The sequence below is a fragment of the Pseudorca crassidens genome, chromosome 10 (genome assembly GCF_039906515.1).
Source record: "Pseudorca crassidens isolate mPseCra1 chromosome 10, mPseCra1.hap1, whole genome shotgun sequence".
NCBI classification, from domain to species: Eukaryota; Metazoa; Chordata; class Mammalia; order Artiodactyla; family Delphinidae; genus Pseudorca; species Pseudorca crassidens.
This window is the reverse complement of record NC_090305.1, coordinates 106,796,436-107,014,830: the sequence shown is the minus strand read 5'-3', so window position 1 is coordinate 107,014,830 and position 218,395 is coordinate 106,796,436. Positions and strand designations below refer to the sequence as shown.

Below are 218,395 nucleotides of genomic sequence, written 5' to 3'. Positions count from 1 at the left end.
CGCTCTCGTGTTCGGGTTTGTCTCATGGGGAAGTTACACCAGGCAGGCGACGTGGGGTCTGTGTCTTGATGATGGGGGGCCCGTGACACTGGCCCGGCACAGTGTGGTGCCCTCGTATCCCTCCTCCCTGCCCCCTGGGTGACAGGGGTGGCGGGAGCCCGGCCAGCGGCAGCTACACCCTCCTCAGCCCCCACTGGGGTGCGGGCCGCCCCACTCCTTCCCAGGCTCTCAGCGAGCCCCATCCCACGAGCGCCCCTGTGGGAAGGTGCTGCTTCTTCGCCCCGCACTCCGGGTGGGGTGGCTGAGGCCCAGGGGCCGCTAGAATCCCGGGGGCCCCGGGGAGGCAGCACACCTGGCTGTGGACCCAGCTCAGCTGCGGGCCGGCCCTGCGGCCTCACGCAAGGGGTGGGAGGCACGCAGCCACCAGGTGGGTGCCCGGCGTGGGGCCTGCACTCGGCATGAGAGCAGGACGGCTGACGCCTCCGGAGGGTTACTCCTCGGATCACCGCACGTCACCCGGGGCACCCTGTGCCCTCACCGGCCTGCGGGGCCCACTGTCCCGTTTCATAGGTGTGGAAACTGCCCAAGGCCACACAGCTAGTCCTGGTGGAGCTGGGATCTGGGCCCCTGGAGCCGAGGGGTCTGGCTCCAGCCGCCCCTCGGCCTCCCAGATCTCCGGCCGGGCAGCGAGCGTACTCTTGTGTCCAGGTGGCGGGGAGGCTGCCTCGTAGGGTGAGCAGCAGACACGCACGCAGGCTCGCAGCCGTCCATCCAACGCTCTCTCCGACACCAGGGACCGGGCAGTGTCCTGGCCCGGCACCGCTACGGGCACTGGGGACAGGCCCCTGCCTGGGCCTGCAGGTCACGCAGCTGTGACCGCCAGCAGCCGGTACCGGCACCTCCCGCTCAGAGGGGGATTGGAAGGGCTGGAGAATCGCCAGCCCCCTCCCCATCTGCTGGGGAGCAGCTCTCCGCCAGCAACAGCGGTGGGCAAATACCCCAGCGCCCTCGCCGCGGCAGGGCATGGGTGGAGGCAGCAGCTCTGGGGAGCCCCTGGCAGGAGTGGGCTGAGCTGCCCGGCGGGTATCCCCATCCCATGCTCCCAACGGACAGGCTGTACCGAGATCTCCACTCAGGATTTGCTCCTGGGCGAGGCCTCGAGAAGCCACAAATCTAACACTTTTTGTGAAATCTCACTTTTAAATGTTGGCAACCAATTAAAAACATTTTCCGCTGTCCTGAACCGAAGCAGGGACTGCATCCGTGTCCTGGTTGTGACCTCGGGCTACAGACAGCAGGACGCTACCACGGGGGAACAGGGCACCCGGGTCTCTATTACTGTTTCTTACAACTGCACGTGACTCTACAAGGATCCCCAAATAAACAGTTTAAGTTTTAAACACCCTAAAAGCTATTTAAAACCACTGGGATCTCACAGATGTTAAATATGGCAGACAGGTAAGTGGAACCTGGCTATACCACTCACGAGCTGTAGGTCCTTGGGTCAGTTCCTTAGCCTCTCTGTGCCTCAGTTTCCTGGTCTGTAAAATGAAACCAGTAACAGTAGCTACCTCATGGGATCTGAGTATTAAACGAGGTAACACACGTGAAGGTCTTAGAACAGCACCTGCGCAGAAGCAGCACCGGATGAGATGTTATTTTTCTCATTGTTGCCACTATCAAAAAAGCAAGGAACAGAGCAATGTAATAGCACAGAAAGCAAAGAAAACGTATACACGTGGGCGTGAACTGTCTCTGAAGGATCCACAAGGAACTGGGAGAGAACAGGAGGAAAGGAGACCCTTCCCTGTAAGACTGCTGCTTTCCACATCGTCAGGGCACTAAATTGTACACTTTTCAATGAGTAATTTTATGGTACCTGAATTTCACCTCAATTCAAGAGAACTGTGGAGTTTTTGAATTTGGCTCCATGGACAAACCAAATAAATAAAATGTAAAACTAACAAGGAGTAAAGAAAGGCAGGCATGGGCTTCCCTGGTGGCGCAGTGGTTGAGAGTCCGCCTGCCGATGCAGGGGACGCGGGTTCGTACCCCGGTCCGGGAAGATCCCACATGCCGCGGAGCGGCTGGGCCCATGAGCCATGGCCGCTGAGCCTGCGCGTCCAGAGCCTGTGCTCCGCAACGGGAGAGGCCACAACAGTGAGAGGCCTGCGTACCGCAAAAAAAAAAAAAAAAGAAAGGCAGGCAGGCCCTCAGCATGTGCCTCCCTGGGCCTCGGGCCTCGGGCTCCTGGTGCTGGCCGTGGCCTGTCCTCTTCAGCGTCGAGTGCCTGCCTCAGTCTCCCCTCCCGTCACTCCCAGCCACTACTCCTGTCCTGGCCAGCCTCTCTTCCTAGCACCTGGCGACCAGCACCGAAAGCCCAGCCCTGCCCGCCTGGTACCACCACCCAGGCCACACTGGGCCCCAATCTCTGCCGTGTCACCAGCAGGCCCGTCAGGCCTTCTCAAGCCAGGCAGGACCTCTGTCCCTTGGACCATCAACCTAGTGCCTGCTTCCCCTACAGCCACTCTGCCGCCCTGGGTGGCTTCTCTGAGGCACCCTGACCTCTGACCCCTCTACTTTCAAAGTATAGCCGGGGCCCTGAGACCACCGCACCCTGGTCCACACCCCTCACCTCTCCCAGAGTCGGCCCAGCCTCCCGCCTTCCCGCCTCCTCCCGCCAACCTGTAGGCCATCGGCAGCGGGGCAGTTAGAACAGCCCACACCGTGGCCCACGACGGGCTGGGGACGTGGACGCCCTATCTGCCTCTCCGACTTCTCCCATCCACCTTGTCCACCTCAGAGCCCCCCTGCTGCTTCCCGTTCAAGGAGCATGTGCATCTCTACGCCCTTGGTGCTTTTAAACATGCCGGTAAATCCTTGCTCGGGTGCTTCTCTGAGTGAGGCTGGGGCGGCCCTAGCGGTTCCCGGGGAAGCAACAGGAGGCAGCCTGAGGCTCTGTGGGAGCAACCCCCGGAGCCAGACCCCACCTGGGGCGTGAGGAGTGCGAGTGCTGCGGCGTCTGCCCAGCTGGGACGGAGCCGTCGGGTCGGCCAGCCTGGGCCGGCCTCCGGACGACCAGTCCCAGCTGCCGTCTGACGCAGTAGCGTGAGATCCCCAGTGAAAAGCGCCCACCGGAGCCCCTCCCCCAATTCCTCACCCACTAAACTGTGAGCGAAATTGAAATGTTTAACGCCTGAATTTGAGGGCAACAGCTATAGCAGGCGCCTCAGGGCCTCCGCAAGGGCTGTTCCTTCTGCGGCTCGCCGCCTACGCACCTCTGCTGCTGTTACCTCCGAGGCTGGCCCTGCACACCTCCCTCTGCCCCACCCTTATTTTCTTCATAGCACGTTTACCACCTGCCGTGATCGCACATGTTCACCCCTTTTCCTATGCCCTCCCCCATCCATACTGTAGCCCACGAGGGCAGAGGGCGCCCTGTCCTGTTCTCCCCTAGGGCCTCAGCACCCAGTGGGTACCCAGTGCCTGTTGAACGAGGGATCGAATGCATGCGAACTCCCGTGAGAGGGCAGAGGCCGCAGCTGGCGTCTTCTCAGGGGAGCTGCCAAGGCCCTGGGCCTCTGGCGAGACGTGCTCACCCTCCCACCCCAGGACCCAACACTGGGCCCCCAGGGGCCTCCAGGGACTTTCCTGCATGGGAATGGGCTGAGATGTTGTCCTTAACTTTGGCCACCAGGTGGCAGCACAGGGACCGAGACTCCTTCCTAAGGACGCCAGGGGCTGGGACCCTACAGAGAACGCTGGTCCCAATGCAGGTGTAGGGGAGATTGGGGGCCGGCTGGGGGTGTAGATAACCGGGAATCCAGGCCCTGGGCCCAGAGCAGCAGCAGCCCTGCCCGCAGGCCATTCTGGGCGTGAACTGGATGCTCGCCAAGGCTCTCTGTCCCGTTTGTCTGGAAAGTCATAATAGGGAGCTTCTGGTTTGTCTGTGAACTGTTTCCTGCCCCTCTGCCACTTGAGACCTATCATAGCATTTGAAGCCATATCTCTAAGACAGCAGAGCTATTATTTATTTAATATTCTCCTTTAAATAGACCTTTAAAACTTACACATACCGGGAACGAATTTTTATATCAGCACCTTAACAGAAACGAGGGTCACCTGCCAGAAACAGACAGTAACTGTAAAAATAAAATCATCACCATCGTCAAGTACTTAGATGGCACTCACTGAGTGCCAGAGCCGTGCCAAACACCTCCTGTGTCTCATTCAGTTCCCACAACATGATGAGGTGTGTCCTAGTACTATGCCACTGCAAAGGGACCTGGGGCACAGAGAGGTTAGGCCACTTTCTTGATCTCACACAGCACGTAAGTGGCACCACCAGGGTTGGAATCAGCAGATTCTTCAAAAGCAGTTCAGAAACGCAGCCTTTCCCACACACTCACACTGCTCAGTGTTGGCTCAAGCGCACACACCAGCACACACAGACCACCGTGTAAACACAAGGCTACGGGGTGGGCTTGGGAGGAGAAAGAGACACCCTTGGGCCTGATTCCGGGAAGAGGGGTTCCGGGGGAGTCACGTATAGGCGGCTAGTGCCCCAAGCCAGCCCCTGGACCCCTGGTAACGCAGCAAAAAGGCAACGGGACACCGTGCTCCCCCGGCCCGCTCATCCGCCAATGTGACAAGGCTTCTCGGCCTCCGGTAGAGGATGGCGCCCCCGGACGAGCGCAAGAGGACAGAGCCGCGCCGGCGACAGGGCTCCCTCCACCCAGTCTCCACCCTTCGCGCCCTGGACCACTGCTCGGCTGCCCCGCTGAACTGGGTAGCGGCCGGGCAGACTGGCCCGCCGATCCGCCTCGCCCACCTGCCTGGTCCCCAGCAGTCGCCGCCTCGCCCCCCAACCCCGCCCCTGGCGAGCAGAGCCCTCGCCCCCGCGCCGAGGGCAGTGGTGCGCGCCGCCGGGAGGGTCCCGAACTGGTCCCTGGTCCGGATCCAGGAGCGAGGACCAGTCCCTGGGCGGCCCTGGGGTGGGTTGGGGGTTGGGTTTCGGGTCCGGTTCCCGGTGAGCGTCCGGTCCGAGGACTCGTCCGTCGGCGGGTCAGCGGGAGGGCCTGGGGCGAGTTGCTCTGGGGCGGGCCTCGGGTCCTGGTCCGAGGACTCGTCTGTGGGCGGGTCCAGGGGCGGGGCGGGGAGGGAGGCCGGCTTCGGGTGCGGGCCGGGCCGGACCCCGCGGACAGCAGCGCGCGCCGGGCAAGCATGGGGAGGCGCTGGTGGCGGCGGCGCGCGCTGGTGGCCGCGTGTCTGGGCGCCGCGCTCCTGCTCCTGCGCCCGGGTGAGTGCCCGCCGGCCCCAGGGCCGCCCCACCAGCGGCCGGACCCCCGACCGGGCGGGGGCACCTGCGGTTTCCTCCCGGGCTGGGAGGCGGGCGGGCTCAGAAAGGCTCTAAACGCCCCGCCCTTGTCCCGGCTCCCCGCAAGGGTCTTGTCCCCTCGGGAGTGGGTCTCCCAAGGCCCGGAGAGGTGAGAGGTGACAGTCCGGGCCTACCAGCCGGGGCCCAGGGACCAGGTGAGTGGTGGGCGGCGGAGGGCATTAGGCCCACCCGGGAAGTTTGCCTCCTTTGCCTCGCGCTCACCCCGCTTAGCGCCCGGAAACCCCTCCGGGTCTGCGGCCGCGCAAGGGCGGCGGGCTTGACGCTCCGGGTCCGGAGGTGGCCCCTCCGCGCACCGCGCTGCGCCCTGGCGCCCCTGCTCCGCCTTAAGTTCGCACCGGGAAGGACTAGGGTCCTGAGTACCCACATCATGGTCCGGTGGGGGAAACAGGCAGCCAGTCGTGACCGCCGTGCGGATTTCCAGCTCCGAGCCAGGCATGTGCTGAGTCTTCACTCACGGGAGAGGCCGAGGGGCCCGTGGGCGGCCTGCGGCTGGAGGTGCCCAGCCAGAGGCCCGTTCTGACCTCTGCTCTGTTTGCCTTTTCCTGGTGTGAGTGTGAGTGAATGCGAGAGTGTGTGTTGGGGGAATCTGTATCTCCTCCCCCACCCACCCTGGGCTCTGCAAGAATCCTTGGAATCACTCCTTTGGAGCCTTGCAGAGGGCGTCCGGGGAGGAAGTAACCGTGTCCCCCGGTGGGAGGGGACCATGGGAGTGGGGGTCAGGGTGGCTCAAGAGATGAGGCTGAGGAGACTTTGGGGGCAGCATGGACCCACCTGGCTGGGTCTGGGTGACCTATCCCCGCCCCCTGCCCAGGGCCTCAGTACGCCCATCTATAAAATGGGCTGCTCGAGTTCCTCCTTACAGGGTCTCTGGGGAAGTGCAGTTAAACGGGAGCAAAGTGGCTCCCAGCCTCTTCATCAAGCCAGAGGTCACATGGGTGGCCTGGTGCCCCCTGCATCCTGGGGTGAGGGGCTTCCTTCTCCTGCTCACCTCAAACCTCTGTGACTGCCTCCGGGCTGGGGTCGGGGTGAGCTGGGCTTGGGAGGCCTCCTCGGGGCTCACCAGGGTTCTGCCCAGTCACCCTGCTCTTCACACCGTCCCCTCCATGTCTGGACACAGCTGCCCAGACCTGGCCACCTCCCCAGGCCCACGGGAGGGAGCCGCAGTCAGTCTTTCCGTCCCCCGACCAGTTCTGAGAGCTGGGGGCCCATGGGGGTGGTGCTCCTGCCTCCTGGGGAGGGGGTTCCCATGCCCTAGCTGAGCCGAGCATCCCCCCACATCGCGTGGGCTGTAGTCCTAGTGTCTGCGGGCATGACACTGGCCACCCACTCTTTCTTGGACAAATGTTTACCAGGACCTAGGGCCGGGCAGGGCACAGTGGCTCCTGGCCCCCAGGGCTCAGGCTCGGGTGTGGGGGGAGAGAGGGGCTGCACTTTGTTCCTTCTGACCTCCTCCCTCTCCTGCAGGGTAGGAGGGTGCCTCCCGTGCCCCCTTCCTAGCGTTTGCTCAGGCCGTTCCCCACCTGAGCCGAACCTGCCTCACGAATACCCTTGGCCGTGACCCTCTCCCCCAGCAGGGCGGCCTCACTGCATCCGGCCTGGCAGACCCTTCTGCAACCCTCCTTCCAGCGCCCCCAGGTGGGGAGGGGCCTTTCCTCTGCTTCCCAGAGCCCCTCTCTGTTCCTTCTGCACTCTCAGACTTTTCCCCATGGCCTGCTGCCAGCCATCAGAGCTGTGAGGGTGACCTGGACACGCAAGGGCTAATCAAGCCAGCCTACCCTGCTGGCTCTTCTGCCCCCAAGCCCTGAGCTGAAGCCCCTGACCCCAGGAGCCAGTGAGGCTGTGCTAATGGTGGGCCTGCGGCATCTCCGAGTGTGTCCCGGCAGCGTAGCCCGAGTTGGAAGCGGGTGGAGCACGTGGCTTGTGGCAGGGGGATGGGGCTCCAGGGCCCAGGAGGGACTGCAGCCCCCTCCTCCAGGCAGGTGAGTCTCCAAAGCGGCAGAAGTTGCCACAAGGTGGGCCGGAGACCCCCGAAGCGGGCTCTGCTGCCCCCTTTCCAGTGCATAGGTCTGCCCTGGAGCAGCCCAACTGGTGCCCGTCAGGCCAATGCTGACCTAGTGGCCAGGGTCCTGGGGATGAGGAAGATGCCAGAGGAGGTGGGGCAGCTGCCTGGGGCACTGCTGCCCTCAGCGCCCTACCCTCGCCCCGGCCCCACTGACAGGCCCACTGTCCCCCCTGCCCGCCCACCCTTGGCTTCCCCTGAGGCTTACCTGGTGGGGTGACGGCTTCTGTGTGATGCCCTGGACCACGTATTCGCTTGTGCCAGCGACAACCTGCCCTCCCAGCGTCTGTTTTAACATCAAAAACCCAGATCTGCAGTCTGTCCCCTCTGGCCCCAGAGGCACACCCAGGGGGGGCCGTGACGCTGCTGCTTTAGCTCCCCAGCCCTGCTGGTCCACAGGGGCCTTGCTGGGAGGGGCTGCAGCCCGCCCTGCCCCACCCCGTCCTGACCTCCATCCCCTTCGGGTTCACAGGGTTGAGCATCTTTCCTGAGGTTGGCGATCAGGGGTGTTTCTCTCAGAGCCAGGCTGGGGCTCTCCCAATTCCAGGGGACCCTGGGTGTGTGTGTGGGGGGGGCTTGTTTCCAGGGGGCCCGCCCCCCCCCTTCTGGGCTGGACTGCTGCCCTCCTTGTCCTCTGGGGCATATCCCGTCCCTTAGGGCCCCGCTTCCTGGCTGAGGTCCGAGTGTGATGTGGGGTAACAGGGACCTTCTCCCCCAACAGCCTTCCTGGAGGGGCTCCAGGGGGAAGGACCCAGGAGGGTCGGGTGGGGACGGCGGCTCTGTCCCCGCTGTCCGTCTGCTGCCTTCTCGGGCACAGCAGCACCTGGGGACCCAGGCCGAGGGGACAACGGTCCACGATGGTCTCGGAGCCCCTGCAGTCGTGCAGTGTAGGGCCCCGTAGGCAGCCACCGTTTCTAATGAGACACCAGGATTTGGTCCCATGCAGAATAAATGCAGAAATGCCCAGTGACTCCTGGTGAGCCAACGTGCCAGGGCTGGGGGGGGGGGGGGTCAGTGAGGACAGGGTCTCTGAGGCCTCAGCAGCAGCTCCTCAGTGCAGGCGTCCGAGCTTGCCCCCGGCTGCCCTGTATCCGCCGCCACCCCCGGAGCCCCGCAGGCCCCAGCCCGCCAGGTCTCTCAACGCCTGCTCCGTGGCGCCCCAGCGCCCGACTGGAGCCCCGACTCCTTTCTGTCCTGGCCCTAGAATCACAGAAGGTGACGGGTCAGAGACGGGGCGCCCCCAGAGGGCAGTGTCTCAGACTCACTGGGCCAGATGCTCTGCCGTCAGCGGCTCGAACCACGTCTGCATCTCTAGGTCTGCCTTTTCTCTGTAGTGGCCTCACTCCCCGCTCCCCAGCCAGCGCGCAGCGCCTTCACCCGTGGTTTCAGCCAGGGTCCCAAGGAGGCATCTCATTGGCCTAGATTGGATCACATGGTGCCCACCTCTGAGCCAATCGCTGTGGCAGAAAGGGATGGAATGCTCTGATTGGCCAGACCTGGTCACATGCCCAACCCAGCAGCTACGGGAGTGGGGAGCCTATCAGAACCACATGGAGGGAACAAGCAGGTTTGTGTCTGGAGGGGAATCAGGTGGGCGACCAAAAGGAGGGGGTGTGGCTGCTGGGAGCCCAATCAGTAGATGCTCACCACACTGCTGCCCACTCTCCCGAATTGCCGAAGGGTTCAGAGCTCTAAGGCACCTTCCGGGCCTCCAGAGAGTAAAAGTCAGCCGGCAAAGCAGAAGGCTCCAGAGTAGGGACTGGTCGTCCCCTTTTGCAGAGGAAGACGCTGAGCTCAGTAGAAACGAAGTGACTTGCTCAAGGCCACCCAACTAGGAAGTATGGGTGCCAGGATTTAAATCCATGTCTAAATCCCAACCCTTATGCTTTCCACTGTACAGGGCAGAGGTATTTGGGTTGGGCTTTGAAGGCTGCATAGGAGTTTACCAGGTGGGAAACAACGAAAGAGAATTGCAGGCAGAGGGAGTGGCACAGACAAGCATGGAGGAGTGAAATGGCCTGGTGTGCTAAGGGATGTGCTGCTCCCTCAAGGGTTCAGGAGAGGGAGCAGTGAAGTGGAGGCCAGGAAGGTACTGGAGGTTGGTGAGTGGCCTTGAATGACAGGCTAGGAATTGGGGTGATTGCCCCATGGCCAGGAAGGCGGCCATCACTCTTTAAATAAATACTCCCAGACACTAGCTGAGGTACAGGGATTATAAGAAAACAAGACAGTGCCCTCCTTGCAGAGCTGACCTTCCAGAGGGGCAGCCAGACATCAGCCCACACAAATCAGATGATCTCAGCAGTAATGAGTGCTGTGAATAAATTAACGGGAGGCTGTTCATTGGAGAGGCCCTCTTTCTGGTGGGACATTTGAGCTGAGACCTGAATGAGAAGGATTGACCCTAAAGTGTAGAGGTTTCTCCTGAGGTGGGGACGCACCTAATGTGTCCACTGACCAGCAGGAGGGCAGTGTGGCTGGAGCTGAGTGAGCAGGGAAGGGTGGGGCCGCGCCTGGAGAGGCCCTGGAAGGAACTGGGACTTGCCATCAGCCAGCGAGAAGCCACGTGGGCTTTACCATCACACGGTGGTGGGGATAAACCCTGTGATTGTCCCGGGCAGAGGGGACGCAGCTGTACTGGGAGTGATCTGACCAAGCAGGGTTCCGTTCTGGGCGCTGTGGAGCTCAGTGTCGAGTCTGAATCTTAAATACAAGTGAAGAGGCGGCTACTTAAAAAAAAAAAAAAAGCGGCAGGATTGCTTTTTTCTTGTGAAGGGCTTGATCTCTGGAGGGAATATCCCTGCCCCGGGCCTGCAGGTCACGAGGGGACCGAATGGGCCAGACAGCGCTACTCCCGCCCATCTGTTCTTGCGACACTGGCCCAGCTAGAACTTATTAACCAGAAGCCGCGTCGTAACCTCTACTCCCCGGGCAGGGGGTCACCAAGCAGAGCTTCCCCCACGGGTGCAGCCTCAGTGGCCTGGGTACGGCTGCGCCGGGCCTGTCCTTAGGGTGGGCGGGCCAAGGACGTTTTGTTGGTTTCTCTGTTTTCAGCTTCCCTGTGCGGCGTGCCACCCCCTGGCCTGTGGTGCTGTGAGGATGGGCGGGGTAGTGTGCGGGGCAGGGTGGGCCTCAAGGGCATGGCAGTAAAGGACGGTACTCACGCCGTGGCCTGGGGTCAGGCCTGCTTAAGGCCCTTACTTGCTGTGAGGCCTCAGCAGTTTTCTTTAAGTCTTTAAGCCTCAGTTTCCCCATCTGTCAAGTGGGGATAACAATAGTCCCTACACCCAGGAGTACGCGTGTCAGGGAGCAAAGCAAGGGCACGGTGCCAGGCTCTCGCCCACCCAGCACCTCCTGCCCGGCTCCCCGGCCTCCCTGCAGGCTCCTGTGCTGCCCAGGACACTCCAGCCCACGTGCAGCGGGCACTGGACTGTCAGGCTGGGCCTCACGCTGGCCCACTGGGCCGGGACCCAGGCCTGCTCGTGAGTCTGGGGCTGCACGGCTCCCGGGCCTGGACCCCGTGGGCGTGGGCCCTGGGCGCCCCCAGATTGCGGGCAGCTCACCCCCTCTGCTTCCCGCCCCTTCACACCCAGCTAGTTTGCTTTGAGCTCTTTCCGACATCCTGCTGTTGTGTTTCACCTCCTCCCAACCTCCGTCCCTGTCCTCCTGTGTAGCCGCCTTTGTCTCCGTCCCTCCCTCAGTCCCTCCCACCCTCCTTCCGCCATCCTCTCCCCCTTCTCTCTCTAGAACCTATTTTTGTTTCCTTTTCCAAAGGAGAACCCGCCTGCGGTTTTGCCAGTGGCTGCTCTGGGCTGGCCCAGGCCCCTCCCCGGCCGTGAGGCTGGGCCTGCCCATCTAAGCCTCTGGCCCGTCTGCTCCACAGCGCCCTTAGCAGGGAGGCCTGAGACCTGGAGGCTGGTGGAGGGGCTGAGGGCAGAGGACACAGGCAGGAGGGCTTGGCGATGGGAGTGGGGGTAGCAGGATGCCTCCGTGTGACCCTCTGGGAATGGCCCCTACCCTCGGAGCCCAGGCCTCCAGCTTCACGGAATGCCAGCGCATTCCCCTTCGACCCCCCTCCATGGCCAGCCTGCCCACCCCGCCAGAGCGGCTCTCCTGCTCTGTGCAGTGGCAGGGGTGGAGCTGGGCGGGGCGCGGCGGAGCTGGGCGGGGCGCGGCGCGGCGGCCCAGCCCTGTAATCACTGGCCTCGGCTATTCTGGGCCTCTCGCCTTCCACCCACTGGCTCCCGGGGTCTGGGATGGGGCCTACTTTCCTGCAGGCTGTGGTCCGGCCAGGAAACGAGAGGCCCCACACAACGCTTGGTGTTTCGGAAGGCTGCGTGCTTCCGAGTCATGGGGCTCTGGGGTGCAGGTGGCCTAGGTCTGCTCCTCTGCATGCCCCCCGGTGGGCTCCAGCCTTTTCTCCATCCCCAGCCGTGACCCTGAGGGAAGCTCCTCCCCTCTCAGAGGCTCCACTATCCCCTCGGCAAAGTGGTGAGGCGGAGTCGCGCCTCCCAGGGCTGTGCGTGGTGCTGGGCTGCCGTGGTGTCCGCAGCTCCGGAGGCCTCCCTGCCAGCCGGCAGCCAGGAAACGGAGGTTCAAGTCTTGGGACCACCGACGACCCCCAAGACCCGGGCAGGCCCTGAGGGCCTCACCCCTCCACGTGCCCTGGTCACAGCAGAGCGTGCTCCTTGTTCTGGGGACACTGGGGTGGGGAGCGGCCCTGAGGCTGCCAGAGGCCTGGCAGGTGGCCTGGACAGCGGGCTTCAGGTACTCACAGAGGGCTCTGGAGGCCGGGGCACGGCCTGTCCGCCTGTCATTTACTGGTTCATCCAACCACCTCCACCAGACACTGCTCCGGCTCAGCGGTTCTCAACGTGCACTGCGCGCCAGCAGCAGCAGCACGCCTGCGCTGTCAGAAACACAGACTCACGGGCCCCGCTGCACACCTGCGAGGGCCAGAAGCTCTGAGTACGGGGCCAGGCCACCTGTGTTTCAACAGGCCCCGTGCACGCTTAAGCTGGAGAACCACTGCTTGTGGTCAGTCGGCCAACAGATCAGTGCATCAGATTTTCCAGGTCTGCTTGTTTGCCAAAGACTTATCTTAAGGAAAAGCCTTGAATCCTGGCAGCATTTTAAGACCCTTCATTTGGTTGAAAGCCAAGGATCTTGGAACCCTTCGTTTTTTTTATGAATATATTATTTTCTCACATGATCCTGAATTCTTAAAGACATGCCTCTTATGAATATCCCATATTATTACGAATTCAATAATTTCTCAGTATCCATTGAATGTAGTTAAATTTGTAAACCAGACTTACCCATGTTCTTGCATATATTACTTTTTACGGTCAATACTATTTATTTTTATTGAGATAATACTCTCATTCTAGAAAATTCACTTTTTTAAAGTGTACAGTGGTTTTTAGCATATTCAAAAGCTGTGCACTGTCACAGCTGTACAAACCCAGAACGTTAGCCACTAGCCCTGCCCACCATGTTCCCAGTGCCTGCCCCTCCCCCCATCCCACCCAGAGCCCCTGGAAACCACTCATCTACTTCCTGCCTCTATGCGTTTGCCTGTCCTGGGCGTTTTGTACAGACAGTCAAACAATGTGGCTAGCGCCTTCCGTGAGGCTTGTTTCGCTCGGTGCATCCGCACGGTAGCAGGTGTCAGCGCTTCACTCCTTTTTATGGCCATTAAGTGTGTTAGCTGTGGGGTTTTCCCAGACGGCCTTTATCAGCTTGACGAGGTTCCCTCCGATTCCTAGTTTGTTTAGTGTTTTCATCATGAAACGGTACTGACTTTTGTGCAGTGTTTTTTCTGCATCTCTTGATGACCATGTAGGGTTTTTTCTTTATTCTATTAACATGGTGTATTACCTTGATTGATATTTTTATGTTGAACCAACCTCGCATTTCTGGAGTAAATCTCAATCGGTCATGACGTATAACCCTTTTCACAAGTTCATGGATCTAGTTCGCTAGTACTTCCTTGAAGACTTTGCATCTATATTCATGAGAGACATTGGTTAATAGTTTTCTTTTTTTTGTGATATCTTTGGTTTTGGTATCAGGGTAATACTGGGTTCATATAACGAATTGAGATGTGCTCTCTCCTCTTCTGTTTTGTTTGCTTGTTTGTTTGTTGAAGAGTTTGGTAGAGATTAGTGTTACTTTTTCTTTAAATATTTGGTAAAATTCACCAGTGAAGCAATCTGATCCTGGGCTTTTCTGGAAAATTTTCAAAATTACTAATTCAATCTCTTTACTTGTTATATGTCTGTTGAGATTTTCTTTTTCTTCTTGAGTCAGTTTCAGAAAGTTGTGTCTTTCTAGATTGTCAGTTTCATAGGTCAAATCTGCCGTTGTACAGGTGCTTATACTGTATTCTTCAACCCTTTCTTATTTCTGTAAGGTCCACTACTAATGTCTCCTCTTTCATTCCCATTGTTAGTAATCTGCGTCTTCATTTTTTCTTGGTCAGTCTAGCCAGAGACTTGCCAATTTGGGTGATTTTTTAAAGACTGCATTATAATTTATTAGTTTATTAATAACTATAATCATATTTAAGAAAAACATGTGTTTGGTAGTTTTGGGAAGATTGAGGAATGCCGCGATGAGACAGAGAGCATCCCTGCCCTCGGAGGCTGCCAGTCTGGGCGAGAGCAAAACTTGCGTTTACCATGAGGCGACACACACGCCAGCAGGGCACGTACAGGCCACTGTAGGTGTCCCCTGCGGGTCACCTGAGCTGGTCACCTGCTCACCACCAGAGCCGGCAGCTTGGCTGTACCATGTCCGCTGCTGCCCAGCCCTTTCTGTCTGCCTGTGCCCGGGGCCAGGGGAGGCTGGACCCAGCCAGCCTGCTGAGCCCTAACCCTCAGGGCTCCATGCACGTGGCTGGCAGAGGTGGGGCGTGAGATGAAGGCAGATGGAGGTGGCAGAGGCTGGGGGTTCAGGGCATTCCCGGAGGGCAGGACGTGGGGGCAGGAGTGACACCAAGCACCCTGCCCTGGTGGACGACGGGCCCTGTCAGTGCCCCCAGAGGCAGGCGGGACACAGGCGGGAAACTGAGTCCCATAGGTGGATCCAACGTGCCGAGGTGAGTTGGCCAAGCCCCCAGGAACACGGCCAGTCTGTCTGGTGCAGCAGTGAACGCCCCTCTCCTTACACCCCCAGCGTTTGAAAACAGAGCCGTGGGCTCCAGCTGGCTTGGCGGCAAGAGGAGGAGTCCCCTGCAGATGCTCTACGACCTGGACCAGGTAGGCGGACAGACGCCCCGTCCCTCCCTCCGCCTCCAGCCACGGGAAACCCCGAGCTCCCACGTGGACCTGCTGCCGTGGGGCTGCAGCCACAGCTAGCCTCTGTCTGGGAGGGAATGCTGGGCTGTGGCAGGGCAAATCGTGGGGCAGGCTGAGACCTGGGGTCTCCAGCTGTGGACTGAGGCCACGCTCTCTGCAGCACTGTTCCACGTGGTGGACAGAACGACCAGTGGGCTCTGTGCCACCCACGGCAACAGGCGGCAGCCAAGGGACCCCCGATCTCAGTCCTGCTGTGACGGAGGGAGACAGGCAGGCACCCCCTCACCAACGGGGGGACCTGCAGGGACCACACACTGTGCCCACTGGGAGCACACGTCTGGCTCACACACACCCCAGCAGGCACACTCAGCACTACCGAGCACCTGCGGGTCACCTGGGTCCCTGCCCTCGAGGCGCTGACGGTCCCGCGGGGGCAGGATGGCATCTGATGGCTTCCCGCACCAGCCTGCACTGACTTGTGTCCAGGCTGCCCTGAGCTCTGGCGGTAGGGCGCAGTGTAGATGGAGACCGACCCTCTCTGAGAAAGGGACACAGGGCCTGCAGAAGGACAGGGGCACCAAGTACGTGGCGGTGGCCAAGGGCCATAGCGGGGCAAGGGCAATAGGGAGCCGGGGAGAAGGACCACACTGGGCTGGGGAGGCAGCTGCTCACCGAAGCCCTGAGGGCTGAGTCCACGGCACCCACGCCCTTGGGGGGCAGGTGGGAGGCCTTGGTTCAGCGAGGGTGACAGGCTTGCCCTGGGCCACATGGCGAGCGGAGGGCAGGCCAGCCTCTCAGCAGGCTTCTGAGGAACAAGAAGCCTTGGTGGGGCTGGCTTGGCCCCCTCGCAGCCTGAGGGCCCAGTGGCCGTTACGTGTCAAGGCATCCTGCAGCTGGACAGACAACAGCAGAGAAACGGTCTGACCAACAAGTGCTGACCGTGCACCGGGCACTCGAGTTCTGGGAGCCCACGCAGGCCTCACGGCAATCCTGTGCGACGGGGCGTCATTATCCCCGTTTACCTATGGCACTGCCCCTTGGCACAGGAAGGCCAAGGACCCTGAGAAGGGCACAGAGCTCGTAAGGACTAGACCCTGGGAGAGGGTCAGCTAGGCCGGCAGGGATGAGGGCTGTGGCTGTAGGACCCCGTCCCGAACCGGTGGGCACAGCCCCGGCTTCTGAATCCTGAGGGACCCGAGGTGGAGTCCCAGCGTCTCTCCTTGACAGCTGCAGGCAACCCACTTCCTCTGAGGCTGTTTTCTCTTCTGTAAAATGGAGAAAGCAGTGCCTGTCTTGGTATTCATGGGGCTGCAAGCGACAGAAAAGCTAGCTGAGGCCAATCTAAGCCATCGGGACACGCACTGCTTACGTCTCAAGATGCTCAGAGACCAGCAGCCCTGGGTACGGCACAGGTCTCATCGCCATCCTCCGGACGTTACTACTGTGTAAGCTTCTGGTCTTACACCCCACCCCGGTTTTAGGGAACGGTGAGCAGATACTCAGTTTGCCCCGGCGCTTGGCGCTCTGACGTCAGACTTCTTTACCAGGCTGCCTCTGACGTCGCACGTCCGTTTTCCGGCTCTCGGGGTCCAGAGTGCCGTGCACGCGATCAGTCACATCCTGCACGTGCCTCAGGCCGGGTAGATTTATTTCCCCCCATCCAGGCCCCCTGACTCCCACGCGGCCCTGACCCACCCCCGTCCTGTCCCCCGCAGGGCCCGCGCTCCGCGCTGGCCGAGGTGCACCGGCAGCGGCGCGACCTGCTGCGCCGCGCCTGCAGCCACCACACGCGCCGGCAGCGCCTGCTGCGGCCGGAGGACCTGCGGCACGTGCTGGTGGACGACGCCCACGGCCTGCTCTACTGCTACGTGCCCAAGGTGGCCTGCACCAACTGGAAGCGCGTGCTGCTGGCGCTGAGCGGCCGCGGCCCAGGAGACCCGCGCGCCATCCCCGCGCACGAGGCGCACGCGCCCGGCCGCCTGCCCTCGCTGGCCGACTTCAGTCCGGCCGAGGTCAACCGGCGCCTGCGCGCCTACCTGGCCTTCCTGTTTGTGCGCGAGCCCTTCGAGCGCCTGGCCTCGGCCTACCGCAACAAGCTGCAGCGGCCCTGGGGCGCCACCTTCCAGCGCCGCTTCGGCACCGGCATCGTGCGCCGTCTGCGGCCGCGCCCGGGCCCCGACGCGCTGGTCCGCGGCCACGACGTGCGCTTCGCCGAGTTCCTGGCCTACCTGCTGGACCCGCGCACGCGCCGCGACGGGCCCTTCAACGAGCACTGGGAGCGCGCCCACGCGCTCTGCCACCCGTGCCGCCTGCGCTACGACGTCGTGGGCAAGTTCGAGACGCTGGCGGAGGACGCGGCCTTCGTGCTGAGCCTGGTGGGCGCGCCCGGCCTGCGCTTCCCCGAGCCGCCGTCCAGGGCCCAGGCCGCCGCGCGCGACCGTGCCGCGCGCCTCTTCCGCGACATCAGCCCTTTCTACCAGCAGCGCCTCTACGGCCTCTACAGGATGGACTTCCTGCTCTTCAACTACTCCGCTCCCTCCTACCTGCGGCTGCGCTAGCCCTGCGGGCGGGGGGATGGGGCGCGGAGACTGCGCAGGCTGCGGGGCCCTGACTCCGCCCGGGGAGTCGCCGCCCCCGCGCTCTCTCACCCTCGGCCCGCCCACCCCGCCCAACCGCATCCCCGGTGCAGCCCCCGTGCAGCCCACCTCCCCGCGGGGGGTGGCTGGACCCCTGGGTGCCTGCCGCCTGCTTCCTCGAAGCGCCCCAGCCGGCGGGTGCTTCCCCAGGACCCCTGAGTGGCTGAGGATGGGATAATAGGTTTTTAGGTTGCGAGCGCCTGTTTTTTTCTTTTTTCTTTTTTTTTTTTTTGCGGTACGCCGGCCTCTCCTTGTTGTGGCCTCTCCCGTTGCGGAGCACAGGCTCCGGACGCGCAGGCTCAGCGGCCATGGCTCACTGGCCCAGCCGCTCCGCGGCATGTGGGATCTTCCCGGACCGGGGCACGAACCCGCGTCCCCTGCATCGGCAGGCGGACTCCCAACCACTGCGCCACCAGAGAAGCCCATGAGCGCCTGTTTTTTGTCCACTCTGTCCCGGAACCTATCCGTGGCGCAAGATTAGAACGCTGGCTGGGCGCAGCCTGTGGCCCATCCCGGGGCCCTCCCCACCTCACCTGCCCTGGTGAGGACAGCCCTGGACAAGGAGAGAAGGCCGCCCCCCCTCCCGGGCCGGACCCAGGGCAGGACCAGCCTTGTCGCCAGCTCCGCCCAGGTGGCGATCGTGAGCTGCCGGCCACCTGGGCGTCCCGAGCCGGGAGCTCCGAGGGCCCTGTTCCGGCCCCACCCTTGGTCTCTGTCCTGCTCGGTCTTCCTGAGCCCACAGAGCCCAGGCTGCAACGTCGTGGCAGACTTTATACGGCCTTGGTGAGCTGGGGAGCTCACGTTTTTGAAGTAAATGTGTTTTGTTACTTTCTGACACTTCAGAGTTTCTGTGTCTCATTTTGCCATTTGTTCTGGGGGCATGAGGTTGTCTGATCTTGAGCCTGGGTCACCTTCACAGCAGCCCACAGGTGCCAGAGGTTATGTGGGGAGCGGGATAGAGAGGGGGTACACCATGGGGAGCCTGCTGCATTCTGGCTCAAGGGGCGACAAGGACACTTGGGGGAAACCTATCCTTTTACTCTGCCTGGGTCAAGGCTTAAAGCTGAACCAGCTCAAGCCCTGCGCTTCGGGCTGTCTCCTGCCCTGGGTTTTGTGGGGTGTGTGTGTGTGTGTGTGTGCGTGTGTGTGTGTGTGTGTGTGTGTGCTGGGCTGCTTGGCAATGAGGATCCCCCCCTCATAAGCTATACACACATTGTGTTACATCATGCCGTCGATGCCCCATGACACACAGCTTTGTTCCAAGCTCGCTCAGCGCCCACGCAGCCTGTGATGCGACCTGTTTGCTGAGTTACCTCCATCCAGAAGCCACACCCCAGGGGCATCACAATTACAAGTCACCCCCCTGATCTGCTGTGACACTGCGTGCTGTCACTCCCTCAGGTGGGGCAGCAGTGCACGCGCCCTGTGTCTCCACGTCACACCCTCCACAGCCCACCACGCGGCCCTCCCCTGTGCCCTGCCCTCGCCTGCCTTGGGGTGTCTGCCTGCTCCGAGCTCTCTGGCTGGTGCCAGAGCACCTGTCCTCCCAGAGCACAGGCTGTCAGCCAGCCTCCCAGAGCTGGGTCCTGGCTGGGTCACTGGACGACCTGAGAGAGGCAGGGTCCCATGGGCAGAGCCGGACAAGTCGAGAGGGCGCCCAGGGGGCTCTCAATCAGGCAGCCCCGTCAGGGATTCTACTAAAACCAGACATAAGATCCTAAAGGGACTGAGATCACCAGCTGAAGGTCCCAAGCGCCTACCTTGCTCACCACTGCCTCGTTTTCCCAGTTCCTCAGTCTCCAGAACTGGGTGGTGCCGGTCAGCACCTTCCCAGGGATGGAAGGGATGTAGGCGGACTGGTTTACAGAGACTTGTTTAAAAGAAGTTGCAGTGTTCTTTTGCTTTTTAGAGCTTTCATTGTCAGGAAAATGTTTCCCAGATTTTTGTAGTAGTGGTGTCGGTTTCTGTTTTTTGTTTCGTTTTCGGTTTTATCTTGTGGCTTTTGTCATTCAAGCAGCTTCCTGGGAGGCCTATTTCCAGGGTTGAAAAGTTTGCTAGAATAACCCCCTGGCTCTTTGGGCTGGGGGGATGGTGCACATTCCGTCTCCAGGCAGAGCCCCCCTTCCCACCCCACCCCCCACCCCCCACCCGCCGGACCACGCCTTGAAGCTTCTCCAGCCGCAGCGGAGGCAGAGGGAGCGCCCTTCGAAAAGCCGTCAGCCCCGTCTGGTGGAACAAGGGGGCCCGCCCTGCAGCTTTTGCCCCTCAGGTGGGAAACTGCCGAGGCCTCCCGGGACTCAGCCCCAGGTGCCTGCGGTGAGGCTCTCCCTGCTGTTCGGTGGCGCTTCCTGGAACCTCCCCCCACCTGAACTAGTTGCATCCGCATCCCTGTCTCCAGACCCGCTCTGGGGAGGATCCACTGCAGACTTGCTTTTATTTCACCGGCCCCTCAGCGATAGGCATTTAGGCACACCTGCGTCCTTGCACACACCTGGTCCTACGCACGCGTGTGACTGCAGGAGAAACTCCTAGAAGGCGGGCCGGCACCCGCGACCTCCTCCTTAGGAGTCCTCAGCCCTGTGCTGTGCGTTTGGCTCTGTTGGTACTCAGGGCACCAGGACAATCGAGGTCTGGGCGGCTGCCGCTGCACCCTGGCAGCACGCCCCATGCGCCACACGGGCCACCGTGGTCATTTCTCTGGTCCGTGGGGTGACTCTGCACCGAGAACCCCGCTCAGCCTCTCCTGCCGTCAGACGTGCAGCGTGTCGCGCGTTGTCTGTGAGGTGCTTCCCAAAGCTCCTTTTCCTCTCTGAGGCCCTCGTGTACGAGGGCTCGGCACACAGCGAGACCAGCAGAGAGTTCCTTACTCCCTAAACGTTCTCTCTTTAGCGAGAACTCGCAGGGGAGGAGCCGCTGAGGAGCAGCACATTTTAGGACTGGATTCAGGGGACGGGCTGAGCTTTTTCTACGACAGAACCCCGGCTTTGCCCCACGCGCCCTCCGGCTCCGTTTCCTAAACGCTCTGGGGCCACAGCCAGTGCAGCCTGGAGGTGGGGCTGAAGGAGCCTCTGTCTGTCAGCTGCTCATGGCCACGTGCAGAGGGACCCTCGGGAAACAGTGCTGTGCCTGCAGGTGAGGGTGGGTGCTCAGGGGCACTCTGGCCAGCAAGTCTTCTCCGGAGACAACGTGCCAGGGGACATGACCGGACAGGAAGGCTCAGAGCAGCCTCACCCACCACAGCAAAGAGTGGAAACAACCAAATGTCTATTGGAAAGAGATGGACACTTGTCCACATTGCTAAGGCGGCCACCCTGGTCCTCCCCAGGGTCCCCACCCCCTTCTCTCTCCCAGGGGGAGGGCTACAGTGAGGGTCCCAGTCTGAGTGCTTTCCCAAGGCTCCAAGATGACGTCCTAGCCCCTGTCTCAGTAGAACAGAGGGGAACACTTACATCCTCAGCAGCCACCCTCCCACATACGCTGCCCCTACGAATGCCAGGGGGTTCCGCAGGCTGGACTGCAGCGGGCCGGGAGCCCCTCTTCCATTCCTCAAGTCTTCCCTTTAGAGTTGTGAAACACCCACAACGAGGCTGTTAGGTTCACGCAGTAAACATTAGAAAACGGTATGCCCGTCTCCAAGTCCCCAGTTTTTCTACCCAAAAGTTGTTACCTGCTCCACACTCGCACCCGCGTACACATGCCCACACACACGTGCACGCTCATACACGCACACACCGCTCTCTAATATACACAGATGGCAGCATTTTAGACACTCTCTGCTGTGCTCTAAAAAATATCTGAACGTCCTTTGTAGATTGTTCCAGATCGGCATGTAAAGGGCTGCTTCTTGCTAATGCCTGTCTAACGCTTCGCGGTGCAGCTGTGGCAGGATTTAAAGCCGCCATTAACAGATATTTAGGTGGTCTCCAATCACTTGCTATTTCCCGCGGCGCTGGAATGAATATCATTGTCCAAACATCTTTACTTACATGTGTGAGCATAGCTTTGGGGTAGCTTCTTGGAAATGATATTCACTCGCTGCAGAATTGACCGTCACCCCCTTTTATGGATGAGAACACACAGCCGGACATGCAGACGACCTTCCAAGGGGGTGGGAACCTGCAGCGTGTATTCGCGGGGCGACCTTTCCGGGGCTCCTCAGGGCTGCCCGCCTCCCCACAGGTCACCTTAGCCCGCTGCCCTGAGCGCCCGGGGAGCGGGTGGCCGAGAGAGAGGCGGCGCAGAGCTGGGCTCCAGGAGGGGCCCTCGGGGGGGCGGGCGGCATCGGCCGGTGGGGGGAAGCGCGGACCCGGGGAAGCGGCGGCTCAGCAGCACCAGCTCCCAGACGTTGCTTGGTGGTGACGGTGGCGGCCGGAGGCTGGACAGTGGAGGGAAATCCGGGGCCCCCAGCCTAGAGAAGCCACACAGAGCGCCGCGCTGACCCTCGGGAGCCTCCCCAACCCCCCTCAGAGAAGTCAGCCGGGGCGCAACCAAGATTCTGCTCCCAGCGCGGACACGCCGCCTCCCAACAGCCACCCGCCTAGGCATCCAGACGCCTCCCGCGCTCTGCCCCATGCCTGCCCATCTTAGGAGGGACCGACAGCGTGTGCCACCACATCACAGCGTGTGCGGACTCCTACCCCCGGGGACCACCTTCCCCAGCCACCTTCCGAGACCACCCTCCCCTCCCCCTCCCCCTCCCCTCCCCTCCCCTCCCCCTCTAGGCCTCCTTCCCCACCTCCCCCATTGGACCACCCTCCTCGCTCCCCCATTGGATCACGCTCCCCACCTGCCCCATTGGACCTAACTCCCCACCTCCTGCATTGGCCCACCCTCCCCAGCTCCCCATTGGACCACGTTCCCCACCTCCCCCATTGGACCCCCCCATTGGACCACACCCCCCACCTCTCCCATTGGACCAAGCTCCCCACCTCCTCCAGTGGAGCACCCTCCCCAGCTCCCCATTGGACCAAGCTCCCTGCTCCCTGTGGACCAGGCTCCCCACTCCGCCATTGGACCACCCTCCCCAGCTCCACGTGAGGCCACCCTCCCACTCCTGTTTCCCAGACTTCAGTGGCTCCCATTACCCCTCAAATAAGCGCTGGCCTTTAGCACCTGGTGGTCTACCCACTGCAAGGGGCTCAGGGTGTGAGGGAGGGCAGTCCGGGGGGCAGGCCTCAGACTCCCTCCGTCCAGCACAAAGGAGCCGGCCACGCACAACCTGACTGCCAGCACAGGACCGTGACTTGCCTGACCCTTCACAGGAGAAGCTGAGACCCAGCGACACCTGTGCCCCCAGCCCCCAGCCTGTCAGTGAGGGAGGGGTGCTGAGACGCAGGACCGCAGCCTGGGCCAGCGTGGGTGGGGGATGGGCACCATCTGCGCTTCCGTAGGGGTGCGTGTGCGGGTGTGCACGTGTGCGCTGCCTCTCGGGGTGTCCGTTCAGGGGAGGGTGTGCATCTTTGTGACTCGCCAGGGTTATACACGGAGTGTGGAGCCAGGGGCCTCCCGGTTCGGAACAGACACCGGCCTCAGCACTGAGGACCTGCGTGCCCACTCACGTCTCTCTGCTGGAGGAGTCGCAGTCCGTGGGCCTGGGGCTGGGGTCCTGGGGGGCAGCGGGGAGGCCCTTCTATGTCTAACACCTGAGTGCCAGTCCCGGTTCAGGGCGAGTGGGTGTGTCTGTGCGTCTTTAGGTTTGCACGTGCAGGGTCCTTATCAGGGTGTCTGGGTGTTTCGCTACGTGTCGTCCCCCCACCCCCGGTGTGTGTGTGTGTGTGTATGTGCGTGCGCGCGCGCGCTGCCCAGTTCGGGTCCCCTGCCGGCCCCTCCAACCCACTCTACGCTCGGCCCTGATTCCCCACCCGTGGACGAGGCCCCAGGTGAGGCCAGGCCCGCCTGAGCTGCCCTGCCGGCTGCGGGAGGGACCGCGGGCTCTAGTGTCTCCCCGGGGCCCCAGTTTCCTCAGCCTGGACGTGGTGTGTTCGTGTGTGGACCAGGTGGAAGGCCGGGTGGCGCGGTCCGCAGGCAGCGCCGGTGACATCCGGCCTGAGACTCACCCTCTGACCGGGACGGACCTCGTGGGCACCAACGTCTTCTGCAGGGGCAGCTGCTTCCGCAGCGAGCTGCTCGTCTTCGTGACCTTCCAGGGCTGCAGGGGCTCCGCGTTCGTCTCCGTCAGCCAGGAAAACCTACAGGAGCACTTGGCCTCTTGGGGGGCTGCAGCCCAGCCACGTGAAATAGCTCTCGCTCGCCTGGAACTTTCCATGTTCCAGGCACCACTCTGAGTGCTTGATAACCATGCCGGGAGGTAGGTATTGCTCTGCCCTTTATGGATGGGGAAACTGAGGCACAGAGAGGTTAAGTGACTTGCCCAAGGTCACACAGCTAGGAAGCAGTGGAGCTGAGATCTGGGCCAGCAGCTGGCCCAGAGCTATGTCTCGGCCCTGCAGCAGCGGCCTGGCCCCGGGAGCCCCAGGCCCCAGGTGTAAGCCTCCCCTTGCCTCACCTAAGGGCCACTCTGCCACGTGCATCTGCCACACTGGGCCTCACAGGACAGAGTCTGGGGCCTGGCGACAGAACAAGGGTGGAGGTGAGGTGTCCAGCCCAGCCTGCTGCGGGCGCTCGTGAGGAGGCCGTGTGCCCCGAAGGTTCTGCTCTGGACAGCTGGCGGTCCTCCCACTCCCTCCCAGGCCCCGCCTGCCTGCTCAGCACACTGCGGTCTCTGCTGGCTCCTGAGTGCCCTGGGGCTTTGCAAACTCCTCCCCTGCCCCCCCCCGCCCCCGCAGCCGGATCCCATCACACCCTCACAGGAGCAGGTGCTGTGAACGGGTGTCAGGGCCACTGGACCAAAGGAAGCGGTTGGCCATGGCTCTGGGGGGGCCCGGGGGCCCTGGGCCCCTCTCTGGAGGCCCTTGGCTCAGGGTGGGATGGGGGCGAAGGTGGACCCCCACCGTCACGGAGCGCAGAGCTGGTCAGGGAGCTCCCTGTGGACAGAGGACCGCCCCTCTCCGGCTCTGTGCCCCAGAGTGCGTTCCTAGGGTACCTGCGGGGAGGCAGGGCTTGGCCTGGGGTTAGGGTCTGGGGTCAGGGTCTGGGCTCAGGGCCCGGGGTCAGGGCCTGGGCTTAGGGCCCGGGGTTAGGGTCTGGGGTCAGGGGTCAGGGTCCACGCTCAGGGCCTGGGCTCAGGGTCTGGTACCTGTACGGAAACTTCCTGGCAAACTTCTCCTCGGTCCTGTTCTTACTCTTCTTACCCTGGTGGGACCCCTTGGGGGCCTTCACGTCCATCGCAGAAGGGGGCTAAGCTGGGGTTCGCCCTTCAGCCACAGCTGCAAGACAGGCGGGAGGAGCCAGTCGGGACCTGGACGGCATGGCTTCCCGTTGACTGACCGCCCACCCTTGTCTGCCGAGGAGACGGGGCGAGGGGAGGGCTGTGAGCTGCCGGTGAGCCGGGGCCCCGCTCAGCACCCTGCTCCAGGATGCTTGCTCTGCTGTGTGTATAGTGTGTCTGTGTCTGTGTGTTAGGGTGTACGGATGTTTGTATGTGGATGAGTGTGTGTGTGAGCGTGCAGCTCGATGCGGTTCTATGCCGTGTGCGGCTCCGTATCGCCCCACGGTCGAGGGGACGCTCGGCTGACCGGCCCCAGGAGGCTCCCAGCCGCTCCCCTGCCGGCAGCCACAGCCTCCCTCCACCGCACCCCAGCTGCGGCCACCACGGATCTGCTCCCCTCTGTGTGAGGACGTGGCTGCACGGGGTTGTACGGGTGGGATCGTGCGGCCGGCGCCCTTCGGAGACTGGTGTCCTCCTGCCGTCGCAGGGCTGGGTGTGCGGGGGCTCCCGCCCAGGGCTGAGCTGGACCGACTGTCACCCACGGGTCCCCGGGGCAGTTCCCAGGCTGGAGGTGTTACGAATAAAGAGTTTCTGCACGAAGACAAGCCTTTGTTCCTCTGTTGTAGGCGCCTAGGAGTGCAGTCACCAGGCTGCCGGAGGCCCATTGTTAGTTTTAAAGGGAACTGCCACATGGTTTTCGACTCGCTGGGTCACTTTCCCTGCCCAGCAGTTACGAGTGGTTCTCTTTTAAGGCACCCAAGAGTAAGGGTAACCCAAGTCAGGGCTGAGAAGGGCTGGGGTTAAGCCCTGACCACTGGGGCTTCACGTGCCCCTTGACCAGCTCCTCCGCACGTGCGTGACCTTCATGGGCCGATGCCGGCCACCTGCCGGCACCCCGTGCTCCACAGGCGCGGCGGCTCCCAGCGTGGGAGGTCCCGAAGCGCCGGCCCAGGCCCTGGTTCCAGGTGGGGATCGGGTGGATGCTGTCAGCCACCCACGGACGTACCTGACGGGCGGGTCTGACTGCGCCGGGCCAGACAGGTTCCCGGGAGCCAGTGCCCTGGAAGCAGCCCCGCTGGCGACGCAGGGACGGGGTGGGGAAGGAAAGCCGGGCTGCCCGGCCCCTTGACCAGGACAGCTCCGGGGCGCGCTCCCCACAGCACGGCCCGCGGAGGACCTGGCAGGACTGGGCGGAGTTGCCCACCGTGGGGACGCCACGTGGAGTGCCTCTTTCCCCGCTTTTCACCTCCCACCCCTGCCGAGCCGCGGGAGCCGCTCCCAAGTAAGGCATCTCACAGCAGCACGCACCTGTCCCCCGTCGTGGGACTGGCTGAGCCGCCAGGAAACAGGCGGAGACGGCGAAGGCTGGTCAGGTCCCCCCAGCACCGCGTCTGACCACAGACAAGCGTGGACACACACACGCACGCGCGCGCGCGCCGTCCGGCCCCAGCATCACTCCCCCTGCCACACCCCTCTGCAGCAGGGCAGCCACTGGCTGCTGGCTCCTCCTTCCCTGTCAGACCTGAAGCCCAGCCCCCATCCCAGGCTGGGGCTGCCCACCCGACCCTTCTGTAGTCCCAGCAGCTGGGTTTCCATGACAACACTTTGCATGATAATGGATCTCCTGAAATCTGGAGCAAAGCCGCCAGGAAACAAGGCGCCCCTTCCCAAGCCTGGGGTCTGGGTTCCCAGGAGGTCGCTGTCCCAGTGGGGGTTGGGTTTTCTCTCCTGGGGGAGAGGTGGAGAGGTGGGCGAAGCTGCTCCCCCGGAGGGCTTCGAGGGCTGCCTGGGGCAGGTGCGCCGGCGTTGTGACAGAGCGTGCTGGCCGTGAGGCTGGATGGCCCCACTGGGCACAGAGCACCTGGACAAGGCCACGCGGGAAGCCCTGGCCTGTGAGCCCCGAGCACAGCGTCCTGGAGGCCGGGCCCCACCAAGGAGTCCTCCTGACCCTGACTTGCCGCCGGCAAAGGGCCGTGTGGACGGGGCAGCTCTACACCAGCCCAGGCTAGGGGGCCTTTGCGGCCTCCGACGTGGGACCAGGGTTGTTACGAGGACACCAGGGACCTGTCCGTGGCCCTGGCCCCCAGCCCTTTGCTATCAGGTAAAGCTTTCAGCCGCCCTCCCCCGAGGAGCCAGGAGAGGGCCCTGGTCCAGGACGGGGCTGGGTCCGCACAGGAGGTGAAGTACCTGTTAAGCTCCGTGCAGGACCTTGTTTAATGTTTCCATCTGATGGAGGACATATTACCATCATCCCATTTTTCAGGTAAGGAAACCGAGGCTCTAAAAGGTGAACTGCTGGGCTTCCCTGGTGGCGCAGCGGTTGGGAGTCCGCGTGCCGATGCAGGGGACGTGGGTTCGTGCCCCGGTCTGGGAGGATCCCACGTGCCGCGGAGCGGCCGGGCTCGTGAGCCATGGCCGCTGAGCCTGCGCGTCCGGAGCCTGTGCTCCGCAACGGGAGAGGCCACAACAGTGAGAGGCCCGCGTACCCCCCCCCACACACACACACAAAAGGTTAACTGCTCTGCCTGCATCCCCCCTCCCCCAGCACGTGGGGAAGAGGTGGGGTCCGGGCTGCGTCTGGGCTACGTGGTGCAGTCCTGGAGGGGCTGGGCGACGGCACCCCACGCCCACTGGGCCCCACCTGCAGACCCTCCAAGCCCTGGGCCTGGCCCTGCAAACTGTGCCAAGCCTGCTTCCCGTGGGGCAGGAGGGCCCTGCCGGGTATGGGGCAGGCCTCCGTCCCACTGCTGCTCCCCCAGCCGACTTGGGGCTGCCCTTCCCAGCCACACAGGCTGCCTCCCCGCTCCCAGCAGGGACCCAGTCAGGGTACGGATCGCAGGGCCTGGCACTGACCCTGCCCAGGAAGATGCCAATGTGAGGGGCACTGCCCACGCCCCCAAGCCAGCCCCCTAGCAGGGAGCCTGCAGCCAGAAAGGAGTGGGTGAGCGAACCCCCCAAGGGGCCAGCTACTCACCGGGCCGCCTGAACGACGCTGGCTATGGTCCTGGCTGCCATGCACAAGGCGAGCACCGGCCCAGGGCCCCAGGGGCCAGGCCCACAGGCTCACTGCAGCATCAGAAGCCCCTGAGGTCACAATCAGTGACACTGCAGCCACTAGGCCACGTGGCTTGGAATCCAGCCTGAAGCCCTGCTGGCCAGGGCGTGGCCGTGAGGGCGGCTGCGTGAGGGCTGGGCTGGCGGGCGTTCCAGCTTCGAGGACCCCGGACGGGAGCACCCACGCCTACACGTTTGGTGGCAGAGCCCCCAGCCCTCCTTCAGACTAAGCGCAAGAGAAGGCCTAGAAATAGCAAACAACTCGCCCTGGCGGCAGAAGAGCTCCTTTTCTGGCTGACCTTGACTGAGCCCTAGCCGCAGCCCCGGAACCGTCGGGCTGGGCCAACGCAGGGGAGGACGGTTGGTTAGGGCGCACCTCCGGGGCCTGCTGCCCCATGGAGGCCCCGCCAGGCTCAGAACGGTCAGGGTCGCCACCGGACTAGCAACGGCGAGCATGGCCAGGGCGCCTGTGTCCCAAGTGGGGACTAGAGGAGAGGAGAGGCAAATGGTGTAAAAAGCAAGGCCTCCTCCTGCCCTGATGTCCTAGGCCTTTATCTGCGAGTGAACACGTGGGGAGCGTGTCAGCTGGGGTCCCCAGAGCAGCCCCGAGATGGGGGTTCTAGTCGAGGGACCTGCCGAGGGAGGGACGCAGGACAGTGCAGGTCTGACCTGCCGACTGGTCCCAGGGGAGCCCTGCAGGGACCTCCCCGGAGCTGTTTGTGCCCTGAGGTGGGGGCAGCCTTTCGGGCCGGGCGGTCACGCCTGGCCTGGGGCCTGTGGTGTCCCGTCCCCGGGCGAGCAGTGCTGGGGACGCCAGCCTGGTCCAGAGGTCTGCGCGGGCCCAACCTCGCGGTCACAGAAGAGAGGGAGAGTGAGACGGAGGAGGAGGTTTGCAGAGATGGCTGTGCTGTCAGGAGACTCCCAGGAGCCTGGGAGGGAGGTGGATGGGTCCACACGGGCCTCCAGGGCTGTGCAGGAGCCGGACTTCCCAGCAGGCTGTCCTTAAGCCTGATTTAGGTTCCCTTGACTCTTCTCTGGGCCACGGCGTCTTGGACTACGGCTTAGAAGGAGCAGCCGCGGAGCGTCGGCACGGGCTGGGGACCAGGGCCCTGTCGGCCCCTCTGAGCTCACACAGGGGTTGGGTCTGTGAAGGGCTGGGCTGGCCGTGGGCGTGCCAGGTGAGAGCCCGGCCCCTGCCCGACTCGCCGTGCCACCCTGGGCACACACGACCCGATCGCTCCACCTGCCTCCCCAGTGGAAAGGAGAGTCTGTAAGTGGACCCCGTGTGCGTTACTCTGGGTGCCCAACCCCTGCCCCAGCACCGCCCACAGATGATGCTCCCCGATTGGTTCCTGGCTTAGAGCGTCTTTTAAAACGTAGGCCCAGATGTTCTAACCACAGAAGCCGGCGGCCAGCGTACGGCCCAGAAGGGCACTGCCGCCTGGAACCCTCAACTTGGTGCTGGGGGGGTCTGTTCCCAAGAAAACAAGGTTCCCAAAGGGCCCCGGGTGGGCCTTCCCCCTCAAGGGCCTTTTAGATGCTGACAGGGGTGCAAACTCAAAAGGAATCTCGTAACATGACCTTTTCACTTACTGAACCCGACTGTAAGGAAACAGACTGAGAACAGAACCACTTAAATAGTTTAAAACTAGGGCTTCCCTGGTGGCGCAGTGGTTGAGAGTCCGCCTGCCGATGCAGGGGACACGGGTTCGTGCCCCGGTCTGGGAAGATCCCACATGCCGCGGAGCGGCTGGGCCCGTGAGCCATGGCCGCTGAGCCTGCGCGTCCGGAGCCTGTGCTCCATGACGGGAGAGGACACAGTGGTGAGAGGCCCGCGTACCACAAAAAAAAAAAAAAAGTTTTAAATTACGTTTCACGTAATACAGTATTGAGAACTTTTTAATATTATTCTTAAGATCAACATGAGAAGTCCAAGCATCTCTCTCTGACGTCAGATATTCTGCTCAGTCCAGTGACACGAAGAGGAGAGCGGCCAGGTGGTCACTGTGGGGAACCAGAAGAGGGCGAGGCGGTCTGCCGGCGGCTGCACATGTGCCCACGGGAGAAGGTGGCGCACTAGTGCTCTGCGGCAGCTACGGGGGCGTCCCAGACGCCCATGCACTGAAGATGCCCACTTTATAGTCAGTTTCATAAAAGAAAGTATTTCTGTGGACTCAGCAAAGCAAGGGGATAAAAACAGGAGCAACCGGGAACATGGACTGAGATGAGTTGTGTGATTAGAAGCTCTGTCGGGGGAGCTGATGGGGAAGACGTCAGTCTTGGCTCACCTGGCGGCTCCGAGCTAAGACGTCAAGGACGCAGCGCGGCTGCCCCTCCCCGTCAGCCAGGCGGGTGGACGGCACTGCTGCTGTCCCGCCTCCTTGCCCCGACGCTGTCCCCGGGCTTACCCGAGAGCATGTCGTCTTCACAGAAACGGCAGCGGGACAAGGAACGCGACAGCAGCGGCTTAGCCTCAGCAGCCCTTCTGCGTGATGTCCAGCCCCGAGGACTTCGTGATCTCCAAGGTGGTGAACACCTGCCCACGGGAAGGAAACGACACAAATTCACACTTAGCTGTCGGTACTGGAGCTCTGCTCTGAGAAACCACGTCCTGAACGTGACACCAACATCATCCTTTAAGGCATACAGAGCAGGTATGAATATAAGATTTGCCTACTGACAACATGCTTCATCACAGCTTTCCAAACCACACCGAGTCCACATCTACAAGCTCCCGTGTCCGTACCTGTGCACATGTGGGGTGGATCCCAATGGTGTCGTCCAGCAGCTGCTTCGTGAGCCCACATTTCATGGCGGCTGCAAATCCTTGGGTGATCTCACCGGCCTTCGGTCCAAGGACGTGAAATCCTATCACCCGATCCTTCCAAAGGGAAGTCAGTAGGTTAAGGACCTGAAGAGGGATCTTGTCATCCCAAGTTCACCGTTGAAACTGACAGCAACTCCCAGAGAAAAGCACCTCTAATGCTGAGCTGAGCAGAGAACAGCACCGTGAAACCGTGCCCTGCAAGAACCTGCTGGGTGATCCAGTAAATGCACGTCCCGTGTGAACACGCGCTCAGATTCGCCGGAACGGGCAGTTTACCTGCTGCGCGAAGGAGTCTGTCAGTACGAGGGACGTTTCCGCGTTACACTGAGAGCGCGCTAAATGACAGCACGACAAATCCCGACTAACAGCCGGTGCTGGATGAGGCTAAGTTCGGAGGCAGCAGGCGCTCCTCCCAGCCCAGGACGCAGGCTGCCCGGCTCCGAGTCAGCTCGGCAGACACCTCACCCCAGGGACCGCGAGCCGTAAGGACGCGCGGCTCTCGTCCCTGCGCGCATGCAGCCCCGGCGGACGCGGGTTCGTCCCCGCACACTCCCAGCACTCGTGCTTCCTCTGTCCGTGTTTTCTCATCACTTTTCTTCATCCAGAGCTTCAGGGTTAAAGTGCACAAGGTGAAGAGAGAGGGCATGACAGGCGGCAGGAGTCTGTGCCCCCCACTCTCCAGGCTCCCGTGGCAGGTGGGCAAACGGATACCCCGTGAGCTGCGCATCCAGGGGGCCGTGGACGGGAACCTCTGAGGGGTGCACGTGCAGCAAAGTGGGAGAAGGCGCGGCCCAGAGAGGGGGAAGCCACTTATTAATGAAAGTGAGGAGCTTCTGAGAGATGGAAGCCTGTCCGTGATTTTCAGCATCGCTCCAGGAAGACAGTGAGTGGTGGGGTGACACTCCAGAAATGGAAATTTGGACAAAAGTACAAGAAAGGGGCAGTAGGTCACTGCTCACTGGCAACGCACCTGGTCACCCAAGAGCTCTGATGGAGATGGACAATGGGATTAATGTTGTTTTCATGCCTGACAACACAACATCCTTTCTGCAGCCCATAGATCAAGAAGTAATTTGGATTTTCAAGTCTTAAGAAATACACTTTGTTAGGTTGTAGCTGCCATAGACAGTGCTTCCTCTGATGGATTTGGGCAAAGTAAATTGAAAACCTTCTGGAAAGGATTCACCATTCTAGATGCCATTAAGAACATTTGCGGGACTTCCCTGGCGGTCCGGTGGTTAGGACTGCGTGCTTCCAGTGCAGGGGGCGCGGGTTCGATCCCTGGTCGGGGAACTAAGATCCCACGTGCCTCACGCGCATGGCGTGGCCAATAAAAATTAAGAGAAAAAAAAAGAGAACACTTGTGATTCATGGGAAGAGGTCAGAATATCCAAATTAAGAGGAATTTGGAAGAAGCTGATTCCAGCCCTCCTGGATGACTTTGAGGGGTTCGAGACTTCATGGAGGAAGGACTGCAGACGTGGTGGGAACAGCAGGGGAACCAGAACTAGAAGTGGAGCCTGAAGATGGGACTGAATTGCTGCCATCTTGCGATGAAACTTGGGAACGGATGAGGGGCCGCTTCTTATGGATGAGCAAAGAGAGTGGTTTCTTAACACGGAATCTACTCCTGGTGAAGAGGCTGTGAAGATACTTGAAATGACAGCAAAGGCCTTAGGATGTGACACAAACTTCGTTGATAAAGGAGCTGCGGGGTTGAGAGGATTGACTCCAGTTTTGAAGGAAGTTCTGTGGGTAAAATACTGCCAAGCAGCACTGCTGCTCCAGGGAAATCATTCATGAAAGGAAGAGGCCATCAGTGCAGCGAACTTCATGCTGGCTTTGTTCTCAGAAATGGCCGCAGCCATCCCAGCCTCAGCAGCCTCCATCCTGATCAGTCAGCGGCCGGCAGCACCGGAGGCGAGACCCTGCGCCAGCAGAAGGGCTACAACTGGCTGACGCTCAGGTGATGGTCAGGGTTTTTTAGCATATTTTTAAATTAAGGTCGTACATTGTCTTTTTAGACATAACGCGACTGCACACATAATAGACTACCGTATAGTGTAAACATAACCTTCATGAGCACTGGGAAACCAAAGAATCTTGCGGCTCATGTTATGCAAAACTCGATTTATTGCAGTGGTCTGGAACCTAACCACAATACCTTCGAGGTATGCCTGTACTTCCAAATGTACACAAACATACTCCTTACATTTCATCACTGATGACCCGAATTGTCACAGATCGTGTAGTTCTAAACTGCCAAGTTAGACAGCTCTGGAGTGACACATTCCGATGACTTTGAAAAGGTAGGTCACTGCCCAAGTGTCACTCTTCAAACACGGTGCCTGGGTAACAGTTTCAAGGATTTCCACCTGGCCCTTAGAGCTATCGTTAAAGAGATTATACAAACCCAAATACTAGAATAAAAGATTTGTTTTACAATTAGAACTTTCCTGCTTCCAACCGTATGACGTACATTGTCGAATTTGCTGCAGATAATCTTCGCGTAACAGGTGTTGCTGTCTCTGCAGGCCACTGTCCACTCGAGAGGCCAGAACAAAGTGTGGTAGACCTGCAAGAGAGAGGCCAAGGTCGGTGTCCATGGAGACTGCCGCTTGACAGGCTCCTCCTTATACAAAGACGACAATTCCTGTACCAGCTCTCAGAAGTTTAAACTTGCATGATCCCAGCTTATGAATCTGACGGGAGCATCTGGGCGAGCTCCTAACTGCCATCTGCAGAGTGTGTGACCTTTGCTTTGCTCTGCCGTCAGTCCCGAAACATCTCCCATTAACTAACTTCGCTTCTCAAGCGCCTAGAGGGCTACTCTCCAAGCAGCCAACGCTCCAGGCCCTGTGGGGCTGAGACAGTAAAGAAAGCCTTGGGTCCTGCCCTCCATAGGTTCACACGCCTCCTGTGAGGTTCACATTCAAACCAAATCTAGGAGAAGCAGAAGCCACAGGACAGTCCAGCCACCCACGGTATGAGGAACACTGCCCCCGCCACCTGAAGGCCCCCCTCCGCCAGAGCCCAGGGTACCTCGAAGGCTCCCAACCTGCTCAGGCCTCAGGGACGGACCACACAGCGTCCGTCCCCTCATCCCCTCGGGGCAGCTACACGTCCCGGGGCCCTCCGCCTAATCAGTCCACACAGAAGGCGGTGGATGTGTGTGCGCTGCCAGGATGGAATGTGTTCTCAACTATCCCCTGCAGGGGAGGGACAGAAGGACTGGCTCTCTGTTCTTTAACAGGATGATGTATTTTACAGTTGGAATACTGTCTTTACTGTTTTTATAACAATGATACAAGGTTATTAAAAGAATAACAGGGCAGAGAATTACAAAGAAAGTGGGAAAAAAAATCCCACTGTCCAGAAATAACCATTTTAAAAGTTAAGGAAGCATCAGTGGTTAATGCATACGTAGTTGAAATGACATTTTATTTAAAACACATCATAGTTCACAGCTACTTGTAACAAAAAACATTAGGTTTAATGTGTATTTAACAGAAGAGAAATAAACTCTTCCTCATAGTTTAATACAAACTTGTCAATCTCTGTGGCTATTAGGAACAGAAGATAAATGCTTTTTCATCTCAAGACAGTATTCCTAAAATACACCCCAAAGGCTAAGAAAAGAAATGGTGCAAACTCCCAGGTTTTAAACAGGATTGCTGAAACTGCAGGCTCCTGGCTTTGATGCGCCCTGAGCCCCTGCACCCACACCTCTTCCCACACCCTCCCGCTCCTTTCCTCGTGTGTGTGAGGTGTGTTTTTCCTCCTAGTACTTGCAAGATTTTACTATATTTAAGTTTCTGATCCTTCTGGTTCAAAGTGGGTGTGAAGTGTGGATGCAACTTCATATTTTCCCTGAAGGCTGTCCCCTTAGACTCCAGCACCCTTAAATGAATGCCCTTTCCCACAGATTTAAAATACCACCTTTACCACACGTTAACTCTTCTAAGCACTTGAATCAATCTGGGCTCCAAATTCTGTCCCACTAATCTTTCTGCCCACCTGCGTGCCACTCCAGCGCAAGTCTAATTAGTGTAGTTAGAGGATACATTTCAGTCTCTGACAGGACTGGTCTCCCCCCAGTACTCTCCTCATTCAGAATCACCCCTGGGAATTCCCTGGCGGTGCAGTGCTTAGGACTAGGTGCTTTCACTGCTGAGGACGCAGATTCGATCGTGGTCAGGGAACTGAGATCCCCCACGCCGCGTGGCAAGAGGCCAAAACAAAGAATCTCCCATGATTGTCTTTTTAAAAAGTTTTAATCTCTTAATCAAATTATGCTCACTATCTGCGGATTTTCAAAGCCCTGTGATGAACCCAGCCGCCTGGGCCGCCCCAGTGCCCCCTTTAATCAGCACAACCACCTGCACGTCCTGCGCGCGCGGTCGGTCAGTCGCCCCCGTGCTTCTGCACAACACGCTCACGCTGCTCTCACGCGACTCTCCGTGCTCGGCTGCACTTACTGACTCGCCCTGTTGAGGAGGATTTAACCCGTTCTTCCCTGGCCCCTGCACTCTCATCCCCACTCTCCCAATTATACTCAAATTTGCAGCTGGATCACTGGTGGTGTTTCCTCTACTAGGAAGGAGCTGTTCCCAGAGACATGGACATCCACATGCAAAAGAAGGAAGTCGGACCCTACCTCACACGTGTGCAGAAAATAACTCCGAATGGACCACAGACCCACACGTAAGAGCTGAAAACTGTAAAACTCTTAGAAGAAAAAACATAGGCATCAACCTTCACGACTTTGGATTAGGCACTGATTTATCAAAAGTGACATCAAAAGTCCATGTGGCTGGCAACAGAAAACAAAAAAGACATACTGGACTTCATCAGAATGAAAGATTTTCGTGCTTCAAAGGGCATCATCAAGAAGGTGAAAGGACCCCACAGAAATGGTGAACATTTTTACAGATCATCCCCGTGGTATCTCACTAAGGTCTGGAGGTACGTTTCCCTGACGATTAATGATACTGAGAACTTTTTCATGTGCTTATTGGCCATTTGTGTATGTTCTTTGGAGAAACATCTATTCAGATTCTTTGCCCTTTAAAGAACTGGGTCATTTGGGGTTTTTTTTATTGTTGAGTTGTAAGAGTCCTTCAGATACTCTGCATACAAGTGCATTATCAGAGAGATGAGAGTGCCCCGGACTTCACGGCGTGAATTCTGTGAACCAATTAATCTTTCTTCTTACGCTGTCTTATTGTTTCTACCCTCATCTGCTTTTCACCTAATTTCCTCATTTAAAAGAAACTATATGTGTGTTTATGAGAGGCTTCCTCATTCCTCTTTATAGTTGGAATATTAAAAAAATACTAATAGATCAAATTTTCAGTCCTGTAAAATGCAATAAATAGATGTACAGACTAGGTGAGTTGATCTGCAGTGAGCCTTAGGAAAGAGACCTTAAAGTAACCCCACAAACCTGGGAACCCTTCCTACAGAGACATCCCTTTATCTGGGGTACAGCCTCCTGCATCCTTCCTCTCACGTGCCCGCCGAGCTTAATTGCTCATTGATTTCAGAAAGTTTTAGAACTAAGTGTTAAATCCATAATTGTTACCATCACTTTTCCAAGACCCAGGTAAAAGTTCACCACTGCAAATGGGTGGTTCATTATTACCAGAAGTGAATTATAAACACTGATCAAATAAAGTCCTCTAAGACGGGAATTTCCCATCGAAAACACCACCTAGAATAGCAGCGTCTGTCATCATCCTGGTCCCCCAGCCCGGAAACGTAAAAGCGAGTCTCAGGAAGTCACTCGGCCATTAGGCACGGGAGCCTCAGCGCTGTGCTTCAGAGGATTCCCGCAGCCAGGGGAGGGCCTGCGACTTCAACTCACTGGCTTCAAACATCGAGTGGTCCTAAACCTCTGACCCTTTTCACCTTCCCGCCCCTCCTGCTTACGAGGCAGTTAGGACCAGACGGGCAGGGGTGGAGGGGAGGCGAGAGCACCTTCGGGGCGTCTGAGGAGCCCCCAGCAGGCCGACAGCCCCGGACCTGCCCCTCCTCTGAGCCCGCGGGTGGCGGAGGGTCCCGGACCAGGTCCTGCCTGTGTCTGGCTCCCGTCACGCCAAGCGGGAGGGGGTGGACGGCACACCCAGCCCGGACCAGCGGACGTCCCTCATAATTTGTAACTGAGACGAACAACAGTGAGTCAGTCAGCTCCTCCAAAGGCCAGAACTACGGGTGAACTCGGAGCAGGGAAGGGCCGCATTCTGCCGCTACGTGCACTTCTGCTCCTCCAGGGACAGCACTGCCCGCACACACGCACAAACCCCCACCAGGGAGAGGAGCTGACGCGTCTCCCAGCTCCTGGCTCCCACCCCTGCCCAAGGCCTCGGACGCTCCCGCGCCCCCGAAGGTCGCACGGCGACCCTCCCGTCAGCTTCCTCAGGCAGACGCCTGTTCCAGCTCGGAGCCCTGATGCACGCAGCGTGTCCTTCTTTCCCCAGCTGTGTAATTATTACAGTTCGCTACAGACGGGGTTTACGTTATTTAATTTCCAATTTTCCTGAAGTAGGAATACAATTTCCTACAATACAACCATTACGGTAACTCGCAAAACTACAAAATAAAAAGTGGCTGAAGACAAACCGTGGATTAAAAGAGAAGGTCTGAACATGCCACAGTCACACCACCTTACTTCCAGATTCTCCTTCCGGTACACTTCCACGGCTTTCTCCTCCGCGTACCCGCAGCAGCCGTACTCCAGGGGCGTGAACATCACGGTGGGGGCATTGATATAGTCACACTGCAAGACAAACCAGCCACGGTCTTTTATTTTGTGGTGCTTCTTACAGGGAAAATCCATACGACGACATTTGTAAGAGGAAGATCAACAAGCACGGTCCCGTGCAGGTGACCCTCACTGCCACCGTTTCAGGGAACTGAGTCACTGAGCAGACGGGCGCGCCCCAACTCCGGGGCAGGGACCACGTGCTGCCACTGCACCGGGACCTGGGCCACCGCAGCCGTGCACATGACCGCGCCCCTGCAGGGATGAGCGGAGAAGCCGCTCAGCCGCGCAGGGCAGGGTGAGTGGCCCAGCCCGCCCCGGGGAGACGGCCACGCGCGTGGAGGGCCGCCACACCGCGGGGCCCGGAGACGGGACCCTTCAGGGCCCTTATCAGCCTGGGACAGAGCAAAGGAGGACATCACGGGAAGGCTGCAGACCCTGAGCCCCACACGCCGTCCCCAGCAGCCCTGCATCCCGGGGCGCGAGTGTGAGCACAGGCGCACGCCTGTCTGGAGACTGACCGCACAGAGAGAAAGCGTGTGCGGGGCCGAGAAAGGGGGCGGGCAGAGCCAGAGAGGAAGGTCACTGTGCTTCCCGCCCACAGCTCCGCAAGGGCAGCGGTGCCCAGCGCACGACTTCCCCCACCCCACCAACAGCTCACAGGTGACTAGCTCAGGGGAGACTCCAACCCAAAGGGAGCGACCGGCTGCCCACACTGCAAGAGGAAAAGGGGCAAGGGGCAAGACCCAGCGCTGCACGTCCATGCAATTCTTCCCTCTGTAGGATATGAACTAGAGGCGAAGGGAGAGGCCCCCAGTGGTGAAGCCCCTGGGTGGTGGCTGGACAGGAAGAAATGCTCAGCCAGAGGGGTAGCCAACCAGGAACCCCACCCTTTCGGGGCCCAGAGCAGCCTCGAGCCCAGCCCCACCACAGCCTGGTTCTCCCTCCAGATTACTGTGGGATCCTCATGAGAAACCCCGTCGATGTGACGGCCTGAGCGAGGCGCTGCTTTGCGGCCCAAAAGAAAAGCCAATCACACACCACCGGGCGTCCCTGCACCCGGTGGACAACATGGACACCGCGCGCCAGCCTGACCCTCACCTTCGGCCCCGACACGTCGTGTTCCATGAGCTGCAAATCACGGACCAGCCAAGCATTTGTTCTTTTCCCAGCACGGCTACAGAAACCCACAGAAGCGCAGACGGCTGCACGCAGCAGCTCCTGACCTCTCCTAGGTCCTCAGCTGCTCATCAGTCTGGCCGTCAACCCTGCATCCCGTGGCCTACAGGGGGCGCCTCATTCTCAGCAGGTGCTTTTCTCCTGCTTCACATCAACTGAGGAAAATCAACAGGAAACTCCCAGCTTCCCCTTTCACCTAAAGCACGTCCCACACCTTGAACTCCGACCTCCACCTGAGCGGGCCCGTGCCTCACCCCACCTGCAGCCTTCCTTCCGCCCTGGTCCTCTGACCTCTCTCTGCACACGCGCTGCCCTGTCTTCTCACGGTGCTGCCCAGTCTTCTCACGTCTCTGCCCATCGCCCCTGGGATCCGCTTCTCAGGACCTCAGGCAACTGCTGTGCTTCCTAGAGCCCGGTGCTCATGCCCTGGGGAGGGCACAGCTCCCCATCTGTTCACACCCCTGCCCCTGCCGAGGCCAGCAGGGCCACGGTCCCAGTCACCTGCACCCACCCACGCCTCCGTGTGCCCACGAGGTCTCCACACACGACCTCGCTGGGCACCTGGTGGTGAAACACAGCACACGGAGTTCCTTATGAAGAAGCCGGGCCCCAAACATCCCACCTGAACCAGCTCGGGCAAAGCATCAGAGAAACCCAGGACGTGAGACACTCTGCAAGAAGAGTAGCCTGGATCCGTCAAAAAACCCATCATGACAGCTTCCCTGGTGGCGCAGTGGTTAAGAGTCTGCCTGCCGACGCGGGGGACACGGGTTCGTGCCCCGGTCCGGGAGGATCCCACATGCCGCGGAGCGGCTGGGCCCGTGAGCCATGGCCGCTGAGCCTGCACGGCCAGAGCCTGTGCTCCGCAACGGGAGAGGCCACAACAGTGAGAGGCCCACGTACCGCCAAAAAAAAAAAAAAAAAAAAAAAAACCATCATGAGAAATAAAGCAAAGAAACAGGTAAATAGAGGCAGGGGCTCTAGCGAATTAAAAGAAATCTAAGAGCTTGAAAAGCCAGATGTGCCAGGCGATGCGCACGTGTGCCCGTGGGTGACGCACTCCATCAGCGCGGAGATGCAGCTGTGGTTATGGAGGCGAGCACCCTTGCTCTTAGGGGACGCTTGCTGAAAGCGTTTTCTGGGGGCAAAGCGCCTGCCACTCACTTCCAGAAGCTCAGCAGAACAGTCTTTGTGCTGAACATCCACGTACTCGGAAATGCAGGCAGGGGGCATTAACACCTGCGCGGTCGGGTGGGAGGTCCACAGGGTGACTGGCACCAGACCTTCTGCAGTCTGATGCCTTTCTGAATGAAACGCTGGGGGACATAAAAGCTCCTCACTGCAGCCTCCCAGATTCTTGATGATCTGACACCAGATTGGCTCCCAGACTCCTCCCTCCCAGCTGCGGGACCCCCGCTCTGCCAGCACATGCCAGGCCTCTCTCTGCACTGAGGCTGGGGCAGCACAGCAGGCCCCCTGAGCCCGCCCCCATGCGGCCCGGCCACCTCCCCCGCTGCCCCTCATCTGCCAGCAGCGCACGGGTCCCTGCTCTCCTGACGCGTAGGGCTGGGGGCTCCCGAGACCGCCGTCGGCCCCGGCAGACAGAGCCCGCAGAGCAAGAGGCTCGTCTGTGACCAGAGACTGCAGGAGGTGGGGAGACTGCAGGGGGCGCCAGATGCACCGTCAGCCATGCGTCGGCTGAAACAGAGCCTGGAGGAGCAGGGTGGCTAGACCAGGTCCACAGGCTGGGCAGGTGCAGAGGCCGGCCCCGTCCGCCCCGGGCCGCAGGGCCCTGCCACCCGGTGACAGAGCAGCATCCACCCGGGACCTGTTTCCAGACCCCTCCAGTCAGGAGACAGGACGTCCCTACCTGGGCGCCCCCCGTACGTCACCCAGTACAATGGCTTGCACGTTAAGATACGCATAAGATACTTATTTTAAACCACCAGTAAACGGTACGGAACTGCAAACGGTTTAGGGGGAAGCTTCCCCGGCAAAACAGGCACACGGTGCCAGCTGTACTGATTGCCCTCAAATCATGATTTTGCTTTAGACATTATCTCAGAAACAGCAGTAAGAAACTTACCTTTTCTAAACGGCCCCCAAAAAGCCTTCGAGCCAGCAGCCTGCCCGCCTGCACGGCGACGGGCGTGAGCTCAGGCTTACCCTCCACGACGTCCCCGACGGCGTAGACATAGGGCACGCTGCTCTGCTCCACGTCGTTCACTGGGATTTTGCCAGTCCTGTTATGTTTGGAAAGAAAAAAGATATTACGACGACGCTGCACTGCTGGACACGAACGCCTGTCCAGGGAAAGGCTGATTCAGAGAGAAAGACCCCGCTAACCGCTCAGGCAACTGTGTCATCAAGCGTCTGCAGGCTCAGACAACTGGGGCACCTCCGGTTCCTGAAGAAACACCCTTCTGTCTGAAAACCCAGGCCCACTTTCTGGGTGCCAAAGTATCTCTAGATTCCCCCAGAGCCAAACCCATAGCTTTGAAGTTTTTCTCTGTGCCTGATCAAGGACATACAAATTCATTCTAAATCACAGAAAGTAGGTGAATACATTCCCACAATCGTTTTTAAATAACTGTTTAACGCATGAGATATTTAAGGAAAACATGAAGAGTTATCAATTAATTAATGAAAAAATTGATAATACAGAGCTGGCACAGTACTTATAAAGTAAATTTAAAGCATCGAAACTTTGCATGTTAGTAATTAGATAAGAGTCTCCATGAGCTGATGCGTAGAAACACCGTGCCCCGTGCAGCGCCGGGTCGGGCCCCGTGCAGCGCCGGGTCATGCCCCGTGCAGCGCCGGGTCGTGCCCCGTGCAGCGCCGGGTCATGCCCCGTGCAGCGCTGGGTGGTGACACCCGGGACTCACTTCTCATTGACTTTGACACCAATCTTCTCCAGCCCGATTTTCTTCGTACAGGAGTCACGACCAATTGCTACCAAAACCTACATTTAGAGAGAGAGCAAAAACAAACGATCAATAACGGGAATGACAGAGGGAACCTCACTATGGACCCTTCAGACATTAAAAGGACAGTAACAGAATATTATGAACACCCTATGCCAATAAATTTGACAGTTTAGATGAAATAGATTCCTTGAAGGACATAATTTACCAAACTTGCACCCATACAAGTCTGAGTAACCCTACGTCATGGGCTGCACTGTGCCCCTTCCCCAAATTCATGTTGCAGCCCTAACCCCCAGAACCTCAGAATGTGACTGTATTTGGAGATGGGGCCTTTGCAGAGGTGATTAAGGTAAAACAAGGCCATTAGGGTGGCCTAAACCCAGTCTGACGTGCATCCTTATATAAGAAGAGGTTTTTGGGGACACACACAACAAAAACTGAGGGGTGATCACGTGAGGACACACGGAGAAGCCGGCCGTCTACACGCCCAGGAGACAGGCCTCAGAGGAGACCAGTCTACTCACACTTCGATCTCAGGGGTCTGGTCTCCAGAGGCGAGACAAACCCCACCTAGTGGCACTTTGTTATGGCAGCCCTAGCAGACTAAGGAACGCTATACTCACTACAGAAACTGAATCCATGATGTATAAACTTCCCATAAATTAACTCCAGACCCACGTGACTTCATTGGTAGAGTCTATGGAACACTTAAGAAATAACACTAAGGACTTCCCTGGTGGCACAGTGGTTGAGAAGCCGCCTGCCAATGCAGGGGACACGGGTTTGAGCCCTGCTTCAGGAAGATCCCACGTGCCGCAGGGCAACTGAGTCCGTGCACAACTACTGAACCTGAGCTCTAGAGTCCACGAGCCACAACTACTGAGCCCACGTGACACAACTACTGAAGCCCGCACGCCTAGAGCCCGTGCTCTGCAACAAGAGAAGTCACTGCAATGAGAAGCCCGCACACCGCAACGAAGAGTAGCCCCCACTCGCTGCAACTAGAGAAAGTCCACGTGCAGCAACGAAGACCCAATGCAGCCAAAAATAAATAAAATAAATCAATAATTTTTTTTAAAAAAAGAAATAACATTAATGATACACAAACTCTCCGGGACACAGAAGAGGGACCACGTCCCAAGTCCTTTGTAGAAGGCCGGCACAATCATCTGACACAGAATCAAACAAGGGCAGGAAAATAAAAGAAAATTAGAAGCCGACACTCCTCAGGAACATAGATGCAAAGTCCTTAACAGATGCCAGCAAGTAAAATAGAGCAACATAAAAACAGTGGGCTTTGTCCCAAAACTACAAATCTGGTTTAACATACAAAAATCAATCAGTGTAATTCACCACATTAACAGAATAAAGGAGAAAACAACGTAGTCATCCCAATAGATGTGGGGACAGCATTTGACAAAACTGAACACCCGTCGAGGATTTTAATAAAATCCTCAGCACACTCAGAATAAAAGAACACTTCCCCAGCCTGATAAAAGGCATCTGCAAAAACCCGAGAGCTCACATCCCAGCTGTGATGAAAGACGGCCTCACTGCTGAGATGCGGGACGCTCACAATTTCCATTCAACACTGTCGTGGATGTCTTAATCAGTGTAACAAGGCAAGAAAAAGAAATAAAAGCACACAGATTGCAAAGAAGAAACAAAACTGGTGTTTTATGCAGAACAAATCCTAAGGAGGTCAATATACAAAAATCATTTGTATTTCTATGTACTACCTACTAACCACTGAAAATTTAAAGTTTAAAATACCATTTACAGTAGCTTAAAAATATGAAATACTTAGAGATAAATTTGACAAAATACATGAAAGACCTCTAGAGCAAAATGACAAAAAGCTGCTGAGAGAAACTAAAGAACTCGCAAATAAATGGAAAGATGTATGAGGTTCGTGTACTGGAAAAATCAATGTTGTTAAGATGTCAGTTCTCCCAAATTCATCTACATAAGCAATACAATCTCAATCAAAATCCCAGCAGGACTTTTTTTTTTTTTTTTAACAAATTGGAAACATGGATGGACCTAGAGATTTTCATACTAAGTGAAGTAAGTCAAAGACAAGTATCATATGATATCATTTATATGTGGAATCTAAAAAAATGATACAAATGAACTTATTCACAAAACAGAAGCGGACTCACAGACATAGAAAACAAACTTATGGTTACCAAAGGGGAAAAGGTGGGGAGGGATAAATTAGGAGTTTGGGGTTAACAGGAACACACTACTATGTATAAAGTAGATAATCAACAAGGACCTACTGTATAGCACAGGGAACTGTATTCAGTATATTGTATTACCTATAATTGGAAAAACATCTGAAAAAGAACATACACACACACACACACACACACACATATATATCTGAATCACTTTGCTGTACACCTGAAACTAACACAACATTGTAAATCAGTTATACTTCAATAAAAAAATTTCATATGGAAAGGCCCTATGCAAAGTTAGAGAGCCTACCTCCCTGGTCTAATACTTACTATAAAGCTTCAATGACCAAAACCGGTCAGAGAGGACAGAAACAGACCACAGTTAAACATCACATGATCACAAAGGCACCAAAGCAATTCAGTGGACAAAGAGAAGTCTTTTCACAGATGGCTCTGGGTATCAACATGGAAGAAAAAGAACCTCAATTCCTACCTCACACTGTAAACAAAAATTGGTTCAAGAGGAATTACAGGCTTAAACATAAAAGATAAAGCTATAAAGCTTCAGGAAGAAAACGTAGAATACCTTCACAACCTCTGGGTAGAGCACGCAGAGAACTTGAATCATAAAACAAAAATCTGATGAACTGAACTTCAGCAAAAATTTAAAACTATTGCTCATCAAAAGATGCCATAAAAAACTAAATGGACAACTAGATGGGAAGAAATATTCACACACACACATCTGAAAAAGGAATGTACCCACAACACACACAGAACTCCTGCAATTCCAAATGAAATTCAATAACCCAACCAAAAATGCGCCAAAGACTCAAACAGACACTTGACAAGGGAAAATATTTAAATGGCCAGAAAACACATGAGAAGTTGCCAAACATCACTGCAGTCACTAGGAAGACGCAAGTTAAACCTATAACAAGATTCCACTACACACGCACTGGAGTGGCTTAAACAAAAAAGTCGACAACCCCAAATGTTGGTGAGGCTACAGGACAACCACAACTCATGCATCCTTGGTGGGAATATAGATTGAGACAATCATTTGGAAGCTGTCTGGCAGTTTCCCCAAAAGTCAAACACAGGAAGTCCCCAGTGACCAAGCAATTTCACTGCTAGGTATTTACCCACAAGAAAGGAAAGCGTGTGTCCACAAAAGGCCTCACGCAAGAACCTTCACAGAGTTTTCGTCACAAGAACCCAGCTGCAAACAGCCTGGCATCCCTCCACAGGAAAGTGACCTGTGGTACATTCAGACAGTTCATACGGTGAAAAGAGCCAGCCACTGATACACGCCACACGGATGGCCCCCGAGTCAGACCCCGAGGAGCACGTACCACAGGGCTCCACGTCGTGACATCAAAATAGGAACAGCTGGTCTCTGGTGACAGAACCAGATCAGGGTTGCTTGGGGTAAGGTACTGGGAAGGGGCGCAAGACAGCTCTCCGACTCCACAGAAATGCTCTGTGATTCTCAAAGGGGTGTGCATTACAGAAACGTGTACACTTGTCAAAGCCAGTTGAACTGTGTATATCACTACATGTAAATGATACATCATTACAAAAATAAACAATTCACAATTTTAGATATTTTGCACAACTTTATACCAATACATTTGATAACTTAGATGAAACAGACTAATTCTGAGAAAATATAACAAATCAAAAGTTGATATAGAAAAAAGTAGAAAGCTTTAAAAGGTCCATTGACTGTTAAAGAAAATTGAATATATCTTCACTGAACATTCTAGGCCCTGGTGGTTGCATCAGTGAATTCTATCAAACATACAAAGAACTAATTCTAATATTACTAAATGCTTCCAGAGAACAGAAAAAGAAGGAACATATTCCAAACTTCTTTCATGAGCTAGAATAACTTTGATACCAAAATCTGAAAAGTTCAGTACATGAAAGGAAAATTATAAACCAATACAATTCTTGAATATAGATGCAAAAATTCTAAATAACCAAATCCAACAATATATAAAAAGGACCATTACCAAGTTGGGTTTATCAGGAATACAAAGTTGACTGAACATTAGAAAACCAATGTAATTCAACACACTAACAGATTAAAGAAAAAAAAATCATTAACAGCTACAAAAGAAACAACCTTACCGCTAAATATCCACTCCTGACTTTTAAAACAAACAAACAAACAAAACCCAAATAACAAATGAAACCACTGAGCAAACGAGAAATAGAAAATGATTTCTTTAGCGTGATTAAGAATATCTACCCAAACCCTATGGAACACCTTACTCTATAACCATGAAACAGTGAAAGCCTTCCTTCCGACCCTGAGAACAGACAGGAGCACCTGGCTCTGCATTTCTTGTTAACACTGCACTGGAGGCCATGGCTGGTGCCCTTGTGCAAGAAAAAGGAGGAAAGGGAAACAGTCGAAAGGAGGAAGCAAAACCCTTGATATGAACATGTACAAAGAAGACCCCACATAATCTAAGGATACATGACCAAATATGACTTTAGCAAGCTTACTGAATACTAACTCAAATCACACAAATCAGCAGCATTTCTATATATCAGCAACAAACAGTGAAAGACAATGACATTTTTTTCATAAAACATCATTTGTAACTATACAGAAATATGTAAGTACCTAGCAATAAATCTAACAGAAGACCTTCTTGATGTCTACAGAGAAATGTACTAATTTGCTGGGAACTATGACAGATGGCTTAAGTCAAAGGACAGATATACCACGTTCATGGACTGGGAGAACGGACACTGCAAAGAAGTCCAGTGTTTCCCACTGGTTACGCATCCACCGCAATCCTAATCGAAATCTGAACAGAGGCTGATTTTTACTTTTGTTTTTGTTTTACATATTTTTGGCTTTGGTGAGCCTCTCCACGTTATCTACTTTTAATTGAAAAGAATCATGTTATAAGAGTGTGTAAAACATAAGTGTACAGTTTATGTTAAAGGTATAAACTACAGTTTACAAAAGAAATGGTCTCTAAACATCATCAGTTTAAATTAGAATCGTTGCCACCCGAGGTCCAGGGACTAGTCACACTGTCTGGAGATTTTACACTGTTTGTTTTTGAAAATACCTTTATTGTTGTTTGGATTATAAAGTATATTCAATGTTTATTGCAAAAATGTTCAAATGCAGAAATGTGTAAGACATCTAATTCCCCAGAAGTAAGCACTAAAAGCAGGTACACCTGCTTCCAGACTTTGTTCTCTGCATAGTCACACACACACGTATATTACCATCGTATGCTTCCTGTACCACTGAAAACTATCAAATGTCAGCAGCACAACCACCTTCCATACGTATCAGACTCTCACGAAGAATCAAGAAAAGAGTTGACGCTGGTATGATTTTCCCCTGAGTTTCATCTGCACTAACTTATGAGCGTGTTCATCCACCCACTGCTCACATGACAGAAGCTCACCGTGTTGTAAAGGCCCTCAATCATCTCTGGCCCTTCCGTAGATTTAGCCGCGACCTTCAGCTTCCCGGGTGACCCCTTCTCCAACTGCTGAACCTGGTGAGGAGGAACAGTGCGAGGATTATCTCTACAGGTGACAGAAAAGAGGTGGACCACAGGGTGCGTGTGTGTTTAGGTGTTTGGACAGAGAAAAGAGGGCCGTCCCCAGGGACAACGTGGAGGGAGAGATAAGTTGCTAGGTTAGTTGGAGACAACAGAAGGGGAGACACGGAGGGATGCTTTCCAGGCACTGGCTTAACAAATGGCGTGTTCCAGGGGACCACTTCCCGAGCACTGAGACAGGCCGGAAACACAGCAGGGAGTACATTCGGTGGGGAAATCAAGAGTTTTATTTCGTCTTGTTAAATTTAAAATGCTTGAGAGGAATTCAAGTGGAGATGCCCAGCAGGCGGCTGCATAAATGGGTGCGGAGCTGGGGAGGATGCCTGAACAGAGGCCTCAGCACTGAGATGGGACGTGCGGCCGGGGGAGGGACAGTGAGGGGGAAGGGGAGGAGGGGGAGGGGGCGGCCGGGCGCCGAGACCGGGGTGGGAGCACCATCTTCAGGGTCCCTGGCGAGCAGAGCTAACGAGGGCAACAGGAAAGCGCGGGAGCGGGGAGGGCGAGGCGACAGCGAAGGCTGGCAGGTGCTGGGAACTCACCTCCACGGGCACGAACTTGCGCAGGAATCGGACGCCGAGCTGCTGCATGGAGGCAGCCACCTTCTCGGCCATCTCCTGGTCAAAGCCCCGCAGGAGCTGCGAGCGCACCATGACCGTGACCTCCAGGCCCAGGCCGGCCAGGAAGCCTGCGCACTCCAGTGCCACGGAGGATGCGCCCACCACCAGGGTCGCGCCCGGGCAGTAGGGCAGAGAGAAGAGGTCATCGCTGCGAAGAGAGAAGGGGTTTCCGGGCGGGATGGTACCATGCGGGGCCGGAACGAACAGGCGCTGAAGGGGACAGACAGCCTGTGGAATGCGCGTCCACTGTGGAGGGGGATGTCCAGCCCAGTGTCTCAAAATCAAACTAGTGGGTCACAGGCCAAGATTTTGTAAATAATAAAATGGAATAGAGGATATTAGACCACATTCTATGTAATACGAAGAAACATGGCTTTGTCTGGAGTGTGTGTTGTGTGTTCACCGGAGCAACCACACAGTGAAAAACGTATTTGTTAAAGTGCACCTGCTCAAAAAAGTTTGAAATTCATTGTCCAGCTTTATATGTCAAGGTCGTATGTCCTGCTACAACCGTCCAATGAGAATTCCTATTACATGCCAGTATTAGGACAGCTGTGCTTCTCCTGGTCACCTGCTTCGTTACTGCCATACAGACACGAAACCCTAAAGCAGTGAAGTATCACTGCTTCCCTGTGAGCTCTAGAAATTGTAGAGCCAGATCCCAGACCCGTTCCCAGAGCACCTACCAGGAGACCTGCAACACACCTGTGTGCACCTGTGACCTTATTATTTACCGAGCCTACGCTCTCTGCTCCATTATGTTAACTGCCTAGCTTTGCACTGTATGTACTTTGATGTGTCATTAGTTCAAATCTTTTGTGAAAAAAGACAGGGAGTAAATACACTGGAGACACAGAAACATACTCTTTACAGCTTACGGTCGGATGGCCTAGTTAATCTTACCTAGTGATACAGTATTCTTTATCTCCTTGGATTCCCAAATAGCGCGGCCTTTCCCCTGTCGCTATGACAAATTTTGCTGCAGTATAATACGTTTCCTGTCCTTTTCCATCGGTTGCCTTGAAAAGAGCAAAGCAAACTTCACTTTTCATCAAATACCAGAGAATATCAGACACCCGGGACGCAGTAGTTACTACGGAGCTTCCTGTCAGCGGGAACACACTTGCAAAGATGGTAACGCACTGTGATAACCTCCTGCACAGAAAACAGGCGTGTTCACAGCCTGGGCACTACGGCCGCGGTGCGGGGCAGTGGGGGACTGGAAGGCCAGGCAGGGCAGCCGCGCGGGTGACTGGAGAGAGGACAGAGCGTGGCCAAGTGCGCAGGCCGCAGAGCAGCTGGCATCTGGGGAGCAGCCAGTGCCGGGAAGGAACAAGGAAAGAGGGCGCCCACTCTGAAGACCTTGTGCGCCGTCCGGAAATCCAGGCTCTGCGGAATCCACAAAGCTGTTCATTGTTTGTTTATTTTCAATTACACAAGCAAATCGTAAATCCATTTTCATTAGAAAATGAAAAAACAGTGGGATGGAGGGAGGGCAGCCTGGAGGAGGGTCCTGAACAGAACAGCCAGGCTGCGGCGGGGAGAAGGCAGGCAGGTGACGGCCTGAGAAACAAGCCCCCCGACTGGAGCTCCCGCCCCAGCCTCCTGTGGCCACGTGAGGTTCTCAGCTCCCAACACACCACTGACACCTTTCTAGAGACAACAGGTGACCACAAAGGGACCTCAAGTCCTGTCCAGGCCATCGAGTACTGTGCCACCAAAGCAGAGGGCAGAGGGGGAGCAGGTGTTGAGGATGGTACCGGACCGGCTCTCATACTTCAGTTAAATGTCTGTGATCATCAAAACAGTCTCATTCCCCTTAAGTACTGATCTTACAACACACAAGTATTACAAATACAAATGTATAAAATACACTAATTCTGATACTGCTTTTACTAGTGCTTTTATGAATAATATGTACCGGAGTTCTAGTTAAGGTTTCATTTTAAAAAAGAATTGCACTCCTAAAATTCTGATCTTTTTAGAATTTTGAACTCTGAACTGTTTAAACATTTTCTCTTTCAAGATGGCAATGAAACCAAAAGGCAAATAAGTTAAAACTGAGAATTCTTTAAAAGGCAATGTCTCCACTTTAGTCAGACGTGGAATCAACGAACACTGGGGAAAGCACACGCGTGCACAGCTGTGCACACGCACACCAGCTGCAGCCCTCAACGTGCAACACGGAGTCTGGGTTCATGGCAGGCATGGCAGAAGCAAGGAAAGCAACGAACGGGACAAAACGCCCCAACAGACCTTGATTTTATGGTGTTCAACAAATTCCCCGTAGGAGTTGACGTAGGCCACCGCCTTCTCCCTCAGAGCCCGTCGGTAGCTCCAGTTCAGAGAGCCGACGTGCTTCTGAATGGCTTCGGTCATGGTCTCCCAGTTGTGCTTCACTGAGGAGAAATCACCAGGGGGTGTGAAGGGGCTGCACTGTCACGGCTAAGTCACACGTACACATGAGCCACCCTATCTATCGCTTCAAGAGTCAAGAAGTGAACAGAAGATAACCAGCAACTGAAACCTTTTTGACGCCAGTCACGGCTTATACTTCTTCCTCCTCTAAAATACAAAAAGATGCGAAAAGCAGAGCTGTGAAGACAAGGAAAGCCCACGGAGGAGGGCAGGGAGCAGCCATCTCGCACCCAGGCCCCAGGGTCTCGAGGCACCGGGAGCGCCCCCAGGACAGGTGCGGGACACCTCCCCGGCCACTGCCCCCGGGTCCCCGGCGGGGCTGTGCCAGTGAATGCCCCGCGTCTAGATGACCGAGTTCACCCACTTCCCGTCGAAGCCAGGGTGGGGCTGACGGAATCAAGACTCCTCCTCACCCTGGACCTTCTAGGTGGGGTTTCTTTCCTGGATCCATCCCATCTGCCGATGCCGGTCCCCAAGGAGACAGCAGCCCAGGGCTCCCGTCAAGCTGCGGGAGGTCCCCAAAGGCAAACCCACCCATCGGGGGTTCACCCTCTGGTCACATCTGGACCTGGACCCCTCCAGCGCTCTCGAGGGCCCCGCCCACTGGAGAGCACAGGGAAGGGGCAGAGGTCACAGTGTGCGGAGGCTCGGGCGGCGGCAGGGATTATGGCCCAGACGTCATGTCACCCTTCCTAGGACCTCAGTGGACAAGTCTCCTAAGGTCTTGCAGTCCCGATGGCCCTTCTGGTTACTACGTTCCCAGACCGCACGCCCGTGGTCCCGGGGGTTCCGGCCAGCAATGGTGGCCACGCCCACACAGCTCGCGTGCTGTGCGGCGAGCTGCTTCCCGCCCCGCGCCCTACCTCAAGGGCCGCCTCCGCCACCTCCATGGCTCAAGGCTCCTGAGTGCCCCTCAGGTTGATGCTGGAAACCTCAGCGCCAATTACGGGCACTAAGTCGCTCCCCTCCCCCCTCCCCTCTCCCTCCCCCAGCAGGCTGTGCTGCTCCAGGGCAGGAGTGACAGTTTCCTCATCTCTGCATCCTCAGAGCCTCACCAATAGGTGTTTTGCAGATGTTTTTTTTTTTGGCCACACCGCACGGCATGCGGGATCTAGTTCCCCAACCAGGGATCGAACCCGCATCCCCTGCAGTGGACGTGCAGCGTCCTAACCACTGGACCACCAGGGAAGTCCCACCAATAGATTTTTATTGGTGAATTTGTTTTCCATTTTTCATTAATCAAAGACATACATAAACACTAATAAAAAAGCAAATGTCCTCACAGTAATGGATAAAATCCACACAATGCCCCTTGCTATTCTGTTTTCTTTATACTTGAAAGAAATCTGAAAATAGTGATTATTCCCTCTCACACTCTGCTAAGGGTTTGGAATGGCCGAGGCTGCAACAGCTCCCTCCCTAAGCACTAAGGCCCACGAAAGCAGGTTTCAACTGACCACCTTTGAGTCCTCTGGGCCTGGCTGGCACACGGTGGGCTCGTCACAAGTGTTTATTAAACTAATTTAACACTGAACTACAGGGGCTTCCCTGGCGGTCCAGTGGTTAGGACTCCACGCTTTCACTGCCGAGGGCCCACGTTCGATCCCTGGTCGGGGACCTAAGATCCCATAAGCTGCACAGCGCAGCCAGCAACGTAAACAGCACGGACTCCTAAGGAACTCGCTCTTCCTTCTTTTCTCCCAACCGCTCTCTTTACACTCCATCACCCACCTTGCTGAGCGCACTCCCACCATAAGACTGAACTACAGCAACGTAAACAGCACGGACTCCTAAGGAGCTCGTTCCTTCTCCTTTCCTCCCAACCGCTCTCTTTACGCGCCATCACCCACCTTGCTGAGCGCACTCCCAGCCAAACCTCCTCGAGTCAGTCAGCGCCTGGCCCAAAAGGGCGGCTTCATGCATCAACTTCTTCGGGATGCAGCCGACGTTCACACAAGTACCACCGAGACCTGAGAGAGAAAGTCACAGCTGTAACGTTGTGTGTGTGTGCGTGCGTGCAGAGTGGGTGTTATTAAAACGTGGAAATGACAAACTCGACGGTCATGGGGTCACCATCACGCCCCACAACAACACGAAAGGATTCACCAAACTTGTTGACCGAGGGTCCATGAAGGAGGCCCAGGGATGTGCAAAACATGGACGTGCACGTGAACCTGGGGACAGAGTCCAAAACTTCCACTTGAGTCTGACCCACAAAGTGGTCAGAACCGCGTCGGGTTAATTAGGCCCACGCTGCACTGAGGCCAACACTGCAGCCTCCAGCCTTTGCTTCTGCGAACCTGAGTCCTCCTCGGAGCCAGCACAGGTCCACTGCCAGCTGCCAGGTAACATCTACTCTGGATCCTTCAACAACACGGGGCTAGAAACAGAAGAGCCCTCTGAGAGCACATCTCTCCTGGTGTCCAGGTTAAGCGGACTCTTTCTGGACAGGAGAGGGGACGGGGGCAGAGGAAGGAAGAAGAAAGACAAGCGTCCCAAGCATACGAGCAAAGTTGAGGTGAACTACCTTTAATATATGAAATTCTAGGCTAAATTTTTTTGAGTAAACTTGAACTTTAAAAACCAACTTTCCCGGGGCTTCCCTGGTGGTGCAGTGGTTAAGAATCCGCCTGCCAATGCAGGAGACACAGCTTCGAGCCCTGGTCCGGGAAGATCCCACATGCCGCGGAGCAACTAAGCCCGTGCATCACAACTACTGAGCCTGCGCTCCAGAGCCCACGAGCCACAACTACTGAGCCCACGCGCCACACCTACTGAAGCCCGGGCGCCTAGAGCCCATGCTCCGCAACAAGAGAAGCCACCGCAACGAGAAGCCCGCGCACCACAACGAAGAGCAGCCCCCGCTCGCTGCAACTAGAGAAAGCCCGCGCGCGGCAATCAAGACCCAACACAGCCAAAAATAAAATCGATAAAATCAATAAAATCAATGAATTTATTTACAAAAACAAAAACAAAAACCAACTTTCCCACTTTGTCAGGGTTCTGGCAGGAAACAGGTGACACTCCAGCTGGGGAACTGAGGAGAGGGCAGAAATCATTACAGGGTGTGGCAGGAAGAGCAGTGGGTGCAAGGGGGGCCGCCACCAGCCCTGTGAAGGGGTAAGCGACGGGGCCAGTGCCGCCACCCAAAGCTGGACCACGGGGGAGAACCAGCCTTCAGTGCCCAGCGGGCCTGGAGACCCCGCCGTATGCTTCCTCCTCTGCTCTTCCCGTTACCCCGATGGCCACGCCCCAGCAGAAGCCAGAGGGCACGCAGCCAATCCACCAGTTTGTGGGGAGCGCAGGGTACAGACAACGGGGATGGACCAAAGCACAGACAGAAAACACCCAGCACAAAAGCTATGCCTTCTGTGCTACAGTGAAAAGAGCGTGGACAGGCAAGCACTCTTGTCTACAGCAAAGTCCCAGGCTGGGAGCTTGCTGTGCATTGCATTAAACGGACCTGGGATGACCACACACACTAAGTCAACTAACCATCCTGCAGCCACTGGGGTCCATGATAAAATCAATGCAGAAACACAGAAAAGCATCATGGCCAACGCAGGCGAGCACCACGGGGTGCACACACCACTGCGTGACCACAACTGTGTGAAAACACCCACGCGTGTGTACAAACATTATTCTGGCAGAAGCTTTGGAATACTGGGGTCATGGAATTTTCCCCTTTTGCACAGTCTTCCTTCATTATTTTCCTATTATTCTTCCAGCGTCTCCTCTTGTTAACAATGTGATTGGAGATTTAGTTTCCTCACCCCTGAAACAGGTGGGTTATGCTCGAGACTGTTGTGAGGACTGAGGGAGACTGAGCCTACAGAGAACCACCACCGCACGATGGTGGGAAGAGCAGCTCACCCCACGATGTGCCCTGGGGCGACGGGACCACGAGGTCCAGCACCATGACTCTCCTCCCCAAAGCGGCAGCTTCCTACAAAAAAAGCCACAGATAGAGACCTTGTCATTTTCCTGACACTCCCCCGATTTCTCGCTCCCCTAAACGATGACGGTGTTTGTGATGAAACCCAGTTTTTCCCCTTCATTAAACCAGCTATTACAACAACAGAGTACACTGGAACATCATAAATGGCTTTTTTTTAAGTAGCAGAAGAAATGCTCATGGCAATCAGCAGGAAAATCATCTTCAGGTGTCATCTTCTTCATACCTGAGCACACGAAAGGCCGCCAGGGCCACCACCAATGACAATGAGGTCGTAATCATATGCTGGATCTTCCTGAAGGAGCTTCTGTAATAAACCACTCTGATGTGCCTGAGGGTTAACCAAAGGAGAGAACACAGTGTGACTTGTTTTCACACTATTTCTTTGTACCCTATGCTTAATCGGCATAAATTTCTTTTATAAAAATCTTGGAAACAGTTGACCTACAATCTTTGTAAGTTGGAACTGTCAGTTTACCTGGATGGCATTCAGCTGGGTCCAACTAGTTAGAACGGATGCCAAAGCACATATGTTTTGTTGGTTATCACCCGATAGTGAGGCATGTGTCCAATGATGGGGAGGTCATGGCCTTACATCCATGTCAGACAAGGTCATTTTGTAAGCAGCTCTTCTGCCCTTTTCCATTTGCTCGCCTCTGCTTTCCTCAGACCTTAGTTGTAAAACTGAGATCATAGGTAACATTTAAACTAGCCCCTGATTTCTGCTCTGCTGAATGCACGCAGTACCTCGCCTGACCTGTCGACTCCTTTCCTGGATTAAAAGGAGTAAGAATGAACGATTAAGTAGGTAAAGAATGACTGACTCTCTATGCCCATCGTCCCCCTTAGCAAATCTGCAGGTGGACCACGTGGGCAAGACGGCACCCAAGGGAAGCTTAGGAGAAGCCGGCAGGTCTGCACACGATGGAGAGATGACGAAGAATCCGACCTCCTGTCTCAATGATTAACTGAGATTATTTCCCCTTTTTCCCTTTAAAAACGTTCATGGCCAAGCAGAATCTTCCAAGTTGGTTTTGGGACGTGGGTCTGCCTTCTCCCCAGATGGCTGGCTTTTCTGATTAAAGCAACTTTCCTTTCTACTAACACTTGCTTGTCGGTGTTGGCTTTCGAGTGGCGAGCAGGTAGAGCTGAGTTACAGAATAACTAAGTGCAGTTAAATAGCCAAGCACCATTGTTCAAGGCCCTCTATGCTTTGTCCACCTGTGCTAGTCTTCACCTTGAGAACAATTCTCATGCATCGGCAGCAGGACGTGCACTTTGAAGCTTTTCCTGGTTTCTCGTAAACTGACCTAAATCTCGCAACTTCCTATACAACACAAACAACTTGCTTTTCCTGGTCGGGAGGCTGACCCTGCAGCACATTCTCTTGTCCACTTGGCCCTCCTGGTGGTCAGAAGAAGCTTAGATGAGGTCAGAGGCTCCACATGTGACTAAACAACAGTTCTGTCTGCGCGAAGTTGGCTGCTCAGTCCCAACACACTGGCTTTCGAGTGGGCTCATCCTGGGAGCGCAGTGGAAGTGCGGCACGACCACAGACCCAGCAGATGCCTCGTGCACGGTCCCAAAGCCGGGTGGCCTCCTGCTTCCTAGGGGCCCGTAGGGAAATCCACCTCCTCAACAGCGGCTGTCCAAGGGAGAGTCTTGCAGTCTCGAAGTAGAACTGACATCTCTACAGCCCCAGACCATGCTCTGACAGCATCTTCCCAGCTAGGACTGGCAAGATCAGCAACTCCAAAGGTGTTTAGAGGCTGTAAACTATGGTACTTACCACCACGTGAGTTGGGTTATAGCTTCTAGGACACATAGAGCAGGCTGTTACTAGATAACAATGCCAACCCCAGGTTAACATACAACATAGACAATCTTTTCTCCCGACAAAAATATAATTCTTAATTGAAATCTAAATATAAGTATTTCATCAATCACTGATTATTACCATTTGCATACATACATAAAGGCTACAAGAGCAGAATTTTAATAAAGGCAAACGACTAGTTAAAATACAGACCTCATTTAATAAATAACAATTTTGATCTGTCTCTACTTAACCGAATGATTCCTGTTCATTTCTGCATTCTAGGAATCAAACAAGCAAAGCTTTGCGAAGCTCGCAGGGTCAGCAGCCTTGGTAGGCGTTCTATGCACCCTGGACCAGAAGGTTAGTGTTGAGCTCATTTCACTAAACCTTGAGGAGGGAAGAGGCCTTGTTTCTGTCCCATCAGGAGGAAGAGAGCAGCGCCGCTGACCTGTCTGTCCTGCAACCTCACTCAAAACCTCCTCCATCTCAGCTTCTGAAGTTTGAATTCGTAGAAAAGCTAATTTCCATTAAAGCAGTCAAGATTATCTGATAACCGTCCTACAGGCTTTTGATTTTACAAGCTCCAAAAGACACAAATGAATCGACTTCTAAAAACCATCTCCTCCTCCTTTTAAATATTTTTTTTAAGACAAAATTTGAACAAACAGCATTCCAGAACACACGATACTATCATTACCTGGAAAGTTCGGTCACATCCGCCCATGTGCACTTTATTCACAAAGATATTGGGCACGGTCCTCTGATTAGTGATCTCCGACAGCACCTCTTGAACACTGGCCCCATCATCTAAGGAATAAAAGATTAAATATGTAAAGCACTGCAAAGGTTCTAAGCCTCTGTGAGCTGAGCTGCAGTGTTAGGACACTCAGACACCCACGTCTGCACACCCACAGAGGTCAGCACGCCATACAACTTTATAAATGATGAGTCGACAGGGGAAAACACTCAGGTGTCCAGAAGGAGCCTTAAAGAATCAAGACCAGTCTACTGACTCCTTCTAAAATAAACACTTCTAGATTAGAATTTGATTTATGATCCAGTGAGTGGGCAGAGACAGATAAGAATCCTCTCTAAAGAGCAAACGTAAAGCACATTCCGCCTTAACAGTGGTAACTCAGAAAACACCTCCTGCAACTACATTTGAAAACGCTTTACGATCATATTCCCTGAAGGCAGAACTGGGCCATAAGTACTCCAGGCGCCCCACTCGGGATACGCGTTAGAAAAGTTTCAGAGACTCTAGAACACTTCCCTTATTAAAATGACCTGGCTAAAAGGAGGGTGAAGTCATGAAGGCTCAGATCAGGTTTCTGTTCACCATGACGTCTCCCACTCCTGCAAAACACATGCACGCGTAAAGTGCACAGATGACAGGAATTCAAAAGCATAAAGCTGACGCGTTGCCCCTCAGGGGTGATACACTCAGGAAACGGGCAGATTCACCTCATTTATCACAGCTTAATGTACTGTGCTAGAAAGTTGGCAGACACATCTGAGATGCCTGAAGGACTTCCAGCTTACCGGCTTATACATCTTCCTTCTAGTCCCTCCCCCCCTCAAATGCAAAAAACATAAACAAAAAAAATCTACACAAATTATTTTCATATACAGGTTCATTCTCTGCGGGGTTGAACGTAGATGAAATCAGCTCATCTAACCGAAAGAGACAGGAGTAAATGAAACTGAATGAGGCAAACGGAAAGAAGTCAATCTCGTTGACCTTTATTACAAACAACAATGTGTACTAATCATTCTACTTACCAACTTGATCAAGTTCCAAGATATTGCAGTCAACTCCCAGGGAAGAAAAGAGTTCTTTAACCTGCAACAAAAATGCACCTAAGGTTTACTCTCACGAAGATTAGACAGAGCTATGAAATATGGGCACAGTGACAAGGGGTGTTCACAGCAGATGTTCTTCAGCGACATAAGCTCTGGTCTATGTTCTCCCCTCTCCTCTATGCATCTTCCCAGGAAAACCTCACCCCACCTCTTTCCTTCCTTTACAATCTGCATTCTCGATTTCCAAATCAGTAACTTTTGCCCAAATCCCCTTTCTGAACTCAGGACAAGCAATATTTCTCCACCTGGCTGACCACAGGCACCTCACGTGCAGCATGCCCCAAATAAAATTCATCTGTTCCCACATCACTGTTCCTCTTTGCGTTATCTGTCGACAGTCATTAAGCCATTCAACAAACACTCAACCATCACACACCTACTATAGAGGTCACCCATTGTTCTACATACTCAAGATACAACAATGAGAAAGACACCATTCCTGCCCTCCAGCAGGGGAAACAGACAAGGAAATGGACAATTCCACCCTGTCGCCATTCGCCAGTTGCTTGAACACAAAACCCTAGGTCCTTGCTACCCAAACGGGGCACCAGCAGCGCGGGCATCGCTAGGAGTCAGACATGCGGACGCAGGCCCTGGCTGCTGATCTGCGTTTTGAGAACTCTGCAGAGCGCGGACTGTGAGTCACTGCAGTGCTTCCCTGTCCTGCAGTGCCTCCCTCCCCTCACTAACTCCTCATCCACCAGTTAATTACTAAGTCTCGACAGTCCTCTACGTGGAGCTAGGTCACCTTTCCACTTCCCCACAGTGGCTGTCCTCTGCCAGTGATACCTACCACGGGGGCTTCTCAGCTCTCTCCTAGGGGTTCTCTAAGCTGCAGCTGATGAGGTCAGCTTTCAGCAGGGCTCCAACCCTTCAACGCCCTCAGCCCTCAAGGTAAAGCCCAGGGGCTCCAATTCCAGGATGGAGGCGTGAGGAACCTGGCAGACCTGCTCCCTGGCAGACGTCCACAACGGGTGGAACTTGTTTAAAAAGAGCCATCTCGAAATTGAGGGCACACAGCAAATAAGGAAACATTTATTGAAGAAAATCTACTAGATGTCAGTAAGAGCGGGAGAGTCTGAGGCACCTGAGCCGTGACCTGCGCCTTCCCTCCTCTGCCCCCGTCAGCATGATGGAAGCTCCACTTCAGGTGAACGTGGCCAAGGGAATGGGGCTGCCTGTTCCCTGAGATCCCAGCCACCAGAAGGGTCAGGCCACCACCATTTCCCAATCTCCCCACAGCTTTGAGTGGCAGAGGCTATATTCCCAGGGAGCGTGGCCAGCAACACGGGAAAAGCTCCCTTCCTCAACCACCCCTACTAATAAATCCAAGTTTCTATCCCAGGCAAAAACGCCGGGGCCCTGATCCGCCTGGCCCCAGCCCACTGGTGGGGCAAGGCTCCAGGCTGGGAGAGGCCACCGCCTCACCAGAGCTGCTCATAAAGCAGGTTGTCCCTCCAAGACAAGGGGACGCTGTCCCCACCCCAGCTCTGGAGCAAGGGCTCAGAGACTCTGCTCAGGGCAAGAGGTAAACCACAAGATCAGAGAGCTCCGAAACTCCACCCAAAGGAACGGACTTCATTTGAAACACACTGTGGGGAAGTTCACGTCTAAAGGTGCAACTGAAACAATGGAGATTTCAGTGGTGAGCAGTTAAGGGTAGGCTGGTAGCTCCATCCTCTGTAGCCAGCTGGTTAACCAGAGAGCCAGGGAAGGACATATCGAACAACAACCCTTCTAGGGTCGGAACACACTGCAAACTTGTCTCAAAAACTACAGCTGCAAAGGGGCCCAGATTTAATTAGATCAGCAAAGGGAACAATTTACACACCAGGGCATTGTCAAAAAACAGCAGAGCAACTAACCTGCAATTAGTGGAGCCTAACACCTGGCATGACACTGACAGGGTCAGAAAATATAACACAGACGCGCAGCGAGAGCCCTGCTAAACCCCTGTTATCCCAGGGTGGCTGCGTAGACCCAGGGCTGCACCTCTGAGGAGCATGGGAGGCTCCATCTTCAGGTGGAAACAAACTGCCCCCAATAATCCAGCCACCGCACTACAAAGAAATAAACAAGCAAAAACAGCCACAGAGAAGGAGGGGTCCAGTATCTGGAGCTGCTATCATGCATTACCTAAAATGTCCTGGTTTCAACAAAAAACATTACCAGACATACAAAGAAACAGGAAAGTGGATCCACACACAGGAAGAAAAGCAGCGAGAGAACCTGCCTGAGAGGTCCCAGATGGCATGATGAACCAGCAGAGCAGCCACTGTACCTACATTCAGGGAACCAGAGAAAAGCGTGCTGCAGGAGATATGAAGGAAGGCATGATGCTAATGTCTCATCCAGCAGAAAATATCAATAAGGAGACAGAAATCATATAAAGGAACCAACTGGAAGTTATGGGAGAGTACCATAACTAAAACCAAATTCCACTATAGTATATCAACACCAGACTTGAACTGGCAGAATCAGCAAAGCTGAGGACAGATCAGTGGAGATCATGCAGCCTCAGCCACAAAGAGAAGAGATACAGAAAAAGGACAGAAGCTTAGAGAAATACGGGACCGCATTAAGCACAGTGTATGCGTGGTGTGAGAACCAGTAAGAGACAGAAAGAAAAGGGCAGAAGAAACATTTGAAGAGAGACACAGAAACATCCCAAATTTGACGGAAAATTGCAATCTAAATCCAAGGAGCTAAGCGATGTCACAGTAAGATAGCTCAACGGAGCTCTGGGGGCTGGCCAGAGACCACAGCAACCGGGGTGCTCAGTGAAGAGCGAGCATTCCGTGGTGCTTTCCATCTCCCCAGTGCTGCTCCGCACAGTAAGAGGGGAGCAGCAGCCGGGCCCCCGTCGCTCTCACAACGTGGAGAGAGCAGGGAGGCCCTCGCCCCCACGTGAGGGCTGCCTGCAGGACTGGTCTCGGTGAAGCCTCACTGAGACTGAGTGAAAAGCACACATACAGACCCAGGGAAGGTGTCCAGAAAAGGCCTCTGAAGTGCTTAGGCCTCCACGCTGCACTGGTGAGGGCAGGTCTGCCCTAACTCGGAGCCAGTCTGTGAAGACTGGGAGAGGTGGCCGTATTTATAATGCCAAAGTTTCAAGAAAAGATCACATGCATACAAAGAAACGGAAAAGATGAATCTCCAAAAATGTCCCTGAACACATACAGACTTCATTCTTACTAGGCAAAGACTTGAAAACAACCGTCTTAAATATGCTCAAAGAGGAAAACACAAAGAGCTAACGGAAATCAGGAAAATGATATATGAATAAAATGAAAATATCAGCAAAGAGATAAAAATAACCAAACAGAAACTCTGAAGGTGACAAAGGCAATCAATGAATTATAAAATTCACTAGATGAATTCAAGAGCAGGCTCAACCAGAGAGAAGAAAGAATCACCAAACTTCAGGACAGGCCTTTGGAAAAGATTAGGTCTGAGGAGGAGAAGGAAAGAAGAAAAATGAACACGGAGGAAGTGACTTGAGGGACACCATTACACAATATACACGTTATGGAAGCCACAGAAGAAGAAATGGGGCAGAGAGCTTATTTGAAGAAATAATGCCCCAAAACTCTCCAAATCTGAGGAAAGACATGAATATACACATACAAGAAGCTCAAAAAAACCCAAGAAGGGGACTTCCCTGGCCGCATCGTGGTTAAGAATCCACCTGCCAATGCAAGGGACACAGGTTTGATCCCTGGTCCAGGAAGATCCCACATGCCGTGGAGCAACTAAGCCCGTGTGCCACAACTACTGAGCCTGCAAACCACAACTACTGAGCCCACGTCCCACAACTACTGAAGCCCGAGTGCCTAGAGCCCGTGCTCCACAACAAGAGAAGCCACCACAGTGAGAAGCCTGTGCACCACAACAAGAGTAGCCCCTGCTCACTGCAACTAGAGAAAGTCCACGCACAGCAATGAAGGCCCAACGCAGCCAAAAATAAATAAATAAATAAAATAAATTTTAAGAAGCCCCAAGAAGGATAAACACAAAAAGACTCACACCAAGACGCATTACAATCAAAACGTCAAAAACCAAAGACAAAGAGAGAATCTTGAAAGTAGCAAGAGAACAGCAGCTCGTCACCTACAAGTGATCCTCATTAAGGTTGTAAGTGGATTTCTCAGTAGAAACCTCATAGGCCAGAGAGAGCTGGACAATATATTTAAAGTTCTGAAAGAAAAAAACCAAAAACAAAAAAAACAACTATCAACCAAGAATTCTATATCTGGCCAAAAAACAAACAAAAAAAGTCCTTCAAAAATGAGGGAGAAGCTAAGATTTTCTCAGATAAACAAAAGTTGAGGGAGTACATTAATACTAGACCTGTCTGGCAAGAAATGCTATAGGCAGCCCTTCAAGTTGAAATGAAAGCATGCTAGACAGGAATGCAAAGCCATATGAAAATACAAAGTTCTCACATAAAGGTAAACATATACAGACCAGTATTACTGTAATTTTAGCTTATAATTACATTTTTTACTCTTCTATTGGATTTAAAAGACGTAAGTCAGAAAACAACTGTAAGTCTATGGATACACAATACATAAAGATGTAATCTGTGACGTAACATGAAGGGATGAAGGGGGAGGGGTCAGAACTATAAAGGAGTAAAGTTTTTGTATGTGATGGAAGTTAAACTGCTATCAGTTTAAAATAGATTATATATTTAGGATGGTATACGTAATTCCAATGGTAACCACAAAAATATCTACAAAATATACACAAGGGAAACAAGAAGAGAGTCAAAAAGTATCATTACAAAAAATCAACTGAACATAAACGAAGACAGTAAGAGAGGAAATGAGGGTCCCAAACTACAAGCTATGCAGAAAACAAATACCAAAATGGCAAAAGCAAGTCCTTCCCTAACAATAATTACTTTAAATGTAAATGGATTAAACTCCCCAAACAACAGACATAGACTGACAGAAGGGACAAAAAGACAGGATCCAACATTATGCTGTCTAGAAGAGACTCACTTTAGAGCTAAGGACACACATAGGCTGAAACTGAAAGGATGGAAAACACTTGCCAAGCAGATAGTAACCAAAAGAGAGCTGGAATGTTTATACTAATATAAAACAAAATAGACCTTATGCCAAAACTGGTATAAGAGACTAAAAAGGACATTATATAGTTTATTATTATTATTATTATATATATATTTTTGGGCTGCATTGGGTCTTTGTTGCTGCACACGTGCTTTCTCTAGCTGCGGTGAGTAGGGGCTACTCTTCATTGTGGTGCGTGGGCTTCTCATTGTGGTGGCTTCTCTTGTTGCAGAGCATGGGCTCTAGGCACATGGACCTCAGTAGTTGCAGCACACAGGCTCAGTAGTTGTAGCACATGGGCCCTAGAGCATGAAGGCTCAGTAGTTGAGGCATGCGAACTCTAGCTTGCACAGGCTTCAGTAGTCGTGGCACGTGGGCTCAGTAGTTGTGGCTCATGGGCTCTAGAGCACAGGCTTGAGAGTTGTGGCAGAGGGGTTTAGTTGCGCCACAGCATGTGGGATCTACCCAGCCCACGGATCAAACCCATGTCCCCTGCATTGGCAGGCAGATTCTTAACCACTGCACCACCAGGGAAGTCCAAAAAGCACATTATATGTTAAAAGGACATTGTATGTCAATTTACCAAGAAGACATAACAATCATAAAAATATATCCACCAAACCTCAGAGCTTCTAAATATATGAAGCAAACACTAACCAAACTGAAGAAAGAAACTGATAGAACTAAATTATAGTAGAAGACTTTAATGTTCCACTTCCAAAAATGGATAGAACAACCAGATAGAAGACCAGTTAGGAAACAGAGGGCTGAAAGAACACAATAGACCAATTGGACCTAACAGACACATTACATAACACTCCACCCAAAAAGCGTAGAATACACATTCTTCTCAAGTACACATGGAACATTCTCCATGATACATCAGAGCCAAGGTCACAAAAGAAGTCTTCACAAAAAGATTAAAATATATAAAGTATCTTTTCTTATCACAGTAGAATGAAACTAGAAATCAGAACACAAGGAAAACTAGAAAATTCGCAAATATGTGGAAATTAAACATCACACTCTTAAACAATAAGTCAAAGAAGAAGTCACAAGGGAAATCATAGAATATCTTGACAAGTGAAAATGAGAACACAACATACCAAACCTTATGGGATGCAGTGAAAGTAGTGATAAGAGAAAAACTTACAGCTATAGGTGTTTACATTAAAAGAGAAGAAAGACCTTAAATCAACAACCTAACTTTACACCTTAACCAGAAAAAGAACAAACTAAACTCAAAGCTAGCAAAAGAGAGGAAATAAGAGCAGAGATAAACAAAACATAGAAAAACAATATAGAAAATTAACAAAACCAAGAGTTGGTTCTTTGAAAAGATCTACAAAATCGACATACCTTTAGCTAGATTGACTAAGAAAAAAATAGAGAAGACTTAAACAACTAAGATCAGAAATGAAAGAGGCAACATTACTACTGTTTCTACAGAAATATTACAAGACAGTACTCTGAACACTCTAACACTAAGAAATTGGATAACCTAGATAAAACTGATAAATTCCTAGAAACATGGAACCTACTAAGACTGGATCATGAATAAGTAGAAAAGGTGAATACACCTGTAACTAGTAAGGAGACTCAATCAGTAATCAAAAGCCTCCCAATGAAGAAAAGCCCAGGACCAGATGGCTTCACTGGTGAATTCTACTGAACATATAAAGAAGAGTGAACACCAATCCTCCTCAAACTCTCCCAAAAATTTGAAGAGGGAACACTTCCAAATTCATTCTATGAGACTACCATTGCCCTGATACCAAAGCCAAAAACATCACAAGAAAACAATGGACCAATATCCCTCATAAATATTGACTGAAAAATCCTCGACAAAATAAATACTAGCAATAGGAATTCAACAGAGTATTAAAACTATTATACACTATGATCAAGTGGGATTTATTCCTAGAATGCAAGGATGGTTCAACATACAAACATAGATTAATGTAGTACACACCACGTTAACAGAATGAAGAGAAAAAAACCCACATGATCATTTCAATGGATGCAGAAAAAGCGTTTAAGAAAATTCAACACCCTTTCATGATAAAAACACTCAAAAGACTAAGAATAGAAAGAAATTACCTCAGCATAATAAAGGCCATATAAAAAAGACTACAGCTAACGTCAGACTTGATGGAAAAAGACTGAAAGCATTTCCACTAAGATCAGAAACAAGACAAGGATGCCCACTTCCGCCATTTCTACTCAATATAGTACTGGAAGTCCTAGCTAGAAAAATAAGGCAAAAAATAAAAGTAATAAAGGGCAACCAAACTGGAAAAAAAAAATAAAATTATCTCTGTTCACTGACAAAATGATCTTATATGTATAAATTCCTAAAGATTGTACAAAATACTGTTATAACTAATAAAAAATTTAGGAAAGTTTAGGATACAAAATCAACACACAAAAATCAGCTATTTTTCTATATACTAATAATGAATAATCCAAAAAAAGAAATTTAAAAAATAATTCCACTTAAAATATTATGAAGAAGAACATTTAGGAATAAACTTAATTAGGAGGCAAAGACTTGTGCACTAAAAACTACAACACACTGCTGAAACAATTAAAGAAGATACCAATAACTGGAAAGAAATCCTATGTTCACAGATTAGAAGACTTAATGTTGTTAAGGTTTCAATACTACCCACCCAAAGTGATCTAATCTCTATCAAAATCCCAACAGTGATTTTTGCAGAAATAGAAAAATCCATCCTAAAATTCATATAGAATCTCAAAAGAGCCCTGAAGCCCTGCAAAGCTACAGTAACCCTGTAGTACAGTAAGCCTGTACAGTAAGCCTGTAGCCCTGCAAAGCTACAGTAACCAAAACAGTGCAGTACTGGCATAAAGACAGGCATGAAGAGCAGCAGAAGAAAATACACAGCCAAGAAATAAAGCCTCACATATAAGGTCAAATAACTTTTGGCAATGGTGTCAAGACCATTCAATGGGGAAATACAATCTTTTCAATAAACGGAGCTGAGAAAACTGGATATCCATATGCAAAAGAATGAAGTTGGACCCTTACCTAACACCATATATAAAAGTCGACTAAAAATGGATTAAAGACTTAAATGTAAGAGCTAAAACTATAAAACTCCTAGAAGAAAACATAGGACAAAAGCTCTATGGCATTGGATTTGGTGGTATTTTGCATATGACACCAAAGGAATAGGCAGCAAAAGAAAACAGAGAAATTGGACCTCATGAAAGTTAAAAATTTTGTGCATTAAAGGACACTATCAACTGAGTAAAGAGGCAACTCCAGAATTGGAGACATATTTCAAATCACATATCTGATAAGGGATTAACATATAAAATATATAGAGAACTAGGGGCTTCCCTGGTGGCGCAGTGGTTGAGAGTCCACCTGCTGATGCAGGGGACATGGGTTCGTTCCCCGGTCTGGGAGGATCCCGCATGCCACGGAGCGGCTGGGCCTGTGAGCCATGGCTGCTGAGCCTGCGAGTCCAGAGCCTGTGCCCCGCAATGGGAGAGGCCACAGCAGTGAGAGGCCCACGAACCGCAAAAAAAAAAAAAAAAAATATATATATATATATGGAGAGAGAGAGAGAGAGAGAGAGAGAAAGAGAGAGAACTAAAACTAAACAAACAAGAAAAACCCCAATTTAAAAATTGATCAAGTACTTGAATAGACAGTTCTCCAAAAGAGATACTGTCCGTTAATAAATGGTCAATAATCATGTGAAAAGATATTCAACATCATTAATCATTAGAGAAATGCAAATCAAACCACAATGAGATATCACTTCACACCCATTAGGATAACTATTATCAAAACAAAAACAGTATAAAAAACAGAAAATAACAAGTGTTGGCCAGGATGTGGAGAAACCGGAACCTTTGTGCACTGCTGGTGGGAATTTAAAATAGTATGGCCCCTATGGAAAACAGTATGGTGATTCCTCAAAAAATTAAAAATATACAGAAATACCATATGAGCCAGCAATTCCCCCTCTGGGTATAAGCCCAAAAGAATTGAAAAGAGACCCAAACAGATATTTGTACACCCATGTTCACAGCAGCAATATTCACAGTAGCCAAAAGGTGGAAGTGACCCAATTGTTCATTGATGGATGAATGGATAAAGAAACTATGGTCTATACAGACAGTGGAATAGTATTCAGCCTCAAAAAGGAAGGGAACTGTGACCCATACTACAATAGCCAGTCAGAAAACGACAAATACTGTACGATTCCGTTTATATGAGGTCCCTAGAGGCGTCAGATTCCTAAGACAGGAAGCAGATGGTGGGGCCAGGGGCTGGGGAGGGATGGGGAGTTAGTTTAATGGGACAGAGTGTCAGCTGGGGAAGATGAGAAAAGTCCTGTGGTTGGCTGGGGGTGATGGCTGCACAGCGATGTGCATGTGCCTGATGCCACCGAACTTAAAATGGTTACAACGGTAAACCTTACGTTACCTGTATGTTACTACAGAACAAAAAAGGTAACCAATGGAAGTATACATTTTAATCCACAGATGTAGGAATTAAGGGTTGGGGAAAACGTGGCTTACAGTTAATGTGGGGAAGGGGCTAAAAAATGAGGGCGTGTTTTTCACTATTTCCTTTGGGCCATGGTCTCGCCTGTGGCTCACAGGAAGTTCCCGCCTGGTCAGGTGCCTGCACGTTCAGCCCACCCTCACACTGTTGCCAGATTCCAGGTCACAGGTCAGACCCTTTCACTCCTCACAAGTCTGACATCGTGAAGTCCACACTTACTACCACGCATTTTTAGATATCAATACTGCTGAGAAACTGAAGTTCGGCCATTTGCCACTTTACTCTCCTGACTCCCTTTCATACACCCTGTGTTCAGCCCCACTATTTTCATGGCCTCATCTCCTACCTTTGCTTATAGGAACTCCTCAGCTAGATGCTATTCCTTGCCTACATCCACCTGATCCCTCAAGGACCAGCTTAAACATCACGTCCTTAATTTTTCTGATCCCCACAGAAGCAGCTGTTTTTGCCTCTCATTCCCACAGCACCTGTCTCGCACACGTGTTTCTTTGGGTACCTGAGAAGTGGCTGATTACAGCTCCATTAGACCACGAGTTCTTGGGAGGCAAGGCCACAGTTTATTCATTTCTGCAGCGCAAAACACTAAGCACCCAGTTACACTTGCTGAATGACATTAGCGGCCCAATAAAGAAACAAACCTCTCTACCTGACTCTGCACAGGTAGGGATGTGGAATACGGTGTCCAGTCTGGGTGACACATTTAAGCGGTTCATGGTCAAACTACTGCACAATCCATTTAGTGAAGGGTCACATGTAAAGACAAATGACATAAACGCATGAAAAGCTTGGCCAGGAAAGAAAAACACTCAGGGAAAATACTGAAACATCTACCATCCAAGTAGAAGCCAGACTCTTAACTCTGTGCGCTGGAGCGACAATCACCTCCAAAAGCGAGCAAACGTTTCAGGGAGACATTCTGTGCACTGGAGCGACAATCACCTCCAAAAGTGAGCAAATGTTTCAGGGAGACAGATTTGGGCTCAATTGTTTAAAAACTCCAGTAAACAGAGCTGTCCAATTATGTAACAGGACTCAAAGTAGTGGCCACGTTGTTGGAAGGGGTGACGCACACAGAACAGAAAATCATCTGTCCCAAGATTTTCTGTGCCAGCAAAGGTTTGACCAGAACAATCTAAGGCTGTTTATTCACTCAACTCACTTACCTGCCTCCTACTACTCTAGGCCCCAGTGACACAGCAGTGGCCAGGCACAGTTCTGACTGCTTGGCCCTTTTATAAGCTCCAAAGGACTCTTAAATACGTAGAGAAAGAAGACAGAGGCTAGAAAGAGACCAACACATATGTGAGAACCTGATAGGTGATGAGTGAGCATTCAAACCACCGTGGAAAGAATGGACTCTCCAAAACATGAAGCAGGGACAACTGACAAGTTATAAAGGAAAAAAAGAACTGGATCCCCACACGTCCTCAGCTTCACGTCCAGGTGGAATTAAAGAAGCGGGGTGTGAAAAGCACACTCTAAAACTTTCAGGAGCTAATACAGGAGAGTATCTTTATGACCTCAGAGTAGAAACAGGTTTCTTAAATAAGACACAAAAAGCACAAACCAGAAAAGAAAAAGAGTGATAGTCAACCATGTTAAACTTCCAAACTTCAGTTAACCAAAAGACCCCGGAAAGAGAGCAAAAAGAAAAGCCAAATCTGGGTGATTTTCCAATACATATCACCAGACGACTAGTATCCAAAATACATAAAGAACGCCTACAAATCAGTAACAATAAATAAATAAAACAACCTAACAGAGAAATAAGCAAAATACCTGAACGTTTGGCAGAAGAGGAAACTCAAATGACCCGTGAACACATGAAAAGATGTTCAGCGTTAGCAGGGAAATGCAAAGCTAAAGCCACAATGAAATACCATCTCATAAACGCCAGAATCCAATAATAAAATACATCAACTGCTGGCAAGGATGCAGAGTAATGGGAACTGTTAATACCCTGCCAGTGGCAGGGCAAGTGGTAAGACCACGTGGGAAAACATTCTGGTATCACCTCGTTAGGGAAGAAATCATGCTTCCTCTGTGGGCCAGCCGTTCAGCTTCAAAATGCCTACTCTAAAATAGCGAGTCTTGTGTACGTGCACCGGGCCATACGGCAAGAATAGGCATAACCACGTTGTATTGAAGAGCAAAATACTAGAAACAGCAGAACTGATACACTGTGGTTATGAGTCATCCTAGGGAAGAGTCCAGTAATGAAAATTAACAAACCCCAGTTACGGGTACTAACATGCATCAATCTCTAAAACGTAACTGTTGAAGGAAAAAAGTGCAGAATACAAATGCATGATTCTACTTAACATAAAGTACCAAAACAAGCCCAAAGGCACAAGGTACGGTTTAATGATACATATGTTTGGCGGCAAAACTGTAAGGAAAAGCAAGGAATTCTGGCTAGTGGTCACCCTGGTGGGGGGGGCGGGGGGTGGTATATGAACCAGGGGGCTCAGGAGGCTCCTGCCAGAGTGTGGTCTTCCTAGAGACACTGGAAGGTGCACGTGCGGGATACACGTTTGCCTGAACAACGTATAAGTCAATGGAAATCTGAAAATAAGACTGAAAATCATAATTTCACGCACCTATCCCAACAGTTTATGCTTGTGCATCTTCCGCGTATTATTTTGACTCTCAGTAACGTGAAGTACAGCTCAAATATGCAAGGTGCCGTCATACAGATGGGTCTGGCTTCCAGAGGCTCACTGCTCAAACTCACAACACAGGTGCAGTGAGGCGCCGCGTGCAGTCCGGCCCACACTGCCGCTGAGGCGCCAAGAGCACCAGGGGCACGCGGTCGGGACGGGACCAGTGCCGGCCTCTCCCCGCTGCTCTCCTCCCAGGACAGGACCCGTGAGACCTTTTCCCTCCGGATCCCCCGCCCACGTCCACCAGGCTCGCGGCCAGGGCAGGACAGCGGCTCTCGCCCGCAGGCCCGTCCGGAGGCTGAAGGCAGGACCGCGTGTCCCAGCCGAGGACGGCGGGGCCGGTGTAGCCTTCCGGACCGGGTCCGCGGGCGAGGGCGGAACGGACGGGCCCGAGGCCCGGGGAGCGGGCGGACACGGACCAGCGGACCCGGGCAGGGGTGGGGGGCCGCGGAGGCGACGGACCAGTGGGCCCGGAAGCCCCCGCCCGCCTACCCGCGCACTGTGCGGACAGTAGCTCTTGCTGAAGATGACCACTCGGTGGCCCTCGATGAGGCCCAGCAGGCGGCGCCGAAGCTCCTCGCGGGCCGCGGAAGACAGGCGGCTGGTCCCGGGGGTGGACAGGCGGGCCCGGCGCCCGGGCGGCGACCGCGGCACGGATACGCCGCGGACATTGCCCAGTCGGCGGTTGGGGGCGGCGCCGCTCGCCGGTCCCGGGGACGTCTGCGCCCGCGAGGGCGGCGGCGGCTGCGGCGGCGGCTGTGCCAGGGCCGCGGTGTCACTCCCGGCTGGGCCGGGCCTGCCCGAAGAGGAGACACCTGCTCTGGGAGAGCGGACGGAGGTTAAGCAAGGACCCCGAGTGCCGCCCACACCCTGCAACGGCCGCTCGCCCCGCCCCGGCTCCGCCTCGCCCCGCCCCGGATCAGCCCCGCCCCGGATCAGCCCCGCCCCCGGCGCATGCGAACTAGGTCTCTGCCCGGGCTCTGTGGGAACTCGCCTGCCCTTCGCAAAGGGGCGGGTGCCAAGCTGTATGGTCTAGTTATCCCAACGTTGGTATGCGCACCGCGGGAGCGCCCAGTCTCCGTGTGATCTCCCAGGGGCGACCCCTGTGGAGGACTTACTTCCACTCTTACTTCCACTCCACAAACCCCTTTAGGCCACCTTAAAAATAGATATATGGTCTTCAGTGAGGATGGATGTCTCAGTCTTTGGAAAGAGTGAATAGATAAAACCATCTTTAGGAAAAACGGCTATTTTTTTAAAGCTTATATCCAGCAAAGTAAATAAAAATACTACTGTGATTCTTATCGCTACGAAGTTTTTAAAGGAATTTCCTAGGTCGCTACCCCTCAGTGCCTACTGCATAGAATTCTGGAGGCACTCCTAATAAAGGGACCCTGAAGTCATCTGTGCCAGAACAGGAATCCTGTATCCATCATTTGGGTGGCTGGGTGGGGGATCTCAGGGCTAACTTGCTCACCATGACTTACAGCACCCTGCGGCCGTAGGATGAATGTGTTAAACCCCAATAAAGAGAGACATTCAACCACAAGACCAGCAGGCGTGGCCTGGTCCCTCTCAGGGGTCATCTCCTGACACCTTGTGGTTCACGGTGCTTCAGCCACACTGGCTTTCTCCCTGTGCCTCAGTTATGTCAAACACAGTCCCGCATTAGGGTCTTTGCATTTTCTGTTTACTCAGCCTAGATGTCCTCCCTCATCCAGGCAAATCTAGCTTTTTCTAGGGGACAGTATGAGAGGGAGATGCCTGAGGTCATTTCTCAGGCAGGCCGAGGTCAGTCCAGGTCTCCTGCTGACCATTCACTCACAGCCCCTTGCACGTTCCTTTCTAAGTATCACCCACCTTACTGTGGAATTGGCTTTATGGCTACAAATATGATAGTAAGAAGGAGAAAGGGCTGCCCACAGCTTCAACTTAGGTTTATTGTCCTCAACACCCTTGTGCCACATTTGTTATGTACTTGGCCCTGAGGATGCCTCTAACCTTAGTTTTCAAAGTTTAAGAGTTTCACAGTCAGGCCTCCTTAAGATTAACCATCCCGTCCCCTTCCCGTCCTCGGCCTCCAGTCCTCTCCTTGGCCAGAGGCTGGGTCATTGAGAGAAAGGATAACACATTTCTTTCTGCTTCCCTGCTTCCTGGGTTTTCCTTTGTATCCTGTTCATGGCCTTACATCTAGTTGATCCATCAAAGCTTCACTGGTGGGCCTTTCAGAACTATGACACTGTTTTTAGGAAACTGTATTTTAATTAAGCTCTGAAAAAGCACAGGCTCTGAAGCCAGACAGCCTTGCTCAGAATCCCAGCCCCACTGCTTCCTAGTCAGCGGTCCGAGACAACAGTCATAGGATGAGACTAATACCAGTTCCTACCTCAAAGGGTTGATGTGAATTTACAAGAGTCAAGACACATAAAGTGCTTAAGACAGCATCTGGCACCTGGTGAGCACACAATCAGTACATGTGTGAAGTTTCATTATTTACTCCTCCCAACAGCCCCAGAAAGGAGAGATCATTGTCTCCACCTCACAGGTGAGACAGCTAAGGATGGAGATGAGAATACGATCTTCCCAAGGCCACACGGATGTCAGAGGAGGGGCAGACCCGGGTCTCGGGCCCCTCCCTCTGGGGTACTGCCTTCTCCAGAGTCAGCACTGCAATTCCCTTCAATTCCCTTTATTATGTAAGCCAGCTCGAGTTGTGGTTTTTGTTACTTGCAATGAAAAGCATCTTAACATATAAAAATATTTCACGATTATGATGTTAGGTGCAGAAAAATTCATGACTCATAATTTCTTAATGGAGTATATTTTTTATCATGAAATATCCTTCTTTGTCCTTGTTAACTCTTCAGTCGTTAAATTCTATTTTTCCAAATATTACTGTGGCCAAATCTACTTTCTTTTGTTGGTATTTATAAACATATCATTTTCTATCCTTTAATTTTCAACATATATTTGCCTTTTTCTTCCATAGTTGTCTCCTGCGGCAGGAAGCAGCCTAATTAATCACCTCTTATCCCTTGTAAGTCCTTAATTCACTGAAGTCAGATTCAAGAAATCAGATGAGAGAGCCAGGAAGACACTGACACAGAAACTAGATTAGTGGTTGCCTCGGGTTGGGCAGCAGGGGAGAAAATAGGGAGGCATGCGGAGTGATGGCTAAGGGTTATAGGATATTTTTTGAGAAAAAAATGTTCTAAAATTGTGGCGATGGATGCATAACTCTGGGAATATACTAAAAGCCTTTGAATTTACTTTAAATGGGTGCCTTTCATGGCATGTGAATTAAGTTGTTAAATAAAGAAAATACGAATAAATAAAACAAGAACCAATTAGAAAACTAGAACTCTTAGAAATTTGATGTATTGTTGCCAAAACTTATTTATATATAAAAATATTGTACATAATATAAATTATTATGTATATTATATATAAGTATGATATGAATTATACATAATATAATATTACACAATTATTATCTGCACTTATATATTTCTATGTCTACACACGTGTCTATGTATAAGAAAATTTCCCACAATATGGCACAATAAAGAGGCAGAAAATATGAAAGAAGAAACCAAAAAAATCAAGCCATGAGGTTACAATGTCTGTCCAATAGAAGCTCCAAAAATATAGACAGAGAAAAAGGGACAGAAATAGGAAAATAATAGTAATAATAGGAGACAACTTCCCAGCACGTGAGCCTTCAGGCCAGAAGGGCCCTCTGAGTGCCCAGCATAACGGATCAAAAAGACCCACATGACGGCAGCACAAAATTTCAGAATATCAAGGATAATGGAAATATCCTACGAGCTTCCAAAAACGGTGGGTGCAGGGGGGATGCATTTGGCATCAGACGCCTCACCAGTAACTCTGGGTGCTGGGGGGAAAAGGAACACCACCTCTAAATTTGTGAGGAACGTTAATTTTGCACCTAGACATCTAGAACAAGCCAATGTTTACAGGCAAAGTAAAGGTGTTTTCAGACATAGAAGGACTCAGGAGGTTGACCCTGCACAGAGCATTTCTCAAGAAGTTATTTGAGGCTCCCCTTCACCCAAATGAGGAGCTAATCCTTGAAGAAATGCTCCAGGAGGAAAAGGTGAGTCCACCCTAGGAGGTTACTGAATGGAAGCCGTTGCAGGAAGCCAATCCGCCATCTCACAGAGCAGTTGTTTCAAAGAGAAGGAGGAAAATCTTCAGGAAAAAACCGGGGACTGAGCAGCAGCCCCCTGCTGCCCCTCAGTGCAGAGGGCTCACCAGCCCGGCCTCTGCGGACACCCAAACTTTACCCAGTCTGTAAAGTTTCCTTAGTGGGAGGATGCTTTCCTATCACCGAGCCCCAGAAGGCAGAGAGTGGGGGAATAACCCAGAGACGTGGCTACCCAGCTGGGTGACATTGTGTGGGTCCAGGACGGGCAGAAAAATAAAGGCAGTGGGTGTGTCAGTCAGCTGTTGCTGCGTAAGGAACCATCCTTCATCAACAACCCTCAGTGTTGCTCGTGATCTGATGTGGCAGGGTTCTGCCCTTCTGAGCTGGGCTCTGCAGGGCTTGCTGCCGTGTCAGCCCTGAGTCAATGTGCCGCCTCACTCCTCTCCATGCAGCTTCCTAGCACATCCGGAGATTCAGCTGAGACAGCTGGGTGACTCATCCTGCAGCAGGCAGGCCCAGAGATCTCTGAGAGACAGGAAGCATGCAAGGCCTCCAGAGGCCTTGGCTGGGAACCAGAACACCTTCTCTTTTGTGACTTCCTGTCGACCAAAGGGCCAGAGGGAGGTACCCTGCCCTTCTAGTGACAGGACGGGCTGCAGTCCCATCACTGAGGACATGCACCCAGGGAGGGGACAAAACCGGGGCTTCTTTTGCCAACAGTCTCCCACGGGGAAAGAAAACAAGGATTTCAGAAGGTAGCAGAAGGGGACCTCTCTTTCTCGGTAGGCTCTCTTTTCCTTTCCCCAGTGCACGGGGCGCGAATGGACCATTTCCTCCGGCGGTACTCCGGGTGTTCTGAGTCGTTCAGACGTTGCTGTGCTTCTTTCCGTGTTTTCCACACGTGGAGGAGCCTTTGGTCAGCCCAGCACGGATCCCCTGAGCCAAGGGACCCACCAGAGTGGGATTCAGGTCCCGCTGGAGCAGAGATTCACTCTCCCCTCCCAGGCATGGAGGCAGCAGAGGGTCAGGCTGGGTCTCTCAAGTGAAGGGAGAGCTGCACACCCCCGCCCGTTTCCTGGCCTTGATCTTTCCAGAAAGCAGCCAGGAAAGGTAGGGGGGAGGTCTGAGTCACGGAAATGCCTGTTCAGGCGGAACCTTCTGAGTTTCTTTAAATTACATAAACGGAAGTCGGGCCGGCAGGTCCGACTGCTTTTTTTTTTTTTAGAAAAGGTGTCAACAGTTTCTTTGCCTTGGAAATGCCTACGCTCCAGAGTCCTTAGTAAACAGTCAGGAGGGGAGGGTGGCATATTCGCACCGCGGCCCCCAGCCCTCCAGGGAAGGGGCGGAGGACGCTCTACTGTTACTGAAAGCAGAGCCTCTCGCCGACAGCGCGTGGCCTCCCTCAGGTCCCAGCGGGAAAGGCGGCCCCGGCCCCGAAGGTAAATCCGCGGGGAGGGCGGATCCCGCTGCGGGAGGCCTGCCCACCACGCCAGCCCCGGGTCCCCGCGGGGAGACGTCGGCCTCAGGCCCGGAAGGTACCGTTCCCGCACGGCCCGGGGGATTCTTGGACAACTGGGCCGGGAAGGGTGCGGCCTCAGATGCAGAGCCGCTGTCAGCCAGAGCGAGCGGCGGACTGGAGCGCAGCGCGGGACCAGGGCTCGCCGGCCGCTGGGCGGACTGGCTGCGCTCTCCGCGGTCGGTTCCCGGAGGTGATTCCTCTGCCGCAGGCGCGCTCATCTGTCAGCGCCCGTGCAGCAGGGCCCGGGGCCTGGCACCGCTGGAGGATTCCTGCCGGGATTCCGCGCGTTCCGAGGCGCGTCCGCCTGCCGAGCAGCGCCGCAAGAACGGCCCCGCGTGGGGGCCCGCCCGGCGTCACTTCTGCGGCCGACCGTCAGGTGGCAGTGGCCGCTCGGGAAGCAGGCGGCGCGAGGCGCTTCCTCTCCGCGCACCTGCGCGCAGGTGCGTCCCCGCCGCCCGCGCCGGAGCACCTGGGCGCCTCGGGACCGCGGGGGCCGCCCCCCGCAGGATGTCTCCCCGTTCAGCAACCCTCGCTCCGGGTCTGGATTTCTCCTCTTAAACAGGTCAAGCCCGTCTCGAGTTCACGGAGGAAACAGGTATGAGCGCATGGTGTTCCATAGAGCAGAAATGCCTAGTGTGGACTCCCTGATGAACCGGAAGAGCAGAGGCGTGCTCTGCTCTCAAGGAATGTCCTGGTCGGCTACCGAGAGCCCCGCCCTGCGCAAGAAGGCATGTGCACAGGCAGCGACGTAAGGAAGGACGGACAGAAAGTGTGCTGCCGCTTGGCCTGTATTGACTCATTGAAACCGCACGATAGCCTTCTGATTCTGAGCTACTTGTATTGTCCCCATTACACAGACAAGGAAACTGAGGCCCAGAGAAGTCGTGAGTTGCTGGAGCCCACATCTTACTAAGTGGCCAAGGGAGATGCAGAACGGAAGGTGGGAGGGGTGGGGCTGGGGAGGGGCGGAGACAGTGAGCGAGGGGCGAAAAGGCAGAAGGATGCCCGCCAGGGGCAGCGTGGGATCCCCTCCACAGCCCCCAGCTGTAGGCCGCCCGCATGGCATCGCACCTCTCCCCAGAGGCCTGGGCAGGGAGATGCCACGCCCTCTGGGAGCCGGGCCCAGGGCCCCTTGCAGACAGTTTTGGACCACACTCTGCCATCAGCCCAGACTGTGACATGTTCTCAGAGCCCTTGCACAAACCATAATTTGTAACGCTACACTTGTGTGGTTTTCTGATTGTCTGGCACACCCCCTCCCCCAGAGCGGAAGGGCGGGGAGCAGGCCATGTGGTCACCACTGTGTCATCAGTGCTGGGTGTGTGCTGGCATGTGGCTGACACTCACAGAAAGTAGGAGTGAAAGCAGAGAACAGAAGGTCCACCCTGGCGAGGGTGCAGGATGGGGGCTCCGGGGGTGCGGTTTGCACTATCACCTCTTGTCTCGGCCCCTCCTGTCTCAGGCTCTGGCTCTCTCCTTGAACACGTCTGTGTCCTTTAGCACACGGGAGCTGGAGGGATGCTCGCTGGTTGTAGACAGCGCTCAGAGAACAAGAGTGAACGAGCTGATGATGGCTCTGAGGCCACATCCTTAGCTGCTTTCCAGCTGTGAAATAATCGAAGTGCAGCCACCCCGTTTCCCTGGAAGGGCTGTCTCAGGAACGTGAGTGGGAGGTGACAAAGCTGGCTGTGTCCTGGGGTGTCACTCATCACTCTTTCCCTTTTCCTCCCAGGGACTGGTAATGGCCTCATAAAACTGGAGCCTGCACGTTGGCCTCTGATCTGGTTCCTATTCATTTGCAGGAATGATTTCACCTAAAAGAATTCACTTTATTCCTCACCTGTAGAGGTGTCGTCTGCTGGTTAAAGATGCAGAATAATAGTTTCTGGCGATATGGCTGCTTTCTGCAAGTTCCAGTATCTAATTTGGAAGAACAGTAATTGTCGATTTTTAGAATCCTGCTGGTTTTATTTCTTTATTTTCTTATCTTGCAGCATTATTTGTGCTTCCTGCCTTTAAACTGTGATGAGCGAGAATCCTCTGAGAGGAGGGGTCTGTGTGCTCCTCCCTGCTTTTGCCGTTCTCCTTTTTTAACAGCTGCAAGAACTAGCGTCGACATAAATTCAGCCAACAGGAATGCGTACACACTACTGCTCTGTGAATCTGACAAATGGTAGTAGTGGGCAGCAAACCTGTAGAATAGAAAACCTACGAAACAGGCCTCAAAGCACCATTCTTTCGTCAAGTTGTGATGAAGGACATCTACAGACTCGGGGAAGAAAACTCAACCAACCAGGGAGTGTGGGTGAATTTCACAGGTCTGGCAAACAAGCTGTTTATAACACACATGAGACTGAAACTCTAAGTTGCAAAGCTATCAAGGCTGGGCTTGGAGGAAGATCTTGAGTTTCTCCGTTTACAAAGCCTGTGAATTTGGTACTGTACTGTATTTATCCCAGTCTCAGAGAAACAGGAGACACGGAGCCTGAATCTTAGGAAATCCAGAAAGGGGAGGACTTGGGAATCCGACTAGTGGCATTTGGGGCTTGTCCTGCAGGAGTGGGGCGGGGTTACAAGTTTCTGTCCGTCCGACTGAGAAGCTCTGGGCCAACCCCACCCAGCCCACATGCAGGTCCCCGGGTGGCTGAGAAAGGTCAGCCTTGAACACTCTGCAGCACGCACAGGCGCCACCTGGGGCCAATGTCCTTACTGGCCTCCCACGTTCACCTGTGCCCATGCTGGGCTTTCCTGTTTTTCCCAATCCTTCTGCAGATGGGTCAACTGATGTTATTTTCTTGGCTCCACCCTTGGACTTCGGAGGGATTTCCACACGTCCTAGCTTTCTCCTCCTCTTTCTTCCCCTAGGGGGGACACCTCAACCTAACTTTGACTCCCAAGGACCCACCAGCCAGTTCCCTTATGGGCCCCAAGCCAACCTGTAAACCAGGGGTGAAATGAGCTACCATTCTGGAGCAGTGAGAAGGAGTGCCTGGGAGGGGAGAGAAAGGAGGGTGGAAGGCAAGCGTCTGTAGGTTCGAAGGGGCCACTATTCTCACCAGACACGGCTGACGGGAGCCCCTCTGATCGGGCTCCATTTCAGCACCAGTGCCGCTAACTGCTCGGATCTGTTTGCAAATTTGCGTGATGATTCGAGACTGGATATGAGTAATGGGAAAGGCTTTCCATCGTGTTCTCTAAATAGTAACACTACAAAAGAGTGAGGGATCAAATTTATAGAGACAGCAGGACAGGAATTTTGAATAAGTATAATTGATGGCTTCAGAGAGATGCACGAGGATATTGCCTTTGTAAAAAAAAAGATATTAAAAACTTGATTGCTAAATTAGGAAAAACAAAAGCTCAGTGGATGGGCTGAAAAATGGAATATTCACATTCTAGGAAACCTAAGTGAGGGATTATCATAAAAGTACAAAGAAATAGAAAGCATGAAACAAAAGTCAAGCGACACGAAGGACAGAGTAAGAAATTGTAAAAGCCATCAAGTAGCAGTTCTGGAAAGAAAGAATAGACAGATTGGAAGGGAAGAGGTTTTCCGAGAAGTGATAGAGGAAATTCCCCCCCAAACTGAAGAAATGCAGGGATGCTGAGACTGATGGGCCCCTCAAGAGATCAGCATGACGGTAGAGCAGTATCTTCAAAGTTCTGGGTGAAAATCACTTGGAAACTATAACTTTATATGAAGCCTAACTATTCAGTATTACAAGGCTATCATGCATTGTGAAGGCAAAATAAAGGTATTTCCAGGCATGAAAGAAGTCAACCATTTAAGGCCCTTAGACACTCTCTAAAAACAAACAAATGCTGGGTGGTGAGCTCTAGCAAGAATAAAAACGATAGGGTACAATGGTGATCAAATAAAACAATAAAAGCTATTTTTTTAAGAGTAAATGAGTGTTGCCTGTTTAAAATAAGACACTTTAAATAACAACGTGATACACCACCTGGAAAAGTGACAGCGTCCTCAAATGCTAAACAGTCGTGCCCTGTCCTGGGTGTGTATCCAAAAGGAATGCATAGATACCCGTTCCAAAAGGCAGATGCTAGAATGTTCACGGCGGCGTTGTTCGCAACACCCACACATTGGGACCAACACAGATTTCACCATCGTAGAAGAAACCGCCTGTGACACACCTGTAGAAGGGACGAGGAAAGCACCACTGCCACGTGCTCTTGTGTGGAGGAGTCTCAGAGGCGTGAGGCGGAGCAGAAGAAGCCATACACAAAGGAACAGACACTGTGATTCAAACATACAGGTTGAGAGACTTCACACACCGACCGGCGGTGACGGAAGTGGTGCTTTGGTTTACCTGTGGCGGCAATGATGGGAGGCTCAACAAAGGCTTATCGAGAACTGGCGATGTTCTGTGCCCCTCTGGGTCCTGTCTGCAGGGATGTGTTCACCTTGAAAAATTCATCAAGTTGTATACTTAAGATGTGGGCATGTAAAGTATGTCTTTATACTTTAATTAAAAAAGTGATCACGGAATAAAAATTCTAGGAAACTGGTAAATGGAGCAGAGGGAAGTAGCACGTGTTGTCTGACTTGGGGTGATTTAACTACAGAGAGTGTTTTATAAATATAATCTTAATTAAGTATTTTTAAAGGGTGAAAAAAATTTTAAGAAAATTTAGTTGGTATAACAAAATGTAAGAAAGGGGAGAAAGAAACAAAAAGTATAACACACAAAAATAAAAAAAAGATGGAACAAACAATTCTAATAATATCAGTCATCACAATAGATGTGGGTTAAATTCATTAATTAAAAGAAAAAAAACTCTGGTTGGCTAAAAGTACAAATTATGTGAAACATATCTAAAAGAAATAATCCAGGAAAAATGAAAGGAAAGAAAATGCTAATAAGACAAAAAAAGATGGTCATATTAAATTCAGATGAAATAGAATTCAAGGTCAAAACATTTAATAATAAAAGAAAGGGGGGTTTCCCTGGTGGTGCAGTGGTTGGGAGTCTGCCTGCCGATGCAGGGGACATGGGTTCGTGCCCCGGTCCGGGAAGATCCCACATGCCGCGGAGCGGCTGGGCCCGTGAGCCATGGCCGCTGAGCCTGCGCGTCCGGAGCCTGTGCTCCGCAACAGGAGAGGCCACAACAGTGAGAGGCCCGTGTACCGCAAAAAAAAAAAAAAAAAAAAAAAAGAAAAAAAGAAAGGGGTATGTCATGCTAAAGAAAGGGAACAATCCACAGGGTAACTAATGATCATTTTACTGCACTTAAAGCACAACTTGAAAATACATAGAGCAGAAACCTGTCAGAATTACAAATAGAAAGAAACTAGATCCTCAATGTCTTAGTGGGCAATTTTGACAAAACTCATAGAAATGAATAAGTAAAAAGAGGATTTGAATAAAATAAGTAATGAGCTTAATCTAATTACCATTCTGCTCAACTGGCAGAGATTATATATTCTTTTAACCACAAATGGAATATTCTGGAAAACTGACCTATGCAAGGCCGTTAAGGAAATCTTAATAAACTTCAAAGAGCTGCTATTACTTAGGCTGACTGAAATAGGATAAAGCTAGAAGTTAACAAAAACATTTTAATAGCTCTTGAATTAAAGGGAAAATTAAAATATATAATGTATGAACTATTTAATGTCTGAACAATCACAGATGCACCATATTACAGAATCTGTTTTTCTGCCACAGCAATACTCAAAGGAAAAAGTATGACTTATATGCATTTATTAGAAAACAAAAAAAGATTGAAAATAAATGAACTAAACTTTCAAATAAAGAAACTATTTAAAAACCATTTAAACAATCCAAAAAAGTAGAATGATGGGATTAAAGCTAAAGTAGAAATTAATAAAATACAAACAAAAGCAATGCAGCTGGTCAATGAAATAGATGTTTCAACAGATGAAGAGACAAAGGAGAAGAGCTCAGGAAAATAAAGCTATATGCCGGTCTTCTTCATAAACACGGGCGCAAAACACTCAGATAAAATGCCGTATAGAACGGAAACCTGAGGGCCATACAGACGATGGGGTGCTGCCCATAAGGTCACTCTGCCTAAGAATCATTCTACCCTTACTGCAGCCTCAGCGTATATTCCCGGCTCTGCTTTCCTCTCTCCCTCCTCTCTCTCCCCGCCCCCATCTCTCTCTATAATTGTGTATACATCTATCTATTTTTCATCTATATGTCTTCCGAATATGTTTGTTTGTGAGTCTCTTGGCCTTTGTTCTCGAATTTGTCTTTTTTCTTTAGTTTCACATTTTTAGTTTCTTTGTGTCTAGATGTTTGTGTGAAAGTGTCGTTTTTCCACTTTCGTTTTTAACCTTTTTTTGTTTCTCTCCCTTCATTAAAAAATCTCAAAAATATGTAAATGTTATGTTTTTATTAATTGAATGTGTTCCGTGTTTTTCATTTTAAATTATGATGAACAGAACATTTTTATAGTATTATATTTTAAATTAAATTGATTTTTATTTTTTAAAACTTAGCAAATTCAGTTTGGCAGTATATTAAGAGACATCCCAAGAACGCAGGTATGTGTTCAACTTTAGAATAAAAATCTACCGGTTTAAATCACTGCTTTTCTAGAGTACAAGAAGGATCACATAACTATTTTCATAGAGAACAAAAACACTTTTGAAAATATTCAACATATATACTTTCAAGATAAAAAACAAAGCAGCTAGAAAATTAGGTTCTTTTAATATGATAAAGGGCATTGAAACTCTACAGTAATCGTCACCACTTGATAATGAAATAAAGAGTCAGTGTTAGCATCATTGTGCTATTCAACCTTTTTGTTGGAGATTCTAGCCAGTACTATAATACGAGGGAAAATGTCATTAATACTGGAAAAAAGGAACAAAATTGAGATTATCTGCAGACCGTAGGATGACCTACCTGGAAAATTCTCAAGAGAATCTATTGGCAAAACCAATAAGAGAGTTTAACAGTGCAGCCACATATAAGATCAGCATAGAAAAAATCAATAGCTTAATTACATACTAGCAAAAACCGATTATAAAATGAAATGAAAAATGAACTCATTCTTGGGCTTCCCTGGTGGCGCAGTGGTTGAGAGTCCGCCTGCCGATGCAGGGGACACGGGTTTGTGCCCCGGTCCGGGAAGATCCCACATGCCGCGGAGCGGCTGAGCCCGTGAGCCATGGCCGCTGAGCCTGCGCGTCCGGAGCCTGTGCTCCGCAACGGGAGAGGCCACAGCAGTGAGAGGCCCGCATACCACAAAAATAAAAGAAGAGCTAGCTATATCAGCTCTCCCATAAATTAATCTATAAATCCAATGGAACCCCAGTTGAAATCTCAGATAGACTGTTAATGGTATATGACAAGATGATTTCTTTCCCCGAGAAGGGAAATCTCCAGAGGTGGTCAAGAAAAGTTAAGAGAGAAAAACAATGAGGGGACTTTCCTTGTCAGATATCCAAATATCTGATAAAGTTACAGTAGTTAAATCAGTGGTGAGTTGCCATAAAACAGCTAAAGAATGGAGAAACTAATCTAGCAGTGTACTATGTACATATGGAAAATAGTGCATCATGAAGTTGGCTTTTTAAATTCAGTGGCAAAACAAAATATTCAATAAATGATAAAGGCTATATATAAAATCTACATAATTGGTTATTTATATGAAAACATTCTATCCAGCATAATCCCATAGCATAATAAAAAATAAACTGCAAGTGGTTTTAAAAGGTAAACGTTAAAAAACTGTTTACAAGTTCAGTAGGAGATAATTCCTTACTAATACATAAAATCTACAACCCAAAAAAGAGCATGAATTAGATATTTGAATGAAAAAAGTTTAAACTTGTTTGTCAAAAAATGACCTACAGTTAAAAGACAAGTGGTAGATGGGAGAAAGCAGAGCATTCGAAAAGAGGAGTGACATCTAGAGCATATAAAAGCTCCTGCAAACCAATAACGGAAGGACCCAAACCAAAACAGAACAAAAAAGCAAGGTGGGCCAAGTATATGAGAAGGTGATTCACAGATAAAAGAATATCAAGGAGCAGCACAAATGTAAAGATGCTTAGCTTTAGATATAGTAACAGAGAATTGCAACTAAAATTAAAACAAAATGTTCTTCTCTATCACACTGGTGAAAACCTGGGAGGCTATTTCGAAGCTCCATTTGCAATGCAAACACAAGGCTTCTACTTAGACGGTATTTTGTTTAGCATGGCTGAGAGGGGTGACGGAGATGATGGGAGGGAGGTAACGGTCCCCCGCAACGCTCTGGTGTGGCCGCTGCTCCGTGTGGGACCTTGAATGCAGAAAAGGCACAGCCTGCTCAGAGCCCACGGGGCACTCCCCGGTCGGTCCCTCCCTTCCCCTGCTAATAAACGCAAAAGGCTGGAAAACCATCTTGCCAAGTAGGCAACCAGCTTTACCACTGAGCTCTCTGAGGAATCCTGTCGCTTTGTAGCTCTTATTACAGCCCAGTGTTATTTCCTTAAAGTCTGTGCGAACATTTTAATGATTCATAAAACTCTGTGAGAGTCCCATGGTGGGGAGTGGGTGCAGCTGCAGGGGGTGGAAGGGATCGAGAGTGGGGCAGGAAGGGATCGAGAGTGGGGCAGGGAGCCAGTACCAGGACAGTCTGCCCTCCCCCACCCCAACCCCCTTTCCCGGGCCTTCACCCCAGCTCCCAAGCCCCGCACCCAAGGGCCAGGCAGGCCACGCTTCAAGGGAGGCGCCACAGCCAGGTGGGACGCTAGAAAGGGCTCTGGCTTCTGAGACGTTTGGACCAGGGTTCAGATCTCATGTCTGCCTCCTTCCTGCTGTGTGACCTCAGGCAAGCCATGCTCCCTGTCTGAGCCCCGGCTGGCAGGCTTCTTTGGTTGATGCGTGGCACAACAATAACTACTGATAACTGAGCGTTTCCTCTTTGCCAGGTATTGTTCTGGGTCCATGACATGTATTAACTCATGCAATCCCACATCAGCGCTACAGGTAGGTACTGTGCTTAGGCCTGTTTTACAGATGTGGAAACCGAGGCAGAGGGAGGTGAAGGAACTTTTTGGAGACCACACGGGCAGCCGAGCTGGGACTGATATGAAAATCTTCACTCTTAACTACTCAGTTTCTTGCCTCTCTGAACCTGGAGCAACTCGCTCACCAGCAGGGGAGCCCATTCAGCCAGTCAGTGACTCAGTCACCAATGCCTTGAGCGCCGCTCCGTCCCAGGCCCTGTGCCAGGTGCCCGGAATTCAGGGATGAATGGAGCAGACACAGTCCCTCTGCTCCGAAGCTTCTGTTTGGGGAGCTGTGCGTGTTGTGGGTGGTACTGGCTGGAGACCAACGGTAAACAAACAAGCAGCAAAGATCCCGAGAGTCTTTTCAGGAGGGAAGAAAATAAGACACAGCAGTGTGAGGTGGGGGGTGGGCCTGGCTGGGGAGGCGGCATCACGGGCGGGCGGGGCCGCAGGGGCAGGTCCAGGTCTGCTGGCCCCCGAGGCCCCCGTGGCGGTGCTCAGGCTGCTCCGGGGCCCCGAGCTGGGGCAGGGCCAGGAGCAGGGCCAGAGCCTGTGCTGGAGACGGAAAGCCCAGCTCAGGTTACAGCCGTGGGCGGGCACGTGCGCACGCATGTGTGTACCTGCGCGTGCGTACCTGCGTGTGCATGCGTGTGCGGGGGTGGGGCGCGTAAAGACAGACTGATTCGCCAGGAGGCCGCAATTGGCTGACCGGACTCCGCTCCGGCTACGCCGGCACAGTCCGTGGCCCACGCGGCTTTGCTGAGCCAACGTCTCTCTCTTCCCACTGGGCTCGCAGCGCCCACGGTCCCCGGCCGCCTACGCGCAGCAAGCTGCCCTCGGGAGAACCGCGACAGGGGGTGACCGTCCTGGGGAGGCGCTGGGGCGCAGGCTCCCGGCGGCCGGTGCGCCCTGTCCCTCCCGGGCACGCTCGCGGCGAGCGCTATGCACGCAGCTGCCCGGTCCCGAGAGCGGCTGGAAGGGGTGCTTGAGCGGGGGCACCGTATGGGGGCTGCTTACCGGTGCCGGCGGCTGGTTCCCTCAGGCCTGGGGAGTGATCGGCGCAGGTTTAACCTGCCGTGGCCACCCTGCCCCCTCTGCCTGGGCAGGCCCTGGCTGGGGTGACCAGCGTGACTCCAGGAGAGACTGGCTTCTGGGAGAGATTCCTTTGTGCTGAAAGGGAGAGCGCCCTTCCGCAGCTGCTCCCTCCAGCTGGGCGGACAGAGGTGGGCAGGTGTGATGCTCCGAGCCCAGGCTGGCATCTCCACACCAACACCGTGAGGGGAGATGCGGCCGACCTGCTGGGCAGGCAGATGGGAAGAACCTCCATCCTCCACGGACCCGGACTGTCTGCACTGAGTCCCCCACGTGGAGAAGCACAGGCTCCAAGCAGGCAGGCAGACCTCAGAGGGGAGAGGGGAGAGCTGCCACGGTGTCACATGCCGAATCCCCGCAGGAACTTCTACCCGAGTGTCACGCTAATGCCTGTCCCTCCCTGTGGAAGCACAAGGCTGGAGACAGGAGGTTCCCGGACCACCAGTGTCTGCCAGGGCGGGGCAGTGGGGAGGGTGCTGCAGTCTCCCTCAAACTCAGATGGTGGTGAAGGGCAGGCTGTGCTTCAGGGGTGGGCCCTGTCATCAGCCATCCATCTCCACAGCTACTGCAAAGAGGTCCTCCACTGAGGGGTTGCAGAGAGCTTCCCAAAGCACAGCCCCCAAGTCAAGAGTCTTCCACTGCCATGCCTCAGGGTAGGACATACCCAGCATTCAAGGCCTCTGTCCTCAAGATCCAACCAGCCTTTCCGGAGTTTTCCCCGCCACAGCCCATTCTCCTCCTACTCAGGGCCCTGCCACTTCCTTCCCTAGGGCCACCGTTGGCCAACTATCCTCTAAAGGGTCCTTACTGATGGTCCGAGGATGGATTTGGGGGAGGTTCGTTGAGCCTGCTTGGGGCCAGACACAAACTCTTTGCACGAAACTACCTAATCCAATTTAAAGGCACTGCTGACTGAGGCAAACTTTAGTGAAAATGAATTACATGGAAAGAAAGAGAGGGTCCTGCCATCTATTACTGAACAACATCTATCCATCTGCCACTTGGAATCATAACCGCCTTTCCCAAGTTTCCTCTTCAACCAGGTTTCTGCCTTCCTTGCTTCACTCCAAACCCCACTCTCCTTCAACGGAGCTGGCTCTGCCCCTATCCTCCACCTCTCAGGAGCCATCCGGCTCACAGTACGCTCAGCAAAAGCCTCAACGCGAGCCCAAACGTCCGGAACGCTACAGATGGCCCGGCATCCAGCCACTCTCGTTTCCCAGGCTTGTAGGCGGTGGTTACGAGGGCCTGAATCACCCCCATCCTACAGATGAACAGCCTGAGGTTCAGAGGTGGAGAGTCACAGAAAACTCGGAGATTCTCCCCAGCACTGGGGCCCCACTCCCTCAGTGACTCCTCTGGGTGGCTCCCAGGCCGTGGGCCCACCCGAGCCTCCTGCCTGAGAGTATCCGTCACTCCAGCCCCCTTCTCATCAGCGCTCCACTCCTCCCCAGTGGTCTCCAAACTTTAGCCCAGAGGAAGCATGTGTCAGCACACAGCAAAAAGGAAAGTCAGGCAAGCCACGAGCAGCAACAACTTGCTTTCAAAGGTACAAACATGCCCGCGTCGCTGGGTCACAATCGTAGCACCCAGGAAACACCTTCGTGAGACAGAAGATCCATGGAACATGGTTACTGTGTGGCAGAAGACGTGTGCATGCTGTCATCGCGACACCTGTGCACAGAAGGACTGTGATTTTGTCTCAATGTGATCTTTCAGCGTCTGGAATTTCTCGGTTATTATCAGTACATCTTTCTTGCGTGGGCCTTCTCAGGAAACAGTAAGGGGTCAGTGAGCTGTTCATTCACCACTTGTGCCTGATGGTCTAGTGTTTAGATGGTTCCTTTCTCCTTCTCCTCACAGAAGACAGCACTTCCCCACTCCTGCAGGTGGGAGGGGCAGTGGGCCTGAATGGCCAGTGGATGTCAATGGGGGTGACAGTTGCCGAGGCAGGGAAAGCTGGGGCTCCGTTCTCTAGGCTCTGAGGCTCACTCGTCCTGGTGAGTCAGCTGAGGAAGCCACATGTTCCAGACGTGCAGGCAGAGAGCCTTCTCTGGTGGCCGGGCATGCCATGTCCCGCACAACCACGTTTTGCCTGAGTGAGAAATAAAACATTGGGTTAAACCTCCACCTCAAATATTTTCAACTTCTAGTTAGGTATAATATACATATTGTAAAATGCTTAGATGTTAAGTGCATGGCTTAGTGAGTACTGAAACCATGTAGCCACTATTCCAAGTTTTATTTTCCTGTCCCCTTCCAGCCCCCTTCCTAGACAACAGTGGTTTTTAGTTTCCGGGATACAAGCTTTGTACTTCTTTGGCTAAATCTATGCCTAAGTGTTCTATTGTTTTTGGTGCTATTGTAAGTGGAATTGTTTTCTTAATTTCATTTTTGGATTGCTCATTGTGAGTATATAGAAATAGAACTGATTTTTGTGTCTTGTTCTTACACCCTGCAACCTTGCTGAATTTGCTTACTAGCTCTGTTGAGTGTGTGTGTGTGTGCGCGCGCGTGTGAATTCCTTAGGATTTTTATATACAAGATCATGTCTTCCACAAATAGAGATCACTTTACTTCTTCCTTTCCAATCTTTTATTTCATTTTCTTGTGCAGTGTTGAATAGAAGTCGTGAAAGCAGACATCCTTGTCTCTTTCTTGATCTTATAGGAAAAGCTTCCTTTTGGCTTTTAACATGGACAAAGAAAATTCCTTTTCTGACTTTTCTACTCTATCAGCCCATTTCTTCTTTTCTGCTTCTGGAGGATCCAATTTAAGAGACGCCAGCTCACACAACTCCCCCTCCCCCACGCCCTATACTGGTTGCCAAGTTACTTAAAAAAAAAAAAACCTCTCAATAATAATAGCTATTGCTGAATGAGTTCACTAAGTCCAAGCTCTGGGCAAGCACTCCATGTAATGGAAGCACCACTCTTATATCAGGAAACTGAGAGGCACAGGTCTAGCAGGAGGCAGAGCTCAGCCTTGCATCCCATCTCACTGCTCTCTTTAGCACTGACTGCACTGTTCTCCGGGTACCACACTGCTCAGGAGCCATCTGACCAGATCTAGGTCACACGGTCAGCTCCAGCTACAAAGGAGAAGGGAGTCCAGAGAGGGAAGTATTTTTTATTTCCCCAAGTGCAGAATTTTATTTCCTGATTATTATTCTGAAAAATTTCAAACCCATAGAAACAGTGGAAGATAAAATGGATTCCAATATACATATTTCACCTAGATTCACCTATTGTTAACATTTTCCCCTGAACCATCTGAGTGCAGGTGGTAGACACTATGACACTCCCCCAATACGTCCAAATGCATCTCCCTAAAACAAGAAAATTAACTTTAATTCAATAATGTCACCTAGGACACTATTCCATATATGAAACTTTCCCAATTGTTCCAAGTACCTTTTTATAGCTTTGTTGCTGTTACTGTCATTTTAATCCAGGATATAATCAAGACTCACGGCTGTGTCTCATTGTTATGCTTCCTTCATGTTTTGAAACTTGTTTTTTCACGACGTTAGCCTCCTGGAAGAGTCCAGGACAGCTGTCTTGTAGGAGCTCACATTCTGGATTCGTCTGATTGTTTCCTCACGATTGGATTCAGGTCACGCATTTTTGGCCACGACACTCCAAAGGGGACACCGTGTGTCCCTTACATCTCCTGGGGAGGGGCATCACGTCATGCTGTCCCACTCTCTGTGATGCTAAGTCCAGCCACTTAGTTAAGGAAGTGACCTCCAGGCCTCAACAATGTGATGGTTTTCTCTTTATGAGTGTTCAGAAATCTGTGGGAGACTTGGGAGTTGTCACTCAGCAGCTTAGGATCCACTGATTTCTGTGATTCAGTTAATTCACTGAGGGTCACAAAGTGGCGATTTTTGAATCTCACACTGATTTGCTGTCATTCTTTTGTAAAGAAGACCCCCCCCCCTTTTTACATCCCCTCTCTTTTAACGCATGGACTATTGCATTTTTTAAAAAGTTAAATATGTTATAGGTTCAAACTGTCAAACTGCTATAATGCTCAAGTTGTCCCAAGTTTGGCCAGTGGGAACTTAGGCAGCAATTCTTCTAACCAGATGCATTGTTACACCTAAGGAAGCTGGGTTCTGTCATAAGGAACGAGAGAATGGGTACTGGGCAGCAAATAGTGGGCCTGTCTTAACACCTTACCTCCCCAGAGTCTCCATTTCCTGGGCCTTAGCCTGGGGTAATACTCTCTCAGGATGGTTTCCAGGACTAAATGAGTTGGTCATGGATTAACTGCATGCAAAGCATGTATGCCTGCATCATAGAGCCCGGTGCCACAAAGGTGCTCAAAAACCATGAACTTCTCTTCCCTTTCTCTCCTCTGCCACTGCTTTTATTAAAATCCTCACCCTTGGGCTTCCCTGGTGGCGCAGTGGTTGGGAGTCCGCCTGCTGATGCAGGGGACGCGGGTTTGTGCCCCGGTCCAGGAGGATCCCGCATGCCGCAGAGCGGCTGGGCCCGTGAGCCATGGCCGCTGGGCCTGAGTGTCCGGAGCCTGTGCTCCGCAGCAAGAGAGGCCGCGGCAGTGGGAGGCCTGCGTTCCGCAAACAAACAAACAAACAAAAATCCGCACCCTTGTTTGGATTTATAACGTCATTATCTTCACCTTTTTGCACTTTGGTTTTCTTTTCAGGGAAGTAGGGATACACGACTTGCTGGGTTGTCATAAGGCTTAGCTATGCTGGTGTCAGTGTAACCCCACTCTCAGTCTTGTGGGATTCCAATTCTCTCCCAGGAGTTTGCACATGGTGGGAGCAGGGGAGACCACACACAGTCTCATAGTCACCTGTGGCCCTGACTCTTGTTTTGATGAATTAGTCCAGTGGTTAATTATTTCAACTCAGAAGTGAAATCCATCCCTTTCCTCAATTTTTATAACCCCTTCCACAGTCACAGGGTATTCGGGAGACCTTGAAAAACGTGAGGAACATGAAGTAGATGCTAAAATTGCCCCGTCCGGCTCGTGAGGCCATCCCCTGGCTGCTGTGGGTGTGGACTGCTGAGAGCTCACAGATGCCCGCTTCACTGGGCTGCCAATGACTGAATGCTGTGGGGAGCAGAAGGCCAGTCCCCTTGCCTTCGAGCCGGGCCAACTCTAGACATAATTTGTGCTCCAGAGCCCAGCTCTGACGGCATCTCAGCTTTCTCCTGAGGCACTCCCCCAGTAAACCATTTGCACCAGAATCCCCTAGTCAGGCTCTACTTATAGGGAAGAGATGGAGGAAGATTTCCAAATCAAAGTATTTTGAAGGAATCTGGCAGATGTTCTTGTTATCCTAGAGGATAAAAATCCTCTAGCGCCCCCCCTGCCATCCTCCCCCCCACCCCCGGTGTCCACCGTCTTCTTCACCCAAGCTGGTCTCATCTCAGAGCATCTCACTTTCTCTTCCACCCTCTGGTCTTCCCCGCTTCCCTTCCAGGTTCGAAAAGGCTCCAAATGACCCTTACTATTTCATGGAGCAGTCGGGGGTTCCCCAGTTCCAGATCCCAAACTCAGCTCCGGGCCTACTGTGGCAGATCAACGCGAGTCAGCAGCTCAGAGAACAAAAGGGGGCTGGGTTCAGGTGGCCGAGGCTGTGAGCCGCAGTCACCGCGTCCATCACACGTGTGAGCCCGCGAGACAGGCGTGAACACGACGCTGGATACACGGTGCGTGTCTCCTCAACGCCGAGGGCCGTTCACTGTCCTCCCCGGGCCTTTAGAACAAGCTCTGGCCCCGCCGACAAAGCCCTCTCCACTCTGACCTTCAGCCCGCCTCCGGGTCTGCTCTGCACCCTCCCGCACTCGGGGCCCGCGCTAGGCCCTCGCTCTCCTCCTGCCTCAGGGCCTTTACACGAAGTTCTTCCTCCACCGCCTCCCCCACAGAGGGGCGCCTCCCGCCAGCTTCTCTCCTGGCACCGCGACGTCGCTGTCTTCCTCAGCGCCTTCAGGCTCTCCGTCTTTTCACCGCAAACCTGCAGCGCCTCCGCCCGCCCAGCGCGGCCTCCTCGATGGTGGTGTCGCGGTCACCGCGGCTACGCTCCTCGGCCAGCCATCTGGCCACGCGCCGTCTGGGCGCTGCGCCTCGTGCTCCTGGTCCAGTGGGCGGCCACCGCGAGACTACAGCCCCCACAATGCCGCGCGGCCCGCGCCGCGATTGGCTGAGCCTCGAGCTTCGGCCAATAGGACGCGGCCTTGTTGGCAGGTGGCGCCGGTCCCGTAAACGCCGGCGCACCGGAGCCCCCTCCCGCCATGGGCATCACCGAGAGCCGCGAGGGCCGAAGGGCGTCCCTCGGGATGGACCAGGAGGAGCGGGTCCGGGTGCTGCAGGGCATCCGGGTGAGCGGGCGGCCGGCGGGCGGGCGTGGAGGCGTCTGCCGGCGCTCGCCGCGAGAGGGCCGCGACTTTGGAGGGCGCCGCAGGCCTGGCCTCCTCAGGGTGGGAGGACGGACGGAGACCGGGGGGCGGGGCCTCGTTACCTGGACCCCTGCCCAGGTGCGCCTTGGACGTTTGATCCTGTGCCCTCGCCGCCCGCGGACGCCCAAGCGTGTACGAGGACAACGAGCCGCCCCCCCTTGGGTTCCGGAGCCGCGCTGCTGACCTGACTGACCACCTCCCGTGCCAGTCCCCCCCAAGGCCCCGCTCCCTGTTCGCTGGCCTCGGGGCCTCCTTGTCCCTCGAGGTGCCGGCATGCTCGGCTCGCGATCTCCGCACGGGTTGTGTTCGCGCCCCCAGTTTGCCTTATACCCGCTCTTGCGTTCTTGTAGTTCAGGTCTCACGTGAGGGTCCTTTCCTGACCATTCAGTCCAGAGTGCCTGCCCATCCCCGCGGTCGCACACTGGTTTTTGTCGTAGCGCTCGCTCATCTCCATTTGAAACTTCTGTTGATGCTTTACTTCTTTGTGTGTTTCCGACCACAGTGTAAGCTGCTTGAGGCCAAGGCTCTTGTGTGACTGCAGACTCTATCCCCAGACTCTAGAGGAAGAATAAAAGCAGCTCACGCTTGAGTGCTTAGTGGGGGCCATGGGTTGTGCTAAACCCTTGACGGGTACCCTGTCGTTTAATTCTCAACAGCTCTCCAAGAGGTCGGATTCTGTTCGCCCATTTTATGGATGGGGGACAGGGTAGGCATTGAGACATGAGGTACTTATCCAGGGTCACCTAGGTAACAAGCCGGCGAGCTGGGATTGCGCTCAGCGGGACTCCAGGGACTGTTCATTGGGTGCTCTGCTTGCTCCTGCACCTCTGCCTTGCACGTAGTGGGTGCTTTGTAAACCTTTGCTGAGTGATTAAATGGACGAACCCCAGTGAAGCAGGCACCAGGTGTCCATGGGATGCACAGAGCCGGGCATAGGTGAATTAGTTAATTAGGGAGCTGGCTCAGAAAAGGACATCAGGGCACTTCCCTGGCGGTCCAGTAGTTAAGACTCTGTGCTTCCACTGCAGGGGGCAAGGGTTCGATCCCTGCTTGGGGAAGTTCCACATGCCACGTGGTGTGGCCAAAAAGAAAAAAAAGAAATGGACATCAGGAGGTGTGACATCTAGATAGTTGCTCATTAGCTGTGTGACCTGGGGTGAACAGCTTATCTGCTGAGTCTATCACCACATCTTTTAAACAACGGGGGCAGGCTGTGATAATCCTAGGTGCTGCCTTGGATGAGATGATGTGTGTGCACGTGTCTAGAAAAAGTACAGAGTGTTTTGTGGGAGCCTCTATTCTTAGCATGCCCACGTAGCATATTTGGTACTTGCTAGGTGTTATCCAGTCTTGACCAGGCTTGGGGCAAAGTCAGAATGGAGAGAAGACGGCTCCGCTCACGTTGGAAGGTGAGAGGCCGTAGCCGAATCGGAATTTAGAAAGATGCCCCAAGCTCTGTGTGGGCGCTCTCCCGCTGTTGTCACCTGCTTCGGAGAGTGTCGGAAAGTTCAGTCAGTCAGGGTCTTCTAAGGGAACGTCTTCTTTTTTTTTTTTAACATCTTTATTGGAGTATAATTGCTTTACAATGGTGGGAACGTCTTCTAAGTGGACAGAGGAGCATCATCTCTTTTGGGTTTTATATCAGACAGGCACGTTTTATTTCTAGTTCTCTTAGCAGTTCTGCAAAGTACAAATTCTCTTTAAAAATGGAGAATCCGGCTTAGAGAGGTTAAGGAGTTTGCTCAAGGTGTTACTTCTGGGACTTTAACCCAGATCTTTTTGGGTACAAGAAATAGCCTTTTTTCACGGCTCCAACCTACCCTGCATACTCCCAGTGATATGCAAGGCAGTGTGAAAATTCTGTGACAGCCTCTAGCTGTCCTGACAGGGTGCTTAGTTCTACCAGAGATTGTTAAAACTAGAGGGAGCTTTGGGCAAACTCATCAGAGAGAATAAAGAACTTGTCTAGAGGCATACAGTTGGGGGCACTGCCCCATGTTCTGAGACCCCTTCCTTCCTTCCTTCCTTCCATCCTTCCATCCTTTCATCCTTCCATCCTTCCATCCTTCTTTCCTTCTTTCCATCCACTCGTGTGCCTGTTTTGAGAGAGGGAGACCAGAGAAAGGAGGTGATGGCAGTGCAGTGTTTGATGTAAGGTTTTTCCTGCTAGCAAAGTGACTCGAGGGTTGGGAAGTCCACCTTGTCTTTAAGCAGGTGAGTGAAAATCACTAGAAAAGATCATTGGTTGAACCAAACGAGAAGTTAATTTAATAGAAGGTATAGGAGGTGTGTGCCAAAGAAGAACATCTGCCTGCTCCTTCAGAGAAAGTTAAATATTCTTTTTTATTTTTTAAAAATAAATTTATTTATTTATGGCTGCGTTGGGTCTTTGTTACTGCGTACGGGCTTTCTCTAGTTGTGGAGTGCGGGGGCTATTCTTCATTGCGGTACATGGACTTCTCATTGCGGTGGCTTTTCTTGATGCAGAGCATGGGCTCTAGGAGCCCTGGCTTCGGTAGTTGTGGCTCGTGGGCTCTAGAGCACAGACTCAGTAGTTGTGGCGCACGGGCTTAGTCGCTCCGCGGCATGTGGGATCTTCCCGGACCAGGGATCGAACCCGTGACCCCTGCATTGGCAGGCGGATTCTTAACCACTGTGCCACCAGGGAAGTCCAAAAGTTAAATATTCTTAAAGACCTCTTGTATTTAATCCCCCCGACCTGGTCCTGGAAAGCATTCTACTTTCCTTAAAATGAAATGACAGGACCTTGCTAGTTTGCACACTCATTTGCATAAGTTTACATAGTGAGTTCAAGCCCTAATTCCGAGGAAGGTAAAAGAAATTTAATTAATGCAAAAAGCTGCAATTATATTCACCTCTTTTTCAGAGCAAGCATGTGTGAAATACATAAAGATTGCATTTCAACCAGTGTGTTTCATTTCATCCTCCAGTAAGAGGAGGTACACACGTAGCCACAACATCCCGTGTGTGACTGTCCCCTCTGCCCCTGCACAGCCATCTTTGGTGACTCAGCTGAAGTTGGTTGCATGTCAACCTGCAGACCCCTGGCTGTTCTCCAGCCTTTGCCTCTTCCATCCACTCGGTTCCCGCTCCCCTTCCCAGGTCGCTTCCCGAGGCTGCTGCTCTAGCTGTGTCCCCAGGCTCATTTCACCCTCAGGGCTATAGCACCTTTACCATCATTCATCGCCACGGGAGGCAAGTCGGGACCACTGCTGAAGGGAAGATCTCAGAGGAGGTCGAGGGACACAAGGGACAGCTCCCCGTGTGCCCACACCAGAGAGGCCAGGCGTCCCCGACGTGTGGGTACCGCTTCACCGCCACCTCAGCAAGCGCTCACTGTGAACTGGGCCTGGCCTGGCAGAGACTACAGGGGACAATGCACAGGGCCCTGCCTCATGGAAGCCTCATCCCAGGAGGGGGAACTGACCGAGAGAAAGAAAGACGAGGCAGAAGAATAAGAATTGCAAGCGCCACGAAGAAAACAAAAAGGATGCGGAGAGTGATGGGGCTTCCTGCTCAGGTGGGCTGGTCAGACAGTGCTGCTTGGATGAGCTGACGGTGACGACGGGCCTGGGCCAGCGGGGAAAGGCTGCTCTGCTCTGGGCTGAGTAGTTTCAGGGCACTGCGTCACCCGGGCCCCAGGCTGACCTTGGGAGATTTCATCCCCATGCAGAGGTGAGGAAGCAGGTTCAAGGGGGTGAAGGAACCCCCGGTCACAGCGAGTTGGTGGTAGAGCAGGAAGCTCAAACTTTCCGGCTCCACAGGCTGTGTGCTTGGCAGCTGCATAGAGGTTGGGATGGTGGAGGAAGTTGTCCAGGTGATGAGGCTAGACGGGTGATGCAGGGCTGTTCACACGTTTCTCTGGAGGCGACATTGGGGTTCTCTATTCAGGGGTGGAGCTTTGGAAAGATTTTATCTGATGATAGTGACTTTTTAAAAAATGACTTTATGGAAAAGTATTTTACATGTAAAATTCACCATTTCAGGGATTTTTTTAAAAGCAAATTTACAGAGTTGCTGTAAATCTTTTAAAGCAAATTTACAGAGTTGAGCACAGTGGGATTTTAGAACATTTACGAGGCCTCACAGGTTCCCCTGTACCTATTTGCAGTCACTCCCCACTCCCGGCCCCAGGTAACCACTAAGCCCTCTGCCTCTGTGTGGTTTGCCTTTTCTGGGCATTTCATGGAAGTACATCGTGCGTCTTTCACGTCCAGTTCCCTTCACTTAGCACAGTGTTCTTGGCGTTGGCTCCTGGACGTTGTGGTATGTATCAGGAGTTCCTTTTATTGCCGAATAGCATCTCATTGTATGGATATTCTGCACTTCGTGTATTCAGTCAGACTGATGGGTATTGGAGTTGTTTCCTTTCTTGACTATTATGAGTAATGCTGCTGTGAGCATTTGTGCATAAGGTTTTTTTGTGGTCGTTTGTTTTCATTTCTCTTGGATAGATAACGTAAGAGTAGCATTGATGGGTCATTCTGCTTATGACTTCGGTGAATTATTAGGTTTAACTTTTTGAGACGCTGCCAAACTGTTTTCTGAAGGGGCTGTACCGTTTTACATCCCCCTCAGCAGGATAGGAGGCTTCCAGTTTCTCCACACCCTCACCAACACTTGTTACCATCTTTTTGACTATAGCAATTCCAGTGAGTGTGAAGTGGTACCTCATTGTGGTTTGAATTTGTGTTTCCCTAATAACTATTCATGTTGAATGTTTTTTCATGTGCTTATTTCCTGCCCAGATATATTTGTTTTTTGGTGAAATGTGTATTCAAATCTTTTGCCCACTTTTAGTAGCTTTTGATGGGGTTGTTTGTCCTTTTTATTGAGTTATAAGCCCTTTATCATATTACGATTTGCAGATATTTTCTCCCAATCTGTGGCTTGTCTTTTCATTTTCTTAATGGTGTCTTTGAAGTGCAAACATTTGTCATTTTGATGATGTTTAACTTATTTTTTTTCTTTTAGTGATTGGGCTTTGGCATCATATCCCAGTAATCTTTGCCTAACCCAAGGTTATAGAAATTTTCTCATATGTTTTCATCTAAGAGTTTTGGCTTTTATACTTAAGTCTGTGATCCATTTTTAGTTAATTTTTGTGTATGATGTGAAGTAAGCCTCTAAATCGGGTTGGCAAATCACTCTGCCATTTTAGGGTGAAAGCAGCCGCAGACAATATGTAAATGAATGGGTGTGGCTATGTTCCAGTAAAACTTTATTTATAAAATCAAGTGTTGAGTTGGATTTGGCTCGAGCACTAGAGCTTGGTGAAGTCTGCTCTAAATCCATCTTTTTTGTTTGAAATGTTTAATTTTCTCAAACTACATTTGTTGAAAAGACTGTCCTTTCCCCATTTGAATTACCTTGGGACCTTGGTGAACATCAGTTGATCATAAACATAAGGGTCTTGGACCCGGTGGGTTCCACCCTGGAGAGAGGTCACCGCATGTCTTCCACAGCAGCCCTGGTCTCCAGGATCCCACCTGCCGTCTCTGCAGAGCGTTGCCTGGTTCCACCCTCTTGCCTTCCTGCACTCCACCCCGGTCATCTCTTTTGTCCTCATTTGTGAGCTGTTGACCTCCGGGTTTTAAACACCCAGACCACAGGTGTCCCCATGCTGCTGGCCATGTCCCCCTGCAAGTCTCCTGGGCGCCTGTGATTCACTGCATCCCCCCACTGCCTCTCCCACTCTCCCTGTTCCTGACGTGTGAAGGTCCATCCAGCTGGTCCCCACGCAGGAAGCTGATCCCACGTGCCCTTTTTCTCTGCATCTGATGTCAACTCTTGTGTCTTCCCTTCCAGCTGCTTCTGTTTCATCCTCTCCTTTTTACCCTCAGGAACTCTTGATCTCATTCAGGCCCGCCCCACCTTCCCCTTGCCCATCTGACAAGTTGTTCTTTCTCCCAACATGCTTGCCTGCCACAAATCTGTACTTCCTGGCACTAGCAGGGTAATGTGTTTTTAAAAGGTACATTTTACTTTTGAGCAGCTCTCAGGCAGTGGAGATAAAATCCAGACAGTCCCGGTGGAGGTCCCTCCCTTCCAGGCCCAGCGGCCTCGCTCTCAGAGACGGCCCCCCCAGCTGGTGGTGTCAGTGATCGTTCAGGGTTAAAGCTGAGGTGCGACCCGCTTACTTCCCACCCATCCGCGCTTCCCGCTGTCTCCAGGTTCAATGCAGATTCCTGGGCCTGGCTCCCGAGGCCCTCTGTGTGCTGGTGCCACCTTCTCCTGTCGCCGCCCGTCCCGCGGGGAGGACACGTGCTGCCGTGCTGTTTCGAGCTGTGCTCCTCTGTCTGCAGGGCTCTCTCTCCCTTCCTTGGCTAAATTCCTCCTTGGCCTTGCGACCAGTTCAGGGGTTCCCTCTGTGCTGTCGCTGGTCACCGTCCTGGGTGGGGGGAGCTCTGCCCCGTGAGCAGGACCTCGTCTGCTGGTCTGTGGCCCCAGCATGTGACCCGGAACCGGGCTCAAGTCAGCAAGATCCTCGCTGGGCAGAGGTTTAAGCTACTGGCTCCATATTTCTTGGATGAAACCATCAGCCCAGAAACTTTGTGGTATTAATCGACAACATTTAAAACTTGGAGGCATTACATCAATTCAATTTTCCGTTTTTCGGGGGAAGAATTGAAAGTCTGGTCCACGTTTCCAGGGGCGCCCCTTGGCTGGAGCTGTGAGGTAGCCACCCTCTGCGGGGCTGTGCTGTCTCCCGTCCTCGCCACGTTGTCCTGGCACTCCCGCTTTGCTGCCAGGCCCGCCTCGTTTGTTTTTGTCACCTGCCTGGCCCCGTGGGCGTCGGTGGTTGCCACCTTTCTAGGGGGGCCTCCAGGACTCTTCTCGTCCAGATACTCGGATTTAAATCTGTGGATCTAATTTCAGCTCACAGAAAACTGGAGGACTAGCCAACAAAATCTCCACAGCAACAGCCGCAGGCAAAGCAGAGGAATCTTCTTAGAGTCACAGGAGGGCAGCGCCTCCCCGGGGTCAGTGTCTGGGCCCCAGGGGCCGCTGACAGACCCAGCTGGTCTGGAACATGCCGGTGCTCAGCCTGCGCGGGGGAGCCGTGGGCCAGGACGCGCGAGAGCAGCAGGGTGCGCTCAGAGGGTGCTCGGAAGGCGGCGCGTGAGTGGCCGCAGCGGTGGCCGTGGAGGGCTAGCTGGCTGCTGGCTCGGGCCAGCGCCCTCCCTCGCCCTTGGGTCATGTTTGGGCGTGAGATCTCGGTGTGCCTCTCCGGCCTGGTCATCTGGTGCAGCCTCTCTCACACACGCCCTTGTCAGGCCCTCGGACAGGCCAGACTCGGCCCCTCTCAGAGGCTGTGCACTCGTCCTCCCCTCTGCTCGGAACTGGATCCTTTTTTCTTGGATCTCAAGATGGGATTGTGGCGGGGCCTCCTCCCTGCAGGGCGGTGGTCTCCTGTTAGTGCCATCTCCTCTGAGGGGTCTTCCTGCCACCCCGTGTGCACCCGGCCCTGCCGGACTGTGTTTTATTCTCTCCCAGCGCTTAACCACTAACATGCCTCACAGATTTTGAAGACACATATTTTTGAAATAGAGATCCCCTGTAATATTGATAGGTGGAGAAATCCACCTCTCACCCTTTGCCGTTAGTCCCCGTTTCCCCCCTCCCCCAAACCCCAGGCAGCCCATCTAGTGTCTGTCTCTAGAGATTTGCCTGTTCTGGGCGTTTCACACATGTATGCGGCCTTTTGTGTCTGGCTTCCTTCACTGAGCACGATGGTGTGGGCTGTGTTAGTAGTTCATCCCTTTCTATGGCTAATGTTCCATTATTTTCATTCACCTGCCCATCAGTTGATGGTTATTTGGGTTGTTTCCACCTTTGGCCATCACAGATAATGCTGACGTGAATGTGCACGTGCAACCCGCTGTGAATGTGTATTTGCATTTGTCTTGAGTGGGTACCCGGGAGTGGGATTGCTGGGCCTAATGGTGACTCTGTGTTGAACTTTGGAGGAACTCGCAGACTGTTCTCCACTGTGGCTGCACCCTTTATTTGCCACCAGCAGTGTATCAGGGTTCCAGCTTCTCCATGTCCTTGCCAGCACTTGTCCCTATCTGACTTCTTGGTTATAGACATTCTAGTGGGTGTGAAGTGGTATCTCATTGTGGTTTGAATTTGCATTTCTCTCATGAGAATGAGAGCATCTTTTCATTTGCTTATGGGCCATTTGTGTATCTTCTTTGGAGAAGTGACTGTTCTGATTCTTTGCCCATTTTTAAATTCGGTTGTTTTTCTTTGTATTATTGAGTTGTGGGAGTTCTTTATATATTCTAGATACATGTCCCTTGTCACACATATGATTTGCAGATTCTGTGGGTTGTCTTTTCAGCTTACTTGATTGTGTCTTTTGAAAAACGAAACTCTAATTTTGATGAAGTTCAGTATATGTTTTCTCTGATTGCTCATGCTGTTGGTGGCATATCTACAAATTCACTGCCAAAGCCAAGGTCAAGAAGATTTACGCCTGTGTTTTCTTCCAAGAGTTTCATTGTTTTAACTCCTGCATTTAGGCCTCTGATCCCTTTTGAGTCAGATTTTGTATATGGTGTGAAGTAGGGGTCTAACTTCATCCTTTTGCACGTGGATGTCCAGCTCTCCCAGCACCCTTTGCTGACGAGACTATTCTTTCCCCATTAAATGGTCCTGGCACCCTTGTCAGTCAGTTGAGCACAGATGTATAGGTTTATTTGTGGGTTCTCAATTCTCTTCCACTGCTGTGTGTGCTTGGTCTTCTCTTGTTCTATAATCATTAATTAGCTATTTGATTTGTATCTGTCTTAAATACTAGAGGGACTCAGTTATTATTATTATAATCTTTACTTGCTGAAAGAAACGTTCATGGTAAAAAACTGAAACACAGAAGTGCCGAAAGTGAACGTCCTGGCCCAGCCGCTCTTGTCCCGTGTGCAGGACACGCCCCGGGACGTCTGGTGTGTGCCCCGAGTGGATGCGTACATGGGGAATGTGTGTGTGCCAAGGTCAACGTGTATATATCGCAGGTCTGCGTCTTTATAATTGTGTATCTGTTTTACAAAGTCGAGATACAAAGTGTCCTCTGACTCCCGGGTCAGCGGTGGCATCCTTCCATGGCAGGCACACGTCTTACCTGTCCTTTCTCGACAATTCCGCGGTGTTTCATAGGAGGCGCACCATCATTTCTCTCACCACTGCCTGTCGTTGCTATCATGTTGTTTCCTTTTCCTGTGCGAGTCCAGCGCTGCTGTGCACACGTGGGAGCACTTTCCTCGCCTGGATCCCTGAAGTGGAGCTGCGGATGGTGGACTCGGTCTTCAAGTCATCTTAACGTCTCCCCTCGCTGTGCTTTGTGATGCCTTGCACATACTGGGCACTTAATAAATATTTATTGATGTCAACTCTTAGGGGCTTTTATTCTGGATTCATCCCTCGCTGGCTGTTTCATTTCAGTCAAGTGTTTTATGACACCCTCGTACCCATTTCACTCCTCTACAATGGGGGAAAGATTTGATCATCCGGTCGTCACTGGGGGAGCCAGGGTGAAATGAGCCAGGCCGTGCTGGATTTTCTGCTGTGACGGTGGCCCTGGTGGGACTCAGACGGGAAGGAGAGGCGGCCCCGGCCCTCAGGGTGTTTACAGGCCATTAGACGAGGCCCATAGAATGTGAGACGCTTCCTAAGAGGTGCGCCTGTTGTAACAGGGAAAGGATTGGGAGAAATGGTCCTTAACTCGGGTGCTGTCTGGAAGAGCCCACCGTAGAGGGACCCTGGGACGCCCACAGGGAAGGGTGAGGTTTGCACAGCTGGAGGCGTCCACCCTCTGTACAGGGTGGGGCTGTAGTGGTTCTCAGCAGAACGGATTCAGGGCAGGAGAGAAGAAGGGGAACTCGGGGTCCCCTGAGTGTGTGGGAGCAGAAGGTGCAGCCGGGAAGCCAGTGGGGGACACGCTGTGGCCCGTGGAGTCCAGGCTGGGCGTGGCGTTGACCTGGCGGGTGCCAGGCCAGCACGAGAGGTTTCTGTGTGGAATTCCTTACGTTATTGGAGTTGGTCTTGCAGAATTAGTCTGCTCAGAAATCTGGGGCATGGGTAGAGGGGAGTCTTCACTTCTAGAGGGTTCTGTCATTTAACTGTTCCCCTCAATCCTTCCCACAGCTGTCTGAAAACGTGGTCAACCGCATGAAAGATCCTGGCCAGCCTTCCAGAGTGGGGCCGCTGACCCCTGCAGCTGCCGCCCTTGTCTCCTCTGAAGGCCGGGAGAAAGGTAGGCCGGGTGGCAGTTCTGCACGGGGACGGAGTGGGCGCTCCTCCTGGACATGAGCTGCCGGCTGAGCCCGCGGGAGGTGCATGACGTGAGCGCTTCCCACGAGAGAGTGGCCCCCGAACCGGGTGCTGTCCTGTTCAAGGACTGCAGCGCTGTGTAGTCAGAGCCTCTGTGACCATGACCAGGGCCGGAAGTTCCCCACTGTTGCAGCTTCTCCGCACGTAAGCAGTGAGTGGGTGACCTTGGCGCCAGCCCCAGAGCTCTGACCTGCCCTCACACTCCGGGGTCCTGGCCCAGCTCCTGGGACGGTGCTCGTGGGGCTTCCAGGAGGGTCGCCACCCCGTGCCCCCGGCTCCTTCCCCAGCTCGCTGTGGAGCTGCTGCCTGAGCCGGACTGGAAGCGCTTTTGTTCCCCACTGTCGTGTCCGTCACAGGTGAAGAAACGTGTGCTTTTCTCCAAGTGACTCCTGTTAACAAACACCAAGGAACACTAGCGTTAGAGTGGAGAACGTGTGGTGCGGAAATATTAAGACACTACAAACAGGAAAAGTCCTCGTGACAGCTGATTAATGAGAAGAGTTCGTTGATGAGAATCTGGGTCCCCCTGCTGTAACCTGAGGTGTGAGTTGTTCGCTGACGGGCTGGAGGGGCCTGGCCGTGTGGGGCATGGATGCCGTCCCGACCCCCAGTGAGTGACTGCGGCCTCACGTTGGAGCTGTCTTCTCCGCCCACGGCCCCGTTCGGGTGCGAGCGCATAGGGGGCCGCACCTTGCTTGTCCCCCCGGCACGTCCTGAGCGCCGGCCAGGGATGCGGTCACGAGGCGCGCGCTGGCACACGTAGGCAGGGAGACGGACCCTCCCCCAGGGCAGCCCAGCTCCCGTCAGGAGCCGCGTGCGCAAGCCTGTGGCTTACAGTGTCACGCGACAGTGCGACACGCAGCAGAAGCCCACAGAAGACGCCCTCGTCCTTTTCCGGGGGGTCATCCTCACCGTCTCTCCGGCCGGCTGGAGAGAGGGTTGAAGAGGCCTCACGTGCGTGAGTGAGCTGTAGGAGGGGGAGAGGCAGAGGGCGAAAATGGCTGCAATATGTCAGGCCACGTCAGGTTCAGCCTTGGAAGAGAAAAGAAGCATTTGTTTCAGTCTTGCTACGTTTGAGCAGTTTAAAAAGCAAGAAGAGTGGTTCATCTATCATTCGGTTTTGGTTTAACAAAGTATTTTGCTGTTTGAGGGTGAGTGAGTTTGGAGGTTCTGAGGGCTGGATTTGTCAGCATGGGCGGAATGCCCTGAAATGGATGAATTTTAAAATACTTTTACTTTTAAAATCCAGTGTCTGCTTTTACTTTAGTGATAGAACAAGATAGAAAAAGAAGTTAAAATTAAACCCTTGTGCCAAACCATACGCCAAATGCATGTCAGAGGAAGTCACAAGTTGAACTGGGAGAGGTGCAGTCATACAGCTAGAGCGGCAGGCAGCCTCTTAACCCCGTGTCAGGCGAAGAGACCTTAAATGAAGAGGAGGAGTGGGGGCTGTGACTGAACGATTGGAGACAGTTTAGAAGAAATGAATGAACAAAGAGTGACAAACTAGGGAGTAGAGCCGACAGGGAGGGAGCAGTGTTCATATGTAAAGAGTCCTTGGAGCCCTCTGACGGCTGCATGGAGAATGTGTACAAACGGTCAGAGAGGTGACGAGAGCCAGCTCCATGGAGGGTTGACACGCTTGAACCTGCAGGCTGCCGCGCAGCGTGGGCGCGGGGGTCCGGCCACAGGCTCTGCGGTGGGTGCACGCGTTACTTTTGTAGTCGTGAAAAAGGAAAACTGTATAGAAAGCAGAAATAAACGTGGTGGACCTTACGCCACTAGAGTTGTTATAAGTCAGGCCCTAAGCCCAGGGAGCGTTCGCGTCACATCCACACCAGGCAGCGGCGCCTCCTGCACGTTCCCGGCCGAGGACCTGGTGCGGCCCCGAGGGCTGCCCTCCCCGGCCCAGCGTGCCTGCCCGGCCTTCCGGGAGAGGCGTGGGCCTGGGTGAGTCCCGGGGCGCTGCGCGCGGTGAGGGCCCTTCCGGAGGGGCTGAGCCCCTCAGCTTCCGAGGTCAGCAGCTGAAAAGGTCTTGGGAGAAGCACCCCAACCCGTCTGCCTCCCAAAGCCTGGTTCCCCGGCCGGGTCTCGTGTGGCCCGAGTGGCTGAGCGTGGAGGCCTGCGATGGGGTGGAGGGCATGTGACCAAGGCCTCAGCGGAGCGGGGACGCCGAAGCCTGGGGCAGTGGGGAGGAGCAGAACCTCAGTGTCACCGCGCGGTGGGAGAGGAGAGTGAATTGGGTTTGCTCGGAGATCCCCACGTTCTCGGCCATGGGAAGGTAGACCTACTGCGACAGCTTAAAGGGCCCAGTGACACTAGAGGTGAAGCAGGTGAAAGGTGACATAGATGTCCTTAAGTGGGGCGTTGGCCACATTCAGGATCGAAACCCTACAGAAAGGGGTCTGAGAGAAACCAGGCACGAGGAGTCTCCCCCCATGGCCCCCGCCCTGCCAAGCCAGGCGACACCCCGGGGCTGTGCTCTCAGCTCGGACAGAGCAGAGCTTCCCTCAGCCGGTCTGGCCTCTGGGGAAGGTGACCTGGATTCCCAGTGGCCGCAGAGGGAGGAAGGGGGATTTGGACCACCGCACTCAGGTGTCCACACTGACCCAGCGACCAAGCCGTCCTATGCAGGAGACGGGCAGAGGGGCCTTCGGGCCACCCCTCTCCTAACCACAGAGTAAGGCTGTGTTCTGTGTCTGCCTGGGGCACATCTGTCCATGGGGTGACATCCTGGGCCCTCTCCTGGGTGACACTGTGCCTCTGTCCGTCCATGGGTTGCTGCTGATGGACTGACCTTCTCTTCTCCCCCTTTGCAGAGTCTAAATCGCCCAGGCCGGAGAGTGGCGGTGGCCGGCGGCCCTCGGGGGCGGAGGTGGATCTCCTCAGGAGGTAAGCCGAGGGCCCACTCACCCCGGCCCTGCGCCCCGCCCCAACGCGCCCTCCTCACCGGGTACCTTCTCCTAAAGGCCGGAGTGTTTGTGTCACAAACGCCATCTTATTTAGGTGGGATGCCAAGCCTGTGATTTAGGTGGCACTAGTCCCAGTGTTCAGATGAAGACACTCCCGGGTGTGGGAGGGCCAGGACTAAATGGCCGAGTGGCCGCGCTGCTAGCCTGGTGCGTGCCGCTGTGTTTGCAGGAGCTGCCTCCATGGACAGGCTCCAGGGTGTGGGTGGCCTCTCCCAGCACAGGCCACAGCCCAAGAGCTTCCCTGCCCGGGGGCTGGTAGGCCAGTGGCCGGGCCCAGAGGTCCCCAGAGTGTACCCTGAGACTCCAGGCCTCGGGGAAGGCGGAGCTGAGCGCCCCTCTCCCTGGGGTGTGGTCCGCGGGGCCCACGCGGGGCGTGGAGTTGTCACAGCGCTGACTCAGTGAGCTGTCGGCTGGTACTGAGGGACCTCGTCTGCAGCTTCCAGGCCGTGGCCTCTGTAACAGGGACTCAGAGTTAGCTTAGGGACCCCCGGTCAACCACGGCTGGACAGCTCCCTCTGCAGGTCAGCCCAGCCATGGCTGTTCCGTGGTCAGGGGTCAAGACCCCACCTTCTGAGAATTTCCAGTCCTTAATCCCAAGAGACCTCCCAAAAATAAATGACCAGAACCTTTTTAAAAAAATGCTTTTAAACATTTTAAAAATGTTGAAGTAACACATGCTAATGGAAGACTTAGGATAATATATATGAAAGGAAAAAACCGCCCATAGATTCATCATCCCTTGTTAGTATTTTGGACTGTTTCTTTCAAATGTCTTCTTTCCTCTAGTTTAGGGTTATTTTTTCAAAGTCATGTAAAATTTTGTATCTTGCTGTTTTTACCAGTCTTCTAATTATCTTCCCTTTGTTGCACCTCGTCGTAAGCGTTTTTATTGCTGAAGGCGCCGTATGTGGGTGCTCAGTTTTAAAGCCGCGCATGGCATGGTGGGCAGCGTGGCGCGGAGGGCCTCACGTCTGTCACGTGCCCCCAGGCCGACCTGCCGCGGCCCCTTCACTGTGTGCGTTTTCTACACCCTAATAAATAACACTTCTGAGAACATCTCAGGACCGGTAACTTTTTTCTTTCTCTAAGATGATTTTATTAGGAAGACTGGAAACAGGTCCAAGGATAGGGACACGTTCAGGATGGAGAGTTGAATGTTCAAAAGCAAGGCTACTGCTTCTGAACCTTCCTGCCCGCAGGTGGGGGAGGTGGGCTCCCCCCTCGCCCCGCCCCTCTAAAGGAGCAGCTCGAGTGAGGGTTGATCCCGTGCCCCGAGGATCTCTCATTTGGCGTTTGGCTATCTGATTCCTCACCTGGTTGTCAGGCCCTCTGCTCCCAATCTGTATTGTTCTGGCTGAGAAAGTGTCACACTGTCCCTGCACACACCACTCCCAGGGGACTGTCACTGGTGCCTGACCCTCTCTGGCGCCACAGCGTTCCACCAGCCTTCACGTCCCTGGTCCCTGGCAGATGAAGCGAGCTGCGTCTGCATCTGCGTCTCCTGTCTCTCCCTGGCCCAGGTGTGACAGGGGGCAGGCCGTGGTCCAGGACGAGCTGCTCCAGGTGGTGACGAGGGACAAAGAGGCGGCTGCCAAGCCCCAGAGCGCGTCCCTGCGGCAGGGGGAGGGCGGCATGGACCCGGAGACGCATCGGTCCGCCCAGCTGGTGAGTGTGGGTCCCTGGCTGGCCTCCTGGCTCAGTGGCTCTGGGAAGCAGAGGTTGGCCCTGGAACCTGATGGGTCCAAAGTCCCAGCTTCTCCTCTGTGGAAAGGGTGTCTTTCTAGGGACCAGGAGCAGGGGGGGCGGTTCTTATAGCCCCGGCTCTGTCATTGATTTGCTTTGTGGCCTGTGGCCTCAGGTCTGCACAGTGAGAGCTGGATCATTGGGTGCTGGGTCCCGGAACCTCATAGGTGTAAGTGCTGTGAGGACATGTGTTCCAGGAGGGTGCAGAGGGAGAGTACTGTGGGCTTGGGGCCTTGCAACAAGCCAGAAACAGAAGGAGAAGTCACCCTGGGTGCGGAGCCGAGCTGTCTGCCCACTGGCTGGGGCGCATCCTCCGGCCCCAGGGAGCATCTTGGACTGTCCTGGTGGTCACACTCGGGCTTGTCTGCGGCTCGAGAGGAGGTGGTGAGGCCGGGCCCAGCAGTGCTGGCAGATCGCGGAAGCACACCGCGTTGGCTGTTGCCATTCTGGGTACATTTAACCGATGGGAGGTACCATCAGGTCTTTCTGCTGTGGGTGCAGGCTGCGTGTCACAGCAAGAGAGGTCACAGTGCCCCAGGAGCCACCACGTCATCACGGCCCGGGTACCCTCTCCTGCGGACCCAGTCACACTCAGCAGCAGGAGGAGGATGTTCCGGAAGCCCCAGCACAGATCCTCTGACATCCCTCTGCCTGGACGGCACCAGGGCCTGTGGCTGGGCCAGCCCTCGGCACAGGGAACCGGGAGCGCTCCGTTGGCTGGAGCTGGGGCTCTTTTCTAATCATGTTTGCGGGGAGGTGGGGGTGGGCGTCCGGAGAGAGCTAGGACTGTCAGGAAGTATTAATTCTCTCAGTGGTGGAGTGTGGGGTGTTCCCACACGTCCAAGGAATTCTCCACACCAGCTGCGTGTCCTACAGTTCAGCTCAGTTGTGACACTGTCTACCCGCGGTGGCATCAGATCCCCAGGTTAAGGGCTTGGTCCCATCAGGCTGCCCCCCCCGACCTCTCCCCCAACTTCAGATGCCAGTTGAAGCCAGGTTGTCACGTGTGCTTCTGACCCACCGGCTGTAGATGAGAGGTTCCCACGGCCCCCTCCTCAGGTTGGATTAACTTGCTAGAGCAGCTCAGAGAACTCAGAGGAACACTTGACTTGCTAGATCATAGGCTTCTGATAAGAGGCGTGGCTCAGGAGCAGCCAGACGGAAGAGACGCTCTGGGGAGGGTGGGGGAAGGCCCCCGAGCTTCCACGCCCCTCCCAGCACCCCACCCCCCCCACCCAGCCTCCACGCCTTCCCAGCCTGGGCGCTCTCTGAACCCGCTCCTTCGGGGTTTCTGTGGAGGGTTCCTTATGCGGGCGTGATTGACTACATCACGGCCACTGGTGACTGATTCCGCCTCCAGCCCCCCTGCCTTCCCGGAAGGTCAGGGGCTGGGACCCACGTTCCAGGCCTCTGATCACACGGCGGCTCCACTGGCACCCAGCCCCATCCTTGGGTGGTTTCCCAGAGTCAGCTCATCAGCATAAGGAAAGACACCTTCATCCCTCTCAGCAGAGGAAGTTCCAAGGGTTTTGGGAGCTCCGTGCCAGGAACGGTGGGCAAAGACCAAATACGTCTTTCTTGTTGTAAACCGTGATGTCATGTCAGGAATGGGGTGGGGAACAGCTGTAGCAGCGTCTGACACCACGTGCCCCCGGGGCCACGGCCGGGACACCAGGAGCTCCCCGAGCTCCACAGAAGGAAGCTGGATGGTGTGAGGGCTCTGCTTGGACACCCCTCCCGGGGGGGGGGGGGGCTCTGCCCAGGTGTGCGGATCACGCAGCAAGCATGTGAGACACGCAGGTTGAACTGGGCCCTCGGGAAGGAGCAGCCATGTAGGATCCTCGCCCCTGGGAAACGTCCAGTCTAGTGGGAAGACAGACTTGAACCAGAAACTGAAAACGGCCAAACCGTTACAGTGAATGTGAGCCTGAGGCAAAGAGAATGTGCCTGGGATGCAGAGGCCATGGTGTCGGCCGAGGGAGCAGCTGGGCTGAGCCAGGCGGGCAGGAGGCGGCACTGGACGTGGTGAGGATGAGCGAGCCGCGTGCACGCACCGCAGGAGGCCGTGGACCAGGGGCCTGCCCAGTGACGCCGAAACTGAGACGGAGCCCCAGGAGCTGTAGGGATGGGTGCTGTGCTCTGAACTGTGGCCGTCTGGTGGAGAATCCTGACGCAGGGAGACCCCTGGTGAGGACAGACAGGCAGCCCGACAACCTGGTGGGAAGGACCCTGGTTGGGGACATGCAGGGTTAATCGGTGTGGATGGAGCAAAAGCGTTGGCGCCTGGGACAGTTACCCAGTAGGCATGGCAGCCTGCAGGGGTGGACTGTCACCTGGAATGGGGTCACCACAGCGAAAGGGATTCACAGCCTCCCTCCCTCCTGCCTCCGGTCCAGGTGTGGGTTTCTTGGCAGGAAGGGTATCTTTAGAGGGAAGAAGACACATCCTGCCTGGATTCGCCCGGACGTCTGGGGGGACGGTGCCCCCTGCCAGAGCTCTGAGGACCCGCGGGCCCCGTGGCTGCCTTCACATTGCAGGTGTCCATGACTCCTTGTTGGGGCCCTGCTTTTGATCAGTGCCCACTTGCTCGTGCAGTTGGCGCCGCCATTCCCTTTTAGGAACTCACCTGCTTCTTGTCGTGTGTCCCTGGGTGGGATTCCAGTGGCCTCTTTCCCTGCTCTGGTCCAGGCAGGGTCTGGGCACGTGGCCCAGGCAGCCAGTCGCGCCCTGGAGCAGGACCTGCAGTGCTGGGTGAGTGGGAGGCCGCTGATGGGGAGGACCACGTCCCACACCTCCACGTGCCCTGGGCATGGGCTGAGCAGACACAGACACGTGGCTGGTGTGGAAGGCGAGGTGAGGCCGATCGGGCCTGCTCTGCGCGTTGCCCGGGCAGAGGTGAGCGAGGCCGCCGCCGTCACCTTCACTTGGTCGGTGTGGTCGCAGCTTCTTTAGCGGAGGTAGCCTCAGAACTGTGCTTTGGAGGGTTTAAAGTAAGAGCAGAAAGACGGGGAGAAGAACCTGAGGGGAGCAGAGCGGCTTCTCCCTCCTCCCCTGAGTGCCCGCCAGGCGGGACGAGGGAGCCTGCCGGGCGGAGTGCTGAGGCTGGATCCAGCCTGGGCCCCGGGCTCGTGCCCCGACCGTGCACCTGCAGCCTCGTCTAGAGGGTGCTGAGCGCGCTGACATTTAGCACGCTCTTTGCTCTGACGTTTACAGTATGGACTTTTCAGTCCTCTTCTGCACGAGAGAATAATTGAGCTCATTACTGGGAAAAGTTCATAAAACTAATAACAAGGAAAGGTAATAATTTTTATAACCTACTCCTGAGGACCGAAGTGTTCCCGTTGCCTGCCCAGCGGCGCTGCGGTGAGCTGCCGAGTGTTGATGCGTGTTCCTGCACGTGCGTGTGTCTGACCCCGAGTTCCCGTGCCCGAGCACAGTGAGGCCGAACAAACAGCGGAGCTGGGAGCAGAGAAAGGTTTCTTGCGAGGAGACAGATGGCTCACCCCCAATCTCCTGAACTCCCCGAAGGGTTTCAGCAAAGTACTTTTCAAGGCCAGGTGAGGGAGGGGAGCCGCAGGGTGTGTGATCAGCGGGTGCGCAGTTCTCTGATGGAACACTGGCTGATGGTGGGTAGCAGGGTGGGGTCACGGGCTAATATCGTCAGTCCTCAGGCTCCAGGAGGCCTGGGGGCTGCTCGTCATCAAGTAGTTACCGTGTTCCATTTGGTGGGGATTTTCACATCTGTAAAACAACTCAGGGGTGTGCAATAGATACTGTTTTCTGGGTGCTTCTGAGAGGAACTAGAGCCGAGGAGGGGAAGGGCCTGCCCTGGGAGGGCCCCGTAGAGTCCTGCTCGGTTGCACGAGGGCTGCGGAGCCTCAGGTGTAGCTGGGGTGGAGGCCTGGGCATCAGCGGGGCCTGTGTGACGTGTGCTTCCCTCTGAATCGGGGAGGAAGTTTGGAGCCCAGATCCCACGTTCCAGAGAGGAATATGAAAGAACAGAGCGGTTTCTTGGCCTCGGTCTTCTGGTGCGAGAGCTTTACAAACCCAGGGGATGGAGCAGCGAAGGCCTGGCAGAGCCTTCCTTTAGGGAGAGCGAGACTTACGACCCTGCCTGTTGGATTCCTGAGCGTATTATTAGGAGTGTGAAACTGCAGTACACCTGATAGAAAGTACAAACTTCCATCTCTTTTCTTTTCCAGTGAGCGATTCTTTTATGACGTTATATATATGTTCTCTGGGTGCCTGTCGTATGTCAGGCACTGGGTTAGTTTATTGATACAGCTGCTGTCCCCGAGAGGCTCTGTAGTTCAGTGTTCTCACGAGTGGCTGCACAGAAGACCACGTGATCCCAGCACAGTGCCTCCCCTTCGGGAGTTGATCATCTAAGGAACAAGACGCACAGAGGTGCAGGAGGGGAGAAGTAGAAAGAAAGTCTGCTGCTGAGGTCAAACCAAAAGGAATCTGCCCAGGCCCAGGGGGCTCCTGGTGTTCAGGGCTGTCCCTCCGCAGGCAGGCGGGGCCTCCACAGGCCTGGTGTAAGGGCTGCCCCGCCCTGCCCACGGCCACTCCCCTCCACCCCAGTCACATCTGCTCAGAGGGCGGTGGTGGAGCTGGTGGGGGGGGTGGCGGTGCACTTCATTCTTTTAGGGAATTGGAGCAGTCAGTTAGAAGGGGTAGCGTGAGGCCTCCTGGGTTCCTACTTTCCTTGTTCAGGTCGAAGTTAAAATCACTCGGCCTGTGGTTAAAGGATGTGACAATTCTTAGAGAAAGGAAAACTATAGGTAGGCTCGTGTGAAAACTGGTTCAACCATATTTTAAGCTGGTTACACACCAAAAAAAACCTTTGGTTTTATTTCGCATATACTTTATACAAACTGGGGGTGGAGGGAGGGCGTGAACCCAGACGCGGGCTAAGAGCTGGCGCCAGGTTCACGGCTGGCCCTCGGCACATCAGGCCTGTGTCATGACGCTGCAGGGGTCGCGGGGACCGAGGAGGGAGCCTGGCACGAGTGGGGGCCCGTCTGGGCTCCCCCGATCCCCGGGCACTCTGTGCGTTGCTGGAAAAGTTAAAATTTATTCTTCTCTGCTTCACCTCCACCCGGGGACCAGGACACGGAGTCCACGGAGCTGACCTTAGGACAGACCTGCGCGTTTCCTGCCTCCATACGTCCATTTATTTGGGGGCAGATGCCTTGGGCCTTCCGCACGGGTGGTGTGGGCGTGGCGGGCGGGGCGCGGAACGAGGGAGGGCTCCCGGTTCAGCCTGGCCTTGGGCAGACGCCCACCCGCACCCTCTGCTCTCTGCGCCTTTGGCCCGGCTGCCCAATGCTGTGCGCCAGGACCACCTGGGGACTCAGTAAAAATATACGTACTTGGATCTTGGGCTGGAAACAGTGGATTTGACGCCAGAATCCACATTGCTAACAGCCCCCGTGGTGCTGGTGCAGCAGGCCCGGAGCCGGCTCCTGGACCGGCGTTGGGAGCCCGGGGACCCCCCAGTTCTCGGCCCTTTTTGCTGCTGTGCCCCGCGAGATGTGGTGTATCCCACGGGTGATGCGGCTCCCGTGGTCCTAGAGGGCAGGGGCTGTGCTGTGTGACACGAGCTCCAGGTGACCGGTCCTGATGCAGCTCCTGCCCAGATGGACGCCTTGGTCAGACTTCCCGGCCTCAAAGGGAATCGGGAGCCCCTCGCTGAGGAGAGCAAGGAAAGAGGCCGCTCTGTGCTGGAGCCAGGCCTGGAGGAGCTGGGCGAGCAGGGCTCGGCGCTGGGGGGCGGGCGAGGGTAGACTGTGGCCGGAGCCGGGCAGGGATGGCCAGGTGCACCCCCTGGCCCCCGCAGGGACCTGACATGTGTGCAGCCGGACCCTGGGGCCTGGCCGTGTGAGGTTGGAGGCACGTGGCGGGAGCGGAAGGAAACCACGTCCAGGCACGTTGGACTCACTGTCCGGCCCGAGTGCGGAGGCTGCTGCCCGTCTAGGCGCCTCCCCATCGCCGGGAGCCCCGTGGGCCCTGCAGAGCTGAGGGCGGGCCAGCGGCATCACCCGGGAAGCTCGTTGGGCTCTTGTTTCCTGTCCGGCTGTCCAGCCCACAGGGGCACCGTGGTGCGTCCTTAGGTGGAAAAGTCCTGTTTTCCCTCAGCTGTTGTGCACATTTTCACCACCTGGAAGGCGAGGCGGCGGGCGGGGCACGAGCAGGGAGGAGGGGGCACCTGTGGCGAGTGGACAGCGGGTGGCCCTTCCCTCTGAAGTGGGGCCGACGCTCTGGGTGCCGAGCAAGGTGCCTTCGGTGCCTTTGGGTGAGAGGCTGGGGCTCCAGGGGCTTCGCAGCCCGGCCATCTACCGGGTCTGAGGGGCCTCTGCTGGTGACGCCAGAGGCTGGAGACCCTCCTTAGTGCTGACCTCGTGGGGCAGATGGCCAACGCGGTGCGCTCCTGGTGCCACTGCGTCTTAGTAGCAGGGCATGCGTCACCGGGCACGTCCGTTAGTGCCGGGGATGAGCGCCGAGCCAGTGGTGGGCTGGATCCAGGGCGCTGAGGGCAGGCTTCCCTCCTAGGCCTCTCCAGGGACTCGGCTGCTGGCCTCAGCCAGGCTCCTGGGCACCTGTGTGCCTGATGGGCCCCCAGGGCCCGGGACGCAGCCTCCCTTGGGGAAACGCAGCCCCGGAGGCTGACCTGGGCCGTCTGATGGGCACTGGGGCTGAGGTGGCAACTTACTGACCTCCCGCGTCGTCCCTCGGGAGGCCCAGGGCCTGGCTCAGAGTCTGGGGCCTTCCTGTTTTGAGTGGGTCTCTTGCGGCCTGGGCGAGCCTGACGGCGGGGGAGACCCGGCACCCCTGCATGCACTCCATGCCCGTGGGTCCTGAGGGGCCGTCCGTCCGCCTGGCCCGTGGGTCCTGAGGGGCCGGTCCTCCACCTGAGCCCCGTGGGTCCTGAGGGGCCGGCCCTCCACCTGAGCCCCGTGGGTCCCGAGGGGCCGTCCGTCCGCCTGGTCTGTGGGTCCTGAGGGTCCGTCCGTCCGCCTGGCCTGTGGGTCCTGAGGGTCCGTCCGTCCGCCTGGCCTGTGGGTCCTGAGGGGCCGGCCCTCTGCCTGGCCCGTCCTGGCAGCGGCCTGTGTCCCTTTTCTGCCCCTGGGGTGGAGCTGGGCTGGCGCCTGCCTGCTTCTACACCTGCTCCAGGATGCCAGCAGGCTGGGGAGAGGGGAAGGCCATGGGTTATTTTCAGTGTGTTGATGTGGTTTTTTCACATAGTCTTCGGGGAGCTACCATTCTGCCTGCTCCTTTCTGTTTCAGATTTGTCAATTAGCAGACCATGTTTGCCTCGCGGGTAGATGCCATTGCTGGCTACTGGCAGGGTAAAGAATGGGAAAGAGGTTATTTGGCTGACAAACCCAGCAGTGGGACAGGGGAGAGTCCCAGGTCTTCACTAACCCCCATGTCTGCTCAGTGGCCAAGCCAGGTCCCTGTCTTGTGTGTCTGGGTCAGCACGGCATGTGCGCCCATCGGGACAAGTTTGGCTGTAACAGAAGCCCGGGTGCGGTGGCTTCAACGGTGGGGGTGTGTTTATTTCAAGGACAAGTCGTTGGGCAGAAGGCCTGGCAGGCGCTGTGGCTCGGAGCAGGGTCCCTGTCCTCCTTCCCTCTTGATCCGGCGACCTCCTCAGGGCTGCAGTGTGGCTACTGTGCCTCCAGGCATCACGGCAGTTTTCCAGTTGGGAAGAAGGAAGGGCCCAAAGCCTTTCCTAGTGAGGTTTTGTTGTTTTATGTGGGAGGGGCAGCCTCCCTAGGGGCCTCCTCGGCAGAACGGGGTCCTAGGGCCACCTCTGGCTGGAAGCGGGGTTGCGGTGGTGATTTTAGGTGGACATTTGACACCCCCAGATCAAGGAAGGGTCTGGGCACTGGTCGGGCGGTGGGCTGGAAGGCTCCCTGCTGCGGGACCTGGGGGCCTGGATGCAGAGTCTCTATGGACACGGCACAGCCTGCGCCAGCCTCATTTCCTCCCATGTCCAGTGGGAGCGTCTGGAGCTGCTGGGAGCAGGCGCAGCGTCCAGCTCGCCGTCTGGCTGGTGGGGGCAGGGGTGCCTGCACCCTCTGCGTCTGGCCCGCCTCCCCCAGGATGAGGGGAGGAGGAGCTGCGTCTGGAGGCAGCAGTGGGGATGATTCTGCGCGGAGGGGACGCTGCATGGGGGCTGAGGTCCCGTCCTCCTTCCCGAGGAGCCGGCACCCCTCACCTGGGCTCCTTCGTTCTGAAGCTGACCTAGGCTCCCACGGGGCCCTGCGCTCTCCTGACTCCCAAGGGTGTGGGGTGGAGGGGCCGTGCTCTCATCAAAGCCCAGGTGGGAGTGCTTCCTGGGCCCCGGGCTCTTGAGAGGCTGAGGGAGCCCGCCGCCTGCGTTCTTCCCCACGGCAGGCAGCGTCTCCCACTGCTGGACGAGTCAGTAGGCTTTCTAAGGGAGGATTCCGGCGCCCTGTGCTTTGCTAGGACCGGGGGTCGGGGGGGTGGTTACTGTGTGAGGCCTTTCCATGATGCCCCTGGGCCACCCGGCCTTGCCGCCCTCTAGCCTAGGCTTGGCCCCTTGTCCCTTTGCTCCTGCTAACTCTGCCCTCTGGGCCCTCCCCTAACGCACCTGGTGGCCTCTGCCCACAGGCCTGCACCCTTGCCGCACGGCCGCTCTGTCCTTCCCCTCCTGTTCCTGGGCTGTCGGTGTGCAGCCACGGATGACGGCACAGATAGGCTCTGGGTGTCAGACGGTGTGCAGCACAGCCGTTTGTGGCCGGCCGGTGGACTCAGGGCCGCCCTTGTCTTCCCACTACCACGCTGGCCATAAATAGAAGCACATTGTGGGCGCCCTGGGGAATGTCAAGCAGCTGCGGGCTGGCACGGGAGCCCATCGTGTGCTTACCCTCCTCGGGGAGGGTTCCTGAACCTGGAGTAGCTGGTCTGTGGCGGGTGCCCGGTCTTCCTTTGTCCCTTAGACTCTCTGCGGGGCTGCCTTGGTGTTCGCTCCAGAGCGGAGGGCTTTGCACCTCAGGGTTCCCAGCCCCAGCCGCTGCTGGGCCCCTCGACTGGGGCCGGGCCGGCCTGGGGGCCGCCGGGGGCCAGGTACCTGCCCGAGAGCCTCACCTCAGGCCGGGTCGCTTAGCCCAGTTTCTGGCCCTGGTCCCAGCCCGAGTGGAAGCCCCTTCATGACTGCAGGGGGCCACTGGGACCACTGGCTCCTCTTCTAAGGTGCTCTAAGCTTCCGGAGCCGTTTTCTTTTTTCGCTTTCACCTTGTCTCCTTCTTCTCCTTGAGACCAGCTGGTGCTGCCCCGGGTTTCATGACTGGGGTCTGAAGCCCGGGAGCAGATGACTCACCGGAAGGTCTGGGTCTTGCTCTGGTCAGGGGTGGTACTGCAGCAATCGCTGGAGGCTTGGGTCGGCTGTGTTCTCTGCTCCGCGTGTGGGGTCTTCCTGCACCTCAGTTTCCCCCCCATATGGTGGTGGTGAGGATGCCCGCAGCTCAGAGGTGTAGTGGGGATTAAACGAGGTGTATTTTAGCCTCTAGGAAGATGTCCGCGCTTAGTCGGTCCTCAGCAAAAACCGCACCTGGCCGTTTCTCAGCCAGGCGTGAGCTGAAAGCCTTCCTCGCCATCGGTGTGAGGCGCATGCTCCGCAGTTCCCCAGCCGTTGTTACTGCTCTGCTGTCTCATGGCTCTCCTGACCTTGACCTTGACCCCAGGTGTCTGCCCGACCCGGAAGGGTTCGGCCCCTCCTTCCCTTTGTCCTCCTGTCTGGCCCCACACCCGCTTCCTGTGCACCTGAGCCTGGGCTCCCAGGGCCACTGCAGGGGGTCACGCTGGGCCGGAGGGTCTTGGGCTCTGACTCCATCACTGCTGCTGGCTCGCCCTTCTCTTCGCCCTGTTCCAGGGGCCCCTGTGCCCCCCACCCGGCGCTGTGCCGAGCCCTGTCCGCACCTGCTGGCCCGGTCCTGGCTAGGCTTTCTTCGTCCTGGCCTCGCCTCCCTCTCTTCCCCTTGGAGCTGCTCTGTCCCCTCCGCCTGCTGTCTGAAGTGCCCCCGCCCTCTGCTGCAGTGTCTTGAGATCAGAGTTTCCTTCTCAAACTCCTTGAAGTTTGCTTTTCACGGCCATTGATACTTCGTTCTCAGAAACAACAGATCTGGTGACTCTCCTTCACGTTTCCTCCGTGGGGTCAGCGAGGGCTTCTCTGGGGGGCGGGCCTGGGAGTCAAGGCCTGGAGGAACAGGAGGGGCGGGGCCCGGGGCCTGGGGCCGGGGGTCGGTGAGCTGGGGCACTGCCAACGCAGTGTGGGGACGGGGCCGGGCCACCGTGGAGGGACTTGTGGGCCTGGGGGGCGTGCAGCTTGGGTGCAGTAGGGGCCCCCAGGAAGGTTTTCACAAGGTGCTGCTGTATGGAGAACAGTCCTGCTGAGAGGCCATGGCGGCCTGGACAATGGACGGCGGCCAGTGGGTGGGAGGAATGGGGGGGGAGGAGTGGACAGGTGGGGGAGGGAGAGGAAGAAGGAAGGCTTGTGCGGGGGTCTCAGTGCCGCCAGGGGGGCCCGGGGAGTGCGCCCTCTCTGGCCTCCTGCCTGTCCCCATTCCCAAATAGGCGAGCTGTGCAGGGGGGTCCCGGTGTGCAGGAGGGCAGAGAGCAGGTACGTGAGGAGGAGGCCCCCAGGGGCATGCGCTCCTCCCGGTAACAGTGCAGGGTGGGGGGTGGTCTGGCGGTTCCTTGTCCCAGGAGGGGGAAGGGACCATAGTGCACGTGCCCACTCAGTAGTTTGAGGGCCAGATCCAGGCGCCCTCCTGGACGAGCCTTGTTGCCCAGGGTGGCCGCGTGGCCGTGCCTAGCTGCAGGCTGGGGACAGCGGGAGACCTTCTCTGGGGTCCCCACAGAGTCCCCCCCTCATCTGCTTGTGCCCTGCCCTCTGCTCAGGGCCTAACGGCTGTGGGTACTGCCCAGACGGAGCCCTCCAGCAGAGCGTGTGCAGAGCAGCCGTCTTCGCCCTGGCCCTGGGCCCTCGGTCACTCGCTGTCACTGTGCTGCTGTGACAGCACTCTGTTCTGCACATCCGGCAGCGCCTGTGGCAGGCCCGTGCCCCCAGCTCCGCCCGGACTCCACACGGCTGTGCGGGAGCAGAGGTGTCCCCGAAGAGTGCACTGTTTTTGGCTGTCCCTTCCCAGTGGCCATTGGCCGTCCAGGCAGCTGCCTGGGGGCTTCTGCAGAGGCCTGTTGTGAAGAGGCCCCGTCGGGAGGCTGAGTGTGCTGCGGCCCGCGGCTCTTCCCGGGCCACCTGCCCACAGTTGGGCCCCGGCCAGGTCTCAAAGAGGAACGGTGATTTCCAGCAGGTCAGGTGGAGTCAGACAGGGGAAGTCCTCCTGGGCTGGAGCGGGACACGAGGGGCGGGACTGAGGTCGCGTCCGAGCTGGCCTGGCTGAGGGCGGCAGCCTCTGCAGTGCGAGGCCCTGGCTCAGCCCCTCGTTCCCTCCCAGGCCCTCCCCTGAGCGAGTAGAGCCACGGGCTTTCGTGCTAACTCTCCTGCCCTAGCCTGAGCCTCGTGCGCCCCGGTTAGCGCTGCCCCGCCTGTGGCCACAAGCGGAAAGCCCTGTGGCAGGTGCTCAGCCCCCTCCCATGCTCACGCGGGCTCTGGCGGCAGTGTCCAGGCCCAGGCTTCCCCCTCCTCCTGGGAAGACGCAGCTGACTGAGGACGGCTGCTGCTCTGCTGACCCCAGCACAGCCCTCTTGACCTCCAGAGGCTCTGGAAGGCTGGCAGAGAGAGGTGGACATGGAGGGTGGCCTCGTCTTTCTTGCCCTCTGGTTTTCCCTGGAGCCCCCAGGACTGCAGAAGGGATCGTGGTTCTCCCTTTCGTCCACCCTGCGGCCCCGTGGGGCTGGTGTTTGCCCCCGGCCTGTCCTGGAACTCCCTTGCTCTTTCTCCCCGAGAAGAATTTGCCTGTGTTGCCCTAACTTGATTCCTGTCTCTGCTCCCTTGGGGGCGCTGGGGATTCTGCTCCTTTGCTGGGCTCTCTGGCCAGAACAGTCCTGAGTGTCTAGGATCTTAGTGTGGAGCATTTTTAATTGTTTGGTTACGTCCAGCAGCTGACATTGGAGGCTGTGGCCTGGCCTGGGCTCCGGCGCCAGACTGCCTGGGACAAGTCCTGCGTCCTGGCTGTGCTCCTTGGTCGTCACTTAATCTCTCGTGTCCCTTCTCGTAAAGGGGGCGGTGGTCGTGCCTGGTCAGTCCCTAGGTTTTCTGCAGAGTCTCGAGATAATGCGGGGAAGGTGCCGGGGGGTACTCGGCACACGGCAGACCGAACGTTGCTCTCGCGCGGCTCAGTGGGGGCGGGGGTGGGGGGCGCATGAGTTCCTGCTGTCCCCCCCGCCCCAGACGCGCCCCTCACCCCTCATGAAGCTCTCTCCTTTGAGGCCCTGGAAAGGGGTTTCTGTTCCGAAGAGTTCACGGCAGGCTTTGGACCAGACAGATCTGGTACTTGGTACCTGGTACCTGCCGTTGCATTGCCTGTGCTGCTGGGGCTGGGGGTTCAGGTCGGTGCTGCTTGTGCGGGTTTGGTAAGGTGGGGAAGAACCCAGCGACCCCATTCTGCTTCTCATCCGTCACTGGAGCAGGCGGAATGACTGTGGTTGTTACCACAGCCAGCATCCTAGTGCCCTTGGTGATGGGAGCCTGAGGCCGAGTCCTGGAGCCTCTTCCTGTCGTGCATGTTCGGCCCACAAGGTGGCAGTCCTGGGCCGCGCTGGCTGGGAGGACGGTTGCGGGGAGCAGGCCTGGGCAGGGGGAGGGCCTGGATCTAGCTGAGGGGCTTGAAAGGCCCCTCGTCCTGCCTGACCTTCCCCTGCCCCCTTCACCTTCTGCCAGGAGAGCTAGGCCTTGGCCTCTGTCCGTCCCCGGGCCTCCCTTTGTTGTGCTGCTCTGGGGGTGGGTCCCGATCCCCCAGTGGGGCTGCCCAGAGGGACAGGGGTGCAACCTGTCTTCCCTCCCAGTGGGGCTGCCCGGGGGAGGGCTCCCCTCTTCTCCTGCTGTCTTCTCACCCAGAAAGTCGCTGGCGTCCTGTAGAGGAGGGACAGTGGGGACCAGATGAGGGATGGGAAGTGTTGGGGTTTGCCACTGGGCTGAGCTGTGCTCCGGCTCGCAGCTGCCCGCCGCTTTGCTCCTGGAGCAGCTGAGTCACTGCTTTCCTGGCCACATACTGACGTTGGGGCCAGAGAAGAGTCTGCGGTCCTCGTCCCGGTGCTCTTCCCAGCCGGCATTCGGGGGCGACGTGGGGCTCCCTCCACAAGCGCCTCCTGCAGGGCCAGGCCACCGCACGTGCCTTCTTCTCAGCTCCCTTTTGCAAAACGAGCAGATTCTGACTTTGCTGTGGGTGGACAGATGCTGCGGTTTTGGCAGCCCTGGGATTTTTCAAGGCCCAGGGAAGTCAGCTAACAGCAACGACTGGAACTTCCCACGGCGAATAGCTGTTGGGTTTCAGGACCCTCCAGCTGGCCTCCGAACGTCGACTTCCCTGCTGAAACCAAGATCCTGGTGGCTCCTGCCACCCTTTCCCAGAGGCCGAAGAGGAGGGGTCTGCAGGCGCTCAGCTGGGGGGCTGTGGCCCCTGCTCACCTGCCGTAGCTCCTTCCAGGCCACTGGCCGCCGGGGTGGGTCCTGGGCAAACACTGCAGAGCTTGTGAGTTGGGGCCTTGTCGGGCCTAGAGACCAGCAGCTCCTGCCTCTCTCCCACCTCCCCTGCCCCCCAGCAGGCAGGCACTCTGCCCAGAGCCTTCGTGGGCTGCCTTCCACACCGGCGGGGAATCAGGGCCTTTGGGCTTTCTTCTCTCTCCCCAGTGGGCCACAGCACTCCAGCGTGCGTCTCGAGTCTGAGCCCCCAGACCTGGGGCCACCCGAGAGACCCAGCGGGGCGTCTTCCCTGGGGGTGGGGGATGGTGTCCCCGTTCTGGGTGGGGAGTTCCTGGCAGCACAGACGTCCCTGTGGCCCTGGGCTTTAATCTCCATCTACAGGGACACGAAGACAGGGACCTAGGCCATGTCCGTCCGTAGAAGAATCACAGCTGACACAGCGACAGGTCTCTGAGCCACAGTCTGCCCGGACCGGAGAGGGGGTGCTGAGCCACAGAAAAGCCCAGAACATCCGCCTGTGTTACTCAGACAGTTGTGCGGCCTTGGTGCCGTGTCTGCGGGCGTCAGTGTCTCCACCTGTGCCGGGGCAGGGCGCCCCTTCAGAGCCTCCCTCAGGAGACGTGCCAGCAGCCGGCTCAGGGTCAGGCCCGCACGGCGTCTCCTTCGCGGCCCGTGGCGGGTGTTCAGACCCCTGTGCACGTTGTGCCGGAACACCCCGTGGCCCCCCTGGGCTGAGCTCCTTCCGAGGTGCTGGCTGTTGGCGGAGGAGGGAGCTGGGGCAGGAGGCCAGCCCGTCCAGGAACATTCTTCCTGGCGTTTCCTCTCCAGAGTGGGCAGCTTCGAGCGGCTCAGCTGCCAGATGACAATCCCGTGTGCTCTCCCTAATTGGTGTCCAGGGGAGATTGATTTTTGCCTGTGTCACTGCTGCTGGAGCCCCGATGCCTCTCTCCTTAGGGACTACGTGCCTCCAGATGAATTTTGTTTTAAGCCACTGCAGCATCCGTCCTCCACTTTTCTAGAAGGACGCGTTTAGGAGAGATGAGGGTAGGTACCTTCTGCCAATTGATCTTGGAGGCTGTCCCTTGAAAGGGTCCCAGGAGAGAAGCTGACAGTGGACGAGCAGATGGCCACCGGGAGGAAGTGAGTCTGTGGCCAGCCTTCCTGGGTCTGACAAGTGGTCATCTTCTAGACTCCTGGGGAAGGGAGCCTGCAGGAAAGTGGAGCCCCTGAGCAGACGTACGACACCCTGCCAAAGGGGGAGCCAGGGCAAGCGCAGGCGGACGTCAGGCACAGAGGGCACCAGGAGGGGACTGGGGAGGGGAAGGGTACGGGAAGCTCCGGCTCTCCGCACGGCCGCCCTGGCTGGCTCACGGTGGAGGGACCTCGGCGGGGAGGGGCGTGCAACTGCAGACCATCGGAGCTGGGAGCAGGTTCCCAGCCTGTCACTGGGTAGGGGACTGAGGCCCAGACGAGGTGTCGGTCCTGTCCAAGGACCTGAGCTGGTGCCCGTGTCTGAAAGCCCCTGGCCTGTGTCTTGGGCTCTGGGCTGGCCACGCCGGCTGGGGTCATCTCTGAGGCTGGGCTGCACGCGTGGCCTCAGGAAGTGTCTCTCGCACCGTTCCTTGAAGTCTGGTAGTTTCCCTGAGCTCCCCAAGAACTCTGCAGTATATCTGTATTTGAGTCACTGTAGCTCTGTTTTTTGGCAGCCTGATCATTTAGACCTGACAGGTGGGCACAACTGTCTCATTAAATGCAGATGTATTTGTGTGGCTTGGGAAAAAAAGGAACATTCCATTAGTCTAAAGCAAGAATACCGGTCGTTCCTTTTATTCGTGAACTCAGCGTATTAGAATTTGCTGTCATTACATGTATGAAGTGGAAACGAAGCCTCTCTGGTCCCTCGTTGCTGTGATGTGCTCAGGTGCTGGGTGCTGTGGTGCGTCCCGGCGGGTGTGTGTGCAGACCCTCCTGTTGCCGGGGTAGGGACAGGCTCTGCAGACGCTCTAAGGCTCAAGGGCCCCTTGCCCAGAGCCCTGCAGCAGGGCTGGGCTCTAGGCGACATCCCCCTGGCCGTGTCACAAAGAAGGAGTGCAGGGCGTTGGGTTGGAGAGTGGAGGACAGGTGTGCTTTTCTCTCTTCTGAGGTGGAATTCAGGTCACACATTTTCAAGTTAATTCACTGCATTTGCTGCCTTCACATTCTTGTGCGACCATCACCTCTACGTAGTTGCAGAACACTTCCATCACCCTTGCGCGGCTCTTGGGTGTGCTGTTTCCTATGGGACGTAGCCTATGAGCAGGGGCGGGCACGAAGCGAGGAAGCCACCGGGGAGCACCTGGGGCAGAGCTTGCCCGGTGGAGGGGACGGCGAGTGGGGCGGAGCTGCTCTGGGGACTCAGAGGACTCACCGGGAGGCCAGGAGCTGGGCACCGAGCGGGGGAGGGGGCACTGGAGGCAGGGTGGGGGCCTGCTGCAGGCACTCAGTAGGTGCTGCGTCCTCCCCGGCTGCCCCGCTGGGTCCCATCATAGCTCCTTGTTTATCTCAGTCTGGTTACCTGCGTGTATCCTGTTAAGCGAGGCAAGAAGGCGTGACGTGTGTTTCGTTTGTGTCCTTCTGCTCCTGCAGACTGGCTAGTGGTTACACGTCTCTACTTCTTCCTCCCATTTGTTTCCTCATGGATAAAAATCTAAAAAAACATCAAACAGTATTTATGATTTCCTTGATAAAATTGTAGTTCTACTTTTCTTGAGGGCATTGCCTCAAGAAAAAAGAGATATGACCTATCTGGAGAAGATCCAGGGAAAGAGACCTAACTTAGTAAAGCAGGGCTGAGGTGGTGGGGTGAGAAGGAAGCAGAGCTTCTGTGGGGACAGTGCTGACAGTGGGGCCCCTGTGCCCCGGCAGGCCAAGGCTGCGTTGTCTACAACGCACGGACTCCTTCACCAAACTCAGACCAGGGCCAGAAGGGGTTTCTCCAAGATGGAATGGGAAATGCTGGTCTTACTGAGCACAGGGCATCTTGGGGGGGACACCATGAGGTAGCACACGCCAGAAACCTGAGCCAATTTTAAGGAAAGTTTAGATCAGAAGTGGCTGAGCAGGCTGCAGAAACAAGTGAGAATTGGCAACGGGACACAGCAGGGTGCGGTGAGGACTCCCAGGGCCCCTCCCAGCCGCCCGCTGCCCCGAGTGTGGGCCCAGGGGTGCCGAGCTGGAGATGCGGGGCTTATGGGAACTTTTAAATGTCAGCAAGTATTCAGACTGAAAAAGAGAAGAGGAAGGAGTTGGAGAAGAAAGAAACTGGTATAAACAGGACCAGCCTCGAGGCTGATTATGGGCCAAGGCCCTCTGACTTCCCAACTCCGGTTCGGATGAGCCTCCCATCAGGTCTCTCGGGGGAAGACAGGCTGTCAGTAAGTTGAGGAGCTGCAGTGCAGGACTGGGTGGACTCTTCCAAAAGCCATCCGTGGCCCCGTTGTAACCTTAAGTTTGTCATCAGTAAAACAGGCCGCCAGCAGCTGCTGCTTCACGTCCACCAGGAGCCTTCTAACGTTGATTAAAAGGCGCGGTTAGATAGAGGAGACCCTCGGCGCGTCGCCAGATCGTCCTGTGGCCGTCTGTGCCCGTCAGCGGCGCCGCCCGGGGTCCCCTCCAGCCTGCAGCCGTCTGCTATCTTTAGCTCTTCTGTAGCTCCGTTAAACCACACTCACCTCCCCGGGCCACTGTATGTTTAATTATGTAAATGGCATCACAAATCACTGTGGTGTTGAACTGCATCTCATTTCTCAGAGCAAATCAAAGCACGTTCCACCGTGTCTTGTCGATCATCCCGCCTGGAAGTAGGCGCAGGGCAGGGCGGCGGCTTTCTTCTCGGGAAACAAGTCGGGAAGAGGGTGGTGTGTGGGGAAGGGCCTCACGGGATGGATGCAGGATTGCTCTGATGGTTACTTTCCTCTCTTAACTCAAGGTGTGCGTTTCGTGTCTCTGTTAAGCCAGCTCCTGGCAGACATATTTACTTCACTTGGCTTTCATTCTCCAGCCACTGTGCGAGGTGGTGTCTGGGCGAGGAGATGGCTGTCTGTGGAGGTGAGCTGGCACGCTGTCCTCTGGAGGCCCCCGAGGGAGCCCGCTCTGACCCTGGCTCAGGTTGAGGCCGGGCGCCTTCTCCCGGCAAGGCCACTGTCTGTCTGGCCTGAGTCACTGACATTGGAGTTCAAGCTCCTTTTCTTGTGATGGGTCTTCAGTAAAGAAGAAGGAGCAAGGCAGGAATAAAGACACAGACCTACTAGAGAATGGACTTGAGGACGCGGGGAGGGGGAAGGGTGAGCTGTGACAAAGCGGGAGAGAGGCATGGACATACATACACTACCAAACGTAAGGTAGACAGCTAGTGGGAAGCAGCCGCACAGCACAGGGAGATCAGCTCGGTGCTCTGTGACCACCTAGAGGGGTGGGATAGGGAGGGTAAGAGGGAGGGAGACGCAAGAGGGAAGAGATATGGGAACATATGTATAACTGATTCACTGTGTTATAAAGCAGAAACTAACACACCATTGTACAGCAATTATCCTCCAATAAAGATGTAAAAAAAAAAAGAAGAGCGAGCTCCCTTCTTGCCTCCGTCGTGGTCTCAGGTGCTCTGTGTTCTCTGCTCATCCTCTTAGCTCTGCAGCTGCTTAGCTCCTCTGTCCCACAGCCCAGCCCTGCTGCCGGCTGCCGCATCCTGCTTCTCCCTGGGCCAGGGCTTTGATTCTGGCCGCTCCCTGCGGCGATTCTCTCGGGGGCCGTGTCTCACAACACGATTCGCTTCCTGCCGGGCTGGTGCTGGGTCTCCCTGCACCGCTGTGCTGACGGCTGAGCTGACCGCTGGGTCCTGTGAGGTCCTTGCAGGTACTGTCCTCTCATCCGTATCATCAGGGACCTCATCTCCCGAGAATGAGAACATTCTTCTCCCCAACAGCAGCGAGGTGACCGTGCTTCGTACCTGACACGGAAGCGGGGGGCATGTTTCCTGGGCAGCCCAGTCACGTCCTTGAAGACTGGCTCCTGAAACCCAGGGTCGGGTCAAGGGGCCTGCGTTACGTGTGCCTGTGCCTCCGCGGTGTCCCTCCATCTGTAGAACGGCCTCCAGGCACTGGGCAATCTCTCGTGACGCTGGCAGTGCCGAGGCATCCAAGCCGTGGTTTTCTAGCGCGTCCCTGAACTTGGTGCAACTGGCCATTGCCTCACGATTAGGTTCAGGTCAGAGCTCGTGTTCCTCTTGGCGAATCAGCTCAGGGGCACGTGATGCCACCTCACCTCAACGTGTGGGTGATGTTAAGTGTGATTGTTGGTTGAGATGGGTGGACCAGATTTCTCTGTTTCACAGCACTTTCTCCCCTGAGGTGAGCTAGCAGTCTTGGGAGTCACGCTTTGGGACTCTGGAATATGCTGCTTCCAGCCTTTTATCCAGTGATTTTCTATCCATTCTATTCATAACATTCTTCACATTTTGAAATCATTCTTTTACTCTGGTAAAGTATACATAACATAAAATTTGCCATCGTAACCATTTTAAGTGTACAATTCAGTGACATTAAGATTATTCACAATACTATACAACTGTCGCCACCATACGTCTGAAGAACATTTTCATCTTTCTAAACAGAAACTCTGTCCCCATGAAGCAACTGCTCCCCAGTCCCTCCCCCAGCCCCTGGCAACTACCACTCCACGTCCTGTGTCTATGAATCTCACTGCTCGAGGGGCCTCAGTGAGTGGAATCACACAGGATCTGTCCTTCTGTGACGGGCTCGCTTCATGTGGCGTAACGTCCTCAAGGTTCATCCATGTGGTAGCAGGTGTCAGAATTGTCTCCCTTTTAAAGGCAGAATCATATTCCATTGCATGTGTAGACCAGATTTTGTTTATTCATCCACCTGTCACAGGCACCTGGTCGCTTCCACCTTTCGGCTATTGTGAATAATGCTGCTGTGAACGTGGGTGTACAGATCTCTCTTCCAGACTCTGCTTTCAGTTCTTTTGGTATATACCCAGAAGTGGAATTGCTGGATCATATGGGAATTCTATTTTTAGTATGTTGAGCATGGAACTGCCATGCTGTTTTCTATAGCAGCTGCAGCGTTTTCCATTCTTACCAGCAATGTATAAGGGTTCCAATTTCTCCGCTTCCTCACCAACATTTATTCTTTGCCGTTTCTGTTTTGTTTTGTTTTTTTATAGCCATCCTAGTAGGTGTGAAGTGGTATCTCGTCGTGGTTTTGAGTTGCATTTCTCTGATATGCATTTCTCTGATGTGCATTTCTCTGATGTTGAGCATCTTTTAATATACTTCTTGGGCATTTATATATTTTCTTTGGAGGAATATCTCTTTAGATTCTTTTGCCCATTTTTAAATTGGGTTTTTTTAAAATTATTATTGGGTTGTAGGAGTTCTTTATATATTCTAGATACAAGTTCCTAATCAGATATATGATTTGCAAACATTTTTTGTTTTTTGTTTGACAGCTTCTTGATAACGTCCTTTGATACAGAAAGTTTTTAATTTCAATAAAGTTCAACTTATCATTTTTTCTTTTGTTGCTCATGCCTTTAGTGTTACATCTAAATCTATTAACACTTAAAAGGTCATGAAGTGTTACCCCTGTGTTTTCTTCTAAAAATTTTATGGTCTTGATCCTTGGTCCATTTTGAGTTAGTTTTTTATATGGTGTGAGGTAGGGGTCCAACTTCATCCTTTTGCAGGTGGACATCCAGCTGGCCCAGCACCATCTGTTGAAGGGACCGTTCTTTCTCCATTGGATGGTCTTTGCACCCTTGCCCAACATCAATGGCCACACGTATATGGGTTTATTTCTGGACTGTCAGTTCTCTTCCATTGGCCTACCATCTATCCTTATGCCACTACCACACTCTTTTGATTGCAGTAGCTTTGTAGGAAGTTTTGAAATTGCAAAGTGTGAGTCTTTTTATGTTGTTCTTCTTTTTCAAGATTGTTTTGCCTATTCAGTCCCCACTGCAATTCCATGTGAATTGAAGGATTGATTTTCCATTAATAGGCAATAAAAGATGTTAGAATTTTGGTAGGGATCGCATTGAATTTGAAGATTGCTTTGGGTGGTTTATTAGTTTCCTAATGCTGCCGTAACAAAGTACCACAAACTGGGATGGCTTAAAAAACAAATAAAGGAGTTCTCAGGGCCGTGCTGTGTCTGAAAGAACTCCGGAGGAATCTGTTCCATGCCTTTCTCTTGCCTTCTGGTGTTTGCTAGAAATCCTTAATGTTCCGTGGCTTGCAGCTGCATAACTTCAATCCCTGTCTCTCTCTTCACATGACAGTCTTCCCTCTGTGTCTCTGTCTCTATGCCCATATTTCTCTCTCCTTGTAAGGACACCAGTCATACTGGATTTAGGTCCCACCCTGATCCATTGTGACTTCATCATAACTAATTACATCTTTCCAAGTAAGGCTGCATTCTAAAGTTTTGGTGAATGTGAATTTTAGGAGGATACTATTAAATTGTTAGTATTGATATCTTTTTCTTTTTCTTGATTTTTTTGATGTGGACCATTCTTTTAAAGTCTTTATTAAATTTGTTACAACACTGCCTCTGTTCCATGTTTTGCTTTTTTAGCTGCGAGGCATACGGGATCCCAGCTCCCCGACCAGGGATTGAACCCCCTCTCACACACACACACACACACACACACACATTGGAAGCCAAAGTCCCAAGCACTGGACTGCCAGGGAAGTCCTGGTATTGACATCATAACGATATTAATTTTTTCTAACCATGAACATGAGGTGCTTTTCCATTTATTGAAGTCATTTACATTTCAGCACTGTTTTGTGGTTTTCAGTGTATAATTCTTTCATATTCTTGTTAAATTTATTCCTAGGTATTTTATTCTTTTATATGCTCTTGTAAATGAAATTGCTCTCAATTTTATTTTTGGATTGTTCATTCCTGGTGTACAGAAATACAGGTGCTATTTGAGTGTTGGTCCTGTACCCTACAATTTTGCTGAGATCATTTTATTAGTTTTAATAGCTTTAGAACGAATAATAGCTTTAGCTATTGGAACTACTAGCAAATGGAAGTGTCCTTCTATTCCTAACTTAGGATTCTGAGAGTTTTTATTATGAAAAATACTTTTTCATAATAAAAACGGTTGGATTTTGTCAGATGCCTTTTCTGCATCAATTGAGATGATTACATGTTTTTTTCCCTTTTGTTCTATTATTATGATGTATTATATTGATTGATTTTTCTCATGTTGAACCATCCTTGCATTTCTGGTATAAATCCATTTGATCGTGGTGTATAATCCTTAGACTGTGACGTTGGGTTTGGCTTGCTAGTGTTTTGTTGAGGATTTTGCCTCTGTGTTCATAAGGGATATTAGCCTATATCTTTTTTTGTGTGTGTGGTACACGGACCTCTCACTGTTGTGGCCTCTCCCGTTGCGGAGCACAGGCTCTGGACGTGCAGGTCCAGCAGCCATGGCTCACGGGCCCAGCTGCTCCGCTAGCCTATATCTTTTTTTGTGATGTTGTTACCTGGCTTTGGTGTCAGAGTTATGCTGGCCTCATAGAATGAGTTAGGAAGTGTTTCCTCCTCTTCAGTTTTTTGGAAGAGTTTGAGAAGGATTGGAGTTAATTCTTTCAATGTTTGGTAGAATTCACCTGTGAAGCTATCTGGTCCTGGCTTTTCTATGTTGGGAAGTTTTTGATTACTGAGAGAATCTCTCTTCTTGTGATAGGTCTTTTGAGATTTTCTATTTATTTTTGACTCAGTTTAAGCAATTCGTGTGTTTCTAGGAATTTGTCCATTTCCTCTAGGTTATCTGAGTTGTTGGCATACAGTTGTTTATAATACTTTCTTATAATTCCTTTAAATTTTGTAGTCAGGCCCCACTTCCATTTCTTGTTTTAGTTATTTGTATCTACATCCTTTTTTCTTTGTCAGTCTTGCTAAAGGTTTGTCCATTTTGTTCATCTTTTCCAAGAACTGACTTTTAGTTAATTATCTATTTTTTTCCATTCTCCATTTTGTTTACCTCTACTTTTTTTTTTTAATTGAAGTATAGTTGATTTACAGTGTCACGTTAGTTTCAGGTGTATAACACAGTGATTCAGTTATTTATGTATATATATATGTGTGTGTGTGTGTGTGTATATATATATATGTGTATATGTGTATATAGATAGATAGATAGATATAAACACATATAGAGAGAGAGAGAGAGGGAGAGAGGGAGAGGGGGAGAGGGGGAGAGAGAGAGAGAGAGAGAGAGAGCGAGAGAGAATCTTTTTCAGGTTTTTTTCCGTTATACGTTATTACAAAATATTGAATATAGTTCCCTGTGCTACACAGTAGGTCCTTGTTGGTTATCTGTCTTATATATAGTAGTGTGTATATGTTAATCCCATCTTGCTAATTTATCCCTCCCCCCTCTTCCCCTTTGGTAACCATAAGTTTATTTTCTATGTCCGTGGGTCTATTTCTGTTTTGTAAATAAGTTCATTTGTGTCTTCTTTTCCAGATTCTACATATAAACAATATCTTATCATATTTGGCTTTGGCTTTGGCTTACTTCTTTTTTATGGCTGAATAATATTCCATTATATATATATTATATACATATATATACACCCCACATTTTCTTTATCCATTCAACTGTTGATGGACATTTAAGTTGCTTGCATGTCTTGGCTATTGTAAATAGTTCTTTAATGAATATTGGCTGCATGTATCTTTTTTTTAATAACTTTATTTTTATTTATTTATGGCTGCATTGGATCTTTGTTGCTGTGTGCGGGCTTTCTCTAGTTACAGAGAGCGGGGGGCTACTCTTCTTTGCGGTGCACTGGCTTCTCATTGCGGTGGCTTCTCTTGTTGTGGAGCACGGGCTCTAGGCACGTGGGCTTCAGTAGTTGTGGCACGTGGGCTGAGTAGTTGTGGTTCGCGAGCTCTAGGGCGCAGGCTCAGTAGTTGTGGCTCATGGGCTTAGTTGCTCCGTGGCATGTGGGATCTTCCCGGACCAGGGCTTGAACCCATGTCCCCTGCATTGGCAAGTGGATTCTTAACCACTGCACCACCAGGGAAGTCCCATGCATGTATCTCTTTTGAATTATAGTTTTCTCCAGATATATGCCCAGGAGTGGGATTTCTGGATCATAGTAGTGTTTACCTCTCCTTCTAACCTTTACTGGTTCCTTCCTCCTGTTAGCTTTGGGTTTAGTTTGCTGTCCTATTTCTAGTTCCTCAAGGTGTAAAGTTGGATTATTGATTTGAGACCTTTCTTCTTTACTAATGTAAGCATGTATGCTATAAATCTCTCTCTGAGCAGTACCTTCACTACATTCCATAAGTTTTGGTGTGTTGTGTTTTTATTTTCATTCATATCAAAGTATTTTCTAATTTCCCTTCTTTTTTCTTCTTTGACCCATTGGTTAAGAGTGTGTTATTTAATTTCCACATATTTGGGCATTTTTTCAGTTTTCCTTCTCTTATAGATTTCTGGCTTCATTCCATTGTGGTCAGAGAAGATACTTTCTGTGATTTCAGTCTTTCAGAATTTGTTGAGATTTGTTTTGTGGCCTAATATAAGGTCTGCAGTAGAGTGTTCTACATACGTCTATAAGGTCTAATTGTTTTACAGTGTTGTTCAAACCCTCTATTGTCTTATTGATGTGCTGTCTAAATGTTCCATTCATTATTGAAAGTGAGGTGTTGAAATCTCCAACTATTACTATAGATCTTTGTATTTTTCCCTTTTATTTTGTTGATATTTGCTTCATATACTTTGGGCTTTTGTTATTTGATGCATATATGTTTATAATTGCTATCTATTCTTGATGGATTGACCCTTTTATCAATAAGGGTCAATTATTTATATCCTTCTTTGTTTCTTGTGACTATTTTTGACTCAAAGTCTATTTATTTCTGATATTATTATAGCCATCCAGTTTCTTACTTTTGCATGTTGTATCTTTTTTCATTCTTTCAGTTTCAACCCATGTGTCTTTGGATTTAAAGTAATTCTCTTGTATACAGTGTATAGTTGGATCGTGTTTTTCATCTATTTTGCCAGTCTCTGCCTTTCGACTGGAGTGTACATTTACATGTAAGGCAATTACTGAGAAGGAAGAAGTTAATTCTGCCACTTTGCTATTTGTCTTCTGTATGATTTATTGCTGTTTTTGATCCCGATTTCTTCCATTATTGCCTTTTTTGCGGTTTATTGATTTTTTAATGTAGTGAGCCATTTTGATTTCTTTCTCATTTCTTTTTATGTTTATTCTTTAGATATTTTCTTTGTTGTTTCCATGGAGATTGCATTTAACATCCTAAATTTATAACATTCTAATTGAATTGATGCCAACTTAACTTCAATAGCATATAAAAACTCTGCTCTTACTCATGGAAAGTAAAACAGAGGTTACCAAGGCGTGGGGGAATGGAAGAGGAGGAGTTATCACTTAATCAATATAGAGCTTTTCTTTGGGATGGTGAAAAAGTTCTGGAAATGGATAGGATGATAGTTGTACACCATTTTGAATGTACTTACTGCCCCTGAAATTGTGCACTTAAATCTGGTTAAAGGTTAAATATTATGTATATTTTATTGCAATAAAATAGTTTAAAAAAACTGCTCCTATACAGCTCTGTCCCCCCTTTATATTATTGTTTTCACATTTATATTTTTATACGTTCTATACCCAATAACAGACTTATAATAATTTTTAAAGACATTTGCTTTTTAAATCACTTAGGAAATGGAATTACAAACCAGAAACATGGTAGTACTGGCTTTTATATTCGCCCATGTATTTACCTTAATTGGAGGTCTTATTTCTTCATACAGCTTCAAGTTACCCTCTAGTGTCCCTCATTGTAACCTGAAGGGCTCCCTGCAGCATTTCTTGTAGGGTAAGTCTAGTGATAATGAACTGGCTCAGATTTTGTTAATCTAAGAACGTCTTAATTTCTCCTTCATTTTTGAAGGACAGTTTTGATGGATATAGAATTCTTGGTTGAAAGCTTTTTTCCCCCCCTAATACTTTGAATGTGTGTTTCACATTGTCTTTTGGCCTTTATGGTTTCTGATAAAAAATTAGCTGTGAATCTTTCTGAGGATCCCTTGTGTATAACAAGTCTCTTCTCTTTTGCTGCTTTCAAGATTTTCTCTTCGTTTCTTCAGTAGTTTTATTATAATGTAACTTGGTGTGGGTGTCTTTGAGTTTATCATACTTGAAGCTTTTTGGATTTGTAGATTCATGTATTTCATCAATTTTGGGGTGTTTTAGCCATTACTTTTTCACATATTCTTTCTGCCCCTTTGTCTGTTTCTTTTCCTACTGAGACTCACACAATGCAGATGTTAGCATTCAACAGGCTCCTCAGATTTTATTTACTTTTCTTCCTTCTTTTTTCTTCCTGCTTCCCAAACTCAGTACTTTCATTTGTCCTATCTTTACATTTGCTGATTCTTTCTTCTACTTGCTCAGACCTGCTGTTGAACCCTTCTCATGAATTTCATTTCAGCCCCAGAGTTTTTGGTTGGTTCTTTTTTATAGTTCCTGTATCTTTTATTGATATTCTCATTTTGTTTATATATCATCTTCCTGATTTCCTTTTTTAGATGTCCATGTTTTCCTTTATCTCTTTGAACATATTTAAATGATTTTTGTTTAATAAGTCTGATGTCTGGGTTTTCTTGGGGATGGTTTCTGTCAGTTAATTTTTTTCCTTTGAATGGGCTGTACTTTCTTATTTCTTTGTATGCCTTTTGACTTTTTTTTTGGACATTTGAATATGATAATCTCGTAACTCTGGAAATCAGATTCTTCCTCTTTCCTGGGGTTTGCATTATTTTTTTGATTTTTTTAAGGCCATAGTAATCTATTTGTTTAGTGACTTTTCTAAATTATTTTTGGAAGACTGTATCCTTGTGTGTAGTCACTGAAACCTTTATTCCTTTATTCCTTATTCCATTTGTTCAGCAAATGTTTTGATAGAAATTTCCTTTTATGACAAGGGATTAAAACAGAAACAAAATACACCAGAAAAAAAGAAAAGGAAAACAAAACCTAAGCCCTTTCCCACTCTTTGCAGATTGGCTCTGTGCTGGGGAACCCTTTCAGCAGTCAACCAACTTGTACTGAGCCTAGAGATCAGCCCAGGGTAAAAGGTTAGAGGCTTCTCAAGTCTTTCCTGAGCATGTGTCTTATCACTGGCCCAGATATTTCTGTGCACATGGTTGCTTTTAAACGTCCTAATGTTTCAAAGACTCTCCTCCAAGTCTTCCTCCCAGGTGGTGGTTGTCTGTCTGAACTGTGCTCTTTTCCCCAGCAACGCCTTTCCCTTTCCAGCCTGAGTTCTGAGTTAGGCAAAGAGAGATGTGTCTCCCATCAGCCCTTCAGGCAGCCCCAGACAGGGTTAGAACAAATGTACCCAATAGTTTACAAATAAGATCTGCTCCCTCTGGAACCTGGGTCCAGGGCCCCATGTTGGAAACGTGGGCTGCTATACCTGCCACGGGAGGGGCAGGGAAGGGCACTTGAGAATGCCACAGAGCTTTGCTACTGTTTTCACATTGTCTTTTTCTTGATTCAGCATTCACTTGGTTGCTGTCAACCTTTGGCTGTTTTTCAGAGTTCTGACAAAGCTGGTTCTGAGAGTTTCTGTGTATTTTTCAGAGTTTTTGTGGGAAGATGAGAGCTTGGAGTTGCTTACTCCACCACTGTCCTCGCCATTGACAATTCTTGTCTGAATCAATATGCTGGTGGTTGCAAAATTGTCATTTTGTATTTCTACAATTTCCTCTACATTTATTAGTTGGCACTGTTCTAGAAAAAGAGCTTTATTTTCTGTGTCTTCTGTTTATTTCATTAGTATTGATAGGGATTTAGATATTTAAATAGCTCATTATTTTAGATAACTTTAGTGAGGTGTAATTTATATACAGTAAAGCCCATACACATTAAGTATCAGCTTGATGACCTTGGCAAATGTAACATGTAACAACCACCTAACAGTCACCTCAGTCAGCTTATAGGACGTGTCCTTTTCCCCAGAAAGTTCTCCCATGCTTTATTGCAGTGGCTTTTTTGTTTTTACCATTTATTTTGAAGTAATTATAGATTCACAGGAAGTTGCACAGATAATGGGGAGGTTCCCCATGTACCCTTCATGGAGTTTTCCCCGAAGATTACATCTTGTGTAGCTGTAGTGCGGTATCGACACTGGGAAGCGGATACATTGTGTAAGTGTAGTTCTGTGTCATTTTATCTGGATTCCTGCAACCAGGTCTCTGTGACAGCTGGCGGGGTGGGGGTGTGTGGAGATCAGCCTCCCCACCTGGTCTTCTCTGATCGCCTCCCCCCGCACCTCCCGCAGCTGGAGGTGGGGGGGCCCAGCCTGGCGAGGGTGGGGCTGGAGCTGGGCAGTTACCGTCGGAAAGTTTCTGTCTTGCCTGGCTGCTGCTTTCCTGGTCCTTTGGTAGAAAGAACAGGCTTTCCTGGGGGCTTTCGGACACTCCCACTGGCATCCCCTTGAGCACCAGTCCAGGATATGTGGGGCAGAAAGGACACAGGAGGGCTTCCCTGGTGGCGCGGTGGTTGAGAGTCCGCCTGCCGATGCAGGGGACACGGGTTCGTGCCCCGGTCCGGGAAGATCCCACATGCTGCAGAGCGGCTGGGCCCGTGAGCCATGGCCGCTGAGCCTGCGCGTCCGGAGCCTGTGCTCCGCAACGGGAGAGGCCACAACAGTGAGAGGCCCGCGTACCACAAAAAAAAAAAAAAAAAGGACACAGGAAACGCACTGCTGGGTGCGTGTGAGTGTCCTGAGGCCCCAGCCACATGCCCCCTTCTCTCCACCTCTCAGGGTCCTGTCATGTTTGTTTTGTGTGGAATGTTCAGAGTCCTTAGCTGTCTTACCAGAAGGAAGAGGAAGAACCCTGTCTCCTCCTGCAGTGTCTTACTTTTTAAGCTTCAGATGGTAAAAATTCTTGACGCCTGCTGTGAACTCCTGTCCACAGGGTGGTGGTGCCCGTCTGCATCCTGCCTGCAGTGTGGGAGGGTCACGTGCCAGCCCTGGGGATTATCGGCCTGCGTAACACGTGTTGCTGTGAGACGCAGAAATGGGTGTCTTGTAGTGTTATTTTTTGTTTCTTTGGTTTCCAGTGGAGACTGAATATTCTTCACGTTTGTTGGCCTAAGTCTTTCTTCTCTCATGATTTGCCTCTTCATGTCCTCTGAGCGAGAGAGAACTGAAAACTGAGTGGGTGATCAGCTGCTGTGTTGGTCACGGTCCAGCCAGGAGACGGAAACCACAGGCCTCATTTGAACAGAGAACGTATATCAAGAATTGGTGTGTAGGTTATTGAAAGGGTGTGACGGCAACACGGAGGTGTAAGGAGGCAGCTCCTGCCGCTCGGGCTGGGGTCGGGGAGAGGCCTCTGTCACCAAAACGGGGCCCCGCGAGAACCCAGCGTTTCGGGGAGGGTGCTGCTCGGCTGGGGCTTCTGTGTCCGGCGGAGGGGGTGCGGGAAGTCTGTCCTGCAGGTTTGGGGAAAGCTGCAGACCAGCGTCAACTGCTGCTATAGGAAGTGCTGTGCTGCTGGTGGAGGGGCACAGTGATGGGTGAGGGGCAGGGCAGCGGAGAACAGAGCAGGGGGCGCGCCCTCCCCTCCGTACTTCCATGTATACTGGGATACTCCTCCTGGTGTCCCCCGAAGGAGACGCGCGCAGCGGGCAGCTGGCCAGGCCTAGCATCAGAGGCGGGTGGGAGGGTGGGCTGGGACCTGAGACCCCTGTGGGCAGGGCCTCTGCTGAGTGTGGGTGGAAGACCCGGCTCTGCTGTGCCCGCCGTCTCAAGTCCTTCTGCTCCGTCTGTAGTTCGAACATGTTGCGATAGTGACGAATTTTGGTGTTAACGTGTTTTGGTGTAGTGTGGCCCCTGCTCAGTTTTGGCATATGAATGCTGTACTGTGTGCCGTGCGTGTGCTACATGTGTGCTGTCATACAGGATCAGATGTGAAGACACGTATGCATCTCACAGGGGATGAAAGAGGTTTTCAAGGGTAATTTTAATCCCATTTGCTTCTCCCTTTGCTTTAGGACCTGTCTCCCCGTCACCTCCCAGTCCTGGAGGGTGAGACTTTATGTTCCGGTCAGACCGAGACCCCCGTGGCTGGAGCGGGCACACACGTCTCCTCCTGTCCCCACATCTGTGCATCCCACTTGGGTAGATTGTGAATTTGTAAGGACTGGACCATGTTGGTTACCCACAGGGCTGAGGCACTTGGTAGTGGCTCAGTAATTTGTGTTAAGTTAATGTTGATAGCAGCAGCAGCAGTATTTCTTGTATATATAATTACTCATTAAATCTCACATCAACTTTGTGAGAAGTTATCATTACCATCTGTCATTAATTCTGAGGTGAAAATTTGTTTCACATTTCATCTCTGAATTGGGGATGCATTTTATCATCAGTGATATCTTATCACTCATCTTTTTTCTTGGCGATAATAGAATATGGTTCCTCTTACAGTTGCAGGTGTTTTAGGTTCAGTTAAATCTGGTATTATTCCCATTTTATGGATCAGGAAGCTGGCGCTCCAGGAGGCTGGGCTTGGGAGCCTGGCTCTAGCCCATGGTCCTGGCCCCTCCTGGCCCTTCCTCTCTGAGCCTCCCCGCCACCCCCCTGCCTGGTCTGGAGCAGACTCTGCGGCCTGGCTGGCCTTCCCCTGCCCAGGCCCCTCGCCGGTCAGCTGAGGAATGTCTATGACTTCCATTTAGTGGAGCTGCATTTTCCAGTCTAGACTCCAACTCAGCTCACGGGGTGAAAACCACACAGGGTCAAAAATCCCTCCGTGGGGAGGGCGGCCTGGGCTGGGCGTGGGCTTGCACTAGGGTTTCCTGCCACACGAGGCGAATCGCTGTTCTTTAGCTCCGCACCGGGTGAAATGGTGGCTGGGGTTTGGGGTCTTGTTGTCGGAAGGATGCTGACCTTCAACCCTAGACTTGCATTTGTGAGTGTAACGAGACAGTCATCCTCCAAGAGACACGTGGCAGCTGAGGCGGCCCGAGGGAGGTAGGCCTTCTGCTTCCACAGGGCTAGCCCACAGCTGGGGTCCACGGCAGGGCTCGGCCGTGTGGCGGATGTGGCGGCCCCACAGCAGGCTCGCCTGGCCCGTCTCCCAGGCGGTTGTGTGCTGGGGAGAGCGGCGATCTCAACACCTTTATTGAGATGCGACTCACGTGCCATACAGTTCTCTCTTAAAGTGTCCAATTCTGTGATTTTCAGTATGTTCCTAGAGTTGGGTAGCCACCGCCACAGTCAATTTCAGAACATTTTCATCACCCCCTAAAGAGTCTCTTCCCATTAGCAGTCACTTCCTGCTTCCTGTCCGTGGGGTCTTCCTGTTCTGGGCATGTCAGGATGTGGGCGTAATGTCTGCCTTGGTTTCGGGGTTCACGTATGCCGAGGCACGTGTCGGTACTTCATTCCTTCTTATTGCTAAAAAATATTCTGTTTGTGGTTATGCCACATTTTATGTATCCATTAATCAGTTGCTGGACATTTGGGTTGTTTCTTAGCTTCTTGCTTAGCTGTTATGAGTAACGTACATTTGCGTACAAGTTCTTCTGTGGACGTGTTTTCATGTCTCTTGGGTGTGTACCCAGGGCTGGAATTGCTGAGTCAAAGGGTAACTCTGTGTTGAACCTTTTCAGGACTGGCCAGACTGTCTTCCGAAGCGGCCTCCTGCACTGTGTTACATCTCCCAGCAGTGTAGGAGGGTTCCAGTTTCTGCACATGCTCAGCAATACTTGTTGTCATGTTGTTTTTTTTTTTTTTTTTTTTTTGGTACGCGGGCCTCTCACTGTTGTGGCCTCTCCCGCCATGGAGCACAGGCTCCGGACACGCAGGCCCAGCGGCCATGGCTCACAGGCCCAGCCGCTCCGCGGCATGTGGGATCTTCCAGGACCGGGGCACGAACCCGTGTCCCCTGCATCGGCAGGCGGACTCTCAACCACTGCGCCACCAGGGAAGCCCTGTCATGTTGTTTTGAGTACAGCCGTCCTGGTGGGTGTGAACTCGTATCTCATTGTGGTTTTGATTTGCATCTTCTTAATGGCTAATGGTGTTGAATATCTTTTCACATGCTTATTGGCTATTTGTGTGTCTTCTTTGGAGAAATGCCTATTCAGATCCTTTGCCCATTTTAAATTGGGCTCCTTGTTTTCTGTTGTCCAATTGTAGGAGTTCTTTGTATATTCTGAATAGTGATCTTTTATGAGATATATGATCTTCAGAATTTTTCTCCCATTCTGTGGATGTCATTTCACTTAGTTGATGGAGTCCTTTGAAGCACAGTAGTTTTAAATTTTGATGAAGTCCAGTTTGTCTATTTTTTTCTTCATTGCTTTTGATGTCACATCTAAGAAACCCCACTGCCTAATCCAAAGTCCCGAATATTCACACCAGTGTTTCTTCTAAGAGATTTATAATTTGAGTTCTTACATTTAGGTCTGTGATCCACTTGGGTGAGGAATGGGTCTAACTCCACTCTTCCCAGACAGGAGTCTGGGTGTCCAGTTGTCCCAGACCTTTTTTCAACTGTTTGTTGAAAAGAGTATTCTTTCCCTTGTTGAAGTGTCCTGGCATCTTGCTGAAAATAAAACGACTTAGTTTTTGCTGGGCATGTATAGTTGATTTCATACTAGATAAATGTGGGTATGAAGCACTTCTACGTTTATCTTATCTCTGCCCCACTAGGTTATAAACTCCTCAGGGCAAGAAGTCACATCTTCTTTATCTTTGATTCCTTCCACATCCAGGCGGTGTCTGATGTACGCTGGACTCCCATGGGAGGGGTGCAGGCAGTAAGGGCCTGATAATGAGAGTGCAAGGGAATATTCCTCTCTGTGCGGTCCAGTCCCGCCAGAGCCCACGGCGCTGAGGCTGCAGTCAGACAGCCACGTAGGGACTGGGATTTTCCTTTTCACTTTTATTTTAACGTCTGATTATTTAAAAAACAAAATCTTGATATGCTGCTCGTGTTGGTACACAGGTGCCCCTTTTCACGGTGTGCGTGTCAGGCCCGAGAACCCGAGGATGTCTCCTCATTCTGTCTGCGCTATGGCTTCCGTCCAGGGCGAGGGGTCGTGATTTCCCATTTTTGCTAGTTACATAAAGTTTTAAAACCAACGTAAGCGAAAAACCGGAGGTAGATTTTAAGAAGAGCACTAAATAAGGTGTGCGCAGATGTTGCAGGAATCACCAGGGAACACCTGAATGATGAGAGTTAGAGAAACAGTTAAGGGGGGGCTTTTATTTTTTCTATTCACTTTTTCACCTATAATTTTAGTTTTGAATAGATAATACAGTGACATAGCTCAAAAGTCAAAAAGTACAAAAGGCCCCTTCAGCCATTCCTCTGGCCGCCTGGTCCCCCGTCTTGGGGTAGAACTTACTGATTTCTTGTGGGGTCATTGACTAGTATACCGGAAAAAGCACCTGTGGTCCCCTACCTCTTGCCTGGTTCCTTCTCGCACTGGAGGGTCATCCTCGACACAGACTGGCAGTCTAGACGTGCGGTGGCCTCACGTGCCGGGGCCCTTGACTGTCCTGTATCTGTGCGGACGTTTCAGCCCTTCTGGGCTCGTTAGGCACGTGGGGAGGCTGTGCTCCGGGGCACAGTCGTGCAGTCAGGGCTGCTGTTGGCTGCAGGGGACAGGTGACTGCGGGAGACTGGGCGGCCCAGGCGCGTGTTGTCGTCCCGCACAGAAGATGGGGCAGCTTCTGCACGGCTGTAGGCCGTGGCACCTCCGCGGTCACATGGGGCGCGAGTCCTCACGCCGCTGTCTCAAGCAGGACGGGGCAGGGGCATCGATCTGTCTCTTGATTCTGGCGGGACAGCTGTCCATCGATTTACGTGCGCATCTCCTTGGCTGGACCTGGGACCTGGGACCCCCTCAGACCATCACTGGCAGGGGACAGTGGGTGACCATGGCTGGTTGAGGTCGTCACAGTTGTCTCCAAGGCTGACAGAGGGCTTGCGTTTCCTGAGATCAGCTGCGGGCCTTTGCCGGGACGTGGGGGATGAAGCTGGGGCAGGTATTCATGCTCTTGAGACGTTTCCAGCTGGCGTGGCCACCTCTGAGCTCAGGGGCGGGAAGCAGTAAGTTCTGATGTGGCCCGAGGCAGGCAGAGGTCGCTTCAGACACAAGTTCCGTGCAGTAGAGCTGGATCCCTGGGGCTTTTGCTTCAAAGATTCGTCCCCCAGGAGTGCGTCCTTTGGGAGAACTCCATGTCCCAGTCTGCCCGTGAGAAGAAAGCAGAAATGCCTCTGCCCGGGTCTGTGGAGTCTGCCTGAGCGTCTGGGCACCACGGAGGGTTGGGGCGGCCAGGGTGACTCGGGTGGACAGCAGGTGCCCCCTGCCCGGTGCTCCCCCTGCCTTCCGTCCTTGCCCCCATCCCCTGCTCTGCCCACGCCTACCCCGGCCCCTTAGATCGCTGCGTGCAGGCTGGGAAAGGGCGTGCTTTTGTCTGCACGGGGATGGGGTGGCGGAGGGGGAGGGGGACTCGGGAGGCAGGTGTGGAGACCCCTCCTGGTCCGGCTGGGGCTGCCGGGAGGGGCCGGGGAGGCCGGCCGGGCCATGCTCATCTGCGTGTTGGTTCTCCCATGGCTGTGCCAGTGCCCACGAGCCAGCGGCTCCCGGCGAGGCAGGGAACAAGCCGGTGATTAATTGCCCTTTTTAAACTGTAATTATGTCACTCACCAGAACCCGTGAACATTAATTCTCGATCCACAGAGTGCGTAATTGAATAATGAAGGGGCTGCCTGCTTGCTGTGCTGTTCCTGCCCTTGCCTGCGGTGACGCTGGGCCCTCCGTCTCTCCTGGTCTTTGGATGGTGCCCACTCCCCTGGAGACCTGGTGCCGCTTCTGCCTTCTGACTGCGGGCTGCTGGCCTCACCTTTCCTTGGCGTCGTCACCTGCTCTGGAGACGGGGACACCAGCCATTTCTGACTCCAGTCTGATGCTGCTTTTGACTCAGTCCTCTTCCAGCAACAGAAGGCTGCCTTGGCTAACTGCGGCAAGAGCCTGAATTTACTGGAAGGATCCTGGAAGGGTTTTGGGAGGCTCACGGAGGCAAAGGGGAAGCTGAAGAAGGGGGAGGCCTGAAAGAAGAGAGTGGACCCGGGGCGGGCGGGGCACCGTCAGGTGGTTAGTCCTGTGAGACGCGGGCAGGGGCTCTGCGCCCGCCTGGCCAGGCTGCCCCCTCACGTTCCAGCAGCTCACATTCTGAGCCAGTGGCACCCTCGGCAGCGGAGGGCGGCGCCTTGGGCTGACTGTGTCCCCTCCTCCCCCGTCCTCATCCGCCAGCTCTTACCCAGGGCGGGAGCTGGGCAGGCCCATGCAGTAGAGGCCCGCCCTCAGCCCTGGGCTGTCACAGCAGGGAGTGCCCGAGCGGGCACCGCGTGTCTGCCCCTCCGGCCTCTGGCCTCCGTCCTCACAGAAACCACCGTGCATGTCCGTGTGGGGCTTCGCAGGCTCCGCGTCCCTGACACGGGCTGCTCCTGGGTGTCCCGTTACGTCACGCCGTTCGCAGCATTTGGCGCTCCTGGGCGGGCTCATTGCATTTTGGACGAGGAGTGTCAGAAAGACCTTGTGTTTTAAGAAACCCTTAGACCGGGTGCGCGCCTCCAACACCCCTGCCCCAGGACAATCCCACGTCCTGTTGGTTTGGCTCTTCCAGTGAAGATGCGTCGTGTGGAGCCACGGCTTCCTTTCGGTCAACAGCGGTCACGTATGAGATATTGGGGGGCTGGGGTGCAGGCTGGGGCCCCCGTCAGCTGTGCTGGCCGGCCTCTTGGGTACACACTGGGGTCAAATTCGCAAGCTTGGCTTTGTCGTTGAGGAAGCGAATCTGGGTTTGTGGTTCGCCGAGGGCGGGGCCCCGTGACTCAGGGCTCGAGTGCCCTCCCTTCGCACGCTGCCTGTGACTCAGCGCTCAGCCGGCCCCTTGACCAGTGATCTTGATGGGCTCCTAGGGAAGGTTTCTCCTGGGACTTTAATCCGCCAGTGTCCTTATTCTTGCTTATATATATATTTTTTTGAATTTTTAATTCAATTTTTAAAGGTTACTTTCCATTTACAGTTATTATGAAATATTGGCTCTCGTCCCCTGTTGTACAGCACGTCCTTGAGCCTGTCCTACACCCAATACTTTGTGCCTCAGCCTCCCCACCCTATACTGCCCCTCCCCCTCACTGCCAGTAACCGCTAGTCTGTTGTCTGGATCTGTGAGTCTGCTTCTTTTTTGTCTTATTCACTAGTTTGTTGTATTTTTTAGATTCCACATGTGAGATCGTACAGTATTTGTCTTTCTCTGTCTGATTTATTTCACTTAGCACAATGCCCTCCAAGTCCATCCATGTTGCTGCAAATGGAAGAATTTTGTTCTGTTTTATGGCTGAGTAGTATTCTATTAGATATATACCACATCTTCTTTATCCGTCATCTGTTGATGGACACTTGGGTTGCTTCCATGTCTGGCAATTGTAAATAATGCTGCTGTGAACATGGGATGTGTGTATCTTTTCAAATCAGTGTCTTTTATATATACACACACACATACACACACAGCCGTGAGTGGGATTGCTGGATCATATGGAAGTTCTATTTTTAGTTTTTTGAGAAGCCTCCATACTGTCTTCCACAGTGGATGCACCAGTACATTCCCATCAACAGTGTACAAGGTTTTCCCTTTCTCCACACCCCCTCCAACATTTGTTATTTGTGTTCTTTTTAATGATGGCCGTTCTGACCAGTGTGAGGTGATAGCTCGTTGTCATTTTGATTTGCATTTCCCTGATTAGCGATGCTGAGCATCTTTTCACATGCCTGTTGGCCATCTGCATTTCCTCTTTGGAAAACTGTCTATTGAGTTCTGCCTATTTTTAAACCAGGTTGTTTGTTTTTTTGATGTTGAGTTGTATGAGCTGGTTATATATGTTGGATATTAATTCCTTATTGGTCATATCACTTGCAGATATCTTCTCCCATTCAATAGGTTGTCTTTTTGTTTTGTCATTTTGTCGATGGTTCCCTTTGCTGTGCAAAAGGTTTTAAGTTTAATTAGGTCCCATTTGTTTATTTTTGCTTTTCTTTACTTTAGGAAACAGATCCAAAAAAATATTGCTTCAATTTATGTCAAAGAGTGCTCTGCCTATGTTTTCCTCTAGGAGTTTTAGAGTATCTGGTCTTATATTTAGGCCTCTAATCCATTTTGAGTTTATTTTTGTGTTTGGTGTTAGAGAATGTTCTAATTTCATTCTTTGACATGTACCTGTCCAGTTTTCCCAGCACCACTTATTGAAGAGACTGTCTTTTCTCCATTGTATATTCTTGCCCCCTTTGTGGTAGATTAACTGACCATGAGTGCATGGGTTTATTTCTGGGCTTTCTATCCTGTTCCATTGATCTATATGTCTGTTTTTGTGCCAGTACCATACTGTTTTGATTACTGTAGCTTTGTAGTATAGTTTGAAGTCAAGGAGCATGATTCCTTCAGCTCCGTTCTTCTTTCTCAAGATTGTTTTGGTTGTTCAGGGTCTTTTGTGTTTTTATACAAATTTTAAAATTATTTGTTCTAGTTCTGTGAAAAATGCCATTGGTATATTGATAGGGATTACATTGAATCTGTCGATTGCCTTGGGCAGTATGGTCATTTTAATAATATTGATTCTTCCAACCCAAGAACATGGTGTATCTCTCCATCTGTGTGGTCTTCAGTTTCTTTCATTAGTGTCTTGCTTATGTTTTTAATTTTTTCCTCTCTGTTGACTCCTTCCCCTTAGCTTATATTTGCCCAAGATTCCCAAAGCACTTTATTTTTTTTTACCTACTTCCAGTGGTGTGGAAGCTGTGCCTCCTTTTATTGTCCTTGTGATTATGTCTATATTTAATTTAAAAAATTTAAGATTTTGCAACAATTTTAGGCTCACACAGAAGTTGCAGAAACTGTGCAGAGATCCCCATGTACCCTCCTCCAGTGATGACACCTTACATGCATCACAGTACAGGGTCAGTCAACCTCAGCACAGTGACACTTGGGACTGGACATGCCTTTGTTGGGGAGGGGGTCTGTCCTGTGCCCTGTGTGATGTTTAGCAGCACCGCTGGCTTCTACTAGATGCCAGTGGCGCCCCCACAAGGTGTGACAAACAAAATTGTCTCTGGATGTTGCCAAAAGTCCCCAAAGCATCCCAGTTGAAAATCTCTGTATTGAGTTTTCTGTTACTGTTGTAAAAAGTCACCACTCACTTCCTGGCTGGAAACAGCACTGCTGCTCTGTTGGTAGAAGTCCGACGTGGTGGCCAGATTCTCTGCTTCGAGTCCACTGGGCCAAAACCAAGGTGTCATCCGGAGCCTTGGTGCTCACTGGAGGCTCTGGGGAAGGAAAGTGCTCCCAAGCTACTCTGGTTGTTGGCAGAATCCAGCTCCTCCCCACAAGGCCCGTTCTTCTAAGCCAGCAGCAGACATCCACTTCTTCTCGTGCTTTGATCTCCGATCCTCTTTTCTACCACCAGCTGGTAAAAGTTGTCTGCTTTTCCTGAAAGCAGTGTCTCGTGTGGTGACACTGGGCCCACTGGATAATCCAGGATAATCTCATCTCATTCACAGTCTGGGGATTAGGGTGTAGACATCATTGATGGGCCCACCCGCTGGATACTGCCATAGTGCAGAGATCACAGCCGGGAAGTTACAGCGGCAGTAAAACCTCAGCTAACCGCAGACCTCCTTCAGAATCATCAGCTTTCATATGTACTCATTGTTTACCAGTATTACTGTTCTTCTGGTGTGTAGAGCTGTCAGATTTTATCATAAATTTTTATCATATACATACACGCATACACACATATATTTTTTCACGTAACCACCCCCACAGTCAAGGACACGGAGCTGTCCCATCAACCCCACAAAATCCCCCTTCCTTCAACCCTGACCTAGCAACCTTTGTCTCTTCTCTGTGAGCATAATTTTGTCATTTTGAGGCTGTTATGTAAGTGGAATTATAGATGTGTCACCTTTTGAGATTGGCTTTTTATTTCACTCAGCATAACGCCTCTGAGATCCATCCAAGTTGCTGTCGTGCATCAATAACTTGGTCCGTTTTATTGCCGAGTAGTGTTCCATTTTATGGATATATCAGATTGTGTACCTGTTCACCTGTTTGAAAGCCATCTGAGTTGTTTCCAGTTTTTGACTGTTACAGATAAAGCCACCATCTACGTATATACATGCCCAGGCTTTTGTGTAAACCTGACTTTCACTTCTCTGCCATAAATACGCAGGAGGGGGATTGCTGGGTCATTTGGTGAGTGTATGTTTAACATTATAAAACACGGCCAAACTCTTTTGCGGAGTGGCTGTCCTATCTTACATTCCTAACAGCTGTGTGTGAGTGAGCCAGTCTCCATATATCTTTCCCATGTTTGGTACCGGCAGTATTTAAAATAAAAAATGTCAGTAAATAAAATGATTAGCTATTCCAGGCGATGTGAAGGGGTAGCTCACTGTGCTTTAACTGGCGCTTCTCCAATCGCTAATGACATTGTGTAGTTTTTCATGTGCTCCTTTAGCATTTGTAGATCCTCTTTGGTAAGGTGTGTTTTCAAGTCTTTTGTCTGTTTCCTAATTGGGTGGTTTGTTTCCTCACTGTTCAGTTTACAGAGTCCTCTGTATATTGTCCCTTATCAGATATGTGATTTGCAAATATTTCCTCGCGGTCTGTGCCTCACCTTTTCATTCTCTCACCAGTGTCTTTGCAGAACAAACTTTTTAACTTTGAGGAAGTTCAGTTCATCAGTTCTTTTCTTTTATGGATCATGCTTTTGATGTCATATGTAAGAGCTCTTCGTCTAACTCTAGGCCATGAAGATTTTTCTCCTGTATCTTCATTTAAAAGGTTTATGGTTTTACGTTTTACATTTAGATCTATAATCTGTTTTGAGTTCATTTTTGTATAATGAATGGTTTAATTTGAGTTTCATTTCTTTGTTCTAACGCTGTTGAAAAGACTATTCTTTCTTTATCAAATTGTTTTTGAACCTTAATCAAAAGTCAGTTGATCGTATTTGCTTCAGCTGTTTCTTCAGTTCTATTGATCTGTGTTTATTCATCTGCCTATATGACACTGTCTTGATCACTTTAGCTATGTGGTGAATTTTAAACTTGGATACTTTGATTCAACTTTATTGTTCTTTTTCAAAATTACTTTAGCTCTTTGATTTGCTTTGCCTTTCCATAGACATTTTAGAATTTGTCTATATCTGCAAAAAGTTCTACTGAGACTTTGATAGGGATTGCGTTAAGCTTATAGATAATTTTGGGGAGAGTTGGGATCTTTATAATGTTAGGTCTTCCAATCATGAACACAGAATCTCTTTCAATTTTAAAATCATGTTTGATGTTTATCAGTGCCTTGAGGTTTTCAGCATACACATCCACATGCATTTTGTGTGTGGGGTGTGTGTGTCTGTTGTGGGAAGGGGGGAGCTGTTGTAACTGCTATTGAGTTTGAAATTTTGGTCTCCAGTTGTTCATTGCTAGTATTTGGAAATAAGATTGATTTTTTTTCTTTGTTTTTTTGGCTGTGTCGGGTCTTAGTTGCAGCATGTGGGATCTTCGTTGAGGCGTGTGGGATATTTCATTGTAGCATGGGCTCTTTGTTGTGGTGTGCAGGCTTCTCTCTAGTTGCAGTGTGTGGACTTCTCTCTAGTTGTGGCGTTTGGGCTTCTCTCTAGTTGTGGCACAGAGGCTCCAGAGCACGTGGGCTCTCTAGTTGTGGCACTTGGGCTCTCTAGTTGAGGCACATGAGCTCAGTAGTTGTGGCACGCGGGCTTAGTTGCCCCACGGCACGTGAGATCTTAGTTCCCCGACCAGGTATAGAACTGGGTGTCCCCTGCATTAGAAGTCTTTACCACTGGACCACCAGAGAAGTCTCAAATAAGATTGATTTTTATGTGACGGCCTTGTATGTTATCCTGTGACCTTGCTAACCCAGGAGTTGTTCTGTTAAGTCCTTAGGTTTTTCTGCTTAGATGGGCATATCTGCAAATAGGCATAGCTTGTTATTTCTTCTTTTAACTATCTATTTGCTTTTAATTTTTCTTGCCTTATTGCATTGGATAAAGCTTCCAGTGCTATGATGAATAGGGGTGGTGAGAGTGGTGGACCCCCTTGCCTTGTTCCTGATCTTTGGGGGAAAGCATTCAGTCTTTTCATTATGACTTTAGCTGAAGATTTTTTATAGATGCTATTCATTAGATTGAGGAAGTTCCCTTTTATTCCTAGTTTGCTGAGAGTTTTTATGATGAAGGGGTATTGAATTTTGTCAAATGCTTTTTCATCAATTGATACGATCATGTGGTTTTTTTCCTTTAGACTTTTTTTTTTTTTTTTTTTTTTTGTGGCACGCGCGCCTCTCACTGTTGTGGCCTCTCCCGTTGCGGATCACAGGCTCCAGACACGCAGGCTCAGCGGCCATGGCTCATGGGCCCAGCCGCTCTGCGGCATGTGGGATCTTCCCAAACCGGGGCACGAACCCGTGTCCCCTGCATTGGCAGGCAGACTCTCAACCACTGCGCCACCAGGGAAGCCCTCCTTTAGACTTTTAATGTGGTTGTTTACATTGATTTTTGTGATTATTGAACCCGTATTGCATTTCTAGAATAAACCCCACTTGGTCTTGCCGTGTGTGTGTGTGTGTGTGTGTGTGTGTGTGTGTGTGTGTGTGTGTATGTGTACACATATATCGATGTACACACATGTGCTGAATTTGATATGCTAATATGTTGTTGAGGATTTTTACATCTGTTTTCATTGTTATTAATTATTGGTAGCCTTTCTTTCTTTTCTTTCTTCTTTTCTTTCTTTGTAAATTTTAATCTGGTTTTAGTATCAGGGTAATGCTGACCTCATAAAATGATTTAGGAAGTATGCCTCCTATTTTCTGGAAAAGAATTTATAGAATTGGTGATATTTCTTTTTTTTAATGCTTGGAAGAATTTGCCAGTGAAACTATTCAGGCCTGAGATTTATTTTTCAAAAGGTTAACTATGAGTTCAATTCTTTAATAGTTCCTGGACTATTGAGATTATCTGTATCATCTTGGATGAATTTTGGTTGTTTGTAGTTTTTGAAGAATTGGTCCATTTCATCTAAGTTGTTGAATTTATATGTATAGAGCTGTTATTGTATTATTTTATCCTCTTAATGTCTCAGGGGTCTGTTGTGATATCTCCTCTTTGTTCTTCATATTGGTAATTTGTTCTTCTCTTTTTTCCTTTGTAGTTTTGTTAGAGGTTTATCAATTTTATTAATCTTTTCAAACAACCAGCTTTTGGCTTGATGGTTTCTCAGTTTTCAATTCCACTGATTGCTGTTTTTAGTCTGTTTCTTTCTGTCCGCTTACTTTGAGCTTTTTTTGTCTTTTTTTTCTACTTTTTGAAATTAGAGTATTGATTTGAGACCATTCCTCTATTTCAATATAAGCATTTAGTGCTGTGTTAGTTACAAATTATCCCCAAACTTAATGGATTAAAATGACATTTACTATTTCAGTTTCTGTGGTCAAGAAACTTGATGTAGTTTAGCTGGGTCCTTTGCTTCAGGATTTCTCCCAAGGCTGCATTTAGGGTGTTGGCCAGGGCTGTAGGCATCCCAAGACTAGCTTAGGAGGACCCACTTGCAGGCTCACTCATGCAGGAGTCAGTGCCTTGGTGGCTGCTGGCCAGAAGCTGCCCTCAGTTTCCTGGCACGTGGCCTCTCCACTGGGGTGGTGACAACACGGCAGCCTGCTTCAGGAGAGCGAGCGAGCGAGAAGAGCCAGAGTGAGTCTCAGCTCTTGTAACCTGATCAGGAAAGTAACACTCGTCACTTTTGTTGTGTGCTCTTCGTGAGAAGCAAGCCACTCAGTCCAGCCCGTGTCTAGCGAGGGGAGGGCCTTACACGATGCTGTGAATATCGTAAGACGGGGTCACTGGGTGCTGCCTGTCGCAGAGGGTGTAGCTTTCTCCCTGAGCTCTACTTTAGCTGCAGCCCACAGAGTTTTAAAAAATATGGTAAAATATACATTTACCGTGTTAACCATTTTTTAATAAATTTATTTTTAAATTTTATTCATTTATTGTTTTTTGCTGTGTTGGGTCTTCATTGCTGCGCATGGGCTTTCTCTAGTTGCAGGGAACGGGGGTTACTCTTCCTTGTGGTGCATGGGCTTCTCATTGTGGTGGCTTCTCGTTGCGGACCACGGGCTCTAGGCGCGCGGGCTTCAGTAGTTGTGGCACATGGGCTCAGTAGTTGTGGCTCGTGGGCTCTAGAGCGCAGACTCAGTAGTTGTGGCGCACGGGCTTAGTTGCTCCGCGGCATGTGGGATCTTCCCAGACCAGGGCTCAAACCTGTGTCCCCTGCATTGGCAGGTGGATTCTTAACCACTGTGCCACCAGGGAAGCCCTGGTTAACCATTTCTGATTGTGTAATTCAATGGCATTAAGTATGTTTACCGTGTGGTACAACGATCGCCAGTGTCCATTTCCAGATCTTCTCATCACCCCAAACAGAAACTCTGTTCCCATCAAATAGTAACTCTCCATTCCTCCTCCCCCAGCCCCTGGTAACCTCTATTCTACTTTCTGTCTCTATGAACTTACATATTCTAGACACCTTATAAAGATGGAATCATACAATATCTGTCCTTTTTTATCTGACTTGTTTCACTAAACATAATGTTTTCAAAGTTTGTCCATGTTGTAGCAGGTGTCAGAGTTTCATTTTTTTTAAAGGCTGAATGATACTCCATTGTATGTATTGAATACATTTCATTTATCCATCCTGGTGTTGGTGGACACGTGGGTTGTTTCTGTCTTTCGGCTACTGTAATGCTGTTACGAGCATTTGTGTGAAGGTGTCTCAGTCCCTGCTTTCAGATCTTTTGGGAGCATATCTAGAAGTGAAATTGCTGAATCATACGGTAGTTTTATGTTTAAGCTTTTGAGAAACCACAAGGCTGTTTTCCACAGTAGTTATACCATTTTTCGTTCTCACCAGAAATGTGCAAGAGTTCTAACGTCTTCATGTAGCCTACAGATTTTGATGTGTTGTCATTTTGTTTTTCTTAGGTTCTGTATAAACACTGCATCATTAAAAAATTTTTTTGTGTCCCATGGTTTTTTAGAAGTGTGGTGCTTAATTTCCAAGTTTTTGAAGATTTCCCTGTTATCTTCTATTATTGAAATCTGATGTAATATATTATGGTCAGAGAACATATTTTGTATGATATCAGTTAATTTGAATTTGTTAAGCTTTGTTTTATGATCTAAAGGTGAAGGCTCCACGTATTCTTGAAACTAGTGTTTATTCTTTTGTTAGGTGAAGTGTTCTGTACATTTTAGATGCGTCCTGTTGGTTTGTGGTGTTGTCGACTCTTCTGTGTTGTTGCTCATTTTCTGCCTAGTGGTTGTTTTCAGTTTCTTAGAGAGTTGTGTTGAAGTCCCTGACTGTAATTCCAGAATCGGCTATTTCTGTGTTCAGTTCTGTTATATCTGCTTCATGTGTTCTGGAGCTCTCTTTTGTGTACACGCTTAGGATTGTTATGCCTTCTTAATGAATTGACCCTTTTATCATTATGTAATAACCACTTTTTCTCTGGTAATGTTCTTTGCTCTGAAATCTCTTTGTTCAATGTTAATATAGCCTGTTTAGCTTTTTTGGATTACTATTTGCATGATACATCTTTTTCATGCTTGATCTTTTTCTTTAATATATAGTTTTTTTCATTGCTCTTTTTTTTAGTAAATTTATTTATTTTTGGCTGCGTTTGGTCTTCGTCTGCGCACAGGCTTTCTCTAGTTGCGGCGAGCAGGGGCTACTCTCTGTTGCGGTGTGCGGGTGTCTCATTGCGGTGGCTTCTCTTGTTGCGGAGCACGGGCTCTAGGTGCCCGGGCTTCAGTAGTTGTGGTGTGTGGGCTCAGTAGTTGTGGCTTGCAGGCTCTAGAGCGCAGGCTCAGTAGTTGTGGCGCACGGGCTTAGTTGCTCCACGGCATGTGGGATCTTCACGGAGCAGGGCTCGAACCCGTGTCCCCTGCATTGGCAGGCGAATTCTTAACCACTGAGCCACCAGGGAAGCCCCCGTACTTGAACTTTTAATCTACCTACACAAAATTCTTTGCTAGCATGTAGTTTGGTCATTTTTAAAGCTGTTCTGAATTCTCTTATTTTAATTGGTGTGTTTAGATCATTTAAATTTAATATAATTAATGATATATCAGGATTTAAGTTTATAGTTTTTTGTCTGTATCCGCCGTGTTTCATTTCCATGTTTTTCCTTTCCTATCTTCTTGTAGGTTACCTGAACATTTTATAGTACCTCATTGTAATTCGTCTAAAGCAGTTTTGAGTATATCTTTTTCCTTTTTTTGTTTTAGTGACTGCGCTATGGATTCCATAGACTCCTTGCCACAGTCTGTCTACTGGTATCAACATTGTAGCACTTCAAGTGGGAGGTAGAGGCGTTACCACATTTATGTCCCTTCTCCCTCCCCCTTTAATGAAATGGTTGTCTTAAATATTACTTCTGTGTATACTGAGAACCACATCAGTGTTACAGTGTTTTACTCTCAAATGTCAAACATAAGAGGAGAAGCATCCCTGTCCTGTTTACTTTTCCATTACTTTCTTCATTCCTGAAGTTCCAAGTTTCTCCCAACTTTTCCTCCCTTCCGCCCTCACTCCCTTTTCCTTTCTCTCTTTCTTTCAAACTTATTTCTTTGCCTTTTGAAAAACTTCCTTTAACAATTAGAGCAGATGTGCTGGGAACAGATTCTTTTCATTTTTCTTTACTGATTAGGTCTGTTTTTCCTTTACTCAGAAGTTATTTTGATGTGGACTTTTGGGTTAACAGCTTCCTTTCTCTCAGCATTTGGAAAATATGCCACTCCTTTCTGGCCCCCACCGTTTCTGGTGAGAAGCCCACTGTTGCTTGAATCATTCTCCTGTAGGTAACGTCATTTATCTGTGGCTACTTTCAAGATTTCTTTCTTTGTCGTCAGTCTTCAAAAATTTGGTTATGATTTATCTGGGAGGGGATTTTTTTAGGTTCGCCCTGTTTGGGATTCACTCAGCTTCTTGAAACGATAGGTTTTTTCCCACAAACTTTGGCAAGTTTTTAACCATTATTTCTGCAAATATTTTTCTGAATCACAAGTTTTCTCCTTTCTTTCTTGGACTCTAATGGTTTTTTGTGTTTTGTGTGTTATTTCCCCAATTTTTACTCTAAACCATACTTTTAAAAGTTATAATTTTAAAACTTTTTCATGTGAAAGACTTGAAAGGATAAAGTTTATAGCATCCAGACTTTTCCTGAAAGAATTACTTGAGGAAGCATTCCAGCAAAATTAGTAATAAACCCAATAAGAAATAAACGGGGAAAAAATGGTAGTGATTCTTTAATAGATAATGTAAACTTATATGAATAATTTGTATATATATATACACGCGTGGCACCCACACACATATATATGCTGTGAAACTCTTTCTCCTCTGTGTTCTGGAATCACCAGTGAGATCTGACAGCTCTTATGCTTCCTACTACTGTAGTTTCCACAGCAAACTTGTTTTAGGCTAGCTGTGCTCACCTTTGGTTTCCCAACTGCAGTGTCCTGGAAGAGGCGTTGTCCTGTTAACCTCCATAAAGCTGGTCCCTATCGCAGTGCTTGGTGAATTAGACATCAGCGAGTCTGATTGGGTTGAAATGTGGAGAACAGGTAAGTCAGGAGAGGCACGTCAGCTAATGTATTTGGTCCTCTGGTCTTCTTATTATTATTTTTCAACTGAAAGTGTTCCAGTCATGCTTAGCTCCAGAGCCGTGTGCCCATCTTGAGGGGCCGAGGGCTGTGGCCCCCACAGTGACCCTTGGCTGTGTGTCCTGCCCACCGGGAGCTCACCATCCGGCGGGGCCTGCACGGGAATTACCGCAGCACAGGAGGACCTGGGTGTGAGCCCCGGTTCTGCCGCTTGTGCGGCGCCATCCCCGATGAAAGCGTCAGCCAGGAAAGCGTGTAGAAAGCACTTGATGTGTACTCGGCACTCAGCGAACCTTCATCTTTTCAACTCGTGTTTCAGGAAGCTGGAGAATTTCCCGCGGCTGGTTTAAGGATCAGGCATATCAAACGTGCTCATCTCTTGAGACCATTTCTGGAGTAGCTGCGCACAGAGGCAGGGGAGAATGGCAAAGCCTTGAAGATCCAGCTCGGTTCGGGAGTCCAGTGTTGTGAGGTTTCATTTCTGCTTTAGCTCTGGGAAAGCTGTGTCCTCTTTCAGGCAGAGGTTGGGGGTTCTTTGGTTTGGAGTCATCTTATCTTGAGGGGGGAGGGGAGGGGACTTGAGTCCCTTGAGGGATGAATAATGGTTCTCAGCCTGACAGGGTGAGTGGCAAGCAGGCGTGAGGCCTCCTGGGCCCAAGGGATTGGGTCCTGAGTTCTGTCCTGGGAGCAGACGGGTGGCATGTGGCCTCGGCTGCGTGCAGCCCCGGGGTGGACCCGGTGCCCCAGCTCAGGTCGCCCGCGCGCCCCCTCACCTGTCGGGTCAGTGGGCGAAAGCCAGAAGCGGCAGCGCCCGTGGAGAGCAGTTCTCTTTTCTCTTTGCAGTCCTGTACCTTGGGGTTTTGCCAGATAGATTTTCCTCTGGCTTTGTTTTTTTTTAATGAACAGTTTTCCAGGCAGATGTCGGAAAGCCACTTCTAGGGCATTGAGAATTACCAAAAAAGGCCCAGGCTTCCTCTCCCCGTCAGCTGACTGCGATTCCACATCTGTGCTGCTCGCAGAGGAGGAGAGCCTCCCGGCCTGGCTGCGTGCAGCCCCTCCTGCCCCGCACGCCCCCTCCCCTGGGCCGAGTCAGTGCCGCCAGGCGGCCGTGGCGCACGCTGAGGTTGGTCATCCAGGCCTGGGCTCTGTCCTTGGGCCGTTTGCCTCCTAGCGGGGCTTCCCCTGCCCAGCAGGTGGCCTGCAGAGCCCGGTGCCAGCCCTAACCCATGTCAGCATGGGTGGGCCGGCCTGGGGAGCCCGGCTGGCAGAGGGCGGGGTTCCAGCTTGTGCTCCTCTTGTTTTCCATGGAGCCCTTTCCTGACCCTCCTGACTCAGGGATCTTCTCCCCTGGAGTCGTGTGCATGTGGGAGGCCCTTTGCCATGGGGATCATGGACGAGTTTCTCCTGTCCGCGAATAGGTGCTTTGGGGCGTTTGACACCGGCCCCTCTTGGGCTCCGTGGATGCCTGCCCAGGGCGTGCGCGTCCCTGGAGACTCCACGTCGGTCTTGCACAGGTGACCGGTACCCTCGGTACGGCTCGCCTGCCTTTCACCATGTTTATTACCTGTACTGGTTGTGACTCTATATTGAATGTAGTTTCTAAGAGGAAAAATACGAAGGCATATGAAGTGATAGCCTATCCATGTGGGCCCAGTGTTCTCGGATGCAAGTCACCATGGCAACCTGGTGGCCTTCACGTCTCACCAGTTAGGAAGATGAACTCTCCTGCCTGCAGATGTGAGCAGATTGGCCATTGTTGTTCAGTGCTCCGTGCCGGCAGGCCTCATGACCTGGAGCTTCCTGGACGGGGCGGGAGGGCAGCAGACGGAGGCCTGGCCCCACCGTCCCCCGTGCCTACCTGTTGTCTGAATCCGTTCTCTGTGACAGCCTGGCCCTCCTGCAGCAGGCTCGGCATCGCCAGTGGGTCTGAGGAGGCCTCTGTGAGTGCAGACTGGGGTGCTGGCCTTGCAGCTGTGGTGTGTCTGCTCCCAGGCCCCTGGGGAGGCCGGGCAGGTGCGAGGATGGATTTTTAAGGTTCAGTTTGGCAGGTCAGCTTGCAGTTGCTGGTGTGGTCCAGGTAGCTCTGCTGTCTCTCAGCCTCCGTTTCCGCTGGCTCAGCCCTTTCTGTAAAGCCCGCCTGTCCTCTGAGCCACACCCCATCCCCCCACCCTGCCCCACCGCATCATAATGGGAAGGTGGGCTTGCAGGCTCCGGGTTTAGGCTCTTTTTCCAGAACACATTGAGATCAGGTGTGGGGACGTGGGCCTGGGCTCTGACAGCTGCCCAGAGGGTGATCTCTGAGCCCTTGTCTGAGAACAGGCCAGGCCTATTCCTGGGCAGCTTGGCTTCCCTGGTCCACCGTCTGAGGCCGAAGGGCCAGGCTCTGTGTGCTGCCTGAGGGCGGTTCCAGCAGAGAACAAGACATGCTCGCCTCTCAGGTCCGTCCCGTGAAGAGGCCACGCAGGCAGCAGCGACACGGGCTCGCCTGCCCCTGTGCCCCCACCCAGGCTGCAGCCTGTAGCCAGGCGGTGACCGGCGGGGTCGCATGGAGGCCGGCTGGCCGTGCCTTCGCGGTCTGTGTTCCTCAGCCCTTGCCTCCGAGTGTCCTGAGATCACAGTGGCCACCCCTGATCGAGGCCTCTTGGGGCAGACAGGTGTCTAAACGGACGCCCGCGTGCGTGTCGGAGGCCGCTTGCCTGTGAGCGTGTGCACAGGGCATGTGCGCCCCAGCAGCCCCAGAGCCCCACACAGGGAGCCCCTCAGGCCCAGACCCCGGCCGTGTCCCTGAGGGGTGTAAGGGCCTCGCGGGCCTGGCTCTGGAGGAGGACTCGCCGCCTAGAGGGAGACACGAGGAAAAGCCAACGGAAGGAGCCTTTCTAGGCCGGCCCCTGGCCTTCCTTCGTCACGAGAGGCCGTGTGGCGTAGTGGAAAGAGCCAGCTTGGAGGCCGGCCTGGGTTCCAGTCCCGGCCCTGCCACTTGCCAGCTGTGTTCTTGGGGTGGTGGGCAACCCTGGCAGCACCACTGTCCTGTCTGTGCCCGGGACCCCTTCTCCAGGGAGCTGCCCTTCCTCTGCTGGAAGCTCTTACTTCTAATGAGCGGGCCGCCTTCTTACTTGGTCAGGGTATTTAAAAATATATATATATTTTATTGAGGCATAGTAAGAAGTGCAGCGACCTTCAGTCAGCACATGTCTCTCCCCAGGTGTGGTAGCACCTGCATGAAGACCCGGCTCACTTCTGTATCACAGACGGCCCCTGGGCCCCCTCCCGGTCAGCTCTCCCCACAGATGACACTGGCCAGCCTCGGCCACCATGGGTCGGCCTGCCCTCCCTCCCTGGGTGCCCTTTCTCCCGTCTGCTGTGCTCAGCTGTGCTTTCCCTGTTCCGTGGCTGGGTAGCATTTGTCTGTGGAAACCACAGCTCACTGACCAGGCTGCATGTGGACATTTAGTTGTTTCCAGTTTGGGACCTTGATGAGCGATGCATTTTCATACGTGTGCTTTGTGGACATAGGCACTCGTTTCTGTTGAGTCTTTAAGTGTAGTGGAGCTGCCACGCAGTTTTCTCAAGTGCTTCTATCTATGGATTTCCGTTCCCTCCAACAGCGCGTGAGAGTTCCGGGGCTCCGGTCCCCACCCCCTTTCTTACTGTCAGTTGTTTTAGTTGGAACTATTCTGGTGGAGAAGCAGTGGTTGTGATTTGCATTTCCCGACGATTGTGGAGGTTGAGGACCTTTTAAAATGTTTATTGGCCATATAGATAGCCTCTTTTGTGAAATGTCAGTTCATATCTTTTACTTATTTTTAAAAAACTGTTTTTTTTTTTCTATCAGTTTGTAGGAGTTCTTTATATATTTTGAATCTAGTCCTTTGTTGAAAATATATAATGTGCATATATCTTCTCCCAATCTGGGGCCTGCCTCTTCACTTTCTTAATAATCTCTTTTGTTAAGTCCCATTTGTCACACTTTTTTTTTTTTTTTTTTTTTTTGCGGTACGTGGGCCTCTCACTGTTGCGGCCTCTCCCGTGGCGGAGCACAGGCTCCAGACGCGCAGGCTCAGCAGCCATGGCTCACGGGTCCAGCTGCTCCGTGGCATGTGGGATCCTCCCGGACCGGGGCACGAACCCGCGTCCCCTGCATCGGCAGGCGGACTCTCAACCCTGCACCACCAGGGAAGCCCCCCTTTGCCCTTTTTAAGTTAGGTTATTTGCCTTTGTATTTTTGAGTTGTAAGAGTTCTGCGTACAAGCCACTTGTGAGATAAATGATTTGCAAATATTTCCACCCATTCTATGGGTATCTTTTCACTTTCTTGATGATGTCCTTTGAAACACAAAAGTTTTAAATTTTGATGAAGCTCAACTGATCTATTTTTCTTTAGTTATTTGTGTTTTTGCTGTCATATCTAAGAATCTGTTGCCAAATTCAAAGTCCTGAAGATTTATCCCTATATTTTCTTCTAAGAGTATAAAGTTTCAGCTCTTAAATGTAGGTCTGTGATCCATTTTAAGTTTTTCTGTACGGTGTGAGGTAGGAGTCCAGCTTCTTTCTTTTGCATGTGGATGTCCTGTTGTGCTAGCATCATCTGTTGAAGGACTGTTATTTCTCCATTGTATGGACTTGGCACCCTCATTGAAACCAGTTGACTGTAAATATAAGGGTTTATTTCTGGCCTCTGAATTCCTCCCATTAATTTACACATCTATCCTCATGTCAGTAGCACACTGTCTTATTACGGAGCTTTGTGGTAAGTTTTGAAATCAAGAGGAGTGAATCCTCTACCTTTGTTCTTTTTCCTGACTCTTTTGACTGTTCAGGGTCCCTTGAGATTCTGTATGAATTTTAGGATGGATTTTTATGTTTCTGCAAAAGAAAAAAGTCAGCTGAGCTCTTGATAGGGATTGTACTGATGCTACCTTTCAATTTTTAAAAATCTTTCTCATTTAGGTCTCTAATCCAGTGTGAATTAAAGTTTGTATAAGGTACAGTTAGGGATATACATTTATTACAAAGGCGACTCTTCCCTCCCTGGATTGCAAGAGAAACCTCTGTCGTTCATCAGTTACCTTTCTGTGTGATGGCTGTTTCTGGACTCTGTTCTGTTCAGTCAGTGTCTTTCCTTTTATAGTAGGTCTGATTATCTTGTGTATTAGTCCTACAGTTTTGTTGTTTTCAAGATTATTTGGCCTTTCTAGGTTCCTCGCATTTCTATATCAGTTTCAGAATCAGTTTGTCAGATTAACATCTGTAGATTAATTTGGAGAGAGTTGAAATCTTAACATTCTCGAGTCTTCAGTTTCTCCCCCCCACCATCTCTCTCTCTCTCTCTCTCTCTCTCTCTCTGTGTTTAGGCCTTCTCAGCAATGCTTCTTAGATTTCTGTGCAGTGATCTTAGATTCTCTTTTGTTAGATTTACTCCTGGGTGTTTTATATATTTGGATGCTAATGAAAATGGTATTGCTTTTCATTTTAATTATGTTTATTTATTACTAGTATATAGAAATGTGATTAATTTTTATTTAATTTTTATGACATCGTATCCTGCGACTTTGATACACTTACTTATTAGTCCACGTATTGTTGTGTAGTTTCCTTAGGTTTTTCTACATACAGTCAGGTCATCTGAGTGTCATGGCAATTCCACTTCTTCCTTTCCAGTTCAAGGATGGGAATTTTTAAGAATTTCATTTATTTTCTTACCTTGTTGCACTGGCTGGACCTCCAGTACAATTTAGGACAGAAATTATTATCTGGGTGCTGTTCTCTTAGTTGTGGACATAGGGGGAGATGATCAGTATTTCACCGTTAAGTCTGGTGTTAGTGCAGGTTTTATAGATACTCTTTGTCAGATTTCTGGGCTAAGTTGCTGAGTTTATCATGAGTATGTGTTGAATTTTATCAAATACTTTTCTGAATCTGCTCAGGCCCGTGCGTTTTTCCCCTTTGTTCCATTAATGTGGTGAATTATAACTGATCGTTTTAAAGGAGAGATTATTGAGGTATACTTTACATACAGTAGCCTCTGTCCTTGCTGTCCAGCTCTGTGACACCCCTGCAGGGCGTGGCCCAGCTTCTGCTCCCACCTTGGGGCCAGTTTGTGCAGAAAAGCCCAGATGGGATCGTCAGTGAGTAACGGTGGGGGAATCCTGGAGTTCTTGGGAGTCCATAGGGAAGGACTCCTGGGCTCAGGGGATCAGGCTTGGGCTTGAACTTCCTGCCGCCCTCTGCCTGCCTGACGATGAGAGATCCACCGTTCTCCTAGCTAAAGGGCGGGCTTGTGAGCAGGGGTGTGGTTTATGCGCAGAGCACGGGCTTAGAGCCTGCAGAGGAGAAAGCAAGGAGGCTGCTGAGCCAGGAGTCAGGTCTGCCCTCCCCTTGAAGCCGAGGCTCCCTGTGCTGGCTCCCGTGAGACCCTCGGTTCCCCAGGCCGCCTGGGGATGGGCAAAGGCGGGAGCGCTCGCCTCCCCAGATGCTCCTTTTGGGAGAGCACCTCCTTGCCAGGAAGGGTTGCTGTGTCCAGCCCAGAGCCTCCGGGCAGCGCCTTGGCCCAAGAGATTTCTTGTTGCCGCCTCTCCTGTCATTTCTGGCTCTGGCCTGCCCGCCTCTCCGGATGCCTGGGCTCCGGGGGCTGAGGGGAAGGACTGGTCTGAGTTGGGGCGCAGGTGCCACCGCGTCAGGGCCGCCTCTGGCGTCAGCTCCTGGTGTCCCTCCTCCTGTCGGAGTTGCTGGTCCCTGTCCCCTGGCTGCCGTGTCATCCCCTGTGTCTTAACCGGGTGCCTGTGGCCCTGGTAACAGCCAGGATTCTTTGGTTGGAGACCAGCTCTGGCCTAACTAAAAGGGCGTGTGTTGGAAGGGTATGGTGGCCCCGGACCTGTCAGTCTGGAGCCTGGATGGGACAGGACACTGGCATCTTCTCCTTTGGGGCCTCTGCTCAGGGTGGTCCCCGCCGGGCCATGTGTGGTCCTTCCGAGAAGACGGAGTGTTCAGTCTTGGGGGGAGCCGGTGGGGGTCCGCCGGCCTGCTCTGCACCCTTGGCGACGCCCTCCTGCGTCCCAGGGACCTGTCACCACACGCCCGCTTCTCGGGTTCCAGCGAGGAACTTGCCAGTTTTATTGATCTTTTCCCAAAACCCACTCTTGACTTGGTTGATTTTCTCTACTGTTTGCTTTCTGTTTCCTCGATTTCCACTCCTGTTCTCTTATCTCCTCTCTTCTACTTACGTTGGGTCTGATTAGCTGGTTCGTGTTTGTTTTCCAGCATTGTGGGCTGGACAGTGGACCGTGGACATTTCGGTCCCGCTTTGCTGAAGTAGGTGTTTAAACCTCAAGTTCCCTCTAATGAGCGTTCGCTGCACAGCACGGGCGGGTCAGGGTCAGCCTGAGCTCGGGCAGAGTTCATGTGCAGGGCTCGGGGCTCTCCTCGCTCTCTAGCGCGGCCCCGAACGCAGATTTCTCGTTTTCTCTTCGGTTTCTCGGCTCCCAGTGTGGCACCAATGGGACCAGTTCTTGAAAACTCGTGGGAATGGCGGCCCCTCCTGCCGTGTCCTCCTTCCACATGACGACGACCCTCCTCCCGCATGAAACTGTGTCCAGGCCCTCGTGTCCTTGTCTATTGAAGTAAATGCTGACTGAGGAGTGAATGATGGGAAATGTGAAAATGGAGAAACAAAGAGTAGCTGTTGGGCTGGGGAACTGGGAACAGCTGAGACTACAATCCTGCCACATCACAGAATCACTGAACTCCCGGTTCCCTGACGGATGCAGACAAAAAGGCCTGACGCACGTTCCTAAGTTGCTTTTGCAGGAAGCTGACCCACCAGATGAAAGATGCTGACCACAAGCACATAGACCCCCAGACGTGCTGAAAGCAGAAGGCTGATGACGCTTCATCAAGGTGAAACTTCACCTTGATGCCAGCCGACCCCAGGACTGTCCACGGGCGGAGCACGCCCTGCTCCTCGCTCCCCCTCCGAGAGGGACACGCAGTCTTGAGGGCGTTAGCCCGCTGTGGCCCCCTTTGCTCCTTCACCCAGAGCTCTGTCTCCACGTTTCTGTCTGGCACTGGTGCACAGAGGCAGAATTTCAGCAGCAGCCTCCTGGCTGTGCTTGCTCTTCTCCAGGCCCTTCAGGCGGTTGCCTCTTCTGTTTGGTCCAGAGCTTGTCAGGGCGCTTGGTCCGGGAGGAGCAGTTCTGCCACGTGGGCCGCGGGCCGTCTGTGTCCGCAGACGCCGTAGGGCTCCCGCCTTAGGTGGGGACTGGAAGGGGGCCTGCCAAGACAGGCGTGCGGGCAGCTTTAGTCGGGCCCCCCCGACAGCTGCTCCCATGAGCTGAACCCCCATCTCCATCTTTGTACAGGGGCCATCGCCCCAGCGACCTGGAGGCCGCGCGCCGGGCCCTCCCCGCCCCTCGCGGCCCCCGGATGAGACCTGTCCTTCCCTGTCTGTAGTCTTTTCTCACGGAGGCCAGGTCAGAGACACGCCCTGGGTCCCGGCCTCCTCACTGGTTGGCTAAACAGGTTGTTGGCCACAGGGTTTCCTCTTCTTTGCGATCGGCTTCCAGCACCGCCGGAGACTGGCCTTCGCAACGGGCGATTCTGAGTATTAATGTCCCTTGTTGAAACTCTCAGTGCCTCCCCATTGCCGAGACCCTCACCATGGCGCGGGCGGGGTCCCTTGGGCCCCATTCCTGGTCCCTCCTTCCCCTTCCCCTGCTGCTCCTTCGCTGAGAGGAGGGAACAGGACGACTGAGGGTCTCCGGCTCCTGGAGTTGCTGAGCTTCCCACAAGGGCACTGGCTTGTTCCCTCTGCTTCCCGGGTCCCTGGGAACAGGACCCGAGCGGCAGCCTGACCCGGTAGGGGGGCTGGTATGGGACCAGGTAAGCAGAGCCACCGCAGGCCTGTGAGAGGATGATGGGCCGGGCGGGGCAGGCCCGCGGAGTGCGGTGCTGGGAGGGTGGGGGGCCCACGTCGTCGCTGTGGGTCGAGCAGCTTACAGACCCAGCCCTCGAGTCACGCTTACCCGGGCTTAGAGGTTAGTGGGACAGACGAGGCCCAGAGACACAGTCCCCATGGGGGGGCGGGGGTGTGACGGGAGGCTCACGCACACAGGTGTACACGCGTGCACGTGTGTACACGCACCCGCACCCCTTCAGCACTCAGCGGGGCGGAAACCCCGCACTTGCCCCCGGAGCAGGGAGGTTCCCCCTGGGGTCGGGGTGCCCACTGCACACTCTGTGTCTGGGTCTGCCCCCACCTTGGGACAGCTCACCTCCGTCCTTGGCCCCGGTACCGAAACCTTCTGGCTCTTTCCAGAAACTCAGTACCTCTCTTAAGGAGGCCCAGAGCGTGGCTGCACGACCAGAGGCCCTGGGCTCCAGGCCGGCCCTGCCGTCGGCATCCACGCGTGGACAGTGGCAATCATGGCATGAGCTGTTTGTTGGACAGCAAGTAGATAACCTCCCAGGAGATTCTTGAAGGTTTGGCCCTTGTGTAAGGGCCTGAGTTACGCTTCTGATAATGTGAACGTGTAAGTTCAGTTCTGAGGACGAATGGCCAGTGCCTGCATGCTAGGTGCGCTGCCGGAGGGACAGAAGGGGCTTGCGGCTTCCCCCACAAAGCGCGGATGTTAGCGGGGGGTCAGTAGATCGCTTGGCGTAACGATAATTAGAATAACTATAAAATCTATTGTGCTGCCGGAGGGACAGAAGGGGCTTGCGGCTTCCCCCACAAAGCGCGGATGTTTGCGGGGGTCAGTAGATCGCTTGGCGTAACGATAATTAGAATAACTATAAAATCTATTTAAGCACCCCGGGAGCACAGATGGGAGAAGCCGTCACGTTTGGATGCCGAGGGAAGAGAAGATACGACAGTCAGATCTTGCCTGCAGCCACAGAAACCAGCCCCGCTGTTGTGAGCAGGGAGGGAGGCTGGGGGCCCGGATTCAGGGGACGGTGACTGTCGGGGCCCAATCCAGTGCCCGCCCTGACGAGTCATCCCCAGCACACCTGCCCCATGTAGAAGTAGGACAGCACACCCCTGCCCACACACCCCACGGCGGGAGTTTACGGGGGGCTGGAGAGTCCAAGAAGAAAGAGCACGTGGGCAGGGCCTGGAGAATCGGCCAGGCTGGCAGGCAGGACGCAGAAAGAGGCGTTCTGGCACAGAACGGTAGGGCAAGAGCAGAGCCGTGGAAAGCCTGGCGCCCGTGAAGGGGGCACGCTTGCAGGTGGTCGAGTCGAGGTCACAGAAGAGTGGTCCTTCAGTGCCGCCTCCCCGTCGTCCACGACGTGGCCAGGCAGAGGCTGTGGGCGGGGCTGCAGGGTCTGAGCAGACTTCGGGTTGGCCCTGAACCATCGTGTGTCTCGAAGGCCATCAGGGTGGCCGCCGCCGCCCCCCGTAGCCTGGCCTCTGGGCTGTGCCACGGAGGCCCCACGCCAGCGCTGGGGCGGCTCTTCCAAGTTCTCGCGTCCTTGTGGTCTCAGCCCAGGTCGTGGGAGCCAGCGGGGCTGGTGGGACAGTGCTGCACGGAGCCCGGATCCCTCTGGCGGGTTAGAAGCTTGGCCCACCTGCCTGCTGACAGCCACGTGCTCAGGGTGTGACCAGGCCCCTGGCCACCCGTTCCTGGTGAGTCAGGGGCTGCTCCCCACGACCCGTTCACCTCTGAGAACGTCTCCAGTTCACATCAGGCCAGGAGGATGCTCTGGACACCTTGGCACGGGGGGCCGGCTCTGCCCGGTGCACGCGGCGCCTCTGCCCGTGGCCTGGTTCTGTGCGAGAGCCATGGCCCAGGCACCATTGTGTTGAAGCCGTGTCTCTGAGCTCTGATACCTGCAGCCGTGTGGAGCGGCGAATGCGGCCCCCTCCCCCCGCCAATCTTTTCAGCCTGCAGATCTGAGCGCAGGCACTCCTCTGCCCAACCGGCTTATTTCAAGCGGCGTGTTGTTACCCTGCGCTGAAAGACAGCCCCTGCCTCGCTCCCAGGCGGGGGTTTATTCTCCATCATTACTTTCTAAAAGGTGTTCGGCTAGAAGATTGCCTATTATTTCCTCTGTGAGCCTCTCCTCACTGCCCTTGTGTGGCGACAGCTGACACAGCCGCAGGGGATGCTCTGTGCGCCTGCCCGCGAGTCACCATGCGCGACAAGAGGGAATCAGGACGTCTTCCTGGGCAGCAGCCTTCCGGTTCGGCTTTTATGAACTGGGTTTAAAAAATAAATGTCAGATCGTATAGGTCTCCTGCTTAGTGCTCTTGGGTGCCCCCTTCCTTTCAGCACAGCTGACCTCTCTCCTCTCCCCGGGCCCGAGCGCAGCAGCCTGTTCCCCCGGGAAGCCTTCGCGTTTGTGTCGCCTCCTCAGAGGCCTGAGTGGTCACCACCCCCCTCTCTGGCTGCCCCTGTCCTCACAGCCCTTCCCCACGTCCGTCCGGCATCCTAGCCGCTCATCAGCATGTCCTCGGCCTGCCATCCCCCTGGTGTGTCCCTCGCTCCGGGAGGGCTCCGGACACACGAGCTGCCGGGACGCTGTGGTGGCTGGTAGTCTGAACAGGCAGAGACTGGGAAGCAGCGGAGCCTTGGTGTGGCGAGAAGCAAGGCCAGAGAGGGTCGTGCAGTGCCGGGGAGGGGAGGGCACCTGCAGACCGGCCCAGCACTTGGCTCTGGGAAGGAGGACGCACGGCCCCGGGCAGAACTGCTGTCCACGCTGGGTTCATGACCTGTTTTCCAGTTTCTCGTAGGGAAGTCCAGATGTTTTTCTGTAAAAATCCCAGTTTGGTAAACGCTGGTGACCAATTCAATTGAAAACCAAACCAAACCAACACCACCCAGTAGACCAGAGGAGGACCAGGCAGTTCATGGCCATGAGCGGGCCTCTCCTTCCTTCCCTCCCTCCCTCCCATCTTTCATCCTCTCAGCAGTGACCCTCGCTGACTTCACAGCTTCAGTCCCGTCCTCCGTGCCGCGTGGAGAGGTCAGGACTGTGACCCAGTGGCCCCCGCTGGGTGGCCTTCCCGGAGGAGGCTGGGCAGTCCCGGGCTTTCCCCAGCAGGAGCCCCACGTGGCCTGTCGCTCTGCCCCGCCCCCTAGGCAGCCACCGTAAGCGGAGTCGTGCACGTGGTTACATTTAGTTTTCTGACCTTTCCCCTCCCAGGCCGGAGCCCTTCTAGAAGCCTCGGGGATGGGAGCACCTTCCAGGACGGTTTGCGTGGAGACCCACACGTGCTGGGACTCTGTCCCTCTGGGGACAGCTAAAGTCTTTGACTTCAGCATCTCAGCTCTGCGTGACCTCACTGTGTGGCTCTGGGTGACTGCATCACTCTGTGCCTCGGTTTTCTTGCCTTTTAAGTGGGTTTAATGGTTCCCTCCTCACCGGATGGTTGGGTGAGTTGAAGGGGCACTTGAGTCATTGTTTATAAACCGTTGCTACGTGGTCACTGCTGTTCTTACTGACTCGGCCCTGTCGTTCAGGAGTCGTCTCTGATCGCTGTTTCTGTTACAATCGAGGTGGTACCTTCCGCCCAGCACCTGGGTGCTGCTGAGGGGAAGCGAGGGTGCAGAGCGCGGGGCCGATGGACCAGACGCGGTGGACGCGCAGGGACGCGGCGGCCTCGCCTTTTCCTGGTCATGTTCTCTTCTTACTCTGCTGCCTTGGAACCCACCTGCCCTGTGAGCCCTCCCTGTTTAGTTGTTCTGTCAGTATCTTGAGAGACGTTAAATTCTCTGACTATGTTCGTGGATCTATTTATGTTCTTCTTTAATCTGTCCAATTTGTTCTGTGTATTTGGGATTTTTGTTACCAGGCGCATACACGTTTATGATTGTTATCTCTTCTTGACTAATTGTCTCTTTTATGATTGTGAACTGCCCTTCTTTATATCTGGTAATATTTTTTTGTCTTGAATTCTCCTTTATCTGATATTAATATAGCTATACCAGCTTTCTCATACAGCAAGTGCACTGCATACAAATGAGTTCTGTTCCGAGAGCACATTCCTAAGTCCAATTTGTTCATAAGTCCAACAAAGTTAGCCTTAGTTAGTTAGGTACCCAACTAACACAGTCGGCTACATAATAATGTACTGTAATAGGTTTATAATACTTTTCACACAAATAATACATAAAAAAACACAAAAAGTAAAGAAAACATTTTTAATCTTGCAGTACCTTGAAAAGTACAGCAGTGCGGTACGACAGGTGGCACACAGGGGCTGGCATCAAGTGAACAGGCAAGAAAAGTTACTGACTGGAGGAGGGAGAGGAGGTGGAAGATGGTAGAGCTGAAGGATTGCTGGCAATAGGAGACGGAGGGCAAGCTGCCATTTCACTCACGCCTGACGTTGATGGAACGCACGTTCGCATCTTTGAAAGTTCGCAACTTGAAGGATCATGTGTAGGGGACTTACTGTGCTTGGTGTGCACGATACACCTTTTCCCATTTTTTAAAACCTGTTTGTATTATTTTTTATCAATAACATATAGGTGGGGTTTTGCCTTTGCATTGGTGTGTATGGTAAGCAGAATAACGGCCCCCCAGAGACGTCCACCTCCCAACCCCCAGGACCTGTGAATGTACTCTCTTGCATGGTAAACAGGGCTCTTCAGATGTCACTAAGTTAAGAATATGTGGTGGGGAGACTATCCTGTATTATCCAAGGATGGCCTGTGTGATCTCAAGTGTCAGGGAGATTAGGAGAAAGGGAAATCAGGGAACGACCAGGGAAAGAAGGAGACAGGAGGGTCAGAGAAGGAGACGTGATGACAGTAGCAGAGGTCAGGGCGACGTGGGGCCGTGAGCCGAGAAATGCAGGCGACCCCTAGACGCTGGGAAGGGCGAGGAAACGGGTTCTTCTCCAGAGCTTCCAGAAGGACACAGCCCTGCTGACCCCACGCCTGTAGCCAAAGAAGACCCATTCGAGACTTCCGATCTCTAGAACTGTAAGAGAATAAGCGTGTAGTATTTTAAGCCACTACGTTTCTGGTAAGTTCTCACAACAGCAAGAGGGAACGAATACGGGGTAAGTCTGTTTCTATTCAATGTCATTGTTGGTGTGAGCGCATTTAAATTGACCGTCTGTTATTTGTTTGTTCCGTCTGTTCTTTGTTCCTCTGTTGCTGCTTTCTTGTAGATGTTTTTTGAGGGAGAGGGTGGAGACGAATCAGTACATTTTAGCATTTCGTTTTATCTCCTCTACTGACTCTTTACTTGTGCTTTCTTTGGTTACATTTTTAGTAGTTATTCTGGAAATTACTTTTGAAAAAATCTGTGCTCAAGAAGGATTCTGTTACTTCAGGAATTATTTAGGAACTTCACAAAAGCACCCTGCTTGGGAGTTTTCCGAGCTTCTCAGATCTATTTGTGGTCTTTAATTAATTTTGGAATATTCTTGGCCTTTATCTCTTCCCTTTTTTTGCCCCATCTTTCTCTTTTCCTACTAGGACTTCAGTTAAAGGTATGCTCTGTCGTTTAATATTGTCCTGTAGGTCTTGGGGGCCCTGTTTCATTCTATTTTTCATGCGTCGTCTGCTTGGGTTTCAGTGTGAGTAATCTCTAACCATTTGTTTCCAGGTGCATCGCCTCTTTCCTCTGCTCTGTCCTGTTTGCTAAGGAGCCCACGATTCCTTGCGTCTTTGTTTGGTTCTGTTCTAGTTCGGGTGGTGTCAGTGAAGGTGGAGGAGGGGCCTCTGAAGACCCTCTCTTCCATAAAAGCAATGAAAACGGACAGAGCCTATTTTTTCAGAACTGAAAGTTAACCAAAGACTGTGGCCATCCAGGGGCATTTGTTCAGGAAAAATGGGTGAATCTCAGTAAGGAGCGTGAGGTTTGTGGCATTTCAAATTGTCCTTATTCCCGTCCTCCTTTCCCCAACCTAAGCAGTAACCTTGAAAGCCAGCAGACACAATCTTGGTAAAACCCAGCAGCCTGGCAACCAGTGCACGGGGTGGAAAAGGATTGGAGTCCTTCAAAGCCCTGTTCCCAGAGGTCGTCCTTCTTCTTCCTGTCTAGGGGTTCCCTGGAGGACCCCACTCGCAAGGCTGACTTCATTTCACATGACTCGTGACTCAGGGATGCCCTGGGGTCGTTTGCCGTAAACCATCGGAGGCCATTGTTGAACGCGTGGGACAGTTGGGTGCAGACAGTGGGGTAACCCAAGCGCTAGGCAAGCAGAGCTACAGAAAAGAGGAATGTGGGAGGCTTTGAAAACTCCGGCGCTTTGCTGGGAAGCTGGAGGCCACATTCTGGCTAGGGCTGTGCACGGGGAGATCTCCGGACACCCACACTGAGACGCGTCGCAGCCAGACTGTCAGAGGCCACAGTCAAAGAGAGAATCTTGAAACCAGCAGGAGAAGCCACTCATCACATGCGAGGGACTCTCTGTGAGACTAGCGGCTGGCGTCTCCTCAGGAGTAATGTAGGAAGTCTCCACGACTTCCCATGCGGTGCCCACCCTTTCCTGCTAGAGTCTCCGCCGTGTTAACCCTGGTGACTTTGAAGTCCCTCTGGGCTAACTCCGGGCCTTTGTGCATCTGGCTCTATTGAGTATTTCCTCTCTATGGTACATCTTTATTTTCTTGTGTGTGTGTGTGTTTAAATGGTTGATTGAATGCTGAACCTTTTGGGTAAACGAAACAGAACAATGGGCACTGCAGTATATATTTGTGCCAGGGAGGGTTTTCCTTTGTTCTGTGAGACCCTTAGTGTGGGGACTGGGTCCCCTGTGAGTGGCATACAGTTGGATTTCCTTTTTCTTCCTTTTACCCGAAGTGTTAATCTTTTTCCTTTAAGGCTGAGGTTATTTGGCTTGTGGTCTATATTCATTATCTGTCGCTAAATAACAAGCTACGCATCTAGTGGTTTAAAGCAGTAACCACGTATGACCTCACGGTGTCCGCGGACACCTCACGCTGGACACCTCACGGGTCCTTGGGGCTGGGACTGGGCTTGGCTGGGCCTCTGCCCCTGGCTTCTCATGGCTGCGGTCCCGTCCCACGGCCCTCGGGCCATTGGGCTGAGGCCTCTCAGCTCCGTGCCACAGGGGCATCTCCGGAGGGCAGCCCACAACACCAGGGAAGCTGGCTCCGTGGGCGTGGACAAGCGGGTGGGCGCCAGACCGAAAGCACGACCTTTGCCCCTGGAACTGCCCCCTCTCGCTCCAGTCATAGCTGCTCATCAGGATCCGGGTGTCACTCCAGGGCCCGAGCCCGGGGACGTGGGATCCCAGGGGACCATCTCAAAAGCTGTGATCCCTGATTACTTATACTGATTCCCGCAACCTTGCCTGGTCTTTTCTGTTCCGTCCTCTCCTCCCCTCATTCTCCTCCGCCCCCGCCTCCTCCGCTCGGGCCTCCCCCTCCTCCCCCTGCCGTCCCTGTGCGTCCCCGTCCCCCGAGCAGCCACAAGGCAGTTGGACTCCGGCCCGTGCTCTGCCCTCGAGTTTTCTGCCTCCTCTGTTACTGTGCGTCCTTGTCCCCGTTGCAGGGCCAAATCTCTCTACTGCGTCCCCATTTCCTAATTTCCCCCTAACTGCCCTCAGCTTGGGGCTTGTCTCATGCATTTGATTCCTTGTTCCTTGAAGAAATTGACATTTCTAATATTTACTTACTTGGGGGCTTGCCTGTTTCAGGTTCATTGCTTCTTTTTAAATCAGAAGTTCATTTATCTTTTTGAGCACCTTAAACTTACATGTTTAAAATCCTTTATCAATTGGAAATTTGAACACTGGCTGAATATTTGATGGTGTTAAGGAATTCATTTTTTTTGGTATGCAATGCTACTGGTTCTGATTAGGAAAATAAAAGTCTCTATCTTTTAGAGAAATATATTGAAGTACGTGCAGATGAAATGACCTGCTGTAAGGAATCTGGGGGGAGGGAGGGGTGGGCGCTGTAGGTGAAACAGAATTCCCGTTAATCATTTTTTAATATTTCCTTTTTTTTAAAGTTAATTAATTAATTATTTTTGGCTAGATCGGGTCTTAGTTGCGGTGTTGCAGGATCTTCGTTGTGGCATGTGGGATCTTTTCACTGTGGTGCGTGGACTTCTCTCTCTAGTTGTGGTGCACAGGCTCAGTAGTTGCAGCGTGCAGGCTTAGTTGCCCTGTGGCACGTGGGACCTTAGTTCCCCAACCAGGGATCGAACCCATGTCCCCTGCATTAGAAGGCGGATTCTTAACTGCTGGACCACTAGGGAAGTCCCTAGTTTATCATTTTGAAGCTTAGTGATGGCTATCTGGGTTTTCTTAAATTTTATTATAAATTTATATTTATTTTACATTATTTAATATATATTTTAATATTATAATATCCGTGTTTATTTAGTATTATTTTAGTACAGTAATACAGTTTTGCATAATAAAGTTGTAAAAAGCCGTGTCATAACGTCCCATCGTGTGAATTTTGTCTGGAGCGAATTCGCATCAGCTGCTGGTTTGACGGGCAGCCTTTCTAAGCTTACGCTTCCTCGCCGTATTTGGTTTGCAGGCTTGTTTTGAGCACAAGTTTTGGTTTTGGTCTTGTTGGCTTCGTTTCTCTCCTATTTCCTTGTCTGCCTGCCGAGCATTTTCGTGGCAGCCTACAGCTGCCCCAAGTGCCAGCCAGTCCCCGCGCCACCCAGCTGTGGCCTGGGGTTCACGGCGCTGGAGCTGTGGCCTCTGGGCTGAACCCAGCTTCCGGCAGATTGAGAACCACGGCCCGACATGGGGTCCTCAGGATTCTCAGGTTGGCTTCTTATCCTGGGGGAGCCCTGGGCTCCGGGGGCGAAGCTGGCCCCATGCCCGCCTCTGCCCAAGGCTGTGGCTTTGGCCTCACCTGCCTCTGTGCCCGTCTGTTCTGTTGGACGTTTGCATCTTGTTATCTGCCTTGTGTTTGGAGCAGGGCAGGTGCATCGAGCGTGCTCATCTGACAGTTCCCTTCACTTCCCCCTTCAAAGACTGTGACCCGAGAGCGGGCATGCATAATGGTGACATTTTACCTTTGTGTTGGAGACAGTGTGCTTTATGCAGTGTTTTTCCCCAGAAGGCCGGCTGGGAAATGTCTTAGGGAGAACGACGGTCGCTACCCTGCAAGCTGTCCGCCTGTGGTTCCCCAGCCCGTGTCCATCTGCAGTTGTCCTATTTTTCTGTCTCTTCTGCTGGGATCTAAGCTCCATGAGGACAGGAGCTCCCCCTCACCCCCAGTGCCCCAGCCCCCTTACAGGCGTGTGTGTCACGTGGCAACACCCGCTAACGTCTGGCTCTGACCTGAGGGCCACCTGCCTGCCATGCGCCAGGCAAGGGCCGGACGGTGGCCGCTCTGCAGAGTGGGCACCTCCGTCCGCCAAACCTGCGGCACCGGCACGGCCTCTGGTCCAGGCGCCAACACCGGGCGTTTGCGTTGCACGCACTTTCTACAGCTCCTGCGCCAGGCCAGCCCTCCTTTTTCTCAGGCAGAGGCAGGCCAGGGGCCCTGACTCAGGGAGGTTCCAAGGGCTCCGGGGACATGGGCCTCCCCGTCAGGAGGACGTGAATTCCTGCTTCGTCTGATGCAGCATCATTGTGCGTGGGCCTACCGTGACCCTGGCCTTGCCGTTGGGGTTTCCTTTGACCCGTGCACAGCCCGTGGGGGGAGTCATTCCGGGTTTATGTGTCACACATGCGTGGGCTGGCGCTTGGGGTCAGGGACTTGTTGAAGGACCCCCGGCTGGTTGAGGGTGGGGAGGGGGCTGGCCCGGGTAGCCTGCTGTGACCTTGTGGGGGTCCTCGGCCGTGTGCTCCCGTCAGGAGGCCGAGGGGCAGCTGTCCCGCGAGGCCTAGGATTCTGGGTTCCAAGGCTGCTCACCTTTCAGCTCCCTGGCCCTTGGAGACAGGTGGTCTGCTCAGCAGAAGGAGGACATCTGGGCGTGCCCGCCGCTCAGAGCTCAGGGAGTGAGTCGGCGGCGCGTGTGCTATGGGGACGGCGCAGTGCTTCTGGCCTGCGCGCCTTGAGGCTGCACGGCTTCCGTCCAGGCCCTTCTCTGCCCAGGCTCCACCCCAGCTCTGCTCGTGGCTTTGAGCTTCGGGGCCGTCACCTAAGCCGCCCTGTTTCTGCGTTGTGATGGGGCCCTAGTCATCCTGTCTGCCTTTGGAGACCGTGGGGCGTGTGTGCACACGCTTGCCCTGGTCAGTGCTGCAGGGTTCCCCCTTAACGTCGGTAGCGACGTGGCACTGCGCGGGCTTCCCATTCGTAGGTCGCCACCGGCTGACTGGACTCTGCTCTCCTTGCAGGCCAGGGAGCTGGAGAGCCGAGAGGCGGAGCTGAGACGCCGCGACGCCTTATACAAGGAGCAGCTCGGGCGCCTGGAGAAGCAGGTGAGCGGTCCGGCGGGAGGGCGGCCGGGCCCCGAGCTCCGGGCGGGCTCAGGAAACTGACCCCGAGTGCTGGGAAGAGGTAGTGATAGTGCGACCGTCGCAGTACCAATACACGAGCGCCGTTACTGATTTTCTCCTGGGGGTCAAGGATCAGGGGGCCCGTCTCAACTTTTCTGAAGATGAGCCTTTGAAACGAACGAGTTTCAGAGGCACATCATCTGCCCTTTTTCAAATCTGCAACAACGAAAATTCATTTGGTGACTTTGTAACTTGCTTCCTGTTTGGGGGGCTTAGTTTGTTGATCATGAAGGAGTTTTCAAAGAGACCCTGAAAACGTGGGAGGCGATGGTTGGCAGGTTAACACTGGCTCTCCCTATGCCTGAGACCGTGGTCAAGCCACCGAGTGCCTGCTGTCCCCGCGGGTCCTGGAGTCCCTTGTCTCGGTTTGGAGCTTTGAGGTTGGGGGTGTCTTGCAGGCTTGATGGCAGCCTGCCGTGGGGACAGAAGGGGGTCACCCGTTGGTGTCTGGGGGACGCCAGGCGTGTGAGGCGTGCAGCCCGGAGGGTGACTCTCCTCTGGTTCTCTGCCTTACGGCCCGTGCTCTGCTTCTTTCCCACCGCCCTCCCGCTCGTCCTGGGTCAGGTCCAGACTCCTCACATAGGCAGATGGGCCCCTTCTTTTAAGTGAGGTTTGCCTGCGTGCTTGTGAGTGTTACTGAAAGCTTCCAGAAGAGGTGTGCAGAGGCTTAAACGCTAGCATTTTGCAAAACAGGAGCTGGGTCCCTGGAGGGAGGTGGGGCGGAGGGGGAGAGAGGCTGGGCCGGCCCAGTGGGCCTTCTCCGGGGACAGATCTGCTCCTGTAATTGCTGGGACCACGGAGAATCTTCTCCAGCTGCCGTTGCTATTGTATTTTTATATAAATTCTGCCTCCGTTTTTGAATGCTCAGACTTTGACATTTTCAGCTTCTGCACCTTCCAATCATCAAGCTCCTTTTTCTTTTCTTTTTTTTTTTTGGTTTCCTTTTACGCTTGGAAATTGATGGTGGAAAGCTGTTCGGGGCAGACTTGGAACAGCGGCTGGATCATCCTCGACCCCTCAGCAGCTGGGAGCCAGTCGGGGTGGGGAAGGTCGGGGTGGGAGGCGCAGAGGCCCGTTGCCCGGAGGACGCCGTCTGGACCCAGCCGTGTGATCGGCGTCGACGGGCAGGAGAGCCCGCGGAGTCCAGACCCGTGTTCAGGGGCGGGGACTTCGTGACCCTTCTGTGCCCGTGACGGTTATTCCTGAGTGAGGGGAGCATTTTTGATTGGGCGCCTGTGCCTCGTGATCTTTCTGAGCAGTTGTTCCCGGTGCCCAGGTCGCCAGGCTGGAGCGAGGAGGGTTTGCCTTTTCCCGCGGAGAGAGGTGAGCTGCCGCGTTCACAGCGGCCTTGCCAGGGTCTTGGCCCGGGAAGCAAAGCTGGCGTGATGTCCGTTCAGGCGGCAGGCAGAGGGCGGCGTGCACTGACGGCGGGTGGCTGGACACCAGCTCCGCTGTCCTCTCCGTGCTCTCTCCCCTGCAGGCTGCAGGCTGCGCTCCAGCGGCAGCGGGTGTGTCTGAGGCAGCCTCATCTCCAGGGATGGCCTCTTCTCCAGCCTCGCTGGGCCCGGGGCGAGGCGGGTGGGGCGGGCATCTCTGGGGTCCAGCAGAGCTCAGCCCGGGTTCCGCCTCAGCAGCACAGCAGCCTGGGACTTGGAGCAAGTTGTCTGAATTCCGGAGCATCCGTTTCCTCGTCTTTGAAATGGGAATTTCAAACCTGAGCTGCCAGCCGTCTGGGGGATGTGTGGTTGTTTGCATAAAGCAGCCCCCGGAGCGCCTGGAGGACCCACCCGGTCATCCCGCGTTAGTTTGGCTGTGTTCAGCGCCGGGCAGTGGTGCTTCCTGCCACACGGAGTCCCCAGTCCAGGGTGGGAGGGGAGGGGACGCTGAGGGCTAGGGCCCCAGATGAGGGACGCCTGAGACCGTCCTGCGACCCATGGGCCTGCCAGCTCCGTCAGTATAGTCTTACTTTTCCAGACTCAGCAGCTGCAAGTGGAGAGGGCACTTTTGGGCTGTAGTTTCAAAGAGTGGGGCAGGGAGAAAGGGAGGACCTTGGATTCCGGGCTCCCTCGCCTAGAGGTTCCCCCAGTCCCCGCCGTCCCAGCCCTGCCTGTGAGCAGGTGGTGCTTCTCCTGGCTTCCGTGCTTTCTGCCTGGGCTTTGCTTTTCCTAAGGAGCGGCCGTGCCATGACCCTGCCACGCCTGCAGCCTTCTCAGTGCAGCACGAAGCAGCCCCACCTGGAGTCCCTGAGCCTCTCCAGGAAAACAGGGAAGTCCACTTCACAAGACAAGGTGGCTGCTGGTCAGGGCTGCAGGAAGAGGGCCCAGCCTCACGCTTTGGGGAAACGAGTTACAGCCCAAGGCGACCCTGTCACACACTCAGTGGAGCGGCCACCGTAGGGAGGATGGGTACCAAGGATGGTGGTTCAGCCTGTGCTCCCAGGGGGCTGCCTGGCCAGGCCGCCTTGGGAAGCTGTCACCCAGGGACCCTGGAGCTGAGCACAGCTATGCCCTGAGGCCTGGCCTTTCTTAGCAAGAATGGGCTGCTTATACCTGGGCTCGTGGGACCACTGCCTCCGATAAGGCGAGACAGGAGGACCCTTGATCCAATCCGATTCTTTTCACGTGTAGGAAAGTGGCCCTAAGGCAGCTCAGTGGTTTGAGAGTCAACTGGTACAGCGGTGAGTGCTGTGCTCTTAGACCTAGAAGGACCTGGGCCCTGTCCCTGGCACTTAAGACAGAAGTGGAGAAGTGGGTCAGCCTGCCTTGTGTTCCATCTGTGGTCACCCTGGTTGCCTGCACTTCTGTTTCTGAGGACTCAGAGGTTAGAATCCCGTCGGGGGTGTGACTGGCCAGCAACCTTAGGTTTCCCCAAATCCACCTTTTCTCCCTTTGCTAAAGTGGACATGGTCTTGTCTGGTATCTTCCCATTTTCTCTGAATTCTGAGTTGCCAGAGCAACAAGAGTCTCCGTCAGGGAATTCAGAGCTGGCGGGACTCGCCTGGGTGGGGACGGGAATTCATCTCGCATGCCGACGCTGTCTGCGGCCGACCCCAGGTGTCCATGCTGGGTTCACTCTTTTCCGTCCCCTGGGTGGAGGCTGGGAGTTCAGGGGCTCTTTCTCTCCGCCCTCTGCTGACTGCACACGTCCTCAGCAGCACGGGCCTGTCCTCCTGGTCCCCGTCTCTCCTAATGAAATTTTAAAGCCCTGGCTTTGTGCTTGGCGTTTTCCAGCAGCTCAGCCCGCCGGGGTCTCAGCCCTCCTGGCCCTACTCCCCGGCCCTGGCCATCCATCCCATGGCCCCTGTGCCCTGTCGGGAGCACAGGGCAGAGGTCACCTTTGTGCCCTTCCCGGGAGATATGAGGATCGGTTGTGACTGTATCTCTCGGAAGAGTGTTTTTAGAGACCTTACCGCTGAAGCTGTCCTCCTGCCGTGGAGGTGTCTGGTGTCCTCGCCGGCCGCTGCAGTTGGTCCCCAGCCGCTGGCACTGCTCTCACCCTGGCTTTTCAGTGCCCACGCACAGCTGCTACCTGTGCCCGGGGGGCAGGCACCTCCCAAGGCTTTGTCTGTCTCCTGCAGGCCCCGTGTGTGGACGTGGCCCTTCCTGCTGCGTCTCAGGGACCACGTGCAGCTTGCACGCGGCCCCATGGCCTCCTAAGTGGTGGACGTGGGATGTACGTCTGGGGCTGGCTGACTCCAGAATCCTGGTCCGGGCGCCCTGTTCACGCTGGGATTTATCTTTTTAACGGGCAGGCAGATATGCTCCAGAAAGGAAATGGCCACGTGGCCCTGCCTATTCTGCATCCAGACTGCATCCTCCTGGACAGTCTGATGCCACGTCCTGCACTTGGAGGTGACTGTCCAAGGAGCTGTCCCCTCAAGGCAGCCTGTGGCGCTAAGTGCCCAGGTTGGTGTTACACCTGCTACAGTAGAGGGTCTGCCTGCGCGTCGTCCTTCCCTCAGGGTCAGTGATGGCGGTCACAGTGCAGTCGAGCTGGGGGGAGCCTTAGGAAGGAGCGTGGTCACTGAGTCAAGGGGAAGCGGTCGCAGAGCTGAGTGGCAGGGACGGTGCAGTGGCGGAGCGCATAGGATGGCCAGGCACGCGAGGCGGTGGCGGGTGTGAGGGCCACGCGAGGCCACCGCAGCGGCTCTGTGTGCAGGGCTTACGTCTCCACATGGACCGTCTTCCTGTGAGCTCGCCCCCCAGCTGGGAAAGCCAAGGTCTTCCGGGCTCTTTCCTCTCCCTGTCTGTGTGTTTCCTACACTCCATCCATCCCCACACTTCGCCTCCTCTGCATCCACGTCTCTGTCATCTGTCACCCACACGAGGGCATCGTCCCTGATGGTCTCCAGGCCTTAGTGACCGTCCCTCTGTCCCGTCCAGATTTCTCATTGCCGTGTCTGCACTGTGCTTCCTCACCCGGCCCTGAACGTCACCTGGTCGGGCCCTCCACGCCCTTCAGACTCCACTCCACCATCTGCTGGCCCAGCTCAGCGTCCCCAGCCTCTGATGGGGGTCGGCCTCGTGCCCCAGCTTGAGCTCCAGGTCGGGAGGTGATTCTTACACATGCAGCAGCAAACCTGCAAATCCAGAGCAGAGAAAGCGGGGGAGGGAAGGGTCCTCTGTGGACACACACCCAGCACAGGTCCTGGGGCTGTGGCCTGTGTGCCTACCCACCCGAAGCCAGCCCGCAGGTCCCTGCAGAGCGAAGGCCTTCCCACCTCCGTCAGCGGCAACTCGGGCCCATCGGCAGACACGGAGGACGTGGGGCTGGGCAGGCGCGGCTCCCACTGCAGGGCAGCCAGGCCGGGGCCATCCCGGGCACTCGGAACCCAGGGATCACGTGGGAAGGGTGTGGAATGTAAAGATTCTGGGGCTCCTGGAGGCCTCTTACCTGGTGCCTTCTTAAATACACCAAAGTCAGTTTGGAGGGGTCTTGGCGCTCTTAGGGTCTCACAACACCAGCCTCTAAACTCAAGCAGAGGGAGGTTAGGTTATTTACCCGAGTTAAATGGCTCAAGAAAGGACTTCATGTCTTACTTGAAATGCTTTGGGACGTAAAGATTCCGGCCCATCACTGTCTCCGCGAGGGCTGTCCGTGTGGACCCCGTGGAGCTGGGTTCCTGCCATCGTCCCAGGAGGAACACAGGCCGTCCCATCTCTTGTTCAGAGGGTCACACTTGGCAAGTGTTGTGGACGTGCTCATGGCCTCTGTCGAGAATGCCAGGCATCACTGAAACAAACAGACGACGTTGCGGCACCTGGTTGTTGGTTACCAGCTGGCAGCTTTGCCTAGAACAGTGGTACCTGTGGACACCTGCCCCGGGCGTCCCTGTGGCACCTGCTCCCACGGCCCACTTCCCTGTCGACGCCCAGGAACACGTGTCATCTGGCCGAGAAGCCGATCGGAGGGCGCTGCCAGTGGTCCTGAGTGGAACCCCTTCCCATCAGGTTTCCGGTAACCCCTGGAGCCAGGAGCGGCGTTGCTGACCTTGTGGCTGGGGCGCTTGGGAGGGGCCTGGGGAGCTCTAGCGATACGAAGCAGCAGTAGGTGCTTGGGGGAGAGTTGGTGTGAAGCGTGAGTTTGGTGAGAAGCCGCTGAGCTGACCTGCCGGGACTGTGGGGCTCTGTGAGGCAGCAGGGCCCCCGCCAGATGACGTGCGGTCGCGAACGTTCCGTTTCATCAACAGCGTTGCCGACAACACCCCTCTGCCCTGAACACGTGACCTTGAGCACACAGGCGGCTCTGTCCAGGCTGCTCTTGATACTCTCCTGTGACTCCCCTTCCCCAGGGCGCGCGAGGGGAGGGGCTTCCTGCGGAACAGGATTCGCTTGGCAGAAATCGTCTCACTGCAAACTCCCATCAAGGCAGCGCCTTGTTTCTTTGAGATCGCCTCTCAGATGTGTTAATGAGGGAAGAAAGAATGAGAACTATGAGGAAAGTCTGGAGGAAAGTGGATCAGTAAGATGTGAAGAGGGAAAGTAGACAAATGACTCAACAGCTGGAGGAGCTGAGCAGAAAGGAGGGAGGGGGTTTACATGGAATCAGAGAGGCATCTGAAGGGGGTTTGAAAGGGAAGCACAGAGATTCCGAAGACTTTAAGTTGCTCGCTCTGAATGATTAACTGCTGACTGAGGCTCTGAGGCCAAAATCATGCCTGTATTGAAATGAGAAAAAAAGACAGAAGTGTACGAATCTCCTTAGTTTTCAAAATGAACCTCAAGAAGGATAAACCAGAAACTAACGAGATTTTTACCTACAGCTGGGAGTGGGAATGGGCTGGCAAGACAGGGAGGGTGTGGGACATCTCTGAGTATGTTCTTTATAAATAGTTTGACTTTTGAACTGTGTTAATGTTTTGCTTATTTGAAAAGTAAATCGACAGAGATGGTGTTAAAAATTAATACAAGCAGAAATAAATGAACCCAGCCATCTATCAGACAGATACCGCCCCACAGAGAGGGACTTCCAGAGGGAAGACGTCTGGGCTCCCCTCTCCCTGCTCTCCCCACCAAGCACAGCTGGGAACCCTGGAATAAGTGGAGAGGCACCACAGGTCTCTGAAAGGAAGGGAGAGGGAGAGCTGGCGAGGGACCCTGGGATGGAGGAACAGCGCGGTGGCCCACGTGTTCACAACCCCCTCCCGGTGACAGAAGGCAAACAGGGCCAGTGTCTTTGGCCCCAGCCTGGTGGCAGATGGCTTCGCAGGTCGGCTCAGAGTCCTCCAGATTGAGACAGAGCCCCTCCCAGCCACACTGGGGGTCAGGTGAGAGCCCCTGGCATGCATCCCCAACAAGTGTTCCTCATCCCTGGGGCCAGAGACTCCCTCCTTCCCCCGAGACCCCAAATGGCTCGACAGCACACCAGGGGGATCCTGCCACAGCAGGGCTGGGGGCAGCCAGGGAGCACTGGCCTGGGAAGAACACTTTGTCCTGTGGACCAGAGGGTCCTGGCTCCCACCCAGATCATTGGTGAGCTGCTGGCCGGCAGGAGATGTCCTGCCCACAAGTGGCTGGGGCAGTGCTCCTTGGGTCCTGTAGGCAAGAGATGCCTGACAGTGGCAGGGAGACCCCTCCCCAACAAGTGGCTGGCGGGGGAGCACAGCCTGGGGAAGCACTTCCTGCTCCGCAGGCAACCCCGCAGGGTCAGCAGGAGCCCCAGTGCCTTGGAGGAACCAAGTGGACATGATAGTGCGGTAAAGGCTCTGAATCCAGTTGCTGAGCAACTCCCAGAGGTAAAGCCACACTTAGACTCACAATCATGAAACTTCTGAAAACTGAAGACAAAACTGGAAAGCCGTCAGAGAAAACCAGCGTTACGTACGCGGCGATGCCGATTTTATCGATGGTGGAACCTCATCTAAAATCACGGAGGCCAGAGGAAGTGGCGCATTTCCTGAGTCCTGAAAGAAGAACTCTGTTAACCATGAATTCTACACCCAGCAAAACTATCCTTTAGGAACGAAGAGGAAATGAAGACGTTCTTGGATTACAGAGAGCTAAGAGAATTTGTGGCTGCCCAGTGTACCCGTAAGGAATGGCAAAGTAAGTTATTCAAACAGAAGGAAATGATAAAAGAAATAATTTGGGAATATGGACAAGAAAGAAAGAACAAATGAGAAATAAAAATGCAGATAAATACAACAGATTATCCTTCTTCACATGAATTTTTAAAATCATATTTGATTGTTGAAACAAAAAATATAACATCGTATGATGTGAGGCAAATGCATGTGCAAAAAATGCTCAAAGTAGACTTTAAAAAGTGGAGAGGCTGCAGGAACCTAAGTGGAAGTGAGGCTTGCAGACTTGACCCTGAGCGGTAGAGCGTCAGCAGCAGCAGGTTGTACATTACATGTGTATATTGTAATGCTCAGTGCAGCCACTGAGAAAGTTAGGTGAAGCAGTGACTCAGACACACTATTAATAAATCAACATGGAATCTGATGAAATGTTTAACTGACAGGAAGACAAGAAAAGAGAAATGGAGGAAGAACAGAGGGAACAAACAGAAAACATGTAACAAGATGGAAGACTTAAGCTCTAACTGTCAGTAATCACCTTAAAGGTAAATGGTCTAAATATACCAGTGAAAAGGCCGAGGTTGCCACACAGACACACACACACACAACTCTGCCGCCTATAAGAGAATTCAAATACGGTGACACAGAGGGAAAGGAAAAGGGTGAAAACAGATGTGTCGGGCTTCCCTGGGGGCGCAGTGGTTGAGAGTCCGCCTGCCGATGCAGGGGACACGGGTTCGTGCCCCGGTCCGGGAAGATCCCACATGCCGCGGAGCGACTGGGCCCGTGAGCCGTGGCCGCTGAGGCTGCGCGTCCAGAGCCTGTGCTCCGCAACGGGAGAGGCCACAACAGTGAGAGGCCCGCGTACCGCAAAAAAAAAAAAAAAAAAGAAAAAAAAATGTGTCATGTAAACATCGATCCAGAAAAACATAGGAGTGGTCATTAATATCAGATAAAGTACTTCAGAGCAAAGGCAATTACTAGACACAAAGAAGGGTGTTATATGATGATAAAAGGATCAGTCTACCAGGAAGGCATAGTAAGCCTAAGTGTGTATGCACCGAAGAAGAGAGGCCTAAAACATGTGAAGCCAAAACTGACGGGGCAGAAAGAAACACACAAACCTAAAATAATAGTTTGGGGACCTCAATATCCCCTTTTCTCAGCAACTGATAGAAGTGCTAGACAGAAGGTTGTCGAGGATATAAAGGGTCTAAATGACACAACCAACCAGCAGGATCTAACTGACATATAAAGGATACTCCAACAATAGCAAAATGCATATATTTTTTAAGCACCTGTGGGACCAAGATAGTCTATATCCTGGGCCCTAAAACTAACCTTAACAAATTTGAAAGAATGGAAACCACATATCAAAATATATAGGATATAGCTTAAGCAGGGTTGAATGGGAAATTTATACCAGTGAATCCCTAAATTAGAAAAGAGGAAAAGTTTCAAATTAAAAGCTCAAGAAATTAGAAAAAGAACAGCAAAATAAACCCAAAGCAAGCAGAAGGAAGGAAATAATAAAAGATAAGAACAGAAAATATAATCATAATAGGAAAACACTGAAGAGAATGAATGAAACAAAATGCTGGTTCTCGGAACAATTGGATAAAATTGATAAACCTCCAGCAAGACTGACAAAGATGTAGAGAAGACGCAGGTCACCCCCGTCACAGTGAAGCAGGCTGGACCCCCACAGAGTCCATGGCCACTGGGAGGGAATGAAGTGACACCACTTTATGCTCATAAATTCCACAGCGTAGAAGAAATGGACCAGTTCTTCGAAAGCCACAAACTGCTAAAAGTCAGCCAAGATGAAACTGATAAACAGAATAGTCCTGTAACCACTGAAGACATGGACTTCATGACTTTAAGACTCCAGGAGAAGAAATCTCGAGGCCCAAACGGCACCTCTGGAGATTTCTACCAAACAGTTAAAAAGAATTAAAACCAATTTTACGCAATCTCTTCTAGAAAATAGAAGCTCAGGGGAAACTTCCCAACTCATTTTATGAGGCCAGTATTATTCAGTACTTTGTCAGACAAGCAGTGTTACCAAACCAAAGACAAGAGAAAACTACAATGTCTCTCGTGAAGTTAGACACAAAAATCCTCAACAAAATATTTGCAAACCAAATCCAGCAATGTATGAAAAGAATTACACACTATGTGTGTATACACCATGTTATGCAAAGTGGGGTTTATTCTGGGTGTGCAAGGCTGGGTCAGTGTCTGAAAATCAATGAAATCCGTTATATCAACATGCTAAGGGAAAAAACATATGATCATACTAATTGATACAGAGAAGTATTTGACAGAAATCTCCTCCCATTCATGATAAACACTCTTGGAAAAACAGGAATAGAAGGGAACTACCTTAACTTGTTAAAGAGCATGTACCAGAACCGCCGACACCAGAGATACGGATGAGATTCTGAACGCCCCCCGCCCCACCATGGCAACAAGGTGGCTGTCACCACTTTCACTTAAAGTAGAGTTAGAGTTATGCCACCAGTGAGACACTAGCCTCTGCAGTAAGAGAAGAAAGAGAAATTAAAGGCTGTGGATTAGAAAGGAAGAAATAAAACCGTCCCTGTTTGCATAGGATACGATCATCTGCATAGATGACCTAAGGAATCCAAGAAAAAAGAAAAGGAAACCCTAGGACTAATACAGGCTTTTAGCAAGGTCACCAGACACAAGACCCGCACACGAAAACCAACTGCGTTACCGATTGCTATGCACTAACAACATCTGGTACTGAGATTAAAAGCACCAAAAGCAGGATCCATAAAAGGAAAAAACGTTACAATGGACCTCGTCAAAATTAAAGACTTTCGTTCTGTGGAAGGCCCTGTGAGGAAGATGAAAAGGGGAACTACAGACGGGGAAAGAAATATCTACAAACCACACACCAAGCAAAGGACTGGTGTCTAGAACATAGAAAATACTGTCACAATGCACCAGCAAAACATAAATAAGTAAAAACCAACAATCCAATTAGAAAAATCCACCAAGGGGATATGCAGATGGCAAATAAGCACATGAGAAGACATTCACCATCATTAGCTATTGGATATGCAAATTAGACCTGCAGTTAGACGTCGCTGCGTACCTACTGGGGTGGCTAACATCTTATCTTGTGAAAAAGTGAGGAGTGTTCAGAACATGGTGAGGGCATGTGCGTCTATACGGGACCCAGGAGACGGCCTGAAAGAGGTCCCACGAGCCGAGTTCGGACACCTTGTCTGCGCGACACAATAATGATGACAGAAATGGATGATAACACGTTGGATTTTAAAAAGAGAATCTAAGTCCAAACTGACATAAAAACATACAGGATCAAAAGGAGGAAAGGAGAGGAAAACTGTCTTTACGAAGGAACAACAACTAATAAATGTGGAGAGAACGATAGACAGTCACCCATTTGCCACTGTTGTAATAATAATCAATTCAGCGAAAACCATGACTGTTGGGAAGCAGGGTAATCATGCTCTTACAGCATCACTCTTTAGGTCACGTGTTTGTTGTCGAGGGAAGGGGTGTGGTCGCAGGTCTACGTTCCTACATAGCAAATCACCTCGAAACTCAGAGGCATCAAGCAGCCGTTGGTTAGGGTCACGGGCTCTGAGCGTCGGGGGCTCAGACAGGACACGGGAACAGCTCGGCTCTGTTTCCTGAAGTCAGGGGCCTTGCCGGGGCCATATGGTGGCTGGGGGCTGGAACCATCTGGACCCTTCTCCCCCCACCCCTGGCAGTTGATGTGGCCGTGCTGGGGCTTCGCTGGACTGTTGGCCGCATCATTTATGTGTCCCTTCCGGGTGGGCCGTTCCAGGCTTCCTCCCAGAGAGCGAGGCGCCAGTGTGCCGGGTGTTCACGTTCCCACGTCCAAAGCCACGTGATGTCACTCTGAAGCAGCCACAAAGTAACCAGGGTCAGAGGAGGAGTGTCCCGTGACCTCATACACTGACGTGTCGATGGGGGACACGGCTGCACGGCTGCCTCACCTCTGCCGTCTCTCCGCCAGGAATTTTAACCTGAATCTAATCATGACAAAACAAGTGTTCGAACTGAGGGACATTCTCTGAAACAACTGTCCTGGCTTCGTGAAACATATCAGTGTCCTGAAAGGCCAAGTGAGGGTGGGAGCAGGTTAGACTGAAGGGCGGGCAGGGCCATGTCGGCCAGGCACGACCTGTGACCCTCGCCTGCGTCCCGGATTGGGGGCGTTTCCTGGGGCAGTTGGAAACAGTCAGATACAGATTATGTATGAGAAAATTATCCTGTTGATGTGAAGGGTCCTGACTGTGGTAGTTGTTTAGTGTTTACTCAGAGTATCAGAGTTAATTTGCTCTTGGGAGATGCAGCTGAAGTGTTCAGGGGCAAAAGGTCATGATGACTAAAATGTCGATAAGTCAAGTGGCTTCAGCCAGAAAGAGCGTGTGAGTGGGTGGATGGGCAGAGCCCCAGCGAGCGGTGAGTCCGGGTGATACGCACCTGGTGACTGTCACACTCTTCTCCAAGGTGCGAGATTTGAACGCAGCGCTGGAAGAAGCCTGTGCCACACTCTCCCCCTGAGCAGCAGAAGTAAGGTTTCCAGGAGGATGGAAGGAAACGGGAGGATGTTAAAGGAAGAAGGGGAAGAAAAGGCAGCTGCAGGGCTGCTCTTTGCAGGAGGGTCGAGGTTCCTTCAGGTGCAAAACTTCACCCTTTCAGCAGAGCGGCCTGGGCGGGATCAGCAGGCGGGGAGGAGTGGCTGCATGGCATCTTCCAGAAGGGCGGTCCTGGGGGAAGCAGAGGGCATCAGGCTGGACCGAAGGGCCCTGGGCATGGCCCCGGAGTCCGGGCATCAGTGCTGAGTCAGAGCAGAGAAGGAGGGCAGTGGGGCCTGCCCTGGGCTCCATGCTCCCCTGCTCCCCCCACGGTGCCTGCAGGTGGCGGGAAGGGACGTGACCTGGCTTGGCCACCCCAGCCCGAGGCTTGGGGTTGGTGGGGGGACAAGAGCTGCCCCTGCCGCCTGCCAGCCGCTGGCCTGGGGCCGTTCTACCTTCTGCGCCCGGAGCTCGTGCCGGGAGCTGCCGGCCCCCAGGGCTGTGGCCGGTGGACTCAGCTCCCTGGGAGAACAGAGTGCCTGGGGGTCCAGGTCCTGGAGCCCCCCCCATCAGCTGCCGCCGCCTTGGGATCCTGCAGCCTTGGGGTCCCGCTGCCGTGAATACTGACCCCCCCTTGCTCCCGATCCATGGTTCCAGAAGCTGGTAGGTTAATTTCCTCAACAGATCACTTGTTGGTAATAATAGTGGTCACGACAGCTCCCGTTCCTTCAGCACTGACTGCTGCCCCCGAGGGTGACACGTCAGGAATTGTCTCCCCCGGTGGTTGTGAGGGGGTGTCACTCCCCCCCACGCAGCAGCAAATGTCCCCAGTAGCTGTGCTGGCCTCTGTCCCTCCTCGTGCAGATGGCCCCCTGACCCCCGAGGGCGGCTGCCACGTGCGGCTCAGGCCAGAGGACGATCTTTTTAAATGCACCTTACTTATTTCTGGTGTTTTTATTCGTTTATTCTTGGTCTTCTCCCACTCCTCCGAGCACAGCCCAGCACCACCCGACTCCAAGCCTGTTTCATTTAGGAGCTCGTGCTTACGAGCTGTCTCTACAGCCCATAAGCTGTTGGGCTCTATTTGCGGGTATGAGAATAGGACCTTTTAGAAAATACCCTTTTGCAGCCCCCAGACTTTAGGCTTCCGTGAGAACCTGTGTGGATTTCTTCGGTGCTGTGACATTTCCTGTCTGCATTTGCACAGCCCGGAGAGCAAACACATACCGGTGGTTCAGGTGTGTGTTCGTTCGTGTCTCAGCTCATCAAGGTATTCGTTCTGTAGAAGGACCAAAACCCTCATTTGCATCTGTTCGTCTCTTTGTGTCAAGCGCCTGGACTAATCCTTCCATGGAGGAGGCTCTGGGCAGACACGCCTGCTGGGTCCAGCTCCCAGCCTCAGACTCTGCCTGCAGAACAAACAACGTGAACTGTGTAACAGCACTTGGGGACTGGCGTGCAGTAGGGGCTCGTCACAGGCGAATTCCCTCTCCTGTAGGTGAAGTCAAAAAGAAAAGAACTCTTTTCCCAGAGTCTCTTAGAACCTTTAGTAAGCACTTAGCAAGAACCTTTACGGTACTTGAGTTGAGTTAGTCATTTTTGCAATAAAGGAGAGAATTATTTTTAACTTAGGTAATTTGTACCTCATATACATTGAGCTATATTATCCCCGCAAAGCCTGCTGTCTACCAACATTTTGAAACTGTTCTAAAATTAGAAGTTGGAATCAGAGGATGTGACAACCATGAAGAAAAGTCACCTGTGTTTAGGAGAAGCAAAAGGTCTGGCGTTTCCGCAGGATTGACAACGGGGCCGAACGTGTTTCCAATTACTTTGGAAGCCAAGGGGGCCCGTGAGACGGGGGCGCGAAGGTCGCCAGACTTCCCCTTTTCCTCTTCCTTTTTCTCAGCCCTCTTTCCTCCTTTGATTTTCTTTGAAAACTTCTCAAACCACAAAATATCAAGCAGCTAGGACACTTAATACAAAGGACCACGTTTTAGTGTCCCGCTGTAGTTTCTAATTTTGAAATAAAAGATTTCCCAGCTCTTTGTGGAGCAGGGGCCACAGGCGGAGGCACAGGCTGGTCAGTGACAAAGCAGGCGTAACCTCAGGGTTTCCAGGACCTGGAGCAGCGTTTTCCACCTTGGGTGCCCAGGGAACCCCCGGATCTTCCTTAAACACCGATGCTGGGGCCCCATCCCAGACCACCCAGCAGCCTACGGGCTGGGCTCAGGCGGCCCCGTGGCTCCAGGGTTGAGGGCCACAGCGAGCTGCCGCGGGTGCGAGGCCTCGGGGACGGGTGAGGACAGCGGGAGCCGCGGAGGGATTTTAGGAAACGGCTGTGGTGCCCGTGGGGGCCCTGCTTCCGTGCACCTGCGCCCCCCAGGTGTCCCAGGCACTCAGGTCCCCCGGGAGCTCGTGCTCCGTGGCGCCGGTGAGGCCTGGAGCGGTCCGCCCGTGCCGGACGAGCCGGCGGTGCTGCCGCCGCGGGTCCCCAGATGGGCCGGGCCGCGTGGGCCGCACGCCCGACTGGCCAGAGGGCGGGGAGGCTTTCGGCTTTCGGGGGCGGGGCTGGGGGACGAGGTTCTGGGAAGCGGGGCGTCCAGCCTGTAGCTTCCTCCGGGAGCGCCCTCTGGTCCCAGGGCCGAGTCTCAGTGCTGAGGACCTGTGCGTGTGGAGCCTGCCTCCCGGGGCGCCTGGTCAACACCCCTGTGGCCTGAGTCACTGCCCGCGGGGGGGCGGTCCTGAGACCTTGACTCTGGGGCCCTTTGCTCGGGATCGGGTTACCAGTAAGCCACAAAGGTGGAGTTAAAATTCATGTCCCTTCATTTTAAAAATTCCTTTCTATTTTCTATTGTGCTCTGTATTTTGTTTTCACACTCTTTAGATATTCAAGTAGCCAAACGTGTGTCTGGAAGAGTAAACACCAGCTAACCAGCGCACAAGGCCTGGCTGGCTGCCTTGTGAGGGCTGTGCTGCCCGCCTGGCCCCTTCCTCTGCACTCTCCGCAGCCCCCCCTCCTCCGCCCCCCCCCAGGAGCTGACCCCGGTCCTGACCCCCCGACTCTGAGGGCACAGTCAGTGGTCCCTCCAGAATGGAGATCAGACCGCATTGTCCCCTGTCCAGCCCCCGGCTTCCTGCCAGCCCTGAAGCAGGCCCTGTGTGAGGTGGCCGGGCCCCGATCCAGCCATCAGCTGACCGACTTCCAGCCACACTCCCCTGCTTTTCCAAGAGCGCGCCGCGGTGGTCCCAGCCTAAGCCTCCCCCGAACCTCGTTTCCCTCTTCATGTCCTTCAGGTATCCACCCACGCTGTCCGCAGCATGGCCTTCCTGGCTGTGCCTTACCCCTACCCTGCCGTGTCTTTTTGGCACTGGTTCCTGAGTAGGATTGTTGTTTTGCCGAAACCTGGCGGCTAGCTCTGCGAAGGCCAGGGCTGCACCTCTCTCGTTTACTGCTGTAAACAGTAGGCACTCATAAATGAGAGGAAGAAACAGAGGAGCCATGGCCTGCTGGTCACTGCCTCCTCGGAGCCCCAGAGATGGCCCATCGCTGCCCGAGGGACCCGGGGCCTGGCGGGGGTGGGCGAAGGCAGAGGCACCCTGGCCCTGGGGAAAGACTCCTGTTTGTGCCCGGCTGCAGCCTCCAACGTCTCTGGGGTCGAGAAGTGGCCATCTGCCCACGGCAGGAACTCAGGCTGGGAAACAGGCCTGGTGGGGGCAGCTGTCCTGGAATTTCAAGAATTACAGGCTGTGGGGAAGGTTCACCTGAGGTTGGAGCCTAAGTTCGTTGTGGGGTCTCCTGGGCCTAGGGGCGGACACGGCAGGTGGGTTGGATCAGCCAGGCCTGGAGTGTGACCGGGTGCAGAGGTACCTGGGTGAGAGCTGAGGGTCGCAGGGTGTGATGGGAGGGGCTGGAAGCAGGGCCCAGGGAGGGCAAAGCAGGGGACCAGGGAGGGAGCGGAAGTGAGGACAGGAGGGTGTGGGAGGGGTGGAGGGTAAAGGCGTGGTCAGTGGGGTTAGAGGGCAGGTGTGCCACGTGGGGCCTTCCGGGGGGGGGGGGTGGGGTAGAGGGGGGATCACAGGCGGGACTGTCCTGGGGATGCTTGAGGACCCTAGGTGGGGCTGTCAGGTTGCAGTTGGGATCCCAGGTAAGGCTCTCCTGGAGGGTGGGAAGCCCTGGGTGTGGCCCTGGGGAAGGTGGCCTTGGATGAGTTTGGACGGTGTGCCCGGGGATGAGGAAACGGTGGAGGGGAGGGACCCCGGGGTTGAAAGGATCTCAGTGGACATCCCTGAGGGCAGGCAGTGGGGGCAGGATTGGCCCTTACCCATGCTGGGTGAGTGCTGGAGCAAGTCTGGAAAGGGGTGTCTTCTCCACTCAGCAGAGTAGGGCATAGCCGGCCAGCTTCACTGGGTCATTTTTAGCAATAACACTGGCTGAAAGGGCAGCGCCAGGGGGTCAGGGGAAGGAGCAGAGCGAGGGAGGAGTGGGGTCGGGGTGGGGTCTGGCGACTGGGGAGGGGGCCGGCACCAACGCGCGGGAGGGGCAAAGATGCTGAACCGGCTTCACAAAGAGCCAGCTGTTCAGTCCCTCAACGAAACGGAATTTCTGTCCCTTCACCTACTGTGCCACCGACTGCACGCCCAGCAGCTTTCAAAGCTTTATGTTGACTGTGTGGACTTCTTACAATTCTCCACGTGCCCTTGCGTTCCCGTGGGCTTGGAGAGCCTTTGGTAACTGGGCTGGTGAGCGTTCTGTACCCCTGATGACTGCCTGGACGTGTTGAAGAGCCGCAGGGTCTGGGGTCTCCCATCCTCACTCTGCTCCCTGCAGATTCTGGTGCTTCCTTGAGCCCCGGCCCCGGCTCCGACAGCTGCACGGATTTTGCTGGAACTCTCCCGGCTCTGGGCCTTCAGGTGCCTCTAGGCACAACCGCGTGTCTGCTCTGAGCCCAGTCTGCGTGGCCCTCGGTACGTTGGATCCCTTGCCGGAGGCATGCGCGTACGGGAAGCTGATGGGTCGGCTCTGGGGCCTGCCTCTTTCCCTCGAGGTTCGGGCCCCTGGGCGGGATCGTCTGCCTCTGACCATCTGTCTGCACCCGGCAGAGGGATAGACATTCCTACCGGAAGCATAGCTCTGGGTGTGAAGGGCCAGTCTGGTGACTGGTCCCAGCCACAGCGCCTGGCATGGGGGTCCACTTGAACCCCGTGGGCCCTGTGTCCCCGGTTGATGGTTCAGTGCTCACGGCCGCAGAGCACAACCAGTGACTGTCTCTCTCACACATTCCCGAAGTGTTTGCTAAGGTGCTCTCACTGGGGGGAGGGGTCCAAGCTCTCGATCCTCACGTGGCCCCCGCGGCCTCTCTGGGCCTGGCCCCCAGCCTGCTCTTCGTCCCCGCCCGGTCTGCGAGCTCCCGGTGGGGCTGCGTCCACGGAGCGGCAGCTCAGAGACTTCCATTGACCAGACAGACGCCGCGTCCTGCTCACGCTTTTGATGTGCCCTAGCGGATCTGCGCCTGCCCCCCTTTTCAGCCACTCCTGGTGGGGCCGCTCTGTGCTGGCACCGCCGGCGGCTCTGGGGCTAGGTCAGGCAAAGGGGCTGAGAACCCCTCCCGTGGTGGAGCTCGCCTGCTTCAGGAGATGCCCCGCTCTTTCCCTTGGCTGGCGCGCATTTGGGTGTTAAGCTTTTAAGACATTTTTTGTCCCCTCTGTGCCAGACCCCACCGGCTCTAAGCGTTTTCTATGTGCCATTTCAGCGGCATTTTGTAGCAATTCCCACAACGCTGTATGGAGGACGCTCTGGGACCGTCTTTATTTCACACAGAAGCCAGGGAGCCAGACGCCCCGCCGCGGCCTGCGCCCACCCTCATGGCCCGGCGGCCTCTCACCGTTCCTGGGGCTCCCCTCCGGGCCGGCAGACCGAGCTCTGCCTTAGGGGCCCCCCGTCCTGGCTGCGGTGGGGATGGACAGCCCGCCTCGGTCCCCAGCCTCCCTCCTCCCCCTGCCCTCTCTTTTGATCTCCAGAATCCAGGCCCTTGGAGAAATCAGGCAGTATGAAATATGAAAACTGCTGGGAAGTAATTGAAGAAACACTGGCACTCTTGAAGCCTGTTGAGATAAGGCTCACACCTTCTCGCTCACGTTATTTAATTTTTAATGGCAGGCTTAATTAATCGAGATCGGGTCTTCTGGTTTCAGACTCGCTCGCAGCAGCTGGAGGGGGAGGAGGGGCCCTGAAATCGTGGGGTCTGAATCTAGGGGAGGAGAGATCACCGGTTGGGGGGAGCAGGGGGCAGCGGGGCTGCGGGGGTCACTGTGTCGTCCACGCGGCCGCCCCACGACTCCTCACACCCTGAAGAGTGGAGCCTTGCTCGGCCCCATTGCCTGCGGCCGGGCTGCCGTGGGACCTTCAGCGCTCAGCAGGGTCTTGGTGGGGGGCCCCCGGTCCTTCCAGAAGCCCCTTGGTGGAGTCTGCGAGGGCCCTGCTCTCACTGGCTGAGGCCTCAGCGTGCACGGCTTCCAACGGCCCCAGGAAGCCGGGTGGGCGCGTGCGGGGGGCATTGGGGGCAGGGGGTCGCTGGCGGTGCCTGACCTGCTCAGGCTGGTTAGAGGCGCAGAGGGCGCAGCGGGGGCTGTCCTCTGAGTCATCCTGAGGCTGTAGAGGAAGCCGCGCTGGGGTTACCACCACTTCTTGGCCCGCGGGCACTTCCTGCGACTAGCCTCACCGACCACAGGTTCAGGCAGAGGTCGCAGTCAGTGCAGCCACTGACGCAGGTCTCCCCAGCCGGGCGGTGCGTGGAGGTGCAGGGTCCCACCTGGGCTGCGGGTGCTCCCCGGGAAGGGACCGCTCGGCTGCTCTCCCAGGAGGGCAGGCCTCAGCCGCGAGGCTGTCTGCGGGAGGGGACGGGCAGCGTGGCTGGGGGCTCTGACTTCAGAAGAGGCAGTGGTGGCGTGTGGGTGGTACGCTCGTCCCTTGAGCCCGCCCCTCTCGGCGCCCCGCGGGGAGGGCTGCCCGCCTGACGGCTAGGAGACAGGGTTCGAGGGAGGAAGTGACCCAAAGAGCAGACGCCGCGTGCAGAGAGCGTTAAAACATGGCTATCCCAGGAGAACGTCTGCTCAGCGGAGAGGGCCGGGCCTGATTCACCTGTGTCCTTACTCCCTCCCCAGGGTCAGTGTTGGTTGACCATCCACTGGTTGAGGTGGAGTTGGAATCTCTTGGCTGGATCGTCAGGGCTGGACGGCTGGGCGTCAGCACGTCCCTGTGGAGGGGGGCAGCCGGGCTGGGTGCGGAGAGCCCCCATTTATTTCATGCCTGTTGTGCGCTGGGTGTTCGCAGCTCCCATTGACCATCAGAGGGGCCTCGTCTGTCTCCCTGGTTCAGGGGTGGGGAACATGCCAGGGAGCGGCGGGGTGGCCTCAGTCTGCAGCTGGGGGTGGCAGCCCGGCAGCGGGCTCGCCCCAGCACAGCCCAGAGCAGAACCCCTGCCCTTCGTGGGCTGAGCTGCGCCTCGGAACACCCTTCCGCGTCCCTCCCAGCTGGCCCTTCCGAGAGGCCGTGGTACCAGGATAGGGCTGCTGGCCTGGTTCTGCCCCCCCAACCCGGGTACAGACTCCGCCTTCGATGCCCTGCAGGTGCTTCGGGGACGTGCTCCCCGCGCCTGCCGTGGTTACCTTCCGTGCAGGTGGATGATGGGGCCCATGGGGTACGGCGCTTGCCCCGCACGGCTCTGATCTGGGCACCTGTCACCTGTTCTGGTCCGACTGGTTCGTTCCTTTTGGGCCAGGCTCCCTGTGTACTCAGTGGAGGTGGAGTGGGAGAGCCGGGCTTGGAGGCCGACAGGCCGTGGGGTCTCCACTTCCGCGGGTCCCTTCACCTGCCTCACTGGCTGCTTGCAGGGCCTGACTGACCGGCCCCCGCGGGAGCCCTGAAGCTGCGTTTGCCCATCTGTGGTGGGAAGGGGCTACCCCAGGCTTGTGTGGGCCCAGCAGCTCCACAGGGCATCTTGCTGGGGCGTCCGACGCCAGCCCCGTGTCGGGCTTCCTCTGGGTGGTTTCGTCCTCGAGCCTGCGTCCTTGGAGATGTTGGGTCCACCCGTGAGCCTCACGGGACTCGGCCAGGAGCTGGTGTTGGGGGGCAGCTGTGTTTACGTTGGTCTCCTCTGGAGACGTGGCATGCGGGGTGCTGGGCCTGGGTGGCCTGAAGCCACTCGCCTTGGGGCACAAAGAAGTGGCGTGACTGACCGGAAGGATGCTGCGGTGGCCCCAGGCTCCAGCCCAGCTCTGTCCTGCTGCCGTCCCCACACTGCCGGACCTGAGCACACACGGGGTGCCCTCGGAAGGAGGGCAGCACGTGCCTCTGGGACTGCCTGGCAGTGCTGGTGAGTGCGTGGGTCCTGGGCTGTTGTCCCGGCACCGCTGCCTGCTGTGTGGCTTCGGGCAAGTTGCTTCACATCTCTGGGCAGCAGAGTCCACGTAAAGATGGGGTTGGACCAGACGAAGGAACGGCAAACTTCTTCTTTAAGATAGTGAGTGTCTTAGGCTGTGTGGGCCTCGCTGCCTCTGTGGACACTGTCGTAGCCCAGGAGCAGCCACAGCCGTGCGGTCACAAATCGTGGGCATGGCCGTGTGCCCATAAAACTTTATTTACACGGTGGGGCAGGCGGGCCGGGCCTCGCTCGTGGCGGGGGTGTGACCCCTGAGCCAGGGGCTCCATGTGTCCTGGCGGCCGCGGCTGGTCCATGAGGAGCTGGGCCCTCCCTGCGATCCTGGTCAGGAAGTCGGCATGTGTGGACTCAGCACAGCTGTGGGTGGGGTTGCGGCCGGAGGGAAGCTTCCGTCTGGTAACCCGTCGGGTCCATTTTCTCGTTGCAGAATGTCGAGACGTACAGACAGTCTTCACAGCAGTTCCACAAGGCAGCCTCGAAGATGGAGGGTGCGATCAAGTAAGAGCTTCCTCCCCCTGAGCTCGCCTGCGTCTGTAAAATCCCCCTGCCCCGAGGCTGATCGCAAGCTTCTCGAGGGGCTCAGATCCCCGCGCCGGGGGTCGGGGCGGAGCCAGCCACTCCAGGACCAGGTCCTGCGTGTCCTGTGAGCTGGGCTGGGCGCTGCGCCCAGGCCCCTGAGGGAGTCAAGAAGGGGTGCTGCTGGCGCCCCCGCCCCTGGGCGGGTTCCGGAGTGGCCTGGCCCTGAGCCTAGAGCCTCTGCGTGACACTCGGTCCGGGGGCTGTCTTGCCTCCGGAAGGACAGGGTCGGGCGGCACAGGGCTGAGCACCAGTGTTCTGTCCGCCTGTCCTGCTCCTGCGCTGGGGGCCTGGGAGCCGAGCGTCAGGAACAGGGGTGCGGCAGCCTGTCCGCTGCAGACGCGCCTGTTGCTTCGGATGCAGGTCCAGGAAGGTCTGCAGGGGCCCCGTGGGGAAGGGAGAGCCGGTCCCTTGTGTGCAGATGTCCCTGGGGACCCGTCGACCTTTGTCAATCAGCTGGGGCCCCCGTGCCTGCCCCTCCCCCCCCCCAGGCCCAGTGCAGGGGGGACCAGCTTGGCTCTGCCACCTCGAGGTGACGGCGTATGGAGGTTTGGGGGACCAGGGGTGAGAGGCCGCTGCTGAAAGCCGTGGGGGCGCCCGGAGGGGGCACATCCCGTCCAGACCTGGCGCCGCAGGGACCCCGAAGCCGGGGAGGTGCTGCGGGTCCTGGTCGAGCTGACTGAAGGGAGGGTGTGGGGAGGAGAATCTTCTCTTGCAGTTCAGCCCTGGGGCAGTGACGGGAGCTGGGCAGCGGGACCCTCCCACTCCCCGGGGAGTGACGGAGACCTGGGACCCCGAGGACGGAGCGTTCTCGCTGCCCCGGTGGGGTCCCCACCTCTCCCAGGTGAGATTCCGGCTCACCGGAATCACAGGCAGTGGGTGACAGGGAGAGGTTGGGTGACAGCCACCCAGGAATGTGACCCCCAGAAGTGGGCAGCGCCCGCCCTCTTTCCGTGGATCTCGACCTACCTGCAGGGGAAGGAGCTGGAGAGCTGCCAGGGCTCTGCCGTCAGTGCTGCCGCGTTTTGTCACCCACCATGTGGCCCCATCCTGAGGGGGGACTCGGGTGGATTTGACTCACCTCCTTTTTCATTCTCGTGCCCTCTGAAGGCAGAGGCGGGTGGCGTGTGTGGTGCAGGGGGGACTCTGTCTGTTCACGGCATCCTGGACGACGCTCCCTGTAGAGCGTGTGCCTGAAGGGTCGGCGCCCCTCGTCTGCTGTCGGGCGGCTCCCTCCCCTGCCCACAGCCGCGCCTGGACGTGGGGGGCCGAGCCCAGCTTGGACAGCTTCGGGGCCTCTGGGCCTCACTGTTTGTCTCGGCGGCTTTGCTGTCCCGTGGAGGCCCCTGTGGACACACCTGGACTCAGACCTCGGCCCTGCCTCCTGCTGGGTTTCCTGTCCGCAGGTGAGACCCCCGTGGACGGTGGACCTGGGGGTGGGCCCAGGTCCACGGTGGGCCGTCAGTGGCTGCTGCCGTGCCTGCGTGACAGTGGTTAGCGATGGTGGTCGTTTATTCAGTCGTCCCTTCACCACACCTAGCATGGCATGGCGTGGAACAGATTTAGTATGTAGATTGAGTTCACTAAGAAAACTGTTGTGGGCTTCCCTGGGGGCACAGTGGTTGAGAGTCCACCTGCCGATGCAGGGGATGCAGGTTCGTGCCCCGGTCCGGGAAGATCCCACGTGCTGCGGAGCAGCTGGGCCCGTGAGCCATGGCCGCTGAGCCTGCGCGTCCGGAGCCTGTGCTCCGCAACGGGAGAGGCCACAACAGTGAGAGGCCCGCACACCGTGATGAAGAGTGGCCCCCACCCACCACAACTAGAGAAAGCCCTCGCACAGAAACGAAGACCCAACACAGCCAAAAGTAAATAAATAAATTCATTTAAAAAAACAAAACAAAACAAAAAACTAACTGCACAGAAACCATTTGCCCAAACAATGGCTGATGACGGTGATGAGCCGTGAGAGACAGCGAGTGAAGAAGCCCAGTCTGAGGCCCCGACCCAGACCCCAGACCCGGGCGGGCATGGGGTGGGGGTGTCCTACACTGAAACTGACTCCTCAGGACCCGAGACGCGGGCCAGAGCAAGCAAGGCGGGAGAGAGGGCTTCTCCAAAGAAGGTCAGCAGGTGCGGAGGCCCCGGGCAGGAAGCGATTAGCATGTTCAGGGCCTTGACGTTGGGCTGCTGGAGGAGTGGATGAGGGGACTGGGCAGAAGCCAGAGCCCGGAACGTTGTAGCCAGGTCCAGCCTGCTCTCTCTCCCGATATATGCATTTGAACTATGAATTCTTGGACGTATTAATTGTAGCTATTTTGAAGTCATCTGCAGGTCTGTTTCTGTTGCCTGTTTTTTCTCGTGGTTCTGTTTCTCCGTGTGCCTGGTAATTCTTGATTGAATGCCAGGCATTATAGAGAAGGTACAGAGGCTTCCCCAGAGGTGCTCACCGCCTTCCTGGATGGGCCAGTGTCAAGGCAGGTCACGTAAACCCTGATGGACTGAGCTGACTGGGTCCTGCCTGCAGTCTTGGTGGAGCTCAGGCTTCTTGACTGACCCCTGTCCCTAGGGTCTGGCTGTCCAGGGCTCCTTGTTCTTGGCAAGCTCGAAAGCCCCGTGTTTGCCTCCTCAACTCTATGAAACTTCTGAGAATTCTGCTCTGCCCTTCAGTGGCTTTTTACTTAGGTTCTGAGTTTCCTGCCATGAGGCTTCCTGAGCTCAAGGATCTGAAGAATGCTCTAAAGGAGGAAGACCCCTGAGTGTGCCTCCCTTCTCCCTGGAGTCCCAGCCATGCTGTGCCTCTGCCGTCCCGAGAGAGCTCCAGAGACCCTGCTGGCTTCTCTGCCTTTTAGCAGAAGCTGTTTGCCCAACATCAAGAATTGGCGAAAACTCAGGGGGATGGCGGGGCGGCAGCTCCAGGAATGGACACTCACCTCCAGGTTCCCTTCTCCTCACAGCCTTGGCCATCGAGTCCTGCTTCGTCTTGTCCTTAGAAGCCTTCACACAGATGTTTAAAGTCCAACTTTAAGGTTTTTTTTCCTGGAGGAGAGCGTAGTTCTTCCACCAGCTACTCCCCCGTGGCTGGGGGAGGAAGGGGTTAGAGTTTGCCAAGCAGCAAACAGTGCCGTGGGTCACATTGGCCGTGTTAGATGCTGACGGACGGTGACCCTCCCAACTTCACGCTGGCCTCTCGAGCTTTCCTGAGGCTGCCAGGCCCAGTGTACCCTCGGGGGTCAGCAAGCACTTGGCCTTAGGAGGAGCATATGGGCGGCGAGGCCAACACCACAGGCTGGGGCTCTGGCTTCGGAAGGATTCCATCGTTGGGGCAGAAGCAGGTAACCCAGGACGCACGCGCGCACGCACATACCCTCTACCTCACAACAGCACGGAAGGCGGAATTGCTCAGGTTTCCTGAAGGAAGAGATTAAGACCCCGGGGAACATCCTGCATTTATTGTCACGTCTAGTGTTTATGATAACCTCTGTCCTCTTCCTGGGGGAGTTGTCCAGAGCTGCTCTCGGCTCGCCCCTGGCAGGAAACTCGTACGGCCCCCGGCCCCGCAGAGGGCGGCCCTCAAAGAGGTCAGCACAGGGGAGCCGAAAGACACAGGCTATTAACTGTTTCCTGGGACCGAGCCACCGTGCTGCAGGGACTGCGACCAGAGAGGTCTGGTCCGCGAGGACACAGCTGCTGGGCTGCCCACCTCACCTGGGCCGGGCTCCTGCCTGACGCGGGCCCAGCTGAGGGAGGGGCTGGCGTTCAGGTGTGTGAGCTTCCCCGTCTGCGTGTGTCAGGGACCTAATGATGGAACGGTGATTGTCTGTGGAGACGGTGCTTGTGGGCTTGAATCCTGAATGAGACGGGTTCAAACATCCTCCAATGCAGGCGCTGCTGTAGTAGCCTGAATTCAGAGGATGCTTCTGTCTCTGACTTCCTTACCTTACCTAACCTGTTAAAAGGAGTGTTGTCTGTTCAGAAATTTACCAAAACACGTGGTTTAAACGGGTGTACCTGGCTCTTTGAGAGGTTGACAAATCAAAACCCATTGAATAATTCATTCACAAGACAAAGTGCAGGTAATCCGTTTCTTTAAGGGTACCACGTGCGGCGGCTGTGCTGGAGCCTGTGTGGTTCAGGGTCTCCTGGTGTGAAGCGCGTGGCAGGGGCCGAAGCCGCGTCGGCACCTTGCGGGCTCACTTCCTGGACTGTGAAACGGGACGGGGATAGTGCCTCTTTTGCTCAGGCTCCCCACGGGTGCTCAGGACCCACGGCAGGCGTAACGCGGGATCCGAACCAGGTCCGATGGGGCCCAGACCTGCTCCTTCCTCCTGGGCCACGGTGCCCACTCACAGACGGCCGGCAGAGACGTCGCTGCAAGCTGGCAGGCTGACTGGCTCCCGTGGCCCGCGGACAGTGGCCACCAGGTTTCTCCGGGCAGAGCCTCCTTGTGATCTGCTCGTGACTGGCCTCGAGCGGGGAGGCTCCCCCTTCAGGGCCTCTCCCCGTGGCCTGCCCCGGCCCGGGCCACGTCCACGGAGATGGCTGGGTGTGTTTGCCATGTGACTCGCTGCCCCCGTAGGGCTCTCCGTCGTCCCTTCTCTCTGCAGACAGGACTAGGTGGCGGTGACCTGGGCCCTCTCCCATGGCTGGTGCCACGTGTCAGGGCGCGCGGACACATCTCCCCAGGCGGCACCGCCCTCTGGGATCGCCGGGGTGGACCTGGGGCCGAGACCCCTGCTGGGCGCCCCTTCTGTCCCCGCACCGTGCTCCACTGGCCCTCAGGCTTCTGCGGGCAGGAGCCGTGTTTGCCGCTTTGTGTCCCGGGTCCCGGACCGGAGCACCCGCGTGGTATATTCGGTGTAATCATTGCTTCACCATCGCGTGAATGACGCCCTCCCGGGCAGAGGCCGCGGGGCTTCCCGGCTGATTCGGCTCTGCCGTCAGGGCCGTGTGGGCAGAGACCCGGGCGCGGTGCCGGAGAAAGCAGGGACCTGCGTGGGGGGAAGCAGGTGTCAAGGGGTGCGGCTGAAAGGGCGGCCTGGTCGCAGGTGTGAAGGGCCTTCTGTGCGTGTGAGAGAATTGGAATGCGTCCTGCAGGCAGCGGCAAGCCGTGAGAAAGCTTGTAAGGGATTCGTGTTTTAGAAAGATGCCTGGCAGCATCTGGGAGAGGCTGAGACGGCGCCAGTGCTGAGGTGGAGGTGGGGAGCCCACGTGGGACCTGCTTTGGCACCGCCAGCCGGTGACTCTCCCTCTTGGCAGACACACGAGGCCCCTGCACATGAGCTGGGCCCCCGGCCTGCAAACGGTCAGTTATGCAACGTGTTGCGAGGGGGACACAGTAGGACAGCGGGCGGAGGGAGGTTGAGACTCTGGGGACTGTCCCTGACTCCGGAGCAGACCGAGAGATGAGAAGGGGCCGTGCAGACCCCCAGGCTAGGCGCCACGTGGGAGGCCAGGGTCCAGCAGGAAGGAGGGAGGCTCCTGACGGGGGACAGCGTCTGGGGGCCCCCAGCCAGGAGGGGCAGGGGAGCCTCCTGAGGACCGCAGGTGGTGGGCTCAGAGCCTGTCCTGCGGGCTGTGAGGTCCCCGGCGGACCCCACCCCACGTGGCCGCAGCCCCCAGGGGCGGCTGGCCTCCGCCCAGTGCCTTCTTACTGCTCAGAGACCTGTGACTCAGGAAGCTGGGCTCAGAGACCACAGTCTGTTAATCCCTCCCCTCGACAAAGACGAGACGGCCCTGCCTCCCAGCTCTGTTAATGACTCGCTTCGGCAGTAAAGCCACCGTCCCGAAAGGCTCCGTTCTTTGTGCCACGTTCGTTTTTCTTGGAGTGTCACGTTTTAGATCAGCTTCTGGGGATTAGATGCTGTTACAGTGGAGGAATCTTCCCTTTTCAGGCAGTGAAGGGGTTACCACTGAGCGGCGTCATCCTTGGGCTTGTTCTTCCAAGTCTGTTGCCTCCCTGTTCTGCCTCCCGAGAGAAAGCCCTGCTTGGGGTCCCGCATGGCCATCTGTGCCAGCACCGCACGCCCTGTCCTCCCGAGAGGCAGCCCTGCCGAGGGCTCGGGACAGTCGAGCGGTTATTGTGTAGGTCTCAGAGCCCCTCAGATCCGGGCCCCGTGGACCGGGCTCCCGTCCCTCGGCGGCGACAAGGGCAGGGCTCTGCTGACCTCCCGGGACGCCGCACCGTCTCCGGGTGCCAGGTGCTGCAGGACCAGGGCGGGGGCTCCAGGAAGGGTGATCTCTGCAGCCTCTGCCAGCACATCCGTGAGAGGTTCGTGGTTACGTGTTAGCATCCCGGCAGCCTCCAGACCCCTGGAGGAAAGGCTGCAGGGTCTGAAGGGGCGGGGGCTCCACCCACCCCACCCAGGAGCTCTCTGTCCTGAGGGTCCACCTCCGGAGAAGCGGCGTGTGTGGTACGGGCTGGCCACGTGCCACCCTGGGGCTTCCCTTGCCCTCACTGCACGGCTGTGGGTCCAGGCTGGAGTGGATCCTGGTTGTATCGTCCAGGACAGGCCCTGTGTTCCTGGTGAGGTCAGACCGCAGAGAACCGAGAGCCACTACCCCAAGGCTTCTCCACAGTCCAGTCTCCGGGAAGCTGAGGGTGCAGACCCTGGGCCGTGATTCCTAGGAACTCTTTAAAGTGTCCCCAAGCCGTCACTCCCGCTGTTGCCCCCTGCCCCCACCCAACACACGCACAAATGAGGGGAGGCCGTGAGCCACCGTGTGGAGGCACCCCTGACACCACAGGGCCCGTGGGCAGCGCCTCGCTGGCCGCAGCGCCGTCCTAGCTCGCTGCCACCGCCTGGTCAGCTGGACCGCACTGACCGTCCATGCCGCGCTTCCGGCAGACCGAGCCCCAGCTCCTGCGAGACGCTCCTGGCGGGGTCGTGGCGCTCTGACTCCGGCCGTCCCAGTCTTCTGTGAATTTCCCGCGGTGGATGGACCGCCCTTCAGGCGTCTCGTGAGGACATTGTCCCACTGCCCAGGAGTTTCGCCTGGGCTGACACACGGCTTCCCTCCCCACCTGTCCTGCAGGCGGCCCGACCGGTGAATTGGCTCATAGCAGTCACCTCGGGGTCCTTGGCCCCGGCAGGGCTGGCACTGTCCCCTAGGGCGTCACTGACACAGCCCTGCTTTTGTCAGAGCTGCGCTGAGGGAGTGTGCTGCCCCCTTCTTTCCTTTGACATTGTCTCCTTCGTCAGGTGAACGAGCTTCTCCCTCAGGCAGGTACGAATTTCTAAATATGGGTTAGAAATATAAAATGGTTTAAAAGTAAAAAATACGGTCACCTCGGTCCTAGATGAGAAAAATGTGTTTATGACACATGGTTCCTTGTTTGAAGGACACGACTGCTCAGATCTGAGAGTCGTTTTGGGAAGAGCGTGTATCTTGAACGTGGCTCTGGGGTTCCCAGGTGACTGCGGGTCCCCCACCGTGTCCTGGGTGATGCAGGATGCCAGCCGCAGCCGTCGGCGCTGTTTCCGCCTGCATCTTGGTTTCTGGCGGCAGGACGGCAGTGTTGGCGTGAAGCGGCGGGGGCCCTGGTCTCCCTGTGATGCCCCTTCCTCTGTGCCTCTCACTCTTCAGAGCCCCCCTCCCTCCGTCCAGGGACCGGGCATTGAGGCCCAGCACCGCCTGTGCCACGCTGACCACTAGGTGATCTTGAGCCAGGTATGAGCACTCCCAGGCAGGCAGCCCCATCCGCCCTGACCCAGTCTCACGATGTCAAGTCCTCCAGACGCTGACCTACAGGGTAACTAGTCCTCAGGGCCCCGGCTGAGATCCCAGAAGGAGGGCAACACCGCTCGGTGAAACAAGGTGCGGCCACGTCTGGGGCCTGGCTGGAGGGTGTAGGGCGGGAACCATGGTGACAAAAGGCCTTTGCTCTCAGGGTTTGTTGCTGTAGCTTCTGTGTATCAGCTCAAAACCACGTGCAGCTCAGTCCAAATGCCTATTTAAGCAAAGGCCAAACGTCTGGTTGAAGCTAGAACAGGAAAAATAGGGTTTTTACCATACAAAGCTTGCCATTTGTCTTGGATATAAAATTTATGACCCTTTCCGTATGGTAAAAATGAGCAGGGAAGCTGTGTTCATTTCTTCAAAGGTAGCAGAACGCATCTTGAGGAATTAAGAAAAATTACGAAGGGTGATTGTGCAGCATAGCACATCCCTAACACAGATTAAACGGAACCGTTTGGGAGGGAAAATGCCTTCCAGAGAGGGCCGAACAGTGCTGGGTCGGGTGGGGACACTGGGCTCCGGCTTTCGCTTGGGGCCGATGTGGCAGGAAGTTGCCGGTGCTAGGCCCAGGAGCCCGCGTAGATTCCACGTCAGGAAGGCCTGGGCCCCTCCCGTGCGCTGTGTGTGTGCTTGGCCTGTGCAGAGTGGGTCACACACGACACCTCGCACGGTGAGCCCAGCCGGAGCGGGGACCGCAGCTCCTGTGGGCTTGCGAGGCAGACGGGAGGGAGGCCCTGCACTCAGCGGATGCTGCCTGTGGCCCAGGCACCTGGACGATGTCACCTCACTCGTTCTGCGGACAGGATCATGGGGAGTCGTGCTGTGAACGGGCTTCCCAAGGGGACAGCGTCAGTGGTCAGGAGAGGCCCGTTGCCCAGGCTGGTCCTGCCAGCCTCCCGCGTCTGCTGAGTCCACCCGAGGCGAGAGGGCATGGGTGCCGGGGTCTGGGCCCTTTCTGAAGGCTTGGGAAGCTCTGAACTGATGGGAGTGGACGTGCTTCAGGATGATGGCTCTGGCGGTAGCAGATGAAGTGTGCCGAGCTCAGGCTGCCGTCCTGTCCTTGTACGGCTGATTGCTGTTACAGCCGAGTGTCTGCCCTGATTCACGCTCGTTTCAGCCTGTTGTACCAGCCTGTCTCTCAGTGTGTGTGCTTGCGTGTGCACGGCGGGGCGGGTGCCTGCGCCAGGGGCAAGGAGAGAGGGTGCCCGTGACACCTGTGAAGGCAAGGGTCCCATCCTTCCCATTCCTGAGCAGCGATGGGACAGGTGGGGTGCCGGAGCCCTACGGCTGGTCCCGTAGCAGACCCACCAGGACAGGCGTGCATTCCTTTGACGCTGTGAGCATCTTGATTTCTGTTTCAGACTTCTCAGAGAGAAGCGTTTCTTTATTTGCTCCTAATTCAGCAAAGATTTAGTTCCTACTCTGCACGTACCCATTTGCTTTGCACTCCACACCCACCTGTCTTCGTCCCCTCTGATTATGTGTGTGTGTGTTCAGATACACGTAACAACTTGCAGTGCGCTTGTAGAGTCCATCCAGATCTATGACGTGTGGACGTGGCGTCTGCACATGGTTTGATTTGCTGTTTCCTGGAGCATCTTGAAGTCATCAGTGATGAAAGTATCCAGACGATTATGTCTCTTTACAGTTTTTCAAAATGAAAAATAGTTTTGTCTTCTGCTTAGAAAAACGAGACGTGAATATTGTAAAAAATCAAACGAGGCAGAAAAGTATTAAAAAGTTAAAAAAGCCCAGATTTCGCCCTGCTTAAGTTGTGGGGACGTCACTCTGAGCTGAGCACACACACAGTTGGACCTAAGTGGGCTCGTGGAAACGCACGTCACCTCCCTCGTCCGCATTCTGTGGGCCTGTGTCCATGTCGGTAAATGTGCATTTACATGTTCACTTTTAATACCACGTTGTTATTCTGGAGGGTCAGAATTTATGTAATCGATCACTTACTGATGAATCCTGGGGAGTTTTCTGATCTTTTTTTACCAATGTAATGATAACTGCCACAAATAGGTTTATCTGTCGTCGTGCACTTATTTAAATGCTTGTAGAGGGAATTGTTGGGTCAGAGAACACACACACTCACACACACACACACACACACACACAGAGTGTATTTATATGTGTATATTTATGTGTTTACAGTGATGCTGGACGGTGTCCGTTTCCCCAAGCACGGGATTTTAACAATATTTCTAAAAAACATCTTTGCCAATCTCACAACCAAAACCAAACAAACAAAACCTCTGTTTTTTTTTTTTTTGCAGTACGCGGGCCTCTCGCTGCTGTGGCCTCTCCCGTTGCGGAGCACAGGCTCCGGACGCGCAGGCTCAGCGGCCATGGCTCACGGGCCCAGCCGCTCCACGGCACGTGGGATCTTCCCAGACCGGGGCACAAACCCACGTCCCCTGCATCGGCAGGCGGACTCTCAACCACTGCACCACCAGGGAAGCCCCAAAACCTTTCTTTTTTAAACTTCCTCATTTCTTCCAGGATCAGCGAGGTTAAAACCTTCCAGAAATTACTAGCTGTTTGCATTTCTTCTTTTGTGAATTACTTACTTATGGCCTTTGCCCTTTTTTCCTTATTAATTCTTTTTAAAAGGTCTTTGTGTAACAGTGTTATTAACCTTTTATTTCTGTCGTGACTCTTTTTTGAGTTTAATTTTTGCCCTTTGGAAGTTGATGGGGGGATAGGGACCCAGTGCATTTTTGTTGTTGTTAATGTTTCTGTTTGTGACTTAGGTTATATCACAAAGGCCCTCCTTCCCACCATACCCATATTTTTAGGATGAGTACCGCTATGAGTTACTCCCCACTAAGACGTGCTCCACATGACCCCACTGTGGTTTCTTGGGTGTGGGTGTGACGTACAGGTCCACCTTGGTTCTCTCCCAAATGGGGAGCCCTCTGTCCCATCATCAGTGATGTAAAACTCCACCCAATCCTGCGCTAACGTCCTTGGGCCTGTTTCTGGACTCTTTTCTGGGGCCAAGCCTGCACGTTTTAGATATGTATAAAACATATTACGCAGCTACACTAATTTAAAATATTAAATATCCATCAGAGCAAGTTCTTCTACCTTGGTGATCATTTTCCAACTTGCTTTTTCAAATGAATTTAGAATCACTTTGTCAAACTTTCCCTCTCCCACTCCCAGCTGGAAAAAAAAAAAGGAAAACCTGGTGGGCTCTTTTTTGGGATAAATACATCCTTTTGAATACATTCAGTCCTCTCAAACTGCCATCCTTATTTTGCCTTATTTTGAAATAATTTCAAACCCATAGAAAGGTCACAAGAATAAGAACACTTGCCTTAAGCCAGGTACCCGATCGGCCACACTAGAGCCTGCCGCGTCCTCACTGCTTCCCTCTAGACAAAAACACTGTCTTTTCCTGACACGGTGACCTGTTGCCGCTAAGTATTCTAGACCACCGTGTACCTCCCAGGACCGTGCTCCGTGACCACACACAGCTCTTCCGGTCGGGAAACCCTCGCTGACTCAGCCGCAGGCCACAGGCACCCACCCCCTCCCCGGCTGCCCGCCGCAGCCCTTTCCTTTCTGGCCCAGGGGTTTGTGCTGCACCTCCGTGACCATCAGTCTCCAGTGGGGACAGTTCCTTGGTCTTTCTCTGTCTCTCGTGACCTTGACAGTCTAAAAGGGTACAGGCCTCTCCTTCTGAAGGGTGACCCCAGCCTGGGTCCGCCCGATGTTTCCTCATGGCCAGCCTCAGGCTGTGCGTTCTTGGCAGGAAGGCCCCCCAAATGGTGCCGTGCCCTTCCTGGTGGGTCCCATCCCTCCACTAGGGATGTGGACCGTGACCCGGTCACGGTGGGCCTGCCTGGTCTCTCTGCACAGGCTGTGTCCCCTTGTGCTTGATCCCTGCTCTGTGGGAGCTTCTCCAGGGTGTGTCCAGATCCTGATGCCTCAGCCTCGGCCTCCAGGGACTACTGTCCCCTGAACCAGCCACCACAGTCGGGGCGGCCCATGACGGCTGTTTACTTCCATCGTTTCCTCTACGCTTATGAATCGAATTAAAGGGAGAGTTTCCCTTCTCCCCCGCTGAGGTGTTCTTGTGTTTGTTTATGTTAGGAAAGAGTCAGGGAGTCACAGTGCCTTGTTGGGTTGTAATAAATTCCCTCGTTTATGTTGTTGTTCACGTGGCCCAGGATTCTGCCTTCAGACACTCTTCTGTCCTTTCGAGGTGTGGCTTCACGCTCCGGGCGGCCTTCCCTCTCTGCACAGGTGCTCCGGCCCCAGCCCTGGGATCAGCCGTCTCCACTCTGCTCTGTTTACTGCGGAGCGGTGCTTAGAAGCCAAGGTCTGGGCGCTGGGCGTGCTCGCTGCTGGCTGTCAGGGTTCCCAGGTGCTCCCGCACAGGCACGCACGTTTCCGTGTGTGAGTTCCCGCACACTCGCGTACGTGCGTCCGAGCACGTGAAGTCCACACGGCTCCCCGGGCTCCGGCACTCGGGCTCTTGCGGCTGCGCCATGTGTGGCGCTCCCTCCTCGGCGGGCCTGGCTCCCTTGTCCTCACGTGCTACACCCTCACTTGCTCCATCACCGGCCTTTTGTGCTCAGTGTGAGCCGCCCTCACCACTGCTCTGGCCGCTTCCCCGCCCTGGGCTGCACCGCCCACTCCCTGCGGCCCCACCCACTCCCTGCGGCCCCTCCGGCAGGAGGGCGCCCACCCTCGTGCTCTGTGCTCGGTGACTCCAGGCTGACGGGCAGCACAGCCAGCCCAGCACTGCACGGCTGGGGGCCGCGTCCGCCGCCTCCTGGCTTTGTCTCCCTCTCCTCGGGTCTGGTGGCGCCAGGGTCTTGCTGGCCTCCGGGGACCGCAAGCGACTCTGATGCTGCTGAGGGTCAGCTGTGGTTCAGAGCGCAGATTGGGGTTAGGAGGGGGCTGACCGTCCCGGTGCTTCCTGCATGGAGACTCCGGCCCCTCCCCGCCCTCGGCGACGTGTGAGGTGCATGGATGGCTGATGCCCTGAGGCCCTTTGCACCTCTTGCGTCGGCGACAGTGGACGGGGGTGTGGCCCACAGAGCGAATCAGCCCCAGCGTCCAGAGACGCCCCTCAGAACACCCCGGGTCAGCCAGGAAGAGGCCCCTGCGGTTTCCAAATGTGCTGGGACACCGTAGAGTGGGGGACGGACCTGCGAAGACCGCACCGCGCCAGCTCTGCACTAATCTGTTTCTTCACTGAGATTACGTGTCAGGTTTCAGCTGAGGACACGTCTCTGCAGGCTGAGCGGGGGAAGCTGCGTGGCGGGGGGGGAGGGATAAGGTCTGCTGGGCTGGCGGCCGGCAGGACTTCGGGAAGGGTCTGAGTCAGTGGACACAGGGGCCGGGTGGGAGGAGGCCCCGGGGAGGCAGTTCCCGTGACGACAGGAGGCCTGTGGGGGCCGGACGCAAGGGCCGGGCAGGACCAGGGGTGGGGAGTGCCCAGGGCTCCAGGCTTCGGCTTCATTCCCGTCACAGCGGGGACGAGGGACAGCCCAGCCTCAGAGTCACTGCAGGGAAGGCCCAGGGAGGAGCAGCTGTGCCTGCTCACGTCACCAGGGGGTATTTCTGCCTGAGTCTCACCCGACGGCGTCTGTCCCCGTGTCCCCTGTCACCAGAGCACACCACACCACACGCAAACCTCTTTGGGGGCTGGGAAATGCTCCCGTCCTGCACCGAGGCTCATGCTCTCCGCCAGCCTAACTGCCGCGTGTGGAGGGCTGTGTGGTCCGGCCCAGCCCAGAGGGAAGCTCCTTGGTTTGTTGGTTTCCAGTCAACCCTGAGCTCCTGGCTGCTGCGAGGGTCCCACCCCCGGGGCTGGGAACGGGGAGGCTCCCCCAGGAAGTGGAGTCCAGAGGCAGCTGGAGAGCAGGCCCAGGGCCCACCCACAGGCCACAGAGGCAACAGGCGGGACCAGGCAGACATCTGGGCGGTCAGGGGGACACGGTCTCCCTGGGCTGGGTCATCTGCTGAGCTCGGTGTCGGCGGGGACCCTGGACGCAGAGGTAGTAAGCTGGTCCCTGCCCGCGGGGCACTCCCAGTCCAATGGGGCCGCTCCGCGCAGGTTTGGCCCCAGCCGCTGGGCGCCCTTGTAGGTGTGAGCCGTGCCAGCCCCTCGTGGGTGAGCAGAGGTGACACAGTCGATCGGGGACACTTGGCTCCAGTCAGAGGGGCCAGGAGGACGGAGGCTGGCAGGGAGTGCACGCAGGACCTCAGCTCACACGGTGCCGTTGACGGCAGCCTGCCACCGGGACACCAGCCAGCACCCCCCCAGAAGTGGCCCTGTGCGGCGCCTTGAAAGGCGGCCACATCCCGGGGGCTTGGGAGCCAAGGAGCAGCCTGGGGAGTCGCCCTTGCCGTGTCACCCCCGCCGCAGGCGAAGCCTCAGTGTGGCCTCGGCCGCTCCGTGTACTGTGGACCGACAGGCAGGCGTGGACAGGCAGGAGGCCTGAGCCAGTGTTTGTGGCACCGTGCTCTTCCTGGGGCCAGGGCTCTGCAGCAGAGGGACGTGGGCCAGGGTCCCTGCGGGGTCTGGGCCTCGGTGAGAACTTACATGAGAACAGGAGGTGCCGGCCCATCCCTGGGCAGCAGGCAAGCGGCCGGGCCTGCACGGGGAGGAGGGGGCACAGCAGGGCTTGGAGAGGCCCCCCAGGTGTGTCACAAGGAGGTGGGGGAGGCAGACCGGAGGGGACACCCGCCAGCAGGTGCCGTTGCCCAGGGGACAGGGAGGCCTCGGGGAAGGGAAACCAGAGGATGCTGGCAGACGGGGTCCTGGGGGTCCTCAGGCGCTGCGGCTGCCGCTCCCTCCCCTGGAGCCTCCAGCGCCCTGGCTGCTGAGGGACTGTGAGGGATGGCTCTGCGGCTCCAGTGGTCCTGGTGTGGACCCCAGACCCCCGCGACCCACGCCTCCTTGGGCTGCGTCCACCCGACACGTCTGGTGAACCGGGAGGCTCCTCGGGGGGGACGTGTGCTTCCCCTGTGGCTTTCTCACAAAGGACCAAAGCCAGGAGCAGCCTCCCTGTTCCGTGCACGTGTGCACGGGTGCATGTGTGCGTGCAGTGGCAGTCCCAGGGAGGAATCCTGTCACTGGCTAAGCAGCCATGGGGGCCAGTTTGCGCTTCGTTTCCTCGGGAGCAGAGCTCTGCTAGGCCTGGGCTCCCAGAATAGCTGCCCCCCCCGGGGGGTCCCGTGTGGCCTCTGGCGACGGCGTGTCTCTGGGCCCCACCCGCCCGGGCTGAGTGGCACGTGGTCGGCAGCGGCCAGCGAAGCGGGTCCTCAGCGAGCAGCTGGTCTCGTCAGCCCCTGGGCCCTGGCCAGGCCGCCGCGGAGCCCGCCCCACGGCTCAGCTGGTCCTGACAGAGACGGATGTGCAGCTCCGTGGCACCCGCGCACCTCGCCTCCGAGCCGTGATGGAAAGCCTGCTCTGTGCATTCACCCCGCCAGCGCGTCTCTGAGATGAAGTGTCAGGAAGATGTCTAATGGCCCAGTTCCACACCAGCGGTGGTAATGGGAGAAGGCTGAGGTGATGAGATGTCGGTCAGAAGCAGGGCCCACAGAGGGACGTGCTCGACGTCGCGCTCGGGCCTGTGCGCAGCCGGGCTTGTGTGAGCTCGGAGGGGGCCCGGCCCCGCGCTGGCACGGGCGCCCCTGCGCCGCGCTGGCCGGTGTCGGCCCTTCCAGTTGGCAAACTTCTGGCTCCCCTGGCAGCCTGAATCCCATGTGTCTTTTGCTTCTTTTCTGTACCCTTGGTTCTTTCTTCCTTGGAATTTTGGGGGAATTTTCCAAACTTGGCGTGGAGTTAAATGGACGCAGCGTGGAGCCAGATAACCGGGCTCTTATGCTGGCTCTGTGTCTCGCTGTGTGGCCTTGGGCAAGTCACCTAACCCCTCTGACACTGGTGTCCCCACCTGCAGGATGGGCTGCTGTGCCGGGTTAGGACCTGGCAGGGACTGGTCCTCAGAATGACCTGGACCTCAGGCCCGGCCTGAGATGCAACCTGGGACGAAAGGCCTCCCACCTGAGCCATTTACCGCGGAGCCTCTGTCACACAAGATGCGTGTTTCTGTCTGTCAGAAGGTGACTGGTGAGCCGTCTGCCTCCCACTAACTTCTGCCCGTCGGCACTCAGCGCTTTCCTGCATGGCCGGCTGCCTGTTTCCTGGGGCTGCTGTGGCCCACAGCCGGCTCTCTCTGAAGCTGGAGGGCTCCCGGGCGTTTGCTCAGCTTCTGGTGTTGCCGGGAGGCTTGGCGTCCTTGGCCTGTAGGCGCATCACCGCAGCCTCTGCCTCCGGCGTCACGTGGCTTCTCCTCTGGTCTGTGTCCGTGGTCAGTGTCTCTCCTCCTCTTAGGAGGACACCAGCCACGTTGGATCAGGGGCCTCCCTGCCCGACCGTGACCCCGTGCTGACTAACTGTACCTGCCAGGACCCCATCTCCGATCAAGGTCACATTCTGAGTCTCCAGGAAGGGCGTGTCTTGGGGGAGGTGCCCCTACCCGCTGGCCTTCGTGTGCACAGCAGGTTCCCAGGGCCTTGTCTCCACACCTTGCCGCAGACGCCCCTTCTGGGCCGGCACAGACGAGCGTCTCAGCTCTGCCACAGGAGAGCTGAGAGCAGTTCCCAGCCGCGGACCGAGAACTTCAGACGGTGTGAGGGTCCGATTCCCTGGGGCCAGGGCCATGGCCGTGTCTTCCCTGCAGGGGCGTGGTTTCAGCCCTGTCCCTTTCACTGGGCTCCCCCACCCCCCCATGCGGACCACACCCCCCCCCCCGGGGGTAAGGAGGGCAGAGCCGGGAGCGAAGGGGAGATGCTGGGGGCTGCAGAGGGCAGGTCCCTCCCCAGTGGCCTTGGTGGCCTTGCTGTGTGACTCGGGTGAATGACGGGTGAGCATGTGCAGTTGCTGTCTCACGAAGCTGCGTCCCCCTCCGTCCTGGTGCCCTCGCGGCAAGGTGGCAGGGTGGTCCTCCAGGCCACACCCATCATGGGCTCCCCTGCAGCTCCGAGCCGCCCCGGGCCCTGCGCCCTCGTGGGGACAGACTGGCCGCGGACAGGGGACCTCCCGAGTTCAGGAGGGGGAGAGCAGGGCCGGAGAGAAGGGACAGACGCAGACAGGAGGGACTGCTTAGCACAGGGTCCAGCGAGCTGTAATCACCCCAGAAATGGGTTTGTTAACCTCCTTGGAGTTGCAGAAACCCGTGGGCAGCTTTATGTTCTAGGACAATCAGTGCTTGCAGTGGAGAGGGTGGGCTATGGGGATGTCGGGGACAACGTGCCCAGTGTACGAGGTGCAGGAGGATGAGGGTGTCGGGCCCCTGTGGGCACCCACTGGGCCGCTCGTCCCGCAGTGACCACACCGGCCGTGAGTCTGGTGCAGAACTGTGGGAATAGCGGGGGCCCCACGTGGGGCTTGGGGGCACGCGTGGCGGGAGAGCGCTAGCGGAGCGGAGTCAGGACGAGGCCTCCAGCCTCCAGGGACAGGTGGGCTGCGGTGGGCCCCTGAGCAGGAAGAACCTGTGAGGCTGGACCGGGCGGTGGGAGCAGAGCCCCGGGCAGAGCTTCTGGGAGAGGAGAGCGGACTGGGGGTGGGAGGGCCATGAGTAGAAGTGGTTTGGGTTTGCGGTCTTCCTAGACTCTGCAGAGATGAGTGTGTCTTCAGCAGAGAGTGGAATAGCGAAGGTACGAGAGAGAAGGGCCACTGGGACAGACCACCCAGGTGCTGGGGGAGAGAAGGGGTGGCTGATGGGGGTGGCCTTGGCCCTGCAGAAGGACCCCTCCTCTAGGTAGGAGGCAGGGGTAGTGAGGCTGGGATGCCGAGGAGGGGTGTCTGTGCCCTTAGGGTGCTGGTGGCCCTTGGGGGGCAGGGGGACGAGGAAGCAGACCCCAGACTGAGTGGGGAGTGGCACGGAGAGCTCAGGAGAGCTGGGCCCCAAAGGCCGGAGCACCAGAGGGGGAGGGGGTCCTTCTGGAAGGGTCACTGTGGCCCGGGGGTGGCGCTCTGGGAACCACGCAGAGCTGCAGCGGGCAGGGGGTGCAGAGGAGGCAGGACACGGGCGGGTTTGGCCTCCGCAGGCCTGAGCCAGGGGCCAAGAGGAGCGAGCGAGCGTCCGCGGGGACTGAAGGCCTCGGGGAGGGGGGACGCAGGAGGACGAGCAGTGGCCTCGAGAGCCACCCAGGTGGGGTGGGTCAGGCCCAGGGAGAGAGAGGGCGACCGCCCTGCTGTTTGGGAGCTGCAGGGGATACGTCTGCGGTTTTCGGTTAGATTGCCGGGAAGCAGGAACATTATAGTTAGAAGGTAAGAGGGAGGCATCTATGGGGGGGGGGGGGCGCGTCTAGAGCGGCTCCCGGTTTCTGACTAGGTAGGTCACTGGAGTGACGGGGACTCCACTCACCAATGGAAACTAGGCGGGAAGTGGGTTCCCTGGCGCTTGCTGGTGAACGTGGTGAGGAATTGGCGGGTTGGGGGTGACGTGCTAGGCTGGAAGTCTCCAGGGAACCGGGGGTGGGGGGTCCAAGCGTTGGAGTTCGGGGTGTATGTTGTTGGGATCGACTGGGGTTGGCCCTGGGGGGAGAAGTTTAGGGTGTTCGGGAGAAAGGAAAGGGAGGAGGGCCCTCTGTGCCCGCGCAGGTGGGGGGGCCGGGTTCCCAGCGCGGGGTGCCTGTCAGTGAGAGCGGCATGGCCGGTCTCCCGAAGCTGGCAGGGGCAGCGGCAGTGGTCCGGAGCGCCCAGGCCAGCTCTTCCCTCTGCCTGGTTGCTGGGCAGTGCTGGTTCCTGGACGGACGGAGGAGAGGGTTGGTTCCTGGCTCGTGTGAGCCTTTCATCACAACTCTCCTTCTGGAAACGTGTCACTCCCACCAGCGGGTAGAGCTCGGTTCACAGGTGGCACTGGGGTCATGGTTTCCATTCCCAGAGGTGGCCACGGTGCCGAGGCCAACTGGCCCGTGTGACACCCTCACTCCCCACAGCGCCTGGTGGCCTCTGGGCCGTCGGAGAAGAGGGCTGGAAGCTAGGTCCCTGAGTACCTGTGACACCGCCAGATGGCGGCCGTGTGGGTGTTGAGAACTGACCCCACGAGCCGGTCCTGGTCTGCTGTGCACAGTGGCCCCTCCTCGCCCCCAGACACTGAACTCGCAGCAGCACGTGGCAAAGCCCCCAAAACCTGTGTGCCCCCCACTGGCCCCCAGGGCACCTGCTTGGGGTCTCTTGGCTCCTTGGAGAAGGGGCCCCACGATGGGTGCCTCAAGGTTCCTGGGAAAGGAGCACCGTCGGGCCTGGGTGAGCCGTGAGCTGTGAAGTACCACACCCGGGCCCAGCCCCAAAGCCTCCCGTCGTCACTCTTCTCTGCCAAAGGCCTGCCCCGCTCTCCGCCCCCCTCACCCTGCAGGCTCGTGTCTGGCACCTCAGCCCCTCGTGCAGAGGAGGAGAGGCTGGCAAGCAAGGGGAGCTGACCTCTGAGTGGGCCAGAGCCTCCCAGCCGGGAATCCTAACATGTCCCTCAGCTGGGGGCGCGGGGAGGGCAGGGCTTCTCTCCCTCCCTGGAGAGGTCACTGCCCTGGGTACCTTCCAGGCAGCCGATGACGCCTGAGCCGTTCTGCATGCAGTGGACGGGCTTGCCGCGGCCCCAGCTGTGTGACCCAGCCTCGCCTGCTCCCTGCCCCGTGCCGTTCACGGCCCGTTTGCAGGCAGACAGGTGAAATTTCTCGCGATTGACGTTTTCCTGACACCCTGTCTCCTCGTGTTGTGGCTGACAAACGCCAGCGCAGAGGCGTCCGCAGGCCCACGGGTGACCCTGGTGTGAGGGGCTGGATTCTGCTCGGCCCCTCCCTCTGTTTCTCCTGAACTGGGAGCCCCCTGGGTGCTCTGAGAGGTTTGCCCTCAGAACGCACAGGGGCCCTGGTCCAGGGACCTGAAGACAGAAGGTGGGGGGCAGAGTTAAGAAGCCGCTGCTCTGCCCACTTACAGCCAGCGGGTGAGTCGCTTCCGCCGTCGGTCTGGAGAGGGTGCGGCTCCAGGACGAGCCCCACATCACTGGCCAGGCTGCCGTCCGTCCTGCCCCCGGACGCCTCTTTCCATGAGACCTGCGGCTCCGACAGCTCTGCTGGCCGCACCCTCAAGGGCCGCGGGTGGGGGGCTGTTCGTCGGGAGCGGGGCTGGATGGGAGCTGCTGCTCCAGGGGCCACAGGGCCGGGCGAGCAGGAGGTCTGTGTGGGAGGACGGCCGGCGGGTGCCAGGACGGAGCCCGAAAGATGCGGCCTCGGGGGCTCCCCGCCAAGGGCAGGTGGGACGGAGGAGCCCGGAGGAAAATGCAGAGGGAGCTATTTCCAGGCGAGGGCAGCAGAGAGGAGATGCCCGTCCGGAGGCATTTAGAAGGCCCACCATTGGACGTGTCCGTGGCAGAAGGGTCTTCAACACAGAGGGAGGGGCATCCTGCAAGCACTGGGCAGCCAGGCGGTCACCCCACTACAGCGGCAGATGGAACCCAGTGAGGGGACCCCAGGGCCCGGGAGGAGAGGGTGAGCCTGGGAGCCCGTCTGTTCTCCCGTGCGAAGGTCAGCGCCCAGGAGAGACACGTGTCCTCCTCAGGTAGGAAGCCTCCGAGCCCGTGTGCGCTGTGCAGACAGGAGCAGGGCCGTGTGGCGCTGTAGGGCCGTTGCGTCCCCTGGCTGCGCCCTCAGGACCCAGTGGAATCCTGGGTGGTGGGCAGGGCCTTCGGGGAAAGGGGGCCGTTTCTCCCAGCACAGCCTTGACCTTTGGAGCCGTGGACCTGAGCGCGGGCGTGGCGGCTGCTCCCCACCCCGCCTCCTGCCTGTTCAGCTTGTAAACCCTCAGTTCCGTCCACGCCATGGATCTTGGCTGATCAGGGATTGTCTGGGCGTGGGAGGCGGCGGTGGGAAGGGAGGGGGCTGCAGTGTGTGGTCAGCAGGCCTGAGGACCAAGCCCACGCGCGGGGCCCGGAGTCCCGTGGGCATCGCTGCCGGGATGGCGGCGCTGGGCGTGTCAGCCGCAGCTGGGTAACGAGAGCCTCTGAGCCCTCTGTTCCTGGTCTTAACGGATGGATGTGGGAGGCTGAGCCGTGTTAAAACCAGCATTCCAGCCCAGCACCTGCTGCAAGGCTGGACTTTTGAAAGTAGATCCGGGGCTGGGGAGCTGTCGACCTGCAGGCCCCGGGTGACGGGAGCAGGGGTCCTTCCGCTGCCGAGGCCTCCCCGGCGCCCGAGCCTGGGAGGGCAACACGGGGCCCAGGCCTAGCCGCGGCTCCGAGGTTCCTGGTGGACCTGCCAGAAACCACGGAAACCCTGTGAGTGTGTGTCCCGGCGCCCCTGCATCCTAGTGTGGGACCCGGGCCGGCCACCTGCCTCCTCGTCCTCTGCTGCCTGGTTTGGGGTCGGGGCGGGCGGTGAGAGACGGCAACCCCGCCCAGAGCCGCGGGGAGCAGGGGCCTCAACCCGTGAACGCAGGAGCTCGGGGGCGTGAGTGCATGTGCGTGTGTATATGTGCACGTGTGTGAGTGAGTGTACAGCTGTGTGCACGCGTGTGAGTGTGAGAGGGTGCGTGTACAGGGGAGCACGTGTGAGGTCCGGAGAGAGGGGAGGGCGGGAGGGGCAGCGGGCGAGGCGTCAGGAAGAAGACCCTGGTGACCGATGAGAATAAGCTTTATTTCCCTTTTTCATCTTTGTTTCATATTTTTAAAAAGAGAACATAAAATCATGCTTCAGATGAATACGTTTAGAGTCTAGCTTTAGGTTCTAAACCTACCTTGATGAACAAAGAAAGAAAAAATAGTAAATTCCTCTAAAATGCTGCAGTGATATTCTCTAGGAAGTGAGAGTCTGAACATCTTAGGTTTTTTTTAAACATTTTGTGTTTTTCCAGTTTTCCTCATCATGCATGTATTAGTTTTGAAATCAGAAAAACAGCTTTGGGGGAGACGATGGTGGCCCACACCCGGGCGGGAGGCGCCCTGGAGGCCTTGGGCGGGGGGGGGGTCCCCCGAGGGCCACCTCGGCCCCTCTCTGGGGGGCGACTGGACGCCATGGCCCCCGTGCCTGGCCCGTAGCGCTGCCCCAGACTGCCTCCTCCTCTCCGCAGGCCCCGCAGGGTGGAGCCCGTGTGCTCGGGGCTGCAGGCCCAGATCCTGCGCTGCTACCGCGAGCACCTGCAGGAGGTGCTGCTGTGTGCGGACCTGGCCAAGGCCTACCAGCACTGCGTCGGCTCAGCGCACAAGGTAGGCGTCAGCTGCGGCCTCCCACCCCCCTGGGCTCCGCGGCGGTGGGCGGGGAGGGGTCTGTGGGCGCCGCTAGGCCATGTCCAAGGTCAGCACTGGGTGAAGTCAGGCCCTGCTGTCCAGGGGGGCCACCCGTCCTGACCTCTGTGCAGCGGGGGGTGGAGAGGCCAGGGTGCAGGGTAGGGTCGTGGAAAGGGCCAGGCTGCCCTGTGGAAGGGGGAGAGCTGAGGGGGCAGAGGGCAGCCACTCCTGTGCTGGCCTGACGGGGCCCGGCCTTTGGTGAGTGGAGGTGGTCATGGTGGTCCGGGTGCCACACGCTCCCCAGCCTCACGTTGGGGGCACTGCAGGCTGTCCTAGAGGCCCTGCCCTGAGGCGTGGACCTCCTTCCTGACCCTCCCTGCCAGCTCCCCAAGGTCCCAGGTCCCGCCAGTCTCACCTCAGGAGCCTCCGGCTTTAAAGGGTCCCTGAGAGCACTTTGCTCCTGGGAGCTGCTGGGCAGCAGGGAGGGAGCAGGTCTTAGACGCAAGGCTCCTCCCCAGGGCTGCGGGGCGAGCTCCAGCCCCACGAGGTGCTGTGTCCCACGGGCCAGCGCCTGGGTGTGAGGGCTCTCCAGGCGGTTTCACTCTGAGCTGAGAAGAGAACAGAGGGGAGACCTCGAGGGGCGAAGGAGAGCTGCGTCTCCGGGCAAGACCGTGTGCACAGGGTGCAGGCGGGAGGCCGGCGGGAGGCCGCGGGCACGTGCTGTGTGGGCACCAGGCATGGAGGTGAGGAGGCCGCGTCCAGGCCTGGGGACCCACGGGCTAGGACCCTCTCCATGAAACGGGCCCTCGTGGAGCAGAGCCTGGGGGACACGCACGCTCCTGGGGGCCTGAACTCTGTTCTCCTTTGTAGGGTTGACGCAGGCCCACTCCGGGCCTGGCAGTGACTTGGGGCCTGAAGAGGGGACGCGCCGTGGGACCGCAGTGCAGAGACCGCAGGCGCCGGATGCCCCCATGCTAGAGAAGTAGCGTGTGTGCCCCTGTCCGCAGACAAATAAAGCAGTCGTCCTCGTCTTCAGTCGTGTCTGGGCTGCCAGGCGGGCCTGCTGCTGCCTCCGTGCCCGGAGCGCGGCCCCAGGTCAGGCTGGAGGACGGGCACCCGCCGGCGCCAGTGGGGCAGGCGGGTGCGGGCCTGGCCGCGCCCAGAGCAGGCGGAGGTGCGCGAGGGGAGCAGGTCCTCGTCGGGACGCAGCAGGGGAGCGGGCCAGCTTCCTGACAGGCGGAGCTTGAGTCCAGCGCCGGGTGGAGGGCTCCGGGGCAGCCAGAGGCTGGGAGAGAGGGGGCCCAGATGGGGGCCGGGGGCGGGGCACTGACCGTGCACAGAGAGTACAGCTGGGGCGCAGGGCCGGGGGTGGGTGCCAGGCCGGGAGGAGGTGCTCCTGAGGGACCAGCGCAGTCCAGTCCCTCTGAGGGGTGTCGCCTTGGCCTTGGGGGTAGGTGGGCTCAAGTGGAGAGGCTTGCAGACACCTGGGGTCCTGAGTGACCCTCGGGGTCCGGCGGTGGGTCCGGGGCCGGAGCAGGCCGAGCCTCAGGCGCTGGAGCTGGCAGGACTGGACCTCACTGGGCAAGGGGAGGACCTGGGTGGTTTCTGGGTGTTTGGCTTGGGTGCTGGTGATTCTGCAGACTGAGCAAGGGATGCGGCTCGAGAAGGGCAGGTGACGGGATGCGGCTCGAGAAGGGCGGGTGACGGCGGGGCGGGGCTGCACTCTGCTCGGTTAGCGCCCACCTGCCCGTCCTGAGGCGCCCTGCCCACACGGCTGCACCCGCCCGCCCAGCGCTGTGTGGGCAGCAGGAGGGGGACGCCCGGCTGGTGAGCCTG

The 218,395-nt window shown here is 54.3% G+C and overlaps 4 protein-coding genes and 2 long non-coding RNA genes across 17 annotated transcripts; 3 read left to right on the top strand and 3 right to left on the bottom strand.

The window, feature by feature from the left end:
* Nucleotides 1–5,223: 5,223 nt before the first annotated feature.
* Nucleotides 5,224–18,204, top strand: CHST13 (carbohydrate sulfotransferase 13). Its single transcript, XM_067755732.1, has 3 exons — nt 5,224–5,293; nt 14,610–14,719; nt 16,474–18,204. Exons 1-3 carry the CDS (start codon nt 5,224–5,226, stop codon nt 17,314–17,316), a joined length of 1,023 nt encoding a protein of 340 aa, XP_067611833.1. The 3' UTR covers nt 17,317–18,204.
* A 3,233-nt stretch (nt 18,205–21,437) lies between these two features.
* On the bottom strand, nt 21,438–30,311 carry C10H3orf22 (chromosome 10 C3orf22 homolog). 2 transcript variants are annotated; one of them, XM_067755729.1, is made up of 4 exons: nt 30,184–30,311; nt 24,590–24,719; nt 23,451–23,735; nt 21,438–21,802 (listed from the first exon to the last, which is right to left on the bottom strand). In XM_067755729.1, exons 2-4 carry the CDS (start codon nt 24,676–24,678, stop codon nt 21,580–21,582), a joined length of 597 nt encoding a protein of 198 aa, XP_067611830.1. In that variant the 5' UTR covers nt 24,679–24,719; nt 30,184–30,311; the 3' UTR covers nt 21,438–21,579. The 2 variants fall into 2 exon arrangements, with proteins under 2 accessions (XP_067611830.1, XP_067611831.1); XM_067755730.1 differs by having other exon boundaries at nt 23,451–23,582.
* Nucleotides 29,657–70,715, bottom strand: TXNRD3 (thioredoxin reductase 3). Of its 7 annotated transcripts, XM_067755720.1 has the most exons (17): nt 70,177–70,713; nt 57,851–57,911; nt 56,766–56,875; nt 54,476–54,580; nt 54,168–54,240; nt 52,145–52,264; nt 50,133–50,275; nt 48,780–48,895; nt 47,799–48,024; nt 47,101–47,193; nt 41,433–41,509; nt 40,631–40,787; nt 37,273–37,380; nt 34,982–35,089; nt 33,082–33,177; nt 30,522–30,656; nt 29,657–30,311 (listed from the first exon to the last, which is right to left on the bottom strand). In XM_067755720.1, exons 3-17 carry the CDS (start codon nt 56,790–56,792, stop codon nt 30,249–30,251), a joined length of 1,647 nt encoding a protein of 548 aa, XP_067611821.1. In that variant the 5' UTR covers nt 56,793–56,875; nt 57,851–57,911; nt 70,177–70,713; the 3' UTR covers nt 29,657–30,248. The 7 variants fall into 7 exon arrangements, with proteins under 7 accessions (XP_067611821.1, XP_067611823.1, XP_067611819.1 ...); XM_067755722.1 differs by lacking the exon at nt 30,522–30,656 and having other exon boundaries at nt 70,177–70,715; XM_067755718.1 differs by lacking the exon at nt 34,982–35,089 and having other exon boundaries at nt 29,657–30,409.
* Nucleotides 70,716–74,879: 4,164 nt separating this feature from the next.
* Nucleotides 74,880–78,063, top strand: LOC137232853 (uncharacterized). Of its 2 annotated transcripts, none has more exons than XR_010947219.1 (2): nt 74,880–76,521; nt 77,659–78,063. It is a non-coding gene; the product is annotated as an uncharacterized lncRNA (long non-coding RNA). The 2 variants fall into 2 exon arrangements; XR_010947218.1 differs by having other exon boundaries at nt 74,880–76,810.
* Nucleotides 76,694–92,385, bottom strand: LOC137232854 (uncharacterized). 4 transcript variants are annotated; one of them, XR_010947222.1, is made up of 5 exons: nt 91,503–92,374; nt 85,939–88,108; nt 80,255–80,348; nt 79,969–80,078; nt 76,694–78,118 (listed from the first exon to the last, which is right to left on the bottom strand). It is a non-coding gene; the product is annotated as an uncharacterized lncRNA (long non-coding RNA). The 4 variants fall into 4 exon arrangements; XR_010947221.1 differs by having other exon boundaries at nt 80,255–88,108; nt 91,503–92,385; XR_010947220.1 differs by having other exon boundaries at nt 79,969–88,108; nt 91,503–92,385.
* Nucleotides 92,217–217,594, top strand: CHCHD6 (coiled-coil-helix-coiled-coil-helix domain containing 6). The gene is made up of 8 exons (XM_067755708.1): nt 92,217–92,372; nt 102,618–102,726; nt 105,623–105,695; nt 107,296–107,440; nt 173,266–173,349; nt 194,419–194,489; nt 216,403–216,538; nt 217,430–217,594. Exons 1-8 carry the CDS (start codon nt 92,286–92,288, stop codon nt 217,433–217,435), a joined length of 711 nt encoding a protein of 236 aa, XP_067611809.1. The 5' UTR covers nt 92,217–92,285; the 3' UTR covers nt 217,436–217,594.
* The last annotated feature ends 801 nt before the right edge of the window (nt 217,595–218,395 follow it).

Bases quoted from the DNA above. Each gene is read 5' to 3' on its own strand.
- CHST13 (XM_067755732.1), top strand. From the start codon at position 5,224: ATGGGGAGGCGCTGGTGGCGGCGGCGCGCGCTGGTGGCCGCGTGTCTG. The intron at 5,294-14,609 runs GCCCGGGTGAGT...CTGGTGCAGCAG, and splicing joins CGCCGCGCTCCTGCTCCTGC to TGAACGCCCCTCTCCTTACA. The intron at 14,720-16,473 runs GTAGGCGGACAG...TGTCCCCCGCAG, and splicing joins TGCTCTACGACCTGGACCAG to GGCCCGCGCTCCGCGCTGGC.
- CHCHD6 (XM_067755708.1), top strand. From the start codon at position 92,286: ATGGGCATCACCGAGAGCCGCGAGGGCCGAAGGGCGTCCCTCGGGATG. The intron at 102,727-105,622 runs GTAGGCCGGGTG...CCCCCTTTGCAG, and splicing joins CTCTGAAGGCCGGGAGAAAG to AGTCTAAATCGCCCAGGCCG. The intron at 194,490-216,402 runs GTAAGAGCTTCC...TCCTCTCCGCAG, and splicing joins AAGATGGAGGGTGCGATCAA to GCCCCGCAGGGTGGAGCCCG.
- TXNRD3 (XM_067755718.1), bottom strand. From the start codon at position 56,792: ATGGGCGGATGTGACCGAACTTTCCAG. The intron at 52,265-54,167 runs GTGAGCTGCTCT...TTTCTCTCTCAG, and splicing joins GCCCCAGGGCACATCGTGGG to GTCTCGGTGGTACTTGTGTG. The intron at 48,896-50,132 runs GTCTGTTGGGGC...GCTCTTTTCAAG, and splicing joins TTGAACACCATAAAATCAAG to GCAACCGATGGAAAAGGACA.
- C10H3orf22 (XM_067755729.1), bottom strand. From the start codon at position 24,678: ATGGACGTGAAGGCCCCCAAGGGGTCCCACCAGGGTAAGAAGAGTAAG. The intron at 23,736-24,589 runs GTACCAGACCCT...TCTGTGCCTCAG, and splicing joins GCCAGGAAGTTTCCGTACAG to TTTCCCCATCCATAAAGGGC. The intron at 21,803-23,450 runs GTGAGTCTCAGG...TGGCTTCTCTAG, and splicing joins AGGTCCGTCCCGGTCAGAGG to GCTGGGGGCCCCGGATTTCC.